This window comes from Panicum virgatum, chromosome 1K (genome assembly GCF_016808335.1).
Source record: "Panicum virgatum strain AP13 chromosome 1K, P.virgatum_v5, whole genome shotgun sequence".
Classification (NCBI taxonomy): domain Eukaryota; kingdom Viridiplantae; phylum Streptophyta; class Magnoliopsida; order Poales; family Poaceae; genus Panicum; species Panicum virgatum.
The window spans coordinates 43,129,388-43,332,997 of record NC_053136.1 but is presented as its reverse complement, the minus strand read 5'-3'; the positions used below and the strand labels follow the sequence as shown (position 1 = coordinate 43,332,997).

The following is a 203,610-nucleotide window of genomic DNA, read 5'->3' as shown; positions in this document are numbered from 1 at the left end:
AATTTTTGTTATAGGATTATGAGACAAATAAATTACGGAGCCATTCATGAGAGTTTTCTGATATGAGTGTTATTCCTTGTACCAAAGGATCGAGGAAATTAAGCTGTCATAAAATAGTAGTATTCACTTGTTTGTTTAAAAATCTGGATACGTTTTAACGTAAGATATTTTGATTTTATTATGCGGCAAACTTTTCTATTATAGATCAATCTCAAGATAATATAAAAAAATAATTGTGCTATCCAGATATATTTTTATGGTGGGTTTAATGAAACTAATGTGATGTTATAGATGTTGGTGCATTTTTTTAAATAAAGTTAATCAAAGTTTGACTTAAGAGAAGATGAAAACAGCTTACATTTTTGAGACGGATAGAGTTTATATCCGGCTGTAATTTGAAAACGTGTCTAGGTTTTTATTTGATAGTGCAAACATAAAAATATAGATATAGGCATATTGATAGTACCTATATGAAAAAGCAGTTCTAGAAACTTCGAACATACTTTAGATTTTGACATTGCGGACTGTAGAAAGACTCAACGATTGTGAATCTTAACAAGTTCTCCACATCATTGTATGATATTAAAAGGTAATAATAACATTACTATCGTGTACAACAAACCATGACCTTTACATGTGGATGTGTGATGTGAATTATCAAATATGTAGCAATATACATGTGAACTAATTTTATTTAAGATGTTTAGCCAATCTACAATTTTTTCCACTAAGCATGGAGTTTTGAATAATCCTTGTTGGTACCCCAGGACTGGGGTACCCCCTCTTGCTGTGTCTAGGCAAAAACCTTGTGGTTATCCTTGACTACGTCCGAACAGCCGGACCCCTGCGGTCCGGAGCCCTGTCCACCCGACAACGGTCCCGGACCCGTCCCCCGGTTGGGAAAGGTATGGGAGCACCATGTGTTCCGGAAGAAGCAGGCACTCGGCCCGAACAGCCGGGGGCTCCGGACCTCCCGTGGAGGTCCGGACCCCCCATGGGGTCTCGGACCCCCTGTATAGTAACCGGACCCCTCACTAAGGGAAGGAATTGACACCCCGCCTCGGGGAGGTCCGGAGCTGCCACGTGTCTGCAAGCACAGACGCGTATATAAGGCCGCTTGGCCTCCATGGTAAGGTTCACCTACCACTGCATTCATTGCGGTAGGTGGACGTCCGCATTGATATAGCAGAAGCCGAGGCGATTCTTTGACCAGGGGACACTATTGATCGCGTATTACCAAGACGTGTAGTGGAGCCGCTAGCGCCGCCCACGCCGCGCCTGTCAGTCTGCCATGACAGGTGGGGACACTCCTTCTAGCTGGAAGGCAGTTCGGACCCCTAAGGACCTGCCCGGAGAAGTAGTACTCGTATCCTGGGATAGAGAAGCTCTGCGTAGCTTAGCCTGGTAATGTACCCTAAGTTTACGTACTTCACTACCCTGTTACAAGTACTCTAGTATCCGAGACTGCTGTCTTTAGAGGTCCCGGGCTCCCTTCTAGTATAAGGCTTGGTTTCTCGCACCTTACTATGAGGTCCGGTGACATATTTCATCGGATCGTCAGCAACGACTCAAGTCCACTCCGGTGGCCCGCTCCGGCGGAGACCGCTCGCCACGGTCGACTCAAGTCCACTCCGGTGGCCCGCTCCGGCGGAGACCGCTCGCCACGGTGGACTCATGTCCACTCCGGTGGCCCGCTCCGGCGGAGACCGCTCGCCCCGGTCGACTCAAGTCCACTCCGGTGGCCCGCTCCGGCGGAGACCGCTCGCCACGGTCGACTCAAGTCCACACCGGCGGCCCGCTCCGGCGGAGACCGCTCGCCACGATCACCAAGAGCCGGGTCCGGGAAGTGGTGCTTGCTCCCTGAGCGATCCGAGGTCTGTGTAGGCGCTTAGCTTGGTTCCGCACCCTAAGCCTACACCTTTGTCGCCCTGTGGAGAGCGCTCTAGTACCTGAACCTGGCAACCGGTGTGCCGGCCTCAGGAGTCCGGAGCACCCGCTCTCTGCATGAGCACATCGACGCAATCAAGTTTGCGTGGAAACACATCATGGAAGTAGGCCCCACCCGCGGGTTCGTACCTCTCCCGAGGTGGGCCCGGGGGCCACTGTCGGTACCCCAGGACTGGGGTACCCTCTCTTGCTGTGTCTAGATAAGAACCTTGTGGTTATCCTTGACTACGTCCGAACAGCCGGACCCCTGCGGTCCGGAGCCCTGTCCACCCGACAACGGTCCCGGACCCGTCCCCCGGCTGGGAAAGGTATGGGAGCACCATGTGTTCCAGAAGAAGCAGGCACTCGGCCCGAACAGCCGGGGGCTCCGGACCTCCCGTGGAGGTCCGGACCCCCCATGGGGTCTCGGACCCCCTGTATAGTAACCGGACCCCTCACTAAGGGAAGGAATTGACACCCCGCCTCGGGGAGGTCCGGAGCTGCCACGTGTCTGCAAGCACAGACGCGTATATAAGGCCGCTTGGCCTCCATGGTAAGGTTCACCTACCACTGCATTCATTGCGGTAGGTGGACGTCCGCATTGATATAGCAGAAGCCGAGGCGATTCTTTGACCAGTGGACACTATTGATCGCGTATTACCAAGACATGTAGTGGAGCCGCTGGCGCCGCCCACGCCGCGCCTGTCAGTCTGCCATGACAGATGGACACGACGGCTCGGCTTCACCCATTATGACGCCTACATAATAGCCTCAACAGGCCACGCCGCAAGCTACGTTTCCCCAACGGCCACCTTGCTGACGGGACAAGAGAAGACCTCCCTGAGTCAGAGGCGCAGCAGGGCATGGAAGCATAACGGAGAAAAGATTCACAACTACTGTAGCCATTTAAATACTCTGCGCAGTATGCTACACAGTCACGTTGGGCCCACTTATCGGGGCCTCAACGACCAATGTATCCGCACCCCTTGATCTATAAAGGGGGGTGAAAGGCCCTTGTTTGGTTTTGGTAATTGAGTGACAACTTAGGTGGACTAATAAGTGTTTATGTTGAGATACACAGGAGATTAGTCCACACAAAGACACTAGTATGAGCGACATATGCCATGGAGGAGAAATGGCTAAGGGTTGATGCTATGCTCATATAGTGTGATGGAGGAACTCATTGCATATGAGACATGACATGGAGTTATGTGACCAAAGTGGAGAAGATCAAGACAAGGCTTGGTTTGATGGACCGGTTGCAATGGAGAAGGGCAAGTCAAGGCTTTGAAGCGAGGGACCGCGAGGCGGTGAAGCTTGAGCAAGATTTGGCGCCGATGGACCAAGGCAACGGTGAAGAGCGAGCAAGGTCAAGATCGATGGACCAAAGAGGTCATGTAATGATATGGAGTGGATCATATCATTCAAGGAAGATCAAGCCAAGTGTTGACTCATGAAGATGATCAAAAGGCTTGATGGAGTTTGGTGCTTGTGTGGCATCAACATTTGGGAAGATGAAATGGAATGCGCAAGGCAAAGGTATGACTCGTAGGGCATTTCATTTCACCGGTCAAAGGTTGTGTAGAGAAGTGCATGACCGGATTTAGAATAGATGGCCGTACTATCAAGAGGGGCAAACTTGTTTGCATATCGGTCATCTAGTGGCACTTGAGCGATCTAACATTGCGATGTTGCTAGGATCGAGTGGCGTGGTGAGATCAAGTGAAAATCCTTTGAAAATGTTTGTGAAATGCTAACACACATGCACATGGTGTTGTTCACGTGGTGTTGTTGGCACATTTGCAAAGGAGAAAGAGTTGGAGTTGATATTGATCAACTTTGGGGAGCAAGAAAGGTTTTTCGGTTTTCTCCAGAAATTAGGTGGTCCCTTGGAGTGGAATACTGCTTTGATCTATTGTGTTTTGGATCAAGTATTCAGTTGGGTTGTGTAGCCCTCTGAATTATCTTTCCATAGAGTCCAAGATCACCTAATTTGGACATCGGAGTTAAGAGTTATGGCCGTTTTACCGAGGTACATTTCTGCTGGAAATAGACCTGCGGACGGTCCGCCCTTGGGGGGCGGACGGTCCGCCGTTATCTCGGATAAGCTCGAACAGAACCGTTTTTGGCTCTGTGGGTGGTCCAAAATGACCTGCGGATCGTCCGGTCCATGGGGGCGGACGGTCCGCCTTTAAAAGCTGAAACGGGCACAGAAACTTGGTTGTTTTGTCTTGGGTGTTCAAAATGAACTGCGGACCGTCCGGTCCTTGGGGGCGGACAGTCCGCCTTCTACTGAAAATTCTGGGACAGAAACACTGCGGTTTCTGTGTGTGCTCACGTTTTGAACTGCGGACAGTCCGCCCCTGGGGTGCGGACAGTCCGCCGGTCACTTCCAGATTTAGTCAGAGACGTTTGCAAATTGGTTGGTTCTAAGTTTTGAACCGCGGACAGTCCGCCCCAGGGGCGCGGACAGTCCGCCCGGGGCTCTAACGGTCGACTCTGACACATAATCATTGCAGTTCTAGCCGTTGGTTTTAAATGGCGGACGGTCCGGTTTTTGTGAGGCGGACAGTCCGCGAAAACTCAGTTTTCACGGGATTTGAGTGTAACGGCTAGTTTGGGGCCTCCCTCTATAAATAGAGGGTGTGGCCGGCCATTTGAGATGGCAGAGCACCTTGGGGACTTGGTGTCCATGTGTGAGAGTGCTTGAGAGCCCTCTACTCACTCTAACTTGATAGTAATCATCCGATCGAGTGAGAGAGCGATTCTAGTGCGATTGCTTTGAGAGATTGCATCGAGTGGCACTAGGTGATCGTGTTGCAAGCCGGTGTGCTTGTTACTCTTGGAGGTTGCCACCTCCTAGACGGCTTGGTGGCAAGAGACTCCGTTGAAGCCCGCAAGAAGTTTGTGCGGTGCTCCGGAGAAGAGTTTGTGAGGGGTATTGTGCTCACCCCGCGGGAGCCGCGAAGAGCAACTCTAGTTGAGCGAGACGTGAAGAGCAACAAGTGGTCCGGCCGGATCATGTGCTAGAGCTCGGTGTGAGCACTCCACGTGGGAGAGTGTGACTTGAGAGTCACCACTAGCAAGAGGATCGGCGGCAACCTTGGAGCTTGTCTCAACGGGGATTAGCTTGGTGGCAACCAAGTGAACCTCGGGATAAAAATCACCGTGTCAACTTTGTCTACTCTTCTCGGTGGTTTGCATTCTCCAAATCACAAGCATTGTATTTACATTCTTCTATATCTTGTGCTTGTGTAGTTGCTCTCTAGTGATTAGTTAGCTTGTGTAGCTTGCTAATCAACTTCTTGCTTGTGTAGCTAGAAGTAGAGATCCTAGTGTAACTAGTTAGCTTGTGTAGCTTAATTAGTTGATCTTGCTTAGATTGTGTAGCTAATCAAGTTGAGCACTTGGATTTGGATTGTTTATCCTTGTCCTTGAGCATCTAGTGAGCTTAGATTTGGCTTTGTGCTTTTGCTCATTAGAATTGTTTAGGAGCTCCCCCGGTTTGTGAAGTACTAGTGCTTAGGCTTGTGTGACTTGGCATTAGAATTGTTAGGAGAGCTCTTACTAGCTTGGCACTCCATTTGCTTTGTATAGGATCCCTTTTTGAAGGTGCCTTAGAGTCATAGTTAGAGGGGTGAAGTCTTGGCTAAGCGAATAGTTTCAATTCCGCATAAGTTTCGGTTAGCCGGCGTAATTAGTTTTAGAAAGGACTATTCACCCCTCCTCTAATCCGCCATCTCGACCCTACAGGGGGGGCGCTAGAAGAAAGGTCAGGCTAAAAAGGCCAAGGCCCGGCAGATGATAGGTTCATACACAACCAAGAACAATACTTCTCCCAATGGATGTAGGGTATTACGCTCCGGCGGCCCGAACCACTTTAGATCCTGTGTTCATGTGTGCTTGCCCCAGTGCTAGATTAGCCTAACCGCCTAGTACTTCCCTGAGTTCTCCCTCACTGGGAATAGGCGGGTGCGCTCCGCCACCCGGCTGTGGGTACCCTAAAAATCCCACGACAATCCTGATGTGAAATGTACCTTTCATTTTTATTAGAGGGTTACTGACGGTGGGTGAGTACCGCGAGCGAGGATTCGTCGGAACCTTGGTTTAAAGATCCAGCCAGGAGTGTAACACGCAGTAGGATTCGTTCGATGGAAGGGTAAGGGTGACATAGTGGTTTAGACATGTTCGGACCACTATAGGGCATAATACCCTACGTACTATGAGTTATCTTGGCATTATCAAAGTGTTCTCCTCCACTAAGCTCCTCCGGTCTCAAAAGATTTGATCCCTTTACATGGCATAACCCTCCTTTATTTGTAGCACCCCCTACATGGAAATTTTCACCGCTAGCGTGAAACACAGCGTTCGTGGGGTGGGCGCCGGTTTGCATGTGGCGCCTGTGGACCTGTCACGGGTCAGTCTAGTGGGCCCAGTCTGACACTCCTCGAGGTGCCGCCCGAGGCGTCCCGGGATGACTCCTGTTTCCATCCTGGGGCTCGCGGCTTCCTCTCTAGCTGTGCTCCGGGCCCACTGCTCGGAGCGTCCTGGGTCCTGTTGATGTGATGTGCAGTGGAGTGGCGGGTCTCACCCCCACCGTCCACACCAATTTTGATGGGACTTGGCTCAAGGGTACCCCCCCACTACCCTGAGCCGCCCTCCACGCTGTCTGCGAGCACTGCTCCTCCGTAATCATACGGTTTTACGGGGTGATGACATCGTCATGAAAACTCTCATGAACCCATTGTGCGGGGGAGATTTTACGGGGAGATTTCTCCTTGCTTCCACCATGGACATCAAGAAGAGCGATGACACCCTCGTCGCCTTGGTGGCTCTCTCCACCACACTAACCTGATTTCACCAGGATGTCGATGGGGGAGGGTGAAGATTGGATGCAAGAAAATGCCCGAGCGCCCTATTTTGAATTATTTAGTCTTGCAGTTTATACTTTCAAGTTGCACCGAACCAGTCAAGCATAGCACATATTTTGAATTCATGTATTAGACCAACAGATTTCAAACTTGCAGCAAATATATTACCATATTTCACTATTTTTCTTCAAAAGTGAAATCCAATAACTAGACTTACATATATGATCCTATCTTTATTTGAACTGTAGTTGTAATTATGTTCACAAGAAGCGAAACAAGGTAAAGCAAGCTAAGGCTCACTATTGTATTGACTTATTAGATGCACTAAAACTGCATTTGCCAGCGTTGTTTAAAAAGCTCCAGGCCAAAAATTATTCGCCGCACCATGAGATCACAAAGCCAGAATGTGAAATCACCACAACATATAACACTGTATTTCTTTTTTTTTTGCTTTGGTTTTGGTGAAAAACCAAAGATGGAGAGTGGGACAAGGTTGAAGCTGACGGATGAAAGATCTCAGTTGATGCTGTTGCTCTCTGCAGGGCTTTCCCTTTCATGTACAGTTTAGGGGTAAATGAATTTCGCATACCAAGTTCAGGAGTACTGACAGTGTATGTTAGCTGAAGATTCTGTGATATCTAGCAGGCGCACCAAGGAACAATCAAATCCAATCCCTGAATGGTGTGAAACTTGACCAGTATCTCCTATCTATACATAAACTACAGTACTGAATGGCAGTGACTATCTTACGTATTTGGATTCATGCTATACTCTAACAGGAAAACCAAAGTTTTGAAATGCTCTGATTTGACCTCCACGACCTGCTGTGACAATTACTAGGCCCCAAGCTGACTGATTTGGAGCCTGATCTCCCTCGTCGGCAAGGCAGGCAGTAGGCCTGTGACTCTGCTTTGCTGGTGTGATGAGTTCTTCAGGCCAAGTCACAGATTTGTCACCATTATGATTTGAATTGTTACTTGCGATGTTGGTACTCTGGTACTTAACATCTGGCAGCTCCTGTGCTTTTGCAGGTTTGGTTTGCAGTATATGGTCATTCTCCGGCCCATAATCCAGCTCTTCTTGTTTGTTAGAAGCCATTGTGGTACTAGTAAAAGGCCAGGTAACAGCAACTGTCACACTCTTGCAGTGGAAGTGTTCATGGGTATTTGTGACAGAAACAGTGCCCTTCTTTCTACTTGGCTCGAAATCATCATTGTTTCTCCACATATATACATGGGAATCCTCACTTGCAGAGATAATATACTGCCCATTTCCAGCTAAACAGGCTGAAATTTGGCTGCTGGTGTTCCGGAATCCTGAAATATGGCAAGACATAAGAACTATGTAACTGAGACCAACCAGCAGAACAGAAGATGAAAATTGAGCAAGGATTATTTTTCTTAATAACAAACAGACAGAGAGTGACATGCACAGAAAACAAACTATGTAGCCGTTAAGATCTATCAATAGGGACCAACTATTTTAACATGTTAAGTGAACAATAGAGCCAATCATAGCAGAAATGTGGAACCTGACATGTTCCAGCACTGCTCTTGAAATGAAGAACAAGGCTGTACAATTGATCTTCAGTTGTCAATAATGATTGCACCATGATATGAACTAGCATAAAGTTTTTACGTATATGAAGAAACAGTTGATAAGAAATTATTTACCTTTAAACCTGTGGACTAGCTCAAAACCATCAAGAACTCGGATTCTTGAATCTGCAGATGTGATTATGACCTTTGAGGAACTCCCTGGGACAAACTATTTGAGGAACTTTATTCAGTTTAACAAACCAGCATTATCTCAAATCTGGTGCAGTATGATTCACATCACAACAAAATGTTTATCCGAAATAAGCACCTGAAATCCAGTGATTTTCTTCTGTCTGGATTTCCTTTTCTTGTTTTGCAGGTCGATTCTTTTTTTGTAGCAAAGCATATCATCTAGTCAGAAGAAAGGGGTAAATATAAGTTTAGGCTCGCAAAACACAGAATAAGGTCTTTGAAAGAGAGTTAAGAACAGAATTAGAATGCAAGCCAATGTACCAGATGTATCATACAGATGGCAACTACCCTTGTGAGATCCAATCAGTGCGCCCTAAGACAAGGCATTAGAGCATTTGATGAGCATGCAATAAATTAGTAGGTTCTGTTGACCAAAATTAAGAAACTAGGAAGTAGAACAAATTCAAACCTTTCCATCTGGGGTATAGCAGGCAGCAGTAACCATTTCATGTAAATCGACCCAGTCGACAATTTCACGTTTAGGAATACTCCAGATTCGAACCTTTTCATCCAGGGAACCACTAATGAAGTATCTATCATCAACAGGATTGAACTGGATGCAAGTCACTTAACCAAAAAGAAATGATATCAGAAGGACAACTATAATACAGTGCTGAGATAGAGAGGGGTGGGGATTCTGAAGTGAAGTTCATACCGTAGTCACTGTGTGAGAAAGTTTTCAAACAATAAGTACTTGACATGTGCCACAACCGCACTGTTTTATCCATTGATGAAGAAAGCAAATACTGCAGGAATAAAAAAATGGAGCTAATGAATGCTGAAATAGCTGAAACTACAATAAATTCATAAGAAATTATGCTGCCTAGAATCATTTAAATTCAATTGAATTATCGATAGCAGCAAGTAGACTGAGAGGTGTCGAGAGAAGTGCCTAGCAAAAAAGTTTGTGTGTGTTGCTGTCAGTGTATCTGAGTACACAGTACCTTAACTAGTTACGGGCACTAATTCCTACATAAAAAATCTGGTGGAATGATTAATTTGCACTTTTAAACCCCATAATTACCATCATGTACATCAACATCAATTTTTAATCTATTTAGAAGCCAAATCTCATCTCATCTTAGAGATATATATCTACTTCATGATTTTGTCAAATTCATTTGTTTCAAGATCCATAAACTCTTCTATAAGAGGTGTGCCAGAGCAAACCTTGTAGGCAACGCCAATATTAGCTCATTATGTTTATTTACATTACAACTCTCTTGAAACAACTTAATACATCCTTCGATCTGACGCAGAGAAAGACCAAATACCGATTAACAAAATCAGAACCTTAGAGCTAAAAAAATACAGCGAAGAAATGAAACACCCTTGACTTGCGGTTTAGTACCATGAAACTGGTTAGCTGAGATTCAAATGTCTACATTTTGACAAAAGGCAACATATCATCCAGATAATAGATTCGACAAATGCCAAAAAGTTAGTAAGCTTCATGCTGAACTTTATAGACACACTGAGAAGGAAATTGAAACTGCAGTAAAGTGGCAATCTGAAAGCTTGTAGGAAGGGTGCCTTAGTTAAGACATAGCACATGGTAAAAGCTGGGGCACACTTGTGAGCAATAAAGTCAACTTACTTATCCTAAAAACAAAATGCCTAAATAGCACCTGATCAAGTTTTCCTTTCCAATCAGTGCACCGGTTATACTATGCCAGCTCTGGATGCCAAGTTAGCGTATGCCCAAACCCAACAAAAGTAAATAAGGTTAGCTGGTATGTGATCATAATGTTTCTAATGTGACAATTGTTGCATAACATTTGCATTCTTAACAATAGAAAAAATAAGTTCAGATCTAATATATATAATTATATCCTACTTTCTGGTGCCAGACTGCCAGTCTGCACTTGGCGTTGACACTGAAAATATAACATTTACATATTAGAATTGAAGAGAAACTAGAAATGTGTGCACATTACCTGAGATTTGGACCAACTGAGATCAAGCACATCCTCTGAATGCCCTGCGAAGGTTATAACAGGCTTCTCGGACAGTGCAAACACATACTCAGGCAATATCAACCTGTCTGAGCTCACCGACCCTCCGCTGTGCAGTACCTTTGCCCGCAGCTTCTTTTCCCAATGGCTCCCACTTGGAGCAGCTGATGACACAATCAGCTCTGATGACCCATTGCACACCATGGCAACTGGATTGCACACCCCATTCTCCACCTTCTGCTTCCCCACCCTCTCAAACTCTAACACCTCCCAAACATGGATTACACAATCCTCCCCAGCGCTCGCAAGGTAACGGCCATCAGGACTAAATTTTATGCTCCAGATGGAACCATTGTGTGCCTGTATCTCATGTGTGGTAAATAGGCCACTGAGCTCCTTATAAGACTTCCCGTACTGCCGCACCTTGACACGGGCAGGGCCATGGCGTGGAACACAGTCCTGGCTGCCATCAGTCGCAGAGCCGGAGTGGTGCCCGCCTTTCTCTGAAGACGTGTCCTTCTCGTCGCTGCTGCGGCGGTCACGGGAGTGGGTGGCCATGGAGCCAGCTACGCAGCGGATGCTGCGGAGCCAGCTGCTGCGCCGCCTGGAGTGCGCCCCGCCGTTGCTGGAGCTGGAGCTGGACCTCTCGATGGGCGTCGAGGCGCCACTTTGGGAATTCGAGTTGCAGTTGGAGTTGGGAGTACTGAAAGCTTGGCGGCGCATAAGCTCCTGGACAATAGGTGAGCGGCCTAGCTCCTCCACGGTGAGCTGCCGCCCCGTGCCTACCTCGCGGAGGCAGAACTCCTCCCTCACCACGTACTCGCTGCCATCGTCGAGGTTCCTGATCAAGCACCTGGGGTCCTCCTCGACCGCCTCCAGCGCGGCATCCGACGCGTCGGACAAGGACGGCCGCAGGCGGCCGCTCCCCAGCGGCGGTTTCGCGGCGGAGCCCAGGGCGGCCCCGCCCGATCTGGAACGCGAGACGGCAGAGGCCGGGAGCGAGCCCGCGGCGGCGTCGGAGGCGGACCGGCCCGCCCCGAATCGGGCGAGGGAAGGGTCCCCCGCGAGCCCCAACAGCTGGAGCAGCCGGCGGCGGCGCTCCTGGACGGGCGCCGGCTGGGTGGTCCACAGGTCGAGCGCTGCGGCCGACGCATCGCAGCCGCGGCGGCGGCGCGGTCGGACGGCGCCTTCGTCGTCCGAGGCCGAGGTGGAGGAGCCCGAGGAGGAGAGGATGCGGTCGAGCGACTCGTAGAACAGCTCCTCCTCCTCCCCCTCCTGCTCCTCCACTTCCTCCTCCACGCTCATCGCGCCGCCAGCATTGGCCGCCGCCGTCGGGAGGTGAGGCGAGGCGCGCGCGGCGTGTTCGGCGAATTGCGCGAGAGGGAGAGAGAGAGACAAAGGCGATGGGACGGTGACGGAGGAGGAGGTGTGGGGGGAGGGATGGGGAAGTCGTAGCAGCAAGTGGCGGCGTCAGATGAGATCCACTCCACCACGCCCGCGCCCGCGCACGACGACAGCCTAACCGCGAGCGACCTCGTTGCTTCCTCCGATCTCCCCGCCCGCCCGGCGCAGCGCCGCCCCGCCCGCACTTAAGGGTGGTTGGTGACTTGCGCGCTCGCGTCGCCGTCGTCTGTCGTCGCGGTAATCCCCTCTTTGCCCGCTCCGCGGCCGGCTAATGGTGGCGGGATTTGCCGGCGCGGTTAATTACCGCCCGCTGTCGGTACAGCTGTAAGTCTGTAACCCGCGGGGCGGGGGGGGGGGGGGGGGGTAAAGCAAGCGGCCGCCCAAAATCCATCGCGGAGTTGAAGCCGGGTGGCCCGTGGGACCACGGTGTCAGTGGGGTAACGCCGGGGCGGCCGGCTCCTATCTCCGCGTGACGGCTGGGCGGGGCGAAGGGTGGCGAGCAAGAGCAACCGGCCCGGCTCGTGCGGTCACGCCGGCGGTCGGCGGGCGGGGTTTAACGGGAGGTGGTAGAGTCGTGGAGAGAGAGAGAGGGAAGTTGACGGCTCCCGTGCGTCCCGTTTTGCTGGGACAGCATACGGTTGCGGCATGGATGGATGTTTTCGGAGAACTTTTTTTTCCCTTGAATAATAGGAGAACTATTTTAGTTTTGGTGCTGAAACAGTTGGCTTGTTTCATCTAGATTGGTGGGTTAGTTGAGTTAGCATTCAAAAGATAGAAACATAAGTTAGATTATTTTGCTTTTCTTGTTTTTTTTTAGATTACATAGTACAACGATACGGTACTAGGTCAATTAGTGGTAGAAAAGATGTTGGCCGGATCAAGTTAATCCCCTCGGGCAAATCTCTATAGTCAACCACTTTTAGGAGACCGTATGATGGGTTGTCGGAGCACTGACATGAAGATGCAATGTTATTAGTTGTATTTGTGAAAAGTGATTTTATTACTATATTACTCGTGGAAAAGGGGTCAAAATTAATTTTCTTTTTACCTCATAAAGGAAATAAAATCGTTAGGTGGTATCTTTTTTAATTTTAAAAAGAAAAAAAATTTACTTAAAACATTTCCATCAAGTTGATGGAAAATTCATGGAAGTTCTACTGGGGCCTACTCACTTGTTACCCTATGATTTTTAAATAGAAAACCAACCGTAGACTATCAAAATATTTCAAATGTTATAACCAGCATCAAATTCAACTATTTCAGTGCCCAAATGGTGGCCCATAAACTAACCGTGTCACAATGCTGCTGAAGTGATATTTCGAAAACAATACAAGTTTATGTAGCACTGTATGTAGACTCTAGGAAATTAAAAGACACTCAACAATTCATTTCTCTCTAGTGAAATTTGGATGCAGCACCCTTGATCGGTCATTGCCACCGACCAAGTCCAGATTGTAACGCTCCCATAAACTATTTGAAGACATAAATGCTAGTGATTCTTTTGTATAAAATTGATAAATTTAAAATTATTTAACTCCTCGAAAAGCGAGAGTTGTAATTTTTTTTGGGCGGAGGGAGCACTATCGTTCACCTAACCCACTTATAATTTTACAAATAAGGGCGTTAGAGCAACTCCAGTGGAGTGACTAAATTTGAATGACTAAAACTCATTTTAGTCATCCACTTTCCAAGTTTAGTCACCCAAAATGTAGTCTCTACTCCAGCAGCACCGACTAAATACACTAAAAAATGGTGGGCCCTACTTTTGGTAACTAAGTAGAGGGTGACCAAATTGAGGGGGTGAGAGAGGAAATTTAGACACCCCCTCATTTTAGTCACCCAAGTAGGGGGCCTGCTGGAGATGAAAATTTGAGCAAAATGACTAAAATGTGGATTTAGTCACTTAAATAGAAGTCCTGCTGTAGTTGCTTTTATAGACTGGAGTTGCTTTTATAGACAGTTGACGTATGAAATCAGCAAACCCCCACCCAAATCCTAGGATGGAAACAACCCCGCGTTTAACCATAAGATACAATGCAGGCATCATACAGGAAAATCAAAACTAAAGGCGGATCATCTTGTATGAGATCTGGGCCGCTGGGCGATCAGCACGCAGCAGCAGGAAGCAAGCAAAGGGCGATGCTAGCCGTGGTACACCGAGGCACGTAAAGAGAGAAAGAAGCCCGGCATCATACGCCCGCCCGCCCACATGCACGACAGGCATATATACATATACAGGACCACTAGTGGGCAGTTGCAGGGCTGGGGAAAAACCATTGGATCGGTGAGCCCATCCATCATCGCCACCTCCTCAGCAGTCAGCACGTCCGCCTCCGCAACGGCGCCGCCGACGGCTCCAGATCCGGCTCGGGACCCCCCAAGAGCCCATGCGGCGCGGCCCCGGCCGCGCGACGAGACAGCAATAGGCAGCCACGCGCCGCGCGATCCGGCGCCGGTTCCCTCCCCGCCCGCCGGCCGGGGCGGCCTGGCGTGCGAGGCCGCGGGCAACGGACACCGCGCGCGCTGGACCACCCGCGCGGGGGCGAACGGTTGGGCTGCAACTGCAAGCAAAGTCGAGTGCGGTGTATCGATCAGCCCAGCAGCCGGCAGGTAGATCGATCACGGGGGGACGCCGCTTTAAGTTTTGCCCGTGGAAAGGGCCAAGGGATCGATCCCAGTAGTGGCTAGCTAGGCGATCGATCGGTGGATCTCGGCGGGATGGGAGGGGAGGGGAGGGGACGCGTCACGCGTGCATGGACCACGGGCCACGGGGTCCCCCCGGCCATTACGCGCCCTGTCGGAGCTCGCGTGGGCAGGCAGCTGGGCGATCTCCTCCAAAGGCGCGCGCGACGAAGATGCCCGCCTCTCGCCGGTAGCCTTCGCTTCGGACGCGGGGTGGTTCGAATCGAATCGTGAGCGCCCGCGCCGCGGGGATTACGGATCCGTACGCCGGACATGATGAGTGGTGGTGACTCGGTAACCGAATGTCTCCCACGGCGATCATACCTTGGCCTCGTGCCGCCTCTGCATGAGGCTTCAGAGTTCAGGTTCGTGTCGGGTGAAAAAAGGGTGCGCGGTGGCATGAGAGGATGGAGAGCAGGTGACCAGTAAAAGGATCCGGCACGCACAGCGCGTATCCGCATTGACAAGGACGACGCGCGGCGTCAAGTGGTGGCCGCCCTTCTTTTCTGCCCTTTCTACTCTCCTGTACCGACTGCTCTCGCTCGAGCGGCGCCAGTGCTCAACTGCTGATGATCCCTTCCGCGTGCTATAAAATGAAGGCCCTTCGGCCACTAACGAAGCTGCGGTCAGCAAGTATGTCACCAGCACCAGCAAAGCGCGCCGTGTCAGCTTTTGGTAGGCGTGCATGCATGTGAATCGCGTAAAGAAAAAAAATTAATAATGCGTCCAATTGCACACATGCATGCGTGTGTAGCGAGCGAGGATAATGCTGAATACTACTCCAGATTAGTGCTAACGCAGCATCCAACGACCTTAAGATACCAATTAGGCAGGGTCTGCGTGCATCTTGCAGAATACTACTACTTTTCTTCCTGAAAAGTTGGCAGGCAGTAAGTTCGACGGATAACTAATTGCTTGTTCGTGACAGAGAAAGTGGATTAGTTTCCATTACTTTAACAAATAAAGGACCTGTGCGTTGCGCTACCTTCGATGCAAACTTATACAAGCTGTTTGCGGCTCGTGAGCTAGAGAGCAGCTCAACTGTGATTAGCACTAGCAGTCTAGCACTCATGGTGTCAAGTGTCGCTTGTCAGCGTCGGAGTGGGGCCACGAACTACGACGTTCTCAACGGTTATCCATGTACACGCATTCAGGAGGAATTGGCGTGACAAAACAGGGCGCGTTCGTTCCAATTTCAGAAAGGAGAGGAGAGGGGAGAGGGAGGATGCGTGGATAGATACGCGCCCGGCGGCCTGGTGACGGTCTGCTGGTAGATCTGTCCTAGCGGCGGATCGACTAGCGGGCCGGGGCGTGCCGGCGTGGCGGCCGGTGGCGTGCAGCGGGTGCTAAGAGCAACTCTAACGCATTGATCTTTCTCTTTCCTCTTTCTCACTATATAGAGAAATCATTTTTCTTAATTCGATATATATGAAAAAAGTGCTCCAACAGATTGATTTCTCCCTTTCTATATGGAAAAGGAGATGTGATGTCTCCCCTTTCTATTGGGGATTGGAGAGAAATTATTGGGGATTGAGAAAAAAATAAAAGGGAAAAGAAGATGGAAAATCAATCTGCTGGAGTAGATTTTTTCAACATCAATCTCCTATATTGAGAAAAGTGGAAAGAAGAAAGGGAAAGATTAATGTGTTGGAGTTGCTCTAGGAGGGCACGTCGCGAGCGAGGACCACGGCGTACGGCGATCGACCACGCACACGGTTCGGGCGGCGCGCGCGCAACAAATGCGACGCCCGGCTCGGATCTGAGTTTCTAGCTAGCGGCTGGGCGCTCGGTCTGGCTAGCAAGCTACACGGCGACGTGCGTCCACGCCTCGCCCTGGCCGGATCGGTCTGCCGCTGTACCTGCTGTTCCAGAGCACTGAGCACCAGCTAACTACAACACTTGCATTCCTAGCCACCAGGGTAACAGCTTCGTCCCCGGCGCGAGTCACATGCCAAGGCAGTAAAAAAACAACCCCGCAGGGAAGAAAGAAACGCACGGATTTGTGCGTGTTTCCATCGTGTGTTTCTTCTCTCTCAATAGGTTTTTAATATAATCGTCCTAGGTCGTGTATACTTCGAGTGCTTTTTTTTGAAACTGCTCGTTGTAATTCTCTTCCTCTTTATAAAATACGTGCTTAAGCATGTGACTCGCGCCAGGCCAGGCGTCGATCGCCGATCATTTTTTCGCCCCCGGCTTCATCACGTGTCAAGTGAGCTCCGCCGATGGCGAGCGGAGGATGTGCCCGTACTCCACCAGCTCGGCGGACGGTTCCTCTATAATTGGCTGAGCTATCACGAGCTGCAGTGAGGCCGACTGAAGCATGAGGTGAGGCCTTACTGCTGGCAGGCCTGCTGCTCATTTGGTGTGGAACAGCGTGCAGAAGCCGCCCCTCTTTGCTCGCTGCGGGCTCTGTCAGGATCAGCCGGACAGATCAGTACGAGGCGATGGTAACCGCCGGCCGGCCGGGGGTGACGTGACCGGTGAATCGCCCTGTACCCGCTGATCTTGTGACAGGGCAGCTCTAGAAGTGAACAGGAAACAACGAGAGGGACTGGGACTGGACTGTGCATTGCAGCAGGAACAACTCGTGCCTTTGCTGCTGCAGGCTGCACACGCTTTCCGAGACTGTTCCTCGGTCCAAGCCGGCGAGCCGCAAGTCCGTAACTGACCGCCGTGCAACTTGCGCCGCTGGTGAATCCGAGAGGGCTAGAGGGACAATGGGTTGGTGGTCGATCCGGGAAGCGGAATGTTCTCTGCAAAAGAGCTGAGACTGGTGACGCAGGGGACGGGACATGGGAGGATATCGACCATCGAGCAGCCCGGCCCGACCACGCACAATGGCAGTGGCACAGCTCTCTGCTCTCATTCCAATCTTGAACAGAAAAAAGATCGGAGGCGACCCTAGGCAGCAGGCTCCACCGCGCGATCTTATCTGGTACCGTGTCACTTCGAGCTGGTTGCGGTGTGTGGTCCTCGCCGATCGATCTACCACTCCGGCCTTTTCTTCTGCACATCGTCTTGGCCAGCTCCTGTGCTGTAGTACCATGCGCCCGTAGTCGTGGAAACATGGCAGCGTTCCGTTTCCATTCAATGCCGGCCTTGCCCACTCCTTCCGTATGAGATTTCAACGGATGAGAATTTTGCGGCCTCTGTGCGACGACCTGCTGCCGCTCGCGAGATCCAGTGACTTGCTGAAAACCGAATGCCGCATCGCGTCACCACAGAATGCCTGATCGGCCGGCAACCGGAACGACCTCGTCTTCGCAGTTCATCGACGAGTTCCGTGTTGATTTTCCAAAAGGAAAAAATAGTCTTCAAAATCGATGAGTTCCGTGTTCGATGGACGACAGGGCAGGTACTGGTGGTAGGCATAGGCTGCCGCCGCATCGACCACGCTTCCCAACGTTCGTAGGAGTACCTGGAAAGGAAGCAGATAGACAGAGAGAGTGAGAGAGAGAAAAAAAAGCAGTGAAAGCGCCGTCACGCCACGCGCCGGACACGGCACATGATCATTGCACGGTGCAGCACCCGCCAGCAAAACGTCGGACTCCCACCTCACGCACGGATCGCCAGTCTAAGCTGGCTGGCACACCCCCAACCATCAGTTGATCCCGAGAATCGCAACGCTGGACGCGACGAGCTCGCTCCTGCACGCCGCCACTTGCAGCAGGACTGCAGGAATACAGCGGCACTCCACCCACCAGGCCACCACATCTCCTCCTCCGGCTCGCTCGTTCGCTCTGATGGGGCGTGCAGCAACTTGGTGCGGGTAGATCTGGGTCACATGAGCGCCGAGGAAGGAAGCCGGCCGGGGTGAATCCGCGGGCACCTGGAAGGTAAAGGGGGAAAAAAAAGGCGCGCGCACGTACGCGGAGGTAAAGGAAACATCGGACGCATCTTGGGGGTGAGGGGCGATCGGGCAAGCAAAAAGGACGAGATGGGCGAGGGACAGATGGATCTTTCCGTTGCAGGTGTCAGGGGGCCGTCACATGCCCGCGGCGGCCAGGAGGCCACCACCCACCACCATCCGAGAGCTTTGGTCCGGACTCCGGACTCCGGATCCGGACCCCGCCTCTGCCGCCCGCCGGCCTTTTCTCCTTTTGACAAGCAGTGGCATGGCGACCCAGCAGGACAACGGCAGCCGGCGGCAGGAGAGTTAAAGAATGACCGGACATGCATGCTGCAGGTTCCGAGGGGGGCGGACGGGAGCTGCAGGGGAGGCGTACATGGACGCCGTCGCCCGTCGGCGGTGAGAGCATCTGAATTCATGATCGAGCACGCACGTTTATTCAGCTGCAATCGAGTCGTGGAGTTCGGTTCATGACCTTGCACGCGCCGCATGAACGCCTGAATGGTCTGCGTAGAAAATACAAATGTGCTGTCCGGATCTCTGAACAGTCATCTGCTTCCTGTTGGGAGTAGTTGGTCCGTCGATCTGGTGGCGTTATTCGATGTGCTCGGCACCGGCCTGCTCTGCTGCTCCGATCCGCTACAGAAATGGCAAGATCACCGCGCGCGAAAGCGAGGGGTAGAAAAATGGTTTGCATTCGCTACTCGCTAGGGTCCTTGTGCTATGTGTGATCACCACAATAACGTCCTAGAAGTTTTGCTTGTGAAACATGTACTGCAAATTTACAACAAAGGTCAAAGCAAGAACGTGAATTAGGATGTGTGCTGAAGGTTGTCAGAAAATGCTGCCGTCTGTTATTTTGCTGTAGGTAGTAGGAGGCGGAGAAGGCCTCTTGAGATAATTCTAAGAAGTCCGTAGGATGTTTTGATGCAAATGCAAACGCGGCCGGAGGAATGGCGCGCCCGTGCAGCATGCGGTGCCACCCCCTGCCGCCCACGCCGCCCGTCCCGTCCGCGCCTCGAGCCAACGCAGGCCCCGGCCTTTCGCGCCCTCGCGGCGTTCCCGGTCGCCGCTTTGCTCCGCAGGCTGCGTGCCCGGGCTCGACACCGCGCCGCGCGCGACGCGCGGAAAAGACGATGGGAGCACGCGCCCCAGTCGGACTCGGACGTCGTGTCGTGTTGGCCCGCAGCAGCCTCAATGCTTGGACGCGCGCTTTTCACCCGTGCCCTCCTGAGTCCTGACGGTGAAAACTGAAAACCGGAACGTGAATGCACAGGAGCCATGCGAGGCGATGGGACAAGCAGCTTGCTGCCAAGGCCATCGGTGCTAAAGATGCCGACGTCCTGTGCAACGCCGAGATGTGGAGGTGGGCCGGCATGGACCTGGGCAGGGTGGGAGCTCGTGTGGCTCTCGGACGAGATGGGCCGCCACGCCGGCGACTACGCACTGGCGCGAAATCAGACCGTTCCGCATCTCTGTCTCGTTCTTCGGGGGGCCAAACTTTTCCCCCAAATCTTTGATTGGCTGAAAAATCTACACTCAAAATAGGGCTGGAAATGGTACCGTATCTCCAATTTCTCTGTGAAGTTTTTGAACTTCTTCCCTTGGAACCTCGCAACTGAAAACTGTAATCTGAATGAAATGTCGGCTGCCAAGCTGCATGAAATTCGTAGGACAGACCTGGAGGAATAAAACCGACCGCCGGCGATAGCCGCTTGGCCCATCGCCCGAAGACAAGTTTATATGGGCTGTAGCAGTAAATTAGCCCAACAGATCAGTGCAGCAATTAATAGATAATCAAATGTTCGCGGTGTGTAATATTTTGTTCGTTATACATTATTATTTGTTCGTTATGTTTAATTTTTTGTTCGCAGAAATAATTATTTATTCGTGTTGTTAAATTATTTGTTCTCAGGATCCGAAATTAATTATTAATTATTATAGGAAAAGATTTTTGAAAATATCATCCAAGCATAGGCAAGTGTGGTCTTGTTTTGAAGATCTTGTTATAAGAAAAATAATGGTGCAACTTAAATTTAATTTGGATACTTGATTGAATACTTATAACTTTTTTAATTTTGAATTTGCTTGCATGTTGGTGACATCGTCTTTTTTGTCTTTTTCTGCATGCATGCAAACAACCTCTTTTCCTCATTTAGATGACACTGCAACACTCAAATAATTAAATGGGCCGACAATCAAACAATTAAATGAGCCGGCCCAATAAAATCATCCGCTTTAGGTGATAGTTTATGGAACTGTCACCTTCAGCGACACATAATCGCGCCCCCGCCGGCCTCCCCCATGGTCACCGCTGTTTTTTTTTGAGAGGCCATGGTCACCACTGTTGGGCAATCAAAGCCGGGGAGCCCTATATATAGTCTATTCTACACACAGGTGTTGAATATTATTCATCACTCCGGCGGCGCAAGACACGTCTCCGGCGAGTAAAATCAACGTTCAAATTACTACCCCACCACCGGATTCCATAGCCATTAATGCTATTGCAAATTTATATCCCGTAATAATATGGTACACATTTCACGAGGAACCCGATATTTACGGTTCCCGTGCACTCAAGAAGTAATATTCGTGCATGCAAGTGTTAACTCCCTCTTAATTCTCTCTCTCTCTCTCTCTCTCCAATGCATTCAAGTGTTAACTGCCTCTAAATTCTCTCGTACTATAAATAGCATTGGTCAATATTGTGAATTAGGGATTAAATGCATATCGTGCAATAACATTTCAGTTTTGCATCATGGATGTAATCTCTCTCTTTCTCCCAAAAACATGCATGCAAGCCAACGTCCAAACGATCTTTACGGAGGAGTTACTCCTCTCTCGCGCATAGCAGATTATTGGAGGAGGCAAGACTACCGGCTCTGCTGTTCACTCTTATTATTTACGGAAGTAATTAGTTGGAGCAAAGTATACGAAAATTACTCCTCTATTGCTTATACCAGATTAGTGGAGGCAGGTCTGTTAGGTTCCAGATGTCACCATCATTATCTCCGTAAGTAATTACTCCCTCCTTCCCTGTTTATAAGGCATACACGTATATCAAGATTCAAATCTTGTCATCTTTGACCAATAATTTAACTATTAAATTTTTATTTTTATAATGCAAATTTCATATGATTGGATTCATAATCAAATATATTTTACAATGATTATAAGTTTATAATCAAAAGTGATATAATATATGATAAATAAATGGTCAAAGTGTTGTTTAGAAGACCGTGTCATGTTCCACCATGCCTTATAAACGGGGAAGGAGGGAGTAATTGGAGGAAGGCTAGCAGAGTCGACTGTCTTCATTCCTTGCATGCGCTAATTCACTTTTCCATGCATTAATTGATATACAATGGAATTTCCATGCATGTCGCATGCGCTGCATGCTCCAGAGATTCACTACAGAGGCACTCCATATACCTTCCAAAAATTACTTTCATTCACTACTTTTTATTACCAGACAATCCAATTTATACTTCAGCGATACGCGGGGCAAGGCAACCCATAAGACACACACTACTGGAACAACAAATTTTTTGATGCCACCACCCACATGTAAGTGTGTCCTAGTTTTTTACTTCCACAGATTCTAGTTTATACTCTATCTAAACATTTACATCAAACACAAGAAGATATGAAACGCTCATGGCGCCATATTCACTGGTCAACCAATGCTAAAAAAATATGCAAATCATTGAAAATGTATTAAATACTCCATAGCCACGTCAACCCATGAGAATTTTAACAGATCCACCGTAAACTACGTAAAAAACAAACTAATTTTTACTATTATTCAACACTCATAGGGTAAAAGCACCGGCGGCGGCGCCCCTACTCTGGCGAGTAAAAACACATCTGATATTTACTACCCGCCAGCACGCACCGCATTCAATAACATTCCGCGCGCGGGCGGCGACCACTGCAATCAACCCTCATAAATCCCACATCCTGGCACGCATTAGAGAGGTAGTAATAAGACTTTTACTGTCCAGGTTGCTCGTTTTGGATAGAATATTGGGGTTTGAATCTTGGGAATCGCATCATTAACACCTCTAGCCGAAAAGGCAGTCACGGTTTTTCCTCCCCTAATTTCTCTCCGTCAATAATTGCCATCTCATGTCTCGTCACCACTCATGGGCTCGGTCAAACTCGCCAAAGATGCTCATCCCCATGAAACTCTGGCGAACCTGCTGCAGACACACGACACAAGATCCCCACTTCCCCCAGCTCCACCCGATGCTTCATCAAGCTGTGATTGGGACTGCCGCCACCTTCCCGGGAATGGCAAAGCGGCCGTCGGCACTGGAGTGGCTCTTCATCCACTAGCATCTGTGTCAGCAAATTCCCTAGACGGCACTTCATGGTGTTTTCAGGAGAGGGCGTGGCGCTCTCCCAGGTATGGACACTCATGGCGACCTGCAAGCAACCGTCGTTGGGTGCCTGGAGGGCGGTGCAGCCGTGGTTCGATTTGTGGGTTATGGCGCATCCATGCGCCCCTCTCCGGTGAGTCCGTTAGTGCCACTTCAGCATCTAATTTCACGGACCTAGTCCCTCAAAATCTCAACTCACCTGGTTCACTTAGCGTGACAACTATTTAAATTGTTCATTCATGGGTTAAATTAAAAAAGAAAATTTTATTTCTTTTTGCAGATCCAAATTATAGAAAGATCGACAACTGGTGTTTTTTAAATAAAACAACTGATGTGTATTCCAGAGTGTAGAGGGAATGACATTCATGGGAGTTTTACTTTTTTTTTTTGAGTGGCCAAATTAGGCACTGAACTTTAGGTGTTTATCGGTCTAATTCAGAAGGGAATTTTTTTATATCTATATGCAAGTAGTACTCTTTGTGCACGATTTGTTCCATTCTTCGGATTTGGTGCTCTGTCGTAATATTCGGATATGCAAGATTCCAACCTGATTATATGGGTTTGCTGCTTCTTTGTTATTTTATTCAATTACTTCTCCACAATTACTAATTTACTACAACTTCTCTAAGAGCCACCCGATGATGTGTAGGCGGGGTGACGTAATAGAGGGTGCACTAATTTCGAATTGCTTATGGAAGCCAATCGACACTAATTTGGAAATCGCAAGACATAAGTTATTTTAAATTCGCTTAGGAGTAATTTACTACTTCATTAGTGTGTCAATTGTTGATATTTTTTGTTGGCCAAAGTATCTGTATAGTAGCTTGACCTTTTGTGTTATAATGTCGTGCAGATAACTTTGTATACCTTCCGTTGGAGAAGCTGCAAGCTAGAAGGATGCAGGGAAAGATGCATCCATGGATCGGATGTTTATTCGCTTTCTTTTGTCTTTAGAATGAGTGGTCAAATTTTGTTCATGTATGTATATGGAGATATCTTGAAGTAATTATTTGTTGATAGTATAAATATTTCTTGTTGGTACATTTAAAATTACTCCCTTATGGGATAAAGGAGTATGCACTCCTCATTTCGCATGGAAAATTACTCGTTCGCTTAAAAAATAATTCTTATTCTGATGACTAATTACTAGGATGCTGCACGATTTTCACCACCCGCGATGAACAAGAGTAAATAGTCATCTAGAGGGCTCATCGGAGCTCCAGACCTCATTTCTTGAATTTTGTGGGATGGATTTCCTAACAAATTACGGTCACATGACCTTGTTGGAGCCACTACGGAAAACAGGGTAAAGAATTTTGTTCTTTGCCGTGTAGCCAAAAAAGAACTTGGCAAAGCTTTGCACACTCGACTTTTAGCCCGTTTTCGGTAGTGAGCTTTAAAAGCTAGCTACTGACTTTTTACGGAGGTAGTTTTTACGATCCAAGGATGCAAAACTTGATTTTTACTGCCAGGATGATTCATTGGAGGTCCGGCAAAGGCACCGCCGGGAGCGTCGAATATTATTCAACATCCCCAGCACCATCACCGATGAAATACTACTTTTTACTTCCACATCCTATACTTTATACTCCACCGGGATACTGACAAGGCAGCCTAGAATACACAATTGCATGCACCAAAATATTTTTTCCCTGCTACGATCCACACGACTCAAACATAGCTTTTTACTTACATATATTCCACTTTATACTCCATCCGCACATTTCTAATATAACTTTGGAGTTGCTGACAGGAACATCGCACATTGACATGCGCATGACGCCCTTTTTACTGGTCAATGAATGCTCTATTAATGTGCAAGACAGCCAAATTGCATTAAACAGACTATGACCGCGTCAAACTAGGGGATCCAAGGCCAAGTATATATTAAAAGCACACACAACACTGGATTTTACGACGTGCAGTCTGGGGTCCCGATCTTCTGCTGATCGCATCACCACTGATTGCTGCCGTCTCGGCAATCAGGTCAGCCACGCCACCTGACGTGCAGATCATTGCATCGGTATGTTTTTATTACATAGTATGTCCCCTGCAATGGATGGTCATCACCCACTTGGAGACATCTCAAACACTTGCAACCGTTGTAAGTGACCAAATCGTGAAGGATCTAATATCCAGGAGAACAACCTTGGTACTATTTTGTCTGGAATTATTTTTATAATTGTTTGGTTAGTCTTGCTGGTTATAGGTGTTACCACTGTATATATGCAAGCTTGTTAGCAGAAAAAAAAAACAGAGCTTAATAGTAAGAGGAGGGAAGCCTGCCATTAGAAAAATGCCGAGAGTGCAGTTACTAACAACAGTATCAAACCACCAGGTATCTGCTACTTGATGCACTGCTTTATTAAACACTGTGTTTTGTATCCAATCAATAAATCGAACTATAAATTATACTTATATTGCCAAAGCATTCCTATCCAGACAGTACTCAAATATTTCATTTGAGAGATTTGTTTTGCTCTATATATGATTTGTATAATTGTATTGATGACTGAAGCACTCATTCTCCCTACAGTACTCAAAGATTTCATTTGAGAGAGACATGTTGCTTTATATGTATTGTGTGTTGGTTTTTTTTGGTTAATTTTTTATTGACATATCAGAGAATTTTGAGTCAAAGCAGGAAAATTTCTGTTTCGGCTTTCCTCCGTGGCTCATGTGTTTGAAACTTTGAATCCATGTAGCATCTTTTTGTGAACTTTGTACATAATTCTTTCTCCAAATGTTGTTCTGACTCCTTTACATTTATCTCCATTGACCTAGGAATTGAAAAGGAAGGAAGAGGCGGCATCCTGAGGTACATTGCATCCTATTTGGAAATAGCTGTTTATTTCATCCTTTTACGTTTGTAGCTATAAAATTTTTGAACTCATAAGAAAGGTATCGGCAAAGTTATTGAGGAAGATGGAGCTAATTTTGCTGTCCTTTGAGTTATGCAGTGTTGGTGGGACTGATTATGGGTCTATTAGAGTAGGCACTTACGTGGGTTGCAAGATGATCAAGTGGTGCTGCATCTAACCTACTTTCAGAAGTGTTGCTCTCATGTACGTCTATGCAATCAAGCAACTCAAATCCTGTTGAATCATGTAGTTCTTCTGGATGCTAGATCTCTGGGCATTAATGTTTGTGCCGCAAATCATGTAGGCAGTTACGTCCATGTCTTTTGTATATTTTGTCTTTCTTAGCATTTTATAAGTTTTGGAGTGAGCAAAACACATGGATGATGACCTTTGGATAAGACTAAACATCTCATGGAAGTATTTATGGTCCCGTGGCAAGAGAAATATAGGCGAAATGATTTTGACTCTTAAGATTTTCTATCATGTATGTGTGCTTATTTAATTCAGATGCAGCCATATAGGCAAGGAATAGAGCTTTATAGGACCCACAAAATCGAGGCACATGCTTTGTTTGCTCTTTTGTAGTGTAGGTACATCCACCTTACGTTTCTTTGGGTTTGTTTTTTCCCACTCCTTTTAAGGTATATGGTGAGGTACTGAGGTTATGCTCTTCTCAGTATAGAACTGCTGCCGAAGTCAAGCTTGGATGATGAAATCTAATGCAGGCATGGAGCTTTCGTGTTGTGGGCAGTCATGGGTTTGAATATTTTTGTTGCGCCAAATTAAGTTGTGTGGACATATGGTCACATTTTAGACTTTGGTTATATACCAATTCAATAATTTCAGAAAGTACATTTTAATATTTTGAATATTATTTTAAATATATATAGTTTCTTAAAAATGTTTGTTGTAGCTAAAATTTAGTGTAGTTATTTTTTAACAATATTGCTCTTCTAACATGTGTGTGCCGCACGCACCCTACTAGTTCACCCAAAGGAAGATCAATAAGCCACTTATCGGCTTATCACACGGCCCACTGCGGCCCATGTACCCCATAGCGCCAGCCCACGTCGATAGCCGGACAAAAACACAGAGACAAGCATACAGGACGTACTCGTGCGCAGGCAACGCGGAGGTTGCACCTACCCGTGAGCAACTGAGCGTTGCATTCTTCTTTCACATTTCATTTTATTTTTCTACAAGAATCTTTGTAATATGGTATTCAACATTTTCATCAAACTGGTTCAACAATTTAAAAAACCAAATTCAACATTTTTATAAAAAAATAGCATTTTCTAAAAATATGTTGAAATATCGTATTAATAATGTTCATCCGACATTCTTAAATGTTGAAACATTAAAATAAAAAAATTGAAAATGACATATTGGATCTCATTTTTTTTGCAATAATTCTAATAAATACAAATGTGCAAGCAGATTTAAAATTGGATACTTGGTTCAAAAGACCATGTTATTATATACATTCCTCAGCTGTGCTTACGTTCTTACGGAGAAAAGCTAAAGGCAGGCTGTTATTATATATTCCGGCGTGCAAAATGCCCGCGACACTCCGAGATAATCAAAGACGATCACCGAGCCATTCTAATCAGTTTGATTAAACATGACGATGCGCAGCACGATCGAATAATACAAAAATTGCAAGGGGCTGCTCCAACTGAACCTGAGGAAAAGCTGTGTTGGGTAAAATATCTCCCCTCCGATGTTCTTTTCGGCTCCGCCGGCCGCATCAACCCACCACCTCCTCCTAACACCGAACCATTCAAAATTTCAAATGTCGCCAGTGTGGTTAGGTCAGGTGCCATCCAACACTGTACGGTTCGAAAATCGGAGCGATTTGTAAAAAGCGTGTGCCGAGTTGCCGTTGCCGGCCATCTCTTGTCCGTTCCCGGGGACTCGCTGGCAGATATTTTCGGCCCAGTCAGCACGCTTGGATCTGGGTCTGACGACCAGCTAACGACTGCGTGACATTGGCGTTTCAGTGCGCAATACTGAGTCTACGGTTGACCGCAGCTAGCTCAAGTCCCGGTCGACCAACCAACGTGGTGGACCCCACACCACGTGTTTTTATCACCTCTTCTCCCCGACCTGCTCTGTCCATCCGTTTCCTTTCCGCCTTATCCTCTTCCCCTTCTCTTTTCTTCTCCGGATCCAAACCGCTCGGAGCCACTCGCCCGCTCCCATCCCCATCCCCGATTCCTACCTGCCGCCCCCGACTACCCCGGAGGACCGAGCGCCCACTCGGCCACCCACCTCGACGGTGCCCCCAATCCTCGCCCCCGGCCCTCACCGCCGCCTGGCTGCTGGTCCCCGTTCCCATCCGCGTCGACTCCAGGCTAGGCCACCACCGCCCAGTGCCACGGAGTGCGTCCGGCGGCCGGCCCCCGCCCCGCGCCGGCTCGCGGACGGCCCACGCCCGTCCCTGCGGGCTGCAGCCTCCCGCCTCCCCCCTTCCACGGAGGCCGGCGCTTATGCATCCCCGGTGCCACCAACGGTACGGCGTTACGGTGGGGGAGTGACTCGTGGTGAATTGGTGATCGAGGGCACCTGCCCTTGGATGTTTAAGGAGAGGGCGCACATGCTGCTGCGCCTCGCTAGATCGGGACCACGCCGACACCTGCTCAGATCCAGTTTTTTTTTTGCATACAAATTTTTTTTGGATGATACTTTTTTTTGTTTCTTCCATTTGATAAATTTTTCTCTGTCAAAATTATTCTCGTAAATTTTTTTTATCTCACCAATTTGTTTCTTGAAATTTTTTCTACCCACCAAAATTTCATTCGAAAATTTTTTTGACTCATAAAAAATGTCTGAATTTATTTTTCTCAGAAAACGACAAATTTTTTTCTAAAAACGAAAAAAAAACTGTCGGAAAATCGACCGTACGGGAGCCTCCCGTACGGTTGACCGTAAACTAGCGTGTCTCGTTTCAGTGTCTCACGTACTCGCTCCGTCGCTCGTCTACCGTCGCTGTTTCGATCGGCGGTTTCCAGCCAGGCAGCAGTATTTTTTTCTCACACTGTTTCAGCAGCAGCCTCCAGCACCAGTTAGCTAACAGTGTTTTCCTCTCACACCACTCCAGCAGCAGTCTCCAGCACCAGCCAAACGAACAGAGCCCAAGGGCGCGTTTAGTTCCCAATTTTTTTGGGAAAGTTACTGTAGCACTTTTCAATCGAAGATTAGGACTAAACGTGATTTAATTATAAAACTAATTATATGGATGGACGGGAAATCGCAAGACGAATCTATTAAACCTAATTAATCCGTCATTAGAGGTTGGTTACTGTAGCACAATATTGTCTAATCATTGCATAATTAGGTTCATTAGATTCGTCTCACGATTTTATCCGGAGTTGTGGAATAGGTTTTGCGAGTTATTCACATTTAATAATCTAAATTAATGGTCAAACATTACAAGTACTGTAGCGAGTGAAATTTTTTTTGAAACTAAACGGGCTCCAAGGATTTGTTCCAACTCGCTGTCTATCTACGTTCTTTGAGAGCTGGGGCCTCTGGCAGAGTAGCGACAGTGCTCCCCGAATACCGGATTAGTTGACCTTTCACGAACAGTTCTGTAGAAACTGAAATTGCAGTTGCGATCGCAATGCCGATCATCCTCTAAAAGAAAAAAATATATATTGCGACGCCGCGGGTTCCAGTAAGCGATCGTGGGATGTTATCATTCTACAAGTTTTATGTTTGACTAAAGCTTTCTTTGATTTTTTCAGTTTAAGTCATATGTCCCGTCACATCGCATGTTTACACATTAATTAGAGTACTAAACATAGACTTATTACAAAACTAATTTCATAAATCGTGATTTAATCACGAGATGAATCTAGTAAGTCTAATTAGTTCATAATTTGACCACTAATTACTACAGTAACCATTAACTAATCGCCCATTAACTATATTTAATATATTCGTCTAGAGCCCTAATTGCAATTTATGTAATTAGTTTTATATTAGGCAACGTATCAGGTGCAAACCAATCTCTCCGTGCAAACTATGAAAACTTCAATCTGAGTCATTGGATCAACATCCAAGGGGTATGGGAGATTGGATAATTTTGGATAATCACACTTTTGCAAATCCCTCCTCCCACCTCTCCACGCCCCTCTCTTTGGATGTTGATCTGATGGTCTAGATTGAAGTTTTCATAGTTTGCACGGAGAGGTATATGTTCCCTTTATATTAAGTTTGCATCTAAACATTCGAATTGACGTTCAAATATTTGATGTGAGAGCAATTTAAAAATTAAACGAGGTTCTAAGAATTGGTATCCTCGAGAGAGAAAACACACGCACGAGTTGGGACGACGTGCAACACTCACAGTTAATTGATGTTATCTTTCTACAAGTTTCCTGTCAGACTAACGAGTATTTTTTTTTGCCAATTGATTCAGGGAGACTTGTCTCGAAAGTACCCTGAACTTCAGCAGCCCCGTGTAGTGATCTACGAGCGGGCATGATGACATGCGAGCAGCTGTTTTGCAAGGTTGTAATTTGGTTTTGCTTGAGAAAGAAGTCGAGCAAGTCCATACAAACATAGCTGACGCCATCTCTGCCACCCCAAGCACTAAGCTCCTTATATTATTATAGAGGGGGATAAAAAGGAGAGATCGAAGAACCAGGGTTGACTTGCATAACAACTAAAAACGCAAACTCGAACGCGATGGCTTTGTCAGATCAGAGCACCCCCGCATTAAACAAAGCGCTCCGATGCTAATCCGTTCGGTCCAGCGCCGGAACGCGCCAGCGACCCTTCCTCTCCTGATAGATGCGCGCTTGGTTCTGAGCTCTGATCGAGTCCGAAAAAAATATCCTAACAGTTCTCGAGCTGATCTCTTCCCTGTCAGTGAGCTCAGCTGAAAAATAAACAAACGAGCTCACCTGCAGGCACCTAGTAAGCTAGTACTTGCAGATAAGGCTCGTTGTGTGCCGTGATGGCGGATTAAGGTGCTAAACAATGGAACGCGGCACACTTAGCGCATAATCATTGCGTGCTTGTAGTGGTGGTATTGTAAATCGTGCGAGTCTGACTTATCGCTACTACTGGCATGTGCATGATTATGCGTTGCGTAATCTGGATTGTTCGATCAGGATGCGCCGAGTAAACTATGTTTATTAATTTGCCGTGATGGAGAGAGTAAGTTTCCCCAACTACTCGTTCTGATTATTGGTGTGTTTGCCCGTGTCTTGGAAAGGTCTGATAGGTCTGCCGGAGTTAGGTTTGAGGGTAAGCGAAGCATTCCTTGTTTTATTTTTTCTATCGTGTCTGGCTCTGTGTGATCTTAGTTTATGTATGCTCTTCGCCAAATAAAAAAATAATATATGCTGATTGATACCTTAGATATCCATATAGCTGCACAGAGCAACCTTGTAATAAGGGTCCGTTTTCGTGCGGCTCCGGCAGCAGCTTCGCCGGGCAGCTTTTACGTTCTGGGAGGTGAAGCGGCGCCGCCCAGAGATGTAAGAGTTGCGGGAACAATTTTACTTGCGAGAAGATGGGCATGTGGAGCTAAAAAAACCAGCTCCACACCTTCCGCCGGGAGCCGAAGCACTCCGAGGGCCCTAAGAACGCAACTATCGAAATAGCATTACAGTCCCTCACTAGCAGCTTTGAAACCAATACCGTGCGGAATGGATTTAAGATATGAATCTAGCTGTATTAGTTTTTTTTTACATGAAGCATATTATTAATCGATCATTGAGTGTTAGCCAAAACCTGTAAAAGTTTGACTTCTTTCAAAATAAAACTGGTCTTGATTTTTCGAGTCGAGTGATCGACTTTGCACCGGTGTGACTGATGATGACTTGGCCCAGCTCAACAAAATTTTAATGGCGCATCCATTGCATTTTGCTTTACACGGGACGCACCAACACGCGCCCGGGATCCGAATTCTGTAACTTTTGACCAGAGTAGTGTAGGGAATGAACGGAAACGCCGAGCGACGAGATTATCCGCGTCCCTTTCGGCCATCGGCACGGAACTTTCTGGAACCCGGATAGTTCGCGCACTAAGCCTCTGTTCGGCTGGGATAAAAAACGCTGGGCTAGCTGGGCTGGACGCGTCACCCACGTTTCGCTGGTGCTGGGGAGCCGAACGGCTGGGCTCCAAGCCCAGCGTTTTTTATCCTAGCCGAACAGGTGCTAAGCAGCTAGCCAGTAGCCGTCAATCATGGACGTGATGAGGCTAGACCTGGGCATCCTCCGGGCCGGGTCGGGTTCGGGTCGGGCCAAAAAAAATCCGGTGTTTTTTCTAGCGGCCCGTGCCCGACCCGACCCGGTGGCCGGGCCGTAAAATTGAGCCCGCACCCGACCCGACAGCCAGTCGGGTCGGGTCGGGTTCGGGTCGGGTCGGGCCGGGTCTATGTAAAATGTCGGGTTCCTTCGGGTTTTTTCGGGTTTCGGATCAAAATTTTTAGCCCGTGCCCGGCCCGTCAGTCATACCGGGTCAAAAATTTTGACCCGAGCCCGCCCATCAAACTCTTCGGGTCGGGTCGGGCTATTTTCGGGCGGGTTGGGTCGGGTCCGTCGGGTCGGGCAGCCCATGCCCAGGTCTAGATGAGGCACTCCCAGTTCCTGCCCTTTGTCACCGGATGGTGCCCCATGAACACCAGCCAGCTCGCCACCGGTGCAGCAAGCCTCTGAACTGCATGCGTGCTCCTCCTCCTGGGGTCTGAAACACTCGCGTGCCGATGCCGATTGGCACGGCGGGGGATCGATATGACTAGAAAAGGCGCGCGGCATTGCCGCGCAAGGCCTGTGACGGGCCAATTGTGATTGTAGTTGTATCTGTTGCCTTTGAACAGCTTGTGATTTCTGTTGGTTTTGAGTGAGGGATCATTAGATGATGATCATAGCCAAATGTAGAAATGAAGATCTAGGAGTGCGCTTTCCTGCATCATCACTTTATTGTAGCTAGTAGTTTAGATTTTACCACTCTCGGAACAAACTGAAACGTGTAATTTTCACTAGAAGTCTATAACATTGGTTGTTACTATATGAATTCAATACGATGAATATGAAATCCTACTGCTCCAGGATCCTTGTGAGAAAAGTAGTTAGTGAGACGGAGAATATTGGTAAAGGACTTGAGTAACTCATTGCGCGTCATATCATTATCAAGCTTGTCGGGGAGCAGCTACAAAGCAACACTTCTCAAAGTATGCCGCAAACTGACAAAGCCAATTGTTTGTCATCACCCTCTTTTCTAAAATTGGATGTACGCATAAGGTAACTATATATCTCATTTCTATAATTTTGAATGATTAATGAGACATCACCATACTCTTGAACGGTGTAAGTGGCACAGCGAAAAAGGTAATTTTTGGATTTTGTGAGTAAAAGTCGTAGGCTGCAGGTAAAACTTTAATTGGACGACTTGGGTTTTATGTGAGTTGAAGTCTATTACCCTGACACCATAGATCGTCTGCAGCATTTGGATTTCTAATGCCATCAATTCTCTTTCATCGTTGATATCACCACAAATGTGTGTGCACAAAAACATTGATGATCTACTTTGATTACTCTCTGAGCATGGAATTTCTATTTCTAGGTTTACCATTTGGTTCCGTTCTTCGCTGTACTCGGTCAGAAATGCATATTGAATACCATTTGAAATCAAAGTATGTCACAGCAAATTGATAAAAGGAAATATGTGTAGTTGTCATTCTATAAATTGAAGGTAGAACACAATACACCCAATATGATTTCCTATGATTTATGATATATCAATGTTAATATCAGTTATTGTAATATGATGCATCAAGCATAAACTTCTTTACATTACATACCTGTTGTTCGCTATTCTTTTCAACTTGGGCTCGGCTGTTCTTCTGGTTTCCTGAAAGTACAATGCAAATTTGAATCAGGATACACAGTATAATTATTTGTGTGAGTAAACCAACACATAGGTATTAGTATATATTTTAGGGTTAACAAAACAACTGGATAGCAAAATAGTAGTTATAAGATACTTGACCAAAAGGGAACAAATATGCGACGTATTGTAATTCCCTTACAAGCTGGAAGGCCGATTGGTGATTGGTTTCCAGTGAAAAAAAATCAGATGAATCAAAGGTACACAGTAACGATGAGGCCGTAGCACTGTATTTCCAATGAATCTTTGCATATCAGGTTGAGAAATTATACATTAACTGAATAGTAACTTCTACAGAGTAAACTAAGTGCTGATGATATGGACAATTCGTCAAACATATAACATGCACATATATGTTGTTCGTTCCCTAGGCCATCACAGGCATGAATGGCTGCCGTGCATGATAAGATGGAGGTGCCGTGGACAATGCAAGAGGGAGGAGCAGGAGGCTCGCGGTTGTTAGGCCGACATTATGCTTAGTTGTTGTGCCTCCTCTTATTTTGGCCATGCATCGCGGGCGTGCCCGATCGAATGTGACGTCGGTAAGCACCGGGAGAAAAAACGGTGGAAGGTAGGGGATGGAGTGCGGTATACTTGCAGTCTTGCACCATGCCCATGAGACGCTCGCCAGGCGCGTGGGAGCCGCTGTGGTGTTTGTTTACTCCAGCAGGGAGGCGACGACCAGGTTGGGGACCAAGCGGAGGGCAGCAGCGACCTCCAGCCGGTGGAGAGACTGAGGAGGAATCGAAGGGCAGCAGCGAGATATTGAATGATGAATTTGAAGGGAATATCTATAGTAAATCATGGATGAAAAAGGAAATCAAAATTTAAGAGAAAGAAATTACCTGGACAATCTGTGGTGGCCGGATCCCAGCCAAGAGTCTGCGACGGCGGCTCTCTGCGATGGGGAAAAAGTTATATGGAGTGCCTCGTCTGGCCTCCTCGCGGGCGACAGGGAGCAGCACAGCGGTGGCTGCCGCTGTAGGTCGTCTCCGCGAGGACCTCGCGGCGGGGCGCCGCCACCGAATCTGCAGGCCGGCCGCGCCAAACCCGGGGACGCGCCACATCGGGGTGCAGCTCACCGCGCGGAGCAGGAGGATGAAGGCGGCGCACGAGCCGCTCTCGTGGATGCGGGCACCCGCAAAGAGCCCGCGCTGGGGCCGTGACGCCGGGGCTGGGCCTCGCGCGTGCCTTGGCCGCGTTGCCCGCAAGGAGCTGCATCGGAGGATGGAGGCGAAGGGCGGAGACCGAGGGTGGAGCCGCAGGCGGAGGTTGCGGCGACGCGACGGCTTGCGAGGTGGAGCCGTGCGGGCCGCGCTGCTGGGGGTAGACCTCGCCCATGCCGCCGCCGGAGCGGGGCGGGGCGCAGCAGGAGCGGGGGCGGCCGGCGAGGCGCGTGAGGAGCCGGCCGGGGGCGGGGGCGAGGGTGGGTCGGTGGGGGCGGCTTGGCCAGCCGCCGGCCGTTGTTCGCCGGATCGACGGCCGAGATTTTTGTTGATGACGTGGCCACGCTCGTTGCATAGCTTTTGGTGCGCGAATCGTATTAAGAGATTAGCGCGCAGGTGCGTCGCGCGCGCCCGTGGGCGGGATCGCGGAAGTCAGCCCGGCCGGCCCACGCCACGTGGCCGAGAACCAACTGAGACCCGGGGCCGGAGGACGCCGTCCCGCGCGGCAGTCACACGCGACTCCACCCGGCCACAGCCGCTGCCACAGCCAGGCTCGTCGCGATCGGGGGGGAGTTTTGGAGGGGTTCGGTGGTGGGTGGGGCTGGGCGGCGGTCCTCCGTCACGTGGTGGTCGCCGGGCGGCGGTGGCGGGCCTGCTGGCGTGGACTTGGGGGCTAGAAGAATAAATAAATGCATGGCGCGCGGTGCCGGTTCGCGGATCGTGCGTGCCGAAAGTGAGATGCGCGCGTGGTCGGGGGCGTGCCGGGACGGACGACCAAGGGCCTCTTCCCGGATATTTTTGTGGCCACTCACCAGGCGGGCCGCCTGCCGCGGCGCATTGATGATAGGCCGCAAAGGCGGTGGTGGAGCAGTGCATGCCCAGCTGTTCGTGTCGCATTTACGGGAAACATCGTTAACGGTGGAGGACCCAGTTTTATCGAGCTCGGCATTTTGTGTTAGCCTCTTGCACAAAAATATTTCAGTTAAATGGAAGTCTTAGGCCGATCTCAAACGGAGTGCTATAGAAGTGTATTAGCATTAAATATAAACGTTAGCAAAATTTGTTGACGTGACAAAATCATGTATGAGAGGACGGGAGTTTCACGAAAGAGGAGAGAAAGAGAGAAGAGTATTATGGTGCATCCGACACAGTTTTCAATTTCGGTAACTGTACGATGATACTTTTGGCTGTATATTTTTCACCTCAGAAACGAAATATGTTGGAAATACCTCACCCATATAGTACCGGCACTTATTATTAGATTTGTGCAGTTTGGCACATTTTTTTGGGGGTCCTTTTCAGTGTATATATAAAAAGTATATAGAGATCTCGCGAAGGTACGCTGTGCGCGTGCGTAAGGTTGCGGGCTCGCGGTGGCGTTGCTGATCTGCTGGGATTCCGATTTCTTGGCGTTGCGCCCCCGGCCGCACCTGCATCATCCGGCCCCGCCAATAGCCATCAAGCTCGATCATGTAGTAGCGTGTCTCGGCCACCCGGAAAATTAACCAAGGAACGATGGATGTTCATGTAGCGTCACCATTGCTCTAGGTAGCTCCTCAACAGTAGTTTAGGTGCCGGATGACGCGCGCAAGCCGAGATGATGTTTATTCGACGGCCAGGAGATTAGAACAGCAGTGCCGTGTTCTTCGTATCCTCGAGAATTCTAAGCGAAGGGTAGCTGTCCAGCCAAGGACGGCACGGGCAACCTAGGATTTTTGGTTCGAGGCGATGGAATAAGAAACAGTACCGGCACTTTCGCTAAAGGGATGCAGCAGACCGTGCCGAGCCAAAAAAAAACTAATCGGAGCGGATGAGTGGTCCAACTCGGTCCAGCGCATTATTCTGCGCGAGTTGTTGGACGGCTCAAGGGATGCACCTCGGCCTCATGTTAGGATCCGCAAGGAGACGAGGAAATGGTCAGCTAACTGTTTGTCTGGCAAGCCGTAATTATCAGTGCAGCTCATAGTTATCCATCATCCTTGCTTCCTTAGCAGGAGTACGCACTGCAGTAGAGTTAATTAAAAGCTACGCGCCATTAGCTTTTGGAGGAATAAACAGAGGGATGTATGTAACGACGCTCATTGTTTCTTCTATTTTTTATCAGTTCGAATCCAAGGATTACGCATGGGCTTACACATGACAAGCACCCACACGAACTCGATGGTAGGAAGGAGAAGGAACGAATGGATCAAGGGGCGTCACGTATGGCCGATCGATCGATCAAATACTATAAGCAGGGCTGGACAGGAGGTCTACAAGCAGGTTCAGCCTTCTGAATGCCAATTAGAGCCACAGCTTTCCGTAAACAATCCAGTTGATAAGCCGATCGAGCTGCCGGTCCACTCCCCTTTCGGCATGCAGCTTCCAGATAAAACCCACACAGACCCCCCCCCCCCCCACCCACACACACCAAAAGAAATGCAACAATCTGCCCTTAAAACTGCCCTTAAAAAAAACTAACGCAACAATCCGTCGCGACGTGAGTGTGCGAACTACACATCTGCTCGCTTCTCATCGGTCACACAACATGTGCCCAAGGCCGCGTTTAGATCGCGAAAAAGTTTAGGGTACGACACTGTAGCACGTTTCGTTTTTATTTGGTAATTAATGTCTAATTATAGATTAATTAACATCGTTAGATTCATCTCGTGGTAATCAGTTAGACTGTATAATTAGTTATTTTTTCAACTACATTTAATACTTCATGCATGTGTTGAAAGATTTGATGTGACGGGTACTGTAGGAAAAATTTTGGGAACTAAACGGGGCCCAATTATCGATCGGTTGGATCCGGTCGTACGACGTACCGTCAAATTATTGCGCGTCCACAAGAGTCAATCGCAAGGCGGAGCATGCGCTTGCTGAGAGCGAGCAAGAACAAAACCGGGGGCGACATCCGGAGGACGAACGGGGAGCGCGCGCGGTGTGATTCCACGGGTTCTTTCTCGATCGGTGCCGTCCGTCTCCGTCCAACCCATGTTAGCCGCGGCGCGAGCGACAGCAGCCGGAAGCTACTGCTCGTCCCCGGCCCAGCGCACGCCTGGCGATCCGTGCGGCGGCGCCTCTCCGCCCGCGCACGCATCGCGGCGAGGCGGGGTCAATGCGCGTGGGGCCCCGGACCACCGACCACGATCCCGTTCCGGCCACACAGCGACGTCGCCCCACTCCTTTTTTTCCCTCCCTCCCCTGCCTGATCTCCCCCTCCCCGTGGAACGCCCCGGCGAGCAGCAAAAAATCGGCCTGCCTTTTTGGCGCGCGCCGCGCCCCCCGACCTTTATAAGCGCGCGCCTCGCACGGGGACGCCCCCCCCCCCCTCCGAATCAGAACCGCGCGCCCCATTGGCCCGCGCCGCGCCGCGCACACCGGTCGCCCGCCCCGCTTCCTTGGCACTGGCAGAACCTCCCGCGCTTTGCTCGCAGCTCGCCGCGTTGGGATGGAGCCGGCGGACAGGGGCGGTGGAGGCCGCGGGCTCGGGCGCGGGAGGGGATGGAAGGGGAAGGCCGTGACCTCCGGCGGCCCCGCCGCCGCCGCCGCGGGGAGGCAGCTGGCGCCAGTTTTAGAAGACGCGCCGGCGGCCGCATTGCTCCGGCCCCTGAAGAAGATCCGCAGCCCCGACCGCCGCCTCCACCGCTCCCTGTCCACGCTCTCCTCGCCGGCTCCCGCGTCCTCCGACTCGTCCTCTCTTTCCCACCCCGTGTCGCCGCCGGCCACGCCGTTGCCGTCGACGCGACACGTATTTCCGTTCGCGTACGAACTGGCTCCGGCGGCGGCGGCGGCACCGAGGCTCATGCCGCTGTTGCAGTACTCCAGCGTGCACCAGCAGCCCCCGCCCCCGCCGCAGCAACAGCAGCCTTTGCAGCACCAGCAGATGATTTCCTTCGGCGGCAGCCAGCAGCATCAGCATCAGCAGCCGCCGCCGTTCGGGGCGGCGGCGAGCCCTCTGTTCCCGCCGCAGCTCGTGGCGCCGGAGGCGCAGCAGCAAATGCTGCTGCGCTACTGGAGCGAGGCGCTGAACCTGAGCCCGCGCGGGTTCCGCGGCGGGGCCGTGCCGCCGGCGCTGTACCAGCAGCTGCTGCGCTCCGCGGGGCCGCCCAAGCTCTACCGCGGCGTGCGGCAGCGCCACTGGGGGAAGTGGGTGGCGGAGATCCGCCTCCCGCGGAACCGCACGCGCCTGTGGCTCGGCACCTTCGACACCGCCGAGGACGCCGCCATGGCGTACGACCGCGAGGCCTTCAAGCTCCGCGGCGAGAACGCCAAGCTCAACTTCCCCGACCTCTTCCTCGGCAAGGGCCGCGTCGGCGGGAGCGGGCGCACCAGCGCCAGCGCGGCGGCGTCGTGCTCGTCCTCCTCGTCCTCCGCCCCGCCGACGCCGGACGAGACCAACACCAATCAAGCTCAGAAGCATCAGACGTCCAACTGTGAAGCCAAGCCTCTGCTCCCCGAAACAGAGCAGGCCAACAACTCGGAGCCCGAACCGAATCCTCAGCTCCAACCGGCCGCCGATCATCAGGGCGGTGACGCCAACGCGGCCATGTTGCAGCCGCCGGCGACGTCCGGCGGCGTGTGGGGTCCGGCCGAGGAGGCGTGGTTCAGCGCCTGGGGCCCGGGCAGCTCCGTCTGGGACTACGACATGGACAACGCCCACGGCCTCTTCCTCCAGTCTTGCTTCGCCGGCGAGGCGACCAGCATGGACTACGAGTCCAGCGCAACGGATGCCCCGGCTACACCGGCGGTAGGGACTGCCATGGCACACGCCTCTGCTGCCTCCATTTCTCCTCCTCCACCACGCAGTCCAGCCTACATGTGGAAGGACTGAGCATCGCACCCGATCCTCACACACAGCAAGTAACCAGGACGCGGGATGCGCACAGGCTGCAGGTTTTAAGAGACAGCTTGTGGCATCGCGCAGCACGATCACCATCACCATTTCACAAAGCAGGAGCATCTGAAGGACCACCATTTTTACCTGGACCTTTCTCTCTGACCACTTTCCTCCCCTGAAACACCACAAGGAATCCTGGCTGCATTTTTGAGGCCGGGACAAGGGTGGCCTCTATTTCAATCGCCACCCTTGTTGATATTTCCATGACCATTCATGATTCGCACATGATCTTTATTTAGGTATTTCTAGCTTGCTGCAGGATTTGTAGTTGCATAGCTGCATGAAGTAGTGTTTCTGTCTCTGGGGATTCCTAAAGACATGGAAGGGGGAGACGAGTTTTATGCTCTCCTCTGCTCTCTAGTTGATGTCTATGTTTTCTGCACGTACTGCATAGTACTTAGTACTAGTACTTGTACGAGGATCAGTGTTTGTGTGTCATGATTTGGAATATGTAAGTCATCAGCCAAAGTACTTTTATGTAGTGTCAGTTTCATGTTTGATGAATTTGCAGTTGCTTAAGAATAGTTGAAGTGCTCTTTTCTCCCTATCACCAAACGCATCATGTCTACCAGTTTTAACTGAACACATGAGCAGCTGTCTGCTGGAGCAATGTGTAACAATAAGTTGCATCAGGAAACTTGAGATTCAGAGCGTATGAAATGGGGGTTCTTGTGTCCATAACTCCGATTATGGCATGTATTTCCTATGGAGCACCGCCGCGCCGTTTCCGACTTGAACTGAAGCGATGGCTGGGTATAATGGAATTAGCTTGACGATGATGTTTCGAACTGATGCAGAGGTAGCCGTCTCACGGAAGCCGCGTCTCACGGAAGCCGCAACTGAAAGGTTGGTATTGTTGGAATGAATTTAAGCAGCAATTTGCAGCTTGGGGGCCCTTTTATCGGCAAGTCTTTTGAGAGATCGTAATGCAAGCCTGAGATTGGATTCAGAATCAGTAGGAAATGAGTATACCTGATACGAATGGAAGAGAGTGAAAGCAGGTGCGACCGTGCGAGAAAGAAAGGGCAGGCACCCGTTGCCCATTGTCACTGGCCACATGGGCGGAGCCTGAGGAAAAAAAAGTGCAGCCCTCCATGGTATATGTATGAATGATAACAAAGTTAGCATGGTTTCTAGAAGTGATAAGAGATTATGATTTCTTTTTCTTGGATGTGACTGCACCCATAAGGCCACAACTCTCTAGTCTCTACCTTGCTCTTGCTCCGCTATAGATGTCCATGCAGCCCGCAGCCCGTTAGCCCGCCCGAAGCACGGCTAATTTGGCCCGGTCCAAGCACGACCCGGCCCGGTCCAAATCGTGCCCGGGCTGGCCCGGCCCGCTCCCCGTGCCCGGGCTTGGGCCGTCACCCCAGCCCGTGGGCTGGCACGGCCCGGCACGGAGTTAGCAGGCCGGCCCGGTAGCGGCCCGCTAACTCCCCAGCCCACGGCCTTACAGCGACACCACTGTAACACTCCGGGTGTTTAAAACACTAAACATAAAATACTAAACATAACATCATGCATACTCGTCAAGATTAAATTAAATAATGCATTTCTGGTATGTTTACAAATGCATGTGTATGTATGGGTATCTAGGTGTATGGGTGCAAGATATGTGTAGAATAGAGTGCTCATGTATTTTTTCACCCTCACCATGAAATGACAAATAGAATGCAATGATATACACCCTAGGTGATGTTTAAAATTTTTGCAAGAAAAATCAAATTCAAATTTTAAAGTGGTCACATGAAATGATGAAATAATTCAAATCTTTATCAACATGCTTTAAAAATAATTTTCAAACCATTGCTTAAATAAACTTTTGCCTAAAACCAAAGATGTAAAGTTTTATATGACAAACAACCTTTATGTTCAAAGTTTTTCAAGTTAGCACACAAAATTTGGAAGAAAAATTCGAAAAACAATGTGTATAGGGTAATTTCTTTTGCATTTCAATTTGAATTTGTAACTTTCAAACAAAATCTCAAATGGGAAAATGCCTGAAACAAAAGTTGTATATTTCGACATTTTGAACAACTTTCATATTCAAAGTTTTTAGTGTTTCAATTGAAAATTTTGTGAAAATTTAAAGTCAACTCTCTTACTTCTCTCTCTTCTCTCTCCCTCTCTCTCTTCTTTCACTCCGGGCACTCGAGAGCAGAGCAGGGCAGCTGTGCTGCCGCCCGCCGCTGCTGCTCCGCTGCCGCGCTGCTGCTGCCCTGCTGAGCTCCATCCCCCCCCACTCGAGCACTGGGCACGCTGCGCCGCGCCATCACCCCCAATCGAGCGCGCACGCCGCCCTCGCGGACTTCCCGCTGCACCGCGCACGCCACGCTCGGCGACAGCCGCGTCCGGCCAAGCGCCGCGGCTGCTGCCCGCCCTGCCCGAGCTGCCCGTCCTGCCCCAAGACCGACGTGCCCAGCCCCTCTCCTCCTCCTGCTCGCCCATAAAAGCCGAGGCGAGCTTCTGCTCGCGCACCCGCGAGCCACAGCCGCCGCCATTGCCACGCCGCCGTGCCCAACCTCGCCGTGAGCTCCCCTCTGCAGCTCTCTCCTCCCCTTTTCTTCGAGCCGAAGCTCCCTCACCCCTCACTCTTCGCTTCTCTTGCCCAAGAACCAAGCCCCAGCCTACCCTGCGTCTAGGCACACCTCCGCCATCACCATGGCCGCCGCCATCACCTGAGCCACCGCGGAGCTCTCCCTTTGGGCCCTCCTCCACCCGAGCAAGCCCCCTAGCTTGCTTCTCCATGGCTTGGTGAAGCTCCCAGACCACCCCACTGCCGTTTCCCCTCGCCGGAGCGCCGCCGCCGCGGCCTGCCATCGCCGCCGCCCACTGCTCCCGCGGGGAGCACCCCTCCGGCCATCCCCAACCTCGTTTGAGCCCACAAACGGGTAGAGCTCGGTCTCCTCTAGCTCCTCCCCAACTTTCCCCTCGCCGCCGGGGCCGAACCTCGCCGGAAAACGGCCGCCCGACCCTCCCCTGTTCCGTTCCCTCCGCCAGGGACCTCTAGTGAGAAGAAACAAACTTCCAGGGGCCTAAATGCAAGAGTTCGTTTCCTTTTTCTTTTGTTTTTAAAAACAGCCAACTTGTAAATTCCATATAAAATCGTAGAAAAATCAGAAAAATGTAAACTAAAATGTTTTGGAATCCTTAGATCAAAACCTACAATTTTTGTTACAGTCATATGTTCATATTATGCTTCTATTTTAATCTAGAATAAAGATTAGATTAAATAGCACATAAATGTATCTTCTGTTGTAGTCATGAACTAAGGCTAGTTTTTGGACAGTGTACTATAACCTAGATGAGTAGCTTACTGTAAAAATTTGATGACATTTTGACAACTCTAGATATATGTTTCATTAGATCTTGGTTTATGCCTATGTTAAATAGAATTAAATACGCAGGGTTCTATTTTAGTTTTCCTTAGCTGAAATTTATACAGAAGACTTAATTTAGTTTCTATATGCTACATAAAAATTTTGGGAATTTTTAGTAATGTATAACTAGTCCTTTTTATTTATTCATGAATAAATTTTGTAAATAAAAAAAAACCTAGTTTCCTTCATTAGAAAAATCTCATATTTTTACTAGAGCTTATATTAGAGTACTAAATCCTTCTGGTAAAGTTTGAGCCTCTATAAATTAGTGTGACAGCCTATGGAAATTAGTTTTGATCCATACAGCTATATGTTTCTCTATTTTTCATGCTCTATTTACTGCTCCATAAAATCTGAAAAATTAACAGTAGACGCCACGTAAGAGTAGGAAGCCTCAGTAAAAATTATAGCATCTTTACTTGTGTGGTTTGTTCTGTATAAATGAATCTTGCTCCTAGTAGTAGCTATTTAATGTCTTTTTAATAATTAATATGCTCAATGGAATTAGCTAAAAATTTCACAGTAGGCATGTTACTCAGATTTGTACCTTGCATAAAAATTTCAGTACCAGAAAGTATATGTAACCCGAGTTATGGCGTTACAGGTTAGTATAGTGTTAATTAAGAAAAATACTATTTCTTCATGTCAAGTAAACGAAAGACAACAAACTCCTAGTCCTTTTATGAATAAAATCATGTTAGATAGTACTCTATAAACGATTGCCCAATAAAGAGAACATAATCTCCAACTTAACTGGAGTTATGTTGGTTTGCAACTTTATAGTGAATTAAATCATGAATTGAGATTATCACGTAAACTCATGCATATGCATCTCGTGTAGATTCGACTACTCTCGCCGACGATACGTACGAGCTGGTGCTGGAGTCCGAGAGTGAGCAGCATGAAGCCCAAGCTAATCTAACTGAAGCCGCCGAAGACCCGAACCAAAGTTCGGAAGAGCCTAAGGCTAACTGTGCTTAGCAAGGCAAGCCCCGGAGCATGTCCTATCTACTGTAGATTTATGCAACTACTTATATTTCTATATACTTGTGCATTTACGTTTACAGGAGTTGATTGAAACCTTAGTTGCATGATCCTAGGTACCTATGCTTGAACACTAGATGGTTTAGGTCGCTAGTTGGCTAGGCTAATGGTTCGGTAGAAGTCGAGTGATTTCCTGTCACTCGCGAGAATTATAGGAATTTAATGTCCACTACATACTGCAACTATAAGGCTCACGGGCGGGGTTGTGGTACTTGAGGTACCCCGTCTGTTTAGTGAAAAATGGATAAGGCCGCAGTGTGTGGTAGTGGTGGTTAAGCTTTTGAACGTACTAACCACATGCCGAGAATATGGTAATCGGTAAGCTTAAGTACTGGATTGAACCGAGGCCGGAACATACTCCCCACCGTCTTGAACTTGTTCACATCTAGCTAATGGCGAGTACAGAGTCGTCGTGCTGCTGTACTTGAGGATGGTGGGCCTGTTCCGTGAATCGGGAATTGAAGGGAACTGTTGCGTGGGTGACTCTGTTCCCATGCGTGTGTTTAGGTCTGCCTGGCCAGGTTAACAAACTCGATTCGAATCGTCCGCCTCTCACGGATATTGGGACTGCTTAACCCTTTTGCCACATAGAGTAAGAAGTGAAAGATGATGATGATGATGAATATGGTTGTTTGGATGATGAAAGATAATTGTTTCCCACCATGTATGCTATTGGATAGATGCTCACTTAGAATGGTTAATTGAACTAGAATTTTGAAGCTAAATTTTGAAATTAAGGATTCACTCTTAGTCACTTTTCGGCGAAACAAACTCCTCCAGCCAAAAGCCTTGCATGTCTAGGTAATGGGCTAAGTATACCCTTAGTCGGGTAAGCCTTGCCGAGTATTAGTATACTCAGCCTTGCTTGTGGCTCAACTTTGTTTTCAGGTGTTACGTTTGAAGATCAAGTAGCTAGCTTGTCTTGGCCGTGTACCTTTACCCCTGGTTGGTCGGTGGAATGGGATACGACTACCGGCTAACGATGGCAGTGCCGAGTGATGTCATGTACGGGCTTCATCATGACATCGTGTATCATCGTTTAGATCTTGCTTTATTTCCGCTGCAGTTAAACTCTGAACTACTTTCAATTTGAATTTCAAGTACCTTTCGGAGATTTCGAACTTGGTTTGTAATAATTAAGACTCTGTAATGTAATGTATCTGTGAACTGTTGTACTCTCGGGACTCACCTTCGTGTGGGTTGCATGTAAGCTTTGGGTTCGATCGACGCTCAGGTGGTTTTATCGGGACTTTACCCGACAGCACTGCCGGATTACTCCGTTTGAAGTGCGTGTTAGTCGGGATTATCTTTAGGGTGATGGTTAGCGCACTTGAGCCGGATTAATTCGGGCGGGGCTGCCACAGCTGGTATCAGAGCCGAACAAAGCGCACACCCGAGAGTACGACAAGATTTCAAAAGTTTTTCCTTAAAACTTAGCCACACAATCGCATTCGGAAAATACGTTGTTTCGCTAAGGATCGTGCATAGTACGTAAAGCCCTAGGGAAAATTATGGGAGTTACTAGGTGGCTATCTAACTTATGGTTTATTTATGACTGACTTCCAGCACGTTTCTTTCTGTACTTTAAATTCAGTACTTACCTTATGTAACGATGCACCTACGCTAAGGTAAGACGGTAAGGATCCTCAGTCAGCTGAGGGAGTCTGACCTTCCCGTCGGTGATGCGAGCCGAACGCTGCCCTCAAGCAGTGGCTTACTTGAGGTGCTGCCAATATACCATCTATTAGTTGGCTATATTGGGAGTAAAGTCTACTCAGTCAACTGAGAGAGTTTGACCTTCCCGTCGGTGATGCGAACCGAACGCTGCGCTCAAGCAGTGGCCTACTTGAGCTGCTGCCAATATACCGACCATCGGTTGATTATATTGGGGGTAAAAGAAAACGTGAATACGTCACCTCAGTAGCGTATGAGCGCTGTCCATGCAGTGTTGGACGCATGGATGCCGCTTCTATAGTGAGCGGTAATGTATGGGGACGCTTTCATGTGTGCTGGCATGAAAGGTTCAATGAATATATATCTATCAATTTTCTGCAGGTAAACTAACCACGATTACGTAAGTTAAGAACGGTTAGAACTCGGCTAGAAATATATATATAGGGAGAGACGTAAAATTGTGTCATGCCACCGGTGCTAACCCCGTAAGTCCAAAGCTATTTGGCAATTGTTTTCCTTGTGAGGACGAATAGGACCTGCATGCATCCTGATCATAAACAAAAAGCCAATAGAAATGGATGTGGATTAGTTGGGAATATTAAGGTTTGCATCTCAGCACGATTCTTTTCTCTCGATCGAGGTCTATCTAGAAATCTGTCTTTTCTACCGTATCTAGAGAGATGCGACTTATTAGATATATCAAGGACCTTATATGCAGAAGTGCACGAGGAGAAATTTACTCCAAAACTTGTCTACTACCTGTTGTTAAAATTTGAGAAATTTTGGACATCAACTCCTTGAGTTATGGCTACTTTAGTGCACTGTTCATAATCTGTTCACCTATCTCCCCATATCACACACCATATCATTACTTCAGATGACCGACCCCGTCTAAGGAAAAATTTGCACATTGCAGATGGATCCAGGGATACACGATACCCCTGAAGGCTTAGGAAGTGCTAGTGGTAGTGAACAGCCCACACCGCCACTGCCACCGTGCAACCTGGCTGAATTCATGGATGTCCAGACTGTTCTGCTTCGACAGCTTGTCCAGGGACAGGTAGCGATTGGTCAATTCCTGCTGCAACAACACTTTCAACCGGAGGAGCACAATGTCCACCAACCTCAGGTTGTAGGCTATCAAGAGCTCAATGAGGAGATAACGGAGACAAAGGATGTTGCCTCCGACTCTCTAATGCCACCATCACGACTTCCGATGAAGCTTAAGGATCACCAACTAACGTGTCGGACTCTCAAGCATGGCCCAAGTGACATAGACTTGGCTGGATGGGAAATTACATGCACAAAATTCGTTCCACGTGGTAGACGGCGGACTAGCAACACTATTAACACCAACACCGTCCTAAGAGCAAGAACTCGCTCGCCTGTCCGGGAAACGATGGACCTTGCCAGGTGCACTACGCCCAAGAAAGGTTCAGTAGGTGTGCCTGCCGGTACATCCTTAGTTAACAAACCGCCTGGTGGTTCAAGAAAGATGAAATGTTGCTTCAATTGTGGGAATCCTAACCACTTTGCTCGAGACTGCTCCCAGCCTAGACGACCAAAACAGGGTCAAGATTCTATACAGAGCAACAAGAATAAGAACATGAGACGGACTATTATGCAACGAAGGGTCAAAGTCACCACACTTACCGATCTTCCTGAAGGTACACCAGAAAGGAAGGGTACGTTCTCCTATCCAACCCACCTAGCTCCTTAGTTAGTATTTCGAAGATGAGTAAAGGTGCCTCCCTCGGATGAGTTACAGGAAATCTCAGTTGCTCTTCTTGCTCATATAAGTCTGCTAAAAACTAAAAATGGTGCATACAAATACGAGAATATCAGGAAGGATCATTACATGCATGGTTGTGGCATTGCCATTGCCAAATCACCTGCATTTTTGGGGCTCTGTCTCCATTAACATCATATGCATCTCGGAAGGACTTCTGATTATCACCTGGCTCTATTTTCCTTCCTGGCCATGCACATTATTGGGTTGCTATATTTTCATCTTGTCGTGGTGTTTGTCACTGACATATGGTGCCGCGACGGAACCTAGGGCCTCGTATGCGCTACAGCCAGACGCTTGTGTCACTAGGTGCGCGCTGGTATCATAGTCCGCGATAGCAACTCCGCGACATACTATTTTTCGCAGCCTGCATAATGGGTTGACTTGGGTTCTAATTCGGGTCAAAATAAAAATAATAAGGAGCACCTGCATGACTCCCACGGTTGCTAACATGCATTCCAACACGTGCACCATCAGTCATGCATCATGACCGGCACATCATAACCAATGCAACACGCCATGTGCATAATTTCATAAATGCATCGGTCATCGCATCCATGCATTGTATCATCGATCTCCTGGCATGTTGGCAATTCCATAATACATTATTTTTCTCAAAATAAATATCAACTCCATTAAAATAAAAGCAACTTTGAGCAAGAATGTCTTGAGAAAACCTTGCTTATGCCACATAATAAGATCTCGGGTTAAAAATGCCTCAAGTAGTAGTAGAGTTGATCTTGTTGTTTTCCATGCTACGCATGTGCCAGTGCAACTATTCAATTATGTACATATAAGATCCACATGAGTCACCATACCGAAGACGAAGCCACGTGTGACACTGGAAGTTACCTAAACCAAAATTTTTGTGTTTCCCCAATCTCACTCCAAGGCACATGCACGTTCCCCTCTAATTTTACTCACCCGAATCTCGGGACGAGATTCTTTTTAAGGGGGGTAGGCTGTAACACTCCGGGTGTTTAAAACACTAAACATAAAATACTAAACATAACATCATGCATACTCGTCAAGATTAAATTAAATAATGCATTTCTGGTATGTTTACAAATGCATGTGTATGTATGGGTATCTAGGTGTATGGGTGCAAGATATGTGTAGAATAGAGTGCTCATGTATTTTTTCACCCTCACCATGAAATGACAAATAGAATGCAATGATATACACCCTAGGTGATGTTTAAAATTTTTGCAAGAAAAATCAAATTCAAATTTTAAAGTGGTCACATGAAATGATGAAATAATTCAAATCTTTATCAACATGCTTTAAAAATAATTTTCAAACCATTGCTTAAATAAACTTTTGCCTAAAACCAAAGATGTAAAGTTTTATATGACAAACAACCTTTATGTTCAAAGTTTTTCAAGTTAGCACACAAAATTTGGAAGAAAAATTCGAAAAACAATGTGTATAGGGTAATTTCTTTTGCATTTCAATTTGAATTTGTAACTTTCAAACAAAATCTCAAATGGGAAAATGCCTGAAACAAAAGTTGTATATTTCGACATTTTGAACAACTTTCATATTCAAAGTTTTTAGTGTTTCAATTGAAAATTTTGTGAAAATTTAAAGTCAACTCTCTTACTTCTCTCTCTTCTCTCTCCCTCTCTCTCTTCTTTCACTCCGGGCACTCGAGAGCAGAGCAGGGTAGCTGTGCTGCCGCCCGCCGCTGCTGCTCCGCTGCCGCGCTGCTGCTGCCCTGCTGAGCTCCATCCCCCCCCACTCGAGCACTGGGCACGCTGCGCCGCGCCATCACCCCCAATCGAGCGCGCACGCCGCCCTCGCGGACTTCCCGCTGCACCGCGCACGCCACGCTCGGCGACAGCCGCGTCCGGCCAAGCGCCGCGGCTGCTGCCCGCCCTGCCCGAGCTGCCCGTCCTGCCCCAAGACCGACGTGCCCAGCCCCTCTCCTCCTCCTGCTCGCCCATAAAAGCCGAGGCGAGCTTCTGCTCGCGCACCCGCGAGCCACAGCCGCCGCCATTGCCACGCCGCCGTGCCCAACCTCGCCGTGAGCTCCCCTCTGCAGCTCTCTCCTCCCCTTTTCTTCGAGCCGAAGCTCCCTCACCCCTCACTCTTCGCTTCTCTTGCCCAAGAACCAAGCCCCAGCCTACCCTGCGTCTAGGCACACCTCCGCCATCACCATGGCCGCCGCCATCACCTGAGCCACCGCGGAGCTCTCCCTTTGGGCCCTCCTCCACCCGAGCAAGCCCCCTAGCTTGCTTCTCCATGGCTTGGTGAAGCTCCCAGACCACCCCACTGCCGTTTCCCCTCGCCGGAGCGCCGCCGCCGCGGCCTGCCATCGCCGCCGCCCACTGCTCCCGCGGGGAGCACCCCTCCGGCCATCCCCAACCTCGTTTGAGCCCACAAACGGGTAGAGCTCGGTCTCCTCTAGCTCCTCCCCAACTTTCCCCTCGCCGCCGGGGCCGAACCTCGCCGGAAAACGGCCGCCCGACCCTCCCCTGTTCCGTTCCCTCCGCCAGGGACCTCTAGTGAGAAGAAACAAACTTCCAGGGGCCTAAATGCAAGAGTTCGTTTCCTTTTTCTTTTGTTTTTAAAAACAGCCAACTTGTAAATTCCATATAAAATCGTAGAAAAATCAGAAAAATGTAAACTAAAATGTTTTGGAATCCTTAGATCAAAACCTACAATTTTTGTTACAGTCATATGTTAATATTATGCTTCTATTTTAATCTAGAATAAAGATTAGATTAAATAGCACATAAATGTATCTCCTGTTGTAGTCATGAACTAAGGCTAGTTTTTGGACAGTGTACTATAACCTAGATGAGTAGCTTACTGTAAAAATTTGATGACATTTTGACAACTCTAGATATATGTTTCATTAGATCTTGGTTTATGCCTATGTTAAATAGAATTAAATACGTAGGGTTCTATTTTAGTTTTCCTTAGCTGAAATTTATACAGAAGACTTAATTTAGTTTCTATATGCTACATAAAAATTTTGGGAATTTTTAGTAATGTATAACTAGTCCTTTTTATTTATTCATGAATAAATTTTGTAAATAAAAAAAAACCTAGTTTCCTTCATTAGAAAAATCTCATATTTTTACTAGAGCTTATATTAGAGTACTAAATCCTTCTGGTAAAGTTTGAGCCTCTATAAATTAGTGTGACAGCCTATGGAAATTAGTTTTGATCCATACAGCTATATGTTTCTCTATTTTTCATGCTCTATTTACTGCTCCATAAAATCTGAAAAATTAACAGTAGACGCCACGTAAGAGTAGGAAGCCTCAGTAAAAATTATAGCATCTTTACTTGTGTGGTTTGTTCTGTATAAATGAATCTTGCTCCTAGTAGTAGCTATTTAATGTCTTTTTAATAATTAATATGCTCAATGGAATTAGCTAAAAATTTCACAGTAGGCATGTTACTCAGATTTGTACCTTGCATAAAAATTTCAGTACCAGAAAGTATATGTAACCCGAGTTATGGCGTTACAGGTTAGTATAGTGTTAATTAAGAAAAATACTATTTCTTCATGTCAAGTAAACGAAAGACAACAAACTCCTAGTCCTTTTATGAATAAAATCATGTTAGATAGTACTCTATAAACGATTGCCCAATAAAGAGAACATAATCTCCAACTTAACTGGAGTTATGTTGGTTTGCAACTTTATAGTGAATTAAATCATGAATTGAGATTATCACGTAAACTCATGCATATGCATCTCGTGTAGATTCGACTACTCTCGCCGACGATACGTACGAGCTGGTGCTGGAGTCCGAGAGTGAGCAGCATGAAGCCCAAGCTAATCTAACTGAAGCCGCCGAAGACCCGAACCAAAGTTCGGAAGAGCCTAAGGCTAACTGTGCTTAGCAAGGCAAGCCCCGGAGCATGTCCTATCTACTGTAGATTTATGCAACTACTTATATTTCTATATACTTGTGCATTTACGTTTACAGGAGTTGATTGAAACCTTAGTTGCATGATCCTAGGTACCTATGCTTGAACACTAGATGGTTTAGGTCGCTAGTTGGCTAGGCTAATGGTTCGGTAGAAGTCGAGTGATTTCCTGTCACTCGCGAGAATTATAGGAATTTAATGTCCACTACATACTGCAACTATAAGGCTCACGGGCGGGGTTGTGGTACTTGAGGTACCCCGTCTGTTTAGTGAAAAATGGATAAGGCCGCAGTGTGTGGTAGTGGTGGTTAAGCTTTTGAACGTACTAACCACATGCCGAGAATATGGTAATCGGTAAGCTTAAGTACTGGATTGAACCGAGGCCGGAACATACTCCCCACCGTCTTGAACTTGTTCACATCTAGCTAATGGCGAGTACAGAGTCGTCGTGCTGCTGTACTTGAGGATGGTGGGCCTGTTCCGTGAATCGGGAATTGAAGGGAACTGTTGCGTGGGTGACTCTGTTCCCATGCGTGTGTTTAGGTCTGCCTGGCCAGGTTAACAAACTCGATTCGAATCGTCCGCCTCTCACGGATATTGGGACTGCTTAACCCTTTTGCCACATAGAGTAAGAAGTGAAAGATGATGATGATGATGAATATGGTTGTTTGGATGATGAAAGATAATTGTTTCCCACCATGTATGCTATTGGATAGATGCTCACTTAGAATGGTTAATTGAACTAGAATTTTGAAGCTAAATTTTGAAATTAAGGATTCACTCTTAGTCACTTTTCGGCGAAACAAACTCCTCCAGCCAAAAGCCTTGCATGTCTAGGTAATGGGCTAAGTATACCCTTAGTCGGGTAAGCCTTGCTGAGTATTAGTATACTCAGCCTTGCTTGTGGCTCAACTTTGTTTTCAGGTGTTACGTTTGAAGATCAAGTAGCTAGCTTGTCTTGGCCGTGTACCTTTACCCCTGGTTGGTCGGTGGAATGGGATACGACTACCGGCTAACGATGGCAGTGCCGAGTGATGTCATGTACGGGCTTCATCATGACATCGTGTATCATCGTTTAGATCTTGCTTTATTTCCGCTGCAGTTAAACTCTGAACTACTTTCAATTTGAATTTCAAGTACCTTTCGGAGATTTCGAACTTGGTTTGTAATAATTAAGACTCTGTAATGTAATGTATCTGTGAACTGTTGTACTCTCGGGACTCACCTTCGTGTGGGTTGCATGTAAGCTTTGGGTTCGATCGACGCTCAGGTGGTTTTATCGGGACTTTACCCGACAGCACTGCCGGATTACTCCGTTTGAAGTGCGTGTTAGTCGGGATTATCTTTAGGGTGATGGTTAGCGCACTTGAGCCGGATTAATTCGGGCGGGGCTGCCACAACCACTCCCCCTCCCCCTCCCCCGACTCGTCCTCTCCCCCAAGGCCCCAACCCCCCACCCGCGACTCCACTCCCCCTCCCCTCCAGCACACCCCGACGCCCCGTCTCCCTCTGGGCGCCGGCGGTGCCTGGGAAGCCGCCCCCCCTCCGGCGTCCGCTCCCTCCGAGGGCTCGCCCCGCCGTCCACGCCACTCCCTCCGGCCTCCGCTCCATCCGAGCCTCCGAGAGCTCCCCCCGTCGTCGACGCCGCGTCGCCGCCCCCTCCGACCCCGCTCCCTCGCTCCGCCATCTACGCCGCCCCTCCGAGCTCCAAGCCTCCGACCTCCGCTCCCTCGCCCCCCCCCCCCCCCGTCGACGCCGCCCCCTCCAGCCTCCGCTCCATCACCCCGCCATCGACCGCGCCCCCATTCCCCGCAACCCTAGCCGGCTAGATCTAGCGCCGCCGGATGGGGAGTGGGAGCTCTACTCGCGCCGCCTCCCTACCTCGCCTCTCCGCCGCCGCCGCCGCACTTCCTCTCGCCCCTCCTGCTCTACTTTGGCCTCTCCGTCGCCGTAGCCTCTCCACCGCCGCCGTAGCCGCTCCCGCGGCTGAGTACCGGTGCGGCGGCGCGCCGGCGCGCCCCATCGTGGGCCGCCCCCTCCAGCCTCCGCTCCATCACCCCGCCATCGACCGCGCCCCCATTCCCCGCAACCCTAGCCGGCTAGATCTAGCGCCACCGGATGGGGAGTGGTAGCTCTACTCGCGCCGCCTCCCTACCTCGCCTCTCCGTCGCCGCCGCCGCACTTCCTCTCGCCCCTCCTGCTCTACTTTGGCCTCTCCGTCGCCGTAGCCTCTCCACCGCCGCCGTAGCCGCTCCCGCGGCTGAGTACCGGTGCGGCGGCGCGCCGGCGCGCCCCATCGTGGGCCGCAGGAGGCCCGAGCCCAACAAGTAGGCCGGGTTCCGCGGGCTGGCCCGACACGAAACAGGCCCGCGGGCCCGTGCCTGGGCCGCCGGTAGAGCCCGTGGGCTAGCACGGCACGGCCCGCTGCGATATTGGGCCGGGCTAGGCATGGCCCGGCTAAGAGCGGGCCATAGCGGGCCAGCCCGGGCTCGGGCTAGGGCCGGGCCGGGCGGCCCGAATGGCCATCTATAGCTCCGCCTCCGTGATGAGGAACATGCGGCGACCAACACCCATTTGCGCCCTGAAATAGATTTCAGTCACCGCCACAGTCTCGTGATTCATCGTCCGGCGAACAATCAAGGAGACCAACGCCACCGTCCAGTATCCGACGCTCACCCACACCATCTATGAAGAGTGGGAGATGCTCATGCAGGTGAACATGGAGGCGGCCGAGCGTTGGGTACTGGACGGTGGCGTTGGTCTCCTTGATCGTTCGCGCGGACAATGATCTTCGAGCCGCCATGCCCACAGGTGGGCACCGGCGAGAGCGACAGGCGGCGGCGACGCGACAGCGTGTTCAAATGCCCGCCACGCAGCTCGGACTGCCTCGACATCGCGTGTCCCTCTCAACCCGGCTCTGATACCAATTATTCTAACCCTCGCCAGGGTTGGACCGCCCGCCGTAGTTGAGGAACACGACACCACGAGCAGGAGTACACAACACACGCACAACCGCGAACACGAACTGGAATTGGTGCGGTCAAAGAACCACTGCGTTTTCTGTTGTTCTTGCTATTTATAGAATCAAAGACATGCCGGCCATCCCGGCCACGACGCGCGAGCTGCGCCATCCCCCAGCTCAGAACATGCCGCAAGACTCGCTCAACCAACAGACTCTGTGCGAACGAGCGCACGTCAAGTCCCTGTACAGAACGCGCCCAAAGACTCGGGCCCAACCAAAATTCAAACGAGAATCCAAAGCAAATACTATCCTAAACTGAATGCACCAGACTTATTCAACAATGATATCATCTCATCAACACCAGCGAAGGGCGGAAGGCCAATGCGCCTAGATGCTGCCATGACAGCCGAACCGCGTGAATGGGTAGGTCGGATCGTGAGCAGAGCTCGCCGGCAGCATCGGATAGAGGAGCAGAGGCGCAGGGAGCGGATAGGAGTGTGGGATACGGAGACTAGAGCAGTATCCATCGCGGCGGTGTGAGCAGAGCTCGCCAGCAGCAGAGGGCTCGTCGGCTTCTCCGACGTAAGCCTGGCATATTTGCAGAACACCTCTGGTTTGAATTGCGATTAATAATCACGATCCGAATCTGGGATAATTTTGTAAATTTTGGAGTTGGTAATTTCCAGGAACCCCCTAAATCATATCGTGATTAATAAATAATATCCAAATTAGGAGTAGTTGTAAAGTCCGGATAAAATTTTTACATAACACCTCCCGGTAAATAGGGGACCGCTGTAAAATATCACCGCCGTCCACCCGCTCCAGCCAGCGCTCAGGCCGCCCTTCGTCTTCCGCGTGGTCCGATGGCCTTCGCCATTGTCGTGGTGTGCAAACCCACAGCCGGGTGGCGTAGTGCACCCGCCTAAATCCAGAGGATGAGTACTCGGGGGTTAACTAGGATTAGCCCAATCTCGGTGGAAGAACACGATGAACACAGAGGGTTTAGAGTGGTTCGGGCTGCCGGAGCGTAGGTCCACTTTGTGTTGTATTGCTTGTGCTATCAAGAGATTGAGAACGGAATTATTCGGAGTGAATCCGAGCTTGTGTTGTGTCTGCCTTTTTCCCGGCCTTCGAGAGTCTGTGTGTATCTCTGTGTTCTAGCAGGCGAGCTCTCCCTTTTATATGTCCAAGGGGAACACGTACACTGAGCGGGGCCCCGACATGTGGACCCGGCGATGTATTATAAACTACACTTTGGCCTTCAATGCCTCAGATCCGGAGACCTTGTCGTCGGCTTCCGTGCGTAGCTTCTGACCAGGGATGGTCTTGAGCTGTCCTGTCGGAGTAGAGTCTAGCCTCTGGAGCCGCGCGTCGAGGTCATGATGAAGCGCCGAACTACTGACTCAGTCCGCTGTAGCAGTGTGCATTGTTGCTCCAGTTAGTAGCTGGTCATCATGACTCGTTGCCCATCCGCGCGGCGCTGAGTCTTTAATGCTTGCCTTGGTAACTGACGAGCGACCTTGGAAACAGGCGGGCTTACCGTGTTGTCATGTCACACCTGTCGAACCCGTGAGTGGGTATCCGATGACCTGCACTGGCAGCGCACGCCCCAACCACCAGCATTTAATGCGGCAGGAGGGCTGGCGATCCACAGTGTGGACCGACAAAAGTCGCCCCGTGCCCAGCGGCAGCAGAGCACGCCTCAACCGCTAGCACTTAATGCCGGTGGTGACGAAGCTTCCAGCATAAGGCTTGCGCCCGCGCCCGCGTGACACGTTGCGGCTCCGGACCCCTCTCGAGCAGCTAGCTGAGCCGAAAGCTCACGGGGGTCCGGATAGGCACGTGGAGGTCCCGGACCCACCTGCGGGGGTCCGGGTCCGCAACCACAGGTACTGAGCATTTCCACCTCTGGGACACGTGGTGACACCGGACCCGTCCCCGAGCGGGGTGCGGGTCCGGGACTGGGACTGTTGGTCAGGTGAGATGGAGTCGGACCCCAGGGGTCCGGCTGCTCAGCTGATTAGGGCGTAGTTACGGATAACTACGCGAGTCTTGGCATAGTAGGAGTGGGTACCCCAGTTGCAGGGTACCGACAGAGGCCCCCAGGCCCGCCTCGGGAGAGGCAATGAACCCGCAGGTGGGGCCACTACTGTGAGCAACTTGGCTGCTTCTGGCGCCCAGCGGTGCGCGCCGCAAGGGTCTTGTCCTGCGTCGTCCATCCTTTGGGTCACCTGCTGCATCATCACATTTGGACCTGCACATGACTCAAGGTAGATGCTTAGTAGCGTGCCCACGGGTCCCAAATCTTGTTGGCTGTAGTCCTTTGAGATAGACAGCTAGGTTCAGTGAACGGAGCTCAAGGGGCCGGCCTTTAGGTTAAGAGAAAGTCCGGACCTCCAGGTTCCCAGTCCTAGGTACTGCGGCACTCATTCACAGGAGGTGGTGCGTGCAGGCTTAGGGTACGGAACAAGGCTAAGCGGCTACACGGCCCCGGACCTCCCCGGAGAATGAGTGCGTTTCCCTGAACCTGCAGGTTCCCAGGGGTCCGAACCCCTCTCTTCCATGAGGGGTCTCGAGCTAAGTCACTAACTAGCCAACTCAATTCGGACCACAATCACCGCACAAGAGTAAGAAGCCACGTGGGGGTTAGCGCAAACAGAATGCGTAGATTAAAATTGGAATGTAACATCCTTAGAGGCGAACTGAGAATAAAATTTTCCTTTATAACTAGATGTACATGAGATGTGCGATGTAAGCCAGAATACGAGTTTATCAGGCCGGAGCTGTCCGGACCTCCGGGCCCCCAGTCTTAGGTACTACGGTACTCGCCCTAGGGAGGTAGAGCATGCAGGCCTAAGGTACGGAACCAGGCTAAGAGGCTACACGGCTCCAGACCTCCCCGGAGGGTGAGTACGCTTCCCTGAACCTGGTTCGCAGAGGTCCGGACCCCTCTACGGGGGAGGCTCATCGGACTGGACCACACGGAAGTACTACCTAGTTACAAAGGAAAAGGTTTTATTCCCTGCTGGGCCTCTAAGGGTAGGACTTACAGAGATGTAGAGTCGGCAGTGTGACCGGAGTCGGCTTATCATCGGAGAGAGCCACTAGAGTCGGCTTAGTGCGACCGGAGTGGGCTTTCCGCCGGAGCGGGCTTGGTGCGACCGGAGTCGGCATTCCGCCGGAGCGGGCTTGGTGCGACCGGAGTCGGCTTTCCGCCGGAGCGGGCTTGGTGCGACCGGAGTCGGCTTTTCGCCGGAGCGGGCCTCCTCACATGAGTGAGGTATGATGTGAGCTGGGATTTGTCGCTCCGCTGCTCGCAGCTTGTGAGGGGGCCTTTGACGGGCGCCCTGACTCTCGCCAACGTGCAGCGCGCGCCGCTGTCGACGGTGGCTGCTCCACGGGCACGGTTGCCCCTGGCGCAGGAAGGCGAGAGGCGTGTGGCGCGGATGACGCCACACCCTCCGTCATCTCCACGTAGTCGTCGTGGTGGTAGTGCTCAACCACCCGAACCATGGAGATGAGCAAGAGATGAACTAAAACTAGCTTCGGTCCCGTACTTGGCGCGCCAAATGTCGTGGTGTGCAAATCCACAGCCGGGTGACGTAGTGCACCCACCTAAACCCAGAGGGTGAGTACTCGGGGGTTAGCTAGGATTATCCCAATCTCGGTGGAAGAACACGATGAACACAGAGGGTTTAGAGTGGTTCGGCCCGCCGGAGCGTAATACCCTACGTCCACTGCGTGTTGTATTGCTTGTGCTCTCAAGAGATTGAGAACGAAATTGTTCGGAGTGAATCCGAGCTTGTGTTGCCTTGACCTCCCTTGGCTCTGTGTGTATATGTGTTCTAGCGGGCGTGCCCTCCCTTTTATATGTCCAAGGGGAGCACGTACACTGAGCGGGGCCCCGACATGTGGACCCGACGATGTATTATAAACTACACTTTGGCCTTCAATGCCTCAAATCCGGAGATCTTGTTGTCGGCTTCCGTGCGTAGCTTCCGACCAGGGATGGTCTTGAGCTGTCCTGTCAGAGTTGAGTCTAGCCTCTGCGGCCGCGCGTCGAGGTCGTGATGAAGCGCCGAACTACTGACTCAGTCCACTGTAGCAGCGTGCACTATTGCTCCAGTCAGTAGCTGGTCATCATGACTCGTCGCCCATATGCGCGGCGCTGAGTCTTTAATGCTTGCCTTGTTAACTGATGAGCCGCCTTGGTAACTGGCGATCCATAGTGTGGACTGACAAAAGCTGCCCTGTGCCCAGCGGCAGCAGAGCCCGCCTCAACCACTCGCACTTAATGCGAGTGGGAGAGGGAGCTTCCAGCGGAAGGCTTGCACCCGCGCCCGCGTCTGCGTGACACGTGGCGGCTCCGGACCCCTCCCGAGCAGCTAGCTGACCCTAGAGCTTACGGGGGTCCGGATAGGCACGTGGAGGTCCCGGACCCATCTGCGGGAGTCCGGATGGCACGTGGAGGTCCCGGACCCACCTGCGGGGGTCCGGGTCCGTGGCCACAGGTGCTGAGCATTTCCACCTCTAGGACACGTGGTGACACCGGACCCGTCCCCGAGCGGGTAGCGGGTCCGGGACCGTTGGTCCGGTGAGATGGAGTTGGACCCCCAGGGGTCCGGCTGCTCAGCTCCTTAGGGCGTAGTTACGGATAACTACGCGAATCTTGGCATAGTAGGAGTGGGTACCCCAGTTGCAGGGTACCGACAGAGGCCCCCCGGGCCCGCTTCGGGAGAGGCAACGAACCCGCAGGTGGGGCCACTACTGTGAGCAACCTGGCTGCTTCTGGCGCCCAGCGGTGCGCGCCGCAAGGGTCTTGTCCTGCGTCGTCCATCCTTTGGGTCACCTGCTGCATCATCACGTTTGGACCTGCACATGACTCAAGGTAGATGCTTAGTAGCGTGCCCACGGGTCCCAAATCCTGTTGGCTGTAATCCTTTGAGATAGACAGTTAGGTTCAGTGAACGGAGCTCAAGGGGCCGGCCTTTAGGTTAAGAGAAAATCCGGACCTCCAGGTTCCCAGTCCTAGGTACTACGGCACTCATTCTCAGGAGGTGGTGCGTGCAGGCTTAGGGTACGGAACCAGGCTAAGCGGCTATACGGTTCCGGACCTCCCCGGAGAATGAGTACACTTCCCTGAACTTGCAGATTCCCAGGGGTCCGAACCCCTCTCTTCCATGAGGGGTCTCGAGCTAAGTCACTAGCTAGCCAACTCAATTCGAACCACAATCACCGCACAAGAGTTAGAAGCCACGTGGGGGTTAGCGCAAACAGAATGCGTAGATTTAAATTGGAATGTAACATCCTTAGAGCCGAACTGAGAATAAACTTTTCCTTTATAACTAGATGTACATGCGATGTGCGATGTAAGCCAGAACACGGGTTTATGAGTGAAAGCATCTAGGCCCCTAATTTGAGTTTTGGTAATTAATGACAATAGTTTGTGGATTAACGATTTCATTTGAGATAATAAGTATAGGTTGATCCGCGGATGAAAGAGATTTGGTGTTGAACGTGTGGAGTTTTGGAGATGATGAACAAAGCTCGGGCTCAAGGCAAAGGTATAAAATAGGGGTTTTGTATTTTACCGGTCACAAGGTGTTTAGTGGATGAAAAGTGACTGGATTTGTTGGATAGATAGTCGTACTATCAAGAGGGGTCAAGTACTCGTGCTTGACGGGTCGTTAGTGAAATTTTGCTCAAAATATCTAGGTGCATGCATGAGGGCTAACGACGTTTTGAAAAGATTTGAAAAAGATCAAGTTTGAGAGCTAACTGAACAAGCGCGGACAGTCCCCTCCATGGAGAGCGGACGGTCCGCCCTCGTACCAGAGAGCATGTTTAGCTCTGGTGGAAATTAGATGTGACTGGCGGACAGTCCGGCCCAGGTGGGAGGACGGTCCGCAGCTCTAACTCAAATTGTACCAGAGAGGGTGTTTTCTCTGGTTGAGGTTATGATCTGTGCAGCGGACGGTCCGCCCCTGGGGAGCGGACGGTCCGCCGGTTATTTGACAGTTTGTACCAGAGACATTGTTGTCTCTGGTGGATTTCAAGGATGAACTGCGGATGGTCCGCCCCTACGGCGCGGACGGTCCGCCGGCCTTTTTCAAAATTGTATCAGAGACGATGTTCGTCTCTGGTGGTGTGGAACACATAACTGCGGACGGTCCGCCCCTGGGGCGCGGACGGTCCGCCAGGGCTGTAACGGCTAGTTCTGACACGCATTAAATGCACTCTGACTCACTGGTTTATAACGGCGGACGGTCCGGTTTTTGAACCGCGGACGGTCCGTGACTTCGCAGAAAAGAGTGTAACGACTAGTTTTTGAAGGGATGTCTTTATATACCCAATGCCCGGCCATTGGGTCACTCTCTTGGCCATTTGGACTGCATACTTGACACTATAGAGTTAAGGCATCCCTCTCTCACACATACTTACTTAGAGATTGCATTCCTGAGGGTGTGAGGGTTTCCTAGTGCATTGCATCAAGAGTTTGAGCTTTGTGGCACTAGCGAAACTTCAAGCAAGCGTCATCGACTTGTTACTCTTGGGAGTTGTCGCTCCCTAGACGGCTTGGAGAACAGGATTGCGTGGAGCTCCTCCAAGGAGATTGTTGAGGAGCCCCGATTTCGGTTGTGAGAGGTATTGGGCTCACCTCACCGGAGTGGTGAAGAGCAACTCTAGTGGAATCGAGGTGTGGAGCGGTTCCTTGATTCAAGCCGGCTCAAGATCAAGAGGTTCTTGATAGAGGAGCGGTTGATTCTTGGAATCCACCTCAACGTGGATTAGGGGTGACCGGCAAGTCATCGACACCACGGGATAAATTCTTGTGTCAAGCTTGGTTACTTCTCTTGCTCACTTTAATTCTTGTTTTTATTTTGAGCAATTTATTTTACTAGAGCTTGATTTGTATCTTGTCACCCTAAGTTGCAAACCCATCTAGAGATAGTAGTAGCATGACATAGGGCTTTTCTTTGTTACTAATTAAATTTCTCTAGTATTGTTGGTTTTAGATTTTAAACCGCCTATTCACCCCCCTCTAGTCGGTGTTCTTGATCCTACAATGAGGCCGGAGCTGTCCGGACCTCCGGGCCCCCAGTCTTAGGTACTACGGTACTCGCCCTAGGGAGGTAGAGCATGCAGGCTTAGGGTACGGAACTAGGCTAAGTGGCTACACGGCTCCGGACCTCCTCGGAGGGTGAGTACGCTTCCCTGAACCTGGTTCGCAGAGGTCCAGACCCCTCCGCGGGGGAGGCTCACCGGACTGGACCACACGGAAGTACTACCTAGTTACAAAGGAAAAGGTTTTATTCCTTGCTGGGCCTCTAAGGGTAGGACTTACAGAGATGTAGAGTCGGGGGTGCGACCGGAGTCGGCTTTCCGCCGGAGAGAGCCACCAGAGTCGGCTTAATGCGACCGGAGTGGGCTTTCCGCCGGAGCGGGCTTGGTGCGACCGGAGTCGGCTTTCCGCCAGAGCGGGCTTGGTGCGACCGGAGTCGGCTTTCCTCCGGAGCGGGCTTCCTCACATGAGTGAGGTATGCTGCGAGCTGGGATTTGTTGAAGCTGTGCTCCCCCAGACCTGCTTGATGACGAGCTGGGAGAGCATGACCCGCTGTCGCCATCCTGCTGACGCGGGCTCTTGCCGCGCGAGTTTTGGCCCCCGGGCGCTCGCCACCTGAAACATGGTGATGCCGAGCCGATGATCAAGCGAAAGCCAAGCACGCCCTACCTGGCGCGCCAAATGTCATGGTGTGCAAACCCACAACCGAGTGGCGTAGTGCACCCGCCTAAACCCAGAGGGTGAGTACTCGGGGGTTAGCTAGGATTAGCTCAATCTCGGTGGAAGAACACGATGAACACAGAGGGTTTAGAGTGGTTCGGGCCGCCGGAGCGTAATACCCTGCGTCCACTGTGTGTTGTATTGCTTGTGCTCTCAAGAGATTGAGAACGAAATTGTTCGAAGTGAATCCGAGCTTGTATTGTGTCTGCATTTTCCCTGGCCTTCGAGAGTCTGTGTGTATCTCTGTGTTCTAGTGGGCGTGCTCTCCCTTTTATATGTCCAAGGGGAACATGTACACTGAGCGGGGCCCCGACATGTGGACCCGACGATGTATTATAAACTACACTTTGGCCTTCAATGCCTCAGATCTGGAGATCTTGTCGTCGGCTTCCGTGCATATCTTCTGAACAGGGATGGTCTTGAGGTGTCCTGTCGGAGTAGAGTCTAACCTCTGGAGCTGCGCGTCGAGGTCGTGATTAAGCGCCGAACTACTGACTCAGTCTGCTATAGCAGCGTGCATTGTTGCTCCAGTTAGTAACTAGTCATCATGACTCGTTGCGCATCCGCGCGTGTGGCAGAACTGCACAAATTAATCCGGCTCAAGTGTGCTAACCATCACCCTAAAGGTAATCCCGGTTAACACGCACTTCAAACGGAGTAATCCGGCAGTGCTGTCTGGTAAACTCCTGAAGAATCCACCTGAGCGTCGATCGAACCCAAAGCTTACATGCAACTCATACGAAGGCGAGTTCAGAGAGTACAACATTTCACAAATATATTACATTATCGGGTCTTAACTTAATTATTACAAACCAAGTTTGAAATCTCCGAAAGGTACTTGAAATTCAAATTGAAAGTAGTTCAGAGTTTAACTTCAGCGGAAATAAAGCGAGTTCTAAACGACGATACAAGATGTCATGATGAAGCCCGTACCTGACATCACTCGGTATTGTCATCGTTGGCCAGAGTCGTATCCCACTCCACCGACCAACCAAGAGGTAAAGTACACGGCCAAGTCTAGCTAGCTATCTGATCTTCAAACATATCACCTGAAAACAAAATTGAGCCACAAGTAAGGCTGAGTATACTAATACTCAGCAAGACTTACCCGAACTTGGGTATACTTAGCCCACTACCTAGACATGCAAGACTTTTGGCTGGAGGGATTTGTTCGCCGAAAAACAACTAAGAGTAAATCTTTAATTTCCAATTTTAGCTTCAAAATTCTAGTTCAATTGACCATTCTAAGTGAACATATATCCAATAGCATACATGGTGGAAAACAATTATTTTTCATCATTCAACCATATTCATCATCCTCATTGTTCCACTTCTTACTCTATGTGGCAAAAGGGTTAAGCAGTCCCAATATCCGTGAGAGGCGGATGATTCGAATCGAATTTTGATAACCTTGCAAGGCAGACCTAAACACACGTCACGTGGTTACTCCCAGAGTCACACGTGCAACATTTCCCCTTTCTTTCCGGGTTGTGGATCAGGGCCACCGTCCTCGAATACAGAGTACGACGACTCTGCACCCGCATGTGCGCGCATGAGAAACGACGTTCAAAGAAGGTGAAAGTAAAGTCCACTTTCCGGGCCAATCAAGTACTTATGCTTACCGATTACCATATTTCTCGGCATGTGGTTAGTACGTTCAAATGCTTAACCGCCACTACCACACACTGCGGCCTTATGAAATTCCACTAAACAGACGGGGCATCAGAAGTACCACAGCCCCGCCCGTAGACCTTATAGTTGCAGCATGTAGTAAACATCCGACTCCTATAATTCTCGCGAGTGACAGGAAATCACTCGACTTCTACCGAACCATTAGCATAGCCAACTAGCGACCTACACATACTAGTGTTCAATCATAGTTACCTAGGATCATGCAACTAAGGTTCCAATCAACCCCTGTAAACTTAAATGCACAAGTCAATAGGAATAACAATAAGTTGCATAAATTTAAAATAGACGGGACATGCTCCGGGGTTTGCCTTCCTGAGCGGAGCTAGCCTTGGGCTCTTCTGAACTTTGGTTCAGGTCTTCAACAATTTCAGTTAGATTAACTTGAGCTTCACGCTGCTCACTCTCGGACTCCGGCACCAGCTCGTACGTACCGTCGGCGAGAGTAGTCAAATCTATATGAAATGCACATGCATGAGTTGTGGTGATGGTAACAAACTTAATTTAATTCACTATAGAGTTGTAAAATATTTCCTTTACATCTCCTTGGGCAATCATTTATAGAGTATTATCTAGATTAGCTATTTCTCATTAAGTAAGCGAGGGTTTTGCCTTTTCGTAAAAGCTATTTTTCAATAGTAAATATGAATTATTCATAACTACTGTTAAATATTGTTTCCAGTGCTGAGATTTTTATACAGAGTACTTTGCTTAGGTACAAACCTACTGTCAAAATTTCAGACATTTTCTTCAAGCAGATTAATCATTAAAAATAGTGTAACCTGCTACTACTAGAATTAAGATCAAATTGTACAGATGAAACCATGCGAGTACTAGTAACAAACATTTAACTAAGTGTTGAAGATATGATGATGAACCTACTGTAAAAATTTCATATTTAACTAAGCATTACACAAGGCATGAAAAATAGCATAATATATAGCTGCATGGATCAAAACTAAATTCCACAGACTGTTATACTAAGATTATGAGCCTCAAAATTTACAGGAATGGTTACCAACATAATTAAAGAATGTATTAAAAATATTAGATTTTTCCAGGCAGAGGAACTATTTTTCATGATTTAGTACATTCCTTCCTACCATAAATTATTTGGACCAGTTTGACTTAACTAAAAATTTCTAAACTTTTTCTAAAGAATACATGTATCGAAATAGAGCAACTATCAAAGTTTCAGCTCATGAATCATATAAGAACAACTTGGATAAATAAAATTATTTAACCTAGGCATAAATCAAGATCTATTAAAATCTATAGCTAGATTTCTCCTATGGTCATGAGTTTTTTACACAGAGCCATACTATTTGGTAATACAACACTGTACAAAAATCAGAACTAGAACATGCATATAACTTGAGATACAATAAAATCTACGTATTATTTGTATTTTAAATGAAGCAAAAACTAGTGAGCAACTGAAAAAGTGCATGAACAAAAGTTGTAGATATAGTCACAAGGATTCCAGAAAAGTTGAGTTTGCATTTTTACGATTTTTTTACGAATTTCTATGCATTTTCTAAGTTCACTAATTTCTTTCCTAAAGTTCATGTACATTTTGCACTTTAACCCTTGACTCTTTTGTTTCTTTTTATGGGAGACCCCTGGCCGGCCCAGGAACAGAGGAGGAGGAGGCGGTCCGTTTCCCGGCGAGGGAGCTCGCCGGCGGTGGGGGCCCCGCAGGGGAAAAGAAGGAGGGGGTCGAGGCGAACCTCTGGGTGGGCTTGGAGGGGGCTGGGGCGGCCTGTGGCGCGCCGGCCACGGAGAGCGGCGGGCGGCGGCGGGTGTGGGCGGCGGCGGTGCCGCTCCGGCGAGGGAGAGAGGGCGAGGTCTGGCCGCAGAGCTTCACCGCGGCGAGGAGGACCCGTTCCGGGGTTCAGTTGGGACCGAGGAAGGGCGGAGAGCAGGGCTCCACGGTGGAGCTCGGGCAACGGCGGCAATGGTGGGGCGGCAGCTCCCTTGGTGCGCGAGCAGGGGCTCGGCTTGGCTTTTATAGCGGCCAGGGAGAGGGGAAGGAGTGTGGGGCACGACACTAGGAGCTTGGGCAGGTGTGCGGCGCTCGGGCAGGGGAGTGGTAGGGGCAGGCGCGTGCGGCAAGCGGCATCGGCGTTGGGCATGTCGCGTTGCCGAGCGGCAGTAATGGCCGGTTCAGGGGCGCAGCGAGGAGGGTTGGGGCGCCGCAGTGGCGACGGGACGGGGCGAGTTGGCGTGCCCAGCAGGAAGCCATGAGTGGAAGCGCAGCGAGGAGAGTTGGCGGCGTTGTCGAGCGGCGGCGGCATGCTACTCTGCTCCACCCCTTTGTCAACGGTGTGCATGCGGGAGCTCGGCTGCGCGCGGTTGTCGTCGAGCGTCCGTCGGGGCGCAGCAGCCAAGCGTGCTTCATCAGCAGGCGCTCAGTGATGGCGGCAGCAGCAGCAGCTTGCCTGCCCAGGGCTCAGGTGGGGCTGCCCTGCCTGTCATGGCAGTGAAACAGAGGGAGAGAGAGAAGGAAGAAAGAGAGAGAGGAGAGAGAGTCAACCGAGATTTGACTCAACTTGATTCAATTTTTTGTATTGAAACTCCAAAAACGGTGAACATCAAAGTTGTAGGAAACTCAGAGATTTACAACTTTCGTGTTGGGCAAAATTTCATTCGAGTTATGGTTTAAAAATTATTTTGAATTTTCAAAAACCGTGATTCGAATGACTTATCATTTCATGTGAAAAATTTTGTTTTCTCTCCTAGACTCCAACTAGTCATTTGTTTAATAAGACAAGGAAAAAGGTGCCTACTCAATTTCACAGGTAGAAATGGATTGATTTGAAATTTACAGCGATTTATAGGTCACTACACGCGTACGCTTACACATAATCTCATATACATATACGTATATGAAAAGCCTGATTTAATTAACTTGATCATTAAATTTTAATTGCATGTTTAAAACAGTGCTAAACCCCAGAGGTGTTACAGCGCGGCGCTGAGTCTTTAATGCTTGCCTTGGTAACTGACGAGCCGCATTGGAAACATGCGGGCTTACCGTGTTGTCATGTCACGCCTGTCCAACCCGTGAGTGGGTATCCAATGCCCTGCGCTGGCAGCGCACGCCCCAACCACCAGCTGGAGGGCTGGCGATCCACGGTGTGGACTGACAAAAGCTGCCCCGTGCCCAGCGGCAGCAGAGCACGCCTCAATCGCTCGCACTTAATGCGGGTGGGTGAGGAAGCTTCCAGCGTAAGGCTTGCGCCCGCGTCTGCGTGACACGTGGCGGCTCCGGACCCCTCCCGAGCAGCTAGCTGAGCCGAGAGCTCACGGGGGTCCGGATAGGCACGTGGAGGTCCCGGACCCACCTGCGGGGGTCCGGGTCCGCGGCTACAGGTACTGAGCATTTCCACCTCTGGGACACGTGGTGACACCGGACCCATCCCCGAGCGGGAAGCGGGTCCGGGACCGTTGGTCCGGTGAGATGGAGTCGGACCCAGGGGTCCGGATGCTCAGCTCCTTAGGGCGTAGTTACAGATAACTATGCGAGTCTCGGCATAGTAGGAGTGGGTACCCCAGTTGCAGGGTACCGACAGCCATCCTCCTGCCTATGGATGGCAACAGGTAAAATTCGCGCAAATACTAACATGTAAACCCGTACCCGCGTGCTAAAATCCGCGTGTGCGTCCGCACTCGTGCCCGCAATCCGCCACGAGTAGAAAACGACGCCTGTACACGCATGCCGGTGGATACCCGTATGCTCGCGTGCAGGAGCAGGACACGAGTGCCGCCGGCGCGTGTTCTGGGCACGGCCGGCGTCGGGGATCTGGGCACGGCCGCCAGGCTCGGGCGCCGCTGGCACGGGGGCAAGGGCGCGGCTGTCGTGCGCAGCCGGCGCGGACGCTCTGGTGAATTCGACGCGGGCGTTGCGGCACGTTTCTTGGGAGCTACCGGCGAGGAGGGGAGCCGGTGGGGTTGCGGGTGGATGGTGCGCCGCCAGCGCCACACATGGTCCAAGGAGGAGAGGGTGGCGCCCGCATTGAGGAGGGGGCGGCGGTGCCAACAGGTAGGAGAAGGGGGCACCATTAGGAAAGGTGGGGCGGCGCGCCGCTCGCGTATGGGGCACCGGCGACAAGGATGGGCAGCCGCCAGGGTCAGTCGGAGTTGGCGGCATGGACTAGAGGGGTGGATCTGGGATTCTGAGAGGAAGGGGGGATGGGGGGTGAGCGCGCGTCGGAGATGGGGACTGGGGGTGGTGGCCGAGACTGAGAAGTATGGCGCTCGGGAGAAAATAAATGAAACCCTGGAGATCGATTATATATACAAGGGTATCAGGGCCCGCATGTCAGCGGATTTGCGGGTTCGGATATCAAATTTTGAAACCCGTTATAAAATACCCGTTGGGTTTAAAGTCATACCCGCGTCCGCGAGACAAACCCAGACCCGAATCTGCGCCCAGCGGGTCAAGTATCCGCGGGTACACGGGTATTTTGTACCCATTGCCATCTCTACTCCTGGCTGCGCTCCTCGTGCCTCTTGCGACCCTGCGTGCCGTGCAGCCCGCCGCCAATCACCCCTTACCTGATGCGCTGTCCACCTATCTCACCTAGTCACCTGGTTCGGTGAAGTGATTCTCCATTCTCATTTTAAAAGTTTATATACTTTTAATCACATAATCACTTTTTCCAGATAATCAACTTTCATGGAGGATCAAAATCAGATGGAACTCTAACAAACAGGCTCTAAATTGCATCAGGACTTTACATTCAGAGCGCCTGAATTTGGCCCAAACACGCAGGACCTTGGGCCGGATTGGAAGGAAGAGTGCTTCTCAGAAAGCTCAATCCGGCCCGGTAAACACATACTTCAGCGAATCTATGCTGAACCAGTCCACTACTTGACTAGTCCAACCCATTGTTGCGTGCCCAATCATGTCGCGGCCGCCGCCGCCGATGCTCTCCGTCCCGGAGAAGAAGACGGCCGCCGCCGAGCTCTTCCGCGACCGGCACTTCTTCAGCGCCACCGCCTTCTCCGACGTCCGCGACGCCCGCGCCGCCGTCGCCGTCCCGAACCCTCAGGCCCAGCCGCCGGCCTCCCGCCGGGCCCTGATCCTCCGCTACCACCGCCTCCTCTTCTCCGCGCGCGATGATCCCTGCGCCTTCGACGAGAACCTCTCCTTCACCTGGCATGACGCCTTCCGGCCCCACCTGAAGCACGCCGCCGCGTCCCTCCGCTTCGAGAAGGCCGCCCTCGTCTTCAACATCGGCGCGGCCGCCTCGGGGATCGCGGCGGCCCACAGCCGGGTCACGGAGGAAGGGGTCAGGGCGGCGTGCGGGGAGTTCCAGCGCGCTGCGGGGGCGTTCCGCGCGGTAGGAGAGATGATGGAAGAGGAGGCGGCGACGACTGTGGATATGAGCTCGCAGGCCACTGCGATGCTGGAGCGGCTTATGCTCGCGCAGGCGCAGGAATGCTGTTTCGAGCGCGCTCTCGCAGGGGGGAAGTCGCCGGCGGTGTGCTCCAAGGTGGCCAGGCAGGTGAGATTGACTACCCTCTCACATCTTTGCTAGATGCATCGCGATCGTTATGCCGCTGTTGGGATTTGACTGACTGCGGTTAGCACTAACTGCTACAATCTGAACTTCTGCAAATGAAAAATGGGTTGTTGAAAATAACATGCATACTAGAGAAGGTTACAGAATAATTTAGAAATGCAAGAGAGACGAGTTGCCATGGATTCATAGTAAGATAAAAATTCTCGACAATTAGATATTTTGCATAATTGAATAAGGATTACATATTTTGCATAATTGGATAAGGATGAGGAAAATTCTACAAATAGATATTTTGCAAAGAACAGTGTAGAAGTTATCACATGGCAACACCATAGTACCAATGAGAACCTATAAATAGGGGTGCTTCCATCATCTCTTGCTATATAAAACCTAGTTGACGAGGAAAGTTCACAAGCACCTCTAAAGATTCATTCTAAAATTAGAACGACTGTCGTGAAAATTACTTTCATGTCTCACTATGGTTCATCTTTAATATAGCTTAACAATTAAAGGTCAAAACCAAGTAATCAGGATTGCCATATGACTTGTTATTTCTATCTTATCTATATGCTACTCATTTTATCTTGTTAGGATACAATATATTTCTATAATTTCCGCAACACGTCACTGAGCAAAGCAGAAAGGTTAGCTAGCTAAGTGAGCTTTTGATCATAAGTTAAGATTATATATATATGGTGCAACTGTGCAAGATTAAAACAATAGTATCCTTAGGTAGATGTTGATTTTGAGTGAATTATGTCATGGACTGTGAAAGTGAAGCGTTAAACCCTTCTGTGAACACCTTATAAGTTTGAGGGTAATAAAAGAAAGCAAAGCTAAGGGGTAAACTCATTTGGAAAGGAAGAGGAACCCTAAAGACTTCGAATTGATTCAATTTTGCTTCATCAATAAACGGGCAAAAGATTAGCGTGAATAAACAATTCAAAAGAGAATTTGAAGTGTAATAGCACATTGAAATAAATAAATGAGTTACCGTAATTCATAAATTGGTGAAACTACTCCTAATCCAATTACTCCTAATCCTTATGTTGATGATGTTACAACCTCAATTTGTGCTTTTTTCTAATGGTTGTGCCAATTTATCATTTTATTGAAGTGGCAAAATGAATACATATATGTGTACATTGCTAAAGGTTCAAACTATCTATATTGTTTCTTGTGTTAGAAAACATCCATCTTTGAGAAAAAAAACTAAACCATTATGTGTCTTGCTATATACAGGCTGCCTTGTACTATGAAGAAGCTTATGCAATACTTGTCGCTCCTCCACTTCAGAACCACTTCGAAAGATTATGGGTATCTCAGGTCCAATTGAAGGCTGCTCTGTTCAATGCAGAAGCTTGCTATAGGTACGCTATTGATCTCCATGAGAAGACAGAAATTGGTGAGGAGATAGCTCGATTGCAGGTCGGAATTAATGCAATTGCTGATACAAAGAGAACTGCAAGAGGAGCCCCTGGACCTCTGTATGATTATGCTTCCAGACTAGAACAAGATATGAACAAGAGTTTAGAGACAGCAAAAGAAGAGAATTATCGGGTCTATCTTTTCCGTATCCCAGCTGCCGCATCACTGGCTCCTCTATCAGCAGCTTCCCTTGTTCGTTCTGCGTCCCTGAGTGAGATTTTAGAGGCAAAATCAGAAAATGACACTCAATCTCCATAAATGGATGCTTTGAGATTGTGAAATTATAGAAGGTACGCTCACTACCCTTTGCATTTGGATGTAAAGGTTGTCATCGCTGCAAATTTGGAAGGTCGATAATGTTTACTATCATTATTATTTTATTCATTGTTGTCTAAATGGGTGTAGAATTTTGTATTGGTAACTGGTCAAAATCACAGTTTTGCTTCGAAACAGAGGTAGTAACGCTTTTTCCCCTATATATATGGAGGTGCAATTAAGATTTGCGTGTTCATGATATGTTATACATGTTTATGGTGTTTATGATATGTTATACATGTTTGTGAAACTAGTAATCCCTTCCTCCGTTCCAATTAGTATAAGTTGTTTTGATTTTTAAGATAAAATATAATTTTTGCAATGTATCTAGATATAAGTATATACATAACAAATGCTATGTGTATTTAGAAAAATCAAAATGATTTATAATTTGGAATAGTGGGAGTTTTTTCTTCCTGCTCTTGGACCCGCCATCCGTGTTCTCGGTTACGCTGTTAGTGTTTTAATCAAGATGTGCCGTGCACTATGTTCTTCGGGAAAAACTATTTGAATAGCTTTGCTTTCTTGCTACTGTTTCATTGTAGCAATGTGCCCCTTGCGCCGTCTCTATTCAGAGATGCTCAAATATCTGATCTACCTGCGTCGTTATCGTCGGGCCGCGCTGGCCAACAAACCAGCGCGCCCGTTTCGATCTCGCGGGAGAAACGGCGAACAGATTGGCGTGTGCGTGCGCTGTCAACTCTCGGCAGCACGGGCAAGCCACGCGCTGGCCCAAAGCCCGGGTCGGCCACGGCGAGCAACCACAACCAGGCGTGCGCTCCCGCCTTATCCAGCTGATCCCGCGCTAGACGCAGCGCAGAACTCGCCAAATTCCGAGCATTTCCCCGGGGCCAGCGCGCAAGCAAACCACGGAAGGCATCCCCGTTCACGGTTCACCTCGGTCGCCGCGGCGAAGCATTCCTCCGCAACTCACAGCGTCGCGCGCTCCTCTACCTTTCGTTTCCCCCTGCTTTTATCCTCCCCTGCTCTCCTGGGCTCCTGGCCTCTCCCGCGCGCACCACCTGTTCGACCCAACTCCCCCATCCTCCACCTGTCCGCCCTCCCGCCCGCCGCACCCCCCTCGCCGCTCCCAATGGCGCCACCCGCCGCCGCGTCCGTGGCGCCGCCCTCCACCTCCGCCGCCTCCTCGGTGCTCCTGCTCCGCCGCTTCCCGTCCCCGTGCCCCGCCTCCTGCCGCAGCCCCGCTCAGCAGCCCCGCCGCGCACGCCTGCTCCTCCAGGTCGCGCTCACCAGCGAGGTGTCCTCGGACGACGTGGCGGCCGAGGAGGCCGCGGCGGCGCCAAAGATCGGCCGGCGGGTGCGCGTCACGGCGCCGCTCCGCGTCCACCACATCGTCAAGGCGCCCGACCTGGACATCCAGGGCATGGAGGGCGTCGTCAAGCAGTACGTCGGCGTCTGGAAGGGCAAGCGCATCACGGCCAACCTCCCCTTCAAGGTCGAGTTCCAGATCGCCGTCGAGGGGCAGCCCAAGCCCGTCCGCTTCTTCGCCCACCTCCGGGAGGACGAGTTCGAGTTCGTCGACGAGGAGTGACGGCCTGAGTAAGCGGTAGCGCCGTTCTTATAGAATAATAATCATGGCCGCGGCGGTGGCTTGTGTATATTGTTGACGGCGTGCGGTGACAGGGATGCAAAGGGGTCGTAGGAAACTCAATTTGGAAGGCATATGGCAAGTTGTTTGCTTGCTTGCTTGCTGGTTGCTGCTGTGTTGTTTCTTCCTCCTTCGGTTCGACGTCTATTTTTCAGATGCGGGGAGTTGTTCGGATGCTGATGATGATCGATAGTTATAATAGTGATAATTTTTGTTGCTGCTTGTTGGCTATACTTTGTGCTTAGTTATTTTGTTGACTGTTCCAAGAAATTTGTTTGTCTGATTGGTACAATATGCAATTATGCATTGCAACTGGGAACGGCAGGAATTGCATCCTTGGACATATCATTGGTTGTTTTATATTTAGGATGCCGTACAATCTTTGGCCCTTATTTTATATTTAGGATGTCATATTCTACTTAGCAGGAGCTAGGAATTTGGTTAAGCAAGCAGAGCTTATTGCCGATGCTACTTGCTTGAACCATTTTGGAGCCTCATGCTATATAAGAAAATTGAAACTCAGTTCTGTTTCACATAACATCAGACTAGTGCAGCGTATATCATCTGACAGTTTAAAACCCTACAGATTTTGCTGACTTGTTGTTCTGTTCAGCGTAAAAAATTCAGGATACAATGACTATGCTTGCCTGCTTCATCAGTTGGTCCTTTGAATCCTTAAAACTGCCAAATCATCTGATCAGATCATAAATGTTTACATGCTACGTTCTCTCACAACTCATTGGACACTAGCAAGAATGAACAATCTATAGACTTTATGAATTCCTTTTAGTTAGAGACATTGAATATTTTATGTTTTGTTCACTCCAAAGCAGTGGAATTTCCACAAAATTTATTCCGCCCTGCAAGTACCAATTGATATACACTCCTAGTCTCCAACAATGTTTATTGTTGCATTGTGACTTCAGTGTGATTTTATAACTTGCCTTATATTAGCTCACGCCACCGAATCACCTCTTCTAGGGCACATGGAGCTTTTCAAAATTTTGTAGGACAAATATTCACTATTCAGCTCTTAATGTTCGGTGATCCATCTGAAAACTTGGTGGTGTTGATCTATTAACGTTTTACGTAAAGATACACTTCCATGTTCCATTATCATATACTGCCTCTGCGTGACACTGACATGCCTCTTGTGTGCTACCGAGCCATTTTAGTGATCCGTCTGAAAACTCAGCTTTGTTCTCTAACCTAATACTAAGTAGAAAGTACGCTGTACTTAACGGTTGCAGTCTGTGATGACCTTAAGTTGAGAAATATGGGATCAGATGGCATGGAGAATTGGAACAAAATAAGATCAGCAGGAGCACTGCTCTTTCAATTAATTTTCCTTTTATTGAAGATGAACTGAAGTGCTACAAATTACATAAGGAACTAGGACTCCTCTTTGAACAAGACAGGAAAAACTATACCAGGTGAGGCGACAAGCCATCTTGCGTAATCTTGAGCATGTTCTTATTCTCTTTGATCAGCGGCGACAGTTGGGTGTGCTAAAAAAAGATCCGCCATTCCTCCCAGATCATTGTTTTGATTTGGAATGGATGAAATATCCCGTACTCAATTAGTACGGTCTACTGGTTTCTGGTATTATGTTCTAGTATTTGCCAAAAAGAAAATATGCTCGAGAAAAGCGTTTCTTATACGATCAGCTTTGACCAAGCCGTGAAACCAATCTGGAGGCAGCAAATGATCTTAAATATTCCAGGGCCATATTATTTTTAGCTTTGTATGTATCATTTATTATAGGGACATCCAGGCGGATGCTTACGGTAATTGAAGGACATTTTCTTTGACAATTCGGTAATTGAAGGACAAACAGATGGAGAAGGATGCCCGAAACAATTTCACAACAAGAACAAAACTTAGACTCGGATGTTGATCCTGTGGTCTAGATTAGAAGTTTGCACGGTTGCACGAAAATGTTGGTTTGCACCTGATACGTTGTCTTTTATTTTAGATGCACAAAACTTAGCCTTTAGAGAGAATCGAAACAGTGCTGCATACCAGCCCAGGCCGCATTGCTTTTCCGGGTCTACTGAATGCGAGGCCAATAAATAAGCTCACTACAAACAAACATGCTTGTTCAGTTTTCGCGTCCCTCTGATTTTTTCCCCTTTTCTTTAGTTGGCAGGCCTGTGCTGCTTGCTGTTGCTAGCGTGTGGCGTACGTGTGCACTGTCTGCTGCTGATAGGTCAGTTTTAGTGTAGGTTTAATAAAGGATTTTATGGGTATTACTATTTTTTGTCGATATAACAGAATACTTATAAGAAGAGAGAAGAGAGAGTTTCATAGGATGAGATGTGAGTTTTATCATCGTGATACTCCTCTAACTCGGTTATCAAGTTCTCAGTACGGATCACTGTGCAATAAAATGATGCACTTTGACTGATTTTAAGAAGAGGTCTTAGGAAGCCGGGTGAAACTAGAAGAGTAGCTTCACCAAACTTCCAGTTCATTTTAACACGGGTTTACAAAACAACACGCCACAGTACCTCGATTGCGTGAAGGACGGAACCGTAGCTAAAATAAATCCTGAAAAAAAAGGCCCGAAATATTTCAGCTCCAGTCGTATCCGCTCGCGCAGTCGCCCTCGTACTCCAACGAATTGCGTTGAAGGCATCGAAAGCAGTGGAGAGAGAGGTCACGAAGCACAAGCAAGCTTTTTTTTTTCTCCCTCGCTGATTGGCCTGTAAAAGGAAGGAAAAACAGCACGTCCCCTTTTCGTCTCACGTTTTCAGCCTTTGCGGAACAAAGTTCTCTGACTACGCACCAAGGGGGGGGGGGGGGGGGGGGGCTTCGTTCGAATCTTACATACTCCTCGATCGGCAGAATTTACATGTGCATTCCTGCTAATCTCAGGTCGCGGTTTTTCCATCCTGTGCGCGGAATTTACAACGACCTGCCTCATCCGTCCGCGTTTCTGCGGATCCAGGACCATTTTACGCGCAGTTCATCATTTCATGTCGTGCCCGGTTCTTCAATTCGTGCCGTGCGCCGGCCCGATCGATGTTGTTGCCAGGGCCGTGTAGGAATTATGACGCCACCTGGGCCATTCATCAGGTCCAGTACTTACTAGTGGCAGCTCGTATGTAACGTAATCATGCATTGCACGGTGGTTGTAGCTGCAGCGGCATTGGATCCGGTTGTTTTCAGTGGCCAGCCAAAGCTGGTGGATCCGGTTAATTAAGAAGGCATCGGGTAACCGGGCCGTCACGTGAGAGATCAGGCGAGCCCGATCCCCATCCGGCGCGGGTGCTGGATGCCGCCGCCGCAACCGACGGGAGATGCGGCCGCGGATCGGCAGGTGACGCAGGCACGCAGCGGCAGCGCCCTATGGCATTGGCAAGTACTCCCTGCACGCACGCACGCACGCGCTGCGCTCTCCAACGGTCGGCTCTCGTTCAAAAGAGAGGAGTATTTTAGTAGGGTGGAAGTGGGATGGCGAACCCGCAACGGTCGGCCTCTGCTGCTTGCAGCTCGCGCGGCAAAAGGAATCCTGGATCCACCAGGCCACCAGGGGCTGCGACGCGACTCGATCGCTCGTAGTAGCCGTTGGCCGTTAGGTGAGGTGAGGCTCTGCTGCTCGCAGGTGGCGCCCGTTGCGAACGCCCGCCGTTTGAATCGCCATGGCTCGTGGTTGGTCGCCAACTCACCATACAGATGCATGGGGGGCTAGGCTAATTCCTGGCACTGGCGGCCCATGGAAAGAAAAAGTGCAACGGCCATGGAGTGGAAACAAATTTTTCTGGCGCCGTCGCCCAAAGCACAGATCAGCTGTGACCTGGAAATAATTTTTATCTCCGTCTTGCAAAGCTTGCTCGCAGAGTCGCAAGCTAAGCTATCGCTTGCTTCCCCGTGCATTTCCCATTCCAGATCAGCACAGTACTAGTACACGCGTCTCTGACGCTGCCGGAGGCCGGCTGCTGGTACAGCGGGGGAGCATTTTGAAGGCGAGATGATGAGGTGATCAAGGATCAAGATCCAGGGCCCGCGCGAGGTTCTAACGGATAGCGTCCCCACCGAGCCGCCAGCCGAACCCCCTGGACCCGTTCGTCGTACACCCGTCCACCGAGCGTCCGGTCCCACGGCGACAAACGCCCCGTCGGTCCACCGCACCGTGTCCAGCCAGTGATGCCCCCCTCACGCCTCCCCACGTGCGTGCGTGCGCGCACGAGCCTCGACGCGATCCGCGACCGCGAGAGGAGGGGGCGATTTGAAATCTCCGCCTCGCCTCGCGTCAGCTTTGCTCATCGGGCGCGTGGTAACACGGAGCACCACGCACGCTAACACGCAATCAATTCGCTAATCGCACCTCCCCACGCGCTGCTTAAATAGCACCACGTCACAGTCCCGAGTCACTCTTTTCCCTCAGCTCCAGCCGGCCAGCTCGATCGAAGGTCGGAGCTCGTTGAGGAAGCCGCCATGGGCCTCTGCTGCAGCAAGAAGAAGCCGCCGGCCACGCCGGCCGGTGGCGCCAAGAAGCCCGCAAACATCGCCGACGACAAGGCCAAGAAGACGGTGCATCAGCCCAAGAGGGCGGCCAAGCCGGCGGCCAAGCCGGCGGGGGAACCGGACGCGGCAGGCAAGACCGCGGTGCTCGTCGTGAGGACCAAGGACGCTGCGGCGGGAGGGGAGGAGAGGAAGAAGCGGCCGGGATCGCAGGAGCCGGCAGCGGGCGAGAAGCCGCTGCCCGTGGTGGTGGTGCCCTCGGCGCCGGTGCGCACGTCGAGCTGCACCAAGGAGGAGGTGGACGCGATCCTCATCCAGTGCGGCCGCCTCAGCAGGAGCTCGTCGGGGGCCGGGAGGGCGGCGTCGAGCGACGCGGCGGCCGGACACCGCAGGAGGCGCTCGGGGTCCAAGCGCAGCTACGACTTCGACCAGGACGCGAGGTCCGGCGGTGGCGCGGACGAGGATTGGGAGAGGCAGGGGGCGGCGGCTGCGGTGTTGAGGCCGTCGCCGCACCGCGGCTCGCCGCAGCGGAAGCGGTCGGGGAGCCGGGAGAGGAGCGGCGGCGGCGGCGGGAGCGGGAGCCGGAGGGCCAGCCGGTCGCCGGGGCGGCGCACGGATGGCGCCGCGGCCTCTGCGGTGACGGCGGACTCATCCGGCGGCGGGGAGCGCGCGAGGCAGCAGCCCGGGAAGATGGTGTCCGTTCCCGCGAGGGAGAAGGGGCGCGCGCCGTCGCCCGCGGCAGCGTCAGGGAAGAGGTGCGCGTCTCCGAGGTCGAGCTCTCCCGCGAGGATAGTGCCGGCGAATGAGAATGCTGGCTGCGGGCCGGCGGCGGGGCCGACGCCAGCGCTGAGCCGGAGCTCGTCCAGAAAGGCGGAGCAGTCCCCGTACAGGCGCAACCCCATGGCCGAGCTCGACGAGAACTCGCTCCGTAACAACAGCAGCCACAGTGCCAAGTCGCAGAAGGTAAAGATGTGATCAAATAAAGCTCGATTTTTTTTATTTCTTACAATTCTTGTCGTACAATTTGCTCAAATTAATTCTTGCTGTGACACCAGAAATCCATTGAGAACACCGTCGCCGCCACGCCCAAGAAGAAAGCCATGGAGCGCGGGAAGGAGTCGACGGTTGCAGCAAGCTGCCGTTCTGTGATGGAGAAGCCGGAGATCGCAGAGGACGGAGCCACCATTGCTGCCGCGACAGAGACGAGAGCGCCCTCGTCCAAGACGAGCGCGACGCGCACGGCGAGCCTCGTGGCCGCCGATAGCCTGAGCCAGAGGCCCGTGGTGGGGCAGCCAAGCAGCAGCAGGTCGCGGCGGGCGTCGCGCGACTTCGACAACCAGAACTCCGGGTCGTACACCAGCCAGCTCCTCGAGGACATCCAGAGCTACCACCAGCAATCCACCTCTGTTGCTGCTGTCCCCACTACGCCGTCCTTCTCGCTCCCGGCGTGCGTCGCCAAGGCGTGCTCCATCGTCGAGGCCGTGGCCGACCTCAACTCCTCCTCGTCGGAGAACCGCACCTACGACTACGAGCCCGGCCTCTCCGCCGACGACAAGGGCTCCGCCAACGCGCCGCTGGGTAGCGCCGCGCGCAAGCCCGTGCAGCCGGTGCGGGACTTCCGCGCGGAGGCCGAGCCTCAGGAGTCGGCCGGGAGCAACAGCGTCTCCGGCCACCCGTGGACGCCGTCCTGGGAGCCAACCTCGGCGGAGTCCACGGACCGGACGTGGAGCACCGGCGACGAGGTTGTCGAGCAGTCCGGCAGCCACGGAGGGCGCGGCAGCCCGCTGAACAGGCCCCGGCAGAGCAAGCAGCGGCCGTCGCAGCCCGAGACCAGCGGCCGGGGGTCACGCGCCGGCTCCGGCAACGGCGGCAGCACCTTGCACCGTGGACGCAGCGCACATCGCGGCGGCGGCGGCGGCGGCGGCAGCAACGTGGCGAGCGGCCGGTCAGGTGTTCGAGTCGTCTCGGCGGCCTCGTAGTGGATGAGGCTTGCTTGTTAGATCAGGCATGTTGCTGCGTCGTTGCAGCATGGTGAATTGTGTTCTATCCAGGTGCTGGTAGTCAGTGGCAAGATGGATTGCTGCTTCACAAATGTGTTCGTGTTTCTTTACTAGCGATACATTGTTCAGATGTGATCATGGTGTGACATTGGCAATGTATACTCTGTTATGGCTGCAAGCCTGCCCCCAAAACCTCTTGCGCACCGTTTCATGAACGTTGACTTTTACAAGCATCGATCATACCGGAGACCTACTAATGACATAGGCATAGAGGAATGGGGGCATCGCAGAAGACCAATAATCGCAATGCTTATCATTTTCTTCAATCAATTGCTATTTCAGAATTGGTTCCTGAAGTTATTGTGTTGAGGCGCTTTCAATGGTTGAGCTAGTACACTGGTTCAAATCTTGTCCACCTCATACAAGAGGTAGAAAAAAAAACCCTCTCTATTAATAAAGCATCTTGGATCCATAATTTCTCTCTTAGTATTAATAAAGTGGGCTTATAGCACTTGAAGAAGTGATAGTACACTCTCTCCCCTCATCTTCTCTTTCTTCAATGTAACCAAAATAATGAGTTATATTTCTATAAGCTAGCTGAGATGATCCTGTTGGAGGAGGCCTTATTCAAATAATGCGCGGGTGAATCAACCTCTAGATTTGATAACAGCCAATTAGTTTAGACTAAATTAATTTAAGAAATAGTTGCTTTCATAGCTCAGTTGGTTAGAGCACCCGTTTAGTAAGCGGGAGGTCTTGAGTTCAACTCTCAATAAAAGCATCTTCTTAGTAGTTTTCTTTTTTTTAAAAAAACACTACTATGATGAATCCATACAATGACACAACCACTTCTCTTTTTTCTTTGCAAAATAAATGACAAAAGAATCACTTGAGATGAAAATAATGCAACCATTTTTGTGAGAGTGGTAGATTAAGTTTTCTCGCTTGGATAATGGGGCACGGGAAAAGATCAATTGAGATATGGTCATGACAATTATTATTCAACCATTTTGGCGTGGAAAATGAGTTGTGACTTGGAAAATTACTACACTACATAGTATAAGGTGATGATGATTGGATTATGAAATAAGAGGGTTTCGAAGAAAAAAAGAGAGGATACGAGTCTATTTCCCACCATTTGTTCCTTGGTGGAGGGGGTGGGCTATGGTGGGATTTATATGAGTAGAATTATAAGATCCTGCAGTAAGTTATACGTACGTATGGTTCTTATTTTTCTTTCTATAAAGAACAAATCCATATCCGTTTACATATTCCCCGCATCATATGCTTTTTTCTATACCCATTGTGTATCCCAACGAAACGACGCATAAGAATTTAGAGCATGTCACACTACGACACTATGATCATTTTAGTCAATTACAATTTAATTTTAAACCCAAAGTTTTTTTTGTAACCCATATAACCATATCGATAGAACAACTTTTTTTTTGAGCAGTATCGATAGAACAACTTGTGAATGAAATAGATAATCATTCTCATAACCCACCATTATTTCCCTTTCCTCATGCCACGCAACTCTTTTTCTTTCGGCCGCTGGCCCGCTGCGTTGGGTTCAAAACGTACGAGGCCGAAGTTGACTGGATGGGCCGAGCTTACAAACGAGGTTGGACCACGGCCTCGACACCCAGCAGCCTCCCCTCCGCCTGGCCTTCCGTCCGTCCCCGTCGGCCTCGCCTTCGCCGTAGAACCCTAGGTGTCCCCCCGCCTCTCGTCCCTTTCCTGCGCGATCCGCCATTGCCCGCCCGATGCAGGCGTCCGCGCGCCTCTCGTCCTCCGCCGCCTCCAAGAAGGGTGAGTGGTTTGCGCCCCTCATATTCAATCGAAGCTCTGAGGTTTTAGCCGCTGGAAACTGATAAGTTCGGTCTGATTTCCCCCCTTTTTTCCAGTCATAGCGGGTATCTCTAGCGCGATCACACGGTGGTGCTACCGGACCTCCCGGGGGAAGGCGCATGCGGCGCCGCTGTCTGCGCAGGAGCCGCCACCGAAGGGGCGGAAAAGGATTAGCAAGCAGGAGAGGAAGTCCAGGATAGTGGAATTTGTTGACAAGTATGTGACTTTTTCTCACCCTCGTTTCTGGTTTTAGCCTTTCTTTTAGTCCAAAAAGTAGAAAGTGTGTAGCTCTCGGCTCATTAGCATATCTGATTTCAACTTGTTTTAAATTTAAGCTGGCCAATGGACACTTTGGCTATTTGTGCATTAAGGAGCATTTCCATATTGTTTCATTAGTTGGAACTTGAAATTTGGATATGAATTTGGGTAACATAGCAGAGCTCATGTGGAATTGTAGGAGTGTGATAAAAGGGTAGCAATTATGTGTAGAGTTACTAAGTAGCTTCTGTTTTGTTCTGGTTCAGTTATGCCTCAGAACTCTTAAACCGCGCGTTTCTATGTGGTCTGTTTAGTGCAGGTTTATGGCTTCAAATGATGGGAAGTTTCCTAGTATAATAAATGTCTGTCAGCAAGTTGGAGGCTCCCACTACACGGTGCGTGAGGTACTTCAAGAATTGAAGTATAATTACACAAAATTACCACTGGGTAATGCTAAGGAAGCTCCACTTCAAGGAACAGTTGAAGTTGCGGAGCACGCCAGGCCTAAGGATGAAGCTTTGGTGGCTCAACTTAAAGGAACACCTGAATTTTCTGAGCACTCAAGACCTAAGGATGACTGTGTAAAGAATCCATACAATCGTGACAGCACCAAAAGTGGTCAGGAGATTCAAGATGTAGATGTTCTGATATCCCCAAAAGATGCTGCTACAAGCACTGGAATTGTGGAAAAGGTTCGCCCTTCTTTGTTGTATTTATCCTCAAAACATTCTGTTTGCAGTCTCATTTGGCATTTGTTAAACATTCTATTGGACAATTGAATTCATGGTTCAATGTGCATATGTCTAGTTGTGTTCCCCTGTCTCCAATAGCTTTATGTTTTAAATGGTAATGTTATGTTGCTATGCAGACTGAAACTTTGGAATCTGTGGGCTCTTCTCATCACAATGTAGAAACAGAAGCTGGTAAGCATGATTTGAACACTTCAGAAACGTTTAAGACTGCAGATGGCCCAACTTTATCTGATCAAACAGAAAGTGAGAGCATGAAGGTCATAAAGGTATGAAGTTGAAATATCCTCTGGAGATCATGAATTTGTGTTTAACAAAGATTTTGTAGACATTTCTCTCAAAATCATCATACATGCGCAGAACAAATCTTCCATATATTTGGGAGTGGAGGCTAAACCAGACCTTGGAAACCAGCAAAGGGAAACAGAAGCTAAAAAATTAGCTCCGGAGAATACAGAAAAAATCCTGAAGGCAAGTGAATCAAGTGTGTCAGATCAAAGTGGAAGTGACAATGTGCTCAAGGCAAACATACATGACAGGTATTACCCTATTAGCTTACTACAAGCGATCATCTTTTCTTCAATGCCATTAGAACCAACACATCAACAAGACAAGTAATTTGCCAAGCATTAGTAGGATAGGACATGCCATGCCTGTGTAGTTTAGTTCTTTTCGTATGATCAACTACTTGGACTTGGCAAGAGCCAAGAGGACTATTTCAGTCATTTAATGCATTCAAATAGCTAATTCAGATGATGGAAGATGAATCTTTCCTTGGATAGCTAATTCAGCCTATGGAAGATGAATCTTCCGTTGGACTCAGGTAAAAAGTTGTTAACGACCTGGTGATTGTATATTTCCTGGATTCCATGGATTTATATCAATGACTGGTTCCACCAATTTATCCAAGTCATTGCGGATTCACATCAATTCTGATATTGAGAGAGGAGTTTATTTATGGATCATCAAGAACCTTGCGAGTCAGTAGTTTGTCCCAGAAAGGCTGAACCAGTTGGTTTCTGATTGACTTGACCCAGACTTCCGGTTTTTGGATGGGTCAGGGGCACTTCACTGCCTGAACATCATGGTGGGTGACTAGCTAGTGACCAGGAACTAGGTTTGGGATAACTTTAAAACAAACACACAGCTAATATTATTTTGTTGAGCCGCTCGAGTCTCTAGGCTAGTTAAACACATCCTGGCCAGTTCATAGTTAGGAAAGGGTATATTTAATTTCTTATTCTCAGTTTCACAGAGATCATGGAACTTCATATATTTCGTACTGTTCGATGCATAACAGGGAAGCTTTGCGGAGTAGCCTCAGTTTGTTTGATACAACCTGTCGCTTTTTATATTTTGATGTTGGGGATGGCATAGTAACTTTTTTTGTATTTTCTTTTTTTGGTGTTATGCAGGGAACACAAACCAAAGCATGAGCCTGAGGAATCCACAAGCACAGGTCTTTTTGGCAGTTTGAAATCCTTTGCTTATGGCCTCAGGAACTTCTGGAAAAAGCTGTAAATCTGTCATCGTTTCAGCTGCAATCTAACATGCATGGAGCTCCCCTCTTGGCTTCATCGATTTCTAAGCCTGGACCAAATTGTAAAATTTCTGAAGGCTACAGAATTAATAACCGTAACCCCCTGGTTTCGTGTTTGTGATACTGGAGTAATTTGTAAAGTTCTTTTTGTTATGGTACACGATAGTAGTCCCCGCTATGAGATGCTTTGATAAAGCTAGATAGGAGTGTTAGTACTGCACAGTTCACATGGTATCTAAATGCTGGTGATACTTGATGTTTGCCATGCCAATTGAACGCTTGCGTTTTTTCCTCCCTCCGAGCTCTTGTACCATCTTCAGGTACAGTAATTCTTTTCCTTGAATTTCATATTTGAAGTTAAACAATTCTTTTCCTTGAATTTCATATTTGAAGTAACACACGGAAACGTGAAGAACATTCTTTGGTCAACAGGTATCAATCTGATAAAAACATTTATGGCTTGTAAAACGAAGTTAGCGTTCACCTGAGCTGTTACAAAAAACACAAAGAACGTTTTATGGATAGCAGCGACATTGCAGCAGCTTTTTCAATAAATCCTGGTGCAAAACATAGCATAGTAACAATACAAAAAACCTAATATACAATCTACAGGTGGCATTAGAGATTCCTTCTGTGATTTGTTTCGAATGCAGAAATCTCACAGGAAAACGGTTCAGATCCCACAGGAATCTTGGAAATTTTACACATCCTAAACAGGACCTTCATGAGACTATTCTTCATCAGAACTCTCGTAAGCTAAGCCAAGCAAGCTTCCAGCAGCATTTTGGTTGGACTCCACCGTTAGCTCATCTGGCCTTGGCGCTGTGTGCTCAGCATTGACAGTCCCATGAGATGATCCCTTCTCACCCACAGGTGGTTCCAATCGATTCTGTACTGAAGATAACTTGCTGACAGAATCTTCTTCACATTGCTTCATATTATTGCTATCTGCTGGCTGTGAAGGGCTGCTAACTTTTGGCCGCTTTGGTTTGATCCCAACAATGTTCTTCAAGAGGTCCTGTTGCCTGTCCAAAAAGCAAGCACTCCATAATAAGAACAAAACGGTATTGTAGACGGAAGTAGAGGTTGTGTTGCAGGCAGTTTACCTTATATCACTTTTAGGTTTAGGTTCAACACGAAGGGCCACGGGCACAGCAGGTGTAGAATCAGCTAAGATTGCTGCTTTGTAATGTTAGAGTTAAGGAAAGCAAAGACAGAAAGGATCTTATGCATCATGTTATTTCTATTGCAGTGTTCCAATCAAAAGATGGCCGTGTTTGGTTTCCACGAAAAAAAATTCACGAAAAGGGAATCTTGCATGCATGAAGTATTAAATGAAGTCTATTTGCAAAACTTTTTCACAGATAGGTGCAACTTTGGGAGCTGAATCTAATGAGACTAATTAATCCATGATTAGGTGCAGTAATGCTACAGTAGCCATGCTCCAATCATCCTCTAATCGTAGGGTCAAAGACCTCATTAGCTGCAGTAACTGCTACAGTACTATGGTTTTGGAGGTGGTTTTGTAATTAGACTACATTTAGTACCTCTAATTAGTGGTCAAAGCTGCGAAATGTTTTCGCGATTTTTTTTTTTTTGCGCCCAACCAAACATGAGAGATATGTGAAAAGTTTCATGCTCATGTAGAAAATTAATTGAACGATATTGATCATATTATATTATATTCTTAAGTGCTAGCAGCAAAAGCGAAAATATGATATTCAATAAAGGATATCTTAAAGGCAGCAAATGCCCGCTTCTCGGTACGACGGAGAAGACGCTCTGCATCTTCCTCAGCTTCCATTTGCTCTTTCAGGTAAAGCAGATCATCGCTATCCAATGCTGAAGAATACAAAGGTACAGACAACAAGGTTAACAATGAGCTTACATGAGTTTTCCTATAAACGAAGCATGAAATACCTCCTCGTCCATGAAGATAGCCTCCTCTCTCACCAGCAACCTCTTGCATCTGTTGGTATCAACCGCCGAGTAGAGAGCCAAAATCCCTGTCAGGGCATGTTATAAGAACATTGTACTTTGATGCCTAATGGAAGTGCATAGTGATGGAATCAACATTTCAAGAAAAGGCAAGATATCCTCATGTACCCATGACCAACAAATGATTGAAATGTGATATTGTTATTACTAACATTACCATTGGTTTGAGCAGATAATGAATGCTGCTGACTCTAAGACCTCTAATTTTACCATTTTCACAATGGAGAAGCCAACCGAATTATATCTCAAGGATGCAGATGCAAAACAGAAGCATCTACAAATCACTCAGAAGTCACAAACAGCTCAAACACATAGAAGGTTGACTGAGACACAACAACGTTTTCTAGATATAAAAACTGAAGCCTATGCTTATTTCCAATTGTAGGTGTCAACAAGAGAACTACATTGGCAAGCTACAATTTGCTGTTACAATTCAAAATTGGTTTCTAACCTCATTTGATACAAGTTTGGCACAGTAAAAACAAGTCGAAATGTAGTGTAGTGTCCTCATGTCCTGCCTTATCTACTTCTCCACCAATCCATGTAAAAAACCAAGTCCACACCAAGAAACAAAAACAACAAAGACACGAAATTGGCATGTTCAGTTGTTCACCGTGAGACTTGCATAACTTACTTATCAGCAACCAACAGCAAGAAACGCCTGTGCTTCTAATTTCTAAAGCAAACCTGTCCGGAGAGTATCACACTATCACTAACAGAAATAGAAAACTAAACGCCTAACAAAAATGATGCCACACAGTTTAGCATGTCTACATTTAAGCCACAAAATCCTAAAATGAACATACAGATATATACAGCACAGCACAGCAAACGGTAATGCCGCTGCAGCGGTTGCAAGACGATTCGGTCTAACCTTTGCAACCATGCGCTGGAAGGTGATGTCCTCATCGTCGATCTTATCCTTCCCCTTCCCAAACTTCCTATCTGCACATGCACAGGGCCCAAAACCTCACTCAGGAATTCGATGCGAAAATCCGAAGGGGGAAAAAGAAGTAGGGGTGGGGGTAACTCGATGAATTGGTGGGAGCGAAAGGAGGCGCACACCTTTGGGGTCGCTAAGATTGGTGTACTCGCGGACCTCACGCCCCGACATGGCTGGTGTGGCGACGGGCGGGGGCGAAACCCTAACCCTGGCTCCGAGCGGAAGCTTCGACACTAGTCGCGCGGGCGCCTCCGGCTCTTCCCGTTTCGGCTGTCTGTGAGGATAGAGAAGAGGAACAAAGAAGTGGTCGGACCCGCGGCGTGGGGGCGCAGCGCAACTGCGACTCTAACGAGGACTGGGCCCCGGGCCCTGGGCCCGAGGCCCAAATTGGATCCAAATCCAATTAGCGTGACAGCCATTTGTAAATGCAACATGTAGCGTCGATGTGATGAAACAACAACGGCAGGAATCTGCTCGTTCAATAAAAGGTCCATTATCTCAAGGAGAAACATTTTCATCTGGTCTTCAGTTGATACAATACAATCCATCAGCGTAATCTATGATTGCAAGACAATGATTCCGACGTAATACAATATGTCATTATATTTGACGCGTGTGATATTTAGGCTACATCTGCCCCTATTTCTTCCGTGTATGATACAAGATAACTTGCTCTGGTTTCCCTGAAACTGACCAAATTCGAGAACTTCTGCAGAAAAACTGTGGCGAGTTCAGACTATTGGAATGTTACTTTGCTTAGCGTACCCCTCTTATTTCGAACGACCTCGTGTCTTCGATTTTGGTTCTCTGGACCATGCTGGAGGCAGAACTTTGAGGTTAGACTTCTCAGCTTCTTCATCATTTTCCTCTTCTTCTAGAATCTCCTTGATGAATGCCTCTTTGTTTTCTCCGATGCAGTTCTGTAAGGCAATGAAGGGGTCGACACAATCTGATCCCTGCAGAGCAAGAACAAGCAAGCTGTTTCTATTAAGGAGAAATCTGGCAGAAATGAACAGTTACAACAAGAAGTGGATAGCCATCCACAATTTGGATACGAGAGTAGGCCTAGTAATAAAATTATACAAGTTTTGTAGATGATGGAAGTAAAAATACAACAAGCTCCCCTTTTCCAGGAAAGTTAAATTAATATCATTGGTCGAGAAATCTTTCACATAAGAGAATCAGCTTCAAAAGATTTTTTTCTAATGTAGCACCAATCAACAGTAACTAGGATATCAGAACTTAAACTACAAATTCTTTTGACAAGTATAGACAACAAGCAGCTTACTAAAAACGCAGAATTACTTTTTTTTTAAAGCTAAAACGCAGAACTACTAGGATTTCATCTAAGACTTTCACCCTGTGTAAGTCAGAAAGGTTTCTGAAATTTACTAAATTCAACCTTCTCTTCTTTGGTACTCTTGAGATAGCATGAAAATGCATCAATAAATTGGCTTCCACAAGGACCTCTTTTCAAGTCATCTAAACATGGACACTCCAGAGCTTTCTCCACTGTGACATCAATTGACTGCAAAGGCAAATGAAACAATTTCAAATACAGTTTTGTCTCCATATATTTTCTAAAGATGGCCACAAGCACATCTACCTAAATTCAAGATAAGAGTTCTTACCTCCTCATTGCTTTCTCCATCAAAAGCCAAAGCTTCTGCATTTAAAATATGAATTAGTTTAATGCTATTGCACACTCCAAATGTCCAAGCCAAGTAAGATATTCTATGCAGGTTCACAATTATGAGGGGATAACCTTGGCTGATACATTGTCTGGGATAATGTTATTCCTTTATCTAAAAAGAATATGAACGGATTTAGCAGTTTTTCATTACCCTAACTCGGATTTTGTTCATGAGTCCTGAACTCAAAATAAACTCAATCTACTGAGCACAATACTGACTGTTCTTCAGTGAATCTACCTGTGGAACTCACTGAAAATTGTCTCATGTTACAACATATAAAACAACTATGCTGAATAATCCATCTATTTGTTTTATTGGTTTAGTAATAATGTGTAAATCCTGTTTTCAACTAGCACATAAAATTAACGGATAGTATGTCGCAGCTCATCCATAGAGCAAAACAACTCACATAAGAATAATTAAGTATGAGCAGGGGTCAGTTAAATTAAGTGTTGATGCATTCATATAATTAGGCGTTCATGTGATTAGGATAGTTAGATGCCACGAATAAGTGTAAAGCTACATGTATCATGTATTCAAGCTTGATGACCCATAATGTGAATTTCTTAACAAAACATCAGCAAACAATTATGCAGCAACGGATCGAAAAGCCGTGAGAGTTTTAGAAGGAGCTACCTAGGCAGCTCGGACAAATCTCATGTCATAAGGCACAGTTGCATAGCCTTGTGGCCAAGGATTGCATTTTGGGATGGCTCAATGCAGTGCTACAATACCGTGATACCCATACCGCATTAAATTACATCAAACTGGAGTTATGAATGGTGAATCTACGAGAGACGCAAATCCACCGGGCATCAGATTGTTTGCATAGGAAGCAAGTAAAAATAGTCGGGAGCGAAAAGGATAAGAAAGTGGGGGATCACAGGAGGTAGCAAGAGAAACAGAATCACCTGCGGCCAATGCCTCAATGCCGGGGGAGGGCGGCGGGCGAGATGGGGTTGGCCCGGCTGCCGCCGCCGGTGGCCCTTGCCCGGTGGCAGCACGGCTGCCATCTCGGTCCATGCGGCAGGACAGGCGGCGAGGAGGCTGTAGCGGTTGCAAGTTTGGGGTTCGTTTGGGGGAGGCGGCGAAGGTGAACAGAACGGAGTGGCCGGCGCTGGGAGACGGGGGAGTCTTTGGAGCGACTAGCAAAGCGTGTGGGGCGTGGAGAACTTGACGAGTTGGAGACTTTGCGGGCGGCGGGTCGTGTGGGCTGGAAGAAAGTTTGACCTCGTTTCACGGCCTACAAAAAGTTCAGTTTTTTTTTATCTATTAAAGTCCACGCGTCGGCCCATATAACGCGATGGGCTGCCTAATTCAGTTCGTCTTATTTGTTTCTCTTTTTTTCCGTTATTATAGCTGTATAAAACTATTTTCATCTTAAAAAGCTATATAACTATTTATTTTTCTTATGTTCTTGTTTTCTTTAGTATTTTTTTCATTTAATTTTTTTAGGTAGCGAATTTTACGCTAAACTATTTTACTTACTCCTTCGGTTTTATTATTTTTACCTTTTATTTCCTTTTGTATTTGTTCACTCACACTACCCAGAGCAACAAGTTTTTCCCAGCTACAGACTGACCCTACCTAGCCTAGCTCAAGGGTCTGGAGACTTGGCAGGAGGATGAAAAAAAAACTCTACCCGGGGAGGAAACGGCCCCACCGTTTTTTCATTAAGAGGAAGTCACACCGGCTTATCCGAGTAGAGAAAACTCCCGAATCCTGGCCCATGCCCAAGAGGGCCAAGCCTCGCGGCGAGCACAGCGAGAGTTTTTTTTACCCCAACAGCCGGAAATTCACTTCTGATGAGAATCGAACTCAGGACCTGTTGGGGTGCGACGCTACCGGACCGGGCTAGCCAACTGGCCGCCCGGCCTTTCGCTCGGCAGGAGGATGAAGTGGTTGAGAGTTGTGAATTGTATTTGTCCTTGACTAGACATTAAGTATTTGTAATCAGAGTTTGTTGTCTCATCTAACTTTTTTTATGGATCTGATCAATAACCAAATCCAATAGAAAGTGTCATGCACTCATTAACTTTAGCAACTTTAAGCATCAAAATAAGCTGGTACTAAATACAACATTTTTTTCCTTCCTTCCATTTCGAGCTATACACGGTCACAAAATTCCCCTTGGCTCCTTTGATCATACAGGTGGGTTGGTGCTGTTATGGATATGCTTGGTGTGGACACCACTTTTCCAAAATTACCGTTTTCGCTAGCAGGTTTTGAATAAAATCTCATCTTGTTTGGACCCATGAGGCACATCCCCTTCCCCTCCCGTGCACACACACTCACAGACACCACACACATATGTTATCAAACGGCGAACCTCGTTTCTTCTTGCCCAAAATATGAAAAAAAAATCAAGCAGCGTAACACATGTTATCAGTTGCGACAACTAAGCTAGAAAGACGGAGCTGAGTGGAAACCAAATTTTTTGAGGGCACAATCCAAACTGTCCGTGAAGCTGGTCAATGAATTCGGTTGTGTTTTGTTCTTTTCGCTTTATACGCATATTTCTTTTGACTGTTCCATCAACACGCTCGTGTTAACAAATATGAAATATGTTGTAACTAATGCGTAATGGCTACTCCCTCTATCCCCCAAAATAAGTCATTCTAAGAATTTTAGAATAAATTAACAAGAAGGTAAAATGATCATGTTTGCCCCTATTATTATCCATATTTGACACTAATTGATTCTTGCAGGCACATGCACTTTCTAAAAGGGTAGGATGATTTGTTTTTTGGACAAATTTTGAATCCTAGAGTGACTTGTTTTTGGGACGGAGGGAGTATATCTCTGCTACTCTTTCCGTTTCAAATTATAGGTCGTTTTGGTAATTCTAAATACATAATTTTTATCATGTACTATGTAGACATTGTGTTTATCTAGATGTATAACAAAATTTACGAATTTAAATTTGTCAAAATAATCTACAATTTTGAACGGAGAGAGTATTTGACAGCGGGATTTTCTATAACACAACAGCAACACGACTTTTAGAGGCTTTAACTTTGTCTGTGGAAAGGCGTCCTCAATCCTCATCCATCAGGATTGCAGAAAGACCAGCGTAACTTGCACGGTGGTCGGTGGAAGCATCAGAAAAAGCCAGGATCCGACTGGCCGGCGGATCCATCGAGGGGCGGAGCTAGATTGATGCATGGGTATGCACGGGAATACCCAACAATTTTTGTAAAGAATCGAGTATATGTAGAGTATATGCATATTTGTAGCTTATGTAAGGCAAATTCAGCCACTTTTAGCTCCCTGTCTCAGCCCAAAATCGCAGCAAACTAACCAACAAGCAAACAGACTGTTCTCCTATCGTCTTTCATGCACACCGCAGCCTGGGGAGTCCGGGACTCGTCTTCTTGTGGCAAGGTTGACAACAAACTAGTATTCTGGTGACGGCGTGCGCATGCTACAACAGAGTTGCCTGTCAGCATGCACATGGCATTGCACAAGCTGTAGAGCCCAGGCCGGCAAGCCTGCAAGAGAGCTGGTGGCTTGACCAGCAATGCTAGGACCATACACGGGAACCCAGCGTAAAAAGAAAACGGAACTCCAGTTTTCTTAAGATATTTTGTAGTTTCTTTCTATTTAATGGAATTTCTTTAGTTTGAATCTCTAATAATTTTTTAAATCTAACACTTATTTTTGGCTTGGGAATACCCAACTGCCAAATTCTGGCTCCGCCATTCCATCCAAGCGTCGACCGCACCTGCCGGCGGTTCCGCTCCCGTGCAGAGCCAAGCCGAGGGCGGCGAAGCCCGCGCTCGATTCGAAGCCGCAAGCACGCGGAGTGCACTGTGCCGTTACGGCGCGGCGGTGCCGGGAACGCCGAGTTGCCTCTTCCGCTTGCCAGAGCAAACGAAGGCACGGACGCGAGGCTTCCAGTCCAAGCAAGCAAGGGGGGAGGCCGGGAGAGCCGACAGCAGCGGCCGGCATGGGGATCGTGGAGGCGTGGGTGCGGGAGAAGCCCATCCGCACCTTCCTCGCCCGCCTCGCCCAGCGCCGGGGGGCGGCGGCGGCCGCCTTCCTCGCCTCCGCCACCGCCACCGCGGCCATCGACGGCGAGGGGGGCGGCGAGGAGAGCATCCCGCCGCTCTCCTCCATCGCCAACTCCGTCGTCTCCCGCTGCTCGAGGTACGCGTCTCCGCTCGTCGCGAGTCTACTCCGCTACGGGCTGGGGATAGAAGTTTGATCTGAGCTGCCCACCGATTGATTACTTAAGGCTACGAACGGACGATTGTTGTGATCCTGATTGGGGTAGTTACCACAACCCCGCAGAATCGCACTAGAACTACGCCCAAATGCAGGAGGTTGCTTTTGTCCCCAAACTTGAATTGGCACTTGAACTACATAGAACGCTTGTGGACATTTTGATCGTCCGAGCATTTAATTTGATATGTTGCTCCTCTGGCAAGGTTTATTTCTTCTGGTGAATTAGTGAAAGGAATGGAGCACACAACATAGATACACCAGTCATTTTGAATTAGTCCTTACAGCAATCTAATAAGAGTGACAGTATCTATTGCTGCACATGTGTATTTCACGCTTCAATTTCAATACTTTTGCCAGAGTTCACACTTAATTTCTACATGGCGTATCTTACTAAGTTTGGGCATATTGTGAATGGGGGTAGCAAGCGACACAAAGTAGCCACAATTAGATCAACTAAAAGTAAATCCATCTTTTAACAAACGAAATTATATGCTATGACAGAGGTCGTAATTAACACTAATATTTAAAACAGCGTGTGATCCTATATCTCCTCAAGCTCACATTTAACCATAATGTTGTTGTTGACAAGCTCTTGTTTCCAAATCCTGTCAAACTACTCAGTTATGAAGTGAAGTGCTTAGTTTCCTAACTTAAAAAATTTCAGGATTCTTGCTCTTTCAACTGAAAGCTTACAGCAAAGCTTTGAGACTGATTTCCCACATAATTGTAACAAGCCCAATACATATGCAAGAGAGCTTTTAGAGTATTGCTGCCACAAAGCTCTTCATGAGGTTACTACACGTCCAGACTATTTGGCTGATAAGAATCTTCGCCGCTTGATGTTTGATATGATGCTTGCATGGGAAACCCCAGGCTCTGAGGATGCATCAGTAGAAAATGTGAGAAATCTTCAAGGCTCCATTCTTTTGTTAGCAACCATTTTTCGATTCCTTCTCCATCATATGGATACCTTTGGAAGCAAAATAAATAAACAAATTCGTGATTATGTATTTGTTTCCCTTAGATAGCTTTCACAGTGTTTTCTTCATCATATGGATACCTTTCAAAGCAAATTAAATAAACAAATTAGTGATTATGTCTTTGTTTTCCTTAGATGGCTTTCACAGTGTTCTAATTTACTTGATAAATTTTGCTATTCTCTCTTACTTTTGTGATGGTCAGGGTTCTATTGTGCGTGATTCCCTTGAGATTGAAGATGTGGACGAGGGGTCAATTTTTTATGCAAATTCCACAAGATTGGCTGTTCAAGTTAGTTCTTTTTTGAATCTGCATCTCTCTCTTTTTTCTATATTCACAAATATTTGTTCTGTGGCAATACAAATGATAATCTACTGGTATTATTTATTAGGTTGATGACAAGAAGACAGTCGGGCTAAATGCTTTTGCACAAATAGCACCTTCATGCCCAATAATAGCTGACTTGGTTACTGTCCACAATCTGTTTGATGCACTTACAAGTTCATCTGGAGGCCGATTGCACTTTCTTGTTTATGACAAGTATCTCAGGAGTTTAGACAGGTAATGAATAAACTTCTTAGATTGTTGAAATTTCAAGATGTCTTACTTAGTTACTTGTCTTTGGTTAATGCATGTATTGTGTTTATGTATATGCATCTGAAATCCTCACGATTGAAATGATTATTCCAGGTAGAAAACATACATAGTTAACCCTCTCTATGCCTGAAGTTGCGAAAGAACATTTCATTGTTTTTTTTTGAGGGAAACACAGCAAGGGAGGCCCTGCTGAAACTTTATTATAAATAAAACGAAAGTAAAGGAAAACTTACAGATTAGCTATAGAGCTGTGAGAGATCTAAAGAGAAGAACAGAAAGAGAAAGCAGACTGCAAACTAAAGGGCGTACTCAGTGCCGTAGGCTTCCCGCACTGTGCGGGGTCTGGGGAAGGGTTGTCTTTAAGCCCCAAGCCTTACCCACACAAATGTGCAGACTGCAAACTATACAAGTAAAAAAAAAACTAATTTCTTGAGTTGACCCATTCTAAGAAAGGTGTCTAGAGAGTTTGACTGAATCTATGAGCCTGCAAAAAACATTTCTTGAGAGATCTCGAATTCAGAATATTTATTTGATAGAGCAAAAGAGGAGATTTAGGGGCTGTGGATCTTTAATAGTGCATGATGCTATGATTGATCCAATATGAGGTACTAAGATCATTATCACTGTTATTTGTAGGGAACTGAGGTCCGTGAAAGGTATCATGCAATCTCCACTTGCTTCGAGTTTTCATCTTGATGCTGGAGAGTGTATATTAGCTATTGATGGAGACAAGCCTATTCATCCTGTACTGCAACATATCGGGATATCAGCATGGCCAGGTAAATTATTTGCCATACAATTTCTCAATTGACAGGCACACTTCACTTTGGAAAGCCATTAATATTTTCATTCTTTTTTGGCAGGAAGATTGGTCCTCACAACACATGCTCTTTATTTTCAGAGTATCAGAGTGGGTTATGGTGATAATATTGTTAAATATGACTTAGCTACAGATTCAAATCAAGTAATAAAGCGTGATTTGACTGGACCACTGGGTGTACGCCTCTTTGATAAAGCTGTGATGTACAAATCAAACATTTTGTAAGTATTAAAAGGGGCGAAGCATTCTCCAATACCCATTTTCTTGGGCTGTGCAGTTATCATTTGGTGGGTTGCCTTCAAAACTAACGACACCTTATTTTACAGGACAGAACCAATTTATTTTGATTTCCCTGAATTAGGAGGTCCTTCACGAAGAGACTATTGGTTAGCAATCACCCGTGAAGTATTGCAGGTGAACAGATTTATCAGGAAGTTCAATCTTGGAGATGTTCAGAGAGCAGAAGCACTCTCAAAAGCTATCCTGGGCATCTTGAGATACTCTGCTGTCAAAGAAGCTTTTCATATTGCTCCTTCCCACTTCAAGACAACACTTACTTTTAGCTTGGCAGAAAAGCTTCCAAAAGGAGACATGGTCTTAGAAGCGCTGTATAATAACTACTTCCAACTCTTGGACTCTTCACTGAGCCATTTGGCAACTGATTCTGCAGTTGATAAAATGTCAGATAACCATTCTGTACCATTTTCCTTGTATGCTCTCTCTAGAATGGGGTTTCTTCTGCTGAAGAGAAAAGATGAAACTGAAAAGGAAATAAGCTTTTGTGCTGTTTGCTTTGGTGTAACAAAATCTCTAGAGCTTGCACTGAAAGAGTCGATTTGTTACTCTGAGAGAATAGAGTCAGCACGTGCTACAATAGACCAAGTAAAGGTGGAAGGCATTGATGCAAATCTTGCTCTCATGCAGGTGTGTATTATAAATTAGTTTAAATTTCTACCTGGCTCGGTCATCTTAATACTTGCCTTTCTGGCACATGCAATGGGAAGGAAGTAAGCTTCTTTGCTGCCGAGGCTTCAATCATAAAATATGTTGATTTGGAGGAAATACGTTTATACTTCATCTTAGTTCTTTGATGGAATTCCTTGCCTTTTCACATTGCCAAGCCTGTTTGTCAAACGATGATTTGCATTCTGACAGATCACATTACATTGCAGGAATTACTCTTCCCTTTCATTCAAGTAGGCAAGATTGTTTACTCTCTCAATCAGTGGGAAGATCCTTTGAAATCACTTCTTTTCTTAGCTTTTATGTTGTATGTTATTCAAAGGTAATTTCATTGTGGTCTTCAGATCTTATCAAGTATGCTTATACACATTAATTTAACTTTTCACTTTTGGTTTCACAGGGGTCTTGTCAGTTACGTTGTACCCTTTGTTTTCATGACTTTTGCTGCTGTCATGCTTTGGCATAAGTATATTGGAGACAGAAAACTGTTGGAAGCGCTTGAAGTAAAACCTCCTCCTAGTAAAAATGCTGTTGAGCAAATCTTGACATTGCAGGAGGCTATATCCAAGTTAGAAGATTCTCTACAGGCTGTAAATATTGCTCTTCTGAAGTTCAGAGCTGTCTTGTTTGCCTCTGTTCCAAAGGTTTGTCGTTGGATGTTTGCTGTTTGACATATTTTGCTTCCCATATCTTGGTAGGAACCCTCAGTAGTCAGTCCATTTTGGCACACAGGCTAGCAAGCTCCTTGCACATCAATATATATACCTATCGTAAACAATCTCTTGACATGCCTAGCCCAATATTTGTTTTACAAGCTCAGACAACTTGGTGATGAATCATTGTTTAGAACTTTTCAAATCTTTGGTTCTGAAGCTCTAGCCCGACCTGAATTGCCATTGCAACATTACATATGATTTATTGCGCAGAACAAGTAGTCTTCTGCACAAGAGATTTCCGTCTCGGCAAATGCTAATGTCTATTTTTTTCCCATGCAGGCAACTGAAGTGGTTGCCGCGGTACTTACTGCCGCAGCTATATTTCTTGTCGTCGTACCTTCCAGACATCTGATACTTATGGTAGCCCTGGAGTTGTACACGAGGGAGATGCCACTAAGGAAACAGAACACCGAGAAGTTCTGCAGGCGAGTTAGAGAGTGGTGGGCTCGGATTCCAGCTGCACCTGTGCAGATGATCAGACCTAATGAAACGAAGAAAAAGAGGTGACCACGGGCTCTCTAATGGTTAAAGGAGTCCTCAAAATTCCCATTTCAATCTGACGCCCAGATTTTAATCCTGATTGCTCGGAATCATCATTGTAGTCAAACTGCTACCGATTAACCCAGATACAACCAACGTGTACAGAGGCATTGCCATGGACGTACAATTGTAAAAAGTATGTTCGGATCCCCCCCATGATTGTAAGATATTCTGTGATAAGGTTCTCGAGGTCTGATTAATTGGTTAACCTCCATCGAACAATTTGGACTGCGGTGATCATATATTCATATTACCGTGTTCAGCACTTCTGCCCTGTTGGAAAGGTGGTGGCATGATGGCATCTAGACCCGGTAAGGAACAAATGCGCCTCCATTGGCACTGAAGTGAAGCACTGTTCTATACAGAACTGACACGTCCCAATTGGCACTGAAGCGACAGAAGTGCTGTTTTAAAACCGATGACGCTTACGACAAGCTATTTAATTTTGCCATGCGCGTTCGTGTATAGGAGAACAGAGGGATGAGGGAGTAGTCACTGATCCAGTGAAATACTGTAATCTCTTGTTCGCGCGCTCTGCCCCTGCTTCTGAAAAGGCATCAACATCTGTTCTTGTAATCAGGTATCCAGGTTTCTTTTTGCAGCGTTGGCGGGTGCCAACAGTGGTAGGTAGGGGCAATTCTGCTACCTAACCCTTCTCCCGAGCGGGCGCTACCATCCCAATGATACGAATGGGGGGAGTTAAAACGGAGGCCCAAGCGGCAAGCGAGTGTTCCGACTTCTGACTCCTCTCCCGCCGTCTGCTTACCAACCTCGCTCAGGACTCAGGAGAGGAGCCGCTCCCCGCCCCGCCGAGGATCTGCCGGAATGGCCGCTGAAGCTGCATCTTCGTCGCCTCCGGCCGCCATCACCTGCCGAGGTACGAACCCACCCAGCCCGGTTTCTCGCGGGGACTTGTTTTGGCCCAATTGCCCTTGCTCTGTATACCGGCTACTTGTAGCGCCGCGTATAATTGGGTGGCTTGCGCGCAGCGGCGGTGGCGTGGGGGCCGGGGCAGCCGCTGGTGATGGAGGAGGTGGAGGTGGCCCCGCCGGGGCCCCTGGAGATCCGCGTCAAGGTCGTCTCCACCTCCGTCTGCCGCAGCGACGTCACCGCGTGGCAGTCCAAGGTACGCAGCTTCTTTTTGTTGCTCTTTGCTGGTGGACTGAAATGTCAGGTCTCCTAATTTTCCGGCAGCGACTTGGGTGCAATCAGCCCATCTGTGCAATTGTGTAAGCGGCTATCGTGGTGCGTCAGATGGTCATCCAACGGTGATACGTCTTTTTTACACATAAACCCTCCCACCACACCATTTGAGAGGTAAATCAAATATACGAAAACCCCCCGAGAAGATCGATCCCTAATCCCATCTGTTTCTTCGTCTTCTCGGTCTCCAGCCGCCGCCTCTTCCCTTCGTTGGTCACCGACGCCGGCCTCTACTCGAGCTGCGCTGCCGCTCGACGGAACTCTTGCCGGCCGCTCTCCACCACTCGGACGCCCCCGCTCTCCACCACTCGGCCGCCGCGCACCACTGCGTACTCCTCGTTGGCCACCACCACGACGCTACAGGCCGGCGCCCGCCCGCCATTTGCGTCGGAGCACCGCCGCCGTAAGCCAGCAGGGCTGGGGGCGCCGCCACCGCGCCTGCTAAGGATGCAGTCCGCGGCCTTGGCAAGGTCGTCGCCCAGCATCGCCTCCAGGTGCCTCAGGTCTTGGCAAGATTATTCTTTCGTTGTGACACTGCCGATGCCAAAGGGACTTTGTTATGCCCCAGGCTAACCAGTGCAGCAGCGACAGAGCTATCGTCTTTGATGCAGGTGTAAGTCAGGTGGAGCTCTCTGGCGCCCCGGACGATCATAGCGCCCAGCAATCCTCCTGATGATAATGGGTACCTGGTTTGGAAAATGCGAGTGCCGAATAAAGCCACTTGCAGCTAGCTTGGAGGATTGGCTGCATGCTTTCATACAATGCAACTGCATCAGCAACGTCTGGCAACGAATTGTGTTGGACATGTCTGCGGTAGTCGTGCTCTCCAAAGCAGCACTCAATGTTTGGCACTATAAAATTGGGTGAAAAATTCGAGTATGTACATCCACTTTGTGTCGCTAATAAAAATCAATTTGTGAGAATTGTTGGCTTTAGAACACAATAACCAGGTGAGCAACCTGCTCACCTTCCTCTCCCTCTCCTTGACTCCAAGGTAGAAGAAGAGCTGAGCTCCTCTGCACACACACAGCTCTCTGCGTTGGTTGAGAGTTAGAGACTGGAATGTGGCAAACTGAACTGCCTTTTCTCATTGCATTGCACTCATATTTATACACCATTTGCTACCTACTCTAAGGTGCTAATAACTTCTATCATTATCTGAACATTAGTGGCCTAGAGCCACAAGTCAACAAAGGCTGCAAGTCAACAAAAGCTGCTAGCAAACTGCAAACTTGCCTTGCTAGCAAACTGCAGACTTGCCTTGACTTAAACAGATAAGGGACAGCTGCAGATTAAGTCCTACATTACTTCCCCTAATCCTGCTGCTAGCCCTGGACCTCATCCATGCCGATCATCTTCCTCAATTCCGAGAACCGAAGACGCCCGAGCGACTTGGTGAGGATGTCAGCGAGTTGCCGTCCGGTGTCGACGAACTCGATGACAAGGTGCCCCCCATCGACGCAGTCCCGAAGAAAATGGAACTTCACATCGATATGTTTGCTTCGGTCGTGAAAGACGGGGTTCTTTGCCAGCGCAATGGCCGGCTGGTTGTCCACCTTGAGTGCTGGCGGGCGAGCTTCAACGCCAGTGAGCTCACCCAACAGCCGGCGCAGCCACACGACTTGGCACGCCGCGGTGGCCGCTGCAATGTACTCCGATTCACAGGTTGACAGCGCCACCACCTTCTGCTTCAGTGACTGCCAAGCCACCGGTGCGGTTCCAAGGGAGACGAGCACACCTGTGGTGCTCTTCCGTCCATCCACATCTCCAGCCATGTCCGCATCGCTGAACGCCGTCAGCTGAAGCCTGCCGTGCCTGGGGAAGACGACGCCCATGTCCAGAGAGCCCTGGACGTAGCGCAGCACCCGCTTGGCCGCTGTCCAGTGGTCCTCCCGCGGGTCTTCGAGGAAGCGGCTCACATACCCGACTGCGAACGTGATGTCCGGCCGCGTATGTGTCAGCCACCGCAGCCCGCCGACGATGCTCCGGTAACGCGTTGCGTCCACCCTCGCCGCCGTGCTGTTCTTTGACAGCTTGATCCGCTCCTCCATTGGCGTTGCCATGGGCTTGCAGCCCGTCATCCCGGCCTGCTCCAGCAGCTTGAGCGCATAGGCGCGCTGGCCCAGCGCGATGGAGTCCCTCCTCTGCTTTACCTCGATGCCGAGGTAGTAGGAGAGTGCGCCGAGATCGCTCATCTTGAAACGAGCCGCCATCTCGCACTTGAACTCTTCAATGTCCTGCGCCCGAGCTCCGGTGACGATCAAGTCGTCCACGTACACGCCGACGATGAGCTCTTCCTTCCCCCGTCGTCGTGTGTACAGCGCATGCTCGGTGGCGCAGCGTGCGAACCCAAGCTCATCCATGGTGGTGTCGAGCTTAGCGTTCCACGCCCTGGGAGCTTGGTGCAGCCCATACAGAGCCTTCCACAGCCGGAGCACCTTGTGCTCTGCCCCCGGCACCGCGAAGCCCGGCGCCTGCTTGACGTAGACCTTCTCCTCCAGGTCGCCGTTCAAGAACGCCGATTTGACGTCGAGGTGATGGACCTGCCAGTCCTTTGCCGCCGCAAGAGCTAGCAGCAACCGCACCGACTCCATCCGAGCCACCGGTGCGAACACCTCCTCGAAATCAATCCCTTCACGCTGCACAAAACCACGGGCAACGAGCCGAGCCTTGTGCTTGACAATGGCGCCATGCTCGTCCCGCTTTACCTTGTAGACCCATTTCAGGCCAATCGGCCGGCATCCCGCCGGCGGATCGACCAGCTCCCAGGTGCGGTTGTCCTCGATTGACCGCATCTCCTCCATCATGGCCTTCCGCCAGTCCGCGTCACGCTCCGCAACCGCGAACGTGGCCGGCTCCTCCGCGCTCATGAGCATGAGCTCTGGATCGGTGAGACGCGAGGCCAGCCCCGGCAGCTCTGCATCACCGATGACGTCGTCCACTCGCCTGAATCGGAGCTCCTCTCCGTCGTGGTAGGCATCCACGAACTCCGAGTAGGAGGACGGGGGGATGCGAACTCAGGATCCGCCGCCGCTGTCGGGGTCCCCTGTTCTGGAAAAACAGGGGAGGCTGGGGACGCTGAACTCGCCGCGCCAGGACTTGGCGGAACCTCCGCCGTGCCAGGACTTGGAGGCTCCACCGCCTCCGCTTCTGGCTCCTGCGCTGCCTCTTCTGCGCCACTCCGGCGCTCGATCACCAGCTGCTCGACGATGAATTCGCCCGTCAAGCCGCCGCCGGACCCCTCTGCTTCCCCCGCCGCGGGCGTGCTCCAACTCCATGCCGCCGCCTCGTTGAAAACGACATCCCGGGACACCACCACCTTCTCCCGGGCCGGGTTGTAGAGCCGATAGGCCTTCGTCCCATCTTCATAGCCCAGGAACACCATCTTGGTGCTCCGATCTTCAAGCTTCCCAAGGCCTGGTTTGACGGTCTTCACGTGCCCGATGCAGCCGAACGTGCGTAGGTACGAGACGTTTGGCTTACGCCCATACCACGCCTGATACGGCGTCATCCCCTTCAGGGCCTTGGTCGGTGAGCGGTTCAAGATGAACACCGCTGTGCTCACCGCCTCGCCCCAGAATTCCGCCGGCATCGCCTTCGCCTTCATCATCGAGCGTGCCATCCCAACGATGGTTTGATTTCGCCGCTCGACTACGCCATTCTGCTGTGGCGAATATGGCGCCGTCAGTTGACGCGCCACTCCCTCTCCTGCGCAGTAGCTGGCGAATTCCACCGCCGTGAACTCGCCACCACGGTCGGTTCTGAGGACGCGCAGTCTCTTCCCGGAGTCCGCCTCTGCCCGCGTCTTGAAGCGCCTGATGGCCTCCGCCGCCTCATCTTTGCTCGTCAGGAGCTGCAGCCACATGAACCGACTGCAGTCGTCCACAAGCAGGAGGAAGTATCTCCGACCACCATGCGTCGCCGGCGTGATGGGCCCGCACAGGTCTCCGTGGACCAGCTGGAGCACCTCCTGCGCCCGATACTTGGCCGCCTTTGGGAACGGCAGACGCCTCTGCTTCCCGGCCAGGCAGCTGTCGCAGAGCTCGTCGACGTGCTTGATCTGCGGCAGCCCGGTCACCATCTTGCCTAGGCGTCCAAGCGCCTCGAAGCTCAAGTGGCCGAACCTCCCATGCCACAGCCATGGTTCCTCCGTGCACGCCGCCGCGAGACACACCGGCTGCTCCACCTTCAAATCCAGGAGATAAAGCCGGTTACGGGAACGTGTTACCTTGGCGAGAAGACGCCGTTCCCGGTCCCTGATGCTTAGTACTCCGGCCTTGATGAGCACCTCCGACCCGTGCTCATCCAGCTGCCCCATGCTCACGATGTTTGAGCGCAGCTGGGGAATGTAGTACACGTCCTGGAGTGCGCGGTGCTCGCCGTTGCGGCACCTGAAGAGGACCGTGCCCTGCCCGCGGATGATGACCCGCGAGCCATCGCCGAACTTGACCGTCCCGGTCTTGCTTTCGTCGAGGTCAGAGAAGGCGGCCCTGCTCCCCGTCATGTGGTTGCTGGCCCCAGAGTCCAGGTACCACCTCTGCTCCAGCTCGTCGCCGATCGCGCCCAGCAGCACCCGCGCCTGTGGCTCGTCAAGGTTGACGGGCTGCGGCGCAGTCCTCTGCTCCGTGTCCGCCTCCTCTGCTTCGCCATCCTTCAGCGCGCAGTACTGCGCCATCAACAGCGCGTGGTCGTCGTCGCTCTCTTCTTGAGCTAGGTGGGCCTCCTCCTTCTTCTCTTTCCGCTCCGGGCACTCCTTAGCCCAGTGCCCGATCTTGCCGCACTTGCGGCAGGCATCGAGGTCGAAGTTCTTCTTCTTTTTCCCCTTCCCGCGCGGATTCCCGCGCGCCTTGTTGCCGCCGGCATACCCGCCGCGGCTTGAGGAGTTCTCCCCAGTCCGCCGCTTCATGCGCGCGTTCCACTCCTCCTCGGTGAGCAGCAACTTGCCGCTCTCCTGCCTCCGCTCCAGCGGCGCATCAGAACGCCCTTCGGCCAGGCGAAGTCGACCGACGACGTCCTCGAGCGAGACCTGATCCAGGTCCAAGGTGGCCTCGATTGTAACCGCCATCTGGCTGTACTTGGCCGGGCACGCGCGGAGCAGCTTGCAGACGACGTCCTCCTCCTCCAACTTCTTCCCCAGCGTTGCCAACTGGCTTGCCAACGACTGGAGTCGGAGCGCAAAGTCCTCCACAGCCTCGCCGTGGCGGAACTTCAGGTCGTCGAAGTCCCTGCGCAGCTGCTGCGCCTTGGCCCTCTTGGCTCGATCCGAGCCAACTCGAAATGAAGCCAGCATGTCCCATGCCTCCTTCGCCGTCTTCTTGTTGCCGATGGCCTCGTGGAACTCTGGTGGCGTGGATGACAGCAGTGCGTCCATAGCCTGGACGTCTTCATCCTCTTCTTTGGTGCCGACTTCCACGGCCGTCCAGAGCTTGCGCGCCTTGAGCCGCCACTTCATCAGCACCACCCACTCGCCATAGTTGGTGCGAGTGAGCTGCGGCCAGTCCCGCGAGCTCGTCTCCCGCACCGTCCTGATCACAACCTCCGAGACATCCTTCCCCTTGTCGCCTGCACTGGACGCCGGGGAGTTTTCGCCAGCCATCGTTCAACCGCTAGGCTAGAACGACACCGTACGGCTCTGATGCCACTTGTTGGCTTTAGAACACAATAACCAGGTGAGCAACCTGCTCACCTTCCTCTCCCTCTCCTTGACTCCAAGGTAGAAGAAGAGCTGAGCTCCTCTGCACACACACACACAGCTCTCTGCGTTGGTTGAGAGTTAGAGACTGGAATGTGGCAAACTGAACTGCCTTTTCTCATTGCATTGCACTCATATTTATACACCATTTGCTACCTACTCTAAGGTGCTAATAACTTCTATCATTATCTGAACATTAGTGGCCTAGAGCCACAAGTCAACAAAGGCTGCAAGTCAACAAAAGCTGCTAGCAAACTGCAAACTTGCCTTGCTAGCAAACTGCAGACTTGCCTTGACTTAAACAGATAAGGGACAGCTGCAGATTAAGTCCTACATTACTTCCCCTAATCCTGCTGCTAGCCCTGGACCTCATTCATGCCGATCATCTTCCTCAATTCCGAGAACCGAAGACGCCCGAGCGACTTGGTGAGGATGTCAGCGAGTTGCCGTCCGGTGTCGACGAACTCGATGACAAGGTGCCCCCCATCGACGCAGTCCCGAAGAAAATGGAACTTCACATCGATATGTTTGCTTCGGTCGTGAAAGACGGGGTTCTTTGCCAGCGCAATGGCCGGCTGGTTGTCCACCTTGAGTGCTGGCGGGCGAGCTTCAACGCCAGTGAGCTCACCCAACAGCCGGCGCAGCCACACGACTTGGCACGCCGCGGTGGCCGCTGCAATGTACTCCGATTCACAGGTTGACAGCGCCACCACCTTCTGCTTCAGTGACTGCCAAGCCACCGGTGCGGTTCCAAGGGAGACGAGCACACCTGTGGTGCTCTTCCGTCCATCCACATCTCCAGCCATGTCCGCATCGCTGAACGCCGTCAGCTGAAGCCTGCCGTGCCTGGGGAAGACGACGCCCATGTCCAGAGAGCCCTGGACGTAGCGCAGCACCCGCTTGGCCGCTGTCCAGTGGTCCTCCCGCGGGTCTTCGAGGAAGCGGCTCACATACCCGACTGCGAACGTGATGTCCGGCCGCGTATGTGTCAGCCACCGCAGCCCGCCGACGATGCTCCGGTAACGCGTTGCGTCCACCCTCGCCGCCGTGCTGTTCTTTGACAGCTTGATCCGCTCCTCCATTGGCGTTGCCATGGGCTTGCAGCCCGTCATCCCGGCCTGCTCCAGCAGCTTGAGCGCATAGGCGCGCTGGCCCAGCGCGATGGAGTCCCTCCTCTGCTTTACCTCGATGCCGAGGTAGTAGGAGAGTGCGCCGAGATCGCTCATCTTGAAACGAGCCGCCATCTCGCACTTGAACTCTTCAATGTCCTGCGCCCGAGCTCCGGTGACGATCAAGTCGTCCACGTACACGCCGACGATGAGCTCTTCCTTCCCCCGTCGTCGTGTGTACAGCGCATGCTCGGTGGCGCAGCGTGCGAACCCAAGCTCATCCATGGTGGTGTCGAGCTTAGCGTTCCACGCCCTGGGAGCTTGGTGCAGCCCATACAGAGCCTTCCACAGCCGGAGCACCTTGTGCTCTGCCCCCGGCACCGCGAAGCCCGGCGCCTGCTTGACGTAGACCTTCTCCTCCAGGTCGCCGTTCAAGAACGCCGATTTGACGTCGAGGTGATGGACCTGCCAGTCCTTTGCCGCCGCAAGAGCTAGCAGCAACCGCACCGACTCCATCCGAGCCACCGGTGCGAACACCTCCTCGAAATCAATCCCTTCACGCTGCACAAAACCACGGGCAACGAGCCGAGCCTTGTGCTTGACAATGGCGCCATGCTCGTCCCGCTTTACCTTGTAGACCCATTTCAGGCCAATCGGCCGGCATCCCGCCGGCGGATCGACCAGCTCCCAGGTGCGGTTGTCCTCGATTGACCGCATCTCCTCCATCATGGCCTTCCGCCAGTCCGCGTCACGCTCCGCAACCGCGAACGTGGCCGGCTCCTCCGCGCTCATGAGCATGAGCTCTGGATCGGTGAGACGCGAGGCCAGCCCCGGCAGCTCTGCATCACCGATGACGTCGTCCACTCGCCTGAATCGGAGCTCCTCTCCGTCGTGGTAGGCATCCACGAACTCCGAGTAGGAGGACGGGGGGATGCGAACTCAGGATCCGCCGCCGCTGTCGGGGTCCCCTGTTCTGGAAAAACAGGGGAGGCTGGGGACGCTGAACTCGCCGCGCCAGGACTTGGCGGAACCTCCGCCGTGCCAGGACTTGGAGGCTCCACCGCCTCCGCTTCTGGCTCCTGCGCTGCCTCTTCTGCGCCACTCCGGCGCTCGATCACCAGCTGCTCGACGATGAATTCGCCCGTCAAGCCGCCGCCGGACCCCTCTGCTTCCCCCGCCGCGGGCGTGCTCCAACTCCATGCCGCCGCCTCGTTGAAAACGACATCCCGGGACACCACCACCTTCTCCCGGGCCGGGTTGTAGAGCCGATAGGCCTTCGTCCCATCTTCATAGCCCAGGAACACCATCTTGGTGCTCCGATCTTCAAGCTTCCCAAGGCCTGGTTTGACGGTCTTCACGTGCCCGATGCAGCCGAACGTGCGTAGGTACGAGACGTTTGGCTTACGCCCATACCACGCCTGATACGGCGTCATCCCCTTCAGGGCCTTGGTCGGTGAGCGGTTCAAGATGAACACCGCTGTGCTCACCGCCTCGCCCCAGAATTCCGCCGGCATCGCCTTCGCCTTCATCATCGAGCGTGCCATCCCAACGATGGTTTGATTTCGCCGCTCGACTACGCCATTCTGCTGTGGCGAATATGGCGCCGTCAGTTGACGCGCCACTCCCTCTCCTGCGCAGTAGCTGGCGAATTCCACCGCCGTGAACTCGCCACCACGGTCGGTTCTGAGGACGCGCAGTCTCTTCCCGGAGTCCGCCTCTGCCCGCGTCTTGAAGCGCCTGATGGCCTCCGCCGCCTCATCTTTGCTCGTCAGGAGCTGCAGCCACATGAACCGACTGCAGTCGTCCACAAGCAGGAGGAAGTATCTCCGACCACCATGCGTCGCCGGCGTGATGGGCCCGCACAGGTCTCCGTGGACCAGCTGGAGCACCTCCTGCGCCCGATACTTGGCCGCCTTTGGGAACGGCAGACGCCTCTGCTTCCCGGCCAGGCAGCTGTCGCAGAGCTCGTCGACGTGCTTGATCTGCGGCAGCCCGGTCACCATCTTGCCTAGGCGTCCAAGCGCCTCGAAGCTCAAGTGGCCGAACCTCCCATGCCACAGCCATGGTTCCTCCGTGCACGCCGCCGCGAGACACACCGGCTGCTCCACCTTCAAATCCAGGAGATAAAGCCGGTTACGGGAACGTGTTACCTTGGCGAGAAGACGCCGTTCCCGGTCCCTGATGCTTAGTACTCCGGCCTTGATGAGCACCTCCGACCCGTGCTCATCCAGCTGCCCCATGCTCACGATGTTTGAGCGCAGCTGGGGAATGTAGTACACGTCCTGGAGTGCGCGGTGCTCGCCGTTGCGGCACCTGAAGAGGACCGTGCCCTGCCCGCGGATGATGACCCGCGAGCCATCGCCGAACTTGACCGTCCCGGTCTTGCTTTCGTCGAGGTCAGAGAAGGCGGCCCTGCTCCCCGTCATGTGGTTGCTGGCCCCAGAGTCCAGGTACCACCTCTGCTCCAGCTCGTCGCCGATCGCGCCCAGCAGCACCCGCGCCTGTGGCTCGTCAAGGTTGACGGGCTGCGGCGCAGTCCTCTGCTCCGTGTCCGCCTCCTCTGCTTCGCCATCCTTCAGCGCGCAGTACTGCGCCATCAACAGCGCGTGGTCGTCGTCGCTCTCTTCTTGAGCTAGGTGGGCCTCCTCCTTCTTCTCTTTCCGCTCCGGGCACTCCTTAGCCCAGTGCCCGATCTTGCCGCACTTGCGGCAGGCATCGAGGTCGAAGTTCTTCTTCTTTTTCCCCTTCCCGCGCGGATTCCCGCGCGCCTTGTTGCCGCCGGCATACCCGCCGCGGCTTGAGGAGTTCTCCCCAGTCCGCCGCTTCATGCGCGCGTTCCACTCCTCCTCGGTGAGCAGCAACTTGCCGCTCTCCTGCCTCCGCTCCAGCGGCGCATCAGAACGCCCTTCGGCCAGGCGAAGTCGACCGACGACGTCCTCGAGCGAGACCTGATCCAGGTCCAAGGTGGCCTCGATTGTAACCGCCATCTGGCTGTACTTGGCCGGGCACGCGCGGAGCAGCTTGCAGACGACGTCCTCCTCCTCCAACTTCTTCCCCAGCGTTGCCAACTGGCTTGCCAACGACTGGAGTCGGAGCGCAAAGTCCTCCACAGCCTCGCCGTGGCGGAACTTCAGGTCGTCGAAGTCCCTGCGCAGCTGCTGCGCCTTGGCCCTCTTGGCTCGATCCGAGCCAACTCGAAATGAAGCCAGCATGTCCCATGCCTCCTTCGCCGTCTTCTTGTTGCCGATGGCCTCGTGGAACTCTGGTGGCGTGGATGACAGCAGTGCGTCCATAGCCTGGACGTCTTCATCCTCTTCTTTGGTGCCGACTTCCACGGCCGTCCAGAGCTTGCGCGCCTTGAGCCGCCACTTCATCAGCACCACCCACTCGCCATAGTTGGTGCGAGTGAGCTGCGGCCAGTCCCGCGAGCTCGTCTCCCGCACCGTCCTGATCACAACCTCCGAGACATCCTTCCCCTTGTCGCCTGCACTGGACGCCGGGGAGTTTTCGCCAGCCATCGTTCAACCGCTAGGCTAGAACGACACCGTACGGCTCTGATGCCACTTGTTGGCTTTAGAACACAATAACCAGGTGAGCAACCTGCTCACCTTCCTCTCCCTCTCCTTGACTCCAAGGTAGAAGAAGAGCTGAGCTCCTCTGCACACACACACACAGCTCTCTGCGTTGGTTGAGAGTTAGAGACTGGAATGTGGCAAACTGAACTGCCTTTTCTCATTGCATTGCACTCATATTTATACACCATTTGCTACCTACTCTAAGGTGCTAATAACTTCTATCATTATCTGAACATTAGTGGCCTAGAGCCACAAGTCAACAAAGGCTGCAAGTCAACAAAAGCTGCTAGCAAACTGCAAACTTGCCTTGCTAGCAAACTGCAGACTTGCCTTGACTTAAACAGATAAGGGACAGCTGCAGATTAAGTCCTACATTACTTCCCCTAATCCTGCTGCTAGCCCTGGACCTCATTCATGCCGATCATCTTCCTCAATTCCGAGAACCGAAGACGCCCGAGCGACTTGGTGAGGATGTCAGCGAGTTGCCGTCCGGTGTCGACGAACTCGATGACAAGGTGCCCCCCATCGACGCAGTCCCGAAGAAAATGGAACTTCACATCGATATGTTTGCTTCGGTCGTGAAAGACGGGGTTCTTTGCCAGCGCAATGGCCGGCTGGTTGTCCACCTTGAGTGCTGGCGGGCGAGCTTCAACGCCAGTGAGCTCACCCAACAGCCGGCGCAGCCACACGACTTGGCACGCCGCGGTGGCCGCTGCAATGTACTCCGATTCACAGGTTGACAGCGCCACCACCTTCTGCTTCAGTGACTGCCAAGCCACCGGTGCGGTTCCAAGGGAGACGAGCACACCTGTGGTGCTCTTCCGTCCATCCACATCTCCAGCCATGTCCGCATCGCTGAACGCCGTCAGCTGAAGCCTGCCGTGCCTGGGGAAGACGACGCCCATGTCCAGAGAGCCCTGGACGTAGCGCAGCACCCGCTTGGCCGCTGTCCAGTGGTCCTCCCGCGGGTCTTCGAGGAAGCGGCTCACATACCCGACTGCGAACGTGATGTCCGGCCGCGTATGTGTCAGCCACCGCAGCCCGCCGACGATGCTCCGGTAACGCGTTGCGTCCACCCTCGCCGCCGTGCTGTTCTTTGACAGCTTGATCCGCTCCTCCATTGGCGTTGCCATGGGCTTGCAGCCCGTCATCCCGGCCTGCTCCAGCAGCTTGAGCGCATAGGCGCGCTGGCCCAGCGCGATGGAGTCCCTCCTCTGCTTTACCTCGATGCCGAGGTAGTAGGAGAGTGCGCCGAGATCGCTCATCTTGAAACGAGCCGCCATCTCGCACTTGAACTCTTCAATGTCCTGCGCCCGAGCTCCGGTGACGATCAAGTCGTCCACGTACACGCCGACGATGAGCTCTTCCTTCCCCCGTCGTCGTGTGTACAGCGCATGCTCGGTGGCGCAGCGTGCGAACCCAAGCTCATCCATGGTGGTGTCGAGCTTAGCGTTCCACGCCCTGGGAGCTTGGTGCAGCCCATACAGAGCCTTCCACAGCCGGAGCACCTTGTGCTCTGCCCCCGGCACCGCGAAGCCCGGCGCCTGCTTGACGTAGACCTTCTCCTCCAGGTCGCCGTTCAAGAACGCCGATTTGACGTCGAGGTGATGGACCTGCCAGTCCTTTGCCGCCGCAAGAGCTAGCAGCAACCGCACCGACTCCATCCGAGCCACCGGTGCGAACACCTCCTCGAAATCAATCCCTTCACGCTGCACAAAACCACGGGCAACGAGCCGAGCCTTGTGCTTGACAATGGCGCCATGCTCGTCCCGCTTTACCTTGTAGACCCATTTCAGGCCAATCGGCCGGCATCCCGCCGGCGGATCGACCAGCTCCCAGGTGCGGTTGTCCTCGATTGACCGCATCTCCTCCATCATGGCCTTCCGCCAGTCCGCGTCACGCTCCGCAACCGCGAACGTGGCCGGCTCCTCCGCGCTCATGAGCATGAGCTCTGGATCGGTGAGACGCGAGGCCAGCCCCGGCAGCTCTGCATCACCGATGACGTCGTCCACTCGCCTGAATCGGAGCTCCTCTCCGTCGTGGTAGGCATCCACGAACTCCGAGTAGGAGGACGGGGGGATGCGAACTCAGGATCCGCCGCCGCTGTCGGGGTCCCCTGTTCTGGAAAAACAGGGGAGGCTGGGGACGCTGAACTCGCCGCGCCAGGACTTGGCGGAACCTCCGCCGTGCCAGGACTTGGAGGCTCCACCGCCTCCGCTTCTGGCTCCTGCGCTGCCTCTTCTGCGCCACTCCGGCGCTCGATCACCAGCTGCTCGACGATGAATTCGCCCGTCAAGCCGCCGCCGGACCCCTCTGCTTCCCCCGCCGCGGGCGTGCTCCAACTCCATGCCGCCGCCTCGTTGAAAACGACATCCCGGGACACCACCACCTTCTCCCGGGCCGGGTTGTAGAGCCGATAGGCCTTCGTCCCATCTTCATAGCCCAGGAACACCATCTTGGTGCTCCGATCTTCAAGCTTCCCAAGGCCTGGTTTGACGGTCTTCACGTGCCCGATGCAGCCGAACGTGCGTAGGTACGAGACGTTTGGCTTACGCCCATACCACGCCTGATACGGCGTCATCCCCTTCAGGGCCTTGGTCGGTGAGCGGTTCAAGATGAACACCGCTGTGCTCACCGCCTCGCCCCAGAATTCCGCCGGCATCGCCTTCGCCTTCATCATCGAGCATGCCATCCCAACGATGGTTTGATTTCGCCGCTCGACTACGCCATTCTGCTGTGGCGAATATGGCGCCGTCAGTTGACGCGCCACTCCCTCTCCTGCGCAGTAGCTGGCGAATTCCACCGCCGTGAACTCGCCACCACGGTCGGTTCTGAGGACGCGCAGTCTCTTCCCGGAGTCCGCCTCTGCCCGCGTCTTGAAGCGCCTGATGGCCTCCGCCGCCTCATCTTTGCTCGTCAGGAGCTGCAGCCACATGAACCGACTGCAGTCGTCCACAAGCAGGAGGAAGTATCTCCGACCACCATGCGTCGCCGGCGTGATGGGCCCGCACAGGTCTCCGTGGACCAGCTGGAGCACCTCCTGCGCCCGATACTTGGCCGCCTTTGGGAACGGCAGACGCCTCTGCTTCCCGGCCAGGCAGCTGTCGCAGAGCTCGTCGACGTGCTTGATCTGCGGCAGCCCGGTCACCATCTTGCCTAGGCGTCCAAGCGCCTCGAAGCTCAAGTGGCCGAACCTCCCATGCCACAGCCATGGTTCCTCCGTGCACGCCGCCGCGAGACACACCGGCTGCTCCACCTTCAAATCCAGGAGATAAAGCCGGTTACGGGAACGTGTTACCTTGGCGAGAAGACGCCGTTCCCGGTCCCTGATGCTTAGTACTCCGGCCTTGATGAGCACCTCCGACCCGTGCTCATCCAGCTGCCCCATGCTCACGATGTTTGAGCGCAGCTGGGGAATGTAGTACACGTCCTGGAGTGCGCGGTGCTCGCCGTTGCGGCACCTGAAGAGGACCGTGCCCTGCCCGCGGATGATGACCCGCGAGCCATCGCCGAACTTGACCGTCCCGGTCTTGCTTTCGTCGAGGTCAGAGAAGGCGGCCCTGCTCCCCGTCATGTGGTTGCTGGCCCCAGAGTCCAGGTACCACCTCTGCTCCAGCTCGTCGCCGATCGCGCCCAGCAGCACCCGCGCCTGTGGCTCGTCAAGGTTGACGGGCTGCGGCGCAGTCCTCTGCTCCGTGTCCGCCTCCTCTGCTTCGCCATCCTTCAGCGCGCAGTACTGCGCCATCAACAGCGCGTGGTCGTCGTCGCTCTCTTCTTGAGCTAGGTGGGCCTCCTCCTTCTTCTCTTTCCGCTCCGGGCACTCCTTAGCCCAGTGCCCGATCTTGCCGCACTTGCGGCAGGCATCGAGGTCGAAGTTCTTCTTCTTTTTCCCCTTCCCGCGCGGATTCCCGCGCGCCTTGTTGCCGCCGGCATACCCGCCGCGGCTTGAGGAGTTCTCCCCAGTCCGCCGCTTCATGCGCGCGTTCCACTCCTCCTCGGTGAGCAGCAACTTGCCGCTCTCCTGCCTCCGCTCCAGCGGCGCATCAGAACGCCCTTCGGCCAGGCGAAGTCGACCGACGACGTCCTCGAGCGAGACCTGATCCAGGTCCAAGGTGGCCTCGATTGTAACCGCCATCTGGCTGTACTTGGCCGGGCACGCGCGGAGCAGCTTGCAGACGACGTCCTCCTCCTCCAACTTCTTCCCCAGCGTTGCCAACTGGCTTGCCAACGACTGGAGTCGGAGCGCAAAGTCCTCCACAGCCTCGCCGTGGCGGAACTTCAGGTCGTCGAAGTCCCTGCGCAGCTGCTGCGCCTTGGCCCTCTTGGCTCGATCCGAGCCAACTCGAAATGAAGCCAGCATGTCCCATGCCTCCTTCGCCGTCTTCTTGTTGCCGATGGCCTCGTGGAACTCTGGTGGCGTGGATGACAGCAGTGCGTCCATAGCCTGGACGTCTTCATCCTCTTCTTTGGTGCCGACTTCCACGGCCGTCCAGAGCTTGCGCGCCTTGAGCCGCCACTTCATCAGCACCACCCACTCGCCATAGTTGGTGCGAGTGAGCTGCGGCCAGTCCCGCGAGCTCGTCTCCCGCACCGTCCTGATCACAACCTCCGAGACATCCTTCCCCTTGTCGCCTGCACTGGACGCCGGGGAGTTTTCGCCAGCCATCGTTCAACCGCTAGGCTAGAACGACACCGTACGGCTCTGATGCCACTTGTTGGCTTTAGAACACAATAACCAGGTGAGCAACCTGCTCACCTTCCTCTCCCTCTCCTTGACTCCAAGGTAGAAGAAGAGCTGAGCTCCTCTGCACACACACACACAGCTCTCTGCGTTGGTTGAGAGTTAGAGACTGGAATGTGGCAAACTGAACTGCCTTTTCTCATTGCATTGCACTCATATTTATACACCATTTGCTACCTACTCTAAGGTGCTAATAACTTCTATCATTATCTGAACATTAGTGGCCTAGAGCCACAAGTCAACAAAGGCTGCAAGTCAACAAAAGCTGCTAGCAAACTGCAAACTTGCCTTGCTAGCAAACTGCAGACTTGCCTTGACTTAAACAGATAAGGGACAGCTGCAGATTAAGTCCTACAAGAATGTGCTCTCCAAAGCAGCACTCAATGCTGGGCGACGACATTGCCAAGGCCGCGGACTGCATCCTTAGCAGGCGCGGTGGCGGCGCCCCCAGCCCTGCTGGCTTGCGGCGGCGGTGCTCCGACGCAAATGGCGGGCGGGCGCCGGCCTGAAGCGTCGTGGTGGTGGCCAACGAGGAGTACGCAGTGGTGCGCGGCGGCCGAGTGGTGGAGAGCGGCCGGCAAGAGTTCCGTCGAGCGGCAGCGCAGCTCGAGTGGAGGCCGGCGTCGGTGACCAACGAATGGAAGCGGCGGCGGCTGGAGACCGAGAAGACGAAGAAACAGATGGGATTAGGGATCGATCTTCCCGGGGGTTTTCGTATATTTGTTTTACCTCTCAAATGGTGTGTGGGAGGGTTTATGTGTAAAAAAAACGTATCACCGTTGGATGGCCATCTGACGCACCACGATAGCCGCTTGCACGATTGCACAGATGGGCTGATTGCACCCAAGTCGCTGCCTAATTTTCCCTCCTCTGCTGAGAGCCTGATCCAGACGAACGATCTCTGCGACTGTGGAGGTTCTAATCTCATCATCTGTTTTCTGTTTCGATTCCATTACGCAGGCGCAACCTGATCTGTTCCCCAGAATCTTCGGCCACGAGGCATCCGGGTGCGCCTCCTGATCTCCCTGACTCCCTCCATACCGCTGAGCCTTGCGAAATGCTTGTGAAACTGACATTTGAACACCTTTGATCACTAGAGTGGTAGAGAGTGTGGGCGAAGGGGTGACCGAGTTCCAAGTGGGAGATCACGTGCTGACTGTCTTCATCGGGGAATGCAAGAGCTGCAAGCACTGCATCTCAGGGAAGAGTAACATGTGCCAGAAGCTCGGTCTGGAGAGGAAGGGCGTCATGCACAGCGATCAGAAGACCCGCTTCTCTGTCAAGGGGAAACCTGTGTACCGTTACTGTGCAGTGTCAAGCTTCAGCGAGTACACGGTTGTTCATTCAGGATGTGCTGTGAAGGTGGGCCTGACAGTGCCAATGGACAGGGTGTGCCTGCTTAGCTGTGGTGTGTCTGCAGGTAAATCCTGAGGCTTAGAACTCCAGATGATCTGAGAGTAGCTGTGTTTGATTTTTCTGGTTGGAGGAATTGGTGCCTTAGTTACCTTGAATGGCTTCACATATTGATCTGATCATCCCCTCATTGTTCCGTTCTCTAGGACTTGGCGCTGCTTGGAATGTTGCAGATGTATCTGAGGGCTCAAGCGTAGTTATATTCGGTCTTGGAACTGTAGGACTTTCAGTGAGTATCCACATAAGCTTACATTATAAGTTCATTAGCATACATCAAGAACCGGAGTTACAAGACCTATGTTTACTGGGTTAGGTTGCTCAAGCTGCAAAGCTTCGGGGGGCATCCAAGATCATAGGAGTCGATACTAATCCTGAAAAGCAGGAAAAGGGTATGTTGCACTGTCAAGTTATACACTTCTCCTATGAGCACTCCTCATGTTACTTATTTCGTTCATGATACAGGGAAAGTTTTTGGCGTCACGGATTTTATTAACCCCAATGAAATGAGCGAGCCTGTTCAGCAGGTATTTTACAGCACGCAATTGGGCACCTGCTCATCACACTCCTTTTGGGATTATGCCGTTCTTCTTGACTGCTTACATGAAGAAAATGCTGAGTTATAATCAGACTATGAGCAACCAATGTAATCAAGTCAAAATAACTTGTAGAAATATTCCCTCAAGGCAATATCATTCAGACTCAAGACAGCACACTGTTTTCAAATGCACAATCTAAAAGCGATGTGCTTCACGAATCATGTGCCATTTAGGCTGAAGCTTATGCAAAATAATGATTTAAGTATACTGTTCTTTCATGTTTGAAGGTAATCAAAAGGATGACTGATGGAGGGGCAGATTACTCCTTTGAATGTGTAGGTGATACCGGAGTAGTTTCCACTGCGCTTCAATCATGTTCTGGCGTAATTTCCGTTCTCACATTTCTTTGCATACATATCACAGTACTTATATTTCTCTTCTCACATTTGTTTGCATACATATCACAGTTCACATATTCTATTCCTGTCTATTCATATGCATTTCCCACTTGCCAGGGTTGGGGAGTAACTGTAACTCTTGGTGTACCAAAAGCACAACCAGAGGTGTCTGCTCATTATGCATTTCTTCTCTCTGGAAGGACACTGAAGGGATCTTTGTTTGGAGGATGGAGACCTAAATCTGACCTACCTTCATTGGTGGATAAGTATGCAGACAAGGTACTTATGAAAACTTCTCAAGAAACAACTGTTTCAAAAGGAGAAAAATAATGATAGTAATATCGCCACTTCTTCAGAGTGATGTGAGGCCGAGAGGCAAGTGGAAAAATTATCTACAATATACATGTTGTGCACACAAATGATTCAAGAAAAGTAGAAAACTATCCATTGCTGTGACACCTGGGACTGAATGCCAGAAAAAATAATTTACTTTTTTTATTTCATCTTTGTATGGGTTGGATGCTTTTAGCTGAAAAATGATTTAGGAAACATAAGCCTGTATTGACTATTATATCTCATCACCCATCAGGAAATCCAAGTTGATGGCCTAGTCACGCATGATATACCATTTGGTGACATCAACCGTGCACTCGAACTGATGCTAGAGAACAAGTGCCTGCGGTGTGTGATTCACATGTCACAGTGACAGCCTGACAAGGTTGAACAACTGCTACATATCTGCTATTTTCCTTTTGATCACCTTTGTGGCTCAATTATCCACCACAGCAACATCAGAACTCACTCTTTTTGGCCTTTTTTTGGTTATCGTAAAGTTTGGTGTTGTAAATCCAAGTACAGCACTCTCCAGAGAATCACGATCTTCATTCTCAGAAATTGTCACGTAACCTGTCTTACTGAGATGGAACCTGTAATAGCTGTAATGTTTTCATGTAACATGTATAGGCCATCAAGCCACTATTGTTCCTCTGTTTGAGCTTGTTTTGATGATTTGAGATTTGAAGGATCCTTAAATCTGTAACATTGTGTTAGATTGAATGTTAATGAAATCGAAGAGAAATTAATTGCTGATATGACAGATTACTTGATTTTTGAAACACTCAGAATTCATATATTGGAGGACCATAAGGACTTCATTGTATTCTTTGTGTCTTGTACAGATGTGGGGGGTTTTAGCTTTTCTCACATTTTCAAATTGAAAAGGCTATGGGCCTTTATCTTTACAGAAAAAAAAATGCTGCAGAAGTGCGCAAAATGAAATACAGCCTGTATTTTAGTTAAGCACCAAAATGATGGAAAGCACTTGAACTATCTTTCGGTAAGGTCTTCTGACTAAATGTTCTTGAGGTTACAACTGGACTTTACTAGATAACAAATTCATTTGAACTGGTCACTGGTATAAGAGCAATTTCCTCTTCCCAAAATCACTTTGGTTTTGTTAGTACTAGTCTTCTGCAATGTCCAGAACTTATGTTGTTTTATCAGCAGGCCTTGAGTTCCGTTCTTTTCAGAACAAGCTTTTTAACAGGCCTGAGGTTGGGAATGAACTTTATCTTTGGTTAGCTCCCTTCCACAGCGGATCTAATTCTGGGAGCTCATAGTCTTCAGGGCTCAGGGCCAATGGAAAATCTGGCAATGGAGGTGGTGTTGTGATGATCTTGCTGACTCCTATGTTCGACGCTCTGAATTTATGCAACAAAGAAAAAAAAAGAATTAGCATATATGGTGACAGCTATTTCTTTGCCTCATTCTTTGAATCTAACTCTTACCTTTGCTGTGTGTACAGGTCCTGGTAGCTCTGGACCTTGCTTTGTACATCTTTTGAGATCATGTCCAAGAGATATTTGGTTGTTCCAAAAGGAGCTGGGCTTCTGCAGAGTATGGTAATCAAAATACATTTAAATATTTCACTGATATATAGGGCACAATAGTAGACTTGGAGCATTTTTTTTAAGGTAGTCTGGGAGTCAAATTTAGGTGCTCAAGCATAGGAAGCAAGAGAAGGGAACTGCTAAATGACCTTGACGCTGGAGGAGCAGTGTGGAAGGCCTCAGAAGCTCTTTTGCTCTCATTGAGGAACTCTTCTGATGCCTGTAGAGAAGCTATTGCCATCTCTTGGGCCTTCTCAGTCTCTCCCTCGTCAAGAATCAATCCATGGAAGTAGTAAGCAGCAGCCTAGCAAGGGGAAAAAACAGAATGAAATAATCTAGATTTACACAAACGATGAGTTGAAGATAATTTCATAGTGGAGAAATGATTTCGTGCTGCTCAGAACATTAATACAAATTGCTAATAGTCAATCATAAATGCAATTTGGAAAATAGTTGCAAAAAGAAAGGGGGCTTGATTACATACTTTTGCTTCGACATATTTCCACTTAACAAATAGTGCATGCTTTTCCCCCCATCCATCTGACAAAGGAAGTTCTGGGATGCTATCCTTTACCTGTTGAACAATAGTTGAGATATACAGGTGAACAATTTTTTGTTAAGTAATTATTTAAAAAGCACAAATAAAAGGGAAATTATGATACGGAAGAATAGGTTTATACATCCATTGAGGCTTGACATTTGGTTTGAATAAGATACCTGTTTCCAGCATTTGATCATCTCACAAGCTAAGCGTCTTTTTACTGCTAATGTTGCCTTTGGGTTATCGATTGCCAGCCCAAGTTGCAAATCAACCCCCTGTAGAATCATAAGATGATTAATGGCTCCAGCTGAACCCAGAGTATCCAGATTTACTTGCAATCAAAGCATACTTAGCATTATGTTAAACATTATAGCTACTTTGGAATATCTGTTTAAACAGTATATGTGAAAAGAGTTTCGTTCAGCACCTGACTAAGACCTTGCAAGCCAAGTGCTTTAAGATTGCCCTCAGCTAGATCTACTGGAAGTTCTCTTCTGAATTAAAACATGAAACAACATAATTAAATATATATATATATGGAAATTTGGGCTTCTGATATTCACAATCTCGGATCCTCTGACGTCAAACCTTCTTTCAGGTGGAATGTGTGTAAGTACATGATGAATTGCACAGTCCAAATATCCAGCTGCCTTCAAGAAGAGATCAACAGTGGCTTGCCTGCTCTCTGCTCGTGATCACATGAGTTTGTGTTGCCATCATAGTGCACAATATAAAATGAAGGTCAACAGCAGTCTGAAGTTGTTTCAGGTGTATGTTTATGCTGATCTACACCAACCTTCAGAAACTCTCGGTCCGTGACCATCAGCATAGGACCTGGGAAGGAGGAGGGTGTTAGCCTGCACGAAGCACACCATGGCCATCAAATGCAGCACGGACAGCACCTCGTACCAAGGATCTGCCATGGATGTCTCCTGCAGCTCAGTAATACAACACTCTGAAACTTTCAGAAGGATTTGCATAGATGCTTATAGATGGGGACCCGTCCTTACCTCAGCCACATCTTCTTGGTTAGCCCATACAAACTGTACTTTGTTCCTCAGCTCACTCCCTGCAACATTTATGCATGAATCGCAACAAGTCAGGAAAGGTGCTAATTAACAACAGTTCTAGGAATATTTTTTTGAAGAAACTATGGCACCCCTTGGGGTGCCTGAACTTTATTTCATATAGATAACAACATGTACAGGTGTTGAAGAGATTCCAAACGTGCTAGCAAGGCTAGCTGAAAGAGAAAGGATAATCTAAGAAAAAACAAGACTGCTACTACCTATCTAAGAAGGGAAGAAATTGCTCCAAACAGTTCTAGGAATATTGGTGGCTAAGGTAATCACCTTCTTTTGCCAGTCCTATCAGAGCCGGCAAGTACTCTTCTAGAGCCTGGAGGAGATTAGCAGTGCTGGATCCTCCTGAAAACCAAAGATTACAGTCAAAGCAAAAATTCTGGTATTCACATTCAGCAGGAACAAGCTGGACAGGTTTCAGATGCTGCAACGGCCCGACTCACCATGCCGCGTCGCAACCCTTCGCCTTGGCTTCAGGGCAGTTGCTGATTCCTGGGTCGCCATTACCACAACCCTTGCCCTCAGAGCTGTCAGCCTCTCAACAACGCTTCTATCCAGGTGATCACCGAGTGTTCGTGAGAAGTCTATGTTTCTTGGTACCCGGAGACCCGGGAGGAAGACAACCACATCGCCAACACTCGACAGACTTCTCCGGCGCACACCAGGATCCCTCCATTTCGATGCCCCACAACCCATGGATACTTTTTTTTTAGAGTTTAAGGGGATCAGGAACCGTCTTAACCGAAAGCCAAGACCGTCAAAACGTTACCCATGGATACTTCCAATCTGCAAGAAGCCAAGAACCATGCAGATGCACGAAGAGCAGCAAGAAGATGTGAAGAGCGCACAAGGAGTTTATAGCAAGGAACTTGTGAAAACGAAACTATGGATTCAGTAAGGACGAAGAATCGAAATTATCCCAAGGTAAAGCCTGAAGATAAGTCACTGTTCTTTCAAAAAGAAAGAGAGAAGACACTGCAACAAGAACATGAAAGGTAATTAAAAGAATCTTACCTTTGGTTGGTCCTTCAGCCACTTGCACAAATGCGCAATATCCAGATCAAATCTGAAGCTTGAACTCTGCTTGCTCTCTGCAAAACAACTGCCACTCATTCAAGTTTATGCAAGCAAGTAGTGGGTGGAAGGACGAAAGGAAGATTGTTTATTCTATGACAGACCAACCAACATCAAAAGGAGGGAGCGACTTGGCCAAATTTATGTACAATTTGGCAGTTCCTCTGTTTGAAGCCAACTAAGATGAGAGAGTAATAGCAAGTTGAGGTTATCTTAAAATTTAACAAGCATGTACGTGTACTGTTGCTACAGAAGTAGTGCATCATCTGATGCGTAGCATGATTCTGATACTTGCGTTTAGTTTACTAGCTCAATCAGTCTAGAAGCAATGGAAGTCCACAGTCTTTCAGGGTTATTTTCGAGGTGAAGAAATTCAGAGGAAGGATAAGATCAGCTTACCTTGTCTTTGCAAGATATCAGATTTGAATATTTGATGCTGATGCTTCTAGTAAACAATTTTTATGGAATGAAATTGGATCGGGGAAAGTAGAACCGGATGAGTGAGAGAGAGAGAGAGAGAGAGAGAGAGAGAGATTGGTGGGGTATTGTTACCATGACGTGTCTATTTAAAGGTCCGTGTCTCCCCATGGAAGATGGAATGGAACAGCCAGGCACAACAAGACGAATAAACGCTTACGACAACTCCATCAACTCACTAATGTTGATGAAAATTCCTCGCAAAAAAATGTTGACGAGCAATACTCCCTGCTTTTTTCATATATTTTTTTCTCTCTCTCCAACACCTTACGTCGTGTGCCTTTCTGGGTCTCGAGTGTTCGATGGAGACGGCAAATTGCCTCATCCGTTGTACCCTAAGTGTCTCTTTTGGTGTACGTGTGCTTATGGATTTGAGACCCGAGGACAACACCAGGATGAGACTGAGAGCCGAGACATTGCACAGTACACATTGTCCACAGAACAAAAACTTCCACACCTGTTTTATCAACGAAATCTCTAACTCTCTAATCCTGGACCAAGCTCGGCCACCGCATCGCGCCACGTCGCCCGCAATTCCCGGCCGTCGGATCGGCCAGTTCTTGCGTTTCCCGGTCATTTTGTAAAAAATCCTCGAACTTAGGTCATTTTGCAAAAAAAACCTCAACATTTTGCAAAAAAGTCCTGGAACTTAGGCCATTTTGCAAAAAAACCTCGACATTTTGCAAAAAAGTCCTCGAACTTAGGCCATTTTGCAAAAAAGCCCCCGGCCATTTTGCAAAAAAGTCCTCAAACTTAGGCCATTTTGCAAAAAAGCCCCCGGTCATTTTGCAAAAAAGTCCTCGAATTTAGGCCATTTTACAAAAAGGTCCCCGGTCATTTTATAAAAAAGTCCTCGAACTTAGGCCATTTTGCAAAAAAGTCCCCGGACATTTTGCAAAAAAATCCTCGAACTTAGGCCATTTTGCAAAAAAGTCCTCGTACTTCCTTGGAATACCAGATCTTGCGTTTCCCAGTCATTTCGAAAAAAAGTCCTCGAACTTAGGACATTTTACAAAAAAAATCCCCTAACTTCCTTGGAATACAACCCGCCGTCTTTTCCCTCTCTCAAGAATTTTCTTCGAAATACCCTCGAATATTACTTAAATTATATAACAATCCGTTTCATTCATTACTTCTACACTAGTGGCACTATACATACAATTCGACTACCAAGACACATTCGAACCAAAACGTGTCCAACATAAAATTTACTTAACATTTCAAAATATACAACTTTATTACAGAGCATATTTGTAAACTCAAAACACTTCCACAATTCATTCACACCAATGCTTATATGAAATCCATTCTACCTATGATTCGGACACTGAAATATTTTTATGTCAAAAAGTTTTGAATACAAAAAATCACTCAAAATTTGAAAATCTAAATCCCTGCTACACAACAAAATTTTAAATTAAAAAATATTTTCATAATTCGTTCACATAAATATTTACCCCTAATTTCTTAAAAAAAACCATCACATGTCTACAGATTGCTAACTTTCATGATTTTAGCTTGAACTCTCCCGTTTTCGCATTTATATTAATCTTCCAGCTTAAGAAAAAATGTACAAATCTTTCTTTTCACAATTACAACATAAATTCTATTTACAAAATTCCCAAACCTACAACTAAGATCTCTGGGACTCCATCATCGCTTTCTTTGTCCACTTAATCCCCACCTCCATGTCAATTGTATAATCCTCTAGACACAGCCTACGCTAATACTACTCACAGGCCATCTACTGTACCAGCCCAAGCTGGCGCGCCAAAGGCGCGCCCCAGTTTCTAGTGGATTCTATTTTTAGCTTACTCATTCAAAAATGTACTCTCTCCTTTCCTAAATTTAGATCGTCTTGTGACGATTTTTCTCAGTAAAAGTTAAAACGACTTCTTTCTTTTTTTGAAGAAATAAAGTTAAAACGACTTCGAACGGGGAGGGAGGAGTAGAACGGAAGGCAGCCACAACTTTCGTGGCTGTGGCATAGGAACGGTCGGGCCTCTCGCCGAAAGAGGCAGGCAGGCCAGGCAGCACGATGCCGGCCGACACCGCCCGAGCCCGCGCGCTAGGAGGGCGGATGGTCCAGGAAGAGCGAAAGCCGGGCACGTCCACCGGCTCAGAATGCCCCGCAAATCGCTTTCGCGACAGCGGAATCCATCGCCGGTTAGGTGGGAGTGAGTGGCGATCCCCCCCCCCCCCCCCCCCCCCCCCCCCCCCCCCCTAACCAATACGTACGGCCGGCAAAAATTCAGCTGCCTGAATTAACTGGCACGGTATGGGGAGCAGATGATCAGCTGTGGAAGCTGCTTCGGCACTGACCTTGACTTGGCCATGCCTCCCATTATAGTAACATGTAGCTCTCTGTCGACATCACGTCAGATTAGAGTTTTGTTTCGAAGAGGAACGTAGCTGGGCATTGTTATAAGGTTAATTTCAGTGGGAGTGTCATAGGAGTGTCATGGACATTAAATTTACTAACATATACTAATAGTATGAGGAGAGAGAAAAGAAGAGTGTCATGAAATATGAGAGGAGTGTCATCATCATGACACTCCACTGGCACAATTCTTAAATTTCCAGACTTGGTAACTGTGTCAATGACACTTCCACTGAGACTGGCTTAAAACTCCGAGAGATGTTTTTTTGTTTTTAACCAACACCAGACTCGGATCGCAAAAAAGCTGTCTGCCAACGTGTCCCCAAAAGAAAGCTGACAACATAAATGAGCAATGGAGACAAGTAATCAACGTGCGCTACTACTACGTGCAAGTATAGGAGCAGCATCAATCAAAGCGGTGGCCACACGAGAGTACACGTACGTTGCCTACCCGAAACGCAACAGGAGTTGCCTGCACGCGAGCGACACCGAGATTACGACTGAAAGTCCCGTGGATGCAGATGCAGAAAGTCTGTTGGATTGAATCGAAAAGAAGTCGAAATAAAAAAAAGGATTTGCTGATGGAGTCTCTCTCGCTCGTTCAGTCGACATCACCCACGAACCATGGGGAGGGGAACGCCGGAACGGGAACCACATCGCCGGCCTCCACCGTTACCCACACCGCCGGAGCGGCCTCAGCGCCGCACGTGGCGAGGCGGCACTGGTCCGTCCTACTCGTCCAGCCGCCGGCCCGATAGCGGCGTCCGTGGTTGCGGTTTTTTCTTTTTTATATTTAAAAAAAATTAAAATTTCAAAAATATATGTCCGTTTTGAAATATTTCAAAAATATACCCCAGTCGCCCTCCCATAGGGCGATTAGCCCAAAGTGTAATTTTTTTTCTTCAAATTTGCAACGAAGTCCCTGGAGAAAAAAAAAGCCCTGTCGCCCCCCCAACGGGCGACAGGGGCCTGTCGCCCGTTGGGGGGGCGACAGCCCCCCTTTTTTCCAGGGACCTATTTTGAGCTATTCGAGCGTGTATTCGTTATCATCGTCGGCAGGATCTCGGCCGCTGACTCCTACCGCACCTAACTTGTCCATCATTAAATCACGGGAAAAAATCGCAAGAACTTCCCTTATTTCACGAGCATTATGGAACCCACAAACATAATAAGTTCACATCAATAGTATCTATAGAAACAAATGACAAGTAACCTACCACAATCATAAACATCGGATACAAATAAAGGTCCACAGCTATCTCATTACAAATAAACATCAGAGATACAAACATCAGATACATCTAACCACCCCTAGGGCGTCGGACCCTCTTAGCCCTCTGCTGGGCACGGACATGGCCCTCGGAGTAGGTGAGAACATCCGGAGACCTCACCTGTCGCTCAGGACGCGCAAGGGGCTGCGGTGTCTGCTGCTGAGAGATCCCAAGTGGTGCTCCTTCTAGCTGTGAATACCCCAAGACATCGGGGTCACCTTGCGCGCCAGGCTCTTCTGGACTCAAGCTGTCGAAGTCGTTTAAGGTGAAGGTCTCGTTATCTGGTCGAAAGGAGGAAGAAGAAGGTCCGGCGCTCGCATGGGGGTAGAATCCTACGCAAAAAATGTGGATGTTAGCGTACGCTCGTATATTTTGTCATGCCATGTAGAAACCGAAATACGAAACATAAACTAACATGTGTAGGCCGGTATCTGTGGCCCCGGTACCATCCCTGGATACGGTCCGCCAACTGGTGCTGTCCCTCTAAACATTCCAGTATGGCCGAACGCAGTAGCTGGATCGTATCCTGTATGTGATATTAGTAAATATGTAGGAACACTTGATGTAATTTTAAAGAGATATGTACGTTACCTGCACTTGGGAAGAACTGCGATGTCGGCCCGTGCATGGTCGACGGACACGGGAACGACGACGAGGCCTGAGACGACCCGTGTATCATCATTAATTCCCATAATTCACTTTCTACCTCCCAATTAACAAGAGACTGGACAGTGATCACATGTGTCAACGGATCAACATGGAACCCACGCTGCAGCCACTTACATATGGAACTAAAACTCCTTTCCAGAGATTTATCTATGCCGCTAGATGTGCGCTTAAAGGCAGAAAGATCTACTCCATTTGGCCCAAACATAACATTGTATTCACCATAAAATACTTGAAACTGCATCTTGGTCGACATATTTGTATATCACATAATACTTATCGAGTTATACTCTTTACTTCACTACCTTATTCAATAATCCGTAAAAACTAAGTATGAAATTCAACTACAACGTATAAGTATTCATAAATACGTGATGACACTTAAATTCTATACTGCATATGCCAAATTCTATTCTAAATCATAATTAATTTATAAACACGTCTCTAATAGTACTGCAATTGTAATAATAAATGCGTAGAACTAATTTTCTAAACTAATTTACTACTACGTAACTACAAACTAAAGTATCATTGAACTCCTACTTAAATGGATCTACTATAGCACTAATTAAATTAAATTACTCACCCCTACTTAAATTACTCATATTTAAATATGTAGTACTTAAATCTAACAATATATAAACTAAATGTACTAACCTACAGATCACAAGTGCTGAATCCGGCAGGGCTTCGCCGCTTTCCTTCTCCTCACTCTTTTTTTTTTTCTGGATTTTTGGTGGAATTTTCGGGCTCAAATGAGGAGGGAAGGGGAGGGCTGGACCTTTTATAGGGGGAGGTACCTCGGTCGCCCGCGGGGGAGGGGGGGGGGGCGACAGGCCCCCCCTGTCGCCTGCGTGGGGGGCGACAGGCCCCCCTGCCGCACTACCGCGCCCGTGGGCTGGGCCCAGCGGCGGTCGCCCGTGGGCCGGGCGACAGGCCCCTGTCGCCCAATGGGAGGGGCGACAGGGCTTTTTTTTCCTCCAGGGACTTCGTTGCAAATTTGAAGAAAAAAAATTACACTTTGGGCCTGTCGCCCTATGGGAGGGCGACCGGGGTATATTTTTGAAATATTTCAAAACGGACATATATTTTTGAAATTTTAATTTTTTTTTAAATATAAAAAAGAAAAAACCGCTCCGTGGTTGGGATGAGACTTGGGCCGCTCGTGCGGGCTCGGTGCCGTCGGCCGCAGGGTGCCGCAGGAGCTCCTGTATATCTCGTGGAAGATAGTTAAACAACTTATTTATAAAGTCCATCAAAATTTATTTAATAGTTTATTTAATATTTTTTATTTGAAAAAGTGTTGAATCAGCATCTCAAAAATTGTTGAACCAGTATTTCGAAATTGTTATACCAATATTTTCAAATGTTGAACCAAAATTTTAAAAATGTTGAACAACATTTCGAAAATGTTGAACCTCAACGATTTTTTTCCTACCTTCTTCTCCGTCGCCGGTGGTTGGCGGCGGCGCTGCGAGGTGCGGGGGCTAGCACAGGTGGGGAGCAAGGTTGGCACAGGCAACGGCAGCAGCGCTGCGCCCCGCGCCCGGCCTGCCGCGGGAGAGGTGGCGGCGTGCCGGCAGGCTGCAAGGGTGGCGGTGCAGAGGAAGGCTGGAGGCAGGGCAGCCACGACGGTGCAGCGCGGTGGCACAGCGGGCCGCGTTGGGGGCAGCGGCACGGAGGAGGGCTGGAGGCGAGGCAGCGGGGCAGCCGCGCTGCTCGCGTGGGCAGGGGGACGGCAGCGGCGGTGCAGCCTGGCGGCGCGCGCGGGTCGCGTTGGGGGCGGTGGCGCGGGCAACGCAGGAGGACTGGAGGAGCTGCAGATGAGAGAGGAGGGGCGTGGGTTAGGGTTTGAGTGGGTTGATCCAATAGTTGTATATGGTTGCACGAATCTCAAATATTAGAATGTGAGGGAGAAAAAAAATCTTTTAGGACCCACGGTGCCGCAGCTCGTTACAATTAACTGGGTCGGAAGGTAAGCAGGCCCGCTCGATCTCGACCGATCGAGCCCGCGCGCGTGCAGCCTAGTAGGAGTATTTTCTTTTTTGAGGGGGGCGTGCAGCCTAGTAAATGATGCTTACATCCCTTAAAAAAAGTAAATGATGCTTACACAGTTACACTCCCTCCGACTCCAAATCACCATCCAACTCCAAGCCACACGCACTCTCGACCTCTCGTCCTCGTTCCTCTCGTCCTCGTTCCTCTTGCTACAATTCAGATGGGCGTCGCGAGGCGATTTCGATCATGGTCTCGATCTTGCCAGCTCCTCCTCGCATCCGGCGGTCGTTCCAGTGCCGGAGGCGAAGAGAAGCTAGGGATCGATGGCCGATGTACATACCCTTAGCCTTAGTAGCTAGTTTAGGGTTTCGGTTCTTTGCTTCGTCCACGGCGGCGCGAAGATCAGTAGCTCCAGGCAGTGTTCGCAGAGTGAAGACGGCGCTGCGTCCATTGAATAGGCTTTGCTAGCCTTTCCTCCACCTTGCCGGTATGCGCAGCGGCGATGGGTTGGTGAGTTGCATGCTCACCGAATCTAGAGTTTCGCTAGTTCTCGGTTTGTTCCTTCCTTATCTTTGTCGCGGGCGCGGGGGGCACCGCGGTCGTTGCCAACTCCGATGAGGCTATAAGAAGGTATGTTTACCATACTATCTATGAAATCGGGTGTGTGGTTGCATCACAACTGTTTGGGTATTCTTCCCCTTTCGGTTGCTTTGCCACTTGGTGATTTGGGGTTGGCGGCGCTGCTTGCAGCGTCTAATCCCAAGTTCCTTGGGCGTTCATCGATTCAACGGTATGTCGACGAGTTAGGCGTGCTACTTGAGCAATAAAAAACTTTCAAGGTTCTTCATCGGGATGGGAGGTGGCTTCAAGTAGCAACCTCGGCGTTGTTCTCCTCCAACCTCCTGAGGAAAAGCTGATAAGTGGGTCCCACTTTGTCAGTGTCTCCTAGCAGGCGAGCGGCGGGCGTGGGTGGTAGTAGACCGTGGAGGTGCAGCGGGCCGTGGCAGTAGCGGGCCAGCTGGGCCGTGCGGGCGTCTGCACGAGCGGGCGGAGGTGCGCAGGGGCTGGGCCGGCAAAGGGGTTTCGGGCCGGTTCGATTAGTTGGTTTAGGTCCAGTTAGTATTAGCCTCTTTGTATGTAATTTGAATGTCCTTTTCAAATTAAATACCACCTGAATTCATTCAAAAACCATTTAAACATGGAAGGGCAAGTAACATTCCAAATATTCCACACTAACATTTAGGTCCTTGCATTTAAATTAGATTTTAAATTCTAGAAATTTGAGAGAGATAGCATTAACCACTTAAATTGTTCTATCCAATTTCACTTTGACACAAAAAGTTTTTGAAAAATTCACATTTTTGAAGAATATAACATTTCGTAAAATAGGATGTTACGAACACCCTTGTTTCTTGCAATCTATAGTAAAGTCTAATGCATCAACCACGGCAGCAAATTGATTAGTTTTGGTACCTTTGGATGGCCTAGTGACGATCAAGGAGAAAGAGACCCCTTGGTAATTTTTCTCATGTGGTGGAGTTGGGCTGGACACATAAGGTTTTAAAAGTTTCTTTTAAAAAAAAGGGTTTTAAAAGCAAAGGCTCCTTGCAAAAGTGGAAACTTCTCAAGAAATCCAAGGAACGAACATCCAACAAATAAGTGACCAAACATTTTTTTTGCGGGTATAAATGACCAAACATTGAGCTGAACATGTCGGAAGTATGCAATATGCTCAAACGTATACGGATTAATGATTGATTATCCTTGAAATGTATCCCCTCCGTTCCAAATTGTAAGCCTTTAATTTTGTCCTAAGTCAAACTTATCTTGATAATACATTAATTTGTTGCAGATGTTAAAATATTTTTCCTATAAATTTGTTCAAATTACCGTTTTATTAGATAAAACTAAAACAAGCTATAATTTGGAAGAGGTAGTACAAGACGAATGATGCTAGTCCTAGTTTCAAATCGCGTACATACCCACTTTAGCCTGGTTGAAGTGTAACGACGATACTGGCTTATTAAGGCTAATAATGGTGTTCATCCTCGCATACATGGAACAGTTTACATTGCTAGGACCTGCAGAGTATCTATGCTCCATGCCAGATAGACGTCAAGGTTGCAAGGGTCTACGAAAGGTCCCTGGTCAGAGAATGGCAGGCGCGCCGGTTCACCCCATCCAGTGTCGAGGTGGACAATGTAAAACAGAAGGTCCATCGATCTACTTCCCGTGCAGAAGTACACCGCATTGGCAGCGATAGAAGGAAACAGCCTGGTGGAGATGGACAGCGCCCGAGTGGAACCGATGAACACCGCGCGGTCGGCGCCCACGGTGCTGGATGGAACGAGCTTCCCTTCGTCGACGTCGACCTCGAACACCTCGACCTGTTGACGGACCCTGCTGGCGCGCACCATGAGCATCCCGGCGCCGTGGTCGTTGCCAGATGGTACAAGGAAGAACTCGAAGAAGGGCCTCGTAGTCGTCGTAGCTGGAGGAGCGGTGGCCGTGGGCTTCGTGGCGGCGGTTGCCCGCCTGATCACGTGCACCAGCCGGGGCTTGGGGTGGAGCTCCACGGCCAGCACGTCCCCGGCGGACGTTGCCATGTAGAAGCGACCGCGCAGCGAGAGGGCGGAGCTGAAAGAGATGCCGCGGTCGAGCTCGCTCGTGTCGACGAGTGCCCAGCGCGGTTCCCCGAGCCGGATGCAGGCGATCACCGGGACCTCCCCGTCCAAGAAAAACACAATCGTGGGCGGGGAGGTCCCCGCGGCGCCAGCGCCACCGTCGATAACGCCGAAACCCCTGAATTGGTATGCGCCGCCGTCCAGCGCTGCCGGGGACGCCTCGGACACGACGGAGGAGAAGTCCGGGAGGTCGGTTACCGCGTGTGTGAGCGGGTTGAGGAGGCGGACGACGGAGGCCGCCTTGTTCCACAGGACAAGTAGGCCCTCGGCGTAACCCATGCCGCGGTGCCCGGAGAGCTCGCCCGGGAATTCAACGTGGGTCAGCGAGGCGCCCGTGGCGACGTTGAGCAGCCGGAACTTGCGCGCGTCCTCGCCGTATACGTAGTTACAGCGAAAACGATCCAGGTAGTTGACGGGCACGACCCAGTTGCGGGGGATGAAGCGGCTGTGCAGGCCGCCGCGCGGGTCCTCCGTGGACTGCCGCCACGGCTTGCACACCGAGCGGAAGCGGATGTACTCCGTCAAGTCGACGCCGAGCAGCCGGCCGGCGATCTCCGCCGCAAGGTCCGGTGGAAGCTTGGTCCAGTCCCTCCTACGAGAAGGCGCGCGCACGCATGGCAGGTAAGTGCCCAAGTGCCCACGACATTGTAATGGAACCGGAATGCTGCTGGTACCTCTCAGAATCGCGGTCCGGTTCGTGCATCAGACGCCGAACGTCGCAGCCGGTCTGCCGCCGTTGTTTGGCCGTCGGATCAGCCTGCCGGACTTGCCCGCGACTATGCGACGTGTTGGCCAGTGCGCAGGTATACGATGACTGGTGAAAGTGTAGTCTGTTCGGCGCTCAACGTGAACAGCTGATTTGTTATAGAAGGAACTTAACAGCTGAGCTGATTGTGGGGTTCTTTATACTAATCCAGAACCTTTCTTCCAACGTCAAATCCCTCCTCAAACTTTGAATTTGTCAAAACAATTTTAATTTGTGCACATAATATATCTTCCCTTGAAACTGTCGACATGCTATGTTCTGGGAAATCACAACATGACAACAACAGCTCCTGGCACTAAACATTCTTGGACAGATCAATGGCTCCTTTTCTGGGACAAACACACTTGTTTCGTGCAATCTAGTCAGAGTTTAATGCATCAACCACTATAGCAAATCGATTGGTTTCGGTGTCTTTCAAAGGCCTAGTAACGATCATGATATTATTGACTCTGGTGACTGGTCCACGTTAACTCCAGAACCCCACGGCTACGAGTAAGATTGTAGAACAAGCGGGTTCGGGCGGAGGTGGTCCTTTGCCTGTGTCGCACCACCTCCGCCCAAACCCGCTCTCCTGTTTCCCCTCCTCCGCATTTTGGGCTCACCGACAGCTATAGACTTGGCGGCGCATTGGGGCTGGATCTGCACGTTCCCTCGCCCGACAATGGCAAGGTTTGTCCAGCAGCCATGGACATGGTGGTGATCGGGGCTGGATCTGCGTGTTCCCTCACCCGACAGCGGCAAGGTCCATGGAGCGCGGACGCTCGCTCCGACCGTGCGTGGAAGTGGTGCAGTGTTCTTGTTCGGGTGCCGCCGCGCTTGCCCGAGCGCAGGTCTGCCATCAGGTTGCGATATGCGGGGCTACCATCAGGTTGCAATATGAATTGGTATTTTGTTATCTTTTTTGTGCTTGTGGTCTCTTGTGTAGCTTTGTTAGGAATGTGCTTGAAACTCTGATCAGTTTGAGTACAAATTTGTGTTGAGGCACTTAGTGCCAGTGCCGGCACGGGCAGCACGGCCCGGCACGGAAACTAGCTCATAGTGTCGTGCTAGTGCCGCGATCTCGGCATGGCTAATCAACCATGCTGATTAGTGTCCAGCCGATACGTGCCCGTGCCCATGCCCGGACCCGTGCCGTGTGGCCCGATTGGCCAACTATACCCATGGGTCGTGGCCATTGGTTCTCGTAAATCCTTAGCGTTTGATAGGTTGGATACCAAAATATAAGCACGCCAAAATATGGGCATGCCAACTTTGTTTTTTACCAAAACGTTATCAATTTTAGAAGGTGAACTATTTTTGGATTCCAACCAAACAAGTGCCAAATTTGTTTAGCATGCTCATATTTGGCATGGTAAATTTTGGTAGCCAACCAATCTGACTCTTAATTTTTTTCGGGAAATCATCGTCACTCTCTATCGAATGATGGACTAGTAAACTGAGATACCCAATCAGGTTCTACATGCCCACAGCCGTCAGCATTTGTTATCAGGCCCAGTTTACTTCACAGGACAATGTGTAAGTGGGCCTGAATTCAAAAGGGTGTGCGGAGCAGCCCAGGTGGCCCATCGTCATTTGTCCTACGAAGCATATCCGCGCCCTGCCCGTGGGCCGTGGCCGGGGCTGTACTGGCCGATCGGATCGATGAGTATGAACGGGGGAAGTGGAGCCGCGGTAGCCACGCAAACGCACCGAGACACGAACACGGAACGCGACACGAGGAACAAAAAAAGGAAGAAAACGAAAACGAGACACTAGCATTTGTCACGTTGCTGGGAACAAGCATGTTCTCCCTTTCTTTTTCGAGAACGTGAGGTCAGGTACAACAGTCTGAAGTCTGAAGATGACAGATGGGAGAACGACTACGAGACGAGTCGGTAAAGCAGGTTACGCTATGCTCCTACCCGCGTACGTCTACGGTCGCCGATGCAGACTTTTTTTTTTGATCGGAGCACACCTGTATTAAGATAAGGAAACAGTAAAAAGTCTAGTACAAATACTGATACGCCCAGGTAGGATAGAGTAGCTGTTCCACCGAAGTACTTGCAGAAAGGCCCAAAAAAAAGAAAATACATTAAGGGCGCGTTTAGTTCCCAAAAATTTTCACCCAAAAATTTTCATCTCCCCTTTAAACACACGTATGAAGCATTAAATATAATTGAATAACAAAACTAATTACACAGTTTGGATGTACACGTCGAGACGAATCTTTTGAGCCTAATTAGTGCATGATTAGCCATAAGTGCTACAGTAACCCACATGTGCTAATGATGCGGTCAAAGGCCTCAAAAGATTCGTCTCGCGGTTTCCAAGTGAGTTCTGAAATTAGTTTTTTAATTAGTGTCCGAAAAACCCTCCCGACATCTGGTCAAAGTGTCGATTTGACATCAAAAAATTTTGTTTTTGGAACTAAACGGGCCCTAAGTAGCAGGACGGTCGACTGAAAGGCGCGGCTTCTTTCAGCTTGGCTGTTGCCGCTGTTCCCCGATCCCGGAGCCTGACACCCATCCCCCATCCGGTGCCAGGCGTCGGGCGTCGTCGTGTTCCATCTGCTGCTGATCTGACCTCCACCGGTGCGTGTCCTTCCTCCTCCATCAATGCTCCTGTCCTGGTCTCTAGCAGAGTTTTTTGGTTGGCGATAAATGCCACGCTGTTAAGAAGTTTTTTATTTCAAAAAAAAGAGAGGAAAGGTTTAGCTGATCTATTGTTTCACATTTCCACTGTTGAGTTTCTGACAAAATCAATTTCTGTAGCTGCTTTGCTCTTTTTCATGGAGCGGCTTGCCTAGGATCCTTTTCCACTGCCGATATTTTCATCTTTTTTTTTCTTTTCTCGAGTCCACTCATCTTATCCCCTCTGGAGGACAGGAACCGATCCTACCTTCCACCACCTAAAGTTTCGATCCCACCAGGATAAGATCATCATGTTCATGTACGTGTTTCCCGAAAAAGCACATCGCCCTTTTGTTTTCCCAAACGACCGAGCTCAAAAGGAAAAGGGTCAGGCGTATGCGCCCGGTGACGAAAGGTACGCGCTGTGCGACCTCGTAATGACCTGAGAAAGCATGTAGCAGCAGCCCACTTGCATACAGTGGCTTGGCATGTGAAAGTAGCGGCGCAGGTCGAGAGATTTGGCCCATGGATGTGAGAATCTTCTTCCCTTGCATGGGAGGTGAAGAACATTCCCCCCTTCAATTCGCAGTCAGAATAAAATAAAAAAAATGTCCGCTGGAGTTGATCCTATCGGCCGCGGAATCGACTAGTGAAGTCTACTCGGGAAGCCATTGCTGCTTTTGTGCTCAGCTTGCTTTTGGTCTTGCTGATGTGGCAAATCTTTCGACTGATTTTCTGTTTAACTGAAGATATTTTCGTTAGATTAGAGTAGTAATAGTTAATTTTCCTGGGGCATCCATGTACAGTAGTTAATTACAGTACAGTCAGACGCACGGTAGCTCTGTCTGGATGGACCGTTGGATGCTTCAGACTTGCAGCCCGTTCGATTACACAGAGGTCAGACCATTCGCTATTCGCGGCTCGAGTAGACACTACTGAAACGTCAACCTCAGCTGCCTGGGTCTGATTTTCAATTCAGGTCCTGTTTAGATTTTTTATTCGTAAACCCTGTAAATTTAAAAAAACGTTACATCAAATATTTTGACACATGCATGGAGTACTAAATGAAGTCTATTTATAAATTTTTTTACAAAGATGGGATGTAAATCGCGAGACGAATCTAATGAGCATAATTAATTCATAATTTACAAAAGTGATGCTACAGTAACCATCCGTTAAGTATGGATTAATCATGAATTAATTAGCATCATTAGATTCGTCTCGCGATTTACAATCCATCTGTGTAAAAAGTTTTGTAAATAGACTTCATTTAATACTTCAAATTAGCAAAATTCCTTTGTAAAATTTTTACATGTAAAAATCTAAACAAGCCCTTAGCAGGTCCCAATAGCTTCTTTCCCTTGGAGGGTCGACCTAATGATCCATGCATTGCATGGGTCCAAAAAAAAAAGGGCAGGGTTCCGTTAAGCAGGATCACAAGATCGAGGTCGCGCTGTCGGTGCCTGATCTCAGCGCTCCACATGACAAGTGCCCAGGGAGCACCGTTGGCTGCTAGCGCCATGGCCGGTTTCCACTTTCTACCATTGTTTACCGCGATTGCCTACTGATTTTGTCGTGCCCCTCGCGCCTCAAGTTCTCGGTCGATCTGGCGTTGAAAACTCACCGGGGGCAGCGCAACAACTGCGCCCCGTGAGCCCGTGCCAGCGCCAGGCGTCGCTGATCCCACCCACCACCACCCCACCAATTGCCGTAGCGGGCATGGCTGCCCCGCGAGTGAATGCGCGGGGCAGGGGATTCTGCAGACGACACACACAATTCCATTTCTCTGCCCCTCCTTGAATTCGGTAACTGTTCCTTCCTGGCCCCCCCCCCCCCCCCTAATCCCAAATCACTCAATTGGCGCAGCTTAACGGAAAAGCGACCCGGCCACTGCCCACTGCCACCCAACCCTGCCGTGCGCTGCGCCCCCGGCCCGGCGGCCCGGGCCCTGTTTGGTTTTCAGTAGTACTAGTAGCACAAAAATTTTGACCAATAATTAGGGGTACTAAATAAAATTAATTTATAAAACGAACTCCACAACCTTGCTCTACTTCGCGAGACGAACCTAATGAGGTCTTTGACCGTACGATTCGAGGATGGTTACTGTAGCATTACTGTAACCAATCATCAATTGATTACTATCATTAGATTCGTCGTGAAAAGTTACACCCATCCGTGAAAAGGTTTTGCAAATAAACTTCATTTAGTACTTCATGCATTGAAGATTCTTTTTTCGGGAATGGTGTGCTAAGTAGTACTCCCTCTATTCACTTTTGATAGCTATATTTCAAAAACTTAAATGTTCAAAAATGATAGCTATATTTACTATTAGCATGGGTATTGGCAATAAATAGCACTAGTTACAAGGAGTTCCTAGTTAAAACATTGGATGACCAACAAAAAAGTCTGTGGCATTTATTAGATTGATAAGCACACTTGTGGTGCCCTTGGTCATTGTGTCATATGGAAATATATCTATCAAAACTGAATGGAGGGAGTAATAGGGAGAAACAAACAGCGCCCCGGTGTCCCGCCGCTCCCGAGAGACTACTGTATTCACCGGGGACTCCGTCGCCATCGATGGCGGTCCTGGTACCGGTAAAAGGTCACTTCCTGGTAACCGCGCCGGATGCCGACGAGGCGAGGAGGGGCACGACGCGCGAGTCCACTGTGCTCTGCGCCGGGCCTGGAGCCTGGAGGGGACATAAAAATCCAAGCGCCCTGGCCCGAGGATCCACGCCGCAGAGGCAAGAAATTCTCGCCAATCCACAGTGGCCGCCCAGCCACGCCCTGTCCCTCCCGCCGGAGCCCAGCGCGCCCATGTGACCCAGGCCCTGTTTGGTTTAGACTAGTACTACTAGCACGAAAAAGAATCTTATATGCATGAAGTACTAAATGAAGTTTATTTGCAAAACCTTTTCACAGATGGACATAACTTTTCGCGACGAATCTAATGATCCTAATTAATCCACAATTAGCTATAGTAAACATCGTCTAATCGTGCGGTCAAAGGCCTTATTAGATTCGTCTCATGAAATAGCACAGGAATGTGGAGTTGGTTTTGTAAATTACCTTGATTTAATACACCTAATTAGTGATCAAAGTAAGCTACAGTAGTTGTGCTACTAGTACTGCTTACAAACCAAACACGGCCCCACAGGCCGCCCGCCCGTCCCCACGGCCCCAACCTAGGCATGTTCCTGCGCCCAGGCTACGCGCCGTGCAACGGCACAGCTCGGAGCTTGCCTCACGGGAGAGTGGAGTGGAGTGGGACTGTGGGAGTCGCGGCAGGTCACCGAGCCGGGCGAAGGCGTTGAAAAAGCGACGCGCCGAGACGTCGTTATATAGGACCGGCACGCTTTCCCCGCTTGGCCAACTTCCTCCTCGCCCCTGTGCGCCGGCCGGACTACCTCTGGCCAGTGGCCACCACTGCACCGTAGCCGCAGCAGCAGCGGTACAGAGCGAAGCGGAGGAGTAGGAGCCTCTAGCCTCTAGGCGAGAGCGCGCGCGGGGGCAGGAGGGAAAAGAAGAGGAAGAGAGCGGGAGGGGAAGATGGCGGCCGTGGTGGCGGCGGTGGAGGCGGGCGTGGTGGCGGTGGCCAGCGGCCGGGGCTGCAGCACCCGCCTGATGCGGGGCCTCTACTGGCGCCTGCGCGCGGTGCTGCGGCGCCTGCGCTCCGAGCGGGCCAGGCGCGGCCGGAGGTTCAGCTTCCACTACGACGCGCTCAGCTACGCGCTCAACTTCGACGACGGCCGCGCCGCCGACCTCGTCGTCCTCGCCCCCAGCGACGCGCTCCGGTGATCGATCTCGCCGGGAACCGATGATGGGCTTCTTGCTGCGGCGGCTCTCTCCTGCGGTTTTGCTTCTTGCTAGAGGATTGTGTGGTGGAAGATGATGGTCTAGTAGGGGATGGTGTGGCCTCGCGTTCTGCGATTCTTGATGTCTACTAACTGTTGGGAGATGCTGCGGCCTTCGGTGGTTGGGTTGGGAAAGCAAATCCTCCATTGCCTCCGCGATGCGGAGCGTTCTTCCTAGTACCTCCAAATTCTAACACCATCATTTGCAGGGTGCTTCTTTGCTCGATTTCTTGCTTGTGCAATCTCATTTTTTTTTGTTCTTGCGGTTCATGCTGCAATTGTTAAGATGATGGCGCTATGCAGAAAGGTTTCTTATTTCAGCTGAGCAACCAGCAATCGCGTTGAAGCAAGGTGTGTCTGTAGTCCCTGAATTGAACTGTTATCAGTGGAAGGTAGGAAAACATTTGCTTGGTGATCTTTACTCTGCTCCATAGAATAGTTAGAACAGCTGCGTTTGGTGGAAAGGAAAAAAAAAAGTTTTGCATCATTTAGATTACTGGCAGTCTAGTTTAGAATCAGATTTATAGAGCTTCAAACTGAAACTGGTACTAGTTCTGTCGCGCTCTCTCTCTCTCTCTCTCTCTCTCCCCCTTTTGGGGGGCGGAGTTTGTTACTTTGTTTTGCACCCTGAATGGAGAGAACTTGTGTAGAAAGGATCAAGCATTTGTCAGGAACAAACAAAAAGCTAATCCCTAGTCTGCCTGAGCGGGCAATCCTAAAATGGGAGGAGAACGCCATGGCCACGCGCGTGCGCCCACGCGACAAAATGACAATGCGGGAGATGGGAATGGAAGATCGGCTAGGGGGCGTTTAGTTCCCAAAAACAAAAATTTTTGGGTGTCACATCAGTGTTTGACCAGATGTCGGGAAGGCTTTTCGAACACTAATTAGAAAACTAATTTCAGAACTCACTTGGAAACCGCAAGACGAATCTTTTGAGGACTTTGACCGCATCATTAGCACATGTGGGTTACTGTAGCACTTATAGCTAATTATGCCCTAATTAGACTCAAAAGATTTGTCTCGTCGTGTACATCCAAACTGTGTAATTAGTTTTATTATTTAATTATATTTAGTGCTTCATATATATATGTTCAAAGCTGGTCTGAAATGCTCACAGCGCTTTCCAGTTTTCACATGGGAGCGGAAGTCAATAGGGCCACGATTGACGTGTCACAATTCACATCTTAACAGTTTTTTTTATTTCAAAAAAGATCCTTTTTTTTAGATAAAAGCAGAGCAGACACAGGAGCAAGGAAGAAGAGGGAGTAGGACAGGATGCCCATTTTTTTTTTTGAAGAAATCAGGACGCGCAGTTGTTAGTTGTTGGTGCAGCGCAAAGTGAGCAGACCCAGGCGAGTGGAGGCATCAGGTGTGATCCAGTGTCCGGTCCAGTAGAATTGGCATCTCGTCCAAAGCAAAAAGTGAACGGTGTTGGGCCATCACCGGATTCTTTTTTTTATAACGGAGACAGCATATTAAGAGTGCCAAGGAATAGGTGTTTCGGGCGCAATAATTATTATTACTAATGTAGTAGATTAGCGCGAGTAGGTATAGATGTATAGTGATTAATTATCACACGCGCGGTGAGAGACTCGTGAAGCTTACACGATACGACAAAGGGGCCATTTGGCCTGGCTTATGCAAAGCGGCGTAGAAATAAACAATGCTAGGGCTCAGGACATAAACTAGAAAGAAAATAATCTGTCAGCGTAGAAATTCGAGGAAAATATTAATCCCCTCAACTGAACACTAAACTTCTAGACATAACTAAAACAAAAACATCAAGAAGAAGAATCTCATAGTTTAGCAAGTTGAGTGAACATGGGATTTCCCATAACTTAGTTTATTCATTAAAATAAATTTGGGATAACACAACATTAAGAAAACACAGAACACTCAAAACAGAAGTTCATCGAAAGTGAGGACACAGTCTGGCCAGAGACCAAGTACTCATCATGCGTCCGTCCAGGTGATAGGGTAGTCGCCAACCTCATCCCCGGTGATGTCCAGCGCATCCCACACGGCCTGTGATGCGTCGACGATGTTGGGCTCGCACGGCGGCTGGAAGGCGTGCGGCTTGTCGCAACCGTGCAGGCTGTCGCACTCGTCCACGACATTGGCGAGCACGGACCTGCCCTTGGCGCTGATCCGTATGTTCTTGCCGCAGCGCTTGCCGTGGTTGTACCACCCCGTGGACAGCGCCACCACGCGCTCCGTGTTGTAGTGGTACTTGCCGTCGCACTCCGACGGGTCACCGCCATCTCCACCCTCCTCGAAGTTGTTGAGCGTCATGACGGCCCTGGTATTTTTGGTGACCGGCGGCGAGCACTGGTACTTCGGATAGAGGTGCCCGGGCTTGCAACACTCCCCGCAGATGTGGCCCGTGCTCGGCCCCTCCAACGAGCCGCTTGGGTGGCACTGGTTGCCGTTGGGGCGGTGATGAGCTGCGGCGGTGCCGGCGCAGAGGCCTGGGAAGGTGACGAGCAGGAGGCCTGCCAGAGCAAGCACGAGGAGGCTCGCTGTCGACGACATCTTTATGATTGTATTGTTGTAACTTGTGAGTGAGCTGTGGGCATTGATCCGGAGATCCCTGCCTATTTGTAGCGAGTGAGCAACGTTCTCCATCTGAGCTACTCCCGTGCATAGAATTATCGTCGTGTCGTGAGCAACGATGCTTTGGAATTGGTAGCTTCTCTATTGCGACGCAAGCCCGCCATTCTTTACTTGATCGGAGTTCATATGGATTTTACCGTTGTAAATTTTCAGTCAGATGATGCATGAAGACATGAAGCATAGATTGGCAAGCACAAGCCTTTTTCAGTACCTCCGCCAGACATGCAACGAGCCAAGCGTACGGTCTGTTCCGTGGCGCGGTCAGCCATTGTGAGTTCGGGGAAGCCGGACACGTCGGACGGAGAAATAAGTTTCGGCGCCGGCGGAGAGCGACGGGCCCATGAAATGAAGGGCCAGCTGCCAACTGACCTCACTCTTTCTGTAATTAAGCATTGGATCTTACTATTACTAATTGAAGGTTCTTTTTGAAGCCTCTAGGTGAAGCCACCTATGATCCTAGATGGACAGTCTAAAAAAATAGAGAAATCCTACAAATTCTCACAAAAATCAGAAACATCCGACCATCAATTCGGCAACTCTAATCATAATAGCCAATGGATCTGTTATATTTTTAATAAATTACCCACCTTTGCCATTATGAATATAGACTAAAGTAATCCCCTAAACATGTATCTAAATTACCCACCTCTACAATTATAAAGAACTAATCTAAAGTAACCCCCTAATCTTCATGTAAATTATCCACTTATGCATTATAAAATAATATCAAATAACCCCCAAAACTTTTACATAAATTATCCAATGATAACATAATAAAAATTTAAAATGAACCCAAATCTAAATCAAAATTATGTTATTATAATAAAATCTTAAAGTGCATCAATATAAAATTCTAAAGTACTATTCCTATCATTATTAATATATAATTTATGTTATTATTTATATAATCATACTAACCATAATGTGTTTGTCACCATATATTCATATATAAGAGAAGAGATAAGAATACCAATTTTTATGTTGTTTACATAGCTCAAACAAAAATGTTCAATTAAACACATATCAAACATCTATGCAGGTGTGAAGTGAGAAAAAAATTATTAGTAACTAAACCTATCACATTTATTACAATTACACAATGATAAATATGTATCTTTGCAGTACAAGATTAGAATATTTAATTAGTTAAAGAGAGTGTGAGATAGATAATTATTAGATATCTCTAACTAGCCCGTGCGGGAGCACGGCTTGATAGACTATTAATTACTAATTACCATCAATTGCTTATTAAGTTATTAGGATTATTTTGAGGATCCTGTTTGTTTTTGCTTAGCTTATAATCTAAGCATGACCGAGAGAAGCAAAGATTTTCTCAATTCTCGCTTCTCGTAGTTCAAATCTCTGAAGCGGATTACCAGAAAAGCGAAAATAAGTGAGATGTTTGGTGGGATTATCATTTATTTCCACCGATAAGCCGATTATAATCGAAAACAAACAGGGCTACGATTTGGAGGAGACTGGCTTCCGTTGATTGTCGTTTACCTCAAGGTTCCTAGCGTTAGGTTTGATGTGCGAGCGATTGCCAGACATCAACATTAGGGGTGGTAAAAGATATTAAAATTAGCCTACATAATCTAAGGATTAGGATCTAAAAAGACCGTGCTTTAATCTCATATAATTTTGAACTAAAAACATATAACGACCCTGACCCGTTACCATGTACCAGAAAAAACAAAACCGGAGTGACGGCCGTTAGATCATGATCGATATCACAATTCTACGCTACTTCTCGCAAAACTTGTTTGAAAACTACCCATTTACTGCCATCAATTCTATCTACGCAGCCCGCAAAACTACCCATTTACTTAGAATCAGATTTAGAACTCACACTGGTACACTTGTACTATCTTTTTTTTTCCGCCCTAAATAATGAAGAGAACTTGTGTAGAAAGGATCAAGCATTTGCCAGAAACAAACAAAACCTAATCCCTAGTCTGAGCGGGCAATCCTGAAATGGGAGGAGAACGCCATCGTCACGCACATGCGCCCACGCGACAAAATGACAATGCAGTCACGGAGATGGGAAGGAAGATCAGCAAAGCAAAGCTTGTCTGAAATTGGCTCACGGCTTTCCAGTTTTCACATGGGAGCGGAACTTGATAGGGTGACGACTGACGCGTCACAATTCACGTCTTTTCTGTTTCTTTTTATTTATTTCGATAAAAGCTATTCTTTTTTTCTTTGTGGGATAAAAGCAGGAGCAGTCACTTTTTTCAGAGAAAGTCCATTTGACCCATATGGCCCTGCGAGTCCGATATGCTTCAATATGACCAATATTCTAAATTAGATCTTTCTAGTGAAATGAGCTAATCTCTCGGGGTAACAATTCGAGTAAAATAGAAATCCCATCAACTGAACACTAAAGCTCCAAGCATAATTGAAAAACATCAGGAAGAAGAATCTCGCACTTTAGCAAGTCGAGTGGACGGGATTTTTCCCGTCGTTTTGTTTATTCATTAAAACAGATTTGAGACAATACGACATTCAGGACACATCTGACACTCAAAAGCACTTACGAAGAACCGAGAAAGCCATCGGTTCGTAAAAAGCGAGGACGCGGTCTATCCAGAGACCATGTACTCATCATGCGTCCGTCCAGGTGATAGGGTAGTCGCCGACCTCATCCCCGGTGATGTCCAACGCATCCCACACGGCCTGGGACGCGTCAACGATGTTGGGCTCGCAAGGAGGCTGGAAGGCATGCGGCTTGTCGCAACCGTGCAGGCTGTCGCACTCGTCCACGACCTTGGCGAGCACGGACCTGCCCTTGGCGCTGATCCGTATGTTCTTACCGCAGCGCTTGCCGTGGTTGTACCACCCCGTGGACAGCGCCACCACGCGCTCCGTGTTGTAGTGGTACTTGCCGTCGCACTCCGACGGGTCACCGCCATCTCCACCCTCCTCGAAGTTGTTGAGCGTCATGACGGCTCTGGTATTTTTGGTGACCGGCGGCGAGCACTGGTACTTCGGATAGAGGTGCCCGGGCTTGCAGCACTCCCCGCAGATGTGGCCCGTGCTCGGCCCCTCCAACGAGCCGCTTGGGTGGCACTGGTTGCCGTTGGGGCGGTGATGAGCTGCGGCGGTGCCGGCGCAGAGGCCTGGGAAGGTGACGAGTAGGAGGCCTGCCAGAGCAAGCACGAGGAGGCTGGCTGTCGACGACATCTTTGTGATTGTATTATTGTGACTTGTTGTGAGTAGTGAGCTGTGAGCATTGATCTGGAGATCCCTGCACTATTTATAGCTAGCTAGGGAGTGAGCGATGACTTGCCGTGCTTACTAGAATCGTGGTGTCGTGACCAACGATGTTTGGAATTGGAAACTTCTTATCTATTGCCACGCAAGCCCGCCATTCTTTACTTGATCGGAGTTCAGATGAATTTTACCGTTGTAAATTTTTAGTCAGATGGAGCATGGATTGGCAGAGCGCAAGGCCGCAAGCCTTTTTCAGTACCCTCCCCTCCGTGGCTCCGCCTGACTCGAGCAAGACGGTAAAGCCGCGCGCACAAACGGGCAACGAGCCAAGCGTACAGTCCGTTCCATACCGCGGTTAGCCGTGAGTTCGGAGAAGGCGTACATGTCGGATGGGGAAAAAAAGGTTTTAGCGCCGGCGGAGAGTGACGGGCCCATAAAAAAGGGCCAGCCAGCCAACTGACCTCACTCTTTCTGTAAGCAAGGGGTAATGACTAATTAAGTATGCCAGTTAATTGTGTTACTACCATCAATTGCTCATTAGGATTTTGAGGAGATATAATTATGTTATTACCATGGACTTGATTGCTTGTTAGGATTTGGAGGAGATTATTTTTTGGTGCTCCCGTGGATCGCCGTTTACCTCAAGCTTCCTAGCGTTAGGTTTGATGTGTGAACGATAGCCAGCGTCGACATTAGGGGTGATAAAAGTTGTTAAAATTTAACCTAGATAATCTAAAGGTCGGATTCTAAAAGGACTGTGCTCTAATCTCATACAATTTTCAACTAAAAATATATAAAGTCTAAGTTGGACTGTGAAGAGACCATTAGAATCATGATCCGTTACCACCCTTAAAAGATCGTACCACAAAGAAACCAAACCGGAACAACGGCCAACAGGGTTCTCGAGCTCAACTTTACCTAATTTATTGGATCATGATCTATATCACATTTCGACACTACTTCTCATAAAACTTGATGGAAAATTACACCCATTTACTGCCATCGATTCTATCTACACGGCCCACAAACAATTAAGGGCACTGGTACCCAAACCCAACAACCAAAACCACATCTAACTTAGGCTCTGTTTGGATCACCTTCAATTAAAAGTTAGATAAATTTGGAGCCCTTTCTAGCAAACTAAAGTTTAGGTTGCTAGCAAGGGTTGTTCGGATCCTCTTGGTAAACTTTTTTAATTGACCATGCCACTCTCCATTTAATTCTCTGCGCCAACCCCCACCTGTGCTTTATCCCCCCCCCCCCCTCAAGGTCGGCAGGTGGAGTTATCGTGGGGGTATTTTGGACTTTGATCACTTTTAGCAAGTTTTAGCAACTCTTGGTTGGTTAATAACTAAAGCTCATTTTGGAATCCAACTAAAGTTCAGCAAGATTTTAGCAACACATAAACTCATATTGCTTGGTGATCTTCACTCTGCTCCAAAGTCTTAACCAAATGCATTTGGTTAAAAGAAAAAAATGTTTTGGATGATATATTGATTACTTGTAGTCAAGTTAGACTTAATTAGAATCAGATTTATAAGTCACACTGGTACAGTTGTACTATTTTTTTGGGCGAGTTTGTTTTCCACCCTGAAGAATGAAGAGAACTTGTGTAGAAAGGATCAAGCATTTGTCAGAAACAAGCCAAAGCTAATCTCTGGTCTGCCAGAGCGAGTGAGCGGGCAATGCAATCCTGAAATGGGAGACGCCACTGCCACGCACATGCGCCCACATGACCAAGTCAAATGACAATGCAGTCACGGAGATGGGAAGGAAGATCAGGTGGTCTGAAATGAGCTCACGGCTTTCTAGTTTTCACATGGGAGCGGAAGTCGATAGGGCGACGACTGCCGCGTCAGAATTTACATCTTTCCAGTTTATTTTTATTTAGTTCGAAAAAGTAATTTTTTTGTTCGATAAAAGTAGGAGCACTCACAATTTCTTGGGAGGAAGAAGGAAGAAGAGGGAGTAGTACAGGATGCGGTTGATAGGCACTTACCTCGCTCCAGCTTCACCGGCTTATGATTTTTTGATTTTGTGTGGAGACAGAGGAGAGAGAAAAAATTCAGTAAATAGTTGTGCTACGGTACCAGAAATAGTGTATGTGTCAGATATGTTGGAGACTTAGAACCTGTGAAGCTATGCTAAAAAGAAAGTTGTGCCAAAGAGGACCTTAGGGTCTGTTTGGCATAGTTTTAGCTTAAGATTTTCCATCACCAGCTCCAAACTTATAGGTGGCGCTGCCTTTAGGTGGAGTAGAAGGTGTATGAATGTGGACATGTGGTATTTGACTACGGGAGTGTTCTCAACTCAAATAGTTCACGGGACCCATATATCATACTCTTTTTTCCTTTTTCTTCTTCTTTTTTTCGCCTTATCTTCTCCTCACCGTTGCTAGAAAACAAGCGCGTTGCAGCGTTGCGGTGGAGGACGGGGTGACATGGCGGTCCGGGGCGAGCTCGACGGCATTCCAGGACTGGGCGGGCAACGGTGGCCCTGAGGAAGCAACGCGTGCCATGGGGCTGCAGCGGCCAGATTCTATGATAAGAGCAAGCAAGGGGAATCCAATCCACCACGATGAGCGGCATCGGCGGCGAGATCCAACAGCGAGGAGGTGGCGGTGGAGCCACCGCTCCAGGTCAACTCCCACCTCGGCCTCAATCAGAGCAAGCTAGCGGTGCGCCATGGGACCGGTAGCATGCCTTAGGGCCGTGGCGATCGGACCAGCAGCGCACCATGGGGACGCAACGGCTAGACCAAGAAGATGATGCGCCTTAGGGCCGATGCACCAGGGTCGACGGCTTCTGCTCGGCTTTTGGCGATCTGCGTCGGTGGGGATGGTGACTAGGGCGTGAAGGGGCAGGCGTTCGTGGCAGACTGGCAGATGGGAGTAGGGCAACGTTGGCTGTCGAGGATGAGGATTGCGGAGCTAGGGATCCACGAACACAGGTGCTCGGCGCAATAAGGGCCATGTCGGTCTGGGCGTCTGTCAGGCTCGAACCCAACTTGGGCTTGGCTGCAGAAACAAAGAGGGAATTGGAAGAGGAGAGCAAAGTAAACTCGTGAAGGTGCTCACCCACGTTGAAGCGGCACGGACTCGGCTAGACTTTTGGCACAAAGTGGCAATGGTTCCGATCTTTCGTGACGACGAAGCTTCTCAGCGATTAATTGAAGGCGGTGACCAATTGCGGGGCTGCGGCATGTCGTAGTGATTTGGATTCGGCAGGTGAGCGAAGGAGTCGGCGAATCGGATAGCCAACAACCGACAGCAATTGGCTCCGCGCTGGCAGCACTCTGGTAGTCTGGTCGGTGGCTCCGTAGGTTGAGGCGGTCCGGCGTTGATTGGCGACGGGTATTAGATGAATGGATGCGGCTCTTTGACGCGGCGCAACTTTTGGTAGATACGGCTTGGTCCGAGATTCGGCGGCCGACGACCAGTTCAAGGTCTGCTTCGATCTACTCCTTGGGGATGTGGGATGATAGCTACGGGTGTGTAGAACGAGGATACAAGAAAAAACGATTTGGGCGCTGCTAAAAGGGGACATATGTGTGCTGGTCGGGTTGGGGTGTCAGCGCTCAAGTCCGGTTTGGAGGGAAAGAAAGAGTTGGTGGCTGGGCCCACCTATCACCCACATCGAGGAGGAGGTGGTGATGCGGCCCCATTGGCTTGGTGGAGATGCGGCCCCATTGGCTTGGTGGAGCTAGCAGGCTCCTAAGGTGGGGACCCAAAAGTAAAAGGGAGAGAGGGGACTAGACCGAGAGAGTGATCAGATTGCACGGTAGCATTTACAAAAACAGAGCATGGTCAGAAAAAAAACACTAAAAACGAACCACGCAGCATCATTTCAAGCATGCTTTGATCCAGGTGAAAGATTAGAGAATCAAGAACTCGATTGGGGAAAAACAAGTTGAAACTGGATCATGAAGAAAAGAGAAAGGGTTTCATTTTGCCAGAATATTTTTTTATAGACTTAAAACAAAAGTCTAGATAAATATTTTAATCCATAAAAAGTATATCCCAAAAATTACATGAAAAATTCCTAGAGACAATTTGGAACACGCGAAGTCCAAATAAAATACTTGAATCTCGTTAGAAAAAAAAGGATAGTAGAACTTTCTGTTAAATGGATTTAGCTCTAGGAAAAATGAGAATAGTTACCAGAATAAAATGGAAAACTCTCAGAATATTTAGAAGATGGATAATTATATTCAAAAAAAATATTTACATCTCAAAATTGAAATTTTAGGGTGTGACAATATTTCATCATCATCCTGATGTAATCCTGTTATACGCGATAAGAAAAGACCCAGGTGGGTGCAAGCATCATCAGGTGTGGTCCAGTGTCTAGTTTAATGAAATTCACATCTCGTCCAAATCAAAAGACGACGGTGTTGTGCTATCACCGGATTCAGTTTTTTAAGGCCTTGTTCGGTTAGCTCGGAACGGCTCCGTTCCAGGCGGATTGATTTGGCCTAGTTTTGAATCCGGCCAATGGTAAAATAGACGTTCGGTTTGAATTTTTCCGAACGGATTGATCTGACCTGGTTCCGGGCAGACACTTATTTTGTACACCAAAAGATCCGGATTTGTTCCCCACCTCTTAAGGTCCGGAATGGAAACAACCTTATCGAGTGAGTCCACCCCGATGATGAATTTCCGGGTGACCGCACCCATCCAAAGTCACGGTCGATTCCATGTGGCGGGTCCCACATGCCCACATGACTCCGCCCCATCTTTTCCAGCAGCGCGACCCCCCGTACTCCCTTTCCCCTTCCTCTGGCTCTCTCTCTCCTAGATCCAGCGACTCCATGGCTACGGGGAGGTGGGGCTCGGGCTCGCTCGGCGATTCGCACGGCGGCGCGGAGGCGAGACGGTGGCGGGGTGGCTGCGACGGCAAGGCTGCGACGGCGGGCTCCCCGAGGCTGACCTCCGCGAGCGGCAGCCCGGGCTCCCTGGAGCTCGGCGGACCGGCGGCGCGGTGCGGCAGCCCGGCTGCGGGGGAGGCGCGGCGCGGCAGCCCGGCTGCGGGGGAGGCGCGGCGCGGCAGCCCGGCGGCGAGGAGGTCCGCCGGCTTACCCCATCAGGGGTGAGCGGCGCGGCAGCCTACACTCCGAGCTCTCGCCGGCGTCGGCGGGCTCGTCCCCCGGGTGTTCGCCTCCGGCTACGGCGGCAGCGAGCCCCCTGGTAGCCCCGAGGTAGCGCCGTTTGTTTTTTTTATCCCCAAATTTTTTATTTTTGGATGCAAAAGTTTTTTTCCCCATTTTTTTCAATTTTTTTAAAAACTTTATCTTCTAAATATTTGTTTATTAAAATATTTTTGTTCTCTCTCAAATATTTTTTCTTTGAAAAAAACTCTTAAAACTTTTTTTACCGGAGCTTTTTCTGTTTTTTGGATAAAAAAAATTCTTGAAATTTTTTCTGCGGTTCAAATTTCCCTTGAACTTTTTTCTGTCTCTTGAAAAAATTTCTTTTTGAATTTTTCTCTGAACTTTTTTATCACAAAATAACAAAAAAATTGCTAGAAATGGGAAAAAACACTGTCAAATATTTTTATTCATGTATTTTTCATAGTTTTTTTATTTGACCTTTTTGTATCTGTCAAAAAATACAGAACGAAACTTCCTTCTTATAAAAGGCCCATTCGGCGGTGGAGGTGGGTTCACTGGATTCCAAAATCGGAAACGGGCGGCGGGGTCAATCCTTTTCCAGAAAAGGAAATGTGGCGCGGTCGGGAAATCGACCGTACGCAGTCGACTCGCACGGTCAACCGCAAATTAGCGGTCCCCGTCCACCCCGATGATGAATTTCCGGGTGACCGCACCCATCCAAAGTCACGGTCGATTCCATGTGGCGGGTCCCACACGCCCACATGACTCCGCCCCATCTTTTCCAGCGGCGCGACGCCCCGCACTCCCTTTCCCCTTCCTCTGGCTCTCTCTCTCTCTCTCTCCTAGATCCAGCGACTCCATGGCGAGGGGAGGTGGGGCTCGGGCCGCTCGGCGATTCGCATGGCGGCGCGGAGGCGAGCCGGTGGCGGGGCGGCTGCGACGGCGGGCTCCTCGAGGCTGACCTCCGCGAGCGGCAGCCCGAGCTCCCCGGAGCTCGGCGGACCGGCGGTGCGGTGCGGCGGCCCGGCTGCGGGGGAGGCGCGGCGCGGCAGCCCGGCGGCCGGGAGGCGCGACGGCCCAGCGGCGAGGAGGTCCGCCGGCTTACCCCATCAGGGGCGAGCAGCGCGGCAGCCTACACTCCGAGCTCCCGCCGGCATCGGCGGGCTAGTCCCCCGGGTGTTCGCCTCCGGCGGCGGCGGCGGCGAGCCCCCTGGTAGCCCCGAGTAGCGCCGTTTTTTTTATCCCCATTTTTTTTTATTTTTGGATGCAAAAGTTTTTTTCCCAATTTTTTCAATTTTTTTTAAAAATTTATCTTCTAAATATTTGTTTATTAAAATATTTTTGTTCTCTCTTCAAAATATTTTTTTTCTTTGAAAAAAACTCTTAAACTTTTTTTACCGGAGCTTTTTCTATTTTTTGGATGAAAAAAATTCTTGAAATTTTTTCTGCGGTTCAAATTTCCCTTGAACTTTTTTCTGTCTCTTGAAAAAAATTCTTTTTGAATTTTTCTCTGAACTTTTTTATCACAAAATAAAAAAATTGCTAGAAATGAAAAAAAAAACACTGTTGGAAAAAAACACTGTTAAATATTTTTATTCATTTATTTTTTGTAGTTTTTTTATTTGACTTTTTTGTATCTGTCAAAAAATTCAGAATGAAACTTCCTTCTTATAAAAGGCCCATTCGGCGGTGGAGGTGAGTTCACTGGATTCCAAAATCGGAAATGGGCGGCGGGGTCAATCCTTTTCTAGAAAAAGAAATATGGCGCGGTCGGGAAATCGACCATGCGCAGTCGACTCGCACGGTCAACTGCAAATTAGCGGTCCCCTGAGCCCACTCATTCCCGCCCATAATAGTTCCCATGCTATTTCAATCCGCAATAAACGAACAAGGCCAAACGGAGACAGCATTAAGAGTGCCAATGGATGGGCGTTTTGGGTGCAATAATTTATTATTACTAGCAGATATACAATGATTATCAAGCACGCGCGTTGAGAGACTCATGAAGCTTGCACGAGGGTATGACAAAGTATGGGCCATGGGTAAATCTAATTTGGGACAATTATTACAAGAATGGCAAATTGCCTAGTGCAACAAAGAAAGGATCATTTTGGTGGCGTGATATCCTAAAGCTTCTTGATCTGTACAAGGAGATGGCGATGTCTAATATTTTCTCTGGAGCTGCAACTTTTTTTATGGGATGATATGTGGAATGGCTTGCTGCCAAAATTATGCTTCCCTGAATTGTACTCTTTTACTAAGAATAAATCCATCTCCCTGCAGAAAGCTAGGTCCCTATCTCATCTCCACAATATTTTTCATTTACCACTGTCGGAGGAAGCCTTTGCTCAATACATTGAACTCCAGAATCTTTTATCAAACCTACCAGATTCTACAGAAGCTGATTCATGGTCTTATATATGGGGCGCTAGCTTTTCTTGTTCAAAGGCATACAAACAACTGAAAGGGCATTTCCCTACACATCCTAGTTACAAGTGGCTATGGAAATCTTGTTGTCAGTTAAAACATAAGATCTTCTTTTGGCTCCTACTAAAGGACAGGCTTAGCACAAGGGGTTTACTCAAAAGGCGTAATATGTTCCTTGAAGATTATAACTGTGCAATTTGTGGTGAAGAGATTGAAGAAACCTTGGAACACCTCTTCCTTCACTGCAATTTTGCTTCTCAATGCTGGACTACTCTGAATGTGGAAAGTGATCTGAATTTAGATCCTTTGCAAATATTGGATAGATTTCGGTCAATCCTACAAGTACCATTCTTCACGGAGATAATCATCTTAATGAGTTGGAGCATTTGGGTGACAAGGAATGCCCTCATTTTTGATGCAGTAGCACCTACAGTCCAAAGCACAATAGAAATTTTCAAATACAACTTTGTAATGGTTATCCATCGAGCAAAGAGAAAGTATGATCCACTTATGTCAATATGGCTAGAAAACTATAATCTTAGTTGATCTTCTGTAAATACTTTTGTATCTTTATTTTTAATATATCCAGTAGGGGATCTCCCCCTCCTGTTGCTTAAAAAAAACAGCAAAGCAAACCTAGTCTCAAATGGGCTCACGGCTTTCCAGTTTTCACATGGGAGCGGAAGTCGATAGGGTGACGACTGACCCGTCACAGTTCACATATTTCTTGATTCTTTTTATTTATTTTGATAAGATCAATTCTTTTTTTTTCTTTTGTGAGATAAAAGCAGGTGCAGTCACTTTTTTTTTTTTGAAGAAAGTCCATTTGACCCATATGGCCCTGCGAGTCCTATATGCTTCAATTTGACCAATATTCTAAATTTGATCTTTCTAGTGAAATGAACTAATCTCTCTGGGTAACAATTCGAGTAAAATCGAAATCTCCTCAATTGAACACTAAAGCTCCAAGCATAATTGAAACCGTCGTTTTGTTTATTCATTAAAAAAAGATTTGAGACAACACATTCAGGACACATCTGACACTCAAAAGCACTTACGAAGAACTGAGAAACCGTCGGTTCATAGAAAGGGAGGACACAGACTATCCAGAGACCAAGTACTCATCATGCGTCCGACCAGGTGATAGGGTAGTCGCCGACCTCATCCCCGGTGATGTCTAGCGCATCCCACACGGCCTGGGATGCGTCAACGATGTTGGGCTCGCAAGGAGGCTGGAAGGCATGCGGCTTGTCGCAACCGTGCAGGCTGTCGCACTCGTCCACGACCTTGGCGAGCACGGACCTGCCCTTAGCGCTGATCCGTATGTTCTTGCCGCAGCGCTTGCCGTGGTTGTACCACCCCGTGGACAGCGCCACCACGCGCTCCGTGTTGTAGTGGTACTTGCCGTCGCACTCCGACGGGTCACCGCCATCTCCACCCTCCTCGAAGTTGTTGAGCGTCATGACGGCCCTGGTGCTTTTGGTGACCGGCGGCGAGCACTGGTACTTCGGGTAGAGGTGCCCGGGCTTGCAGCACTCCCCGCAGATGTGGCCCGTGCTCGGCCCCTCCAACGAGCCGCTCGGGTGGCACTGGTTGCCGTTGGGGCGGTGATGAGCTGCGGCGGTGCCGGCGCAGAGGCCTGGGAAGGTGACGAGCAGGAGGCCTGCCAGAGCAAGCACGAGGAGGCTGGCTGTCGACGACATCTTTGTGATTGTATTACTGTGACTTGTTGTGAGTAGTGAGCTGTGAGCATTGATCTGGAGATCCCTGCCCTATTTATAGCTAGCTAGGGAGTGAGCGATGACTTGCCGTGCTTACTAGAATCGTGGTGTCGTGACCAACGATGTTTGGAATTGGAAACTTCTTATCTATTGCCACGCAAGCTCGCCATTCTTTACTTGATCGGAGTTCAGATGAATTTTACCGTTGTAAATTTTTAGTCAGATGGAGCATGGATTGGCAGAGCGCAAGGCCGCAAGCCTTTTTCAGTACCCTCCCCTCCGTGGCTCCGCCTGACTCGAGCAAGACGGTAAAGCCGCGCGCACAAACGGGCAACGAGCCAAGCGTACAGTCCGTTCCATACCGCGGTTAGCCGTGAGTTCGGAGAAGGCGTACATGTCGGATGGGGAAAAAAAGGTTTTAGCGCCGGCGGAGAGTGCGGGCCCATAAAAAAGGGCCAGCCAGCCAACTGACCTCACTCTTTCTGTAAGCAAGGGGTAATGACTAATTAAGTATGCCAGTTAATTGTGTTACTACCATCAATTGCTCATTAGGATTTTGAGGAGATATAATTATGTTATTACCATGGTCTTGATTGCTTATTAGGATTTGGAGGAGATTATTTTTTGGTGCTCCCGTTGATCGCCGTTTACCTCAAGCTTCCTAGCGTTAGGTTTGATGTGTGAACGATAGCCAGCGTCGACATTAGGGGTGATAAAAGTTGTTAAAATTTAACCTAGATAATCTAAAGGTCGGATTCTAAAAGGACTGTGCTCTAATCTCATACAATTTTCAACTAAAAATATATAAAGTCTAAGTTGGACTGTGAAGAGACCATTAGAATCATGATCCGTTACCACCCTTAAAAGATCGTACCACAAAGAAACCAAACCGGAACAACGGCCAACGAGTTCTCGAGCTCAACTTTACCTAATTTATTGGATCATGATCTATATCACATTTCGACACTACTTCTCACAAAACTTGATGGAAAATTACACCCATTTACTGCCATCGATTCTATCTACACGGCCCACAAACAATTAAGGGCACTGGTACCCAAACCCAACAATCAAAACCACATCTAACTTAGGCTCTGTTTGGATCACCTTCAATTAAAAGTTAGATAAATTTGGAGCCCTTTCTAGCAAACTAAAGTTTAGGTTTCTAGCAAGGGTTGTTCGGATCCTCTTACTAAACTTTTTTAATTGACCATGCCACTCTCCATTTAATTCTCTGCGCCAACCCCCACCTGTGCTTTACGCCCCCCCCCCCCCCCCTCAAGGTCGGCAGGTGGAGTTATTGTGGGGGTATTTTGGACTTTGATCACTTTTAGCAAGTTTTAGCAACTCTTGGTTGGTTAATAACTAAAGCTCATTTTGGAATCCAACTAAAGTTCAGCAAGATTTTAGCAACACATAAACTCATATTGCTTGGTGATCTTCACTCTGCTCCAAAGTCTTAACCAAATGCATTTGGTTAAAAGAAAAAAATGTTTTGGATGATATATTGATTACTTGTAGTCAAGTTAGACTTAATTAGAATCAGATTTATAAGTCACACTGGTACACTTGTACTATTTTTTTTTGGGCGAGTTTGTTTTCCACCCTGAAGAATGAAGAGAACTTGTGTAGAAAGGATCAAGCATTTGTCAGAAACAAGCCAAAGCTAATCCCTGGTCTGCCAGAGCGAGTGAGCGGGCAATGCAATCCTGAAATGGGAGACGCCACTGCCACGAACATGTGCCCACATGACAAAGTCAAATGACAATGCAGTCACGGAGATGGGAAGGAAGATCAGGTGGTCTGAAATGAGCTCACGGCTTTCTAGTTTTCACATGGGAGCGGAAGTCGATAGGGCGACGACTGCCGCGTCAGAATTTACATCTTTCCAGTTTATTTTTATTTAGTTCGAAAAAGCAATTTTTTTGTTCGATAAAAGTAGGAGCACTCACAATTTCTTGGGAGGAAGAAGGAAGAAGAGGGAGTAGTACAGGATGCGGTTGATAGGCACTTACCTCGCTCCAGCTTCACCGGCTTATGATTTTTTGATTTTGTGTGGAGACAGAGGAGAGAAAAAAATTCAGTAAATAGTAGTGCTTCGGTACCATAAATAGTGTATGTGTCAGATATGTTGGAGACTTGGAACCTGTGAAGCTATGCTAAAGAGAAAGTTGTGCCAAAGAGGACCTTAAGGTCTGTTTGGCATAGTTTCAGCTTAAGATTTTCCATCACCAGCTCCAAACTTATAGGTGGCCCTACCTTTAGATGGAGTAGAAGGTGTATGAATGTGGACATGTGGTATTTGACTACGGGAGTGTTCTCAACTCAAATAGTTCACGGGACCCATATATCATACTCTTTTTTCCTTTTTCTTCTTCTTTTTTTTGCCTTATCTTCTCCTCACCGTTGCTAGAAAACAAGCGCGTTGCAGCGTTGCGGTGGAGGACGGGGTGACATGGCGGTCCGGGGCGAGCTCGACGGCATTCCAGGACTGGGCGGGCAACGGTGGCCCTGAGGAAGCAACGCGTGCCATGGGGCTGCAGCGGCCAGATTCTATGATAAGAGCAAGCAAGGGGAATCCAATCCACCACGATGAGTGGCATCGGCGGTGAGATCCAACAGCGAAGAGGCGGCGGTGGAGCCACCGCTCCAGGTCAACTCCCACCTCGGCCTCAATCAGAGCAAGCTAGCAGTGCGCCATGGGACCGGTAGCATGCCTTTGGGCCGTGGCGATCGGACCAGCAGCGCACCATGGGGACGCAACGGCTAGACCAAGAAGATGATGTGCCTTGGGACGATGCACCAGGGTCGACGGCTTCTGCTCGGCTTTTGGCGATCTGCGTCGGTGGAGATGGTGACTAGGGCGTGAAGGGGTAGGCGTTCGTGGCAGAGTGGCAGATGGGAGTAGGGCAACGTTGGCTTTCGAGGATGAGGATTGCGGAGCTAGGGCTCCACGAACACAGGTGCTCGGCGCAATAAGGGCCATGTTGGCCTGGGCGTCTGTCAGGCTCGAACCCAACTTGGGCTTGGATGCAGAAACAAAGAGGGAATTGGAAGAGGAGAGCAAAGTAAACTCGTGAAGGTGCTCACCCACGTTGAAGCGGCACGGACTTGGCTAGACTTTTGGCACAAAGTGGCGATGGTTCCGATCTTTCGTGACGACGAAGCTTCTCAGCGATGAATTGAAGGCAGTGACCAATTGCGGGGCTGCGGCATGTCGTAGTGATTTGGATTCGGCAGGTGAGCGAAGGAGTCGGCGAATCGGATAGCCAACAACCGACAGCAATTGGCTCCGCGCTGGCAGCACTCTGGTAGTCTGGTCGGTGGCTCCGTAGGTTGAGGCGGTTCGTCGTTGATTGGCGACGGGTATGAGATGAATGGATGTGGCTCTTCGACGTGGCGCAACTTTTGGTAGATACGGCTTGGTCCGAGATTCGACGGCCGGTTCAAGGTCTGCTTCGATCTACTCCTTGGGGATGTGGGATGATAGCTACGGGTGTGCCGAACGAGGATACAAGAAAAAACGATTTGGGCGCTGCTAAAAGGGGACGTATGTGTGCTGGTCTTGTTGGGGTGTCAGCGCTAAAGTCCGGTTTGGAGGGAAAGAAAGGGTTGGTGGCTGGGGCCCGCCTATCACCCACATCGAGGAGGATGTGGCGATGCGGCCCCGTTGGCTTGGTGGAGATGCGGCCCCGTTGGCTTGGTGGAGCTGGCAGGCTCCTAAGGTGGGGACCCAAAAGTAAAAGGGAGAGAGCGGACTGGACCGAGAGAGTGATCAGATTGCACGGTCGCATTTACAAGAACAGAGCATGGTCAGAAAAAAACACTAAAAACGAACCACGCAGCATCCTTTCAAGCATGATTTGATCCAGGTGAAAGATTAGAGAATCAAGAACTCGATTGGGGAAAAACAAGTTGAAATTGGATCACGGAGAAAAGAGAAAGGGTTTCATTTTGCCAGAATATATTTTTATAGACTTAAAACAAAAGTCTAGATAAATATTTTAATCCATAAAAAGTATATCCCAAAAATTACATGAAAAAATCCTAGAGACAATTTGGAACACGCGAAGTCCAAATAAAATACTTGAATCTCGTTAGAAAAAAGGATAGTAGAATTTTCTGTTAAATGGATTTAGCTCAAGGAAAAATGAGAATAGTTGCAAGAATAAAATGGAAAACTCTCGGAATATTTAGAAGATGGATAATTATATTCAAAAAAATATTTACATCTCAAAATTGAAATTTTAGGGTGTGACAATATTTCATCGTCATCCTAGTTTAATGAAATTCACATCTCGTCCAAATCAAAAGACGAGGTGTTGTGCTATCACCGGATTCAGTTTTTTAAGGCCTTGTTCGGTTAGCTCGGAACGGCTCCGTTCCAGGCGGATTGATTTGGCCTAGTTTTGAATCCGGCCAATGGTAAAATAGACGTTCGGTTTGAATTTTTCCGAACGGATTGATCTGACCTGGTTCCGGCAGACACTTATTTTGCACACCAAAAGATCCGGATTTGTTCCCCACCTCTTGAGGTCGGAATGGAAACAACCTTATCGAGTGAGTCCACCCCGATGATGAATTTTCGGGTGACCGCACCCATCCAAAGTCACGGTCGATTCCATGTGGCGGGTCCCACACGCCCACATGACTCCGCCCTGTCTTTTCCAGCGGCGCGACCCCCCCGCACTCCCTTTCCCCTTCCTCTGGCTCTCTCTCTCTCTTTTCTAGATCCAGCGACTCCATGGCGACGGGGAGGTGGGGCTCGGGCCGCTCGGCGATTCGCACGGCGGCGCGGAGGCGAGCCAGTGGCGGGGCGGCTGCGACGGCGAGGCTGCGACGGCGGGCTCCCCGGGGCTGACCTCCGCGAGCGGCAGCCCGGGCTCCCTGGAGCTCGGCGGACCGGCGGTGCGGTGCGGCAGCCCGGCGGCCGGGAGGCGCGACGGCCCGGCGGCGAGGAGGTCCGCCGGCTTACCCCATCAGGGGCGAACGACGCGGCAGCCTACACTCCGAGCTCTCGCCGGCGTCGGCGGGCTCGTCCCCCGGGTGTTCACCTTCGGCGGCGGCGGCGAGCCCCCCTCTAGCCCCGAGGTAGCACCGTTTGTTTTTTTTATCCCCAATTTTTTTATTTTTGGATGCAAAAGTTTTTCCCCCATTTTTTCAATTTTTTTAAAAACTTTATCTTCTAAATATTTGTTTATTAAAATATTTTTGTTCTCTCTCCAAAATATTTTTTTCTTTGAAAAAAAGTCTTAAAACTTTTTTTACCGGAGCTTTTTCTGTTTTTTGGAAGAAAAAAATTCTTGAACTTTTTTCTGCGGTTCAAATTTCCCTTGAACTTTTTTCTGTCTCTTGAAAAAAAATTCTTTTTGAATTTTTCTCTGAACTTTTTTTATCACAAAATAAAAAAATTGCTAGAAATGAAAAAACAGTGTCGGAAAAAACACTGTCAAATATTTTTATTCATGTATTTTTTGTAGTTTTTTTATTTGAATTTTTTGTATCTGTCAAAAAATACAGAACGAAACTTCCTTCTTATAAAAGGCCCATTCGGCGGTGGAGGTGGGTTCACTGGATTCCAAAATCGGAAATGGGCGGCGGGGTCAATCCTTTTCTAGAAAAAGAAATATGGCGCGGTCGGGAAATCGACCATGCGCAGTCGACTCGCACGGTCAACTGCAAATTAGCGGTCCCCTGAGCCCACTCATTCCCGCCCATAATAGTTCCCATGCTATTTCAATCCGCAATAAACGAACAAGGCCAAACGGAGACAGCATTAAGAGTGCCAATGGATGGGCGTTTTGGGTGCAATAATTTATTATTACTAGCAGATATACAATGATTATCAAGCACGCGCGTTGAGAGACTCATGAAGCTTGCACGAGGGTATGACAAAGTATGGGTCTGGGTCTTTGGGCACGACAAAGATACACAATGGGTTGAAGTAAAATGGGCCGAAAGCTAGAGAGGAAATTCGTGGGCTGGCAATCCACCGATCCGCTTTTTTTTGAGAGAGAGAGTCCATTTGACCCGAATGCCTTGGCCTGCGAGTCCGATATATTTTTGTAGACCAATGGTCTGAATTAGATCTTTCTGATGAAATGAACAACAGTAGGGTTCATGACATAAACTAGAAAGAAAATAATCTGTCAGCGTAGCAATTCGAGTGAAATATAAATCCCCTCCTCGGAACACTAAACCTCTAGATATAATTAAAAAACATCAAGAAGAAGAATCTCGCATTTTAGAAAATTGAGTGAACTTGGTTTTCCCCATCGCTTTGTTTATTCATTAAAACAAATTTAGGACAGCACAACATTCAGTAAACACGGAACACTCAAAACATTCACGAAGAACTAAGACAACGGCCGTACGCAGTAGTTCATCGAAAGTGAGGACACAGTCTGACCAGAGACCAAGTACTGATCATGCATCCGTCCAGGTGATAGGGTAGTCGCCAACCCCATCCCCGGTGATGTCCAACGCATCCCACACGGCCTGGGACGCGTCGACAATGTTGGGCTCGCACGGCGGCTGGAAGGCGTGCGGCTTGTCACAACCGTGCAGGCTGTCGCACTCGTCCACGACCTTGGCGAGCACGGACCTGCCCTTGGCGCTGATCCGTATGTTCTTGCCGCAGCGCTTGCCGTGGTTGTACCACCCCGTCGATAGCGCCACCACGCGTTCCGTGTTGTAGTGGTACTTGCCGTCGCACTCCGACGGATCACCGCCATCTCCACCCTCCTCGAAGTTGTTGAGCGTCATGACGGCCCTGGTATTTTTGGTGACCGGCGACGAGCACTGGTACTTCGGATAGAGGTGCCCGGGCTTGCAGCACTCCCCGCAGATGTGGCCCGTGCTCGGCCCCTCCAACGAGCCGCTCGGGTGGCACTGGTTGCCGTTGGGGCGGTGATGAGCTGCGGCGGTGCCGGCGCATAGGCCTGGGAAGGTGACGAGCAGGAGGCCTGCCAGAGCAAGCACGAGGAGGCTTGCTGTCGACGACATCTTTATGATTGTATTGTTGTAACTTGTGAGTGAGCTGTGGGCATTGATCCGGAGATCCCTGCCTATTTATAGCGAGTGAGCAACGTTCTCCATCTGAGCTACTCCCGTGCACAGAATTATCGTCGTGTCGTGAGCAACGATGCTTTGGAATTGGTAGCTTCTCTATTGCGACGCAAGCCCGCCATTCTTTACTTGATCGGAGTTCATATGGATTTTACCGTTGTAAATTTTCAGTCAGATGATGCATGAAGACATGAAGCATAGATTGGCAAGCACAAGCCTTTTTCAGTACCTCCGCCAGACATGCAACGAGCCAAGCGTACGGTCTGTTCCGTGGCGCGGTCAGCCATTGTGAGTTCGGGGAAGCCGGACACGTCGGACGGAGAAATAAGTTTCGGCGCCGGCGGAGAGCGACGGGCCCATGAAATGAAGGGCCAGCTGCCAACTGACCTCACTCTTTCTGTAATTAAGCATTTGATCTTGCTATTACTAATTGGAAGTATTTTTTGAAGTCTCTAGGTGAAACCACCTAGGATTCTAGATGGACAGTCTATAAAAATAGAGAAATTCTACAAATTCTCACAAAAATCAAAAACACCCGGCCATCAATTCGGCAACTCTAATCATAATAGCCATTGGATCTGTTATATTTTTTAATAAATTACCCACATTTGCCATTATGAATATAGACAAAAGTAACCCCCTAAACATGTATCTAAATTACCCACCTCTGCCATTATGAAAAACTAATATAAAGTAACCCCCTAATCTTCATGTAAATTATCCACTTATGCATTATAAAATAATATCAAATAACCCCCAAAACTTTTACATAAATTATCCAATGATAACATAATAAAAAGTTAAAATGAACCCAAATCTAAATCAAAATTATGTTATTATAATAAAATCTTAAAGCCCATCAATATAAAATTCTAAAGTACTATTCCTATCATTATTAATATATTATTTATGTTATTATTTATATAATCATACTAACCATAATGTGTTTGTCACCATATATTCATATATAAGAGAAGATATAAGAATACCAATTTTTATGTTGTTCGCATAGTTCAAACAAAAATGTTCAATTAAACACATATCAAACATATATGCAGGTGTGAAGTGAGAAAAAAATTATTTGTAACTAAACCTATCACATTTATTACAATTACACAATGATAAATATGTATCTTTGCAGTACAAGATTAGAATATTTAATTAGTTAAAGAGAGTGTGAGATAGATAATTATTAGATATCTCTAACTAGCCCGTGCGGGAGCACGGCTTGATAGACTAGTAATTACTAATTACCATCAATTGCTTATTAAGTTATTAGGATTATTTTGAGGATCCTGTTTGTTTTCGCTTAGCTTATAATCTAAGCATTGCCGAAAGAAGCAAAGATTTTCTCGATTCTCGCTTCTCGTAGTTCAAATCTCTGAAGCGGATTAGCAGAGAAGTGAAAATAAGTGAGATGTTTGGTGGGATTATTGTTTATTTCTACCGATAAGCCGATTATAATCGAAAACAAACAGAGCTATGATTTGGAGGAGACTGGCTTCCGTTAATTGTCGTTTACCTCAAGGTTCCTAGCGTTAGGTTTGATGTGCGAGCGATTGCCAGACATCAACATTAGGTGTGGTAAAAGATATTAAAATTAGCCTACATAATCTAAGGATCAGGATCTAAAAAGACCGTGCTTTAATCTCATATAATTTTGAACTAAAAACATATAACGACCCTGATCCGTTACCACATACCAGAAAAAACAAAACCGGAGTGACGGCCGTTAGATCATGATCGATATCACAATTCTACGCTACTTCTCACAAAACTTGTTTGAAGACTACCCATTTACTGCCATCAATTCTATCTACGCAGCCCGCAAAACTACCCATTTACTTAGAATCAGATTTAGAACTCACACTGGTACACTTGTACTATCTTTTTTTTTTGGCTGAGTTTGTTTTCCGCCCTAAATAATGAAGAGAACTTGTGTAGAAAGGATCAAGCATTTGTCAGAAACAAACAAAACCTAATCCCTAGTCTGAGCGGGCAATCCTGAAATGGGAGGAGAACGCCATCGTCACGCACATGCGCCCACGCGACAAAATGACAATGCAGTCACGGAGATGGGAAGGAAGATCAGCAAAGCAAAGCTTGTCTGAAATTGGCTCACGGCTCTCCAGTTTTCACATGGGAGCGGAACTTGATAGGGTGACGACTGACGCGTCACAATTAACATCTTTTCTGTTTCTTTTTATTTATTTCGATAAAAGCTATTGTTTTTTTCTTTGTGGGATAAAAGCAGGAGCAGTCACTTTTTTCAGAGAAAGTCCATTTGACCCATATGGCCCTGCGAGTCCGATATGCTTCAATATGACCAATATTCTAAATTAGATCTTTCTAGTGAAATGAGCTAATCTCTCGGGGTAACAATTCGAGTAAAATAGAAATCCCATCAACTGAACACTAAAGCTCCAAGCATAATTGAAAAACATCAGGAAGAAGAATCTCGCACTTTACAAGTCGAGTGGACGGGATTTTTCCCGTCGTTTTGTTTATTCATTAAAACAGATTTGAGACAATACGACATTCAGGACACATCTGACACTCAAAAACACTTACGAAGAACCGAGAAAGCCATCGGTTCGTAAAAAGCGAGGACGCGGTCTATCCAGAGACCATGTACTCATCATGTGTCCGACCAGGTGATAGGGTAGTCGCCGACCTCATCCCCGGTGATGTCCAGCGCATCCCACACGGCCTGGGATGCGTCAACGATGTTGGGCTCGCAAGGAGGCTGGAAGGCATGTGGCTTGTCGCAACCGTGCAGGCTGTCGCACTCGTCCACGACCTTGGCGAGCACGGACCCGCCCTTAGCGCTGATCCGTATGTTCTTGCCGCAGCGCTTGCCGTGGTTGTACCACCCCGTGGACAGCGCCACCACGCGCTCCGTGTTGTAGTGGTACTTGCCGTCGCACTCCGACGGGTCACCGCCATCTCCACCCTCCTCGAAGTTGTTGAGCGTCATGACGGCCCTGGTGCTTTTGGTGACCGGTGGCGAGCACTGGTACTTCGGATAGAGGTGCCCGGGCTTGCAGCACTCCCCGCAGATGTGGCCCGTGCTCGGCCCCTCCAACGAGCCGCTTGGGTGGCACTGGTTGCCGTTGGGGCGGTGATGAGCTGCGGCGGTGCCGACGCAGAGGCCCGGGAAGGTGACGAGCAGGAGGCCTGCCAGAGCAAGCGCGAGGAGGCTGGCTGTCGACGACATCTTTGTGATTGTATTGTTGTGACTTGTTGTGAGTAGTGAGCTGTGAGCATTGATCTGGAGATCCCTGCCCTATTTATAGCTAGCTAGGGAGTGAGCGATGACATGCCGTGCTTACTAGAATCGTGGTGTGGTGACCAACGATGTTTGGAATTGGAAACTTCTTATCTATTGCCACGCAAGCCCGCCATTCTTTACTTGATCGGAGTTCAGATGAATTTTACCGTTTTAAATTTTTAGTCAGATGGAGCTTGGATTGGCAGAGCGCAAGGCCGCAAGCCTTTTTCAGTACCCTCCCCTCCGTGGCTCCGCCTGACTCGAGCAAGACGGTAAAGCCGCGCGCACAAACGGGCAACGAGCCAAGCGTACAGCCCGTTCCATACCGCGGTTAGCCGTGAGTTCGGAGAAGGCGTACATGTCGGATGGGGAAAAAAAGGTTTTAGCGCCGGCGGAGAGTGACGGGCCCATAAAAAAGGGCCAGCCAGCCAACTGACCTCACTCTTTCTGTAAGCAAGGGGTAATGACTAAGTATGCCAGTTAATTGTGTTACTACCATCAATTGCTCATTAGGATTTTGAGGAGATATAATTATGTTATTACCATGGACTTGATTGCTTATTAGGATTTGGAGGAGATTATTTTTTGGTGCTCCCGTGGATCGCCGTTTACCTCAAGCTTCCTAGCGTTAGGTTTGATGTGTGAATGATAGCCAGCGTCGACATTAGGGGTGATAAAAGTTGTTAAAATTTAACCTAGATAATCTAAAGGTCGGATTCTAAAAGGACTGTGCTCTAATCTCATACAATTTTCAACTAAAAATATATAAAGTCTAAGTTAGACCGTGAAGAGACCACTAGAATCATGATCCGTTACCACCCTTAAAAGATCGTATCACAAAGAAACCAAACCGGAACAACGGCCAACGGGGTTCTCGAGCTCAACTTTACCTAATTTATTGGATCATGATCTATATCACATTTCGACACTACTTGTCACAAAACTTGATGGAAAATTACACCCATTTACTGCCATCGATTCTATCTACACGGCCCACAAACAATTAAGGGCACTGGTACCCAAACCCAACAATCAAAACCACATCTAACTTAGGCTCTGTTTGGATCACCTTCAATTAAAAGTTAGATAAATTTGGAGCCCTTTCTAGCAAACTAAAGTTTAGGTTGCTAGCAAGGGTTGTTCGGATCCTCTTGCTAAACTTTTTTAATTGACCATGCCACTCTCCATTTAATTCTCTGCGCCAACCCCCACCTGTGCTTTATCCCCCCCCCCCCCCCACCAGGTCGGCAGGTGGAGTTATTGTGGGGGTATTTTGGACTTTGATCACTTTTAGCAAGTTTTAGCAACTCTTGGTTGGTTAATAACTAAAGCTCATTTTGGAATCCAACTAAAGTTCAGCAAGATTTTAGCAACACATAAACTCATATTGCTTGGTGATCTTCACTCTGCTCCAAAGTCTTAACCAAATGCATTTGGTTAAAAGAAAAAAATGTTTTGGATGATATATTGATTACTTGTAGTCAAGTTAGACTTAATTAGAATCAGATTTATAAGTCACACTGGTACACTTATACTATTTTTTTTTGGGCGAGTTTGTTTTCCACCCTGAAGAATGAAGAGAACTTGTGTAGAAAGGATCAAGCATTTGTCAGAAACAAGGCAAAGCTAATCCCTGGTCTGCCAGAGCGAGTGAGCGGGCAATGCAATCCTGAAATGGGAGACGCCACTGCCACGAACATGCGCCCACATGACAAAGTCAAATGACAATGCAGTCACGGAGATGGGAAGGAAGATCAGGTGGTCTGAAATGAGCTCACGACTTTCTAGTTTTCACATGGGAGCGGAAGTCGATAGGGCGACGACTGCCGCGTCAGAATTTACATCTTTCCAGTTTATTTTTATTTAGTTTGAAAAAGCAATTTTTTTGTTCGATAAAAGTAGGAGCACTCACAATTTCTTGGGAGGAAGAAGGAAGAAGAGGGAGTAGTACAGGATGCGGTTGATAGGCACTTACCTCGCTCCAGCTTCACCGGCTTATGATTTTTTGATTTTGTGTGGAGACAGAGGAGAGAAAAAAAAATTCAGTAAATAGTAGTGCTTCGGTACCATAAATAGTGTATGTGTCAGATATGTTGGAGACTTGGAACCTGTGAAGCTATGCTAAAGAGAAAGTTGTACCAAAGAGGACCTTAAGGTCTGTTTGGCATAGTTTCAGCTTAAGATTTTCCATCACCAGCTCCAAACTTATAGGTGGCCCTACCTTTAGATGGAGTAGAAGGTGTATGAATGTGGACATGTGGTATTTGACTACGGGAGTGTTCTCAACTCAAATAGTTCATGGGACCCATATATCATACTCTTTTTCCTTATTTTTCTTTTTTCCCGCCTTATCTCCTCCTCACCGTTGCTAGAAAACGAGCGCGTTGCAGCGTTGCGGTGGAGGACGGGGTGACACGGAGGTCCGGGGCGAGCTCGACGGCATTCCAGGATTGGGCGGGCAATGGTGGCCCTGAGGAAGCAACGCGTGCCATGGGGCTGCAGCGGCCAGATTCTATGATAAGAGCAAGCAAGGGGAATCCAATCCACCACGATGAGCAGCATCGGCGGCGAGATCCAACAGCGAGGAGGCGGCGGTGGAGCCACCGCTCCAGGTCAACTCCCACCTCGGCCTCAATCAGAGCAAGCTAGCGGTGCGCCATGGGACCGGTAGCATACCTTAGGGCCGTGGCGATCGGACCAGCAGCGCACCATGGGGACGCAACGGCTAGACCAAGAAGATTATGGGCCTTAGGGCCGATGCACCAGGGTCGACGGCTTCTGCTCGGCTTTTGGCGATCTGCGTCGGTGGGGATGGTGACTAGGGCGTGAAGGGGCAGGCGTTCGTGGCAGACTGGCAGATGGGAGTAGGGCAACGTTGGCTGTCGAGGATGAGGATTGCGGAGCTAGGGCTCCACGAACACAGGTGCTCGGCGCAATAAAGGCCATGTTGGCCTGGGCGTCTGTCAGGCTCGAACCCAACTTGGGCTTGGCTGCAGAAACAAAGAGGGAATTGGAAGAGGAGAGCAAAGTAAACTCGTGAAGGTGCTCACCCGCGTTGAAGCGGCACGGACTTGGCTAGACTTTTGGCACAAAGTGGCGATGGTTCCGATCTTTCGTGACGACGAAGCTTCTCAGCGATGAATTGACGGCAGTAACCAATTGCGGGGCTGTGGCACGTCGTAGTGATTTGGATTCGGCAGGTGAGCGAAGGAGTCGGCGAATCGGATAGCCAACAACCGACAGCAATTGGCTCCGCGCTGGCAGCACTCTAGTAGTCTGGTCGGTGGTTCCGTAGGTTGAGGCGGTCCGGCGTTGATTGGCGACGGGTATGAGATGAATGGATGTGGCTCTTCGACGCGGCGCAACTTTTGGTAGATACGGCTTGGTCCGAGATTCGACGGCCGGTTCAAGGTCTGCTTCGATCTACTCCTTGGGGATGTGGGATGATAGCTACGGGTGTGCCGAACGAGGATACAAGAAAAAATGATTTGGGCGCTGCTAAAAGGGGACGTATGTGTGCTGGTCGGGTTGGGGTGTCAGCGCTCAAGTCCGGTTTGGAGGGAAAGAAAGAGTTGGTGGCTGGGGCCCGCCTATCACCCACATCGAGGAGGAGGTGGCGATGCGGCCCCATTGGCTTGGTGGAGATGCGGCCCCCTTGGCATGGTGGAGCTGGCAGGCTCCTAAGGTGGGGACCCAAAAGTAAAAGGGAGAGAGCGGACTGGACCGAGAGAGTGATCAGATTGCACAGTAGCATTTACAAGAACAGAGCATGGTCAGAAAAAAAAACACTAAAAACAAACCACGCAGCATCATTTCAAGCATGATTTGATCCAGGTGAAAGATTAGAGAATCAAGAACTCGATTGGGGAAAAACAAGTTGAAATTGGATCACGGAGAAAAGAGAAAGGGTTTCATTTTGCCAGAATATATTTTTATAGACTTAAAACAAAAGTCTAGATAAATATTTTAATCCATAAAAAGTATATCCCAAAATTACATGAAAAAATTCTAGAGACAATTTGGAACACGCGAAGTCCAAATAAAATACTTGAATCTCGTTAGAAAAAAGGATAGTAAAAATTTCTGTTAAATGGATTTAGCTCTAGGAAAAATGAGAATAGTTGCAAGAATAAAATGGAAAACTCTCAGAATATTTAGAAGATGGATAATTATATTCAAAAAAAATATTTACATCTCAAAATTGAAATTTTAGGGTGTGACAATATTTCATCATCATCCTGATGTAATCCTGTTATACGCGATAAGTAAAGACCCAGGTGGTTGCAAGCATCATCAGGTGTGGAGGCGATTCGCATGGCGGCGCGGATGCGAGCCGGTGGCAGGGCGGCTGCGACGGCGAGGCTGCGATGGCGGGCTCCCCGAGGCTGACCTCCGCGAGCGGCAGCCCGGGCTCCCCGGAGCTCGGCGGACCGGTGGTGCGGTGCGGCAGCCCGGCTGCGGGGGAGGCGCGGCGCGGCAGCCCGGCGGCGAGGAGGTCCGCCGGCTTACCCCATCAGGGGCGAGCGGCGCGGCAGCCTACACTCCGAGCTCTCGTCGGCGTCGGCGGGCTCGTCCCCCGGGTGTTCGCCTCCGGCGGCGAGCCCCCTGGTAGCCCCGAGGTAGCGCCGTTTGTTTTTTTTATCCCCAATTTTTTTTATTTTTGGATGCAAAAGTTTTTCCCCAATTTTTTTCAATTTTTTTTAAAAACTTTATCTTCTAAATATTTGTTCATTAAAATATTTTTGTTCTCTCTCCAAAATATTTTTTTCTTTGAAAAAAACTCTTAAAACTTTTTTTACCGGAGCTTTTTCTGTTTTTTGGATGAAAAAAATTCTTGAAATTTTTTCTGCGGTTCAAATTTCCCTTGAACTTTTTTCTATCTCTTGAAAAAATTTCTTTTTGAATTTTTCTCTGAACTTTTTTATCACAAAATAACAAAAAAATTGCTAGAAATGAAAAAAAACATTGTCGGAAAAAACACTGTCAAATATTTTTAGTCATGTATTTTTCGTAGTTTTTTTATTTGACCTTTTTGTATCTGTCAAAAAATACAGAACGAAACTTCCTTCTTATAAAAGGCCCGTTCGGCGGCGGAGGTGGCGGAGGTGGGTTCACTGGATTCCAAAATCGGAAACGGGCGGTGGGGTCAATCTTTTTCCAGAAAAGGAAATATGGCGCGGTCGGGAAATCGACCGTACGCAGTCGACTCGAACGGTCAACCACAAATTAGCGGTCCCCGTCCATCCCGATGATGAATTTCCGGGTGACCGCACCCATCCAAAGTCACGGTCGATTCCATGTGGCGGGTCCCACACGCCCACATGACTCCACCCCATCTTTTCCAGCGGTGTGACCCCCCGCACTCCCTTTCCCCTTCCTCTGGCTCTCTCTCTCTCTCTTCTAGATCCAGCGACTCCATGGCGGCAGGGAGGTGGGGCTCGGGCCGCTCGGCGATTCGCACGGCGGTGCGGAGGCGAGCCGGTGGCGGGGCGGCTGCGACGGCGAGGCTGCGACGGCGGGCTCCCCGAGGCTGACCTCCGCAAGCGGCAGCCCGGGCTCCCCGGAGCTTGGCGGACCGACGGTGCGGTGCGGCAGCCCGGCTGCGGGAGAGACGCGGCGCGGTAGCCCGGTGGCCGGGAGGCGCGACGGCCCGGCGGCGAGGAGGTCCGCCGGCTTACCCCATCAGGGGCGAGCGGCGCGGCAGCCTACACTCCGAGCTCTCGCCGGCGTCGGCGGGCTCGTTCCCCGGGTGTTCGCCTCCGGCGGCGGCGAGCCCCCCTGGTAGCCCCGAGGTAGCGCCGTTTGTTTTTTTTATCCCCAAATTTTTTATTTTTGGATGCAAAAGTTTTTGTCCCCATTTTTTTCATTTTTTTAAAAACTTTATCTTCTAAATATTTGTTTTTTAAAATATTTTTGTTCTCTCTCCAAAATATTTTTTTCTTTGAAAAAACTCTTAAAACTTTTTTAGCGGAGCTTTTTCTGTTTTTTGGATGAAAAAAAATTCTTGAAATTTTTTCTGCGGTTCAAATTTCCCTTGAACTTTTTTCTGTCTCTTGAAAAAATTTCTTTTTGAATTTTTTTCTGAACTTTTTTATCACAAAATAAAAAAAATTGCTAGAAATGAAAAAAAACATTGTCGGAAAAAACACTGTCAAATATTTTTATTCATGTATTTTTTGTAGTTTTTTTATTTGACCTTTTTGTATCTGTCAAAAAATACAGAACGAAACTTACTTCTTATAAAAGGCCCATTCGGCGGTGGAGGTGGTGGAGGTGTGTTCACTTGATTCCAAAATCGGAAATGGGCGGAGGGGTCAATCTTTTCCAGAAAAAGAAATATGGCGCGGTCGGGAAATCGATCGTACGCAGTTGACTCGCACGGTCAACCGCAAATTAGCGGTCCCCTGAGTCCACTCATTACCGCCCAGAACAGTTCCCATGCTATTTCAATCCGCAATAAACGAACAAGGCCAAACGGAGACAGCATTAAGAGTGCCAATGGATGGGCGTTTTGGGTGCAATAATTTATTATTACTAGAAGATATACAATGATTATCAAGCACGCGCGTTGAGAGACTCATGAAGTTTGCACGAGGGTATGACAAAGTATGGGTCTGGGTCTTTGGGCACGACAAAGATACACAATGGGTTGAAGTAAAATGGGCCGAAAGCTAGAGAGGAAATTCGTGGGCTGGCAATCCACCGATCCGCTTTTTTTTAGAGAGAGAGAGTCCATTTGACCCGAATGCCTCGGCCCGCGAGTCCGATATATTTTTGTAGACCAATGGTCTGAATTAGATCTTTCTGATGAAATGAACAACAGTAGGGTTCATGACATAAACTAGAAAGAAAATAATCTGTCAGCGTAGCAATTCGAGTGAAATATAAATCCCATCCTCGGAACACTAAACCTCTAGATATAATTAAAAAACATCAAGAAGAAGAATCTCGCATCTTAGAAAATTGAGTGAACATGGTTTTCCCCATCGCTTTGTTTATTCATTAAAACAAATTTAGGACAGCACAACATTCAGTAAACACGGAACACTCAAAACATTCATGAAGAACTAAGACAACAGCCGTACGCAGTAGTTCATCGAAAGTGAGGACACAGTCTGACCAGAGACCAAGTACTGATCATGCGTCCGTCCAGGTGATAGGGTAGTCGCCAACCTCATCCCCGGTGATGTCCAACGCATCCCACACGGCCTGGGACGCGTCGACAATGTTGGGCTCGCACGGCGGCTGGAAGGCGTGCGGCTTGTCACAACCGTGCAGGCTGTCGCACTCATCCACGACCTTGGCGAGCACGGACCTGCCCTTGGCGCTGATCCGTATGTTCTTGCCGCAACGCCTGCCGTGGTTGTACCACCCCGTGGACAACGCCACCACGCGCTCCGTGTTGTAGTGGTATTTGCCGTCGCACTCCGACGGGTCACCGCCATCTCCGCCCTCCTCGAAGTTGTTGAGCGTCATGACGGCCCTGGTGCTTTTGGTGACCGGTGGCGAGCACTGGTACTTCGGATAGAGGTGCCCGGGCTTGCAGCACTCCCCGCAGATGTGGCCCGTGCTCGGCCCCTCCAACGAGCCGCTTGGGTGGCACTGGTTGCCGTTGGGGCGGTGATGAGCTGCGGCGGTGCCGGTGCAGAGGCCTGGGAAGGTGACGAGCAGGAGGCCTGCCAGAGCAAGCACGAGGAGGCTTGCTGTCGACGACATCTTTATGATTGTATTGTTGTAACTTGTGAGTGAGCTGTGGGCATTGATCTGGAGATCCCTGCCTATTTATAGCTAGTGAGTGAGCAACGTTCTCCATCTGAGCTACTCCCGTGCATAGAATTATCGTCGTGCCGTGAGCAACGATGCTTTGGAATTGGTAGCTTCTCTATTGCGACGCAAGCCCGCCATTCTTTACTTGATCGGAGTTCATATGGATTTTACCGTTGCAAATTTTCAGTCAGATGATGCATGAAGACATGAAGCATAGATTGGCAAGCACAAGCCTTTTTCAGTACCTCCGCCAGACATGCAACGAGCCAAGCGTACGGTCTGTTCCGTGGCGCGGTCAGCCATTGTGAGTTCGGGGAAACCGGACACGTCGGACGGAGAAATAAGTTTCGGCGCCGGCGGAGAGCGACGGGCCCATGAAATGAAGGGCCAGCTGCCAACTGACCTCACTCTTTCTGTAATTAAGCATTGGATAATTACTAATTACCATCAATTGCTTATTAGGATTATTTTGAGGTGATATAATTGTGTTATTACCATGTACTTGATTGCTAATTAGGATTTGGAGGACAGTACTTCCTAGCTAGCGTTAGGTTTGATGTGCGAGCGATTGCCAGGCATCAACATTAGGGGTGCTAAAAGATATTAAAATTAGCCTACATAATCTAAGGATCAGGATCTAGAAGGACGGTGCTTTAATCTCATATAATTTTGAGCTAAAAACATATAACGACCCTGGTCCATTACCACGTACCAGAAAAAACGAAACCAGTGTGACGGCCAACAGGGTTCTCAAGCACAACGCTACCCAATTTTAGATCATGATCGATATCACAATTCTACACTAACTCTCGCAAAACTTTGAAAATGACCCATTTATTGCCATCAATTCTATCTACACGGCCCGCAAAACTTGTAAAAGACTTTTTTCTTTATTTTTTTAATATATAACCAGTAGGGGACTTGTGCCTCTACTTCTGCTTCAAAAAAAAACCAAATCCAACAATCAAAACATGACCCACATATCAGATATTAAACTGATAAAAACAGATACTACACTTGATCTTAGCCAAAAGGCCGAAAAAGGTATGACCAGTGAGGAAAAAGTGGATCTGTACAAGAACCAATCTGTCATTCTCACGACAGATGCGTGGAGGATGGGACAATCAAGAATGGATCTATACCGACGGGTTCCTCTACGCCCGCAACGGAACCAAGACGGCACGGGTAAGAAGCCATCCGGTTCTCAAAAAAAAAACAATCAAAACCACACCCAAATAAATCCATATTGCTTGGTGATCTTCACTATGCTCCAAAGTCTTAACCATCAGTAGAAGTGCATTTGGTTAAAAGAAACATTTTGGATGATATATTGATTAATGGTAGTCTAGTTAGTACTTAGAATCAGATTTAGAACTCACACTGGTTCACTTGTACTATCTTTTTTTTGGCGAGTTTGTTTTCTGCCCTGAATAATGAAGAGAACTTGTGTAGAAAGGATCAAGCATTTGTCAAAACTCAGAAACAAACAAAAGCTAATCCCTAGTCTGCCTGAGCGGGCAATCCTGAAATGGGAGGAGAACGCCATCGCCACGCACATGCGCCCACGCGACAAAATGACAAAATGATAATCCTCTATTCTCCTGAATGGGGTACCAGGAAAGGTTTTTCATTGCAAGAGGGGAGTTAGACAGGGAGATCCGCTCTCACCTCTCCTTTTTGTCTTAGCAGCTGACATTCTACAATCCCTTATTATCAATCAAGCCATGAATCAGGGATTTTTGAACTTGTCTCTTCCCACAGGTGCTGGAAATGATTTTCCTGTAGTTCAATACGCAGATGATACGCTTATAATTCTAGAAGCTTGTGATTCCCAGATATCTCACCTAAAAGGAATTTTGGATTCATTTGCTCTCTCCTCTGGCCTAAAAGTTAATTACTCAAAGTCTGTCATGGTACCCATTAATATCACTGAGGAGAGACTTCAATCACTTGCAAATACTTTTGGTTGCATCGCTGGAAGCCTTGAAAGGATCGTGGCCCAAGAAGGGGGGTTGAATTGGGACTTTTTCAAATTTCTACTTAGTCCTTAACCTAGACTAGTATTGCCCAATCTACAAATTTGAAACCTAGTCACTAGAGCACACTAGCAAAAGGTCCTTAGGTAGGTAAACACACTATCATGATCATTTTGTCTAGATGGTTGCACACTAGCAAGATCAAAACCTAAGCAAGAGTTCACACTACCATTCAAGTTGTCCTAGTCAAACTACAAGCAATCAAAAGCAAGAATAACAACAAATGGATTTAATTGCTTGAAATAAAAGTAAGGGACACGAGACAACCGGATTTTTTCCCGTGGTGTCGAGTAGTTGACGCTCCCCCCTAATCCACGTTGGAGCACCCACATAAGGGTATAGCTCCCTTGCTTCACCAAGGAGCAAGTGATCACTAATAATACTCCTTCTCCATCTCCGGAATGGCAAGCTTCACATCGTGTACAATCTTCTTGTCTTGGGGCTCCCACAAACTCCAAGAGCTCACCAAGAACCTCCCGATCACCAAGACCGGCTAGGTGCCGTCAAACACCAAGAGTAACAAGCTCCTAAGCCTCACTTGACCTACACTCAGTTGGACCTAGCTCAAGCACACTTGCTACACTTGCAAATGTTGAATTCTTCAATGTTGAAGCACAATCAATGTACTAGATCTTCTCTCTTTTGCTCAAAACAATTTCTCTTCTTCTCAAAGGTGGCCTCAAGTATTCAGGGTGTCAAATGCACTTCAAATGAGCCAGGGGTGCCCTTATATAGAGTGGAGATGATCACATAGCCGTTGGAGGTCCACTGCAGAAAAATCGTGACCATCGGAAGAACGGACGGATGACAAATTTGAGGCGTCGGTTCAACCGGTCTCTCTGTGTCCAATTAGTAGCCGTTGGGGTTTCTGACACAGTATCCAGGCTTGCGTCATTGCACCGGTGCATGCTCCGTAGGGGCATCGGTTCAACCGGTGCTGAAGAGGTTCACTGATCAAACTCAAACAAGCTCTCTGGAACATAGTACATCCAATGCACCAGTGGTTGATTCTGAGGCGTCGGTTCAACCGGTGCTGAAGACAAGTTGAGGTCCACCAAAACATGATCTCTGGAACATAGTACATCTAATGCACCGGTGCTTTTCTTCGGACCATCGGTTCAACCGGTGCTATAGAGATTGTTGATTTGATTTCTATTTGCATCCAGAGAGATAGACCGACAGGGGCGTCGGAACTTCCGCCAAGCGTCGGATGGACCGATGCTAAGGCATTGGTTGAACCGGTGCTGCTATTTTTCTTCGTTTTAATCTGAATAGACTTGGATTTGAATGTAACTTCAATTGTTTCTTCTTCCAAGCATTGTGTTAACTTCTATTGACCATCTTGGGCTGTTTTTGAGCGAGTGTGCAAGATTTCTAAGGCCAACTCAATTTTGGTCAAGCTACTAACTCATGAACCCCTCTTAATAGTATGGTCAAGAACTAAAAACTATAAATCCTAGCTAAATCAAGTGTCCTTCATCTCCTAGTGACACTTGAGACTAGAAAGATCCTTAATCTTTAAAATTGAGTCCTTGGCACGCATGGTTGTTCCGAATTGAGGGGTCTCCTTTCACATTTCATATGAGACTAGACTAATCATTATTTTCTCCTTCAAAACACACGTTAGTCGCATACGGTTGGCATTAATCACCGAAACTTACCATTAGCATCTATCGGCCTAGATGCGCTTCAAGCCTCCCGTTCACCTATTTGGGTTTGCCTTTAGGCACTACAAAACCTACTGTTCAAGAGTTTCTGCCCTTGGTGAAAAAATGTGAAAGGAAAATTTTTGTCACTTCTAATCTCCTTTCACAAGCAGGCAAGCTCATCATGGTAAACTCAGTAATATCCTCTTTTCGAACCTTCATGATGTGCTCTATGAAAATACCAACCGCAGTTATAGAACAGATTGACAAATATAGAAAGCATTGTTTATGGAGAGGTTCGGACATTAATTCTAAGAGACCACCCAAAGCTACATGGAAATTGGTTTGTTTGCCAAAAGAAGAGGGTGGATTGGGAGTTATCGACCTTAAAGTGCAGAATGAGGCCCTTCTCCTCAAAAATCTTCATAAATTCTTCAACAAAGAAAACCTGCCATGGGTAAATCTAATTTTGGACAATTATTACAAGAATGGCAAATTGCCTAGTGCAACAAAGAAAGGATAATTTTGGTGGCGTGATATCCTAAAGCTTCTTGATCTGTACAAGGAGATGGCGATGTCTAATATTTTTTTCTGGAGCTGCAACTTTTTTATGGGATGATATGTGGAATGGCTTGCTGCCAAAACTATGCTTCCCTGAATTGTACTCTTTTACTAAGAATAAATCCATCTCCCTGCAGAAAGCTAGGTCCCTATCTCATCTCCACAATATTTTTCATTTACCACTGTCGGAGGAAGCCTTTGCTCAATACATTGAACTCCAGAATCTTTTATCAAACCTACCAGATTCTACAGAAGCTGATTCATGGTCTTATATATGGGGCGCTAGCTTTTCTTGTTCAAAGGCATACAAACAACTGAAAGGGCATTTCCCTACACATCCTAGTTACAAGTGGCTATGGAAATCTTGTTGTCAGTTAAAACATAAGATCTTCTTTTGGCTCCTACTAAAGGACAGGCTTAGCACAAGGGGTTTACTCAAAAGGCGTAATATGTTCCTTGAAGATTATAACTGTGCAATTTGTGGTGAAGAGATTGAAGAAACCTTGGAACACCTCTTCCTTCACTGCAGTTTTGTTTCTCAATGCTGGACTACTCTGAATGTGGAAAGTGATCTGAATTTAGATCCTTTGCAAATATTGGATAGATTTCGGTCAATCCTACAAGTACCATTCTTCATGGAGATAATCATCTTAATGAGTTGGAGCATTTGGGTGACAAGGAATGCCCTCATTTTTGATGCAGTAGCACCTACAGTCCAAAGCACAATAGAAATTTTCAAATACAACTTTGCAATGGTTATCCATCGAGCAAAGAGAAAGTATGCTCCACTTATGTCAATATGGCTAGAAAACTATAATCTTAGTTGATCTTCTGTAAATACTTTTGTATCTTTATTTTTAATATATCCAGTAGGGGATCTCCCCCTCCTGTTGCTTAAAAAAAACAGCAAAGCAAACCTAGTCTCAAATGGGCTCACGGCTTTCCAGTTTTCACATGGGAGCGGAAGTCGATAGGGTGATGATTGACGCGTCACAGTTCACATCTTTCTTGATTCTTTTTTTTTCTTTTGTGAGATAAAAGCAGGAGCAGTCACTTTTTTTGAAGAAAGTCCATTTGACCCATATGGCCCTGCGAGTCCTATATGCTTCAATTTGACCAATATTCTGAATTTGATCTTTCTAGTGAAATGAACTAATCTCTCTGGGTAACAATTAGAGTAAAATAGAAATCTCCTCAATTGAACACTAAAGCTCCAAGCATAATTGAAGCCGTCGTTTTGTTTATTCATTAAAAAAGATTTGAGACAACACATTCAGGACACATCTGACACTCAAAAACACTTACGAAGAACCGAGAAAGCCATCGGTTCGTAAAAAGCGAGGACGCGGTCTATCCAGAGACCATGTACTCATCATGCGTCCGACCAGGTGATAGGGTAGTCGCCGACCTCATCCCCGGTGATGTCTAGCGCATCCCACACGGCCTGGGATGCGTCAACGATGTTGGGCTCGCAAGGAGGCTGGAAGGCATGCGGCTTGTCGCAACCGTGCATGCTGTCGCACTCGTCCACGACCTTGGCAAGCACGGACCTGCCCTTGGCGTTGATCCGTATGTTCTTGCCACAGCGCTTGCCGTGGTTGTACCACCCCGTGGACAGCGCCACCACGCGCTCGGTGTTGTAGTGGTACTTGCCGTCGCACTCTGACGGGTCGCCGCCATCTCCGCCCTCTTCAAAGTTGTTGAGCGTCATGACGGCCCTAGTGCTTTTGGTGACCGGCGGCGAGCACTGGTACTTCGGGTAGAGGTGCCCGGGCTTGCAGCACTCCCCGCAGATGTGGCCCGTGCTCGGCCCCTCCAACGAGCCGCTCGGGTGGCACTGGTTGCCGTTGGGGCGGCGGTGATGAGCTGCGGCGGTGCCGACGCAGAGGCCCGGGAAGGTGACGAGCAGGAGGCCTGCCAGAGCAAGCACGAGGAGGCTGGCTGTCGACGACATCTTTGTGATTGTATTGTTGTAACTTTTGAGTGAGCTGTGGGCATTGATCCGGAGATCCCTGCCTATTTATAGCGAGGGAGTGAGCAACGCTGTCCATCTGAGCTACTCCCGTGCATAGAATCGTCGTGCCGTGAGCAACAATGCTTTGGAATTGGTAGCTTCTCTATTGCGACGCAAGCCCGCCATTCTTTACTTGATCGGAGTTCATATGGATTTGACGTTGTAATTTTTCAATCAGATGATGCTTGAAGACATGCAGCATAGATTGGCGGAGCGCAAGTCGAGTACCCTTCTCTCCGTGGCTCCGCCAGACAAGCAACGAGCCAAGCGTACGGTCCGTTCCGTGGCGCGGTCAGCCATTGTGAGTTCGGGGAAGGCGGACACGTCTGACAGAGAAACAAATTTCGGCGCCGGCGGAGAGCGACGGGCCCATGAAATGAAAGGTGCAGCTGACCTCACTCTTTCTGCATGTAAGCATGGGATATTGCCTAATTAACTACTCTATTTAATCGTGTTATTACCAGCAATTGCTTATTAGGATTTTGAGGAGATATAATTATGTAATTACCATGTACTTGATTGTTTATAAGGATTTGGACGAGGTATTTAGCTACGTTGGCTCCCGTTGATGGTTGTTTATCTCAAGCTCCCTAACGTAAGGTTTGATGATTTGATCTGCGAGTGATATATAGCCAAGCGTTGTGCCACGAAGAAACGAAACCGGAGCAGCTGGGTTCTGAAGCTCAACACTACCCAGTAATTTGTTGGATAAGTAAATTGCTTCAGTGCTATAAATTTTTTGATAACTTCTTTCTATACCATAACATTTTGAGAAGTTCCTTTACTGCCATTGAAATTTTAATTTATCATCTCAGTGCCATTCCGTTGCAATTTCCGTCAATTTGCAGTTAACTGAAATATGAAAAAATGATTTTGTTCCTAGTCCCGCCTATCAACACCCAACTCTTAAATCCTTTCTCTCTCCCCTTGGCCTAGTCGCCGTCCACGCAGCGGGCAAGCGCGCAGGCAAAGTGGTGTGTGAGGCGGTCAGCTGCGTCGCCCCGCGGTTCGGCGTTGGACAGGACCTCGGACAGCGCCCGCCGGGCACCGTCGACGTTGCCCCAGCAGAGGAGGCCGGCGCACGCGAGCACGAGCCCTCTCGGCAAGGAGGGCCCAGTGGCGAGCTCGCCGCTCGAGGTGCTAGCCGCGCCTGGGCCGCAGCAACAGATCGGCCTCTCTGGATTCTTTTGGTCCGAGCGAAAGACGCGCCAACGAACGCACACATTTTTGGACATATTCTACCGCGCAATGGGAGCCTGCAACTCGTGCGAGGGCGCGGCGGTAGCGACGGCGCCAGGGCCGACGGCTGCAGAGGCGCAGGTGGTGCTCGCGGAGGGCGCACGTCGCAGGCCGTGAAGGTGGCCGCCGGAGCGGGCCCAGCCCCAGCCACCGCGTGGTTCCTGTGCAGCGCGGACGGGCTGGAGCTCGGCGGCGCCGCGGCAGGGCTGGGCCCTGAGGAAGCGCTGCAGCCAGGGAAGCTGCACTTCGTGCTACCCGAGGCGATGCGGCGGCGGCCGCTGCAGGCGGAGGAGATGGCCGCGCTCGCCATCAGCACTAGCGCCACGCTCGTGGGCGACCATGACGGCCCGCTCTTGTTCACGGAGGGTCGCCGCCGCTGGGGGACGTGCCGGTCGGCCGTCGGCGCGCTGCTCACCCTGGAGGCCTTTCTCCTCGACGTCGCGCATGCGACCGCCACCGTTGCGCTCCGCATCCTACCCAACTCCGCCGAGGGCATCCGTCTGTTCCACTTTGGAGGCCCTGGCTGAGGGCATGCCCGACGGCGAGTCCGCCTCCAGCCACACATGCAGCTCCGCGAGCCACCCCGCGCGCCCATGGAGACGCGGAAGGAGGCGAGGGGCCGAGGGCATGCACGGGTCAAGGCCTCGGAGGAGCGACGGGGTGGAAGGAGATGCAGCGAGAGGGGACTTAGGTCAGGTCCCGTGCCAGGGAGGCCGCGAGGTGGCGGCACCCGTGGTGCGGTATGGGACGGCAGCAGCGGAGGGCCAGAGGAAGAAAGAATATAGAAGGAAAAAAAGAGAGAAGATGAAGGTGCCGGCTTGGACACAGTGTGCCGCTCAGCTGGCACCGTCGGCGAGCCCTCGACGGTGGTGGTCGGCATTGCCACTGCAACCACCTGTTAGGCTGACCGTACTGGAAAAAATGAGGTGACCGACGGTCTGTACTCCCATGGTAACCGACATGGTGTTCTGTAAATGTGCACTATATGTCAGAAACCAAACAACATATATAGACGGAAAAACATAGATGATCTAAACAGATATCCAACCTGTGTTCTTTGCAGTTCGTCTTCTCCACGACCACCACCAGCAACATCAATTTCTAGAGCACGTGGATCATCCATGAGAGAAGAAGATGCACTGTCTTTTTGGCCTCGAACACCTGCCATGGAGGCTGCTGGTTGATCCATGAAAGTAGCGGTGATTTGTATGGCTCCTACATTATTCCCTTGAGATTAGCGAAACCTCCTAGATTATTCCTTCGATTGGTTTGGCTGAAATAAAATCGTGATTAACACCTGCCATGGAGTCCAACTGCCACGGATGTGAAGTAGCCGGGGGCGGGTGGTCGGCTCGGGCTTGGGGGCGCAGTGGGAGAGACGGCTCGCGGGGCTGCCAAAAGGAGGCAAGGAGCCGATGTGAAGAGGTGCCGTCCGATGGGCTGGAAGCGCACGCAGCATCCATCGGGCACGGGGGCGCACGAGCCCTGTGATGGACCCATCGCCCACCCTATTTTTTTCCACCGTACTCGTCATGCTCTATTTTCATCTTTTAAATAAATATTCTATTCTGATCATCAATATTCTCTCCTCTATATCTAGTTCTCCTACACCCATCATCTCCTCAAGAGCGTTGCTGTCGGATTGGAAAAGGAGGGTGGGGGTGGAGGGGGCTGCCGTGGAAGGTGGGCTGATCGGCGAAGCGGCAAGGTCGTCGTCAAACGCGAGCGGAGGTTGAAGTCGACGGTAGGGTGAAGGGGCTTAGGATTAGGGATGTAAATTTTGAGGTGGGCGGTGTGGGCTTTATGGCCGAGCAGCCTTAGAGGGAAGGTCGGCGGTGGCTGTAGGCCCAGCGGTGGAGGTGAAAGCCTGGTGGTGATAGCGTTGCCAGCCGTGCGGTGGAGGATCTCCTATGGGCGGTGCCGGTGGCAAGGCGGCGGAGAACGGTGGTTCAGAAGGCACGCGGGCTGAGCCGGGGGGCAGGAGGTGGGAGGAACGGCATGGCGGTAAGCTGCTAGCGGCGGCGGGGTAACAGGGAGCTCAGAATTGGAAGAGCGTGAGGTGAAGCTAAGAAGGAAGGAGAAGAGATATGAGAACATGCTGCTTTGGTAGATACTACCGTTAGAGGTGGATCACTACCGGACTCGCCTACTTTGCCGAGTGCCAGAGACACTCGGCAAAGGCAGGAAAACACTCGGCAAAGAAGTCGCCGAGTGTAGCACTCGGCGAAGCGCACACGGCCTTTCTTCTACCGGCGAAAACGGCAATGCCGAGTGCCTTTTCTTGAGCACTCGGCAAATTTTTGCCGTGTCCCACGCCGCACTAGCAAAAAAAAATGAAACGGGACGGCCAAACCGGCGAACAGAACGGATGGGACGGGATGGGAGCGGAACTTCGCCGAGTGCCACGCGTCTGGCACTCGGCGAAGTTTGGATCTTCGCCGAGTGCCAGACGTGTGGCACTCGGCGAAGTTTCAAACTTCGCCGAGTGCCTAGGTAATTACACTCGGCAAATATGTTTTCCAGGAAACAGAAAAATGGTTGCTTTGCCGAGTGTCAGGGTAAAAACACTCGGCAAACCTTGCTGTTTTTTTGTATTTTGTCTGTTTTTTATGTAATAACCACATCCATCATCACAAAGAAAGCATATATACATTCCAGACAAGCAATATAGTATATATATGGCACATCCATCACATAATAACACAAATATCTCACGCTGCGTCGCACGAATATCACAAATAGCATAAGTCCAACATCGATGCATAAGTGTAACGTTCAACAAGCACAAGTCCAACTAATTAGACAAGTCTAGTCCAACAACAACAAGTATGTAGAACAAATATCATAAACAACTCTAAATCAGCTAGGTGGCCACTGTGACGCTGCCGGTGCCGGTGAATGCTCGTCCGGAGGCTCATTTGACCCCCCAATCGATTGATTCTGCAAAAAAAAATTGTCATAGGATTACATCTTGAGAAAAAAATTAGATGTATGTTTAACCAGTGCAGGCCTTCATCATTATCATTATACCCTTTTCACTACACTGACACTAACACATGGGTCGATGGAAAAATTAGCAGCAAGCAAGCTCACAGCAAGTGACAGTGCTACTCATCATTTCTTAAAATCAATACCATATGAATAAAGGACGACATTTGAAATATAAATCATTTTGCTTGTGTTGTTGACTTAGCTCATGTATATATCAGCTGTGATACCTTCTAATCATTCTTATTAAAGCATATGTCATTAATCAACCAACCACTAAGTGAGTCTAGATGTTCTTTCAGATATAGCACATGATATATTGACATAAAGTATCTCAAAATTTGAATATGTATGTGCAAGCAAAGTAAATCTATATATCATACTCACAGGAGTGCATGTAGCGCCAGATGGAGGAAAGATAGAAAGAAGGCCTAGCGGTGGTAGCGGTGGTGGAGGCCAGGGCATCGTTGGCGGCGGTTGATAGTTGATTGTCGCGCCAAGGCCTTGGAGGTATGATAACATGGTCTGCATCTGTTGTTGCGCGGCCTGTCGCTCAGCAAGAAGCGCCTGCTCCATCCTCTGCCGCTCCTGCATCCGCTCTTCCTGCCACCTGCGCTCTTGCTCCTGCCTTAGCGTCCGCTCCTCCTCCAGCCTCGCATCGATGTCCTCCCGCCTCTTCGTCTCTTCGTCCATCCGGGCCTATAAGATTTCACCCAAATGTTACAATGCGAACAAAAGATAACTAAAAGCAACGAACGACAAATGGAGCAGAAATAACCTGGATTGCACGCATGCTGGCCACTGAAGTCTCAGGCCGTGGGCGTATTGGCGGGGTCGAGTCGTTGGTCCTTGCCCGAAGCTGGGAGAGAGTCGGCGTACTGGCTGTGTCGACAAGGCTGTTAGCGATCCAGTAACGGCCGTGCTTCTTCCCTCCTCCTGCCCTCATGATGGCTTCTCCAGAAAGGGGCTGGGTGGCCGGATCCCATGTGTCCCCATGGAGCGCCTTTCCCATCTCCGTGTACTCAGTGATGCGCGTGTGGACGCTCGGGTTGCTGTACGCCTCGGGTGGATCTACCGGGTTGTAGGAGACGTCCGACGTCGCCCTCTTAAGGCATTGAGGGCCCATTGAACATGACTTTCTCTGTTGACATAATATCCACCTCTTAAGGCTCATGCATGCATGTGAGGGCTAATAAGTGTTACGAATTATTTGGAAATCAGTCTCATCATACTGCACTTTCTGTTTTCAAGGATTTTAGTGAGTCAATATTCATACTGCACAGAGATATGGCAATGATTTATTGATCATGTTAACAAAACAAATCTCATTTTATTTGAAGAAGACACATGCCTACAGCTGATCTCTCACTATTTAACTATGACAAAAAAAATTCTTTTTTATACAAAAAACACAAATTTATTATGTACATTTTGGCCATATTTCCATCCCTAGTTCTGCCATTTGAGCACTGCCTTCCCAGGACACAAATCCTAAGGTGAAAGATATATACAAAAAAATGCAATTAACAGTCACATACACAAATCCAGGGGCGGGGAGGCGGCGCTGGTGGCGCCCGAGGTGCGGAGGCGGTGCCGGGGCTGGTAGATGGCGTCGGGGACGAGCCGGGCCCCTGGGATGCCGCTGCTGGGGCGGGGAGCCGGCGTCCGGGGACGGCCGGGCGTCGGCGTCGGGAGCCCGCGTGGCTTCCGTGGCGAGGACGTGGACGCGGCGTCGTCGCCGGGCGCGGCCTCCGGGGCGGGGGCGGGGAAGCGGCGCGAGCGTGGCAGCGGGGGCGGGGTGCGGCGGCAGGGACGGGGGCGCGCTGCGGCGGCCGTAGCGGGGGCGCGGTGCGGCAGCGGGGGGGGGGGGCGCAGCGCGGGCGGCGGCGGCGGGGGCGGGATGCGGCGGCCGTGCATGTGTTGTGTGTGTGTGCGCACGCGTGTGCGGGCGCCGCGCAAAACTAATGGTCGCTGACTTTGCCGAGTGCCCCGATCTGGCACTCGGCAAACAGAAATTTCGCCGAGTGCAAGATCAGGGCACTCGGCAAAGTCAGCTTTTGCCGAGTGCCCTGACAGGACACTCGGCATACTAAACTTTTGCCGAGTGCCCTGACTGGACACTCGGCAAAGTGGCCATTCTGAATTTGTTTTCAGAAATTTATATGAATACAATTTCAAATTTCACAAATTTCTTCAAATAATGGAAAATTTCATTGCCCATTTCAAACAAGAAATCTTACTCATGCTTTAACGAAACTATTTTTCATTATTTCAATCACTATTATTAGCTATATTTCAATTTATATGAACTAATTCTTTACATCTCAAAAAAAATAAAAATTACAAAACAAATTTGAAAAATAATCGAAATTTAACATGAACCAATTTATGCAGTCTATTGCATATACAAAAAAAATTAGCATGCTACAACAAAAAAATGTCATTATTTCATGCACTTTTAGTTCAAATTCAATTGTAATACTATAGTTCAGAAAAAAAATTAAAAATTGTCAAATGAATTCAAAAAATCGCCAAAATTTAACATTACACAATTCTTCATATCTTATGACTACAAAAAAAATTACAAGTAAAATCCAACTCGAACATCACTCTGACTCGATATCTCAAAGAATCCTTCTGAGTTCTATGAAACTTCTTCGGAGATGCCTCGTTTCGTAAACTACATACATGACAACTTTTCAAAACCATTTCAAATTTTTACAATAGACTCCCTGTATGAAGCCATGATGTCATGACAAATTTCAAGAATTTATGATTACTTTTGAATTTTATAAATTAAAAACCAATTTGTCCATAGCACACTTTGTCTCGTTTCAGGATCAAGATGTTCAACTTCCCCATTCAATTGTTTGAAAATGTCTCAAATTTGACTAAATAACATAAAAATCATTTTTCCATTCATTATAGTACATTTATACTATATTTTGCAGCTCCAAATTGTATTATCCCCAAAATATCCTGCAATCAAATAAATTAACTAAATATAGTAAACATAACAAAAAATGTACCAAATTCTAATATGCAGTGTTTTGTATAGTATAGTAGCTAACAAAAATGTTTGGGCTGTGTTGGAGAAATTGTTTTTTGTTATTTCGCCGAGAGCTAAAGAGGACACTCGGCAAAGAGTCTGAATGCCGAGTGCCACGATAATTGCACTCGGCATTATCAAATCTTTGCCGAGTGCCGCAACCTGGCACTCGGCAAACTATAACGGTAACGGTCTTCGCAAAGGCGCACGTGATCGTCTTTGCCGAGTGCCCTATGCGTGGCACTCGCCAAAGAGGTGTTTGCCGAGTGTCCCCTTGCGGGCACTCGGCAAACAATAACGGCCGTGGCGGGTAACGGGCGCGGCGGGAGTTTGCGGCGCACACGTGAGGCTGTGTGCCGAGTGCTGCCCGCGTGGCACTTGGCAAAGGTGGATTTGCGGAGTGTCTGTAATCCGGCACTCGGCAAAGCCAATCTTTGCCGAGTGTTGAATTTTGCCGAGTGGCTTTTGGTAAGCACTCGGCAAATTGTAACTTTGCCGGTTTTGTCGAAGAAATCCATTTGACCAATATGCCTCAGCTCGGTGAGCCCGATATGGCTCAATCAGTACAATTAGATCTTCAGCTCAAATGAACAACGCTGGAGCTCGTGCCATAAACTAGAAAGAAAATAATCTCTTAGCCTAGCAATTCGAGTGAAACAGAAATACCCCAACCGAACACTAAAGTTCCAGGCATAATAAAAAAAGCAGCAAGATCGCAGAAGAATCTCGCAGTTTAGCAAGTTGCATTGAGCGAACGGGGGTTTTCCCATCACTTTGTTTATTCATTGAAACAGATTTAGGACACACACGACACTCAAACCATTCATGGAGAACTGAGAAAACCGTCGTACACGTACGGTAGTAGTTGATAAAAAGCGAGGATGCAGTTTAGCCAAAGACCGAGTACTCATCATGCATCCGACCAGGTGATGGGGAAGTCGCCGACCTCATCGCCAGTGATACCCAGCGCATCCCAGACGCCCTGGGACGCGTCGACGATGTTGGGCGGGCACGGTGGCTGGAAGGCGTGCGGCTTGTCGCAGCCATGCAGGCTGTCGCACTCGTCCACGACCTTAGCGAGCACGGATCTGCCCTTGGCGCTGATCCGGATCTGCCTGCCGCAGCGCCTGCCATTGGCGTACCACCCCGTGGACAGCGCCACGACGTGCTCCATGTTCAGGTGGTACTTATTGTCGCACTCCGATGGGTTGCCGCCATCGCCGCCCTCCTCAAAGTTGTTGAGCGTCATGACGGCCCTGGTGCTCGCGGTGACCAGCGGCGAGCACTGGTATGTCGGGTAGAAGTGCCCGGGCTTGCAGCACTCGCTCCCCGCAGATGTGGCTCGTGCTCGGCCCCTCCAGCGCGTCACTCGGCTGGCACTTGGTGCCGGCGCATATGCCTGGGAAGGTAACGAGCAGGAAGCCCGCCAGAGCAAGCACGAGGAGGCTCGCAGTCGACATCTTTATGATTGTATTGCTGTGACTTACTGTGAGTGAGCTGTGAGCATTGATTTGGAGATCCCTGCCATCTGAGCTACCCTCGTGTGCTTTAGGATCGTGGTGTCGTGACCAACGATGCTTGTTGGAATTGGTAACTTCTCTATTGCGACGCAAGCCCGCCATTCTTTACTTGATCAGAGTTCAGGTAAATTTTCAGGCAGATGATGCAAGCATGCATGCAGCCTAGATTGGCAGAGCGCAAGCCTTTTTGAGTACCCTCTCCTCCGTTGCTCCGCCTGACTCGAGCAAGACGACGATAAAGTCGCGCACACACAAACGTGCAACGAGTCAAGCGTAGGGTCCGTTCCGTGCCGCGGGTAGCCAGTATAAGTCGGAGGGAGGCGGAGACGTCGGACGGAGAAATAAGTTTCGGCGCCGGCGGAGAGTGACGGGCCGGGCCAGCCGACTGACCTCACTCTTTCCGTAAGCAGAGATAATGACTAATTAATGAACTGCTACAGTTAATTATGTTATTACCATGCACTTAATTGCTTAGGATTTAGAGGAGAAATACTCCCCAATATAGGATTTAGATATCGTTTTAGACAATGTTTGAGTCAGACATTGGGAATATAAATCATGAATAACTTTTAAGTTATTGAGTTTGATAAAGTAAAAATTATATGAATTGATTTGTCTTAAGAAACACTTTCATAAAAATATATATATATCACTTTTCAACAAATATTTTTATAAAAATAAGCGGGCAAAGTTATGCTTTGAAGACCGTATTACTGTCCTAAACGTCATCTATTTCCTATATGGAGGGAGTATTTAGCTACGTTGGCTGCCGTTGATGGTTAATGTTAACCTCAAGCTCCCTAGCATAAGATTTGATCTACGAGCGATAGCCGGGCGTTTGTACCATGAAGAAACGAAACACATATAATACTCCCTCTGTTCCAAACTATAAGACATCCCAAGGATCTTGGAGAGTCAAATCAATCTCAAATTTGACCAAAATTATAGAGAGAAATATAAAGATTTATGATATCAAATTGATGTACTATGAAAATATAACTAATAAAGAATTTAATGGTACTTAGTTTATATAATAAAGAGTAAATTGCACCCACCATACAATAAGTTGACAGGTGGGTGCAAATTAGTCCATCAACTTCTAAAGTGCTCAATTTAATACAATAACTTGATAGCTGGGTGCATAATGATCCAACAACTTAGAAAATACTTAATTTAGTGCAATAACTTGGTAAATTGGTGTATTCACAGTCCAAACATTACACGACAATATATTTACTAACGTCAAGTCACAATAAAGAGTATATTACGTCGGAACGTATTATTTGACCGTAGATTTTTGTGTCGCAATGAACACAAATAATTCTCAGAATAAATTAATTATGATTTTATTAAGAATAATATATTATTTAACCACCATTACACCAACAACATATTAAGCAAAGTAGATGAATATCAATAATTCCTAAATTTTATAAATGGAAATTATTGATGGTGATCCGGTTGTTGCTTTTCAAATATGTATAACTTTTTATTAGTTCAAATGCAAACAAATTTTAGAATTACACCATTAGCATCACTCAAACACTGAAGTCGATAAGAGAGACCCTGAAACCTTAGGTTTCTTCTGCGCTTCTGCTCATGTATTCAACAATGCTCATGTTTGTTTCTGTTTATTTAGCCCATTTTTCCTTTCTAACAAATATATGAGGCTTTAAAATATATGTACCAAGTTCCTAAAAGGTATCAATAGTTTGTATCAATGTATTGATTTTTTTAGTTTAACAATGCATTTTCAAACATATCAGAAACAGTGAGGGTGAATTTTTCAATATTGAATATCAAATTAAATAGTTTTAATTAAATTAAATCACTATACAAAAATAATTAATGTAAAGACATAACATTAATTTCTAAACAGTGAGGGTTTTTATCCTGGCCAAATACATTGCCACGCAAGCGCAACACAAAAATCAATGTTCAAATAATACTTAATAATTTGTTCTAACATGAATATACTCGTTATTGAGATTTTGCGTTAGTTACATTGCCGTGTAATGTTTGGACTTTGAATGAACATATTTGCCAAGTTATTGCATTAAGCTGAGAATTTTATAAGTTGTTGGACTAATCTACACCCACCTGTCAAGTTATTGTACTAAATTGAGTATTTTACAAATTGTTGGACTAATTTGCACCCACCTGACAAGTTGTTGTATGGTGGGTGCAATTTACTCTATAATAAATATCATTATTTTATTATATAAATTTGGTTAAACATAAAAAACTTTGACTCTCCAAGATTGTGAAACTTTGACTCTTCAAGATTGTTGAAATGTCTTATAATTTGGAACGGATGGAGTAACTTATACTATCATTTGAGTTTTTTAACCTTTAGAATTTTACCATACAGCTTCCCAGAATCCACCATCCAAAATATGCATTCCATAATCCAAATGGGAAATATAGGCTCTAAGCCTCATGGTGTCTGACTCGAGTTTGTTACTCTATAGCATGCACAATTGATGTTTATTTTTGTGGAACACAGTTGTCGGTACCTCAGGACTGGGATACCCCCTCTTGCTATGGCAAGACTCGTGTAGACTCGTGTAGTTATCCGTAACTACGCCCTAAGGAGCTGAGCAGCCGGGTCCCTGGGGTCCGGCTCCACCTCACCGGACCAACGGCCCCGGACCCGCTTCCCGCTCGGGACAGGTCCGGTGTCACCACGTGTCCTGGAGGAGAATGCGCTCAGGACCAAAACGGCCGGGGGCCCATATACTATCCGGACCCCTCACCGGGAGGGAACAGACACCTCGCCTGGGGGGTCCGGAGCCACCACGTGTCCGCAAGCACACGCGCGACAGCCAAGCTTCCTCTGGAAGACTTGCCCACCTACTGCATTTAAAGCAGATGGCTCAGAAGTGCTCTGCCATAGCAGTGCCCAAGGAGACTTTTGACAAGCTGTACTGTTGGCCGCGCGTTACCAAGGTGCACAGTACAGCCGCTGGCGCCACTTATGCCACGCGCGTCAGTCCGCTACGCCGGTTAGACGTGACAACTCGGTGACAGAGTATCATAACGGCTAGGCGGTAGACCCAACAGTCTACGCCGCAACCTACACTGTCTCAACGGGCGCCTCACCGATGGGAAAGGAGAAGACCCCCTCGGTCAGAGAGTCTACAGGACGGCGAAGCGTATCCGGCAAGAGATTCTCCATAACTGTAGCACCATTAGTGTCTATTTAGTATAGAATACCTCCTTGTTGGGCCATCTATCGGGGTCCAACACCCGTGTACGCGCCCTCCTTGCACTATAAAAGGGGGACGCCCGCTAGAGAATGACTCAAGCCCCGGCAGGGCGGAGGATAGACTCATTCATACAAGTGAAATACACCACACAGTGGATGTAGGGTATTACGCTCCGGCGGCCGGAACCACTCTAAATCCGTGTGTTCTTGCGTTCTTGCCCCCGAGCTAGATTGGCCTAATAGCTTGACGCATCCCCGAGTACTCCTCAGGGAATAGGCGGGTGCGCTCCGCCACCCGGCTGTGGGTACCCCAAAAGCCCATGACAACAGTAAAACACTCGTGATACTCATAAACACGCACGCACATTTATCTTCTGGAATGCTTGCAAGTTTATTGTATTTTTATTCATGGAGAATCTAACATACCATATCTTGCATGGCACGCATGAACGATTTATTTCATACTAGAAGCACACAACACCAGCCACGCTGATGCGGCAAAGAGCATGCATGCAGTCTATCCCATACGATCATTCGACTTACGCGTCGGACCAAGTGATGGGGTACTCGCCGACGTCGTCCCCGGTGATGCCCAGCGCATCCCACACAGCCTGGGACGCGTCGACGATGTTAGGGCGGCACGGCGGCTGGTAGGCGTGCGGCTTGTCGCAGCCGTGGAGGGAGTCGCACTCGTCTACGACCTTGGCGAGCACGGACCTGCCCTTGGCTCTGATCCGTATGTTCTTGCCGCAGCGCATGCCCTTAGCGTACCACCCCGTGGAGAGCGCCACGACGCGCTCCGAGTTCTTGTGGAACCTACCGTCGCACTCTGATGGGTCGCCACCGTCACCGCCTTCCTCGAAGTCGTTGAGCGTCATGACGGCCCTGGTGCTCCCCGTGACGGGCGGCGAGCACGCGTACGTCGGGTAGGTCCGCCCGGCCTTGCAGCACTCGCCGCACGAGGGGCCGCCCTTGGTCGGCCGCAGCGTGCCGCTCGGCTGGCACCCGTCGGCGAGCTCGCGCTGGCGGTGATGATCGGCGTCGACTTCGCCACTGCAGCGGCCTGCCAAGGTGACCAGCAGGACGCTCGCCGCCAATGCAAGCACGAGGCGGCCGATGGTGGTCGACATCTTGTGCTTAGCTTGTTGTGAATTGTGACCGGCGATCCCCCGTCACTTTTTATAGGGCGCGCGGGCGCCGCCGTGCGTGATCGAGGACGTACGTTCCTGCAGTTCATATCTTTGAGAATTTGGCACAATTGTTTCTTACTTCGTCCTGGTGAGCTCGAAGGAAATCGCTGCAAGAGAAATCAAGCCGATGCGCCAAGCCGCCATAGACGTGAGTACGAGACGGCGGCTAGCCGCCGCGGAAGGGATTGGGATGCGTACGTCTAGTACTCTAGCAGGGGATCCGACTATCGGTGACCCGCTAGCTCTTGGTCATGGGCTCTGTGCTCTGCGCATGGCGCCTTGTTGGCGTGACAGAGATGTCAATGGAAGCATTATTAGAGGGTTGTAACAAACAGTACACGGATCGACGCCGAAGTGGACTTCGCCGGACGCTTGGGACGACCGGCGTCTGCCTTGTCGAGGGAGTCGCGCGCCCGCCGAGAAAGTTGCAGGTGCAGGACACGAGAACTTTCTTCCAACTGTCAATTTGGGACTAGCGACATGATTGTGGTCGATATGAACGCTATGGATGTAGACGGATCAAATAACGACGTATATTATTGATATCATATTTGTTTTTTATATTTTTTTTCGAATATGGTGTCGGATACAGATAGTGTTATTAGCAGTTTTTGCTGAATAAGATTGTAATGGATATCGACATCATAAAAATGTATCTTTTCAGTATTCGGTGGATCGGTTACGAATATTGAATATTTAGAATCGGATACGAACGAATAAAAATCTTTTCAAACCGGATCAAATTCGAATACGGTCAGGATCAAAATATTCGTACCATTTATATCCCTAATGAACACGATCGGACATGTGTACGAAATTTGTAGTAAATTTTGGCTTTTGAAATTTTGGTCGATCTGAGCTGTTCGTGCTTTTATCCAAAAGGAAAGAGAGCAGCCGTATGGATGTGGAAATGGCGCACCGCAATCGAGTGCTTGAACTTCATATTTTCTATATGTATGGTCCTCTTTGGCATAGTTTCGTGGGCAGCTTCATATAAAGCTGTTCTAAATGGGTATTTTGCTAGTAGCTTCATCCACGTAGCATCTGAGGAAGCTGTTTCCGGCTTACACTGGAAAGAGGATCCGAAAATCGTCCCAACTTCTCCTGTAGATCTACATCTTGCTAAAGGATTTTCAAAACAACTTCAGTTTTATCAGAGAAGTTGCTTCAAGAGCCGTCACTCAAGAAGTTATACTAAACAGGACCTACATAGTATAGTAGCACGCGAAGTCGCGAACTTGAGCTCGCGTCGGTATGGTCTAGGTGCTGAACGATTGCACCTGAGGTTGGATGACAGGTTGTGATCCAGCCGTCGGTGTTGAGCGTAATGTGGTAGTACACGAGATCGAGATGACTGTTCCTTTAGGACTGAAATTTTTGAAGAAAGTATGGCAACTGGACTTACGTGGTCAGGTCCTTGTTGATAGTTCTCTCACAGTTTCATGAAGGTCGGTCAGCGTGTTTGGGAGAACGGATACGGAAATAATCTGCATAAGTTACGATTGCTTAGGAGATCGATTGGCCACTTTCACTGGCTTAGATGGCCCGGCCCAGGGGAAAGCAAAACGAAAAAAAAGAGGAAGCGGGGTGGCCCGGCCCAGGTGGAAAGCAAAATTCCCTCAAAAAAAAAAGGTGGAAAGCAAAAAGAAAAAATAGGAAGCGCAAAAAAGAAATGGAGATGCGGGGGATCGAACCCCGTGCCTCCCGCATGCAAAGCGAGCGCTCTACCATTTGAGCTACATCCCCAAGCTGTTTAATGTCTAAACTTTAATTATTTATTCTAATAATTAACCCACGACGCTGTTACGGCTCATGTCCTATCCGGCCGGCCGCTCATGGACGGACACGCAGGCCGCTTGGTAGTCTGCCACAGCCCAGTAGCCCACAGGCATCTGCCTGCAAACAACTACTACTAATCTATTATGATGACGATATTATTGACACACGAACATGAAGCAGTGCTCGCTGGACTCCATTTTGGAGTTGGAACAGCGAAAGCCGCTGACGGTCCCAAGTGCCGCAGCACCAACGCGCAAGAAATCCAGAGTCCCCGGCCGATGCAACGCGGGAACGGGCTTAGGTTGGGGCCTTTCTAAACATAGACTTTTCCCTGTATATCTTTATGTCAAGTGTTTTTGACTTTCATACCACTATTTTTTTCAGTCGCACCTGTATGTCCTACCGCCAACTCATCTTTACTTCTATACCCTTCCGTCCATATTGTCCCTGGGTACCCTTTACTCATATTGTGAAGTAAAAAAAACATCCCCTTCCCCCGAGCCCCCTCCCGAATCAGATCGGGAGAGAACCACCGCAAAGCCGCCCCCAGCGAACCCCTGCGACGCCGCCAGCCCCGCCGCCAGACGCCCCCCTCCAGCCGGCCGCCCTCCAGGCTCCGCCGCCGGACGCCACCCCTCCTGCCCGCCCCACCTCTGGCCGGTGGCCTCTCCATCCGGCCCGCCCCCTCCAGCCGCCCCCCTCTGGCCCTGCCTCGGCCACCGCACGGCACGGCCAGGGGCGCTGCGTGGTGCGGGCAGGGGCAGGGCACCGCACGGGTATAGGGGTAATCTAGATCGCATCAGCCAACCCAACAATCGCCGGCAGCCAGCCTGAAGCAACAAATTGTGAGCATCAACAGCAGCTCGCCGTCGCCGGCAGCCGCGCGAACGCGGGCAACAAGGCCGCCGCCGCCCAAAGCCAAGCAACCTCCTGCTGCTCCAGGGGCGAAGGCCAGGCCAAAAACCACCCCCACCGCCATCACCAGCACCACCATGGCGGCGGCGGCGGCGGCGGCGGCGGCGAGGAGGTAGCTGCGTGTACCTGCGCCTGCACCGGTGAGGAGGGCCATGAGCAGCAGGGATAAGGAGGAGCCTGACAAGGAGACAGTGGAGGAGGAGGTCGTGCGCCTTCGTGGCGAGGTGGAGGCCCTGCGCAGGGAGGTGCAGCGCCTGCTCCACCTCAACGCTGACCTGGCACTTGAGCAGAGAGCGCAGGGCAAGGCCATCGGCATCCGTGATCCACCACAGCAAGACAAAGACAGCCATGATCCTGCAACCAACAGACCACAACCTCCCAGCAAGACCCCCCCCCCCCCCCCCCCCCCCCCCCCCCGCCGCCGCCACCGGCAGCGGCGGCACGGCAGCTAAAGCCGAAAGGCACTATTAGGGCAAAATTGTCTTTTTCCATCTCCGTTAGGCACTGTTAGTGCTCATTCCGTCAAAAAGAGTATAGGGATAAAGATGAGTTGGCGGTAGGACATACATGTGTGACTAAAAAAATAGAGATATGGAGATCAAGAGCAATTAATATAAGGATATATAGATAAAAGTCTCTTCTAAACAAACTGGTTGTTGCCTGACTGGCTGCTCCCTTTCCTGGCTATAGAAGCTGCTAGTGCAGTAGGTGCAATTTTTGTTGCAGCAATCTCACCAAACACCTACACAGACAAGTTCCGTCTGTGCCGTATCGCTGTCTCCTGCTTTTCGTGCGCTCCATAGAATGCGGAAGACAAATCAAAACCATTTCTAGGCTGCGGTTTTCCTGCCACAACGCTCCTATGAGCAAGAACAGTGATGACTTGGACTTGCACACCTAAACTAGTCTTCCGATGATCAGGGCGAGCACGTGATTTCTGAAATCTTGTTTAACTATACCGGCTAATCATCTACTGTCAATCACGCTCCATGAAATCAGTGACAGGCAACTATAACCCCAGATTTCGGAACAGCAAGCAACTGCCGCAACTCTGTCCCCTGCCCCCCCTGCTCCTACCTCCTACTCCTATGATCTGTCTTGATCTGGCCACTGCCGATCACCGGATCTCCGGTCGGAGAAAGCATACCAAACATATGATCTGATATGCTGATAGGATAAGTGGCTGCCAATGCAAGATTGGCAGTTGGCCATGTCAGTACTAACATACATCCTGTTCACACCACACCTGCACCTGCAATGCAAGCTCTTGCTCCTACAGCGCCGGAGAGGCCGGACGCCACCACGACCCTACCTAAACCCAACGACATCTGGATATGGTCATGCGGTTCCCATCGCAGAACTCGCACGAAAAGCCACCCGAGCCTGCAGGAGCTGCCCGGTCCCGACACCCCAGCATATATACAGCAAGCTCCTTGGCCACCCAACACCGATCGACCCCGACCCTCCAACGCCCTGCCGCGGCGTGGACGAGGCACCGGCAATGGCCACGCACAAAGGCGAGCGGCGGCGTAGTAGTTTACTCCCCAGCCGAATCAGCGGTGACGCGGACCAGGCGGGCGCGGGGCTCAAGCCCCACCTCGCCCAGTCGGCGACGACGCACGGAGGTCGGCCGGGGCCCCCGCCCTTTCCGCGTCGGATCGCTGTTACGCCGCGTCGGATCCCAACCCCAAAAGCTAATGAGCCCGTCGTGTTAATCCAGCGCGAGAACGGAAGCGAACCCATCCTTATCTGCCGGAGCCGAGGGTGGTGGTGATGGTGGTGGAGCCCCCGCACGCGCGGATCGCGATTTGCTTCCGACCCCCGGGTGGGTGATTAATCTGCGACCGCTCCTGGCTGCTTTTCCGGCCGCCGTGCCTTTTGATGGTTCGGGTTGTGCGGGGCACCTTTACAACAGGCGCCGCCGCCTTTCGCCGTCAGACTGCAACCGGGGGAGCGCTCGGAAGTGCGGGGTCAACGTCAAAAGGCTCTTCTTTTTCTTTCGCTGCGAGATCGATCTGCACGAACGCCGGGGCCGACGGATTTGAGGTTGCTTGCTTTCTATGGCCTGGCTGCACCTCCTGGTTAAGGAAAGAACAGAGGTGCGGCAGTGCTGCTAGCATGGGACAAGACAAAAGGTTGTTTGGTTTGAGATGTTAAACTTTAGTTTATGTCACATCAAAAAAAAATTTAGCATTTAGAAGTATTAAATAAATATTAATTATAAAACTAACTGTAGAACTCTAGGGCTAAACTGCGAGAAGAATCTAATGAGGTATACTAATCTATAATTAGCGGATGGTTACTGTAGCATCACAGTAGCAAATTATAGATTAAATAGACTCATTAGATTCATCTCGCGAATTAGCACTCAGTTGTCAAAAAAATTTATAAACAGATTTTATTTAATACTATAAAATAGTAAAAAAAATTTTGATGTGATAGAGACTTTAAAAAAGCTTCTGGAACGAAACAGCACCAAAGCGCGTCGTAGATTTGCCTCCTGCTGGTCGATCGGTCGCGGGCTGATAAGCTCCCCGCTTTATCTTGATATATAGTAGTGGTGGTGGTAATCTTTTTTTGCAGGACTTATAGGCGACGACCACTGAATGTAACAGTATGGCGAGCGAAATGATTGCGTGGCCCTTGACTCACTGAATGTCTGGATCATATCGTCCAATTCTGAATGAAGCATTCAGAGAACCAATTACCCATGCAGATTCAGAAATGACGCTGCGTCTGGTGCTTGGCCGGGCATGCCCGAAGCCCGAAGCCCGAAGCGCGCTGATGGCAACTTCAGCCAGGTTCCCCTGCGGCCACCGTCGCCGTACCTTTCGTGCTCCAGCTGCTGGCTTTTGCGGGCATCCCTCCTTTGCGAGATTCCTTCTACATCTGATGCAGCAACGGACGACGGAGTGTTGTGCAAGTTTCCGCTTAATGGATTCCTCGTCTTCGTCTCCTTTCCCCCGTTTCGTTCGGAATCACGGCACCGCGGAGAAAGCCGGCGCTCGTCCTGGTCGTGGTCGTGGTCGTTGACCCTTTGAAACCTCAACGGCCAAGCGCTGGACATTCTTCCCACGCAACGCCCACCAAATACACAAGTACGCTAAGCAACACATATAAAATCAGAGATCAGATTAGCCTACCACATTAGACTACTCAAATGACCTACCTAATTTCAATAATGACCATTTCCTTGGGAGGGAGTCCGGGGCCACTGAAACTACTAACATACTATTCTGAAATGCTCACACTTCAAAGATCCCATCCACGTAGTGCATGGTCCAAGATCAAACTTTACACGACAGCCCCCCTCAAAAACAAAAGAAAGAGAAATGCCAGTTGTGAAAAGAAAATCAAGAGCAAAAGACAATTAAAGGAAAAGGGAAAAAAATAGTTTCGAAAAGGAAAACAACATGCAACCGCACCGCCGAGCTGAGCGAGACGCTCCCAACAGGAACCCATGCCACGGGCGTCTGACTCGGCGGGGAGTCGGACTTGACGCGGACTAGTGCCCCGGGCCTCCGTGGCCGGACAGAAAAGCAGCGGGAGCTGGGGGGAGACGACGAGGACCCGGCGGCGGCGGCGGCCGAACTCGTGACGGCGTCTCCCGATCTCCCATGGCGAAAAGCAAGTGGTGCCCCGCCCGGCCTCGTCGTGGCGATCGAGCGAGTAGGCTCCACGGCCTCGTCAAGGTGTCGCCATCCCCGTGCTCTCTTTACAGCGACAATCCCCGGGGAGCCCAGCTTTGGATTCGGGGCGGATCTTGCAGGGGGGCCAGCCCAGCGACCGGTTTCATTGAAGGTTTCATTATTTCAAGAGCATCATTGTGCTCTTTTGTTTGTAACTACCGAGGAAATGTTGACATGATGATAAGTTTCATTAGGTATGGCAGTTAATCCAAGTAATATGACACAAGTCATACTATTTGTCAAGCTTTTAATAAACTGGCGGAGAGATAACTTGTCTGCATGGAGTAGGATATATACCGTAGCTTTCTTCCTTTTTATTACCATAAGATGCAAGGCATTGAACATGTATATCAAGCGAGAGTAAAATGAACTTTTTTGCTCTCAAATGCTGAAGAATATATTAGAAGTTTCATTAGTCAACTATCCTCGGCTCAAATAAGTTGCATATTTACATGCATGAATGGCCGGTTATACGATTTCAAGTCTCAAACTCTGCAATATGGAGTTTTATCACACATTATAAACTGCACACGTGGATGGGCTCAAATAAGGAAATAGATAACAGTACCGGTTGGAACCCGGCTTTAGTCTCGGTTCTCCAACTGGTACTACAAGACCGAGACTTCGGTCTTCGTCACCAGTAAATTACACGATACTAAAGGAGAGTAGCGGGTGGAAACAGCACCCGTTACCGAAGCTTCACGCATCCAAAAAAAACTTAAACCCAGGAGGAGGAGGCCGGCACACGCGCGATGTCGTTGGAAGCATCAACAAAAAATCTTATCAACATTGAACATTTGCACTATACGAGTTCGACCCCTTATTTGGGAGTACTAACATAATTTACAAATCGTCAACATTTGACCTACGTAAACAGACATATACCGACCGACCTTGTATCCACCGGAAATTAAGCAAGGAAGTCACAAAAGTGCTTTAAGAACACCTAAAAGGTGGATATTGTAGCGCCAACAACTTATTTGTGAATGCAAAAAACCTAAGTTTAGCTAAAATCCTTAAGCCTTCTCTTCAAAACGTCCATAGATTTCTTACGAGCATTTTGCTTCACATTAGTGCGGTTCGAAAGGCTCCCAAACAGACTATCTGCAGAATCCTTGTACTTGTCACAAATGATGGCCAACTTCTTGTAGTCCAATGATCCATAGTTCCTCTGCCTTATCACCGGGTTCATAAAGTTCTCGGGCTGGCTACTGAGCAGGAGATTGACAAGCTGCCTAATTTCAACCAAACAATCTCTGAAAGTTGTTTCCTTGCCCAAATCCAACAGCCCTGTGCTATCAAATTTCTCGTCTGCAAATGCCTCCAACATTTTCAAGTCGATATCGAGTCCTAAAATTGCATTGACAGTGAACCTTTTCACACCATCGTTTAGAAGTGTTGTCATTATAGAGTCCGAGATGTGGCTAATTGCACCAGAAACCACCTTGTATAGAGCTTCCAAAGGTAGAATTGACTGGGCTGTTGATACTAGTGTTTCAAGATAGATCAGGACCTCGTTCATGTAGTCATTCGCATCATCTGGGGCATCCTCCGTGATCCAGTTAACATTTTCCAAAAGCACCATGAACTCGTCAACCTTGAAATTGGCTAGGTTTATTAGAGAATTATACACTGCATTCTGTGAGGCTTTTAGCACAGCTCGAGCAGTCAAACCAGAATGAGATCTCTCAGCAACTCGCTTGGGAATGCCGCACAAATGGGCAGAGTGCAAGAGGTACATATCACAAGCTTGGTCAAGAACAGATATATTACCAGCAAGTTGCATCATTTGTGACATGGCCAGTGAGCGAGCATATATCATGTTCAGAAGACTGTCATTCAATACCTCAATCAATAGCCTGTCTAGGTACACTTTCACCACATCATAGATGTTCATGAGACCACCATATGACAAGTAGCTGACAGAATCCTCGATGAAGGACCGAACGATACGACAGACCTCTGGAACAGAAGAGGAGAATGGTGCCACATATGGAAAATCAGGGATCGCATCATCGTATTCCAGATGAAATGCTGTCACATTCATGTTATACTCATATTCCTTCTTTATAACCATCTGTTCATACGAGTCATTAGTGAGGACATCATCTATCTGCTTCCGACACTCAAGAAGAAGCAATTGATGGTATTTGTCCCTACTTTTCTCAAGAACTTCAATCAACTGTGTGATTTGATAACCGTATTTGTTGACGGCTGCACCTAGAAGAGTGACATAATCTTTTATGAGGAGGAAGTGGCTGGCTGTACGCATACGTGAGAACTGCTCCTCCAATATAGATGTTATCTTGGCAATAGCTGTCTCCCATGTTGTTTCCACTTGGCTCTCAGACAACAATCCATCTGCAGTTCGAAGAACACGTTCTTCAACGATAAAAAATCCAGCTACCTGAGAAAGGTAGAGTTGATGGGACTCCAGGAATGGTTGTGAAGTGGAAATCTGCATGTCCAAGTTGAGTTGCATAAGCCTATTCTTGTAGTAATAGTCTCTGAACTTCTCCCCTATACCAAGACATATGTGCATGTGATGCGCCCGGTACACTGGCGTGACATCAAAATCTAATGCTGATTCTTCTTCTTTATTCTCTAGATTTAATGAATACAGATGCTCATCTGGTCCAGCATGGCTATGCCCTTCAGCTTCTCTCTGCCGAGCTCGCATTTCCTCATCTTTCTGGCATGCTAAGGAAGCCTGGTTTATAGAGACCTGGCCAATCTGCTTGGCCATTCTTCTGATATGAACAAGCCAGTCATTGAACTCGCTACAAACTTTCTTCTCAATGTGCAGCTTTATCAATGGGATCTGTCTCGCCACCACCTTTTTGAGAAGCTTCAAAGGAATGCTATTCAAGTAGCCCTTCTGAATCAGGTCTAAAGTCTTCAGTGCAGGATGAAACTTAGCTTCTGCAATATAATTATTGCATGTCATGCACAAGCTGAAGACCTTGATACAAATCTTTAGTGTTGTTATGGCCTCCCCCACATTTTTCTTGACAGAACATATCTCAAGAAGTTCATCAAGCTTAAATAGTAGGGCAGTAGAAGCCTCTTGCAGGTGAGAATTCTCACCAGAGAGCATGCCCTTCAGCTCCTCAGCGTCGACCAACACACCACGTAGTTCATCAACAGCAACAATGAAATCCTCATAGTGAAGTCTACATAGCTCTTCAATCTCAACTTCCTTCTTCTTCACAATGCTTCTAAGATTATGCATGAGAGCTTCAGGTTTTCCAGATTCAAATGAATGGCGAATGATGGGACCCAAATCCTCACCATTTGTAATAAATGCAGCAAGGCCCAAACCAAGACCTCCATCTCCACTTTCCACTATAGTCCTCTTCTTTGGTGGAGCTGACATTGTTCAACTGTAAAAAAGAACAAACAAGTACATTGTTTCATTGCGGATGTAGCAGTGCGTAAAATGGGTAGCATCACAATTCATAAGGCGGTTTACATTACAGCCAAAATAAAGATGGTCTGGGACAGCCAAACTGCTAAACAAGAGCTTACTCGTTCTAGCTTTCTTCTCAGTGTACAAGGGTATTGACTTTGCTAATATAGCCCTTTCTAACACAAGCAAAAAAACAAAGCTTACTTTTTCTATATTCACGGTTTAATTTCAATTTTGTAATTATCTAAATATATTAGCTATATTGACAACCCATATATTTATTCAAAAATACAAAAAACTGTAGCCCGGTATTAACCTATGTATTTATTTTAAGAGACTAAAATCTTGAGCCAGGTATTTTCAAAATCTAAAGACTAAAACATTTTAATATGCCAGAGATACAATTTATGCAAAAGATAATAACTTATGCAATTGTTCATAGAAAGATATTCATGATAGACAATGCTAGGAAGGTTACCATTAAATCAATTGAAAGTGTTAAATTTAGGATCGCTTAAGTTTGCCAAGGTGTAACTTTCATCCCTTAGTTACAATTGGTGTAAATAAATCCCTTAACTAATTCAACTAGTACATAAATCATCCTTATGTTGCCTTAACAACCGTTTAGTGCAATTTTGAAAATAGTGTTTAGACAAATAATCATTTAAAAATAATTGTTTAATCATGTCATGTTTGTTAGAGTGAAATAAATTTCTTAATGCGCCTACTAATAAGAAACAAGAATAGATTCTTACTCCGTTTGTACGTTGAGTTGAACAAATCATTATAAAAATATGTGAGAATCAGTTTTGATAATTTTTGCTAGAAAAAGTAAAACAACTCTTTACCCTTTATTGGCACCCAAACCTTTGGCGGCTGCCAGATGACACTAGACCATTACTTAGCCGAGATGTTAATTAGTGCACTAGCTTAGTTAGGTAAGTGATTAATTTGCAGTAATTAAAATATAAAAGGTAAGAGTTACACTTTTGAGACAGGTGAGGGATGAAAAATACCTTTTTTATCTTAAATTAAACCACTTCTACCGAAGGAAATAGTACCTACATATGCACGAAAATGAAAGAGGAGGGGGGGGGGGACAACATCTAATACAAAAGGTAAATTATCAACTCTACCACACTGAAGAAGGAATAATCGCACAAACCACAACTAGATGAGACACTCAAACTATTAGCGGCAACAACTCCACATCAAATGTGGATAAAAAAATAAAAATCTTACGATGCAATAACAATTGGCCCTCGCCGCAAGATCTTGGCGCCTTCTCTGCTCAGAGCATATAGCAGCACTGCAACGAACCATTCAATGCCACCAACACGCTGCAATATCAAAAGCAGTAGCACCATCAGAATGTCAGATAGTCGACGGCTGCGGGGAATTTCGATTGGCTCCAAGAACAGGCCTGATTACCAAAATCGACGAGGAGCCAACTAATGTTGGGCTTGGCCGCACCTACACCAGAATCCACGAAGGAGCTGGCGAGCCGTATGGAATCGAACTCGATTGGGGATGAGAGGGGGGGGGGGGGGGGGGGGGAGAGAGAGAGAGAGAGAGAGAGAGAGAGAGAGAGAGAGAGAGAGAGATGGTCGGTTTTCCATTTGTGAGGCTGAAGAAGGCGTGGATGGATCCACAAGACGCGCGCGCGCCTCGCTGCTTACTGATTCTCCACCCATCTGTTTCCTTCCGCAATAGCAGCAAAGATCGACAGAAGGAGAGGACCAATATTTTTTTTCTTTTTTGACTTAGACGACGAACCACACACTCTCCATTTTTAGTATATCCCTACTCTTAACAAATGAAAAGACATATTCAACTTGATTGCCCTACCCCTTTTAACGCATTTCACAAGTATGGAAGCAGTTCATACTCACATGCATTCGCATGCATGCAGTAAGCAAAATTTTGAAAAAGTCATAAGCAATACTCCTTCCTCCTAGAATGTAGTTAGTTTATACTCTCTCAGACAGCTTATGAAGAGCGATATTGCTCCATGAAAAAAAATATTTGTCCTTCTGAACAAATCTTCTTAGGAGAGGTCACGACCACAAGCGAAGCCACATCTCAACGCAGCCTGCCACCGCATAAATGCGCAAAAAGCTCTATCTCATTGCAATTCAGCTGCTTTAACGATTACCCCATCGTACGTCTGAGTAGAGAAGTAGCAAATCATCATTGATGACAACACTGCATATGCGCAAGTGGAAATGAGGCTGTCTGTTGTAGAACATCATAAAAGAAAATGAATAAACATTATATTCTCAGTTCTCAAACACGCAAATTGCAGACGATAGACCATTAGCAACCCCAAAATGTATAGAACCGAAGCAGAGATAAGTAGTCAATGTGATTAAATTGAATTTATTTTTTTCCTGCTCTCAGCAATCTTGTAGGCTCATATCCAATTGACTTAAGACAAGGGTTAGATAAACATAGTAACATAGCCCGCTACTAATCGTGCAGGTCCTGATCACGGGTGGATCGGAGGGGATGAGCAAGATCACCACACCATGTTCTATTTCCCCAAACGAAATGAATCAGTGGAAAGAAAAAAGCTTTATCAATGGCATCTGTGTCACCACCACATTTTTAAGAAGCTTCAAATGAATACTATTCAAGTAGCCCTTCTGAACCAGGTCTAAAGTCTTCAGTGTAGGATGAAACTTAACTTCCGCAATATAATTGTTGCATGTCATGCATCATCTGAAGATATTAACATAAATCTTCAGTGTTGCTATGGCCTTCCCTAAGTTATTCTTGACAGAATATATATCAAGAAGTTCATCAAGCTTAAATAGTAGGGCAGTAGAAGCCTCTTGCAGGTGAGAATTCTCACCATACAACATTGCTCTTAAGCTCCTCAGTGTCGACCAACACACCATGCAATTTATCAATAGCAACAATAAAATCCTCATAGTGAAGCCTGCATAGCTCTTCAATCTCAACTTGCTTCTTCTTCACAATGCTTCTAAGATTATGCATGAGAGCTTCAGGTTTCCTAGATTCGAATGAATAGCAAATGATGGGACCCAAATCCACACCATTTGTAATAAATGCAGCAATACCCGAACTAAGACTTCCATCTCCACTTTCCACTATAGTCCTCTTCTTTGGTGGAGGAGACATCCGCACGGTGGATAGGATTCGAACTCGCGACAGCCTCTAGTCTCGCTCGTACCGTACTTATCATCCCACCTACACAATAGTTGTGATTAGGAAAAAAAAAATACTTTCCAACCGATAATAAAAGTGATACAACGCATTAGTACTGTGTGGAAACACCACCCGATACTAATGTATCGCTTTTAGTACCACCCTAGACCCTTCGGTCCACTTCTAAAAATACCGATATGAACTAAACCAGTACTAGTGCATACATTAGTATCGGATCTAGTTCATGCAGGCACTAAAAACTTTTAGAGTGAATCGATAGTCCTTTTTGTACTAGTGTTATGATCTCAATTCAAATCCTCCGACCCATAATGATCTAAGAATTTATAAGTTTCTTTGTTGAAAGAATTTAGAACTTCGTTAATAGCACAACTAAATTCCTATAAAGTGTGCCCACAAAAAGAAAAAAAACAGTCAACAATTGGAATGCTTGCCCAAATCTTACTCAACGAAAAGTTGTACTCAATAATCCTACCTCTTAGGTCCAAGTTCTTTCGATAAGAATCCAAGCAGAAAAAGCAATCATCTGAGAGACACATTTTTCTATTAAAGTCCATGACAATCCCTACCGTTTTCTCTTTGTACACAACGCAACGCCGGGTCAAAACACCCCATCCATTTCGATACTTCTGACGGGAAGGCCTAAACAAAAAGCGGACTCTGCGAAACGCCAAGCTCCAAACGACTCGCCGGCAGTGAAGCTGTTGCTGTGCACTCGACTCCAAGACAGGCGCACCGAACAGCCGAGGCCCAACCATTTGGTGACTACGGGAGACTGCTGCTTTGCCGTGTGCCAAAGCACACGGCAAAACCCTATATGCACACGGCAAAGAGCACACGACATTCAGACGTCGGCAAAGGCGTCGTTTGTCGTGTGCCATTTATCGGGCACACGGCAAAGCCTTTGCCGTGTGCCAAAGCTG

General features: G+C 48.8%; 20 protein-coding genes, 4 long non-coding RNA genes, 2 other non-coding genes and 3 pseudogenes across 32 annotated transcripts; 14 read left to right on the top strand and 15 right to left on the bottom strand.

Annotated features, from left to right (window-relative positions):
• Positions 1-7,145: 7,145 nt before the first annotated feature.
• Positions 7,146-12,108, bottom strand: LOC120710275 (WD repeat-containing protein 44-like). Its single transcript, XM_039995917.1, has 7 exons — positions 10,525-12,108; positions 9,243-9,333; positions 8,997-9,154; positions 8,849-8,900; positions 8,664-8,746; positions 8,471-8,564; positions 7,146-8,113 (listed from the first exon to the last, which is right to left on the bottom strand). Exons 1-7 carry the CDS (start codon positions 11,845-11,847, stop codon positions 7,563-7,565), a joined length of 2,352 nt encoding a protein of 783 aa, XP_039851851.1. The 5' UTR covers positions 11,848-12,108; the 3' UTR covers positions 7,146-7,562.
• Positions 12,109-24,852: 12,744 nt separating this feature from the next.
• Positions 24,853-26,201, top strand: LOC120710248. Its single transcript, XR_005689837.1, has 2 exons — positions 24,853-25,678; positions 25,821-26,201. It is a non-coding gene; the product is annotated as an uncharacterized LOC120710248 (long non-coding RNA).
• A 7,187-nt stretch (positions 26,202-33,388) lies between these two features.
• LOC120657281 lies at positions 33,389-34,553 on the bottom strand. Its single transcript, XR_005668118.1, has 3 exons — positions 34,469-34,553; positions 34,218-34,356; positions 33,389-33,587 (listed from the first exon to the last, which is right to left on the bottom strand). It is a non-coding gene; the product is annotated as an uncharacterized LOC120657281 (long non-coding RNA).
• Positions 34,554-38,103: 3,550 nt separating this feature from the next.
• On the top strand, positions 38,104-40,218 carry LOC120710237 (ethylene-responsive transcription factor ERF054-like). The gene has a single exon (XM_039995888.1). The coding sequence runs from the start codon at positions 38,223-38,225 to the stop codon at positions 39,603-39,605; it is 1,383 nt and encodes a 460-aa protein (XP_039851822.1). The 5' UTR covers positions 38,104-38,222; the 3' UTR covers positions 39,606-40,218.
• A 28,539-nt stretch (positions 40,219-68,757) lies between these two features.
• On the top strand, positions 68,758-71,353 carry LOC120710217 (vacuolar-sorting protein BRO1-like). Its single transcript, XM_039995871.1, has 2 exons — positions 68,758-69,391; positions 70,652-71,353. Exons 1-2 carry the CDS (start codon positions 68,789-68,791, stop codon positions 71,093-71,095), a joined length of 1,047 nt encoding a protein of 348 aa, XP_039851805.1. The 5' UTR covers positions 68,758-68,788; the 3' UTR covers positions 71,096-71,353.
• Positions 71,354-71,740: 387 nt separating this feature from the next.
• LOC120710227 (ferredoxin-thioredoxin reductase, variable chain-like) lies at positions 71,741-73,075 on the top strand. The gene has a single exon (XM_039995879.1). It carries the CDS (start codon positions 72,246-72,248, stop codon positions 72,702-72,704), a length of 459 nt encoding a protein of 152 aa, XP_039851813.1. The 5' UTR covers positions 71,741-72,245; the 3' UTR covers positions 72,705-73,075.
• Positions 73,076-77,049: 3,974 nt separating this feature from the next.
• Positions 77,050-79,461, top strand: LOC120710206 (uncharacterized protein At1g65710-like). Its single transcript, XM_039995862.1, has 2 exons — positions 77,050-78,191; positions 78,284-79,461. The coding sequence occupies exons 1-2, from the start codon at positions 77,202-77,204 to the stop codon at positions 79,205-79,207; spliced, it is 1,914 nt and encodes a 637-aa protein (XP_039851796.1). The 5' UTR covers positions 77,050-77,201; the 3' UTR covers positions 79,208-79,461.
• A 474-nt stretch (positions 79,462-79,935) lies between these two features.
• On the top strand, positions 79,936-80,009 carry TRNAT-AGU. Its single transcript has one exon. It is a non-coding gene; the product is annotated as a tRNA-Thr (tRNA).
• An 823-nt stretch (positions 80,010-80,832) lies between these two features.
• LOC120710181 lies at positions 80,833-83,918 on the top strand. The gene is made up of 6 exons (XM_039995839.1): positions 80,833-81,040; positions 81,136-81,295; positions 81,657-82,029; positions 82,206-82,355; positions 82,447-82,625; positions 83,502-83,918. Exons 1-6 carry the CDS (start codon positions 80,995-80,997, stop codon positions 83,605-83,607), a joined length of 1,014 nt encoding a protein of 337 aa, XP_039851773.1. The 5' UTR covers positions 80,833-80,994; the 3' UTR covers positions 83,608-83,918.
• A 198-nt stretch (positions 83,919-84,116) lies between these two features.
• Positions 84,117-86,889, bottom strand: LOC120710192. 2 transcript variants are annotated; one of them, XM_039995848.1, is made up of 6 exons: positions 86,690-86,889; positions 86,499-86,569; positions 85,547-85,595; positions 85,362-85,468; positions 84,733-84,812; positions 84,117-84,651 (listed from the first exon to the last, which is right to left on the bottom strand). In XM_039995848.1, exons 1-6 carry the CDS (start codon positions 86,736-86,738, stop codon positions 84,357-84,359), a joined length of 651 nt encoding a protein of 216 aa, XP_039851782.1. In that variant the 5' UTR covers positions 86,739-86,889; the 3' UTR covers positions 84,117-84,356. The 2 variants fall into 2 exon arrangements, with proteins under 2 accessions (XP_039851782.1, XP_039851789.1); XM_039995855.1 differs by having other exon boundaries at positions 85,547-85,632; positions 86,690-86,856.
• A 149-nt stretch (positions 86,890-87,038) lies between these two features.
• LOC120710171 (mitochondrial intermembrane space import and assembly protein 40 homolog) lies at positions 87,039-89,412 on the bottom strand. Its single transcript, XM_039995830.1, has 4 exons — positions 89,173-89,412; positions 88,199-88,233; positions 87,970-88,095; positions 87,039-87,523 (listed from the first exon to the last, which is right to left on the bottom strand). Exons 1-4 carry the CDS (start codon positions 89,282-89,284, stop codon positions 87,338-87,340), a joined length of 459 nt encoding a protein of 152 aa, XP_039851764.1. The 5' UTR covers positions 89,285-89,412; the 3' UTR covers positions 87,039-87,337.
• Positions 89,413-91,724: 2,312 nt separating this feature from the next.
• Positions 91,725-97,367, top strand: LOC120710103. Its single transcript, XM_039995767.1, has 10 exons — positions 91,725-92,410; positions 93,153-93,387; positions 93,671-93,757; positions 93,858-94,027; positions 94,700-94,842; positions 94,927-95,104; positions 95,210-95,807; positions 96,056-96,168; positions 96,247-96,490; positions 96,842-97,367. The coding sequence occupies exons 1-10, from the start codon at positions 92,211-92,213 to the stop codon at positions 97,067-97,069; spliced, it is 2,196 nt and encodes a 731-aa protein (XP_039851701.1). The 5' UTR covers positions 91,725-92,210; the 3' UTR covers positions 97,070-97,367.
• A 147-nt stretch (positions 97,368-97,514) lies between these two features.
• Positions 97,515-116,865, top strand: LOC120710137 (alcohol dehydrogenase-like 6). Of its 3 annotated transcripts, none has more exons than XM_039995809.1 (10): positions 97,515-97,979; positions 98,092-98,228; positions 114,383-114,429; positions 114,520-114,842; positions 114,982-115,064; positions 115,149-115,224; positions 115,298-115,359; positions 115,659-115,754; positions 115,887-116,048; positions 116,359-116,860. In XM_039995809.1, exons 1-10 carry the CDS (start codon positions 97,928-97,930, stop codon positions 116,473-116,475), a joined length of 1,155 nt encoding a protein of 384 aa, XP_039851743.1. In that variant the 5' UTR covers positions 97,515-97,927; the 3' UTR covers positions 116,476-116,860. The 3 variants fall into 3 exon arrangements, with proteins under 3 accessions (XP_039851743.1, XP_039851738.1, XP_039851750.1); XM_039995804.1 differs by having other exon boundaries at positions 98,092-98,276; XM_039995816.1 differs by lacking the exons at positions 97,515-97,979; positions 98,092-98,228 and adding an exon at positions 98,739-99,181 and having other exon boundaries at positions 116,359-116,865.
• LOC120710166 lies at positions 99,176-104,333 on the top strand. The gene is made up of 2 exons (XR_005689836.1): positions 99,176-99,255; positions 103,975-104,333. It is a non-coding gene; the product is annotated as an uncharacterized LOC120710166 (long non-coding RNA).
• Positions 116,866-116,901: 36 nt separating the features above from the next.
• On the bottom strand, positions 116,902-120,921 carry LOC120710111. 4 transcript variants are annotated; one of them, XM_039995792.1, is made up of 14 exons: positions 120,755-120,889; positions 120,460-120,533; positions 120,296-120,372; positions 119,725-120,067; positions 119,552-119,626; positions 119,210-119,268; positions 118,996-119,131; positions 118,788-118,884; positions 118,627-118,693; positions 118,376-118,474; positions 118,143-118,232; positions 117,808-117,962; positions 117,557-117,658; positions 116,982-117,469 (listed from the first exon to the last, which is right to left on the bottom strand). In XM_039995792.1, exons 4-14 carry the CDS (start codon positions 119,975-119,977, stop codon positions 117,337-117,339), a joined length of 1,266 nt encoding a protein of 421 aa, XP_039851726.1. In that variant the 5' UTR covers positions 119,978-120,067; positions 120,296-120,372; positions 120,460-120,533; positions 120,755-120,889; the 3' UTR covers positions 116,982-117,336. The 4 variants fall into 4 exon arrangements, with proteins under 4 accessions (XP_039851713.1, XP_039851726.1, XP_039851731.1 ...); XM_039995779.1 differs by lacking the exon at positions 120,460-120,533 and having other exon boundaries at positions 116,902-117,469; positions 120,755-120,921; XM_039995797.1 differs by lacking the exon at positions 120,460-120,533 and having other exon boundaries at positions 118,627-118,690; positions 120,755-120,903.
• LOC120710159 lies at positions 117,469-120,753 on the top strand. Its single transcript, XR_005689835.1, has 2 exons — positions 117,469-117,670; positions 118,798-120,753. It is a non-coding gene; the product is annotated as an uncharacterized LOC120710159 (long non-coding RNA).
• A 15,574-nt stretch (positions 120,922-136,495) lies between the features above and the next one.
• LOC120710095 lies at positions 136,496-137,480 on the top strand. Its single transcript, XM_039995758.1, has one exon. The coding sequence runs from the start codon at positions 136,759-136,761 to the stop codon at positions 137,005-137,007; it is 249 nt and encodes an 82-aa protein (XP_039851692.1). The 5' UTR covers positions 136,496-136,758; the 3' UTR covers positions 137,008-137,480.
• A 1,407-nt stretch (positions 137,481-138,887) lies between these two features.
• On the bottom strand, positions 138,888-142,898 carry LOC120655578. The gene is made up of 2 exons (XM_039933472.1): positions 142,286-142,898; positions 138,888-139,696 (listed from the first exon to the last, which is right to left on the bottom strand). The coding sequence occupies exons 1-2, from the start codon at positions 142,860-142,862 to the stop codon at positions 139,020-139,022; spliced, it is 1,254 nt and encodes a 417-aa protein (XP_039789406.1). The 5' UTR covers positions 142,863-142,898; the 3' UTR covers positions 138,888-139,019.
• Positions 142,899-151,400: 8,502 nt separating this feature from the next.
• LOC120655572 lies at positions 151,401-159,159 on the bottom strand. Its single transcript, XM_039933467.1, has 3 exons — positions 158,582-159,159; positions 156,938-157,119; positions 151,401-152,195 (listed from the first exon to the last, which is right to left on the bottom strand). Exons 1-3 carry the CDS (start codon positions 159,152-159,154, stop codon positions 151,553-151,555), a joined length of 1,398 nt encoding a protein of 465 aa, XP_039789401.1. The 5' UTR covers positions 159,155-159,159; the 3' UTR covers positions 151,401-151,552.
• Positions 159,160-161,663: 2,504 nt separating this feature from the next.
• Positions 161,664-162,457, bottom strand: LOC120657263 (putative ripening-related protein 2). Its single transcript, XM_039935554.1, has one exon. It carries the CDS (start codon positions 162,432-162,434, stop codon positions 161,856-161,858), a length of 579 nt encoding a protein of 192 aa, XP_039791488.1. The 5' UTR covers positions 162,435-162,457; the 3' UTR covers positions 161,664-161,855.
• A 4,398-nt stretch (positions 162,458-166,855) lies between these two features.
• LOC120655565 (circumsporozoite protein-like) lies at positions 166,856-168,273 on the top strand. The gene is made up of 2 exons (XM_039933456.1): positions 166,856-167,107; positions 167,893-168,273. The coding sequence occupies exons 1-2, from the start codon at positions 166,856-166,858 to the stop codon at positions 168,271-168,273; spliced, it is 633 nt and encodes a 210-aa protein (XP_039789390.1).
• A 1,299-nt stretch (positions 168,274-169,572) lies between these two features.
• On the bottom strand, positions 169,573-170,205 carry LOC120657272 (putative ripening-related protein 2). Its single transcript, XM_039935566.1, has one exon. The coding sequence runs from the start codon at positions 170,202-170,204 to the stop codon at positions 169,626-169,628; it is 579 nt and encodes a 192-aa protein (XP_039791500.1). The 5' UTR covers position 170,205; the 3' UTR covers positions 169,573-169,625.
• A 965-nt stretch (positions 170,206-171,170) lies between these two features.
• LOC120658378 lies at positions 171,171-171,303 on the bottom strand (annotated as a pseudogene).
• Positions 171,304-175,775: 4,472 nt separating this feature from the next.
• On the bottom strand, positions 175,776-176,452 carry LOC120657253 (putative ripening-related protein 2). Its single transcript, XM_039935543.1, has one exon. It carries the CDS (start codon positions 176,450-176,452, stop codon positions 175,871-175,873), a length of 582 nt encoding a protein of 193 aa, XP_039791477.1. The 3' UTR covers positions 175,776-175,870.
• Positions 176,453-177,760: 1,308 nt separating this feature from the next.
• Positions 177,761-178,278, top strand: LOC120655562 (annotated as a pseudogene).
• Positions 178,279-184,686: 6,408 nt separating this feature from the next.
• LOC120655558 lies at positions 184,687-185,248 on the bottom strand (annotated as a pseudogene).
• Positions 185,249-188,882: 3,634 nt separating this feature from the next.
• On the bottom strand, positions 188,883-189,659 carry LOC120657246 (putative ripening-related protein 2). The gene has a single exon (XM_039935532.1). The coding sequence runs from the start codon at positions 189,644-189,646 to the stop codon at positions 189,056-189,058; it is 591 nt and encodes a 196-aa protein (XP_039791466.1). The 5' UTR covers positions 189,647-189,659; the 3' UTR covers positions 188,883-189,055.
• Positions 189,660-191,379: 1,720 nt separating this feature from the next.
• On the bottom strand, positions 191,380-191,452 carry TRNAA-UGC. Its single transcript has one exon. It is a non-coding gene; the product is annotated as a tRNA-Ala (tRNA).
• A 5,565-nt stretch (positions 191,453-197,017) lies between these two features.
• LOC120657236 (exocyst complex component SEC15A-like) lies at positions 197,018-199,859 on the bottom strand. Its single transcript, XM_039935520.1, has one exon. The coding sequence runs from the start codon at positions 199,463-199,465 to the stop codon at positions 197,093-197,095; it is 2,373 nt and encodes a 790-aa protein (XP_039791454.1). The 5' UTR covers positions 199,466-199,859; the 3' UTR covers positions 197,018-197,092.
• Between the last annotated feature and the right edge of the window lie 3,751 nt (positions 199,860-203,610).

Coding starts and splice junctions, on each gene's coding strand:
- LOC120710192 (XM_039995848.1), bottom strand. CDS start 86,738: ATGTCGGGGCGTGAGGTCCGCGAGTACACCAATCTTAGCGACCCCAAA. Junction 86,570..86,689: donor CAATCTTAGCGACCCCAAAG/GTGTGCGCCTCC, acceptor GTGCATGTGCAG/ATAGGAAGTTTGGGAAGGGG. Junction 85,596..86,498: donor TCCAGCGCATGGTTGCAAAG/GTTAGACCGAAT, acceptor TGATACCAACAG/ATGCAAGAGGTTGCTGGTGA.
- LOC120710137 (XM_039995804.1), top strand. CDS start 97,928: ATGGCCGCTGAAGCTGCATCTTCGTCGCCTCCGGCCGCCATCACCTGC. Junction 98,277..114,382: donor CTGGTGGACTGAAATGTCAG/GTCTCCTAATTT, acceptor TCCATTACGCAG/GCGCAACCTGATCTGTTCCC. Junction 115,360..115,658: donor TGAGCGAGCCTGTTCAGCAG/GTATTTTACAGC, acceptor TCATGTTTGAAG/GTAATCAAAAGGATGACTGA.
- LOC120710217 (XM_039995871.1), top strand. CDS start 68,789: ATGTCGCGGCCGCCGCCGCCGATGCTCTCCGTCCCGGAGAAGAAGACG. Junction 69,392..70,651: donor GCTCCAAGGTGGCCAGGCAG/GTGAGATTGACT, acceptor TGCTATATACAG/GCTGCCTTGTACTATGAAGA.
- LOC120710103 (XM_039995767.1), top strand. CDS start 92,211: ATGGGGATCGTGGAGGCGTGGGTGCGGGAGAAGCCCATCCGCACCTTC. Junction 92,411..93,152: donor GTCGTCTCCCGCTGCTCGAG/GTACGCGTCTCC, acceptor AAAAAATTTCAG/GATTCTTGCTCTTTCAACTG. Junction 96,491..96,841: donor TGTTTGCCTCTGTTCCAAAG/GTTTGTCGTTGG, acceptor TTTCCCATGCAG/GCAACTGAAGTGGTTGCCGC.
- LOC120710111 (XM_039995779.1), bottom strand. CDS start 119,977: ATGGGTTGTGGGGCATCGAAATGGAGGGATCCTGGTGTGCGCCGGAGA. Junction 119,627..119,724: donor AAGGGTTGCGACGCGGCATG/GTGAGTCGGGCC, acceptor TTTGGTTTTCAG/GAGGATCCAGCACTGCTAAT. Junction 117,963..118,142: donor GGAAATATGTCGAAGCAAAA/GTATGTAATCAA, acceptor TCCCCTTGCTAG/GCTGCTGCTTACTACTTCCA.
- LOC120710237 (XM_039995888.1), top strand. CDS start 38,223: ATGGAGCCGGCGGACAGGGGCGGTGGAGGCCGCGGGCTCGGGCGCGGG.
- LOC120657246 (XM_039935532.1), bottom strand. CDS start 189,646: ATGTCGACCACCATCGGCCGCCTCGTGCTTGCATTGGCGGCGAGCGTC.
- LOC120655572 (XM_039933467.1), bottom strand. CDS start 159,154: ATGTCGTCGACAGCAAGCCTCCTCGTGCTTGCTCTGGCAGGCCTCCTG. Junction 157,120..158,581: donor ACCCTATCACCTGGACGGAT/GCATGATCAGTA, acceptor TGATGGGGTAAG/CCGGCGGACCTCCTCGCCGC. Junction 152,196..156,937: donor TGGCTCGCCTCCGCGCCGCC/GTGCGAATCGCC, acceptor TAAATAGGGCAG/GGATCTCCAGATCAATGCTC.
- LOC120710206 (XM_039995862.1), top strand. CDS start 77,202: ATGGGCCTCTGCTGCAGCAAGAAGAAGCCGCCGGCCACGCCGGCCGGT. Junction 78,192..78,283: donor ACAGTGCCAAGTCGCAGAAG/GTAAAGATGTGA, acceptor CTGTGACACCAG/AAATCCATTGAGAACACCGT.
- LOC120710275 (XM_039995917.1), bottom strand. CDS start 11,847: ATGAGCGTGGAGGAGGAAGTGGAGGAGCAGGAGGGGGAGGAGGAGGAG. Junction 8,901..8,996: donor GCTATACCCCAGATGGAAAG/GTTTGAATTTGT, acceptor GCCTTGTCTTAG/GGCGCACTGATTGGATCTCA. Junction 8,114..8,470: donor GCTAGTCCACAGGTTTAAAG/GTAAATAATTTC, acceptor GCCATATTTCAG/GATTCCGGAACACCAGCAGC.
- LOC120655565 (XM_039933456.1), top strand. CDS start 166,856: ATGGCGGGCTCCCCGAGGCTGACCTCCGCGAGCGGCAGCCCGGGCTCC. Junction 167,108..167,892: donor AGCCCCCTGGTAGCCCCGAG/GTAGCGCCGTTT, acceptor TCTCTCTTCTAG/ATCCAGCGACTCCATGGCGG.
- LOC120710095 (XM_039995758.1), top strand. CDS start 136,759: ATGGCGGCCGTGGTGGCGGCGGTGGAGGCGGGCGTGGTGGCGGTGGCC.
- LOC120657253 (XM_039935543.1), bottom strand. CDS start 176,452: ATGTCGTCGACAGCCAGCCTCCTCGTGCTTGCTCTGGCAGGCCTCCTG.
- LOC120657236 (XM_039935520.1), bottom strand. CDS start 199,465: ATGTCAGCTCCACCAAAGAAGAGGACTATAGTGGAAAGTGGAGATGGA.
- LOC120657272 (XM_039935566.1), bottom strand. CDS start 170,204: ATGTCGTCGACAGCAAGCCTCCTCGTGCTTGCTCTGGCAGGCCTCCTG.
- LOC120710227 (XM_039995879.1), top strand. CDS start 72,246: ATGGCGCCACCCGCCGCCGCGTCCGTGGCGCCGCCCTCCACCTCCGCC.
- LOC120655578 (XM_039933472.1), bottom strand. CDS start 142,862: ATGTCGTCGACAGCCAGCCTCCTCGTGCTTGCTCTGGCAGGCCTCCTA. Junction 139,697..142,285: donor TATCACCTGGACGGACGCAT/GATGAGTACATG, acceptor GCACGGGAGTAG/CTCAGATGGAGAACGTTGCT.
- LOC120710171 (XM_039995830.1), bottom strand. CDS start 89,284: ATGGACCGAGATGGCAGCCGTGCTGCCACCGGGCAAGGGCCACCGGCG. Junction 88,234..89,172: donor CATTGAGGCATTGGCCGCAG/GTGATTCTGTTT, acceptor TTTTAAATGCAG/AAGCTTTGGCTTTTGATGGA. Junction 88,096..88,198: donor ATGGAGAAAGCAATGAGGAG/GTAAGAACTCTT, acceptor TTGCCTTTGCAG/TCAATTGATGTCACAGTGGA.
- LOC120657263 (XM_039935554.1), bottom strand. CDS start 162,434: ATGTCGTCGACAGCCAGCCTCCTCGCGCTTGCTCTGGCAGGCCTCCTG.
- LOC120710181 (XM_039995839.1), top strand. CDS start 80,995: ATGCAGGCGTCCGCGCGCCTCTCGTCCTCCGCCGCCTCCAAGAAGG. Junction 81,296..81,656: donor ATAGTGGAATTTGTTGACAA/GTATGTGACTTT, acceptor TGTTTAGTGCAG/GTTTATGGCTTCAAATGATG. Junction 82,030..82,205: donor GCACTGGAATTGTGGAAAAG/GTTCGCCCTTCT, acceptor GTTGCTATGCAG/ACTGAAACTTTGGAATCTGT.